This window comes from Callorhinchus milii, unplaced genomic scaffold, assembly GCF_018977255.1.
Source record: "Callorhinchus milii isolate IMCB2004 unplaced genomic scaffold, IMCB_Cmil_1.0 Scaffold2, whole genome shotgun sequence".
Classification (NCBI taxonomy): Eukaryota; Metazoa; Chordata; class Chondrichthyes; order Chimaeriformes; family Callorhinchidae; genus Callorhinchus; species Callorhinchus milii.
In genome coordinates, this window is record NW_024704743.1 from 68,177,607 (window position 1) to 68,465,964 (window position 288,358).

A 288,358-nucleotide genomic window follows, 5' to 3' on the forward strand; every position below is an offset into this window, starting at 1 on the left:
CTACAAATAGCCAGCAAAAGCCATAATTAGCCATGTCACCTCCCTCAAATCCAAATCCCACACACTTGAATGCAGATGGAACAAATCGCGTTCCACAATTCCACCACCGGATCTGGTGATCACTTCCAATCTTACCATGTCTCCCACTCCAATGCCAAAACTTCCTTTTACTCCAGGATCATGCTGAAGACCGAAGACAACCCCAAGTTCATCTTTCCACAAATTACCTCCTCCATTCTTCCTAGCCCCATCTCTAACCTTTCTTCTGATGCCAAATGTGAGGAGGTCATGGGCTTCTTGTGACCAAGATAGATTAAATGTGCTTGTCTGCATCTTTCTCCTCTCCTCCACATGTCTCAGACACCCAGCTGATTAAAAATTAAGAATGTTTCGCATCATTGACAAATGTGCATATTCCTCCCCCCGCCACCCCCAATTTGATTCACGAAAGATATTGTGACATTTTTATTTGATCAGCCAGGTGTGTGATACATGCAGAAACCCGTCACTGTGCTTAACAGTATACAAACCAGACAAAGAATTCCATACATCTAACTTTCACATGGAAATTCCCATGTTTGGATTGGAATGCACCCTCTCTTATTGGAGAATGCACCCTGTCTAATAATTCCAGAGAGTATTAGATGCAGTTGTTAAGAGTCGAGGCTTGGGTACCCTCGAGTCTGCAATGGGGTACAGCTGAAGTTTAACCATGTAGCTTGCCTTTGAAAGTATTGTTTGACAAGCTTGTTCAGTCTATCTGTTAAGTCTATCTGCCGGTCTGTCTGTTAAGGCTTTAATTTGCAGGGTTAACAGGAGCTGAATGGGAAGAATCCCAAACCCAGTTTGTCCCTCCAAGTGCTTCCAATGGACTAATACAGATCCACCTGGTTCTGGAATTGGATTACTGAAACTGCCATAGAGAGTTGAACTAAATTCTGCCATTTTGTTGCCAAGAATGTCACGTTGGAGCCAGTTTAGCTCCAAGGAGACCCCCTTACCTGCCCCCAAGGATAATCACTTGTTGGTCATTTGACATCCGACAAATGCAAGCTTGAACAACAATAATAACAACAACAACTTGGATTTATATAGCGCCCTCCACGTACGGCATCTCAGAGCGCTTTACAGTAACGGATCCCGGACCGAGCCAGGGGGAGGGCAAGGAAGGTGACCAAGGGCGCGGTCGAAAAGAAAGGTCTTCAGCAGAGACCTGAAAATGGGAAGGGAGGGAGAGAGACGAAGGGAGTGAGGAAGGCAGTTCCAGAGCCTTGGAGCATAGTGGCTGAAGGCACGGCTGCAGAGGGTGGAGCGGAGGACTCGGGGGACGAGGAGGAGGCCAGACCCGGAGGAACGAAGGCAACGGGCACTGTTTTGAGGAGAGAGGAGGTCAGAGAGGTAGGGGGGTGCAGAGGAGTGAGGGACTTGAATACAAGGGTGAGGATCTTGAAATTGATCCTCTCTGGGATAAGCGGCCAGTGCAGTCTGGCAAGAGCCCTCACTAAGTGGATGGAGGGTACTAGGAACTCCCTCAAGCTTCCTGGCATCATGCCAATGATTGTTACCATGGCAATACTTAATTCAACTTCAGACAAATAGGACACAGATCTTGAGGTTATTTAATGTGGAAAATAATCCTCTTAGTTAGGCAGTTCCATCTCTTTAAGTAAATGTAATTGCGTTAGATGATATACTACATTCCAGTACAACTTACATAAAGCTCATAGGAAAACACATCATACCATTAATCACTGTAAGTGTTGGATAAGTGTAAGTTGTATGATACTGTGATCAACAATAAATGTGCAGTAATATCACCCCACACAGGACAACACAGGCATAATACACTCACTCAGCCCACTCAGCAATGGGAAGATGCCAGATCTGTTCAAATTGAGGTTGGAGACAGATGGTGTTGTGCTGTTAGGGAAGTGTGAAATAGCCAATAATGTAACAAATAAAATCTTTAGGAACTCAATTACTAAACTTGATATTTTTCAATTTTCAAGAAATTAAAAGCACAAACATGTTGTTATAATATACTCTGGATGATGGGCAAACTTCTACTTCTCAACAACTTGAGAAAATTCAATATATGAAATGTAAGGTTTATTAGTCTAATTATTTTAACCTTTTAGATGCCATGGATGAGTTAATTCATCTTGGCACATTATTGCTCTGTAGAATACTCATTGTTGTGGGCATGTAAAACACAAAAAAATGTAGCTACATAAATCAGCAACTATTTGGGTTTGAAGAATGGTAGATTAAGTAGAAACAAAAGTTGAATTAAACTTTTCAAAGGAAAATGTGAGATTGCAAAATAATAATAATAATAATAATCCTTGCATTTGATATAGCGCTTTTCACGTCGGGAGGACGTCCCAAAGCGCTTCACAGAATAGACTGTAAAGTGAATTGACTGTATTTTGTGGGCGAACGCGGCAGCCAATTGCGCACAGCAATGTCCCACAAACAGTCGTAGATTGAAAATGACCAATTTATTATTGTTTTGGTTTGGAGGGATTATTATTAGGCGTGTGGAGTAAGGAAACTTGCCCAAGGTTTCGCCCTGCCTGGAATTGAACTCAGATCTCTCGCTTGCAAAGCGAGAGCTCTAACCACTGAGCTACAGGACTCCACTTAGTGAATGGGGAAAAGAAAGGACAGGATGGTTGTAATAATGGGAGTAAAAGTGTGGTATCCCTACATGTATTCCATAATTATCAGCAGGAAAATTGAGGAATGGGATACATTCATCAATACCACACGTTTGACCCCATTATGGTTAAATTATTTAATGTTCAATTAAAATTGTGTTTTTAGCTTTGTAGCAAAGGGTAATATAAGAATATATTTTGATTATTTGATTGATTAGATATTTTGGCTCTTTGGAAAATTTGCTTGTGATCATCTTAGGTCTTATGGTCTTTTTATTTGTACTGTTTAAAGTTAGTGGCCATCTAGTGTAAACGTATCCTTCACCTCGGACATTGCGGTCTTATCCATAATTGTCAGTATAATATTTACCAAGGCTGCTCTTCTTGCCTTTGTTATCTTACTCTTGAACACTTTAGAGATTCACTTGTCATTTCCTTGAAACTCTCCAAATTATTTTGACTATGTCCAACATGGTGCACTTTTAAGATTAATACTTTAGGATGCACCAAGCCAGTAGAACAAGAGGACGTTAGAGTTGTAAAGGGCAATTTCAGAACAGACACTAGGAAGTTTTTCTTTACTCAGAGAATAATCAATGACTGGAACAGGTTGTCAGTAAGAGTGATTGAGGCCAGGACAGTATACTCATTTAAAAAACAGCTTGATGCTTTGATAGGGGAATGTTAGGGTGAGTGTTCTGGAAGGATGAGATCGGATGGGCCGAAGGGAGTTATGTTTATGGTCTCCTAGTTTCTTCTTAAACTACTGCATGTTGCCGATTCCTTCTTTGATTGTTTTTCCAGCAGGGTCACACCAGGCCTCTGTTCTCTTTCTTAATGTATTCTTTTCTACCACAATAAGCTCCTCACTTATCATGTGTGTAAACCTGGCTCATTGGTAACACTCTGGGTAAGAAGGTATGGGTTAAAAATCCTTGTTAATACTTGAGTTTATGCTGACCATTCATTGTAGTCTTGGTGGAGCTTGAGTTTATCAGAGTTGTTGTCATTCATGTGAGATATTAAATCAAGTTTCCATCTGCCTGTACAAGCCAACATTCTAGATGCTATTGCATTATTTGAAAAAAATAGGGAGTTTCTCGAGATGTCCTGACACAACAATGTACAAATAAATTGGTGACTCACTCCTGGTTGTTTGTGGGATCTTGCTGTGTGCAAATTGGATGCCATGTTTGCCTACAAAAACATTGTTAGACTTGAAAGTAATTAACTGCAAAACATTTTGAGACATTTTATTGTGGTGATTTTATTTGCTGTTGATTCTACTCAGCAGGAAAATTGAGGAACGGAATACATTAATCAATACCACACGTATTATATAGAGCTTTTCTCATGGGATAGCATCTCAGAGTGCTATATGTATTTTACATTCTTCAACTTTTTTCAGATTGCATATGTTCTTTTCAATTCCTCAAGGATAAGGTGGGAAGATAGATGAAAATTCCTACCCACCATTTTAAGCTATTGTTGGAGCATAATCCCTTTTCTTCCAGTCTCCTGTAAGAACAGCAAGTGTCAAACTCTCCACTCTTAATATTCAGTTTTATCTTCATGAAAAACAATTATTTTATCATCAACAAATCAACTTGCCATTGAGACTAAATCAGTCCAATATTTGGATACAGTTTAGAAAGAGTTTATCACCCAACAGATGATCCGTCCCTTGCTTCTGGTCTCCTTCACTCTCTGTTGTCTAGCAGAAGCCTCTTTTGGCTGCAATTTCACATGAGTCAAAAATGAAACTGATGGTCAAGTAGAGTTCTGAAAGATAGGATAAAAATTGGTCATTCACTTCATGGCTGTTTGTGAGACAACATTGTACTCAAATTGGTTGCCACCTTTCCCCACAAATACATGGTCACTACATTTTACAGTAACCCGTGAATGCTTTGAGATGTTTAAACAAAGTGATTAAGCATAATTTCAAAGTGCAAGGATTATAATTATGATGACATTGAGACACATCTGGGGGTGTACGATTCAACATTTGGAAATACTTTTATAAATTCCTGCAAAGTAGATCCCACATATGAGGTTTTTCTAGTTCAAACTAACAGGTACATTAAATCTACAAATGTTGGTTTCAACCTTCTTTTCAGTTTTATTTCCTTAATTTCCCTTTTTTCCTGAAAACAGTGACAGAAACTGTATGATTTCACTGGAGCTGTTGTTCCTTCAGTGCTTCCCTCTAGTGTCCATTCATGCGTGAGCCTTGACAGTAAGAGTTGGATTACAACAATAACAATAACTTGCATTTACAATAGCAGCCTTCATATAGAGTGGCGCTTAATAATGGCATAGTTTGACGCCGAGTCTATGAGACAACTGTGGGCACAGTTGTCAGTTGATGAAAAAAGTCTTCAGCTGTGATCTGAAGACGGGTAAAGAGGGAACAAAACAGAGGGATTGGAGTAGTGGGTTCCAGAGGTTCAGGGTAAAGTGATTGAAAGCATGACCTCTGATGGTGGGGCGGAGAGGTTGAGGGTCGTTCAAAAGGTCTAATCCAATATCTACAGTTATATCTCTTATACTAATGGTCATTTCCCTTGTCTAAGTGTTTTCCCTTTTTACTCAGGGACACAGTGATAGTACCCACTGCTTAGATCAACTAATGTAGCCTGTAGGCTTGTTTATTTTCACTTTTGTTTATTAAAACTGCTAAGTGTTGATTAATGGCTTTGTATATGCAGACACTGATGAAATGTGCTGGGATTTGATATCAGCATTCCTTGTGCTATTGGGCCTAAAATGAAGTCAGGGCTTGAATTGGAAAATAGTTCAATGGAGGAACATTTGATGTGTCAGGATTAAATTAAACGTGCCACAGATATGCCACATTGGGAAGACTTCAGGCATTATTTGAAATAACAGGAAACTTCTTACATCTGTTTCATAAACCACTATAATCCTTTTTGCATCCATCGTGATAAGCAAAATAAATCCAAGGTGAGAATGGATGACTAGGGGGCAGTTTGTGTTGCCTGATAGTCTAGGCCATTTAGGAGTCTAGAATTAGATAACCCAAGTATCTGAAATGCAGAGTATCCGTTTGTATCAAAAGGGAAGATATCTTCACTATCTCAGCACAGAACATGAAAAGGCATACTGATATCAAACCACTACACACACTAATCTTTATCCTAATGAGCTGAAATGTAGAGGAACAATAGATAACATAAGGTTGAGGAAGAAATTGGCAATGATATAAAGGTTTGTGCTATTATGTAAAGTGGAATCTAGTCTATGTCCTGGATTTTTGGGGGTTAGGCAGGTGTCTGAAAAATGCGGAAACACCATTTTTCACATGAACATTTCCCTGTGTCTAGAATGGATGTGCACACTCTCCCTCGAGGAACACATCCTTCTTAGCTAATTTTAGAGTGCATTAAGCATAGGTAGACAAGAGGAGGTGTTGGAGTCCCCAGAGTGTGCGATAGGATACTGCTGGAGTTTAACCAGTTAAACACGCACAGCTTGCTCTATCTATCTCTATCTAGAAAGCACTATCTGGAAAGCTTCCGCTGAGGCACAAACCATGTTGTCTATGTTATGGATATTTCAATAGATGGCAAATGCAGCACTGAGAACCAGAATCTTAGAAAATGTTATGTGGTAATAATTGGCGAAGAGATTCAGAGAACTTTTAGGTAAGGGGAATTTATGAATTCATTGAAACAAATTACCTTCACTTCTGGGAGAAGGAGAGTAATTGGGAAGGCTGCAATCTCGCCAGAGTGATGCAGATTTACAGAGTTCTTATGCGATGCAGGACTACTTTAATCTATTTTTGGGTAGCAATGTGACACTTGGGCTTCTTGTTCCCAGACACCACACTCTAAAGATGCTTTGCAATGCAAGTGTGTGACGATTTAAAAATGGTTTTAACTGCTATATAATTATATAAAAGATAACTGGAAGAATAAAGACCAGCAAACTTTTAAAAGATCAATTATTTTGGCTGCTTTCTGAACTTCCATGTCAAACAAAATGTAAATGAGACTAGAGTATTTGCTGCATTTTTTGGCTGTAATCAAAATACAATATCAAGTGCTGAGCAGCCCCCTTCATCATCTGAATGAGGATTAAAGTTTAAAGAATGATTGTTCCTGTCAAATAGATGAATAGTTTGTTAAAAGCTCAAAGTGTGAGTAGGGATCGCAAGTCTCAAACCTGTCATCTGGAAATATTTAATTTGTGTGAGAAAAAAACGGCAACATATACACTTTAGTCAGTAAGTCTGGACATCGAGAGAGAAAGAGAGAGCAAAATCAACCTGTTTTTGTTTTGAGAAAGACCTTACTTGTTTATTTTCTGTTATCTTATTTTCTTTTATCTCTTTTGCTTAATCCTGATATTCTGTGCCATGTATATCTATGAAGAGCTTTGAGATGTCTCAAACATGTGTTAAGGGGCTATATTAAATGCAAGGATTATTATTATTATTATAGTGTTGCTCGTCATTAGCAATTTATTAAATTAAACTACTACAATTGGAAAACACAAAAATGGTGAAGTTATTGATATGTTTTGCCTTCCTAAGTATGAGACTGTGAAACAACATCCCGGTGTGCAAATTGTACGTTCCCTGCTCAGCTGACCTTGTCAATTGTACCTCTACGAAAACATTGCAGTGCATTTGGGCTAAAGAGAAGTGATAGCTGGAAGTGGGAGCCTCCTTGAAAGTAGATGGCTACAGAGGACATTTGATGAAACTGAAACTAGACAAATAGAATAAATCAGGACAAAGATTTTTCCACCGTTTATAATAATAATCCTTGCATTTGATACAGCACCTTATGGCAGTAAAGTGCAGTGATTGCGTACTTTGTGGCAAACACAGCTGCCAATCGGAATCAAGCCTACAGGGGTTTGAGGTGTTGGTGTAGTTCAATGGGTTTAAGGTGTCTCAGCAGCCTGGAGGGAGAGGTAGTGCTGGAAGCAGGTGATGTTGCAGATGTAAGAGAAAGCAGAGCGAGTGACAGGTCAAATGGGGGATTTGAAGGATAGTTGGGAGTGTGGATCTAACCCTCTCCCTCACCTTAACCCTGCACACAAACTTCAGGACATCCTTTTGAGGCAATTGCCTTCGTTCCTCTGGGTCTGGCCTCCTTCTCGTCCCCCGCATCCTCCGCTCCACCCTCGGCGGCCGTGCCTTCAGCCACTATGCCCCGAGGTTCTGTAATTCCCTTCCTCACTCCCTTCGCCTCGCCCCCTCTCTTTCTACTTTCAGCTCCCTACTGAAGACCTTTCTTTTCGACCATGCATTTGGTCACCTTCCTCCCCCTCCCCCTGGCTCGGCCCCGGGATCCGTTACTGTAAAGCGTTCTGAGATGCCATCCGGCATGGAGGGCGCTATATAAATCCAAGTTGTTGTTGTTGTTATTGCAACCAATGCTGGTAATAATTCTAATATTTTTCCACTAACAATTCCACATAATGAAGCTTAAGTTTATAATAATAATAATCCTTGCATTTGATATAGTGCCTTATCACATCTTTGAGACGTCTCAAAGCGCCACAGAGAATATACTGTAAGATGCATTGACTGTATATTTTGTGTGCAAAATTCATTTGGTACTCAAATATCTGTAGCAATTTACATGTTCAGGATAGACACAGCACACTCAGCCCAACCAGTCCATGATGTCTTTAAAGACAATATGAGTCTCCACCCACTGCTTACTCCTCCCATCCCCTCTATTCCCTTCTCTCTCATATTTACATCTAGCTTCCTCTTCAGTGCATGCATACCATCTGCTTCAACTACTCTTTCAGGTAGTGAGTTCCACATTCTCACAACCCTCTGAGTGAAGAAGTTCTTGCTATATTCTCTGTACGTTTCTTCACCAGCCTTGTTGAACACATTTATCACCCTTGTGACAATTATCACCAGTGATAACTAAGACATTACATGTTATCATTTTCATTCCATTATTTCTGTCAAACAATAATATTAATCCTTGCATTTGATAGTACTATCTTACAATAGTACTACTCATTGCTTAAATTTAGATACAAAAAGGAAATATTTCAAATGCAATATTATTATTATTTTATGACCCATGTGAAGAGTTAAAAGCATGACTGAAAAGTATGCTTTCACAAGCTATCAATACCAATGAGGTGATTGTTCCTACCTTGTGATACCAGCATCGTGGGACCTGTTAAACTGAAAAACTATGGATATCAGTCAGCCGGCAGGTATTCCAAAGTGCTTTCTGTTGTCACCAATGCATTGAGCAAGAGGACAGCTCATTATATCAGCTTATTAATGTCAATCCTTGAAGCAGCAATTGACTTTTTTGCCAATTACTTTATTCTCCTCAATGTTTTGACTGATATTGACTTCAATCACATATCTTCTGCATACCCATTGAGAATGTACATATATGCCTCAGCAGAAAAGGATTACCTTCAATTCAAGAACTCTCCACGCTGCCTTGCTCCCTATTCTGAAACTCCTTACATTTATCATTAATAGAATATTTTCAAACACTTTTTGAAATACCAGGTACATCAACTACATTCCCTTGTCTGCTATGTCAGTAATATCTTTGAGCATACCGGTAGGTTAGCTAAACTTGACTTTCATGACTTCCTTTCCAATCCTTGTTGACTCTCTTTTAACAAGCTCTGCTTTCCAGATATTTTACTAGGTTCCTTAAAATCATTTCATAGATTTTACCTACCTTTGATGTAAAACAACAACTTGCACTATATAGCACCATTCAACATAGGAAAGCATATAAAAGCACTTCAAAGAAAGGGAGCAGGAGCCCAAGCAGAATAATAATAACAATCCTTGCATTTAAAATAGCACCTTATCACATCTTTGAGACATCTCAAAACATTTCACAGAATATACTATAAAGTGAATTGACTGTGTATTTTGTGGGAGAAATGGGAAACAGAGAGGTAGGGGAAACCAAACACAATCAAAGAGGTAGGTTTTTAGAAGGGTTTGAAAGCAAGAAAGGTGGGTGTGATACTGAAAAATTTAGAAAGGGAGTTGGAGAGAGCAGAGGCAAAGTGGCTGAAAGCTCATCCATCAAGGGTAGGGTGAAGGGGGTCGGGGAGATAAAATGAATTAGCAGAGTGGAGTGAGTGGCTCGTGAGTAGGACTGTAGGAGATCACAGAGAGGCAAGAGACAGTGTGGAAGCATTTAATGTTAGAACGAGGATCCAAAGTCAATCGTCTGGGGAATAGGGAGCCAGACAAGGATGGTTTGTGGAGCTTGGTATCAGGAAGTATATGAGTTCTGGATGATCACAGGTTTATGGAGAGTTGAGTTGAAAAAACTGGCTTGGAGAGCATTGGAGAAATCAAGTCTGGAGTTGACTACGGCATGGATTTAGCTTCATCAGGGTGAGGTTGGGACAGCAGATAAAGTGGAGATGAAGAGTTGGTCAAGGACTAGAAATGGACTGGAAAAGCTTAAAGGAGAGCTGAGAATCAAACAAAATGCTGAGATTGCATACTGGCTCCCTGAGCTGGAGTGAGCAGCAGGGGAGGTTAATACAGTCAGAGCCAAGTATGTATCTTCACTCTTTCTAAATAATGAAATGATTTTTGCCATATTTCAACGTGAGGCAATCTTTCCCAGAAATACAGAAACTTAAGTTAAAATTTGATTAATCTCAGTCCCATCTCTTTTAAGCTCATGGATGCCTGCTGTCCACACCAGTTACTTTGCCTATTTTAAAAGAATTTGACCTTTGCATACCATATCCATCATTATATGCACACTGTCTACCTCCTCCTGCGATTTTCCTGGAAATCTGATATTTAACATGGGCACCTTTTGCTGAAACATGACTATTTAATAATCTGCTATTACCTTGTCCTTGAATTCCAGCATCAGCCTTAAACATATTAACTCTTAGCATGCAGCAGAAAGGTTTACTGGAGTAGATACTTATTTCTCTTGGGGTTTTTGTTCAATTACTTTATTCTTCTGACAGAATCTTTCATACAACAACAACAATTTGCACTTATATACCGCCCTCCACGCAGGGTAGCGTCTCAGAGCGCTTAAAGAGTGATTCATGTTATGATGATAGAAGATTCGGCATCAAGGATCGATGTTGAATCTTAGACCATTGCAAATCAATTGTCAGAAAACAACAGCCTTTAAATGCTTTCCATTAAATTGGGTTTCATTAATTAAAAAGTGACTAATAGTAAATAAAAATAAAGCAGAAAGTGTAGATTCCTTCAAGCACAAATTAGGTAGATTTCTGTTAGGAAGTAATATCTCGGGATATAATATATAGTTTGGCACATGACATGTCATGCGACTGCCAGGATAGTGGAAGGTGAACTGGATGGATCTTGGTCTTCTTTCATTTAGCAAATTCTTATATTCTTATGTTGTTAAATGCAGGACAGAGAAAGAAGAGGGAAGAGAGAAAGAATGAAAGATGATAAAAAAAACATATATAAATAATGAATAGATTTTATTACTTTAAAAATTGTGGTACGAGTAACTATTTTAGTTACATGGGATCAATATACCAGTAATCATTATACCAGTAATTTCAGGGAAATACATATTTCCCTGAAATTGCTGGTTGTTTGAGCTAAAATAATAAGTATTCTTAGATCTAGGATCAAAGATTTTTGAAATAGATTGAATTCCTACTGTGAAAACCTCTGTTACTGGAAACTTGGTAAGGTTTAGAGAAAAATACTGCAATATGGGTTTCTTTAAAAAATGCATTACTGCACATTTCTGCTTCTAGTGTCATTTCTTGGTTGAAATTTCTTTATTTCATGTTAAAAATGATGTTATTCTAACAACAAACTACAATTTGGTAACAAACTACAGGGTCGAAATGCCACGCCATCGTCTACTGTTTGTGGGATATTGCTGTGTGCAAATCATGTTCACCTACAAACATATTATCCTGTGAAGCATTTGAGATGTTCTGACAAAGTGATAAGGCTCTATATTAAATGTAAAGATTATTATTAGCAAGGATAATAGTTGCAAATTCTGTCACCATTCAAAAGTAATAGAATTTGAGGGAATAAATTACCGTACATATCAAATTCCTTAGGGTTTTCTTTTAGTGTTAAACCCCCTCCCCCATCAAACACCAAAATGTTACTGGCATAATGCCATAGAGTATCTTCTTGATTTCACTTGAAGTAGGGAGGGGTTCAGAGATCATGGAAAACTTTTGTTCATTCAGCAGCAGTCAAGTCTGCTGGACCTACCTGTGCAGGAGGGGCAGTACGCGTAGGAGTGCATAATGCATATCTGTCTTTTGTGCCTATTGCTCATTTAAATATTAATAAAAATTTGCCTCCCACTTCAGTTCACATAAATATAGCCACTAGGAACAGTCATACAGCAACATACAATATATTGAAGAAGGAATATGCAGTGAAGGGCAAATATTCAGGGCAAAATGCTTCTGGGAGTGGATATGAATACAATTTTGTACTTGCAGAATATCTGGTACTTGTACTTATATGATTTCACTGTCTTCAGTGTTGTGGGTGTGTGGGGGGGGGGGGAGTGGGTGTATAGAATTGGTCTGGTTTTGGCTTATACTTAATTGGATTTTTCTTTGTTTTTATTAAAAAAAAGGAAAAAACCTGGATAAAGTAACAATGATTTATTAAACAATATTTTCTTTTGGCAATCCACCATTTTATTATTAATCATAATAAAACAAAATGTTTTACCACCATTGTACTGTTGAGTGCGCTTCCTCTTGATAATAATAATCCTTACGGTATCGTGCCTTTCATGTCAGCAGGGCACCCTAATGTGCTTCACAGGATATACTGTAAAGTGCAGTAACTGTGTGTTATGTGGGAGAATGGGGCAGCCAGTTGTGCACAGCAATGACCACAAACAACCTTGAAATAAATGATCAATTTTATTTGGGGGTTGGTTGGGCATGACACCGGGAGAGACACCCTTCCCTTTTCGAATGGTGCCATGGGATTTTTAATGACCATGTGAACAGGCAGGTGGGGCTAATATCTCCTCTCTCCTCTCATCCCTCTGCTTCTGTACTGAATGCCTGCTCATAATGGACGATTTCAACCTTTACCTCAATTCTTCCCGCCACATCTCCTCTGATTTTGCTGCTTTCCTTTCCTCCCTAAACCTCAACTTTCATATAAACTCCCTGATCCACAATCATGGCCACTCCTTGACCTCATCACTTCCCATTCCCTTGACATCGTTGATCTGTCCATCACTCACAAGGCCATTTCTGACCATTTCCTCATCTCCACCATATTTTCTCGCCCTTGGAAAACATTTCTCCCTGAGTCCCTCACAAACACCCTCTCATCCTCAGACCTTCTCTCCCTCTGGCCTTCTACCTGCAGCGATCCTTATGCAGCCGTCAAGCTGCTAAATGAGCATTTTTATTTTTACTTCAAGTTCCTCACACTCATATACAAATCCCTACATACCCTGGCATATCTCTACCTCTCCAACCTGCTTACTCCCCACTCCACCACCCGCTGCCTCTGCTCAGCTGGCTCTGGCCTTCTGCTTGTCCCTCGTACCTCTACTCCACCATCGGAGCTGTGGTTTCAGCCACTACACTCTGAAACTCTCCCTCAATCCCTCTATCTTGCCCCCTTCTTCCTCGTTTTCAGATCATGCCTGAAGACTTTCCTGTTCGACCATGCTTATGGTCACCTCCCCCCTCTCTCCTGCTTGGCATCAGGCTCCACCACCGTTAAGCGCTCCAAAACACTATCCCACATGAAAGGGTGCCAAATAAATGCAAGTTGTTGTTGTTGAATGTAAGATCCTACATTTTGTTAGTTTGTTCCTGAAACACTATTATAATAATAATCCTTGCATTTGATATAGCACCTTGTCAACTGCACACAGCAGTGTCTCACAAACCATCGTGGTTTGAATGACCAATTTATTATTTTTATGAAGGAATTATTACCACCGAAAAAGTGATTCGCCAATCAACTAACAACCGGGTTCCTACTTACGGCTAGGTAAACAGAGTCGTGTGGAGTAAGGAAACTTGCCCATTGTTTCACCCTGCCGGGAATCAAACCCATCTCTCTCTCACTTTCGAGACGAGTGCACTAACCACTGAGCTACAAGATTTCACACTGTAATGTAAGTAGAAAACATAAATTTATCTACTAAATCTTAATGTTCTGAAAGAATTGTGCATTTGAATCCCATTGAAATAACAGATTTAAATCTGTAATATTGAAGCAAACAATCTGGCTAGTAAACTCTCAAGTTTTAAAACACTGAATGTAATGATCCATTTAGACTGCAGCAAAGAAAACATGAGGGAAAACTGTGATAGTGTCACAGCAGGATTTACTTTGCACATTTCAAATCTTGTCAGAAGGCTTGTTCATTTTAGTAATGCATGCAATTTTTCCTTGATGATGTGATGCTTCCCTTGTTTTCACTATGAATCGGTGACACTGTTCCTCTCACTATTTTCTGAATGGTGATGGGCAATGACACACTACTTGTCGAAATGTTACCAAGGTAAATAAAGCGATCATCCACAACAACTGAACTAAATCCAGTAAAGGGAAGCTCTGTATGGTTGGATAGGTTCCCTGATCCAAGAGGGAATAGCGAGATGGAGCCTTGGCACTCAAGTGATGGGCAGATAAAATGATGCCTTCAGACTCAGAACAGAGACTTGGAAGAATGAGGCAGGATGGATGATTATGTTAATAGCGCAAATGTGAAATGCACTTTTAGGCTAAGTTGTATGTTACCTACTTGGCAAGTGGAAGATTCTCAGCAGATTCAAACTGCCTTGCATATGTTTTGCAGAAGATACATATTTTCTTTTCTATACTACCTTATTTCCCCATGAGATTTTTCATTTCACAACACCAGATTACATTATATTTTTTTGAACATAACACAGATTTTTTGATTCGACTGTGTTGAAATCATAATGTATAGCCTGCAAGCAGATTTTTTACAAACGAAGCACCAAAGAATAGTGGAGATTTTATACTGGAGTTAAATTAGGCATTCGGTTGAAACAGGAGAGATTACTCATTAAAATGCTGGATACACTCAGGGGGTTATTCAGAATAATGAAAGGATTGAGCATTATCAAAGTTGATTTTTACCATTCCCTTTTCAAATCCAGAGAATTCAGTATTTTCAAAAAACCAACTCTCCAAATATTTAGCCAGAAGGTGAGAACAGAAAGCAGAATGGAAAACACATTAGAAATTGCAACAGCAATTTAATTAATTAATTGATTAATTAATTAAATAAATAATTGATTAACTAATTCATTTATTCATTAGTACATACATGCATACATACGTACGTACATACATACGTACGTACCTACGTACATACATACGTATGTCATCAGATATTAATACCTTTGATTCCAGTTTGGCACTTCACATTTTGTGATACCAATCTCGGATTTTAAAATATTTAAATGTAATATTGATGAAGACAAGAATGCTTTTTTGAGTGAGCTATCCTGGTATTTCACTTTTGACTTTACCTTGTCTCAGTTAGCCCAGAACTCAGTTGGGTGTGTCAGCCTGGCTCAGATGGTAGCACTCTTGCCTTTGAGTAAGAAGAATGTGGGTTCAAGCTATCTTGTCTAGGGCTGACACTTCAGTTAATTTATTAAAATATGTATAGAATATCACAATGATAACATTATACACAATGTACATTTATGAACATAAGAACAAAACCCAGTTTTAATAAAACAAATGTACAATTTTCAATAATTCACTTGTAATAATACAAATGTAACACCTAAAATATAAGTATATTAAAATGTGATTTATTTAAGGAGATTATGTGAAGAATGTCTTGTAAGCCTAGTTAAAATATTAATAAAACTGATAATAATCTTTGCATTTGATATAGCACCATGTAGCCCTCTCCAGGCTCCACTGGTTCCCTGTCAACAAATGGATTGACATCAAGATCTTCATTCTCACATACAAATCCTTTCATGCCCTACCACTTTACTAGGGCGTGAAAGGAGCACTAAAAGCACTTCTCTGACCTGTTTGTACCGTACAATTCTGCTCACTCATTCGCTCAGCTAACCCAGGCCTTTCTGTTCAACCCTGACCCCTCTGGGCTACCATAGGTAGCCATGCCTTCAGTCACTACACCCGTAATCTCTCAAATTCCCTGCCTCAGTATCTCTGCATCGCTCCCTCATTTTCTACATTCATATCCCACCTGAAAACCAACATCTTCAATTGCAACCTCCCTCCTCTCCTGTTTGACATCCAACCCCACCATGTATAGCATTCCGAGACATTATCTTATGTGAAGGGCGTTACATAAATGTAAGTTGTTGTTGATGTTGGCTAATTTTATTTTAGAGAATAGTTGGACAGGACAGCAAGAGAAATGTTTAAAATTGTGCCATGGGATCTTTAACATCCACCTGAACTGGCAGACGGGACCTTAGTTTAATATCTCACCTAAAGAATGGCATCTTAAACACTGCAGTATTCCTCCAGCACTGACATTTGGATTACTTTGGATTACACGTCATAGCTGTTTGCTGGCCATTGGCTGCAGTGTTCACCTACATAACACACACTTTACAGTTTTGGCATTCTTTGAAACGTCCTCCCAATGCAAGAAGGCTGTATATCAATTACAAAGATTATCATTATTATTACTACCTGATAAAGACACAGCTCAGCAATAGTATTATAGAACATGGAACAATAGATGTGTTGTGTTTAAAGGTGTGGCCAGCAGTTGAACCAAACAACCCTGTTCAGATTGAGAAAAGACTATTTTATTCTGTTTAGCCAAACCATAGTCAGGAACCTGAGGAACCAAAGTCACTTGTATTCTATGTTTAACAACTCATTAATTACCAACATAAAACAACATAATGGTTTTGCATTGATTCAATGAACAGAGTTACATTAAGCAGGGTTCCAATAGCCTAAATTACGCTTTTATGCTCACATAAAGTACATCATAGTGGTGATAATATCAAAGTTGATAGGCAGCAAAATTCTCTTGTTTTGTTTTGAGGACACTGATAATAGTGGACTTTAATCTCTTGCAACTGTGGTCTTGTATCATCGATGCCTTCCTCTTTCCTCTTCTGATATTTCTTGAATCTTGGACACTCGGCTTGGACAATCTTGGTTTCAATCTTACAGCAAATGTGGGAGTTCTGCCCTCTTGGAGGAGCAAACTATGTACTCGTTCTCACACCAACTCTGAAGTGTAGCTCAGTTATACTTAATTATATCATGGTTCTTTACCTCAGGCTGATCAGTGCATGTCAGCGCTTTCTCACCCTCCTGATGATTGTTTTAATCACGTTGAGCTTGGGCCCTTGGGCCAACTCTGATCAAGACACTGCAGGACTGTACGGCAGGAATTAATTTGCGACACAACACACAACAGCTGCAATGACAAAAATCATGTCTTTCTTAACAGTTTAACTCTTCATAATACAATACACAGCATATTGACATTTTCTCATATCATTTTATCTAGTGTTATACCAGCTGCCCTGTAAAACTTGTTACACTTGGATAGAAGTTCTGGAATTCAGCTCAATTTAATAATAATAATAATCCTTGCATTTGATATAGCGCTTTAATACGTCATCGAGACTTCTCAAAGCGCTTCACAGAATATACTGTAAAGTGAAGTGACTATATTTGCGGACTAAATGTGGCAACCTATTGCACACAGCAGTGTCCCACAAATTGAGTGAATTGAGTGACCACATTTTTTCTTTTGAAGGGATTATTACCCCTTGAAAAGCGATCTGCCATTCGACTAACAGTCTGGTTCCTAATTACTGCTAGGTAAACAGAGGAATGTAGACTAAGGAAACTTGCCTAACATTTCACCCTGGCCAGGAATTGAACTCAGGTCCTCTCGCTTGCGAGGCGAATGCTCTAACCACTAAGCTGTCGAACTCCAATTTAATTAAATAATATTTGATAATCAAGATTGTAATTCTGCATGTCAATTTGACACTAGCTAACACGTGTAAGCATAACTAACTTAAATAAAACATTTTTAACAATGAACTTCTGATCTGAAAACATTTTAATAGTACATTTCTGATCATTACAGGTGATACAGAGAAATAAATTAAAACACTCGGGCTGACGAATTGAAACACTTTTACATCAAGAGCTACATCTAATCCAAAGGTTTGAAGGTGGATTTAATACAAAAAAGTGTGTAGAATATAAATTATGCAGTCTTAGTTGTATATCCTGTACAGTTTTGCAATATATGACATGAAATTTTGCCAGATTCTATGTTTTTGATGCAAAACAAAGATGGGGTAGGGTTCGGAAAATGTCAATAACTTTGTTAATTTAGGGTCAAACTTCATAAATCTGCTATGATTTTGTTAGATATACTCTGCTCTTTAATAATAAAACAACTGATATACAATTCTTATGATGGTGACATAATTACAAGTCAAAGATCATAGAAGACATCCAAATATAATATACAGCACTTTTATTATGTATTAACATTATCAATAACATAATCAGCGAACTGTTTTTACCAACAGTAACAATATTACTTGTTTGTTACATAAAGAGCTAAACCTAAAAGTAACGGATCTTCATTCATTGTCACAATCGGATTCTTCAGAAGAAGAAACTGGTTTTCATCATCAGAATCACTTTCATCAGGAAATAATTTGTCATAAATTGCAGCACAGATACCCTGTGGAATTTGTTCTTCTTCAAACCAATTAATCATATATTGGCCAACAAGTAGTGTTCATTCATACTCACATGGATCAAGCTGAACAGGAATGTAAGTCTGGTTTCTTCCACATGCAGGCAATATAGTGGGACCATTTGGTTACTGAATCAAAACTGAATGTGCTGGAGGCAGAAGGCTAGTCAGCACCTTTCATTTTCTCTAGAGGTTAATTCTGCTTTGTTGGATCACACTTTTCCCTGAAAATAGCATAGCACACTTCCTCAACTTTCTGAGTTTGGCTTGCCATACAGAGCACAAAGAAACTAATCTAAGATTTCTGTAAGCTGATCATCATTTTCTGACATTCACAAGATTTCCAAAAGCTTGGAGAAACGTTTCCAAATCTTGAACCAGCTCTAGTGTATGAACCTTTCTCTTCCGAATGAAGGCAGATGTGTAACTGCATCCAGTAAATGTGTATAAACCTGCCAGCGCTCAACATAGATCCTAACCAAGATATTTTGCCTGTCTATGTAGTCCTCTTGTATTGGTACCATCATGTCCCACATCCATTCAGACCTTTGAATGTAACTTGTTCATATGGAACAGCAGTGCAACCAAAATATCAGTATCATAACAGCGGACAACTATATTTTGTATCTCAAGGATCCTAGAAACACAGAACAAGTGGAACACTGTCCTGGTGTCAGCCTTTTCATGTAAGCAGTGAAGGTCTGGTACGTCTTCTCGAATCACAATACCATCTTGTATTGTAGAAAAGGTAACATACTTTGCAAGACCTATATCCACTTTCCGATTACCCAAAATTCATGTATATGTGGCATTTTGCCATTCATCAACTAGAAACAATACTGATGTCTTGAAAATTCCTGAACTTAGGGTACTATGAACACCTGGATGTGTGTTGTCCATATTAGAACCATAGGAACAGGAGTAGGCTATTCAGCCCTTTGAGTCTGTTCCACCATTTTATAAGATCATGGCTGATCTATACTTCAACTCCATTTATCCGCCCTTGCCCCATATCCCTCGATACCGACCTAAAAAATATCTATCCACCTCAGTCTTGAAAATGTGAATGGATCTATCATCCACTGGGGCAGAGTTCCACTACCCTTTGGGTGAAAAAACTGCCTATTAATTTCACTCCTAAATGGCCTAGCTGTGATTTTAAGATTATGCCCCCTTTGTTCTGTATTCCCCACCAGAGGAAATAGTTTCTCTGTATCTACCCTATCAAATCCCTTTATTATTTTAAAATAATTAATTCTGGTAATTTGCCCTGCACCCCCGCCAGAGCCAATATATCCTTCCTCAGGTGCGGTGCCCAAAACTGAAGGCAGTACTCCAGATGGGGTCTGACTACGGCTTGATACAATTGAAGCATTATTTCCTCTCCTTTATATTCCAGCCCCTTGAAATAAAGACTAATTTCCCATTAGCCTTTTTGATAACTTTTTTGAGCTTGTTTTAGTGATTTGTGCATGTGAACACCCAACTCCCTTTGCTCCTCCACAGTTCTTAGTTTCTCACCATTTGCTATTTTTGGATCCAAAGTAGATGACCTTACCCTTCCACACATTGAATTCCATCTGCCACAGTTTTGCCACTCACTTAATCTGTCTAATTCCCTTTGTAACTTCCTGCTTCTATCTACACAATTTACTGTGCCTCCTAACTTTGTGCCATCTACAAATTTTGATATAAAACTCTCTATTCCTTCATCCAGGTCATTTATTTATATATATATATAATAATAATATATAGTATATATATATATGGTGAAAAGCTGAGGCCCCAGTACAGACCCCTGGGAAACACCATTTGTCACGAAGCGCCAATCAGAAAACTTTCCTTTTATCCCTACTCTCGGTTTCCTGCCTCCCAACCAATGTCCAAGCCACGTCGCAAGGTTACCTCGGATTCCATGCGTTTTTATTTTTGCTGATAACCTCTTGTGCGGAACCTTACCGAATGCCTTCTGAAAGTCCACGCAGACGACATCCATAGACAATCTCTTATCCATTGCGTTAGTGACCTCCTCAAAACATTCGATTAGGTTTGTCAGACATGACCTGCACTTCGCAAATCAATGCTGACTCTCTTTGATTAGCTCATACTTGACCAAGTGCTCAGTCGCTCTGTCCCTGATGTGCACCGAGACGCCGATTGGCAAGAACTGTATAAATGTAAGTTGTTGTTGTTGTTGACGAGAAATTCCAGTAATTTCCCCACAACTGACAGGTAGTCAGTCGCGGAGTGACAGGTGTCATTCTCCAATCCAAGAGCACAATTCCTGAATATAGAGAGCTTCGGAAAGTTATGACTAACGCACCTGCAATTTCCCTCACCTACTTCCTTCATTACCCCGGGGCAGAATCCAGCAGGTCCTGGAGATTCGTCTGCCTTTAGTCCCATTATATTCTCCTTTGCTTTATTTATATTAAATGCATTTGGTGTTCCCCTTTGTCCCGCCGGTATTTTGTCCTTTGCCTGGACCGTGAAATATAGAAGAAAATGTTCATCCAGAAATCCTGGGGTTTCCTTATTGTCCATTATAGTCTGACCCGCACCGGTCTGCACTGCGCCACACTCAAACCTTCCGCATCAGACACAACAACAACAACAACAACAACAACAACACAAGCAGCTGTTGGACTGACCACTTGAGGGCGTTTTGGGGCCAGGACGGTGGAGTGGGTGAGTGGGTGAGTGGGTGGCGCTGGGGCTGCAGAGGGCGCTGTGAGGATCAGGCGGCACTGAGAGAGGAGGGAGGGCGCCTCCCGGCTCCGGGCAGCAGCGAGTGATTGACAGGAGCCCAGACCACGTGCTGCCCGGTCAGACCCCCCCACTGCTGCACAGCGACCGGCGCGACCCCCCCACCCCCCACACACACAGGGACTGCACCCCCCCCCCCACACACACACACACACACACACTGCACCCCCCCCCCCCCCCCCCCCACACACACACTGCACCCCCCCCCACACACACACACACACACTGCACCCCCCCACACACACACACACACACTGCACCCCCCCCACACACACACACACTGCACCCCCCCACACACTGCACCCCCCCCCCACACACACACTGCACCCCCCCCCCACACACTGCACCCCCCCCCACACACACACAACACCCCCCCCCCACACACACACACACACACACTGCACCCCCCCCCACACACACACCACACTGCACCCCCCCCCCACACACACCACACTGCACCCCCCCACACACTGCACCCCCCCCCACACACACACACTGCACCCCCCCCCCACACACTGCACCCCCCACACACACACACACTGCACCCCCCCCCCCACACACCACACACACTGCACCCCCCCACACACACACACACTGCACCCCCCCCCACACACACACACACACACTGCACCCCCACCACACACTGCACCCCCCCCCCACACACACACACACTGCACCCCCCCCACCCCCCCCCCACACACACACACACTGCACCCCCCCCCCACCACACACACAGGGACTGCACCCCCCCCCCCCCACACACACTGCACCCCCCCCCCCCCCCACACACACACACACACACACTGCACCCCCCCCCCCACACACACTGCACCCCCCCCACACTGCACCCCCCCCCCCCCCCCCCCCCCCCACACACTGCACCCCCCCCCCCACACCCCCCCCCCCACACACACTGCACCCCCCCCCACACACAGGGACTGCACCCCACACACACACCACACACCAGGGACTGCACCCCCCCCCCACACACACACAGGGACTGCACCCCCCCCCCCCCACACACACACACACAGGGACTGCACCCCACCCCCCCCACACACACACAGGGACTGCACCCCCCCCACACACACACACACACACAGGACTGCACCCCACACACCACCACACACAGAGACTGCACCCCCCCCCCCACACACACACACAGGGACTGCACCCCCCCCCCCCACACACACTGCACCCCCCCACACACACACTGCACCCCCCCCCACACACCCCCCCCCCACACACACTGCACCCCCCCCCCACCCACCCCCCCCCACACACACTGCACCCCCCCACACACACTGCACCCCCCCCCACACACACTGCACCCCCCCCCACCACACACACAGGGACTGCACCCCCCCCACCACACACACACTCACACACACTGCACCCCCCCCACACACACAGGGACTGCAGCCCACCCCCCCCCCCACACACACTCACACACACTGCACCCCCCCCACACACACAGGGACTGCAGCCCACCCCCCACACACACAGGACTGCACCCCCCCCCCCACACACACTGCACCCCCCCCCACACACACACTGCACCCCCCCCACACACACTGCACCCCCCCCCACACACACTGCACCCCCCCCCCACCCACACACCACACCACACACACTCACATTGTATATCCCTGATTCACAGGGACTGACAGTGAGCAACAGCGTCTGTGCAGCCACACGACTCGGCACTATCAGCCCTCAAGGTAGGGGCTCCTCCATCAGTCAGCAGTGCTGCACTGTACAGACACATGGCCATCAATCAGCATTGCCTGTAGTGTGTACAGACACATGGCCATCAATCAGCATTGCCTGTAGTGTGTACAGACACATGGCCATCAATCAGCATTGCCTGTAGTGTGTACAGACACATGGCCATCAATCAGCATTGCCTGTAGTGTGTACAGACACATGGCCATCAATCAGCATTGCCTGTAGTGTGTACAGACACATGGCCATCAATCAGCATTGCCTGTAGTGTGTACAGACACATGGCCATCAATCAGCATTGCCTGTAGTGTGTACAGACACATGGCCATCAATCAGCATTGCCTGTAGTGTGTACAGACACATGGCCATCAATCAGCATTGCCTGTAGTGTGTACAGACACATGGCCATCAATCAGCATTGCCTGTAGTGTGTACAGACACATGGCTATCAATCAGCATTGCCTGTAGTGTGTACAGACACATGGCTATCAATCAGCATTGCCTGTAGTGTGTACAGACACATGGCTATCAATCAGCATTGCCTGTAGTGTGTACAGACACATGGCTATCAATCAGCATTGCCTGTAGTGTGTACAGACACATGGCTATCAATCAGCATTGCCTGTAGTGTGTACAGACACATGGCATCAATCAGCATTGCCTGTAGTGTGTACAGACACATGGCTATCAATCAGCATTGCCTGTAGTGTGTACAGACACATGGCCATCAATCAGCATTGCCTGTAGTGTGTACAGACACACGGCTATCAATCAGCATTGCCTGTAGTGTGTACAGACACATGGCCATCAATCAGCATTGCCTGTAGTGTGTACAGACACATGGCTATCAATCAGCATTGCCTGTAGTGTGTGCAGATGCACAAATTGGCTGCTTGTGTTCGCCTACAAATATAAAAATCTTGTGAAGTTGTTTGAGATGTGATATGGTGGTGAGGTAAACCTCACCGTGACTGTGGGACAACACGGCATTGCTAATTGGCTGCCATGTTCACCCTCAAATAGTGCCATTCCACTTTACAATCCATCCTGTGAAGCACTTTGGGACATGTGCCCAAGAGTACTGAGTCGCTGAGTTCTGAAGTTGTTTTTGTTGCTCCTGACATGAAAGGCATTATAGCAAATGCAAGGATTATTACAGTAAATCTCACGTAAGTTGTATCAGTTGAGACGATACATTTAATATGGCTTCTGCAAAGTATGAGTTACGTCAAACTTGCAATAAGTTATATCTGAGTTACGTAAACAACAACAAATTATATTTGCATAGCGACTTATGTAAAGTTATGTATCAGTCAGAAGCTATATGACTAACACGAGAATTACAGTACCTGAGTGTTGTACTGGCTGGTGGCAGTAAGGCAAGGTTTCTGTACCATGGTTAACCCATGCATATTAAAGCTATGATAGCCCATCCTTTCCATACTGCACAGTACTGTACCTCATGTGCAGAAAACATGTACTGGCGATGAATGACACAACCAAACAGTTTCAAAATTGAACTATTTTATTAGAATACAGTATAAACTCTTACAAAGATTGAGAGAGAGAGAGAGAGAGGGTCCTGCCAACCGCCAGCTCTTGATGCTGCCCTGAGAGGACAGTTTGCTGGGGAGAGAGGGTGCAGGCGGCCAAAACGCTTCCTCTTTCCTCTCTCCGCCCTGCCCCCCCCCCACCGTGCGCGATGACGGTGATGTTGCGCCCCGGGAGGGAGGCGAGGAGAGCGTTGGGCTGCCTATATGCGGTGTCCGTTTGAGGTAGGCTCGGGAAAAAGTTTTGACTGGCAGCCGGTGAGTTCAGCAGCGGCATTACGAGTTACAAGGTTGTTAATATGACTGGTGCATTTAGATTTAAGTGGGTTTAATAGGAAAATGACCGGGACTTGGGCGAGGTTTACTGTATATCAAATGTAATGACTTCTATTATTATTGTTATTATTAATATTAATACAATGAGCACTATATTACTCATGTTTTGAGCGTGCAGCAAGATGCTCATGTGTAGAAATCCAATATTGCCTCTTTTTGCCTCAGAATAAAAGCAAGACAGGAAGTTAGAATCACATTGCTGAGTTGTCATGGATGAAGTTTGCTCCCAGCGGCAGGAAATGCTCCTGTTTTGATGTGCACAGTATTCGTTTGGCTTTGGGTTCCATTTTCCGCCATAGAGCACTCGCCTCGCAAGCGAGAGACCCAGGTTCAATTCCCGGCAGGGCAAAATGTTGGGCAAGTTTCCTTACTCCACACGCCTCTGTTTACCTAGCAGTAAGTAGGAACCCAGTTGTTAGTTGATTGGTGGATCGCTTTTCTGGGGGTAATAGTTCCTTAAAAATATCAAAAAAATTGGTAACTTACCCTGTGTTTGGAATGGAAGTGAGTGTTTGTGGGACACTGCTGTGTGCAATTAGTTGCTGTGTTTCGCCCACAAAGTATATAGTCAATTCACTTTACAGTATATTCTGTGAAGTGCTTTGAGACGTCTCGAAGATGTGGTAAGGCGCTGTATCAAATGCAGGAATTATTATTATTATAGATTTCTTTTGATCAGAGCAAAACTTTGTTCAGGATGCACAACAGTTACTACACTATTGCATGTCCCTTGCCCCACTCTTGGTGGTTAAGCTTTCTGCTACTGTGGCCTCGCTTTCTGGAATTTCCTCCCAAAATGTTTTCACCTCACAGTTTCCTCAAAACCCTACTAAAAACCTACCTCTTTTGGCTATGCTTTTGGTAACATCCTTCCTTTTACCCCCACAACCCCCCCATTCCCCCTCTCCTCACCCTTTCTGGAAAATGTTTTGACATATTATCCTGTGTGAAAGGTGCCACATAGATGCAACTTCTTATTATAAACATCAATTTTAATAATAAAAATAATAATTCTTGCATTTGAGATATTGTGTTTCATGTTGGGCGGACGTTTCAAAATGCTTCACAGGATATACGATAAAGTGGAGTAATCATGTGTTTTATTGATGAAATTTGAAGTGTGGCTCTGGTTTGTATTTGTACTAATTTGAAGAATTACCTATATTCCTGTTTTAGGTCTTCGTAACATGAACCAATATTACCCAAATGCCAGCTGACTAAGTGAACCGCTACTGTTTTATCGTTCAAAGTAGTCCTAACGTCTAGTGATTCTCATTAATTTTCATCAAACGCTTCTATTTTGGTCGCACAAAATATCAATGGATATGCTTGTGACCTGGAGATGCTCATTACAATAGCATCCTTAGCAGAAGTGTTTTGCAAGTTTTCTGTGCAGTCTTGGCTGATATGCCAGGCGATATAATAAGTTTCCTGAGCTGAGGGAGGGATCAGCAAGTGAGCAGAAGTTTTGTTTTGGGTGCACTTTATACTCCAGCTGTTGGATCCAGAGCCACAGAAGTTAAGATCTCTGTGGAACCCATTTCCAGTCCATGTCATTTTCAAGCTTTCTTGTGTTTTTCACCTTGTTCTTCTGTGTATTTCCACTTGTAATCACAATGGGAACACAACAGTGAGAGATGAATTGCACGTTGCACTGTGTTTCATCTTTCTCTCAGGAGTGTGTATAAGGCAAAATACTGATCTTGTTGTACCTGCTTTACATTGTAGGAGCACAGACCAAATGGAGGTGCTGAAAACAGACATCCTTATGGAGATGGTCTAGGTCTGCCTCAGATACCTTGGAAAAGTGAGGATTTCTTGCTACATGTAATGTATAATTGTATTTTTTTCCCCTTTGCATGTCCCTATTTTTGCTGAATTATTCTTTACTGAAATACCAGTTTTGGAATGGCATCTATTCCAGACATGTATGGTGATGTGGGGTTGAATTTCACGTAAATGCGGTGATGAATTTTGCACATATACCCTTTCTCTTCTAGATTCTCCTCTAGAGTTCATAGAGAAGCTAAAGCACAGTAATGTAGGCTGAGAGCAGTGTTTGATTGTTAGACAACTCTATGTTCATGCTGTTTCTAGTTTCTGCTACATATTTTGTTTCAGGCCCACCCTCAAAATACTTTCCCTCAACCAATCTATTTTCCCTATCTTCTCTAACCTATCTCAAACCTCCTTTTCCTTTCCAAGATTCTGGAATGAGTTATTACTCATAACTTAGTTATGAGCTCCACTCTTTCCTCTCCCAGCACTCCCTGCATTAACCCCTCCAATATGGTTTTCGCCTTGCTCACAGTACAGACACTGCCCTAGTAAATGTCATGAATGACATTCTGTCCATCTGTGACCAGGGCTGGGCTGTCTCTGCCTCCTTGTCCTGCTTGATCTCTCTGTTGTCTTTGACATTGTTGACCATTCTGTTCTTCTCCACCGCCTCTTCTCTCAGCTCACCATTCTCCACAGCTCCACTACCCACAAACTACAACTGATTCAGATCTCCGCCCCCAGTATTCTCACCCACACTGAGCTCCATACCCCTATCGCACTAGTCCTTGTCAGACTCCACTGGCTTCCTAACACAGACGGGATCGATTACAAGATCCTCTCACTCGTCTACAAATTCCTTCATGCCCTGGCACCTCCCTACCTTTCTGACCTCTCTCCATTCCATTACCCACTGCCTTCACTCGCTGGCTATGCCTCCTGCTTGTCCCTTGTCCCCTCCACCATCCGAGGCTGCCCTTTCAGCCACCTCCTGCCTACACCAGAATCGGGCTCTGTCACTGTTAAGCCCTCCGAGATGCTCCCCCGCATGAATGGCACTATATAAATACAAGTTGCTGTTGTGGTTTTAGCTGGTTAAATTCCAGTAGTACCCCAACACACATTCTGGAGTCCCCAAGCCTTGGCTCTTGCCAACATGCACTCTTAAATTAGGTAATAATAATAATCCCTCCAAAAACAATAATAAATTGGTCATTTTCAATCTACGACTGTTTGTGGGACATTGCTGTGCGCAATTGGCTGCCGCGTTCGCCCACAAATATACAGTCAATTCACTTTACAGTGTGTTCTGTGAAGCGCTTTAGGATGTCCTCCCAACGTGAAAAGCGCTATATCAAATGCAAGGATTATTATTATTATTATTAAATTAGGTAAGCATGATTTAGTAAGCATGATCTAGGAAGAGAGTGCACTTTCCATTCCAAACACAGGGTAATTTCCATGGCATACGTGTGCAGATCTCAGTCTCCTTTGGATACTCTTAAGCCTGGTGATGGATTTCTGCCTGTGTCAGACATCTCACTGACCTCAAAGAGATCTGAAATTGATCAGTAGAGCAAACACTACTGAATAAACAGCAGACTTGGCTGCACAACTGCAAAACATATTTGGTGGCCTTTTAAAGCTGACAATCTTTGGAAAAAAATACAGCAAATTGCAGTGAAAAATTAGTGTTCATTTGGATCAGATATAATTGAGTTTTCACTGTATTTTGCACGGATTCTGTGAAGGGAAGGATGTTCTGAGGGGGAGAGGGGACAGAAGAATAAAGCACATTTTATTAGCATAAGAGCTTTTAGACCAATGATTACTGATTGTATTTTTGACAAGATGTCTGTTCTGCAGTTATTACAGTTAGTCTTGTGTTAGAAGTGACAGATGCATTCTGAATGAAATAATGTGCTCATTTCACAAAAATGAGTATTGTAGTTTTAAAAGCGCTGATATATAAGATTAATTACCTCTGCCACAGTCTGAGCATGAGCGTAGTGAACAGTGGATTACATTAATCAACTTCTATGGTTTTGGACAATATGCTTCTAAGACTTAATTTACAATTGGTTAGCAAAGCTGGAAAGGTATTTGTACTCCATTGTGCATTGCCTGACTTAAATTGTCCAGCTTGGGTTAAAGAAGGTCTGTGATCTTGTTAATGATGCACTTGTGGTGCAATGGTACCTGCCTGTCAACATTTACAGAGCTGTATCAAACAGTGTACCCAGGGACTCAGAAAAATTATAGAATGCAACAACAATTTGCATTTATAGCACCTTTCATTCGGGTAGCATCTCGAAGCACTGAACAGTGATATAACTTGACACCAGGTCAGGAGAAAGTGGAGGAGGCCGTACGCACAGTTGAATAAGGGTGATTTGAAGACAGGTTAAGAGGGGGCCAAGGTGAAGGATTGAGGCAGGGAGTTTGGGACATTATGGCTGAAGGCAGTGGTGGAGCGTAGGAGTCCAGGGATGCGAAGAAGGCCCAACCTTGCTGAACAAAGTGGGTGTGTAGAGGAGTCAGTGCCTTGGGACGTCCTCCCAACGTGAAAGGCGCTATACAAATGTAATCTTGTTGTTGTTGCTGAGCAGGGTGGAGAGGTAGAGCGGTGCTAGGAAATGAAGTGATTTGTAGGTGAGTGAGAGGATCTTGAAATTGATCTGTTCTGCCACAGGAAGCCAGTGGAGCTTGGCAGGAACTGGGGTGATGGAAGTGTGGAGTTTGCTACAGGTGGGGATATGGGTAGCAGATTTCTGAATCAACTAGACTTTGTGAATGGTAGAGCTGGGGAGACCGGCGAGGAGTGCATTGGAGAATTTGGATAAATCGCATGTGAGACGACTTGGGTTCGATTCCTGGGCAGGGCGAAACATTGGGCAAGTTTCCTTACTCCATGGACCTCTGTTTACCTCGCAGTATGTAGGAATCCGGTTGTTAGTCGATTGGCGGATCGCTTTTCCGAGGATAATAATCCCTTCAGAAAATAAAAATAAAATAATAATAATTCGGTCACTCAATCTATGACTGTTTGTGGGACACTGCTGTGCGCAATTGGTTGCTGCGTTTCGCCCACAAAATATACAGTCAATTCACTTTACAGTATATTCTGTGAAGCGCTTTAAAACGTTTCGAAGACATGATAAGGCGCTATATCAAATGCAAGGATTGTTATTATTTATTATTATAAATTGAGGCAGGAGGTGTTGAAAGCATAGATAAGGATTTCAGCGGCACTGGGTGTGAAGTATGGTCAAAGGCAGGTGATATTGCAGAAGTGGAGGAAAGAGGTCCTGGTCATTGACCAGATATGGAATAGGAAGGACACCTGGGGATTCAATCTGACCTCTAGGTTATACACAGGTTGAGGAGTCTAAGGGGTAGACAGGGGATGTTGGAGTCCCAGATGAGAACATGTTGATGGCGTCAAGGAGGATGCAGCAGATTAGGAGATGATAGCACAAGGCTTCCAAAAAGCTGTAGGTTTGAGCATTCCCTTATTGCATGGGAGATAACATAGGGTTTCAGAAAAGCTGTGTATGCATTCCCCTTCTTTACAGAGAGAATGGCAAAAGGTCCCAGAAAAACGGTGATATTTTCATTCTCCTACAGTTTGCGATTCTGAGTGGTGATCAATCACACTTAATGGCTTATTCAATGTACCAGAGGAGATCCTGCTTGTATGGAACAATGTCCCATAGACAGAAAAAATGAATTGAAATGATTGGAGAAAATAAGTGAGGTGGAAAAGATTGCTTATTTGGTATTTTGTGCTGATAAAACTTTTTTTTGATCAGCTGAATGTTTGATTGACATGAGGAAACCATCATCATGTTTGAGTATCCAAAACAGAGTTCTGCATATATATATATATATGCCACCTACTCACCTCAGACATTTCCCTGTGCCTTTTTCAATGCCCAGATGCCAGTAATACAGCCTTTCTATGAGCATTCTGTAAATCCTGTTATTTTTTGAAACATACTTTAAAATGCATTCTCTGTATTTGGTATTGAGTCACTTTGGTTCTCGTAACCTTTATTTTAATTCTTTGTTGCAAAATCTGGAAATCATTAATTGCAAATAGTCCTTGAAGTTTTGTTGAGAATTTTAGCAACTTTGGATAGTGGGAGAAAGATAAATTTTGTTGGACAACATTGAAGCACAATTAGTCAGGATTTTAGCCTGAGGTTTAATTAATAATTCTGCAACTACAATTTCAGCCATTTAGTCCAGCGAGGCAGTCTTGCTGAATTATGCATTATTCCCCTCGTGCTACATATGATTCTAAGCTAATTTTGACATCACAATGTTACTTTGTTAACAAAGTCATACAACATATAGTATTGTGAATAGGAGGACTGTTTTAACGCTCCATTTAAATAAGACTGGTTTTATTTGGACTAAGTACGAGCATGCTTTCTATAGAATCCAAATGAGTGGTGCTTTTCAAGGTCTCAGCACGGCCTTTCCTAAAAGATCATTGATGTGTAAATATTGAACAGCGGGGAAAAAAAGAAACCTTTTACTGTACAGAGATATGACAAATTATTATGTTGTAGCATTGAAATCAATCTAAAAGAACTGGATGAATATCTGGTAGCCACAAAATCTAAGGGTTATGTTGATAGGTAAGAATGGATGCTGTGAGTTATTTGTGAGCTACTGTGGCCATGGAAAATTCATGTCAAGATAGACAATTGGACAATAATAATAATCCCTCCAAAAACCCAAAACAATAATAAAAAAATTGGTCATTTTCAAACGACGACTGTTTGTGGGACATTGCTGTACGCAATTGGCTGCCGCGTTCGCCCACAAATATACAGTCAATTCACTTTACAGTGTGTTCTGTGAAGTGCTTTGGGACATCCTCCCGACGTGAAAAGCGCTATATCAAATGTTTTTTTAAAAAAATTTTAAAAAAAGGATCTGCAATATCAGATAAGTAACATACAAACAGTTTCAACAACAACAACAACAAATTGCATTTATACATTGCCTTTCATGTCGAAATGGACATCCCAAGGCACAGGGATCATATCTTCAAAATGTGGACAATGAAAGCAAATAGGAAGTGAGGGAGAACTTTTTTTTATATGTAAAAGGGTGATAGGCATATGAAATAAAGCACCAATACACATTGGAGGTGGAACAAGGAATTATAAGGGGTTTCAAAAATAACTAGTGAATTGCTAGATATTGAAGCTGGGGGTTGAAATCAAGAAGGATGAAAGCAAGGGAATGGGGGTAGAAGGATAACCAAAAGCATGGTCAAAAAGGAAGATCTTGAGATGGGCCTTGAAGGGAAGGAAAGGTTCCATGCAAGGATAGACCATTAGCAATTTTGTTTCTACATCCAGCTTCTCAAACCAATCGGTCATTACATCTATCTCATCTAATAATCTTGAATTCTTTCAATATCTAGAAATTCACTGGTTATTTCACTGGCTCTGCACCCGAGATCCTAAACTGTAAAGCGCTCTGAGACATGGAGGACACTGTATAAATCCAAGTTGTTGTTGTTATATTTTGAAGATATGAACTTGAATTTTGAATATTGAACATGATAGAATTTTTATCTGGATCCAAATTTACTGCATTTGGTATTGAGTCACTAAGGTTGGCATTGAAAGCACTGTCTGGTAAGCTTTAGGGCTTTAGCATGAGCTCAGTAGGAATAATCCCTGCTCCCAATGACTGGTCTGCTCTCCAGGTCCTGCCGATAAGCCAAGCTGGTCTGGCTGTCATCAGGAGTGCCCTGGCGTACTGGGAACCCACCTGTATCAGGAAAACCAGACAACTGAGACCACCACAGAGGGCTGGCTTGATTCAGGCATTCCATTGCCAAACATGTCACCTTGGAGCCAATTCAGCTTCAAGGAGATCTTGCTTATCCCACTAAGATAGTCACAAATTGGTCATTTGACAGGTGCAGGTTTGAGTCCTCACTAGATGGTGACAGGTACCAAAACTCCCTGTGAGCTGTCTGGTGGACAGCACAGCTGAGTGTAAAATGCATTGCCACCATCCATCTTCCTGCCCACAGCTCGGACACCTCTGCAGTCTCCACTCAAAAGCTGCAGACTCATGGAGGAACCTATGTAGAGTAACTGTTTTGCACCACTAGGAGGACTCAAAATTGTGTAACATTGAAGATTGCAGCTTTATAATTTTAGAATAACAAAATATTTAGACATCTGAACATACGTGTATTGCTGTGCGTTAACTAAATTACTGCTACAAGTTAGTTTCTATACACATTCTCACATAAGTAACTTGTATGGGTTCAATGTCTACCTTCTTCAACTTGAATAACAGTAACACGTGTCACACAATCTCCGATTAATGGCATGTAAAGTGCTGGTTTGCAGCTCTTAATGGCTGTTTTCCTGGTCCTACCCGGCAGGAATCGCAAGACTTGCATAGCAAGACAACAACAACAACAACAAGATTACATTTGTATAGCGACTTTCACGTCGGGAGGGCGTCCCAAGGAACTGAAACACATTAATTGCACATTCGGAGAATGTACTGAAATTGGTGTGGGGGATAAAATCTGTGAAATGTTTGCATAAAAGAAAGAGTTGTTGACTTAGTCGTGTTAAAAGCTCTGGCTCTTACCAAATGGGAACCCACAGGGAATCTTATCTAATAAGTGAAGAACCTGGGCTTGCTCCCAATGAGATTCCTAATTATTTTACAGGAAAATCCCCACTGTTTCTCTCATCTGTAGGGCAGGTATTGCTTACACAGTATGATACAGCATAAACACAGGCCATTTGACATACAAAGTTTGCCAAGGTGCTTTTTTTTCTCCACTGTTTGCTTGCACCCCATATCATTAAAAAATCTTCTTTATCAAGCCTCTATTTAATTCCCATTTTACATAATTACTGGACTCTGCTTTGATAATGGTTTGTCAGAGAGAATATCACATTCAAACCACCCTCTGGGTAAATTAAAACGCTTTGTGATGTGTAGACAAACGTGTAAGTTTAGTCAATTTTAAAAACAGACAGCGGAGAAGAAAATATTTGGATCTGAATGAAATAGGTTTTCAAAATGGCCACATGACGAGGTGCATTAATTCCTAATGCTGAATATGTAGGTCCTAGCACTGATTCGCGAATGCTTGCTTGATCATAGTTCAGAAGTGCATGAAACTACAACAATGTGTGGTACAAAGTTCACAAGCAGTGAATGAGCCTAAGAGGCAAGTCAGAAAAGTGCAACTAGTCGATGAGCTTTATTATGGAGCCTCGTTTCAACTTCTTGTTTCAAAGACGCCAATTAATTGCAGTGCGTTGAATTAAAATGTGACCTTCTTTTCAGTTGTGGGAAAGATGGGAAGGAATGCTTTGTATAATCAGACAAAACTAATTGCATTGTAGTTTCTTTCCCTGGACTCCAACAAAATGAACAGAAATAATTACATTGCTGTTAGTCGTAGTTAAGAGTCTGTGTATAATTTGATTAAGTAGTGACTAATTTCTCTGCTAATCTTTATGTGGTTTCCAGGAATGTTATTATCGATATCAGGGAGGGAGAGTTCTTACGAAATGTTTTTTCTGCACAGGCAGTATGATGACTCTTTAAGTTATAAATGCTGCCTACCTTTTCCATAGGTGCATTTTTGTGATAAATATGTGTGGATGGATTTTGGACCTTTTGTGCATTGTTTCTACTATATGTACGGTGATGCTGACCCGCACATTGTGCAGTCTAGTTGGGCTCAAGTAAGGCTTGAGCAGCACGACCCGAAAGCAGGTTGTATTGATGCCTGGTCACGTATTTAGACCATCTGCATAAATGTAACCAACTTGATTTAGGCTATAGTAGGAAATAGTCTCAATTTTTTTTTTAGGATTCTGCTAGTCAGGCCATAAAATGTTAAGGGACAGTTTTTAATATTAGTAAACAGCCAGTTGTATGATCAACAGTGCTAGCACCTGATATTGGAGTGTCATTTATGCGTAGAATTCCCCTCAGACCCTGGTTCATTGAGAATGAGAAATATCAGCTTGACTTTCCCACTTCCAGTTGCTTTACTGTTTGAAATTATATTGCTTGCTTTCAGCAGAGTGTGCTGGCATCTGAAGCAAATGATCGTGAGATATTGGTATGAGCTATCTTGGATTGCTTTCAGTTTTGCGATTTTTAATAATACATTTTTAGCCAAGAAATGTTCAGCCCTTCTAGTCTGTTACATCTCACATGTTCATGAAGGGGTTTCAGTCAGAGCTTGGCACTGTTCTTGGCAGTTTTCTTTGCAAATAAAGAAGTACTGTAAGAAGTACACACACTTCCTCTCGCTGCAGCAATTGGATTTATTAACTACTAAGGATGGACAGATGAGGATTTGTTTAAAAACTGTTTCCAAAATGCATTTGACTTGGTTTAGATCATTTTTCAAAGCTTTGTCTGCAACTATCTGTGAGAAAAGTTACAACTCCGTTTGTGCTGTCAATGCTTTGGACTGCATGGGAAAGAAAGATCATGGAGATATTAAAGAATATCAAGGAATGTAAAACAAGCAGTGTAGATTCACTGGGGTGTGACCAGGTACAAGAAGTTTCAGTTATTAAGATAAATTTTGGACTTTATTTTTCACTGGAATTAAGGAGACACCTTCATCATCAAGAAGTCTTATGATAGGATATATAGCAATGGATTATTTCCAATGAGTCAGTAGCAAAAGGCAATCATTCAAGATAAACACAAACAGAATCAAAGGGCAGGTTGTATAAAAAACATAGAGAGAAAGGATGGTTGGAATATGGATTTCTCTGCACAGTCATCACTGAGGCAAAGTACTTTATTATTTTAAATAATGTTAATAATAATGATCCTTAATTTGGTATAGAACCTTTCACTTTGGGATGATGTCCCAAAGCACTTTACAGGATATACTGTAAAGTGAGCTGACTGTGTGGTTTTGGGCAAATGCGGAAACCATTTTACACACAGCAAAGTCTATACAAGCATCCGTGAAATAAATGACCAATTTTATTTGGGGAATTTATTGCCCAGATCACTGTGAGAAACTCTCTTCTCTTAATGAATACCGCATGGAGTTGTTAACATCCACCTGAACAGGCAGATGTGGCCTTCGATTTAACTTATTATCCAAAGGATGGCACACCCAGCAATAATAATAATAATAATAATAATCCTTGCATTTGATATAGCGCTTTTCACGTCGGGAGGACGTCCCAAAGCGCTTCACAGAACACACTGTAAAGTGAATTGACTGTATATTTGTGGGCGAACGCGGCAGCCAATTGCGCACAGCAATGTCCCACAAACAGTCGTGGATTGAAAATGACCAATTTATTATTGTTTTTGGTTTTGGAGGGATTATTATTATTATTATTAGGCAATGCATCAGAATCCAGCACTGCATTGGACTGTCAGCCTAGAATCTATGAGTTTCAAGTCCCGATACGGGGCTTGAACCCACAAGCCTGAAATGTGGCAGCCAATTGCATACAGCTGTGTCCCACAAACAATCGTGGATTAAGTGACCAAATTATTTTTTTTACTCTTGGAAAGCAATCCGCAAATTGATTAAACAACCGGGTTCCTACTTACTGCTCAGTAAACAGAGGCGTGTGGAGTAAGGAAACTTACCTGAGGGAATCGAACCCAGGTCCTCTCGCTTGTGAGGCGAGTGCTCCAACTAATGTGCTACAGAACTTCATGCTGCACAAGATGTAAGCTTCTGACTGATCCATATAATGCCTTCGGGATAATCCTAACAAATTGTCCTGAGGAAAGACTCTTGCAACTTCTCTGGGGAAATAATAAAAATAAAAAACTGTTTAAACTTAAGTGTTTCTGATAAACATTAATTGTTAATTTCTGGTGATGTTTTCACTTTTTTTATTGAATTCCGTTTGTCCTTCAATGTGAATATTGTTAGGAATTGACTTTATTTACTCTGTTGTTTTCAAAGTGAAATAAAACGGACTTGTCTGTATAAAACCATAGCTATTTTCAAATCAGATTTATAAAGCTGAATGAATGTAATGGGGAAAACCTTAGTCGTGTGAAAAATATTTGTGTTTTTCCTTCTCAACCCTTGAGATAAATCGCTAACTGAAAATACAGACACGGCTGTAAAGCCTCCTTAAACATCCAGTTGGGAGAAAGCACAAGTGTTGTCGCGGAACAACAGTTCTCAGCTACTCCATAATTCTGTGTTTAGAAAGGTAACCTTTCTTGTTGAGTTTTACAACTTTAATGGGGTCTTAAATCTTTTTATATAACTGCAGAATTTAGTAGTTTGAGAAATGTTCATGACTTGTGTTGAGAGACAACTTGTGTGCAGTGTGGCTGAGATGTTTGTGACTAATCTTCAACTGGTTGGCATCTGTGCGTATGTATTTTATATATTTATGGAACATATTTGTTGGAACTGTTTAGTGAACCCTGTTTGTATTTTGCTCCATTTCGGTTTTCTGGAGATTTATTCTTCTGCTTGTTAAAGAGATTCAGTAAACCTGCCAGTTTCAGATGATTGCTGTTTAATAATCTTTCACTATCCTGCGTGAAGGGCACTATATACATGTAAATCGTTGTCGTTCACAAATATTGTGTAAAGCAACATGAAACCAAGGAATAAAATTCACTTTATGAAAATGGGTATGACAAATCAAAGGCAAGGAATGGTGGTGATTACAAGTTTTGCCCCCCCCCCCCCCCAAGACAAACTACGACATATTTATTTTGTGGTGGATGGACTGCAGGCACTGTTGGTTTATACTGGTTTGCACTGCACAGGGAATCCACTGGCTGCAGCCTGTATAATTTCCAAAGTCGCGAATTGCAACTTACTTTTATGGCCTTCCTGGCTGCCCATCTTACCAAAGTGAAAACTGATCTGGAAGAATGGCGGCTTTTTAAAAAAAATCATTTTGATATAGTATTGTTAAGTATGCCTGACTTTAATGAGTAGCCATAATACATTGGGAACCTACATTATCCACCATAATTGATTGCATATCATTAACAACACAAAAGCCAGCAGTTTGATAATAGCCAAATCACATCAGGTTTAACCTGATTTCCATTATTGAAGCAGAGTGCCATCAATTCTTTTCAAAAGGAATTAATAGACGCTTGCAAAAGAAGAGATAATAATAATGCTTGCATTTGATATAGCACCTTATCACGTTGTCGAGACGTCACAAAGAGCTTCACAGGATATACAACAACAACAACAAATTACATTTGTATAGTGCCTTTCACGTCAGGAGGACTACCCAAGCCGCTGGAATATACTTTAAATTGTGTAACTCTATATTATGGGTGAAAGCAGAAGTCAATTTGCTCCCAGCAGTGTCCCACAAAGATTTAACCTTATGAGGAGCAAATCAGAATATGAGATTAGATTAGAACAATAGAGTGTTTTTGATGGGCTGAATGGCCATTTTCTATACTGCAATCCAATTATTCAGGATGTCTGATTCTATTTACAACATTTGTTCATTTTTACAATGTGAATCTGAACTCAGAAAGAGGCCATTTGCCCCAGAATGCTATGGCATGCGATCAACTTTAATACCGTTGTGCTATTTGTTCTCTATGCTCTTTATACAGTGTTTATTCTTCCTTTATTTATTTAATTTCCTTTTTGAATACAGAATTGATTTGCCTAACCTTCCAAATAACCTATTGTTTGAAGTGTTCTGAGATGTTTCAACATGATAAAATATCAAAGGCAAATATATTGTTATTTGTATCCCCCAATATCATTCCTGAGGAGATACTTATCCAGGTCTTTTTGTTTAATTGACACAGCATCAACTGCTTGTATCGGAAATCTAATCCACACAACTACTATTTGAAAGGTTGAAATAAATATTGATAAAAATGCTGAATTGATAAAATACATCTTATTTTGAAAGTAAGCTTTAGAGAAGTTACTTCTCTCTCTGAGACTAAATTTGGCATTGAGCACCTTCCCCCCCATACCCTTATCTTGGCAAAGCATAGTATAAAACTGACTTCAGAAAGAAATGAAAACAAAGATCAGGAATGTAACGGTTGATTAAATTTGGCTTGAATTATTATGAGTTGCTTTCTATTTCTTTCAATTATTGAACTAAACACTACAGTGTGCCTGGAATATACAGACTATATGTTTGATACATTCAATAATTGCCTACACATTATACTTCACAGAAGCTTGGAAATCCTAAACTTTATTTAATGTGTTCATCCCGACGCAACCTATTACATCTTGCAATGTTCTGTGAGAGCAATGATTTCTGATGTTTACGTTGAACTCCCATATCATCATAAGCTTTGCTGATTGTCTCTTTTGTTTAATTTAAAGTTTACAATTGTTCCAAGTCTTTTCTGGTAAGCTTGTCGTAATGCCGTTGATTGCATGTGTTCAGTGGAAAAACATTTCAGTCGAGATACTGAAATCCAGTGTCACCCATATGTGATCACAAGTGAGATCATCAGTTTTAACTCCCTTGTCCGAAAACAGTGGTAGATCATTGCCCATGATCAGGGTGGTCAATCCGAGGCATAGAGTCTCCACATGATGTTCAGCTGTTAGGGGCTGAGAGCACAAGGTTACTTATTCAAACCTTTCAAACAACTTCAGCTATTTAATTTGGGGCCTCATATCTCTGTGTGTTAGTGGTTATCATACTTGATACGAATCAGGTATACCGAAGGACTTGCTCTGTCAATAATTCTGTATTAATATCTTGATGTCTTTGCAAATTGGCCAAACGTCTCGTAGACATAACATTACTGAATTGCCAATTTCATACTTTTCCTCCTTTATTCCATTATCCATGTACATTTTGTTTGCATACTTACTTTTCCTAATTTCCATCGCTACTACCTTATACGTGTGTGCTAAATTATTTACTTATTTACATAGTTCTCAGGGGTAATACCTTGCAGTGCTGGTATGAACATTTCATCCAACCATAAGTGCAAGGGCATTCTCATGGACCATCCAGTCACAACTACATGTGGGGAAAACACGGTAGATTTAGAGGGTGAAGTTCGCATATATATATATATATAAGAATCGTAGGCAGGGACATACATTTTCAGACACATTTCTTATCTGCCTGGATTATTCATTACAAAAGCTGCTGCAGCTAGTTTTGTTCCTTGTGCATGCAAATTTAAAGCAATCTGATTATCCTGTCTCTGGATACTATATCCCAAATCCAGTGCATCTTTTACCTGCCTCGTAGCAGCTATAGCATGAACATTATTGTTAACCCATTATTGACTGACTACCATCGTTATACACCTTCAACATTTCCCACATAAATTTTCAACGGGGTGGATAGATATTCCTTTGCATCAGAACCTTCAAAACTACTCAATTTTACAACTTTATCTGAAGAAAGTTGAGACTCTTTGGATTGCTCTTCTGGGAGAATAGTTAGGGAGGCACTTGAGTCGACTAATAATAGACAAGAGTGTCCGTAAACTCATGTTGTAACTGTTGACTTTCCCCAAATATCTATCTGAAGGGCTACAGCATCCGCAGGGAGGGCATGGTGGCTGACCGGCGCTTTAGTTCCCTGCTGTATTTTTGAGCCTGTATTTCTTTTAACAATTCTCACACCGGGATAATATGGAGGTTATCACGGTATTTGCCAATTACCATGACACCTCTATATTGTCCCTGGTATGTATCTCGATTGAACTTTCAGGGAGTGATAGCAAAATAGCCTTGGCTTTGATAATGCTGACAGCCTCGCCCACGCCCCCTGTTGCCCGGTTCAAAAGAGAGGCCCAGAGCCCTTATTTGGCCATCATGAATGTAGTTTGGAATGGGGGTCAAATTTGGTTTTGATCAATTTGATTTTCAAATGTGTCCTTGCCCTTTAGCTGGCTATTGCTGCTACCTTTCCTCTTTGCTCTGGCTTCTCTAATGAGTTTCCTGGTAGGCTGCCAGGTTTGCATGACTTAGGGCTCCTCACTATGTCTGGTTGAAGAAAGATCCACAGCTGGACTTGTACGAATTTGGCTGTTCCTCTGACTGCTGACTGCATTCTACTACTTTTGGAAAAGGGTTTCCCTGGTTTTAATTTTAATCTATTGCCTTTAACTCTGTATTAGTGTACTTTCAATTCTCGAGTATCTGTGCTTCATTGGACTCCCCATCATCTGTTGTAGCATAACATGGTTAAACATCCTTCACATATAACCAAATCACCATCATCGATTGTATTAAAATCAACATTCATAACATACACAAAAAAAATCGAAGAACAAGTTTGACAGTAGCTGCAGAAACAGCTTTATGTCTATGGGAACTGAAGGGTTAATTTGATGTTTCTTCTGTGTTAATTTTTAACTTGCCACATCTACTGTTAACTTCTTTATTTAAGTAATCTCAATCAATATAATCCTATTTTTGTGCTGCAGGGGAGAGCTGCAAATGTTGTGGAGAGAGAGAGAGAGAATAACAGCATTTTGATCTTTGCTGACTCCTCACAAGTATAGACTTAATTGTTTGAGTGCTTTCATGTGGGCCTGTGAGTCATTTCCCTGCTTTAATTTCAGATTCCCTAAGATTTTCCTTATTTCTGCTTCATACTGGAGTGCTGTGGGATGCCTGATCCCCGAGTGCTTAATTTCTCCTTCAACTCGTTAATCTTTGCCTCATATTTCTCACGTGACACTGCAAGACTTTGTTTGATTTGCTGTTCCTGGTTAGCCACGGTCTGGCTACGACTGCACTCACATCTGGCCTCAGTAGACACGGACATATGAAACAAGACACTGGCTTTTAGGAGAGCCATTTCATGGTTAGTAACAACGACTCTAACACTTTTTTTCCCCATCATCGTACTCTTTCGTACAATGTGACCAGGGAAGTTGCTCTTTTCCCTTATCCACGTTCCCAACCTGTGGGAGGGAAATTCAAAGTGCTAATCAGTCTTTTCCCACAGAAGTAAATTCTGTGAGACAATTCGATCAGTTTCCCACAGAGTTTCTTATTTTAACTCCTTCCTTAAAAGGGTTATGACAGGGTAAGTAGTAATTGATCATTGCACTGGTCGGTGAATACCTGCAATAAAATTTAAGGTAATCACAAAAAGAATTAAAGAGAGATTAGAAAGTAAATCTTTACATGGTTTTTGCCACAAAAAACTGTAGAAGCAAACTCCATAAATTTAAAAGGAAATTGAATTGCTGCTGAAAAAGTTTAATAAATGGTAAGAGAAGCAAGAGGGGGAGTGAAATTAGACTAAGTGATTTATGTGGAGAAAATCATCAGCGCAGACTTTATCTTTTACCTCTTACAGAAAATAAAATATTTCTGTACTATACATTCTGTGTTACATAGGAAAAAAATACAGGTATTTAGATGTTCCCACAAATAAGTTTTGAATGGTCGTTGTATTATTGCAAGTATTGTTATCCTCCACCTGCAAATGCAGGGGTCTTTTGTATAAGTACAGATGAGAGAAGCAATGCAGCAACTTGGTGGGGTGAGAGTTTGAGGTGTCAGATATGGCCAATGAGGTCTGAGTTATGGATGGTACATTGGCACACCTTCATGAAGTAGATTGTAGATTCTCTCTTCCTGACCCCCCGTTTGTTCTGTTCAGCAATATTGTAATAGAAGTGTTGAAAGAAACATTGATGGGATGTGAGCTGCCTAACAAGCTGAAGGGAACATTGAATAGAGAACTGCTTCCCAGCAACTTTTGAATGCCTGCTAGTGATTATCTTGAGAACTTCATTGGTAGAGGTCTGGTAGTGGAAAGAATGGCTGATTTGTCTAATAGAGTATGGTAAGAAAAATGTATAAAAGTTAGAAGGCAGGGAGCAGATCATGGTTCTCAAATTGGCTGGATGTACTGTAGTTTGTGGTGTGTCCTAGGAATCTGTGCTGAAACCTCTATTGCTTTACATCCATGTAACTTTAGAAATCAGCAGAGTGGGAAACATTTCTAAGTTTAATAATAATATTAATAATCATATTAATAATAATCCTTGCATTTGATCTAGCACCTTTCACACAGCGAGAAAGTCTCTTTTTTTAAAAAAGAAGCTCTTCACAGGATTTATTATAGTGACAGCAATGTTGTGCCCAGTAATGTCTCACAAATAGTAATGGAGTTAATGACCAGTTTTATTTGGGGGATTGTTGGCCAGGACACCAGGGAAGCTCCCTTTTTTTGAATAATGCCATGGCATGTTTAACACCACTTAAACAGGTACATGGGACCTTAGTTTATCATCTCATCCAAAAGACAGCACCTTCGATAACGCAGCACACCCAAGTACTACGTTGGAGTGTCTACATGGACTACAGGGATTCCAAGTCCCGACATGGGGCTTGAACCCACAACTTTCTGACTCGGAGGCGAGAGTGCAACTTACTGAGCCAGGCTGACACACGCAAGGCAATATGCATTAGAACATGAGAAGATTACTTAGGCTTGCTACAGCACAGAAACAGGCCTTTCAGCCAAACTAATCCATACTCTTCTTCGTGAGATGCGTGTTATTTATAGAGAAAGATTAATATTATTATTGTTGCCTGGTCAACTTTTAACAAAAAGGCATCAGCTCAGGATTTTCACTCAAAAGAATGAAGGGAGTGGAAAAGGTTAGTGGTGGTCAAACATTTTGGTCGGCCAACAAAATAATTTTGTTCGATTGAATATTTCTTGACTTATGCCATAAATCAAGAAATATTCAATCAAGAAAAAACAGGAAACACATTGCTGCTCAAACCCAGACTTAGCTAGACTAGTGCGATGTTCAGGTACAGCCCTGCAGGCATACTGGCCACGGGTTGGCCACCTCTGGTTCGAAGAAGCTTTCCATGTAGAGGCTTATGAAAACGTGAAGTTCTTTACCATAAGTGGCTAAAGAGTGTGAGAATATAACTGTAAAAAGAGGATTGAACAAGGAGAAAGAATAAAAAAGGGTAAGGGGAAAGAGCAGGGAAGGTGGACTAAAATAGTGAGCTTCAGTGTTTGATATACGTTTGATGTGCTGGATTGTTCTGCCTATGATGTAATGTCTGCGTGATGTGTATTTCCAGTACACAGACACATTGGCTGATTTTTGGGGATAATGATGCATACGAACAATTAATGACAAAGTAAATGGTCTTCTGTGTCAGATATTGTTTTACATTGACAATTAGATTTGCTTCTTCATCGATTTTTGTATGTGTGCTACAGCTTCCATCTGTCTCAACTACCTCATCTGTGGAGCCCTGTAGTTCAGTGGTTAGAGCACTCGCTTTGCAAGTGAGAGACCTGAGTTCAATTCCAGGCAGAGGGCGAAACCTTGGGCAAGTTTCCTTACTCCACACAGAGCCTAATAATAATCCCTCCAAAACCAAAAACAATAATAAATTGGTCATTTTCAATCTATGACTGTTTGTGGGACATTGCTGTGCGCAATTGGCTGCCGCGTTCGCACCCAAATATACAGTCAATTCACTTATATTCTGTGAAGCGCTTTGGGACGTCCTCCTGACGTGAAAAGAGCTATATCAATTGCAAGGATTACTATTATTATTATCTGCTGATATTTGTGTATCTGTCCTTTGGTATGAATTTAGTTTAGTTCTTTCCCATTTTTGTTTCTCAATTAGAAAAAAGTTACAGTAACTGAAATATTCTGGAAACTGTTTTACTGTATTTATATTTTCCAATCTGCTCCAGCATAAACTCAGTGCCCAGAGGCGAAGCCAATTGCTAGTCCCCGTTTCACCCACAAAACACACAGTCAATTCACTTTATAGTACATCCTGTGAAGCACTTTGAGAAGTCTCGATGCTGTGATAAGCCGCTATATCAAAAATGCAAGATTTTTTTATTTAGGTTAGAATATGAAGGGACTACTACATAAAAGTGTAAGGTTTGTCTCAAGCGAAAGTGTCTAATAAATCTACTGTGTTGACTGACATAAGGGACGTGTCAGCCTGGCTCATTGCGTAGGGCTTTCACCTCTGAATCAAGATTATGGATTCAAGCCTCATGTTGGGACATGGAACTATAAACTAGGCTGAGATTCGATGCAGTTCTGGGGATATGCTGCATTGTTGGAGTTGCCGTCTTGGGGATGAGATGTTTAAACTGAGGTCCTGTCTTGTCTGTTCAGGTCGATGTTAAAGATCCCACAGCATTATTTGAAAAAAGAAGCAAGTTTCTCTTGTTGTCCTGGTCAACAATCCCCCAATAAAATTGGTAAATCACATTATGGCCATTTGTGGGGCACTACTGTCCCCAAATTGACTGTTGTATTCCCCCCAAAAAACACAATCACTCCACTTTACAGTGAAGTTACACTTTATCATGTGAAACATTTTGAGATATCCTCCCAACATGAAAGGTACTATGCCAAATTTAAGGATTATTATGATTGCTTTTATGTTTTCTGGTTTGCCCAAATTAAACTTGTAATTCCTCAAAACCATTTTTTTTATACTTTACATTACTTGATGGGGTTGTCTTGTTGAAACACTCATAAATGGAGATTAAATAACCTCATAACAGGTTACCTTAAATTGGTTATACCACATTTGAAGTCTTAAGTACAGTTCTATTGTAGCATTGGATAGAGTACAGTGTAGGTTTACAAGCATGTTACCTGTGATGAATAGATACCACTATCAAGAAAGATTGGACATGTTGGAGCTTTTCTCTAGATTGAGACGATTAGGAGTGGCTCTGATACAGGTTATTTAAGATTATGAAAGTATTTTGTAAGGTGAACATTAATAGGCTTTTTCCACGTGTTGGTGAGTCCAAATGAGAGGGCATCAATATAAGATAGTTAGAAGTAGATATAATAGGGAGTTTAGGCAGAACTTCTATTAGCAGAGGGTGATAAGAATGTGGAACTCACTGCTGTAATCTCTGGTTGAAGCAAAAAGGGTCAATGTATTTTAGAGAAAATACATGAAGCGGAAAGGAATAGAGGGATGTAGGGGAGGGGAATAGGAGTGATGAGGGCTTGTTTGGACTATAAACAGCAGCACAGACAAGTTGGGCTGAATAGCCTGTTTCCATGCTAAATTACTCTATATAACAAGCATTCAGTGCCAAAAGGTTATTACATTTACAAACGAGTGTGGAACCCCAACCATCAGCCAATCTGCCCCATTCTTTGCAACTCCACCCGAGTATCCCTCCAACTACATCCCTAACCTCATTCAATTTCGTCTCAAGACCTGCCTCTTAACCATTCGGTTATCTTCCCCCCCCCCGCCCCCCCCCCCCCCCCCCCCCCCGGCTCCCAACTCTTTGACCAGGCTTTTGATGATCTTTTCCCATGAATGTTGAGCAACTTGGGCTATTCTCCCAATGTGAAAGGTGCTATGTAAATGTAAATTAGAATTTTATTTAAACTGTCTGCAATTCGCGTACGCGAATCACTCCCAATACAGGTGAATCTCAGACAAACATGCATTTTATGTGTATCAGTCATAATTTCAGAAGCGCACCAATTTTTTTTCTCTTATCTTCCCTCTTAGAATAAAATTGCTAATTTAGTACTGAATTATGGGTCATATTTTGCTGGGAACTGATACCACTAGGAACTAGCTTGAGTCTGCCCCAATTTATTTCACTGGAGATTCTCGTAGCAAGAAGAGAGAGGAACTTCAGTCCAATCAGTTTCAGCTGCATTTAGATCCCAAGGCTGAAAAGACATGATTGCTAACCCATTACACCACTGAGTTTTCTTTAAAACATTTTTTGAATAAATGACTTATTTTGCTTGTCAAGATTTAAAAAAAAAACATATTAGCTGCTTGTTAAAAATTTTAAACATATATAGTGGAACCATTAATCATAAAAATCATGTTTGATATTTCAACAAATTACTAGATTAGGAATTGCGGAATGCTAGAGCTGGCAAATTGAGTGTTACTGGCTGACGGTTTGATGAAGTAAATTAAGAACGTAAATTTCGGTTGCAGTGAACCACTCAACTGGAAATTGGTGCATTTTTGACATTGATTCAAAAAATCTTATCTAATGAAATTCTTCCTACTCTGCTTCTTGAAATTATGATACTCGTCTGGAACAGATGTTTTGTTGTTGAGGCTAACTTTCTCCTCTTCTGATTATTTTCATGTATGTTTCTTGCTGGGATAGGTTTTCAAAGGCGCCAGGAGCCCTCTGGTATTTTGGCCCCGTGACAATTCAGTTCGGATAATAAGTGTTGGACGATGAGTGTTATTGCCTCACTTGATGTCCCTGTATGTGTATTTTCTAGATGGGGTCACTGGATAGACAATGGGAACAGGTACCGCTGCAGATTTTCCTCTCCCTAACCCAGAAGACAGATTATTATTCCCCAATTGCTGCTCTAGCGAAGATCAATGAATGGAATCTGTTACACAGTCTAAATGGCTTTGCGTTGCACCAGATAGTGTCTTTTCACACTGGGCCATCATTGGAGCCCTCAGGCTTAAGACTGACTGGTTTGTTCACAAAAATGAATATGAACTTGAGACTTGTTTTCTGTAGCTGGAGTAGAATCGATGTTTCTCTAAAGTGTAATTAAGTGATTCAGTCTGAGCTTAGACAGAGATTAAGTGCTTTGTGACTGAAAGCGTCCAATTCAATTGATTTGTGAGGCTCACACTCCGCACCTTATGAATTAAATAATTAGTATGCCGATTTTCATTCTCAGCAGATGGAAATGTTATTATTAGTGAACTGAATTGTTTTCTATATATAATATTTTCAGTTCGCATCGAGTGAATTCCAATGCAGCATAAATGTTTATAAAAATACCTGCAAATGGCCCTTCTCAAGGAACAGTAATGCATCTACTACATGTTACTTGCTTATTAGCCACAACTTAATAATAATAATCCTTGCATTTGACATAGGACCTTTTCACAACTTTGAGATATCTCAAAGCTCTTCACAGAATATACTGTGAAGTGAATTGACTGTATATTTTGTGGGTGATACATATCAGCCAATTGCCTACAGGAATGTCCTACAAACAGTCGGGGATGGAATGATTTTTTTTAAGGGTTTATTAAATTGATCCGCCAATTGAATAACAACTGGGTTCCTACTTACTGCTAGGTACATAGAGATTTAATTTCTCCCTCAAAATATGCAGTCAAATCACTTTACCTATATGCGGTGAAGGGCTTTGAGACATATGGAAGACGTGATAAAGTGTTAATCAAGTGCAAGGATTATTATTATGTGTGGAGTAAGGAAACTTGCCTAATGTTTCAACCTGTCCAGCAATTGAACCCAGATCCTCTGGTTTGCGAGGCGAGTGCTCTAACCAGTATGCTCAGGACAATATGCTTGATTAACTTAAACCAATAATCATGTTGTTTTACTGTTGCACAGTAATTTCAACAACTGACAAGCATATTCCTGCGTCATTTATGCATAAATTTCAAACTGAACAACTATTCTGAACATAATAAGCATTGGGCGTTTGCTGTTTGCAAGAAATAATATGGCGAATGAGAAAATAGTGCTAGTAAAGGATACTGGTGTCAACCTCAGACTTGATTCCTTCCCCAACTCTTCCCCACCACGATCCAGAACTCCACAGCATTCTGTCCTGCTCATCACTCATGTGAGGACAGTAATGTGGCAGAGTCAACTTATGCCTATTTAGGAAAGGAAGCCCTGCAGTTTAAGATTGTGCGTGGAGTGTTTTTTCCCCTTCCTGAGGCATACTAATGCAGTGATGCACAAACTCATGGGTACGTTCTCTAGACATTGACAAGGTGTTTCATGGGGCTGAATGGGGTTATCTCAATGGGATGTTATTGAAGGTAGGATTTAGTAAACGATTTGTTCTCTTCTCCTGCCTTAGGTTAGGTAGCAGCAATCATTATGTGGACTGTCTTAAACCAGTAGACCAGTGCGTGGACTTGCTTCACGTTGCGGGACTGAATAGGGTCTGAGAATGTCCACTGAGGTGATATTGGGGCTGTGGCTGCTCCGAATTTAATAAGGGGCAGTTTGTGTGCTTACCGCCCGACTTTTGTACATTCATTGTATTGGTAGTTCTAATATGCTAGAAATTTGCTTTGTATGTTATTGATGATGTTTATATTGTTATTGCTTTTCTGCAAAAAATGTTTTTGCTATTATTATCTAAAAATTTAGAAATAAAAAAATCAGAAAAGTGTTTTAACATAAATGTACACGGGTTATCCCAAATGATAAGGTAGGCAGAATGATGATACAAAGGTAGTTGCAAAAAAAATCTAAAACATATATTATTGCAAAACAGCCAACCGTTAGGAGAAAGCTTGATTGTAATTCAACTGGCAGTGACCAGAAATTAGCTAATGGTATATTATAAAGAAAAACTCAGGCACAAAATGGTTCAATAAATCCAATCACTTATGGAGCTTTAAAGTGCAAATCTTTAAGAAATCATAGGATTGAACTTTGACATTCCCTTGAAACTTTGATGGGAAGGAGATTAAAAAAATTCTGCTGAGGACAGCACGCTTACATTAATTACAACTTCACCTCTCATTCTGCATACGTTTGCATTCAGCATGAATTGGCACTGGGCCAAAAAAAAGTCCTACTGAACTGGAGTAGGATCTTAAAAGAGGTGGACTTTCCTGATCATTGGAGGAGGAGAACGCCTGCAATAGCCATCGGTTACTTTGTCCCTTAATGCTTTGCAATCCACAACACTTATGACTTCAGTTATTTGCTGTGAGTTGAAGTGTTTGGGAAAATACAGGAAAGAAAGTATCCCAACATTTCAACACAACACCAATATGTTTATGTTCAATATGTTCAGCACCATTACAATTCAGAAACTTTCACTAAGCCGATCAATATCTCTACTCTCTAAGGATCTGTTTGGATCCCTTTTAAACATTCCTATTGTTCTGATCTAAACTACTAAATGATGAATGTAATTAATATGTACAATGAAAATAAGCATAAGTTGTAAGATGGTAAACTTTATAAAGTACCTGGTCTGCATGCTTCCTAATTCCAGAATTTTTCACTAAGTGGAGTCCTGTAGCTTAGTGGTTAGTGTCCTTGGCTTGCAAGCGAGAGGACCCGGGTTCGATTCCCGGGCGGGGTGAAACCTTAGGTACGTTTTGTTACTCCACACGCCTCTGTTTACCTAGCAGTAAGTGGGAACCCGGTTGTTAGTTGATTGCCGATTGCTTTTTGGCGGTAATAATCCCTCCCCCGAAAAATAATAATAATGTGGGAAGAGAACCCACAGAGGAGCAGGAGCAAAAACACACATGCATAGTTTACATTTGATGTAACACATTATGCCAAAGCATCTCATACAGTAGAACTCAAGTATCCACACTTTCTAACCACATGCCTGACTGCCTACATTGTGCTCCAATGCAGAAACTAGTTGGTTTACAAAGTCAGGAATTCTTCTCGCGTGCATGCGAGGGATCACAGTTTTAATGGAGTTGGAACCAGAAGTGCAAGGTAAGTACAAGATCCAGAAAGAGGTAGTTAGAGTGGAAGAAGAGTAGAAAGACGCAGACCGAGACACAGACAAACACAGACTGAGGCAGAGAGATACCAAATACATAGAGACTCTGAACTGCTTTTATATCTGCAAAGGAATTTGTCACATTAGTGCAGATATCGAATTCTGCTATATCCTCTGCAATCTTGCTTGCTTCAAGCACTTTTGCTTTAGGTTGATTTCCATGCCAGGATTTGGGCTCATAAACTATATTAAGTTATTTTTTAACTTGCCGTGGAATGAATATTTGAGTTGCTATAGTAAACTAAGAGTTCACAGATATTGTGCAAGAATATAGTTTCTGAAGCATTTGGTTAAAGCTTAACTTTGTTTTGAGTTTTATAATCAATGAATATGTGTCAAGTTTGACAAGAGTCAAGAGAGGTTAATCATTACAACTCAACAATATAGGCTTTGAAAGATTTTTCAGAGCAGTTGCCAATATTGTGTGATGTTTTTGCTCACTTACAGAATCCCTGGGAAACTGTATCACATCCTACATCGATGGCTGGCACAGACAATGTATTAATTCCACTGGAGTGTCTGCTTCCCACAGGTACAACATTTTGTTTTATTCAACAAAAAGAGCACAGCTACGTGCTTGTTAGGTTATTGGTTACATTTTTTGTTGATCTGTTGAGTGAGTCTTTCAACAGTCGGTGCAAGTTTACCTACAGTTACATTTCAGTTCTGTAAAAAGAATTGAATGCTTTTGTTTCAGGGCAGCTTTGTTGTTTGATGCTTCACTGGTTTATGATGGTTGCTCAGTAATGAAGCCTATTTAGTCTAGGTGATTCTGAAAACAAATTATTTTCTTTAGGATGATCTTGTGATAGGCCTTTTTTTTAATTCAGTTCACTGCTGTGGTAGAATTTATTCAAAGATATTATCTTGGAACAGTTGGCCTTCAGGTGAAGCCCTAACCCTAATCTCCAAGCTGGAATACACAATCTGGATACATTCCAGGATTTGACCATGGATTTCCGTAGCCTACAACTTGCCCCATGCACTCTTCACAGGAGCGAAATCCAAACTTTTACGTCCTGATCAAGTCTTGTAGCTCTCCTTCCTTTTGCAGTTACCTTAACAGGATCGTGCTCTGTGGATGAGTATTGTCAGGTTGTAACTTACAACCTCACCCGCACAAGTAAGAAACACATTGCCTATATCATTAGTTTTTGAGTCCACCCTGTCAACTCTTGTAACTTACTCAGTCCCAGATTTCATGATCAGCGACACCCTTCATATGGCTGAGTACCTTGACATGGAGACTCGTAGCACAGGGGATATTACTATTGCTATGTAATCAGCCCTGTAAATGGTCTGAAGTTTCCTCAATTACACAGAACAATATACCTGGAGACCATAGGATGTGTTGGCCTTCAGGTGAAGCAATGTAATCGATTGCTGTATAATTCTGAATCCCCTGCAATTGGCAAACCTCTGGAAGAGAATTAAGACCATCATTGTCAAAGGGATTTGTTCCACGTTTAAAGTTCCAGGCCAGATATATTCCAATTTCCTACAGGGAGCAATGGACATCATGCGAGGCCAATCCACAGCATAGAGAGTGCTTATGTATGTATGCTGCTAGATTCTACTCAACTCAAGGGAGAAAAACAAAATATTTGGAGGGAAGACTTCCCATATGGAGATGAGCAACTTTTCAAACCAAATCTATTTTCTTTCTAATAACCCTTCCATTTGTTATCTTGTAATTTTTTTTGATAGTGAGCCTCAACTTTCGTGCAGTTCAGAACAAATCTTCCCAAATTGCTGATCATTATCCAGTCATCCCTGCTGGTTGTTGGTGTGTGTTTGTGTGGATGTGTGATCTTGGGAATGTATTTTTTGTTTTTCTATACTCATAGATTTCCTATTTTTTTTAAAAAAACGACTTTGTGTCGTAAAACTCAAACCAGTGGGAATTACATCAGTATGTATGTCTTAGATTCTGTGATTAAACATTGTATGTTAGCCAATGCATAAATAGTCTTGTCTTGATGCTATGAAGTGCTGCCTATAAAATTGTAGTTTTAATGATAAATCTGTCACACACAAACAAAATCTGGCAATGGTAGCCAACTTCCATTGGTTTCAGTACATTAGTTGAGTTCAAATAGGAGCAGACAGAAGCAACCTTGATCACTATTTTTCCAGAAGGTTTTGCATAAATAAAGGATGCATGAATTACTACAATAAAATATTTTTCTATTTTTGAAAAATGAATGGTAATCATCCACGTAGGCTGGATTGAAGTACATTTTGAGAAAGTTTTTGTATATGATTTTCTGGAGGTGCTTGATAACCATTTTTTTGCACGTCTGAAACATTTCAACCCACGCAAACACGCAATTATCAAGCAAACACTTTTCTAGTCCCCATGCTTATTTTGATTTATTAAAATAATGAGCTCTTTTGAAACTTTTAGGGGTTGAGATTCCCATTAAAGGCTTGCTGACAAGGGCGGTAAATTTTCCAAACATGGGAAAAATTCTGCGTAAACAAGGTTCCTATTAACATACTTAAATGTTTAGGAATAGGAAAAAGCCTCTTAAACTACTTTATACTATCCACTTCAATAGGCTTCAATGATAAATTATTCTGGAAATATAATTTCCCTTTATTATACTCCCTTCTTATACAGTGGGCATTTCGTCCACAAAATATACAGTCAATTCACTTTACAATATATTCTGTGAAGCGCTTTGAGATGTCTCGAAGACATGATAAGGCGCTATATCAAATGCAAGGATTATTATTATTATCCTCCAAATGCTTGCCCTTGTCACCTGCATTTTAACCTGGCTTCACTTTGTGATGGTAGTACAATTTTATTTGTGTCTTAAGGTCACAAGAGAGGTTCAGGTGAAACGAGTCCTTTGGCCCATTTATCCCATCTACATCTAACAAACATCAATAATGGAGCTCTTGTGAACAGTTGTGATTGTGACTCACTAACAGCAAATTGCACTTATATAGCACCCATATAGCCGATGGAGTGGGAGCCCAAGTTGGGTGGAAAATTGTGGAGGTAGGAGGAAAATGAATGAAAGCACAGTCAAAGAAAGTTATGTTTTTAGAAGCTTTTTGTGAGTGGAGGCATGCAATAACAGAGGGATTTAGGGGGAGGTCCAGATAGTGGGGCAAAGTGGCTGAAGGCTGAAAGTTGATGGTTGGGTGTAGGGGAAGAGGGATGAGAAGCACACCAGTGTTTCAAATTGGTTCAGCAAACAAAACAGTAATTATTGTTGGCAATTTTCTCCCTTCCTCTTGAGAGCACTCTTTCCTGAGTAGTTACCGCAATTGCCAGGCTCTCTCTGGTACCTTAGACAAGTGGCCATTCTTCATTATAGCGCAGACTGTTTCAGCCATTTTTCTCCATAATGCATTGGCTTGTGGCAGCAACAGCCAAATCCTTTTGAGTGAATTGTATCTTGGAAGAAATAATTTTTACCTAGCCATCTGCTGATTCAACAACAACAAATTATATTTACGTAGCACCTCTCATGTCGGGAGGACCGCCCAAGGTACTGCTCAGTAAAGGGTTTGCACATAAGCTGGGGACTGGAGTCAAGAGGGGTGGAGGGTAAGGGGGTGGAGGTGGGAAGATGACTGAAGGTGCAGTTGAAGAGAAAAGTCAACAGCGATGTTCCTGGTGTTATAACAACAATGTACTTCCGCAAGATCTGGATCCTGCTCCGAGACATTTTACAACAATTTTATATTTATATGGCAAGTGTATTGATGACATCTCAAAGTGCTTCACACAACTGACTGGCAGCCTGAACTGGGGCTGGGGTGCGGGGAGGTGTGTGGGGGAAAATGGACAAAAGCGCATCATGATGGCCAAAAGAGATGGCCATGGCTACCTAGCAAGCTGCAGATACCTGTCTCAACAACAAATTACATTTTTTTAGCGCATTTCAGGTCAGGAGGACGTCCCAAGACACTGGCCAGTCAGGATCCGCGCCCGAGCTGGTCCAGGAGCACAGCAGTATTGTATATACATGACAGACAGTCTCAACTTAGGGAGTAAAGCCGATTGCCCAGATGGGATCTTGCCTCAGTTTTAAAGGTTGTTGATTCTTTACTTCAGTGTGTGACACTCTGATTGAGGGCATGAGAGATAAGAGTATTGTATAGCATTATTTGATCTTTGTAGGCAGCCAGCTGGATTGCAAATGTGTCTTTTGGTCCTGTGCTTGTTACGGTAATTTATTTTCTAATAGAGCTGCTCACTTGAGATTCAAGAACAGTGAATGAAGAGTTAAATGCGTGTTTCTTCAGCACCTGAATCATTTACATCCTAAGAATTTTCTCAAAACAAAAGTAGTTTTGTTACCATGGTGTATCAGGTTTTATAGTACCAATCTGTCTCTTAGTAAATATTTTAGAAGAAAGTGCACATTTTGTATATTGTGTACTTGGATTGAATAACTTCAGACAGGAGTAACCTTGCAAAGTATGTGATATCTGGAGCCAACCAGCCTAAGCTAAATATACAAGCACTGCAGCAATGTGCTGAATGTGCACAGCTGCAGTCATGTTGGTTGAAAACAACATTGAAGTAATTTTACCTGAAGAATGTTTTCAATGAGGATATGAGGTTTTAAACAAGCTAAAAACATAGGTCATTCTACTTACTTGCTAAGTAAAATGTAGGATTGTTCTGGAGTATGTAGTAACATTTGATCATATAACTTTCAGATGTAAAATATGATCCACATTTTCTGATGGACATTGCATTATGCAAATAAATAGCTCATAGTTATAGTTCCTCTGTGTTAATAGCAAATTTCTTTAAAGCTGAAAGTAAGTACTGATAGTATGGGCATGAGAGTAACCATGTTTTGCTCCTAAGAGAATTGCTTTTAAAGGTATCCAGTGCATAAGCTGCATGTTTTGTGCAGATTTTATATGGCCTGCGAATCTGAAATGTGACTGGTATGCTGGTACAATCCATCATTTGCTCACCTCCTCTTCAAACCTGAAGAGAAGGTTTCCAATTCACAATTCTACTTCCAAAAATGTTGTATTTACAAGTCTCCACTATATCCTCACGATTCATGGGCAAAGTTTCCTATTTTGTAGAGGTTTTCACAGCATATTTAATGCATTTACAATGTCTCCATTGATCTTAGAGGAAAGTAGTTTTTCTTGATTTAACAGGCAATTCAATTTGTCTTCAATAACTATCAAGCAGGCATCTTCCCTTATAGATTAAATTTGGTCATTCATCTCGTGGGATATTCATGGGATTTTGCTAGCACAGATTAGCTGCCATATTTTCCTAGATGCCCTTTGCTGAACAACAATGCTTAAAAGTAATTCATTAGAAACTAGCATTTGCTGTTAGGGAATGAATAGCAAACATTTCAATGTTAGACCCCATTGTTAGAAGACGCGTTTTCAAATGTAAATATTATTTATTAGTAAGCTTTACTAAAATGGGATCCACCCTTTCTGTAATGTCACATTTAGCAGCACACGGACTTGGCAGATGCCAAGGCTGGGGGCAACGTGAGGCCAGATTTCCTAAACTTTTCCCCCATAGGATCAGTCATTGACAAAGTTTAAGTGCTGCTGCAAAATAAACCATGTTGTGTGTGGGCTGGGAGAATGCTGGGAAACAAAATTAAATGGCTAAAAAAAATGACTGTAGCCTAGAATTCTTATGGCTTATGTAACCCAAGCATGTCTGCTTTGATCTTTGCCTCATAAAGCTGTAACTGTAAGTGGCATTTATGCATTGTATCCAGCTCCCTGACTGAGTCTCTGTTTTTATTTCCATTTCAGGCAAACTCAAATACTGCCTGGTGATTCTCAACCAGCCTATGGACGATAATCAGTTTCAGCGTCTGTGGAGCAAAGGTACAGATTTGATTGCTGAAGAACACTTTCCAACTAGCTGATGTAACTATCTAATAACAGTGGGTGTATTTAGTTAACTGGTACTATATTGTTTTTTATGGTCGAATGATGTCAGGCTAGCTATAATGACTCCAAGCACTGGTAGCCACAGAACCATCAAGCAGCACTGTACATGTGGGACATATAACTGCAGTTTGGCCAATGTTAATTAAGATATTATAAAATAGTCTTGAAACTGCATTTGCATAATAATTTTAATTCAAAACAGATTTAAAATTAGTTGTAAATTCTTAGCTTATTTATTTTCCAAAAATAAAAAAATTGCTTTGTCTTTGCAAAGTGATTTGCTCTTTATAAAATCCCAGTTTGTTTTTCACTGAGAAATATAGAATCTTACAGCAAAACAGAAGGCGGTCATTCGGCCCATCGTAAGTGTGCTGGCTCTTTGAAAGAGTTATCCAACTAATCCCACTCCTCCGCTCTTACCTCATAGCCCTGCAATTTGTTTTCTTTCAAGTACACATCCAATTCCCTTTTGAAAGATATTATTGAATCTGCTTCCACCACCCTTTCAAGCAGTGCATTCCAATCCGTAACAACTCTCTGGGTAAAAAAAATTCTCCTCCCCTACCCTCTGGTTCTTTTGCCAATTATCTTAAAACGGTGTCCTCTGATTACTGACCCTCCTGTCAGAGGAAACAGTTTCTCCCTATCTACTCTCTCAAAACCCCTCATAATTTTGAACACCTTTATTTGTTTCTCCCCTTAATCGTCTCTGCTCTAAGGAGAACAATCCCAGCCTCTTGAGTCTCTGTGATGTTACACTTCAATATGATGTTACACTCCAACTCTCTGCTTATCAGCCTTCCCAATTCCTTCCTCCACAAGCTGCAGATCATCCAGAACTCTGCAGCCCTAGCGTCTTTGGCACCAGGCTCCGTGACCCTATCACCCTCACTTGGCTCCACTGGGTCCCCATCCCCCAGAGGATAGAGTTCAAAATCCTCGTCCTCGCCTTCAAAGCCCTCCACAGCCTTGCCTCTCCCTACCTCTGTAACCTGCTAACCTCATATCAACCTGTCAACTCCCTCTGCTCTACAGGCTCTGGCCTGCTTCACGGCCCCCACCCGGCCTGCCCCATGATCAGGCCTTAAGCCTCTGCCCCCACCCTTTGGAACTCCATCCCACATTCCCTTCATCTCGCTCCCTCCATTGCCTCCTACAAGGCACGTCACAAGTGTAATTTTATATTGTATTCTAATAATCCCAATTGGTTTGAATATCTTCGATTTGCTGATTCATAAAACCGTTTATGCAGTACGTCCTATTTGAAATGACTGGTGACATCAAAGCCCACAGGTTGAAATAATCTGGATGCCAAAAGCAGGTTATAACAGGATTCCCCTTTACTTGGTTTCAATTGCTAAATAGATAAGCAACCAAAGTGTGAGCAGATCTTAATATCAAACACCTCAAGTGTTGTGTTCGGCTTTGGCTTTCACTCAAAATTCTTCTACATAGCTGAAGTTTGTATTTTTAGTAAAGGAAAGTACTGGAAATCCACCACAGATCAAGAAGTGTCTGAGAAGAAAAGATAGTATTGACATTCCTGATAAGACTCCCTAAGCGCTACCCTGCGTGGAGGGCAGTATATAAGTGCAAATTGTTGTTGTAATGAAGTGGCCCATCCAGAATATTAACCTATTATTCTCTTTTAAATCCACATTGACCTATTATGGATTTCAAGCATTACTTGCATATTGAGATTTCCTGCATTTCAGTTTTTCTTTTAAGCTCTAAGATGCTGAATGTGAATTTCAGGATTACGTAAACAGCACTAATGCTGGGTTTCTACTCTGGTTGTGGGACTCTAGCTGTTACAGACAGACACAATTGAAAATAAAAATAATAAACCTTGCATTTGATATAGTACATTATTACGTCTTCAAGACATCTCAAAGCGCTTCACAGAATACGCTGTAAAGTGAATTGACTATATTTTGTGGGCGAAACACGGCAGCCAATTGCGCACAGCAGTGTCCCACCAAATTATTACTTTTTTTGAAGGGATTATTACTCCCGGAAAGCGATCTGCTACTCGACTAGCAACCAGGTTCCTATTTATTGCTAGGTGTGTGGAGTAAGGAAACTTGCCCAACATTTTGCCTTGCCCGGGGAATCGAACACAGGTTCCTCTCGCTTGCGAGGCGAGCATTCTAACCACTAAGCTACAGGACTCCTAAGTAGGCAGAATGCTTTGAAACTTCTGTAAATGAACATATTTGTGGCTGGATGCTTTTTCTACCTTCGATGCCCATCTCAACAAGTGGATGAATGGCTATTTGGGCTGCATTCTTTTTATACACTACACATCTGCACCACCTATCTCTTCTACATGGATTTACGAAGAATGTACAGCAGGAAACAGGCTACTTGGTCTAACCAGTCCATGCCGATGTTTACACTTCACACGAGTCTTCAACGATTCTTTACTCCTGATATGCTTCTATTCCCCTCATCTGAAGGTCTAGCTTCCTCTTGAATGCATGTACACTATCTGATTCAACCACTGCTTCATGCAGGAAGTTCCACAATCTCACTATCCTTTGCATGAACTAGTTCCTCCTAAATTCCTCTGGAAGTCGCAATTTTATATTTGTGTTCCTTGGTTATGGACTTCCCAACCAGTGGAAAGAACATTTGTCATAATGTATCTCAATTGTCTGCTACCAAAATAAATGGTAGCAAATAACAGGGGAACAAGGGCTAGGTGCAACTTGCATTTATATAGTGCCCTTCACGCTGGGCGGTGTCCTCTATTATGGAGTCCTATAGCTCAGTGGTTAGAGCACTCGCTTCGCAAGCGAGAGACCTGGGTTCGATTCCAGGCAGGGCAAAACCTTGGGCAAGTTTCCTTAGTCCATACATCTGATAATAATCCCTCAAGCAAAAAACAAGACAAAAATAATAATAATAAATTGGTCACTCAATCCACGACTGTTTATGGAACACTGCTGTGTGCAATTGGCTGCCACGTTTCGCCCACAAAATAATCAGTCCATTCACTTCACAGAATATTCTGTGAAATGCATTGAGACGTCTCAAAGATGTGAAAAGTGCTACATCAAATGCAGGGATTATTATTTATAAAGTTAACTGTTATTCAGGGGTAGCTCCCAGCTGCTGCTATGGTTTGGGTTTGCGGTCAATTAAGGAGAAAACAATGTAAGAATTTATTGCGTGCTGAGAAGATATGGTAACATTGCATGTACAGTGTGGTAATAAATTATTTGTTCTAATATTAAAGAGGAATAATCCTTCATTTGATACAGTGCCTTAGCATGTTATCGAGACATTTCAGTCTTTCACAGAATTTTACTGTAAAGCGTAGCAACTGTGTATTTGTAGGTGAACACAGCAGCCAATTTGCACACAGGAATGTTCCAAAAACAGTTAGGAAGTGAATGAGCAATTTTATTTGGTGGATTGTTGACCAGGACACTTGGGAGAAACTCCCTTTTCGTTTCATATAGTGCCATGGGATCTTTAACTTCCACCTGAATAGACGGACAGTATCTTGGTTAAAGCGCTATACAACAATAACAACAACAACTTGCATTTATATAGTGCCCTTCACGCTGGGCGGCGTCCCAGAGGCCAGGTTTGAGATAGGACGGTAGTGGCCGAGGTTGGAGGGATCGAGGGTAGAATTTTTTAAGGAGGGGTGAGTTGATGACGGCGGTTTTGAGGGGGACTGGGACTGATCCTGAGGAGAGGAACTGATTAATGGTGTCTGCCAGCACTGGGCAGAGGAGGGGGTGCTGGGTGATCAGTAGTTGAGTGGGGAGAGGGTCGAGGCAGCAGGTGGTGGGTTTCATCATGGTAATGGAAGATGAGAGGGAGGAAGGAGAGATGGGACCAAAGGAATGTAGGATAGGGGATGTGGTAGGAGCTGACGGGACATGGGTGAAGGAGATGGAATGGGGGTGGGGTGGTAGGGGATACGAGGCAGGAGGATGAGGCTGCCAGGCGGATGTTTTCTGAGTGCTATTTATGTAGAAGTTGTACTCATAAATTTGTAAATCCTCAACGTTCTCCATCTTCCCCTTCAGAGCAGCTTTTAGGAATTCAGTATGAATGCCGTCCGCCAGTTGTCTTGCCATTAGCAATCATCAGAAACTACACAGGTATCTCACTGATTTCAGTGGCTCTTAAAGTACTGCTTCAGGTAGTCACTGCATGCGTATCACATGCATTGGAGGTTTGTGGTTTGATCAAGAAGGAGCAGGCTGGTGGCTTCCGTTCTCACGAGGAATGTGGGACAGAATATGGCGTTGTAAGAGATTTTATTGGCTGCCGCATTTCGCCCACAAATATACAGTCAATTCACTTTACAGCATATGCTGTGAAGCGCTTTGAGATGTCTAGAAGATGTGAAAAGTGCTATATCAAATGCAAGGATTATTATTACCTCACAATGTCTTAAGCTCCTCACTGTTCACTACTGGTGTCTAATTTTAAAATCTCTGAACAGGTCCCTGAGTGTTTATTTTGTGGATAAATATCAATGGGGAAAAACATTTATTGGCATAAATTGAAATTGTGCCTTTAATAGGGAGGTTCCCGTTAGACAGAAACTACGAGAATTCTAGGATTGTTAGAATATACTAATATAATAATAATAATCCTTGCATTTAACATAGCGCTTTTCACGTCTTCTCGACGTCTCAAAGTGCTTCACAGAATAGACTGTATAGTGAATTGGCCGTATATTTGTGGGCGAAACGTGGCAGCCAATTGCGCACAGCAGTGTCCCACAAACAGTCGTGGATTGAAAATGACCAATTTATTATTGTTTTTGGTTTTGGAGAGATTATTATTAGGCGTGTGGAGTAAGGAAACTTGCCCAAAGTTTCGCCCTGCCTGGAATTGAACCCAGGTCTCTCGCTTGCAAGGCGAGTGCTCTTACCACCGAGCTGCAGGGCTCCACAAAGTCCTGTAGCTCAGTGGTTAGAGCACTCTGGAACATAAGAATGTAGGAACAGGAGTAGCCAATTCAGCTCATCGAGCCTGTCCCACCACTTTACAAGATCGTGGCTGATTCACAACTCCGTTCCACTTTCCCGTGATCTCTCCATATCCTTTGATACCCCTGTCTATCAAGCATATATCTCTTTGTCTTTTAAATTTTTCAATTGTTGATGGCCAATGTGACTTCACTCCTTCTGAGGTGGTTGCCACAAATTGCTGTTGGCCATAATAGATTCTGTAGTGAACACGAGTGCAATCCAATTCAATCCCACTGGCCCGCTTTCTCTCCATAGCCCTGCAATCCTGTCCTCCCCAAATACCCATCTACTTCTCTCTTAAAAGTCAAATATAGTCCATTCATTTTCAGTATATTCTGTGAAGCGCTTTGAGACGTCTCGAAGATATGATAAGGCGCTATATCAAATGCAAAGATTATTTTTATTATATTCTGCGAAGCACTTAGAGACATCTCAACGACGTGATGAGGAGCTACATCAAATTTAAGGATTATTATTATTGTCCTCTGCTTCTTTACACTTCTGACAAGATTGTTGTTAAAGCTACACCGAACAATGTGACATTTGCAATGACATTTACATGTTGTTGCGTTCCGGTCTTCAGAATGATTTTCCACCACTGTCTTGAGTGCTGTTCACAATTGATCGCTCTCAACAATTTGCAAAGGAACATTTTCTAATCATTTTAGTTAATGTAAAATAATGTAATTGTGATTTTACTGTTTAGCGTCAGATTTTACTGTTTAGCATCAGAAGTGCAGATTTCACAAGAGGTCTCCTCAACTCGAGACGGTGTTTTGCATGCACTCCTCAAATATGCGACTGTACATTTTGTTTCCTGTTATTGAAGACCCATGAAGATGAAAGGGTAGGCTTACATTGGCTATAATGGGAAGCCAATTTGATAGGTAGAATAGCAAGCAACTGGCTAATGGAAGTCACAGTACTTCAACTATAATTGACAACCACTTTATTCGATGCAGTGTGTGTTTCAGTTCTAAGCCATTTATCCCCAGTAATACCTCATACCATTTTTAAATTTTTTTATCTCAAGTTGACAAAGGCTCCACTGAAGCAGCAATAAGTCTTGTGCTATATTAGCATTGTTTTTGTGCGAGAGAATATCTGATGACAGTTCAGTCCAGCTCTGGAGAAAACAAATCTGGCATCTTATTTAATTTGCATATATTGACTTATGGCATGAAACAAGAAACGTGACTATAAACGTTGTATTGTATAGTTGGATGACAGTGAAACCTGCCAGAGGCATTCATACTTTGAGCATTGAATAGTTTGTTATAGCCCTTTTAGTTTGTTAGCTAGTGACAATAAACATGCAAGTAGACATTAGGGCATCTTCACTCCAGTGAAATTCTCTTTATATTTTAAATATCATTCGTTCTGCCCACTTTTTAATTTTCATTTGTTAGTCACTGTAGAGTATTAAACACCAGTTTTGCTGAATAGAAACGCAGAAGTTCACAGTGCGGAAGGTTATGTTTTTATCCATTGTCTGTGTGCCTTGAGCTCAAAATCTCAGGATATGTTCAAGCAACTGCTTAAAAACATCTTAATTTTGATCCTGGTGGCTTCTTGCTCTATGCCAGCCCCAGAGTTATCTCAGAAGATGTCAGTCATTGGTTAGGAAATGTGAATGTCACACAAGCGGTTCGGATGAAGAAGCCCCTTTGGCCCATTTGATCTCATCCCTCCAGGATACCCACCTTACTGTCCTCCTATCACAGTATCAGGCTGATTCTTAAATGAGTCCAACATCCTAGCCTCGAACACTTATCCTGGTAACCTGCTTCAGTTGCTAATTACCCTCCAGGTAATTGCTTCTGGGTGTCTGTCCTTAAGGTCTTGTGCAGGGAGTGCAGAGGAGATTTACAAAAATAATTCCAGAAAGGGGCTTTAGTTATGAGGGAAGATTGGAGAAATTGAGTCTATTTTATAATAATAATACTTGCATTTAATAATGCATCTTATGTCGTTGAGATGTCTCCATTTTCTTTGGAGCAGAGAAGATTAAGACTGCGGAAACATTCCTTCATTAAGTGAATAGTAAACGTATGGAACAGGCTCCCTAGGTAGACAGTGGAAGCAGAAAGTGTCTGTTTGTTTCAAGAACAAATTTCCACTGGCTTGTTGTTGTGAGATAGTCACAAGAAGAGCTTTGGTACATTTTTTTCATTCCTTGAGTTGTTGGGATGTGGAATTCCCTGTCAAGTAAGGTGGTAGAGACAGAGTTTATTGTGAATTCCAAGAAGGAGGTATTGAGATAATCCACAAAAATGCTGTAGTCACAATTATAACATAGCCAAAAGAATAGTGAAAGGACTTTAAAGGAAATTTTTCATGCAGAGATTTGTTGGGATGTGGAACGCTCTGCCGAGTAGGGTAGTGGAAACGGGGTCCGTAGTAGTTTTCAAGAGGGAAGTAGATCTGCCTGCTCCCTCCGTTCATCGGGCTCCGACCTGCTCCATGTCTCCCACCCGACCGGCCCTACCATCGGTGGCCGGGCTTTCAGCCGCTCTGCCCCCACACTCTGGAACTCCATCCCACAGTCCTTTCACCTCGCTTCCTTTTTCCCTTACCTCCTTCAAAACCGGTCTGAAGACCCTTCTCTTCGACCGTGCCTTTGATCTCCCTCCTACCTCTCTGCCTTCCCTCACCCCTACACCACCCCTCCCCCATGCTCGGGCTCCGATACCTGACTGTTCAGCGCTTTGGACGTCCTCCCAACGTGAGAGGTGCTCTATAAATGTAATTTTGCTGTTGTAGACAGCGAAGGGCTTGAAGGCAGGGAGGTGGGATTGAATTAATCTTCTTGCTCTGTGAGCTGGTGCAGACTCGATGTGCCAAATGGCCTCCTTCTGCACTGTAGATCTCTATGTTTCAGTGTAACCTAATACTGTTCACCAGCTTACGTTCATGGAGTTCAGGTCAGAAAGACAATTATATAGCTCCAAATCGTTATTTCTGTTTCATTGGAATCTACAAGAATACTACCGTAAACCCCAATCCGTTATATGGTGGAACTTGGGAGTTCATAAAATTGCATCGTACCTTATAACTGTGTGAGATCAAGTGACTGCAGGTCAGCGCACAGCACAGCGCATACATGCAGAAAGCTGACTTGCTTCCTGTGCTAAAATATGTCGGACCTCCAGGTCATCAGATTGCTGCCAGTGTCACTTCCTGTGTGCAAACTTCCTCTCTGGGTGTCATGGCAGTCTTTGGATTGGCATTGCATCTGTAGATGATAATGCAATATATATAGTAAACTTCAGAAAAACATCTATACATGTCCACTTCCTAAAATAGTCACCTCGTCTGTTTATCATTGTTACTAAAGCTAGAAGGATAATGTTAAGCAGCAGACCTGATGGTTTCAGCTTGTGCACAGACCTCGGGCATGCAACACACATACTTTACTGAATATGCTGATTGATAATTGCAATTGCAGTACTGTGTTGTTCAATTATTTAGTTCCTAGATATGAGGGAGTGTGTGGAACAGAACAGACATGATTTGTGCATCCTTCATGGGAGCACAACCAAGCCTCACCTAACCAGCAAGTTTCAATTCATTTTACCCATTGTGGAAGAAGCAGCTCTGAGCTAATGAGATGTCAGACTCGATCAAATGTGACAATTATATTTCTCTGTTATTTAGCAAAATACTATGGAGATAGTACAGAATAGGTGCATGCAGATGGTTCTATGGATGAGAGATTAGTGTTTTGAAAAGTACAAAAGGGCTGTTATTGCTGGAATAGAGATTGAAGAATAATAAAGATCTTTATCAAAATTTTGAAAAGATTTGGGAGGATAAATATTGAAAAATTATATCTACTGGCTGGTAAATGGATAACAAGGGAACATACATTTAGGATTCTCAGGAAGAATTGCAGGAGAAATGAGGATTATTGTAAAGCGTTCCAGTGGAGGAGCTCGCAGCCAGCATAGATTTGATGAGCTGAATTGGCCCCTCCTGTGATGCAAGTTCTATAATTTTCTACGACATTAGCCTTTCCTTTCTCTTGTCTCCTTTCACCTCTCGTCTTCTCTCCTTGCCCCTACCTCCCACTCTCTCACTCTCACCTTGTCTTTTACTCTCTCAAACTCACTGCCTCATTCTCACACCCTCCCGCTCTGCAGCTCATCTCCTCTCCTCTCCCGCACCAAGCTCCCATCCCTGAGAGGATCGAGTTTAAAATCCTCGTCTCACTTTTAAAGCCCTCTGTGGTCTTATCTCCTACCTACTTCTGCGATCTCTTAACACCATACCATCCTGTCCGCTCTCTCCATTCGGCGGGTCCTGGCCTCCTTCACGTCCCCCGCCCTGCCAGCCCAACTGTTGGCGGACTGGCCTTCAGCTTTCTTGCCTCCACCCTCAGGAACTCCACCCTGAATCCCTCCCTCGCCTCCTTCAAGGCCTGTCTCAAGACCTTCCACTTTGACCATGCCTTCGGCCACACTCCTACCCCTCTCCCTCTATCCTCGAGTTCTCCTGATCCCAAACCCCAGCTCAGGTGCAAATCCTTAAATGTCCAGTGCCTTGGAATGTCCTTCCGACATTAAAGGCGCTATACAAATGTCATTTATTGTTGTTCTTCCAACATGAAAGGAGCTATACACATGCAAGCGTTGTTATTTATTATATTAATGCCCACATTTATCTGTTTTACTGATGTTAATGTAAAATAACATTAAATGCCCTTTCAAATTCATTGAACAATAATCAAAGAGATAAAAATGCTTTTAGTGTTTCAGTGTTACCTAATAGGTCATAAATATGATGATTCTACCATAAACCATTTGAATACAGCCAATCTGCTGACCAGGAAAAAAAAGGTTCTCTATGTGAGGATCAGGCGTTGGATTAGCTCAGTTAGTAGCACTCTCACCTCTTGAGTCAGGAGGTTGCGAGTTCAAGACAGAGATGCTCGTCAATTGTATAGACTCTCAGATAAACCAAGACAACAAAACAAAAGGATAGAAGCTTAGGGTGGCGGAGGGGATACCAGCAAGGGTGGTCAAGGCTAGAATACTGGACTAATTTAAGAAACAGCTTGATGCCGCGATGGCAAAACAGTAGGATTGATATTCTGGAAGGAATGAACGAAATCAATGAATGAGATTTCTTCATGAGATTTGTAAACTTATCCAGCTGTATCTGCTGGTTCCTCGATTAAATTAAATTAAATAGTATTGTTATTGGACGTCATGATGGATAACATAAGAATACAAGATCCAATACAATTTATATTTCTAAAGCACCTTTCACATCAGGAGGACATCCCAAAAGGCATTCACAATGATGGATGAGCAGTCCAGCTAGTGGTGGGAGGTGGGAAGGGGAAAGGTGGCCGAAAGCGGAGTCGAAGATGTGCGTTTTGAGATGTGCCTTAAAACATTGGAGTTGGGCAGAACCTCCCCCGCCCCTCTTCTCTCCCTCCTCTCTTCCCCCATCTCCCACCTCTCCCCCTTTCTCTCCTCTCTCCTCACTCCCCCTCCCTCACCACACCCCCCACCCTCAATCTTCCAACTAGCGTACGGTTCACTATCTGCAGGGCAGGAGCCGGAGGTTGCTAAAGACGCAGTGGATAAGGAGAAGCACTTGCCTTCCCCTCAACTCGGAAACACACTGCAGTAACAGGCGGCCTTATTTCCAATCTCCGCACTGTGTCCTCCCAACCACTGGCTCCTGCTGCTGCCCTGAGAGGATGTTCACTGGGGAGGGAGAGTTCTGAAGTGTTGGAAATCGTCTCAGGCTGAAAAGAAACACCCGCCGGGTCCCTGTTGACCACCCTGCTCTAATTATAAAGCAGAAGACCTCCTTAGTACAATTCTTTTCGACATCTGTTCTGTGTTGCCCATTGTTACCAAGTAGATGAGAACTGAACTACAACAGGGGTATGGCCTGTCCAAGCCACTACTAATTTATTGTGATTCGTATCTGACTGAATACACCAGGAACGTCTGCAGAAATTGTGCTGCATTTCCAAGGATGAAAGCAAACTTGCTTGGGATCATCTTTTGTCCTTTTTTATCTCGGCTTGTTTTATATAGCTGCTGTTCGAGCGTGTGCTGATGGGGGAGCAAATGAACTTCATCATCATACAAACGGAATGCAAGAGAGGTAAAGCTAATGGCTGTTTCAGTTCTTCAACTATCAAAGTCTTTGTTAATTGCAGAGTTGTCTGATCCTTCTGAGGGAAAAGATGAATTCCTATATAAAAGTAATTCTGTCGTATCTTATTAAAATGGAAAAATTGGGTATAACAAAAACACTAATCAGTCAGAGAAATCAAGGAGAGGAGCAAAGTCTTTTACATCTATGACTTTCTTCATCAGTCAGTGTCAGTCACTCTGATTACATTTACCCTTGTCACAGGTGAAAAGGACAGAGCTGGCTGATAAATGTTCATGTTTCCACTGCTTAAAAAATATTTATGAGCAGTCTGCCTTCAGGAAATTCAGAGTTTGCTGCAATAGCCTTCCTTCATTGTTTGTTTAGAAAAAATACACTTCACAATATGATAACTTTTCTTTCGCTGTGCAGAATATGTATGTGCCAGGCCAGCAGATATAGTGGAGTTGCCAGGAGGCTGAATCCTCCTTTAAAACAATTCAATACAAAACTACAATACAACATTTATATTTGTAAAGCGCCTTTAATAATCCTTGCATTTGATATAGCGCTTTTCACATCGGGAGGACGTCCCAAGGCGCTAGATCGTCAGTGATCTGGGCCCGAGCAGGGGGTTGGGTCAGGAGGGTGGAGGGTAGCGAGGATACGGAGGTGGGGGAAGGCAAAGCGGTTCATGGCATGGATATGGGAGAGAAAGGACAGTTGAAGGTCGAACAATACGCCCAAGTTCCTGACTGGTTTGGTGAGGTTGAGTGTGCATCCGTGGATGCTGATGCTGCCAGTGCCTGAGGTGTGGAAGCGCTAGCGCGAGCCAATCAGGAGGGCCTCGGTCTTGGTCACATTCAGCTGTAGAAAGTTGTTTTTTATCCAGAACCTGATATCTGACAGATAGTCTGTCAAGACGTCAGATGTCCTGGATTCGAGGGTGGAAGCAGAGAGATAAAGTTGGGTGTCATCCGCGTACGTGTGGAAGTTGACCCCGTAACTGCGGATGATTTCACCAAAGGGGAGCATGTAGAGGTTGAAAAGGAGGGGACCGAGGACAGAGCCCTGAGGAACACTGCACGAGACTGCGGAGGCTGGAAGGGAAACCGTTGGCGGAGACAAATTGGAAACGGTGTGAGAGATAAGACCTGAACCATTCAAGGAAAGAACCTTGAAGATTGAGGTGAGAGGAGAGGCGGTGGAGGAGGATGGAGTGATCCCAGGGTATTTGAAGGCAGCAGAGAGGTCGAGGAGAATGAGGAGGCAGAGGGAGCCCTGGTCACAGATGGACAGGATGTCATTTGTCGCCTTGAAGTTCAGAGCAGTTTCTGTACTGTGAGCAGCAGCTGATTGGAGGGGCTCGTGAAGGGAGTCGTAGGAGAGAAATGAGCAAAGCTGGGAAGTAACAACACTTTCAAGGAAAGTCAAGGGAGGTTGGAGATGGGCCGGTAGTTAGAAAACAGGGATGGGTCCAGGGAAGGTTTTTTCAGGATGGGGGTTATTATAGCTGTTTTTAGGGGATAGGAACGGTGCCAGATGATAAAGAGAGATTGATAGTGTCGGAGAGTAGAGGTGGCGAGGAGGTGGAGCTGGGAGGTAAGGAGAGGGCTGAGGATGAGCTCAAGGGAGCAGGTGGTGTGTAAAGCAGTCCCAGCTGGAGTACTATTGTGTTTTTATTATTATTATCTTAAGATTTAAATTCCTCTGCCTTGCCGCCTGCTTATCAGTCTTCAGATTGTACCTTACTCTTTGACTGTGCCTACAGTCACCTTCCCTCTTCCTAGTTTGTTGTCAAACTGCAACTGTTAAGCACTTCGAGACACTACCTCATGTGAAGGGCACTGTGTAAATGCAAGTTGTTGAATCTGAAATGACAAATGTGGGGTGAAAAATGTGAAATTTCAAAACTGGTTCAACATAATAACAACAACAATTCACATTTAGTGCCTTTCATGTGAGGAGCTCATCTCAAAGCACTTCACACAGCTGATTGGGAGTCCAAGCTGGGGGGGTGGTTGGTGGGAAGGTGGCCGAAAGTGCAGTCAAAAGAATGGGTATTGGGAGGATTTTGAAAGTAGGAAGGGAGAGGCCAAGTTGGAGGGAATCTGGGATGGAATTCCAGAGAGCAGAGGCAGAATGACTGAAAGCTCGCTACCGATAGTCAGGTGGATTATGCAGAGGACATGAAGGAGGCCAGGGGTTTGCTGAGAGGGAGCGGACAGGACATGAGGGTGGAAGAAAGTTGCGCAGGTTGGTTGTGGCAAGATCAGAGAGTTTTGAGCATTAATGACAAGGAGCTTGAATTTGATCTACTGGGGAATGGGAGCCAGTGGAGCCGAGCATGGGTTAGATGGACTTGCAGAACTTGGCGTGGGGTACATGAGGTAGGTTAGCAACTGTGCAGATCTATGTGATTTGTGCCTAAGGAGAGAAGGTGTTGATTGGAGCCAAGCAGGAGAGCCTCAGTCTAGTCAATATTTACCTGTAGGAAGTTAGAATTAATCCAGGACTTGATATGACAGGAAATCGGCCATAACAGCATTGGTCCTGAAATTAAGGGTAGAGGCAGAGATAGTTGTGTCTCATCCATGTGTATGTGGAAGTATAGTAACTTAACTCTGCAGGAGAATATTAGATGTTGAAAAGGAGAGGCCTGAGTATAGAGCTCTGAGGAATACAACAAGTGACTGCTTTGTGGCAGGAGGAGAAGCTATTGGAAGAGAACATAGCCACAGAACTGAACACCGCATCTCCCTGCCACCTTGGACTTGGTAACATGATTGACCCAAAGATATCTCCATTCGATCGCTGCTCCCAATCATTCCAATATGCATTAGAGTGCAGTTAAGATAGGAATACCACCTTAATGATATTGTGTTCTGTGAAGCAATCAAATGCTGGTTTCGGGTTTGGATAAAGAAATCAGACCTGTTTAACAATATCCGACACAGCCATAGGTTTCCCTTCAGGAGGAAGCTGTTATGCCGAAGTCGGTGGGAGGGTGGGGGAGTGCTTAATTTCATGGCCTGGCTTTTGGAATGGCTGGAAAAATGTGACATTTTGTTACAGATTCAACAGCAACAACTTGCAAGCATATAGCTCCCTTCAGGCGAGGTAGTGATCTGGAGCGCTTGATTCAGTGTGTGATAATCACATTGAATCTGCTATGAAATGCTGCATTTTTCACCTCGTAGTTGCTCTTTCTGGGTTTCTATTGATACAAGTGTATAAATTGATCTTGATTCTTAGATGCTGAACTGGATGTCACACCGTGCCAGATTCAGGCACTGACAGTGGGGGAAGGATGGATGCACCTATTTAGCAATAGTGCCATACACGTAGTTTAAATGTGAAGAAAGTAATATCCATGTAATGTGACAGCAAAAGTTGACATTATGTGCAGATATTTGCCAAATTGAAGATAGTAAAAGACTAACTACCATAGGCTTTTCTGAAAGTTTAGTACAGAAGTGTCCTTTATATGCTGTTTATGGACTGCTGTTCCCTGGAGTATTAGAGGAGTTGCTTCTCAGAGGATCACACACTTCTTGTACATTTCCCTTTAATGCTGGGTATTGTTATTACAGTAATTGAATTAGAGTTGGTGTTTGGAGGATTTTGTATACAGCATGTGTTCGTGCCAATACAGAGAATTAATTATACATGCTATCTCTAGACATGTCTGCAGAGGAGAATGACTACCTCAATTTGATGTAAAATATTCATTCTGAAATTGTTTTAAAAGACTATTTGGGTATTTATAGCATATATGTGATGGCAAAAGAAGAATAGAAGTCTTATCATAGTAAAGCATTTGTGATGAGCCACCCAAAAAAACACATCCATTACAACAGGTCTTTTAAAGCTGTACAAAGTGCCAGCAATACATATTGTGGTTCCCGAAGTAAAAAGGTACAGTTCAACTCATTTGGGGAGGGTGTGTGTTTCATGTTAATGTTAAACGACACTTTAATTTGCATTTAAAATTGCAATCCCTAACCTCTGCCTACATTGCAGAAGCCCAAGGAGAATTTGCTCTTCCAGCAAATGTCAGAAAACGCCTGGTTTTGTGTCATTTCCCTGAAGAAAATGTCATATTAATTGTTTTGGTGCCTGATTGCATTTTAGACTTGTTGAATAGTACAATGATACATGTGAAGAATTCCAGGGCTCTGTTGCCTGTGGTGTAGATCTGTTTCTGCATTTAGCTATCTCTGGACACTTGAAATTGTATTTGATCGCTTTTGAGGAAATAAACTATTTCCCATGTTAAGTGATTCTTTCTGTTACTGTTTCTTTTTCAGATTTCTACCTCATTTCATCAGTGGAGATTTAGATTCCATTAGACCAGAAGTAAAAGAGTATTACCAAGTCAAGGTAAAAGCATTTATGCTATATTGATCAGGAAGAAACCAATTGCAAATTACTGCATAATATTTTATGCCAGTGCTAGATTTAGATTTGACTCTTGAGTATTTATGATCCAGTCATTAAATAGAATCAGTTGCCAATATGTTTGAATGAATGTTCACAAGGGTAAGCAATAGTCCAGTAAAAGTTGTATTGGTTCCTTTTTTAAAAATCTATTGGCATTACAATATCAGATAAAGTACTTTTAGCAATAAAGACAAAAATCAAAGAGGAAATTTGAGTTGGACATAAGTACTCTTGAGGTATTTTGCCTACAAATATACAGTCACTCCATTTCACTGTAAATCCTGTGAAGTGCTTTAAGTCGTTCTTCCGATGTAATAAGGGAATATATAAAATGCAAGGCTTATTATTATTTTCACAGCATTTAGCCTCTTGCACTCATAGCAATCATTTTTGGTCTTTGGCAGAATTTTAAGGTATCCAGTTAGTAGCTGTCATTAGAAGCGTCTTGTGCAATTTCACCTTTGCAAATGACAAGATTTGTTCGAATGAAGAAGGCTCTTTGACCCATTTAAACTCATTCTTCCAGAATGCCTGCCCTACGAATTTCCCAATACAGTGTCAAGCTGTTTCTTCAATTACTTCAGAGTCCTGCCTCAACCACTCTTCCTGGTAATCCATTTCAATCATTGATTACCTGCTGTGCAAAGAAATACTTCATGCTGTCTATCCTAAAATTGTTTTGATCCTGTGCCCCCTTTTCCTGCTGCTTGGAGTATCTAAAATTCTGGATTTTACTTCCTTAATCTAAATAGAACACCATGTATACCTCTGTAAGATTCTCTCTGTGACATCTCTTTTCAAGATTAAAGAGCCGTAGCTTATCTAGTCATTCCTTAAATTTAATTCATCCCTTAAACATTTGCGATCATCCTTGTTGCACTCTGTACCAGCTCCTAAGGCCTGAGCAACCCCCTTATATTGTGCAGATGCTATAAATCACTGCTAGTGCTAAAATGCAAATGAATTATAACCAGACCTATTTTAGTGAAGTTTAGTATTTTATTCCAGTAGTGGAATGTGGAATGGAAAGAATCACTTTTTGGATCACAACTTCTTCAACACTCCAGGAAGGAGCACAGGTCAACAACATCAGAAAACATCAAAATAACATATACCCAAACATACTAGGCAGTCTATGTGTTAAGCCCCCTCTTAATAGCCTGCAAAGGATGTTGCTTATTACCATGATATTTAGTTAATCTGCAGGCTGATGTGTTTCTGGACCTCGAATGTGCCCTAGTAGTAGTAGTGTGTGTGTGTGTGTATGTGTGCGAGGGGGTTTGGAGAGGGGAATCTATGAGTGATAGGTCCTCCCGAAAATAACGACAACAAATTTATATAGCACGCTTCACATAGATTAACTTCTTGGTTCGTTGTACATTGACTAGGCTGGACACCAAATTTCAAACCTAGGACACACACATTGACTATGAATCAGGAACTTAAATCATAATTGATCTTTTTCCTCTCCTATACCCTGGGCACACATCACATATATTTGTAGCAACTAACTCATTACAGTCAAGAATTGAACTTGACACTTTCTTGGACTGTAGAGCTTATTAATTCACTGAATACATTTGCTGTGGCTTTTGGATGCCTTCCCTGCCTTCCTAGCTAGACTATTTTGAGTTGAGCAGAAGTCCCTATTGTATCTGTTTCAGAAAGTGATAATGAACTTCATTGGGATCTGCTTCCGAATAATTCTTGGTCTTAGTCAAATGGAAAAAATTCGGTAAAACTATATCTGTAGCATGATCATAAATCCATATTTGGAATTATATGACTTGGTGACTTGGTAAAGAGTAACACTGTACCAAAGCAGCAAGATATAGAATGGCATCATTGTTAACATTAGAAAACAGCCGTGTAAAGAAGTCGGATTTGGAAAATTGCGAGGAAGGGCAGACAAGATTGTTAACAACTTAGATCACTGAGTTATGAGGAGAGGCTCAGAAAGCTCTCTTTAATTTTATTATGAATGAAAGAATTGGGGGAGGAGGAGGGAGAAGATTATCATAAATCAAATGTTTCAAATTGCTAAGGAAATTCACAAGGTGGAAACTAAGAAGTTCTTTGTGCAGAACCAGAAGCATATAGGATCAGGATCATCATATCATTACATTCTATATTATGGTAAAGACAAGAACAAAAGCAATAAAATTAATGAACTGTGTTTCAGAAGAGCAATTTTTATAGCCAGAAAAATGGAATTGGGAAAGATAAATTGGAAAATATATTGGCATGGGAAAACGCTATGCAGAAATGAAAAGCTTTCAAGGATGAAATGAAAGAGTTCAAATGAAATATATTGCTGTCAAACAACAAACATTTACAATCAAGGCTAGAGTTTAAATGTTCAAGTAGTGAGTTAACTGCGGGTATAAAGAATAAACAAATATTTTGAAGAAAGAGCAAGGGCAACTTCAACAGATGCAGAAATAAATCAATAATTGCTAAAAGGATATTCAGGGTTGAGCAGAGAAAATGTGGATAAATAACTTGTGTGAGTATCATCTGAAGGTGTAAACTGTTTAAGAATTACAATGGCAGACATATTGGGCGTTTTAAGAATCAGTGAAAGGGAAACAGTGGCAGAAGTGAAGGACATTCAAGTTTTCAATAACTCATTATCAGTATTCACGATAGATTTCAGTTGTAATCCAAATCCACTAACAAAATTGGCAGGGAGATGAAGTGGAAAAGGCTTGAAAACATGTTTGAAAAGAAAAGATTTTGTTTCTCACAATTTCTTGCAGTATTGAATAAATGAAGAATGAATAGAAGTTTTTCAGAACAAAACTGATAAAAAACAACAACTTGCTTGTATATAGCGCCCCTCACGCAGGGTAGTGTCCCAATGGTGGAGCACGACTCCAAGCCGGAGGGAGGGGGAAGGTGACTGTAGGCATGGTCGAAGAGGAAGGTCTTCAGGCACGACCTGAAGATGGGGAAGGAAGGGGCAAGGCAGAGGAATAGAGGAAGAGTGTTCGGGGCGTAGTGGCTGAAAGCGCAAAACAGCTGATCTAAATTTGTCCTTGAGGCAGGATTCTGATAGAATATGCATCCGAAACATGGGTCACAAATATGGTTTGTTAACCAGGATGAACTAAATAACCCAAATGTAATTGTGTTGTTATGTTCTAGCCTCGGAGAGTGGAATCCAAGTACCTATTAGATTAATGAACATTGCTTACAGTTTTTAGTAAGGGTGGGTGCAGGGTGAGATGGGAGCCAGCAAAAAATATATTGACATCTATAGAATGTAATATGTGGAGGGTTTCTTCCCATTTATTTTGCCTATCCTGTTGTATGAATTATGATCCTCCGAGTCAAAAGATAGGTTCAAGCTGCACAACGGGACTTGGGATTCGGGACTCACAGTCCGTCTAAGCTGGCAAGCTGGTTTATCTGGTTAAACTTCAGTAATACTCCAATGCATACACTGAGGTCCAAAAGCTTTGGCTCTTCACGACATGTACCTAAACTTTCTGAGGTTAGGTAGGCAGGTGTGTCTCTCAGGGAGAAAGTGCCCATTCCATTCTGGACAAATGATAATTGTCTGCATATGTGCTACTCTCAGTACTCTAGAAACTCTGGATTATTATATATCACAAATAGAGAGATACTTATCTATCACACTTTAACTGCAAGTTAACAGTTTTGAACAATTTGAGTTTACACAAATGCATGACCTTTCTACTAATCTTGTCCCACTCCTGTCTCCCGTTTTGTTTAGCTCCCTTATCTCTTTTCCCCTGTATATGAATTCTTTATTCAGATTGAAATGTCAGTTTACGTGAACTGCAGTTAGTTATATTCAGTGGGGTTGAAAAGGCACTTGAATGGCAAAATTGCAATGTAACTGGCACCTCACACTGGAAAAAGCACCACAGAACATGTTTCCAGTAGGGGCGCCCAATATACTGCTGACTGTGACACGACTCCCATCTTCTCTATCACATTGCTTTTCTATTCAAATATCCTGTCTAAAATCAAACTGCTGCAAAGTGCTAAATCTTTACTCAATTACAGCCAGTTGTATTTTATGTGCAATAAAAAGAAAGTTTACTACACACCACTAAAGTGCTCAGTAATGTACAATAGATGAATGGGTTTCTGCATGTATCAGATATTCGGCTGACGCCAAAAAATTAATCTCATGGATATTTTTGAAAAATAGCACTACTACTCGCATTTTCAACATTTTTGGTTCTTAAAATGTCAGTGACTAAATAGATTTTGACCGTTTTATTATATCTCAGATGCATTATAACAATAATAATAATCCATGCATTTGGTACAGCGCCGTTCACATTGGGGGGAGATCCCAAAGTGCGTCACAGGATTTGCTATGAAGTGGATTTGCGAATTAATGCCAGAAACTCACTTCTTTTTTGAAATAGTGTCATGGCATCTTTAACGTTCACCTGATCTGACAGACAGGACATCGGATTTAATATCTGAAGGACCACATTTCCAACAATGCAACAATTTCCCCAGCAACATATCCGCACATTATAGTGTCAGTTTAGTTCAAGTCACTGACTCAGAGGCGAGGTCGCTACCACTGAGCCAGACTGACACACACTATCCTTGCACTTGATAAAACAACTTGTCATGTCAAATCGTCTCAAAGTGCTTCATAGGATTTTTGCTGTGAAGTGTAGTGACTGTTAATTTGTAGACGAATGATCTGCAGTTTGTTGGAGGAAAGTGGTGCAAAAATATCATCTGTTCTATAGGTTTAAGAAAACCACGTAATTGTTTGTTTTTCAGGGATGTGAGATCATCGAGACTCCAGATCAAGATCTCACTGACTTCACAAAATGCCTTCAGATACTACTGCACAAAATAAAGCAACAAGCATTGCAGGTATTGTGCCATTATGCATCAAGTCTGGGATTAATTCAAATAATGTCAGACTAATATGATGTGGTTTGAAGTCCTCTCTTTAAGCCAGTTTCCTCCACAAGCTCCAGAGCATTGAGAACCCCATAGTGCTGTGCTTTAAAATCTAGAAATTAAAAAAAAATCTAAGTCCTCGTGAACGGATAACATAATTCATTGAATTTTTATAAGTGGAAAGTAAAACCTTTGGGTTCAAATATCATTGTTCTCTGCATTTCCAGAAGTGATTGATTTTGACTGAGTAAGGTAAGAAGTCTAAATATAACAGCATTGTCCTACTGCTCATCAAAATGAACTAATCTAGGTCATGGACTTGTTGTCTGATGCAGTTTGCCTCACACCCACTCACTGCTAGACTGGGATTGACGGACCAGGAAACACATTTGCAGTGCTCAACAAACACAATGATTAATCACGCGCAAAAACAAACCTACATCATACTACCTCTCCACCACAGCCTTGTTAGAGGAAAGTGGTACAAACGATATCTGTTCCAAAGGTCTCAGAAGCAATTGCAGGGATCAATTTGTAAAGAAATTGAATTGTACCCTTCTATAATCTCTTGTCCCTTTGGATAGCTTTTAGAAAATATAAGGACATAATTTATAACTAAAATTGTTTGAATGCAGTGTGACGTAGCATGTTGCTTCCAAAGAGACAACTTTTTAGAAGTCTTTGCTCCTCCCCATTCTTGGCAACATGTATCAAATTGGATCTTTTAGGTTAATCTTATTTGGTGTATCAAATGGTGTTGATCAGTCCAAGGTGTTGCCCTGAAGAAAATGCTCAGATTTCTGGCTTTCCATAGACGCTGTTAAACTAATAGATTCCAGCCTTTTCATCAATGGCAATTAAATCAGATGGACTGCTTGAGTTGCTGCTAGGGATGCTTGATATATCAAGTTTGAATGATGATTTTCTCTTTATTATCAGAGATAAGTCTTAGGCAGAGTTATGCTTGAAGATCCTTCTTGCTGCAAGTAAAAATAAATATTTCAAAGCAGACAGCAATCTAACAAATATATAAATTATTGCGTGTATCTTGCAGTTGCCTCCCGGAAAAATGTCTTACATTCCTTGCCACTAAGATATGATTTCCTGTTAACTGTGATCCAAAACTTTCAGAAGATAAATCGCATTTGTCAAAGCCAAACTGTGAACTCAATTCTGATCTCTGAAGCAAGAGAGGGTAGGGTTAAAGACTAGCTGAACTACCAAATAAAAAAAACATGTGTAGTATTTTTTTTCTTTGTATTGATAAGACTTCAGCCTTACTCAGCAACAACAACGATTTGTATTTATATAAGCACGCTTCAGATGGGCAGCATCTCGAGTGCTTAACAGTGGCAAAACTTTACATTTAACTGGGAAGAGAGGAGAGCTGACCCTAGGCATGGTTTAAGAGGAAGGTCTTCACATGCGATCTGAAGATGGGCAAAGAGGGGGCAAGACTACTCCACCGATCTGCGCAATGTAAATAATATTGGTGCCAAGCCAGGCTTTTGTTGTGGAGTGAAATAAAAGCATAAAACCAATAGAAAGAAATATCTCAAAAATATCACTCAGTCCTCAAAGGGCCTTAATTGAACAGATTGTTCAGAAGGTCTTGAACCATTGTGTGAGAATTGGGAAAAGAGAAAGGAGTGTTTCAATAAGAGAGCACGTGAAAAACATCCATCTTCACTGACAGTTCGTTAGATTTTTAAAACGTGTTCAAAAGTTCAATCTGAGACTGAAATGTGAGGCCGACTCAGTCTTTTCCTTCTGGTGGAAACATTGTTAAATCCCTGTGGAGGCTTTAAAACTACTTTTATCATTGAAAAGTCAGTTCTTTCAACTTCAGAAACTGACAGATCAGTGATAAGGAAGGATATTCACTTTTGAGATTAAACGCCATTAGACAGAGCAGCACAACTCTAGCATTAAATTTAGTTCTAACAGCACCTATTCAATCTTGAAGGAGAGAAACGGCCTGAAACTTTACTGGCCAAGAGCTTCGAAGGAGGTAATATTTCAAACGCAGCGGGCATCAACTCAGCAGAGAATTATGTACTGAACCCTACTGCTCTGGATACTCTCCAAAGACCATCATTTTTTCTCTTAATTCCATTTTCTTGACCTTTAACATAACTTTTCCTCAAGTATTTTTCCAATTGCATTATAAGTGCCCAATGAGAGGGAAAAAAATCCTTATTAACGTTAATGGAAACTCATTAAGAGACGTTTAAGGTAGCATTCAAGGACTGTGGCCATCATAATATTTGATTTTACAGTAACTCCTGAGAACAATTAAATTATGATATTCGGTGAAAATCTAATGCCTTTCAAGTTACATACACAGAAGGATGGACAGTAGTAAATTTCCCCTGGGATCAAACTGACCACAATGATAAGCTCAGCCACAATTCTAATAAATTTTACTCCTGTGTAAAATGTACCTAGGGTTTTGGAGGAATAGCAAATGCAATCTGATTTAACAAATAATCACCAGACAACTAGAAAATTCTGTAACCTTGAAAGAATTTTCTTTCCACTATTTCCCTTGGTGGCAGTCACTAGAGAATATATAATAGGTGTGAGTCAAAGTGGTATTAATTGCAGTGTAGTTCATTCAATTGTACCTCAACTCGCTGTTAAATATAATTTAAGCGATACCTCATCTCTTGAAATTCTTGCACTTTCCTACAAAAAAAACTTGCATACAGATATGGGCAGGAAGACAAGGAAAACCATTAATATGAGAAAGGATTATACATCAGAATAGTTTAATCGTTTCACTGCTTTAAAATAAAAGTTAACTGCAGAAGGCAATAGCAACTTGTGACTATCCTCCTTGGTTGGAAGGTAAGTGGGGTCTCCTTGGACCTGAGCTGGCTCCATACGCATGTTAGAAGAGATGGATCTTCAGGTGATGTTTGTAGGCAGGGAGGGAGGAGCATGGCAGATGGACTACAGGATGGAGTTGCAAAGGTTGGGGCAGAATGACTGATGATGACTTACCCGCCAGTGGGGTAAGTGACGCTGGCTAGTGTTTGCTGAATTGCTGGGGCAGAAGGGCTGCAGATTGTCTCTGAGATAGGGTTTGGTGAGGCAGTTGAGGCATTTTGATATTTGCATGCTTCACATCCCATTGCATTTTTCAAAAATTAATTCCTTGTGACCTTGTAGGAGTTTGTAAGCGAAAGTGCACACTGCATTGATCCACTGTGATTGCTTGTCATTTACAGTAAACCGTGCAATAACCTACAATAAAGTTTAAAGATTTAAATTAAAACTTACAAAATGTATGTGTCACTGTGAAAACAGGTTGTGAAAAGCAAATTCTTTATAAATGTGTTTCATAGAAATGGCTTAACTCCATCCTTTCTTCTATTTCGGAATCAAAATCAAATTGTGACTCTTTTACTAAGCTTGGATATTCATGTGAGGCTTTATTCATGTAATGTATTATATTAAATGTAGTTGATGAGCTTCATCTGTGTTAAATATTTTTTGCACTGTGGTGTCATCAAAAGCAGTTTTACCATTCCCTGTGGGACACCACAGTTTTTCCACAGAAAATAAATAACTACACTCACATCAAAACCACAGACACCTACAGATTGATTTACCTCAGAGGAATACTTATTCCTACTATAATGCATTCAAATGTTAGATGATAGCATTACATTAATCAGTCAAGGGCTCCACAGTTATTATAGATGTGGTGCTTTTGAAATCTCAAAGAAGCTTCAATTTGAATCTAATTGCTCCTATCATTCTCCATTGAGAACAATAAGCTGGAGTCATAAATTAAGGTCTTGACCTTTTTTTTATTAATGTTGGGTCTTTATGTTTTGAAGCGAAGATGAAAAGGGCAGGGGAAATGTAGAAAACATTAATGGAAGCAGCTGTCATTTCTGTTGATAGGTTGATGTCATTGTTATTCTCGGTGGACTTGGAGGACGTTTTGATCAGACCATGGCCAGTATAGAGACGCTCTTTCATGCCGCAAAGATGACTGCTCTACCAGTTATCATCATTCAGGACACATCACTGGCCTGCTTACTACAGCCTGTAAGTATTAAACCATTGCAGCAAGTTGGTCTTAAAAGTAACTAAAATTGGCTCCATCAGGAACTTGGCCAATCAAGCAAGCTCCTTCCATAAACCACTAAACTAACCCTACTATTGACTGCATGGATTCACTTCCTGAACATCATCATGAATGAAGCAAAATTACTACATTCTTCACCTATCCACACATTTCTACTGCTGAAATCTACCCTTCTTGCCTCCAAGTTTGTCTCTTGAGACGCAGTGCCAAAGCTTTCCATCTGGTGGAGTATCTATCACCGTCACACTTAAGGCAAACCCTTCAAATAATGTAGTCAAACAGATACTTATCCAGTTCTTGTTTGATGTTAATCAGCGCAGCATGTTGTTGTTGCTGGCTGTCTGTTCCCCATAATCTTTACGCAATGTTTAGGGGGGTTAAATAAATGTTAAATTAAACACGAACAGTAAATGGCACAAGTGCTGGAAGACTTGTGCATTTATTGTGGCACAAATGTTCTAGCACTTGTGTTTGTTGTGTAGGGAATCCATTTACTGCTGCAGTCACCCCACTCTCCCCTCCCACCCTCAACGGGCTGAAACAATACACAAACGATGATTGGCACAAGTGCAGTTAAAAGAGATAGCTACTGAATTGAGTTGTTTTCCTCTACTACCGCTCTCAAATGATACCACCAGGATGGCAGATTGAAGCAGGCCTTGTATTGGAAATTTGCCATATGACAATGTCCCTGAAATGGTGCAGACAGGTCGTGGGGCGGGGCCGGTCGGACACTGAGCATTGCATTATATAAAATGGGGCAAAATTTGGGGCAATTCAGAATGTATTCAATGTAATATCATATTGAACGTTTTAGAAAACACCTCTAATTTCACCTTTTTTTAAAAAAAATGATATAACTATTCATAAAGTGGGTCATTGAAGTGTCATTTGAATCACAAGATAGCATTTACACTCAACTCATTGTTAGGATTTTTTTATTTTGTCTACTACAGTTTGGTTTTATACATTCAGTACTTTACTGATGTTTCTGACTCAAGAACAATATTCTGCTGTTGCTGGTGGTTCTGGGTGAAAAGGAATTGTGAATCAGTGTGTAATTGGCCAGTCTGGCATCATTCGGCGATGAAATGTGGGAATTAAGGCGTAGGAGTTTTTTTGATAAGCATTTATTGGTTATTTACAACCTTGGATGTGATTGTGCTGCTAAAGCTGGGGAGCTGAACATAGATTGCAAGTTAAATTAATGCAAGGGTACAATTGTTATCAATGACACTTTTATAGCAATTTGAAGAATAATAATGTCACGTGGACATTTTAATCAAATTATTGCGAATCAACATAGGCAACAATTTATTGCGTGCACATTTGTCTTTACATACTTGTTGGGAGCAATTGTAAAAAAAAACATTCAAAGTGGCACTGTTTGTCCCCATACTATTATCAACATATTTACATTGTTAAATTTCAGTAAATTTACAGTTAAGCATAAGAAATACTTTGTAGAAATACTTTGATCAAGTGTTAAAATCCTACTCGGCCTCTTTCCTAAAAATAAGTTAATTCTCTGTTCAGAATAGACAGTGAATTAAGGAATGCATAGCTCCCTGGTACTAGTCAATATTCTCCAGTGGTAGAAAGTTACAGAAAATAATTGTTGCAAAAGCACATTTCAAAATTATAAAGGGCATCAAAGGATAAAGTAACTGCTTTTATCATTTCAGAGCACAGCGCTTCTGTTAAATTCAATTTTATGCGTGTATGGATGCTCAGTCTTATGAAAGATGGAAATACTGTGGTGTGTATAGATATATACAATTATATTGAATAGAACTGATGAGTAGATTTTCATTACGTTTTAAAAAGTACAAGTCAATTTACACTGCTTAGAAAGAAAAGTATTGAGCCAGTTTGATTTTAACAGTTTATTGAATTCATGCCATTAGGAGTAATTATGTTACTAACTTTTAAATTACATGAATTATTCTGAATTAAGCAGTATTGAGTTGTTGTAACATAAGAGCTTTGTTGAAGATCATCCAGTTTTCATTCAGTTTTACCTTCACATATATTAATAATTATATTATCAAAGTGCTTTGAGATGTCTTAACGAGTGATAAGGCGCAATATCAAATGCAAGGATTATTATATTATAATAATTAATAATAGTCATTGTCCTTGATATATTACATTTGACATCTATTCACCTCGTCAAAACATTTCAAATTGCTTCCCAAGATTTTTATTGTAAAATGTAGTGGCTGTGTGTTTGTAGACATACACCACTGCCAATTTTCACAAGCAGTGTCCCATGTACATTCCTTTGAAAGTGCAAGGGTAAAATGTTGTACAAGTTGTGTAGTTGGACAAATCTGGGTCGAACTCATATTCTATACATGCACACAAATACATGCATACATACATCATGCATGCATACATATATACATACACACACATACATACATCTTATCACCTTGTCAAAACATTTCAAACTTCTTCCCAAGATTTTTACTGTAAAGTGTAGTGAATGAGTTTGTATGTAAATGTCTGTGCAGTTAAGACCTTTGATTTGGGTACTGCAGATCTGTTTACACATAGTTAAATCCCAGGTTCAGCATATGGGAGGAATTGTCAGCCTGTACACATCCAGAAAGTATCCACTCAATCCTCCTGCTTTTCAAAATTGTTAAAAGTCTTATTTTAAAAAAGAAAAAAAATGCTTTTAATGCAGTGGAATCCCGACGTAACTCAAATCGGAGGTGACGTCAGTTGTTTTTTCTGGTCAGCTGTGTTTATGACACCTGTGGAAATCCATCATCATGCTGAGAGGTCCACATGTGTATGCCACCTAAACATAAATATTTCCCTGTGTCTGGAATGGAATGTATACTCCTTCCTTGGAGGGACACACCCTGCTTATCTAATTCCAGAGAACAAAAGGCACAGACAAGGGTTGGGAACCCCAGAGAGTGTGTCGGGTATGTCCAGCTAGGACCACCCTCCTTGTTAGGGCTTTTGCTTCCAGGATAAACAGAAGCTGAGTAGAAGGAATCCTTGCTTCCAGTGACTGCTACTAGTAGAGATGGCAAGTGGGGGGAAAGGCACTGTATGATATGCAAATCTGAAATAAAACAGAAAATGCTGGGAAATGTGCTGCCAGTCGATCAGCTTCTGAAAGAGAAATTCCAATCACTGTTTTCAGATTAAGAGGCAGTTGCAGCCACAATATAAGCTTGACTTTCACATTCAGGTGCTGATCCAACTTCTATTTAACATTTCCTCTTATTAGTCCACATCTACTGTCATTTTTTTGGTTTGTTTCAAACGTAGATACATAGATTTATAAAAAGGCCCAGAGACCCATCAAGTCCATTCTTGAGATAGTTCCACCATTTCACCCCCCACCCAGCACTCAAACTATACTTCTCGAGTTGTCAGCCACTCAGTCTCCTTCCCAAACATGCTGTTCACTACCCTGCTCAGATACAGTCGCTAGATTTGCCTAGATCTTGTCTGTGTATGCATTTTGGTTATTGTCATCTGATTGAATTGTTTGCTGGCAAACCAAAGTGGATGGGGGAGGATAAGATGCATCTATCAGTCTGTGATGATCACTTGCAATCAGAGACAAATTATGTCTATTTCCATTTTGGGATTCATTTCTAAAAGAAGAGGTAGACAATTCCTCATTGTGTTAGATTTAAGACCAATGCCTTAAAAATTAATATTGAGCAGAAGTTTGGAAATTATTAATTTCCATCTTAATGTGGATGCCGGTTTTCTTCAGGTGTTTTCAAGATCTGCGGAAAACTGGCTTCCAAATAAAGATGGAATTTAAGTAAGAATTTTTAAAAATTCTCATACATCTTTAAATGTTAAAACAGTAAGATTAATTTTAAGATTAAGACCCTAATTGATTTTGAACCTCAAATGTTGGCAATGAACTTTTGCAGCGAAAGAGTCAACAGTAGTGATGGAAACTTGCTATTAGGAGACCTGTAGCTCAGTGGTTAGAGCACTCACCTTGCAAGTGATTCCCGGCAGGGCAAAACCTTGGGTAAATTTCCTTACTCCATATGCCTGATAGTAATACCTCAAGAAAAAAAAATAATAATTTGGTCACTCAATCCACGACTGTTTGTGGGACACTGCTGTGCGCAATTGGCTGCCGCGTTTCTCCCACAAAATATACAGTCACTTTGCATATATTCTATGAAACGCTTTGAGATGTCTCGACGACGTGATAAGGCGCTATATCAAATGTAGTCAACAGACTGGCCTATTTTTCCCTTCTTAATGAAGTGTCCTCATTGGTGAACTTGGGATTTTGTTCACCATCCATTTAAAAGAAGCAGCCTCATTTTGAAAAGGAAAAGTGAGGCTACGATGTCCTCATTACTGAGATATCCACAGAGTGAAGTGCAATTTTGCATCCAAAATGTAGATACTCTGTTTTATAGATAAAAATGGGCCCATGAAGAACAGTTCTTTCAAGCATGCAGTAATTGTTTGCAGTGTTGCTGTTGGTCATGGCTGATTAATTTGAAATTGCCCAGTAGACAGCACGTTCCACATTGGGTTCAGTACTTCCTTTTCTTAAATTGTTGCAAACTTAGCCCTCATGTCAGACTCAGACCTACAGACACTTATGATTAATGTAGAAAAATAATTAATGTAGAAGATTTTTAGAAATACGTCGTGGGATGCAGTGTCATGATTAATACATTTGAATAAGGAAGAATTATATAAAGTCAATGGAATAATCATTGATTCAAAGTGACATTGTATAATATTATAGTTGATGGATGCAACTTTGGGACCCAATTGCTGGTATTTCTTAACAGGATCCATTAATGAGAAAACTGAGGCATTCACATGGAGACTAGTTTCAGTAACGACAAGTAGATCACATCATGCTGCAAGAATTCCACTTTTGAAATGATCTAGTTATGAAGTAGGGTTTTCACGGTTCAACGGGCAATTTAACCAAATAAATCCAAATAAATCCTGTTATGTTCCTTTGTTTTTTAAAAAAAATGAAAACCTAACATGAAGCATGTGGTACTTTCAGGAACATGGACCAGTGGAGCTGTAAAAAAGTGCGGGGCCAACAACAAATGCACCTCCAATGTAAATTCCCCATTGAAACCCATGTACGTGAGACACTTGCCCAGTTCAATGGATTCCGTGGGGGAAATTGTGGGATAATTTGGAGGCACTTGTATCAGCACACATGCAGCTGTGATGGGGAATGGAGATAAACTGCTGTTTAGCCTCCTACCGAGCGAAATAAGTTTTGAAATGACAGTGGCAGCATTTTGCTGCAAATTGAGTTACTTTTAACAAAGACAGGCAACTTGACTTACTGACTGCTGACGTCTTGTGATATTATAGTACATTAACCTGGGCTTGTAGTAAGTTTCTCAACACTGGTGGCGCAATGTATTTTTTTAGGGGTTAGGGGAAGGGGATATAAAGAAAAGACAGGGAAATGGGATCAAAATATCTCCCTTGATCTAATGAACTCAAGAAGCTAGCCCAATGTGCTGTATAGCCTCCTTCTGTTCCTATGTTCCCAGCGGAGATAAAACAGTAAGGCTTATGAAGCAGCAGTACACTCCCGATAGAGGTGTTTAAATTATAAATGGATTCAATAAGGTGGATATTGATAGACTATTTCCACTTGTCAGTGAATCCAAACGTAGAGGGCATACATATAAAATAGTTGGTAGTAGATCTAATAGGCCATTTAGAAGGAACTTTGTCATGCAGAGGGTGGTGAGAATATGAAACCCGCTGCAGAAAGCTGTGGCAAAGCAAATATCATCAGTGCATTTAAGAGAAAACTTGTTGCGTACATGAGGGAGAAGAGAATAGAGTGATATAGGAGAGGGCAATAAGAGGGTTGGGGGCTCATGTGAAGTATAAAGTCCAGCACTGCCTGGTTGAGCCAGCTGAGCTAGTTCTGTGCCGTATCATTGTGTATAATTATCAAAACACAAACGAATAGCTGAGAAAAGGAGAACAATCAAGAAGTACTGATTAAGCGACACCAAACTTGGATTTTAAAAGGCTGTTCATTGTAGGAGGAAGGATAATTTCAACACAGTGAGGAAGGAAAGGGAGCTTGTTGGCCTATGTGTTTGGAGTTTGGAAAGAACAAAAGAAAACGGATGAAAGGAGCAATAAATGTAGTAATTGCACTGAGTTGTTATCCAACATCAGTAGTGGCTTGTCTTAACGGTTGGCCAACAAATAACTTCTTGATTAAATATTTCTTGATTTATGTCATAAATCAAGAAATAATCATTGATTTATGGAAAGTGCATGAGAGAATTATGCAAGGTGGTGTCAATGTCTACCAAAAGGGCACAAAAATCACAAGAAGTATTTAGCTAGGGCTTAGAAGCAATACAACTCCACTGGAATTTTTTGAGGATGCAACTAAACTAGTGTACGAGAGCGACCCACTAGATACAATTATGCTTAGATTTTCAGAAGATTACTATGGCTCAGGACATGAATGGAAAATCAGTTAGAAGGTTGAAGCTGATGATGAGTGGAGAAAGCTTTGTCTGTGGCAGCAACTAGTGAAGATGTGATGGGGTTCATTCTGGATTGCCAACTATTCATTCAACTTGCAGATGGTTTGTAGGAGAGAACTTCTTCCATTACATTATTATGAAACTTGCAGATGACGCCTGGCTGTGAGAGCAAATGACAAATTTAAGGAAGATAAGCAGCATTCAGGGAGATCTAGATTGTTAAGAAAATTGATTTTAAAAATTTGCATTGCAGCAGAAAAGTGCATAAATTGTTGGTTGTTGTAGCTTATACAAAAGGGATCCGTTAAGGAAGGTGGAGAAAGAAAATTATGTAAGTGTTATTGATCAATCGCTGAATGTTTCCAGGCAATGTGAAGTTTCTATCTACAAGCATATTTGGAAACATCTGAAGGGCATTTGACTTTAATTGTTGTAAGTTACTCAACCCTAGATGGAATAATGATTTCATATTTGGAAAATTTAATCTATATAGAAGTATCTATCTTCAAAACAGGACATTGTCGTTGTGAGAAACTAGCATGGCTAAATACATTTTCATTTGGGAAAACAAAATTGAACAGAAACAAGATGCCAGCCTTTAAAATGCTGAGAGATAATAGATGATGTAAAGGTAAGCAGGTTAGTTGGTTTACACTGTGAGCACAGATTTAAAAGTAAAATTAGCAAGCCTCAAGCAAGGTTTATAGATTACAACAAAGTTATTGTCATATGAAACTTATCTGTGAATATGTTAAACACTCCCACCAAAAAAAACAGCTAATGCTCTTTCAATTAACACCTTCAACAACAAAGTTTTAGCTGGTTTGACTCTAGCAGTACCCCAACTCACACTCAGGGTTCCCTTGGCTCTTGCCAACCTGTGCCTAATACTCTCCGGAATTAGGTAAGCAGGATGCATCCCTCCAGGGAGAGAGTGTACATTCAATTCCAACAATATATCTGTGGGATTTCAATGTAGAGATGGGATTTTCAGCTTGGTTTGGATGCTCTCAAGAACATTGATGGGTTTCTGCATGTGTCAGACTCCTAGCTGACCAAAAATAAAAATTGTAATGCAGGTAACATCCCCATGAAACACCAAAATCATCAAGTGGAACAATTATCATCGAGTTTGTTATAATTTTGGTTGAAGTAGAAACCCACCATATTAAAATATAGATATTTCCATGGGATTGTAATGTTTTACAATTTTAAGAACACATTAAAACGTATTTTACAGATTTTGAAATGTTGGTTCTCAGCCATTACTTTTGCAACAGTGTGCCCTTATGAACAGCTGAAAATTGATCTGTAAAAGTGGAATTTCCGTTTGAATTCAATTCAGTATTGACATTTTCCAGTAAATAATTACNAAAAAAGTAACTCCAATTTAAATTATTATTTCACTGTTGCCCTCTTCTCCCAGCAAACGTATAATGATAATCCTTGTATTTGATATAGCACGTATGTTAAACAACATTTTGCAAATGCTGCAAAGTAATCGTTATAAAGTCAATTTCTATCTTCCTCCCTTGAACACAGTGCATTCTTTTTCTAATACAGGTCCCTCTTTGTGATTCTCCGTGTTTAGACTTCAATGCCTCCCTTATGTGTTCAAGATTTAATTCTCTCACAGTTGGTTCTCAGCTCACATTCCCACTCCAATCAGCTCGAACCTTTCCAGTTAATTTATAACTTGCATTTACATAGCACCCCTGCAGGATAGTGAAGCCATCAAGAAGCAGCCCTCTGAACATTTGCACTAGTCTAGGTATTCCGAGTTCCATCAGTAGTGTGTTTTCAGTATTGGCCCAACATTTCCAGATTGAGTCTTACTAGACTTTTGAGCATTAGGATATTGGTTGCTAGCTTTGTCCGTGGGCGTAGCTTCAGTGTTAGTGGAGCACTTAAAAATATGAAAATATCCAGCGCCTTAGGACATCCTCCCGACGTGAAAGGAGCTATACAAATGTAATTTTGTTGTTGTTGAAACATGAGCATTATCTGTGGTGTCACTCATTTCCTTGAGGATTCTCAGGGGCATGTAATTCTGTGAGTATCTTCAAAGTACATGCCATAAAAATGTCAAATGCCCAAATTCTAGAATTCGAGTAGTTTCCATTTTTGAAGAGTAATATTTAGAATTAACTTAACTTGTTATTACCCAATCAGGTGTAACATTCTTCCCAAGTATTCTGTAAACCACCATCCTTATCACACTAAGGTTGAGAAAACACCTGTTAGGAAGGTGATAGTGAACTAACATGTAACCCTGCAAAACGCACCTTACAGTGTGAACTGAGCTTTCTCCAATGAATTGTGTGTACTGGTACACCGACTGAGGAGACTCTGGCTCCAAGGTGATCTAAGGTCATAGCCAAAGATTTGCAAGTCAACGTTATGGCTTTCCCTGCAGAAAATATGACTTAAGTTGTGATATACCAGAAATTTCATCGCTTTCCTGACGAGTACTGTTTAACTCATACATAGAAATTAAGTGTAAATATTTGTTGATCATTATAAGGTACTTTTTTAGATTATTCATTCACAATTAATTGTGTAAAGTTATTTTTTTATTGCAATAAGAGTTTTGAGTGCAATTTTGTTGAGCATTTAACCTAAAGCAGAAAGTGTTTTAAGAAAGCTTGACAAAATAAAAACAGATCAGCTGTATGGGAAAGGGCAGGTAATTAGGACTGCCCTACCTCTGTGACCTCCTCAAACACTACCAGCCCGGTCTGCTTCACATCCCTCACTCTATCCGCCTCACCATTGGGGATTACGCTTTAAGCCTTTCTACCCACACTCTGGAACTCCATCCCAGAGACCCTACAACTCTCCACTTCCCTTGCCTCCTTCAAGATCCGCCTCAAGAGCTTCCTCTTTGACCGCACCTTTGGTAATTTTCCCATCCCCATCCCCTTGCCCCCACCCCCTCCGGCACTCCACCACCAGCTCGGGTGCATACCCTGGACTGTCCAGCTCCTTGGGACGTTCTCCCTATGTGAAAGACACATATAAACATTAAATGTAATAATCCTTGCATTTGATAAAGTGCCTTATCACGTCTTCAAGACGTCTCAAAGCGCTTTACAGAATATTATGCATATTTTGCATATTTTGTGGGCGAAATGTGGCAACCAATTGCGGTGTCCCACAAACAGTTGTGGATTGACCGACCATATTATTATTTTTGGAGGGATTATTACCCTAGCTACATCCAAAGTACTACTCTTTCTCCTACCCTTCAATTGAATTCACAATTTTGTTTTGGTCAGCCAGATGTCTGACATATGCAGAAACTCATCATTGTGCTTAAGACTGTCCAAGCCAAACAGAGCTCCATGCATCACACCTATACATGGAGATTCCAGAGATAGATCATTGGAATTGAATGCGCACTCTCTCCCTTGGAGGGACGTATCCTGCTTCAGTGCATTGGGACATCCTCCCAATGTGAAAGGTGCTATACAAATGTAATTTTGTCGTTCTTACCTAATTCTGGAAAGTATTAGGCGCAGTTTGGCAAGAGCCAAGACTTGGGGACCCCAGAGTGGGCATTGGGTACTGCTGGTAACAAGCTAAAACAGCAAAGCATGCCATTCAAAGCACGTGAATTAATTAAATAGCTACCTAATTCTCTCTTTAATTTGCTGACACAGAATGTCTCCACCATCTTCCTGGGTAGTCTATTCTAAGTCTATTCCAGATCTTCTGCACTCTTTGAACTGTCTATTCACTACCCCTCTTCTGAGCTGGAGTCCATGCATTTGTGATAATTATGAATTATGAGACCAAAGAAAGGCATAGAATACTTACAGACTTATACAGAGGAGAAGGGATGATTCAAATTTGACACTTCCTAGAGATTCTTTGCTCTGATCATGGCTAAAGTTAATCAAATTTGAAGATGTCAAAGAAAAATAAAGTAGCTTGAGGCGATAAATATATTGTTGCAGACAGATAAGAAAGAACAAGCCCTGCTCAAAGATATTTTAAATTCTGCTGGTAGCACATTGTGGAGTCAAATAGGACTCATCGGGAAAGCGCTAGAATTCCTGGCATCTCACGACTTAAGCCATGTTTTCTTCAGGGAAAACTACGCATGTCACGTTGACTTGCAAGTCCCTGGCAATGACCTTAGATCACCTTGGAGCCAAAGTCTCCTGACTTTATAGACTAGTTATAATAATATATTAATAATAATCTTTGCATTTGTTATAGCACTTCCCATGTCAGGTGACTGTCCGAAAGAGCTTCACAGGATATACTGTAAAGTGCTGTGACTATCTGTTTTCTGGGCGAACGTAACAGCCACTTTGCATGCAGCAATGCCCCATAAACAGCTATGAAGTGAATGAGCAATTGTATTTGCATGATTGCATGACACCAGGCAAACCTCCCTTCTCTTTCTAAATAATGCTATAGGATTGTTAACATCGACCTGAACAGGCAGAGGGGGCTTCATTTTAACGTCTCAGCCGAAAGATGGCACCTCAGCTTAGACTGTATAAGTCCTAAGTCCCGAAATGGGCCTTGAGCCCCCAACCTTCTGAGAGCAAGGCTATCACACAAAAAGTTACTGAATGAGTGCAATATCAGCCCCCTATGTCAATGGCAATGATCATTATTATCCGTTGTCTAACCTTCAATTCCAGCCAAATTACCCTGGTCAAACGGTCAGGGTTTACTTATCCTCCTTTTATAAGGTTATAACCTCCTCTATATTGGTGTTAAAATGAGTGCGTCATTGCTGCAGTGGTACTAGAAAAGGCTTTGTGTCATTTTCTGCGAGAAATCCATTGTGTGGGACCCAAATTCATGAGACTTTTTGTCTAATGAGAACTCTCTTCCTTGTCAAACTCTTGTGAGACTGTGTGCTTTCCAGGAGATGACCCAGGGAAAATATATACATACAAAATATATACATACATGGGTAGTGAATTGGGGGTGTGCACAGTGCAAACACTTTATAAGAAAATTCATGCTGTAGTGAATGCGTTGTAATGGGGGCTACATGGTACATTGAATTTGCCAGTATAGTGCCAGCTCCGCGTGAAGAAACTGTAAAGTTGCACAGTCTATTTGCATCTCTGTCGAGACCTCCACGCAAGGCATGCACAGACTATGATTTGGGCACTCACTCGTCCTGCCACTATATTCTTCTGATTGAGAAGAGATTAATAAAGCCAGCTCTTTTCACTGAGAAGAAAATAGACTGACAAGCACAGAAGTCGCGGTGTTAAAGTGAAGATAATTAAAGGCAGAGTGTGTGTTGGTTGCAAAGAAAATCAATACATGCCCACCTCTTGGGAGTGGTTCCATTAATACAGCTACAATTGAAGTCAAGACATAACTGCACCTAAGTTACACTGAAACTATGGGCCAGCCTGAGAAATATTTAATTATGCAGTCTAGAGGAGGAATAAAATAATGGGGTTTTATTTACACTGAGGAACAAGGCTGAACATGGCTGCCATTTTAACATCTTTAAGTGCCTGCTTGTTTCATCTCCATTTGCACCTCATAAATCGTCAATAAAGTAAGTCACAATTATATTTGGGAGATTATTGGCCAGAGCAGCAATTTCTAAATAATCTTTAAACTCAACATAAAGACTTTGCTTTAATGCTTCTTTTGAAGGATAGCACCTCCAGCAATGTCACACACCTCCAGCCTGCATTGGAGTGTCAGCCTAGACTGTCAGTTCAAATTCCCAATGTGGGGCTAGAACCCACAAACTTTTGACTCGGAGCCAAGATTGCTACCAATTGAGCCAGGCTGACATCTTAACAATGCTTGCTTACCAGCCACATTTACTGAAAAAGTGGAGATTCATACACTTTTGCCATCCTCAAAGGTCTATAATAGACATGTGAAATCTTTTTCTGGGAACTGACTGGAACACAAGCTGAATCGTGTTCACTGTGCAGTATTTTTGATGAATTTAAATATCTTTACAACATTCTATTTTTTATTCTGTATAACAACAACAACAAAATTACATTAATAGAGCGCCTTTCACATCGGGAGGTCTCAAGGCGCTGAACAGTCAGGTATCGGTGCCCGAGCATGGGGGAGGGGTGGTGTAGAGCTGAGGGAAGGCAGAGAGGTGGGAGGGAGATCAAAGGCACGGTCGAAGAGAAAGGTCTTGAGAACAGCCTTGAAGGAGGCAAGGGAGGAAGCGAGGAGAAGGGACCGTGGGATGGAGTTCCAGAGTGTGGGGACAGAGAGGCTGAAAGCTTGGCCACCGATGGTAGGGTGGATCGGGCGGGAGACATGGAGCAGACCGGAGCCCCCTGAATGGAGGGAGGGGGCAGGTTGGTAGGGAGTCAGCAGGTCAGAGAGGTAGGAGGGGGCAAGGCCATGGATGGCCTTAAAGGTGAGGACGAGGATCTTGAACTCGATCCTCTGGGGGATGGGGAGCCAGTGAAGTCGGGCGAGGGTGCGAGTGATGGGGTCATGGAGCCTGGTGCGTGAGAGTACACGAGCTGCAGGGTTTTGGATGATCTGCAGCTTGTGAAGGGAAGAGTTGGGACGGCCGATGAAGAGGGAGTTCCCATAATTGAGCCTTAATGTGACGAATGCGTGGGTGAGGGTTTTGGCAGCCTGAGGGGTGAGGCCATGGCGGAGTCCGGCAATGTTGTGGGGGTGGTGGTAGGCAGTGTCGGTTATGGAGCGGATGTGGAGCAGAAAGTACAGTTCAGGGTCAAACAAGATACCCAGGTTCCTGACTGGTTTAGTGAGATTGAGTGTGCAACCGGGGAGATGCGGAAGCGCTGGCACGAGCCAATCAGAAGGGCCTCGGTCTTGCTGATGTTCAGTTGGAGAAAATTGTCCCTCGTTCAGGACTTGATGTCAGACAGGCAGTCGGTCAGGACACCAGTGATCCTGGAGTTCAGGGTGGAGGCAGGGAGGTAGAGTTGGGTGTCATCCGCATACATGTGGAAATTTACCCCATGTCTGCGGATGATATCATCAAGGGGGAGCATGTAGAGGGTGAAGAGAAGGGGACCGAGGACAGAGCCCTGAGGAACACCGCACAACACCATGCAGGGGCTGGAGGAGAAGCCGTTTGTCACTATGAAGTGGAGGCGGTGTGAAAGGTAGGACCTGAACCAGTCAAGGACAGAACCTTGAAGGTCGAGGTGGGAGGATTGAGTGGTCCACGGTGTCAAAGGCGGCGAGAAGTCGAGGAGGACGAGGAGGTAGAGGGAACCCTGGTCGCATATGGTCAGGATGTCGTTTGTGACCTTGACCAGAGCAGTTTCCGTGCTGTGGCCTGTGGGCAGCACGGAAATCCAATTGGAGGGGTACATGGAGGGAGGGAGAGGAGAGGGAAGCTGGGAGGCAATGGCTCTCTCAAAGAGACAGGAAGGGGAGATTTGAGATGGGCCGATAGCTAGATAGCTGTGATGGGTCGAGGGAAGGTTTCTACAAGGTGTTGTAAAAGATGTTGAGAACAAAATGTCACTGCTGGCTGCATCCTATTAACCAGAAGAGTAGCTGACAAAATTACAAATTTATAAAAAAGTAAAAAGTAAATGTAAATTATACAGATCAGGCTTCAACAGAGGTGAAATTGTAAATAGGTACTTGTGGAATTTTGCTCGACAGTCTGGGGTTGTTGATGGGGGAGCAGGATGACATTTTGCAGATGTACCCTTCAAGAAATGAAACAAATGTGGCTACAACAACTTTCATTTATATAGTGGCCTTCACTCAGGATTGTGTGTCAGATACTACAAAATTATATTTGTATATCGTCTTTTACGTCAGGAGGATTACCGTGCATGATAGTGCATGATCTGTGGACAAGAGCTGATGGGCTAAATGCCCATTGTTTATTCTGTGCCTTCTTGAATTGCTGCGTTAATACACTAGGCTTGCCTGGTAATTAAAATAAAATGCAGTAACTGGAATAAGTCATCTGAGTTGTGGTGAGGCGATAGGGAAGCTGTGAATATTCACATTAATGAAGGTACAAGGGAAATCTTATGGAAGTATTCAAGATTCTACAGGGAAAGATAGACTCAACCCTAATTGAACATTTAGCATTGGCAAAACAAATTAGAAGACATTTGGGGACATGGACTCCAGCTCACAAGGCATGAGGTGAACATATATATCAGACTATACTGCTTTAAAGAGAGAGTGGGGAATATATGAAATATACACCATGGAGGTGGGGGAGGCAAATTGTGTCAAATTCAAGGGGAATTAAATAATAATAGCAATCCTTGAATTCGATATAGCGAGTGTAACATCAAATTTCACAAATGCTGTCAAGCATTGTCACTGCATTGTAGGCAAATGTGGCAGATAATTTGCATAGAGCAGATTCTACAAATAGAAATTTCTCTGGAAGATTGCTGGTCAGGACATATAAATAGCTATTTGATAAACAAATCTTTCAGTCTTGTTTGAGTACTCTTAAGCACGGAGATGGGTTTCTGCATGTGTCAAATACCAGGTTGACCAAAAGCGAAACAGGTTTTCAAATAAGCAGTTATATTTAGACGGAAAGAAAATGGTCAAAATTGTTAAAATTATCTCAGAAGTACTCTCATTCAAGGAAAACATGTTAGGACACGAGTTTCTACTAGCACTGAGTATTGATATAACACGATAAACACTGTATTGTTTGGCAGCTTGACATGAACATAATACAATGCCATTTGTTTGCATTTTTATAAACACGCTGTGGCAGTAAATTGAATTTGATAACTAAGTCACTGATTATGTAAACAAGTAACTGGTTGCAGCCAAGTAATTATTTGGGTTATTGCATATCAACAAAAGAGATGTTTGGGTTAATAAGTGTGCAGCATTGAAGGGCATTCAAACTTCTGAATGTTTTTACTATTTTGAAAGCTTTCATTGTATGGACTGCAGAGAAGAGTTAAAAACAATTGTCCACAGAAAATCAATAATTGTTCTTTAACATCACAATTCACTTGACATATACATTTCTTTAAACGGAATACTGCATCAATGTGACACAAGCTAAATTTGTAATGCTGTCTTTATATTCTTGTTTGACGGCAAATAAACAAATGTGTTCTGTTCCTCGTAGGGCCACCACAGACTACATGTAGACACAGGGCTGGAAGGTAAATGGTGTGGACTCATTCCAGTGGGAGCTCCATGTAAGAGAGTGACAACTACTGGTCTCAAGTGGAATCTGAGTGAGTACAATCAATGACTTTACAGTTAGATGTGGCATGACATAGTTTGGGGTGCATTTATTCATTATAAATATACAAGGAGAACTATTGTGATTGATTGTTTGCAAGATTCAAGAGTTTTAGTATTGCAGAGTTTTTCCACATTCACTGCGGAGCAGTTTCAATAAGTATTTCTAGGGAGTTTGCCCTGTAGCTGAAAAAGGTAATTAAGGACTTGACTCCCAAGTAAGTATCACAAATACGAATCTTGGGACTGCTTGGTACTTGTCCTTGCTTGCTTTAGATAAGTGAGATTCTCAGCCTCCAGCCGAGATGCTGTGTATAAAGTGATTTGATCTTGACTGGTGATAGAGCTTATGATGTCCAGCTCAGCTTGCTTTATACAATGGCAATGTAAATTAAAGAACAGCATTCATGGAGCTTCAGAGCAATGTACATAGCATAGAAGGCTCCACATTTTTATCGAGGGAACTGCAAAAGTTGGCAAGTAGCCTGTATGATATGGAAGAGTAGAAGTTGTTCTAACAGCTGTCTTACGGCTTTCTGTGCAACTTAAGTGTTGGACACAGTCACTGTAAGCTGATTCAGTGAAAAGCGCTATATCAAATGCAAGGATTATTATTATTATTATTCTATGCAACTTAAGTGTTGTACACAGTGACAGTATGAGTTCATGTTATTGGTTAACATTGTAGTCAATTTGTATTTTACCCATTATCTGCACTGCTTCCATACCCAAAATGCGGACACTTGCATGTGGATATCAGGCTTTCTACTCATGTTCAATATTAGGTTCTGCCTCAAAACACAGACCTTATATTTGATGTAGCACTTTTCATGTCGGGAGGATGTTTCAAAGCGTTCACAGGATATACTGTGAAGTGTAATGACAATGTATTTGGTTTGCAAATGTGGCAGCCAATTTGCACACAACAATGTCCCACAGACAGTCATGAAGTGAATGATTCATTTTATTTTGGGAGATTGCTGGCCAGGACACTGGGCGATACTCCCTTCTCTTTTCAATTAGTATCATGGGATCTTTAGTATCCACCCGAACAGGCAGGTTTAAACGTGGGTTTAAGCCTACCTGTTCAGGTTAAACCTCTCATCCGAAGGAAGCCAGCTCCAATGCAGCGTGCTCAATTCAAAATCCCAACATGAGGCTTGAACCCACAATCTTCAGAGCCAAGAGTGAAACTAACTGAGCCGTGCTGACACCCTTATAGAGGTATATGACATTTTAATTGGGAACAATACTTTTGGATCCACCAAGACAGTAGAAAAAGAAGACATAAGTTTAGAATTGCAGTTTCAGGGCAGATACTAGCAAGTATTTCATTACAACTGGAATAGGTTACCAGAAAGGTGGTTGAGCCCGGATGCTGGACTCGTTTATATAACAGCTTGATGATGTGATGGGAAGAATGTGGGTAGTCTGAAAGGATCAAATCAAATGCGCAGAAGGGCTTTCTTCATTCTAACCACTTTTGTGATTTTGTGATCATTGTTCATAGTCTTAGAAGTGTAGACATGACCCTATCAAGAAGGCCAATAGCTGCACAAGTACCTCACTGAGTGGTTTTACCTTTAGTTAATTCTCTTCTGCTTGTGTCTTGAAAGACATTCCCCCTCCCCAAATGTGTGAAGTTGAACTGAGACCACTCCAAATATAGTGGCAACGAATTGCTTAGCAGGTGGCTGTTGATAGTGTTGCAATCACTATAGAGATTTATGTTTTTTTTAATGGAATTAAATGGCTGTTAAAATTGGGCAGCAATTTCTGCACACTTCTAATTGAAATAGACATTTGTAAAGCTTTGGAAGATTTTGAAAACTGGCATAAAATTGTTGGGCAACAGATGGAAGAACTGATGTAGATTGACTGATAATTCCCCATGGGCAGTCTCTGAATGGTTAAGCAACATTTGTGGGGGTAAAAAAATCACTAAATTAAAAGGCTCCTTTTAACATTTTCATTAAGTTTGACACACTAAAATAGCTTTATGGTCTGGATCTCACCCAGAAATACTCATAGATATTGTGCACTGAATGTAATATCTCAACTTTAAACAGCAACAAAATTACATTTGTAAAGTGCCTTTCACCGTCAGGAGGACGTCCCAAGGCGCTGGATAGACAGAATTATGGATCCGAGCTGGGGGTCGGGGTCAGGGAGGGGGGAGAGTAGGGGGGGAAGAGGGTGATCAAAAGCGCAGTCGAAGAGGAGGGTCTTGAGATGGGTCTTGAAGGAGGCAAGGGGGGGTGCGAGGCGGAAGGACCGCGGGATGGAGTTCTAGAGTGTAGGGGCAGAGTGGCAGAAGGACCGCTCTCCAATAATGGGGCGAGCGAGGCGGGGGACGTGAAGCAGGCTGGAGTCGGAGGTCGCAGAGATGGGGGTAGCAAGACCATGGACGGCTTTGAAGATAAGGATCAGGATCTTGAACTGTATCCTCTGTGTAATGGGAAGCCAGTGGAGTCGGGCGAGGATGGGAGTGATAGTGTCACGGTAGCTAGTGCAGGAGAAGACGTGGGCTGCAGAGTTCTGGATGATCTGCAGTCTATGGAGGGAGGAGTTGGGGAGGCCGACAAGCAATGAGTTTGCAAGCCTCGATGTAATGAAAGCATGTATGAGGGTTTCAGTGGCCTGTGGTGTGAGTCAGTGGCAGAACTGGATAATGTTGTCGAGGTGGGGGAAGGCAGAGCGGGTCATGGTGCAGATGTGGGATAGAAAGGACAGTTGAGGGTCAAACAAGACCTAAAGGTTCCAGACTGGCTTATCAAGGTGGAGTGTGCAACCATGGATGGTGATGCTGTCAGCGCCTGAGGTGAGGAGGCTCTGACGGAGCCAATCAGGAGAGTCTCGGTCTTGTTGACGTTCAACTGAAGAAAATTAGCTCTCCAGGACATGACTTAAAGTGTTCTAACAGATTCTAATCACAGAATAAATCCATTCTTAAGCAAATTCATATTTTTCCAACACAATAAATTTAGATATCAAAAGGGAACACATGCTTCTTGGTCCAAATGACACATTATAAGTGGCATCTGCAGTGCTAATTGTTTCTGGTGTCTGTTTCCGGATATGAACATCAACTAACAGCTTGGACACCCTCCACATAAGCTGTGCAAGGTATTTAAAAATATGGGGGGAAAGAGGTTCTTTGGTTCCAGTTGAAGAAAAAGCACATCTGACTGAGTGGGCACATACAGTTTATCACTGTCTATATTTGCGTTTGTTAAGCATGATTTCTTCTGGTACAGTTCATTTTACTAAACTAGCGGGACTAAGGCAGAATTACAATACTGTCTTGGAATTACAGGTCATTCGGTCCAACTAGTATTTATTTGAGGGTATTTATGCTCCACATGAGCCTCCACCCCTACTTATCTTTCCCTACCCTTCTGCAATAGCCCCTTATTCTCTTCTCCCTCATTAATGCTTTGAATTTGCACTTAAGTGAGACGTTAAGCCGGGGTTCTGTCTCCCTGTTCAGATGGACATTAAAGATCCTGTAGCACTATGCGAAAAGAAAAGGGTTTCTCCTGGTGTCCTTGTCAACATTCCTCCAAATAAAATTGGTCATTTGTTACATGGCTGTTTGTAGGACATTGCTGCGTGCAATTGTGCTGCCACGTTTGCCTACAAATATACAGTCACTCAATTTCACAGTAAATCCTGTCAAGTGCTTTGAGACGTCTCAAAGACATGTTAAGGTGCTATATCAAATTCAAGGATTATTATTATTATTGGCAGTGAGTGTTGGCAGACTATTGGCAGACCATGCGGATGTTAAAGATCCCATGGCACTATTCAAAAAGAGAATGACGTTTCTCCAGGTGTCCTGGCTAACAGTCCCCAAAATAAAATTGGTTATTCCCTTCATGGTGGTTTGTGGGACATTGTTTCGGCAATTTGGCAGCTGCCATCTACAAAATACAGTCACTACACTGCACAGTAAATCCTATGAAGCGCTATGAGAAGTATTCTCTATATGAAAATGCACTATATCAAATGCAAAGATTATTATTTATTTTATATGTCACTATTTTTGCCCAACTTCAGGCACTGCCGATGGCATTTTCTGATTTGTGAAAAAGAGCTTTATAACTCAATCACACGTTGCATAGGCTTACTCATTTTTTGTTAGCCATTGAGTAAACTTTTATTCGTGCATAAATATTTACTGAAATTCCCCTCTGAGCCTCTTTTTTAATTACTCTTTACGTAATTCGAATATTTAAGTTACTGCAACGTTTATAACAAATCTAGGAGTAAGTTTTTGAGAGCGGTATCTGTACTTTGTAAAAGCTTCTGGCAAGAATCGTAATATGTGAAATGATTTTTAATGGATTTTGGGTTCTGATATCCCCCACTGGTGAGATGCAAATTCTCGTATAAATTATGTATAAATTATTGTTTGGGAGATTGTATGTGTTTGATAATTATTCAAATGGGGGAAAATGCCTCTTGACAGGAATAAGCCCACAAACAACACATTGTATACATCAAAGGTATCAGAGATTCTTTCTCCAGGCTTTCAGCTGAGACTACACCACATGCCATACGGCTCCTCTGGTGTGAGATAGAGTCGGAGGAGGACAAAGTGGCGAAGGTGAAGAAAAGAGCTTTAGGCCAGTGACCAAATGTGAGGAAGTAGGAGAGCTGAGGATGGAACCGAATGACAGGGTTGCTCGGTGAGTTTGAGAAATAGGCCAGGGGAGGTTGGGGAATTCAGAGTCGGAAGTGAGGAGATGTAGGTGTGAGCTGAGAAGAATGGCTTCCGTCATCGCCTTGTTAAGTTGAAAGAAATTGATGCCCATCTAGGCCTTTGATGTCTAACAGGCAAGTTGGCAAAACATCAGTGAACCTGCAACTGTAAGTAGAAGTGAGAAAGTAGATTTGTGTGTCACCCACACAGATGTGGAAGTTAACACTGTATCTGTGAATGATGTTGCTAAGAGGGAATATATACAGGATGACCAAAAATAACAACAAATTACATTTGTATAGCCCCTTTCATATCAGGAAGACGTCCCAAGGCCCTGGACAGTCAGGAATCCGCACCCGGTGGTTGAGATCAGGAGGGATGGAGGGCGGGGGATGGGGGTAAAGATAGGAAGGTGACCAAAGGCACAGTCGAAGAGGAGGGTCTTGAGACGGGTCTTGAAGGAGGCAAGGGAGGGGGCAAGGCGGAGGGACTGTGGGATGGAGTTCTAGAGAGGCTAAAGGCCCACCCGCCAATGGTGGGGCGGGCAAGGCGGGGGACGTGAAGCAGTCCCCTGAGCGGACAAGTTGGTAGGGGGTTAGGCGGTCACAGAAGTAGGGGGGGAGCAAGGCCGTAGCGTGCTTTAAAGGTGAGGACCAGGATCTTGAACTGTATCCTCTGTGTGATGGAAAGTCAGTGGAGTCGGGCGAGGATGGGGGTGATAGGGTCACAGAGCCTGGTGCAGGAGAGGACACAGGCTGCAGAGTTCTGAATGATCTGGAGCCTGTGGAGGGAGGAATTGGGGAGGCCGACAAGCAGGGAGTTTGCGTGGTCGAGCCTGGTTGTGATGAACACGTGGATGAGAGTCTCGACGGCCTGCGGTGTGAGACATTGGCCAAGAAATGTTGTGGAGTTGGGGAAAGGCAGAGAGTGTCATGGAGTCATGATACCATTGTAATGTCTAATAATTCTTAAAGAAATTACGATTTTTTTTAAGAAAATAGGGTAGTTATCATGACTTTTTGGTCACCCTGTAGATGAGGAAAAGGAAGGACTCTGCAGCTCGTGTACTCTCCCGCACCAGGCTTCGCGACCACATCACTCCCACCCTCGCTCGCCTCCACTGGCTCCCCATCCCCCAGAGGATTGATTTCAAGATCCTCATCCTCACCTACAAGGCCATTCACGGCCTTGCTCCCTCCTACCTCTCCAACCTACTATCCCCCTACCTACCTGCCCGTACCCTCCGTTCCTCTGGCTCCGGTCTGCTCCACATCCCCCGCCCCAACCGCCCTACCATCGGTGGTCGGGCCTTCAGCCTCTCAGCCCCGAGGCTCTGGAACTCCATCCCCCAGTGCCTTCGCCGCCTCCTCCCTTTCCTCCTTCAAGGCCGGTCTCAAAACCTTTCTCTTTGACCGAGCCTTCAACTCCCTCTCGACTCTCTTCCCCCTCCTCGCTCCCTCCCTTCCCTCCCCTCACCCTGACCATTTCCCCCCTCCTCGCTCCCTCCCTTCCCTCCTCTCACCCTGACCATTTCCCCCCTCCTCGCTCCCTCCCTTCCCTCACCCTGACCATTTCCCCCTGCTCGGGTCATGACCCAACTGTGCAGCGCCTTGGGACGTCCTCCTGACGTGAAAGGCGCTTTATAAATGGAATCTTGTTGTTGTTGTTGTTGTTGTGACCCGAAGATAGAGCCCTGAGGTGTTCCCCACAGGTGACGTTTGAGGGCAGGAGGAGAAACTGTTGGAGTAAACCAAGTGAAGGCAGTGGGTCAAGTAGAAGTAGAATCATGAGAGTGCAGTCCCATAGAGATGGATGAGGGAGTAGAGATGATCGAGGAGAATGGAGTGAGCAGCAGTATAAAAAACGACAGAGAGGTCAACAAAGAGAGAGAATCTGAACCAATCTCTCCGACTTTGCTGATGGTCACCTGCCCCTTAGCTCCTCTATTTCCCCTTTCTGAGCATCCAACTCTATCTTTGTGAAGCACTCAGATATTTTCCTGTGTAAAATGCGCTATAATAAATGCAAGTCGGTGCTGTTGATTATGAAATACAAAAGTATTTGGGGTCGAATACGCAGAGAGTCATATAAAGGTTTCTAAATATGGAACCCTGCACATATTGGTGTATTTCACACTAACTCGCTGGGGTTCTGCACTGACCTAATCTCTTCCTGGGAGCCTCATTAGACTGCAATCTGGTTTCACAGACACCAGAAATGAGACAGCCATCAGAGAGATTTTACAGTGGGTCAGTGGGAGACCCATCTGTTTACAGGATTTAGAAGTCCTATCCAATTGGCTGCCGCGTTCGCCCACAAATATGCAGTCAATTCACTTTACAGTGTCTTCTGTGAAGCGCTTTGGGACGTCCTCCCGACATGAAAAGCGCTATGTCAAATGCAAGGATTATTATTATTATTATAAACTGCTGCATTGTTAGACCCTAACGTCTAAAGAATAATTATCCAATATTATCTTTGATTCATTGCAACATTCACAAGTTTGGCACGTGCTTTCCTGACAAATATGAATTTGTACATTTAAAAGATTTGTTTTTCATTTTTTGACGGCTTTTAGTAATCAAGATGAAGCTTGTCTATACTGTAGAGTATGGCATTCACCACTTTCTGGGTCCAATGTCAGCATCAAGTCAATTACCCTGCAGGTTAGGAACAAAATAAACCACTTCTGTATTGTTTCACAAATGTCATCTTTGTGGTCTTTCTAAGCAAAATTGTCAGTTTAATACAAATTACAGTACCTTTGAATGACGTGTTGTTTGTCACTGGTATTCAGTCATGCTTCAGTTGTGGCATGATTCTAACCAGATGGTAGAAAATTAAAGGTCAGTGTTATCATCTATTGCTTGTCCAAACCGGCTGGACTTGACCTTTTTGAAAAGAGAAGTTTCAGAAAAGAGATGATTTGAAAGTCTGAATGAGCTATATCCTTTTTTATTGTTTGTCACTTTTTTGTACACCTGTAAGCATACTGTGCCTGCATGGTATCTATCTCCTTTGCCGTTACTTAGCCATTATTTATTGTGCAACAGTTATCAAAACAGAACATGGCAATTTATATTGCATGGAAACACAGGATACACTATTTTAAACAGTCAGTTCTCCTTTGCCATAATTGAAATTCTACGCATGAATTTCTAACTCACAATATGCATTTGTTCTGCTTTCCCTCCTCTATTCCTGATTCTTCATATTTTTCACCTTTTTCTTGTTTTATTTAATAGGATATGTTTCACTCTTATTCATAAGTATTTTTGTTTCAAACTGATATTTACTCCTCTATCCTAACCTTTCATAAATCTCTCCTTTAGATCTTTTAGATCTTTCACCCATAAAATACAGTCAGTTCACTACTGTGTACCCTGTGAAGCGCTTTGAGACGTCTCATTGACTTATTATTATGATTATGTTATTATCTTACCTATTGTGTTAAAGCTGGTGAGATGCAAACGACTCCTTCCCCTCCACATCATCCCAGTTTTGGCATAAAGATTGTGTTTGAATATTTCGGCGCTCCAATTGTTGTTTCCAGTCATGGTGAGCAGCCTTTCAGTTTTAGCAGCATCTAAAACTTTGATGCTGGCTTAACTCAACCAGTGTCCCATCAAGCATTACTTGACTTGTGGAGTCCTGTAGCTCAGTGGTTAGAGCACTCGCTTTGCAAGCGAGAGACTTGAGTTCATTTCCAGGCAGAGGGCAAAACCTTGGGCAAGTTTCCTTACTCCACACGCCTAATAATAATCCCTCCAAAACCAAAAACAATAATAAAATTGGCATTTTCAATCTACGACTGTTTGTGGGACATTGCTGTGCGCAATTGGCTGCCGCGTTCGCCCACAAATTTACAGTCAATTCACTTTACAGTGTGTTCTGTGAAGCGCTTTGGGACGTCCTTCCGACGTGAAAAGCGCTATATCAAATGCAAGGATTATTATTATTATTTCTGTCTTTGGCTTCAAGGAAATATAAACAAGACATGTTACTGCTTAGTGGAAATCTAAATGGGCAGCGAACCTCTTTGTAAATGGGCATAAGACCGAAGCAGAATGGAGAGAGGGAGAAACACTCCCAGATTTAATGATAATAAAACCGGTTTTAATTGTGATTTTCAGCCAGCCAATAACTATCACCAGTGTATATTGTCATCAGTGGTAATTTTAACATTAAATGTTGCGTATTTCACTCTTTTTGAGCCAGAAAAAAGGATTCCAGACAATCCTGCTGAACCACCTTCACATTTTGAAATATTAGCAAAGAGCTGGTCAGACAATCAATTTAGTAACAATAAACATTTCAGTGACATCGGGATGGTGATCCACAGTTCTCTGTGCATTTATATCCTGATGTGGAGCTGATAATGTACTTCAAAACTGCTGGTTTACAGTTTAAAACAAGCACTGGTGTCAAACAGGTGCATGAAATATAACTGAGCCATTGGTAGCAGAGCTGCACTTCCAAGTATTTGCTTTAATGTTTTAAACATCTGACACAAATGAAGCATGTTTTTTTCTTTATCATAGGCTACTTGAAGTCAGTGGTACTGAGAAATGGAGCATTATTTAAACATAAAAGCACTGATAAACTGCTGCAAGTGCAATGTTGAATGTTATGCTTTAAGTTTTGAGTTTCAAACGATGGAAGAGAAGTGAGGCTCCTGTCAGATCTTCAATAACTTTTAAACTGTCACAACCACATTGACCCAAGTAGGCAAAGCAGCATGAATGCTACCAACTGAGCCAGAATGATGCCTGGCTTTAGGATCCTGGTATTTTTGACGAATGGGGAATGGAGTGTATTTTGCACAGTGGTTGAGCCCAAAGATATGAGCGCTGTCACTGTTTTTTCAATCACCAATCACAGAGTTGCGCTGCTTCATGGGATCCCATTAACTGAATCAGTATTCCATGAAACGAAAATCAAACTCGAGATTTGGGGTCAGGAACCGGATTCATAACGGCTGACAAGAATGAAGATGATGCATAGAAATCTTGGGACCCAACCAGCAGGCAGTCATAGCAAATGAATAGAGTGAAAGGAATCGCATATTCTAACCTGAATTCAATTGAACATTTGGTTTTCTGTGTGAAAAGTAATCATTTTATAATAATAATAATAATAATAATCCTTGCATTTGATTTAGCGCTTTTCACGTCGGGAGGACGTCCCAAAGCGCTTCACAGAACACACTGTAAAGTGAATTGACTGTATATTTGTGGGCGAACGCGGCAGCCAATTGCGCACAGCAATGTCCCACAAACAGTCGTTGATTGAAAATGACCAATTTATTATTGTTTTTGGTTTTGGAGGGATTATTATTAGGCGTGTGGAGTAAGGAAACTTGCCCAAGGTTTCGCCCTGTCTGGAATTGAACTCAGGTCTCTCGCTTGCAAAGCGAGTGCTCTAACCACTGAGCTACAGGACTCCAACCACTGAGCTACAGGACTCCATTTTGACAAGACCTTGTGTAAACATAGTTTTCTGCTTAATAGGATTGAGATTTCTTTTAGGATTAGAAAAGTATTATAAATTATAAGTGATATTATCTATTTGTTTCTAATTGAACAACGTTATATACAACAACTACTTGCAATTATATAGCGGCCTTCACGTGGGGTAGCTTCCCAGAGCCCTTGACAGTGGCGGAGTCAGGAGGAGAGGGGAGTTCCAGAGTTTCGGGGAGTCCTTCCTCCCCATCTCTCCTTCCTCCCTCTCAACCACCATCATTTCAATGAAACCCACCATCTGCTGCCTTGACCCCCTCCCCACCAACTTGCTGGTCACCCAGATCCCCCTCCTTTGCCCACTACTGGCTGATGTCATCAACTAGTCCCTCTCCTCTGGATCAGTCCCTGCCCCTTCAAAACTGCTGTCATCACCCCCCTCCTCAAAAAATCTTCCCTAGATCCCTCAAACCCCAGCCACTACCGCCCTATTTCTAATCTGCCCTTCCTCGCCAAAGTCCTAGAACGCGTTGTTGCAAATCAACTTCGCACACACCTCTCCTCCCACTCCCTCTTCGACCCCTCCAGTCCAGTTTCTGCCCTGCCCACAGTACAGAGACTGCGCCCACAGTACAGAGACTGCGCCCACAGTACAGAGACTGCGCCCACAGTACAGAGACTGCGCCCACAGTACAGAGACTGCGCCCACAGTACAGAGACTGCGCTTGTGAAAGTCTCAAACGACATCCTCTCTATCTGTGACCAGGGCTCCCTTTACCTCCTTGTCCTCCTGGACCTCTCCGCTGGTTTCGACACAGTTGATCACGCCATCCTCCTTCACCACCTTTCCTCCGTCATCCACTTCAGTGGGACCGCACTCGCCTGGTTTGAGTCCTACCTCACAAACCGCCAGCAGTACATCTCCGCAAACGGCTTTTCCTCCCGCTCTCACCCAGTTATCTGTGGGGTACCCCAAGGATCCATGCTTGGCCCTCTCCTCTTCCTAATCTATATGCTCCCTCTTGGGGATGTCATCCGCAGACATTGGATACACCCAACTCTATTTTTCCACCTCACTTTGCGACCCCCAGTCCCCTGATGTTCTGTCAGCCTGCCTGTTAGCCTCCCCCTAAAACTCTCCGAACCCGTACGTAACCAAGGCATCAGATTCAAACCCCAATTATCCTTCCTCCCCCACATCCGGTCCCTCACCAGAACCGCTTTCTTCCACCTCCGCCAATATCTCACCCCAAAAGCCGCCGAAACTTGGTCCATGCCTTTGTCACCTCTCGGCTAGACTATTCAAATGCCCTGCTCGCCAGTCTCCCCTCCACTACCATTCATAAAATCTAGGTTACTCTGCCACCCATATTCTTACCCTCACCAAACTCCGCTCCCCGATTACCCCAGTCCTTGCCAGACTGCACTGGCTGCCTGTCCCAGAGAGGATCAACTTCAAGATCCTCACCCTTGCCTTCAAATCCCTCCACTCCTCTGCACCCCCCTACCTCTCTGACCTCCTTTCTCCTCACAACAGTACCCGTTGCCTTCGCTCCACCGTGTCTGGCCTCCTACTTGTCCCCGCGTCCTCCGCTCCACCCTTGGCGGCCATGCCTTCAGCCACTACGACCCGAGGCTCTGGAACTCCCTTCACCTCGCCCCCTCTCTTCCTATTTTCAGGTCTCGGCTAAAGACCTTTCTTTTCGACCGCGCCTTTGGTCACCTTCCTCCCTCACCCCCTGGCTCGGCCCCGGGATCCGTTACTGTGAAGCGCTCTGAGGCGCCGTCCGGCGTGGAGGGCACTATATAAATCCAAGTTGTTGTTGTTGTAATGGCTGAAGGCACAGCCACTGATGGTGGAGCAGAGCGGACGAGGGACAAACAGGAGGCCAGAGACAGCCGAGCAGAGGCAGTGGGTGGGGGAGTGGAGGGGTAAGCAAAACGGATAGGTAGGGAGGTGCGAGAGCATGAGGGATTAGAAAATGAGTGAGAGGATCTTGAAATCCATCTGTTTGGTAATTGGGAGCTGGAGGAGCCTGGCAAGATGGTGTGATAAGGACACAGAGTTTTGTGCCAGTGAGAATCTGGGTGGCGGAGTTCTCAATTAGTTGAATTTTGTGTATGGTGGAGCTGAGGAGGGCTTTGGAATAGTCCAACTGGGAAGTGTCCAAGCCGTAGACGAGGGTTTCGGCTGCTTTTGCTGTGAGTTACAGACAGAGGCGGGTAATGTGACTGAGGTGGAAAAAAGCGGTCCTGGGTCAGGGAACAGATGTGGGGTAGAAAGGAAAGTTGGGGATCGAACCTGATGCCTAATTTGCGTATGGGTTTGTTGAGTCTGAGCGAGAGCCCAGGGAGGTTGAGGAGTTCAGACCTGCAGGGGAGAAGACGTTGACAGGAAATTTGCGCTGATCCAGGCCTTGATGTCCGTCAAATAAGCTGACAGGACATCAGCAGACTGGGAGTCGCAGCTGGAGGAGAAGCAGATTTGAGTACATGTGGAATTTGACCCCATGTTTGTCGATGACATTGCATGTAGATATGCAGAAGGGAGTCAAGGATGAACCCTTGGGGTACCCCGCAGATGACCAAGCGGAGGCGGGAGGAGAAACCATTTGCTGACAAGTTTAATTACAGTTTGGTGTTCAAGCATAGATGCAGGTGTATAACATTGTTTTTAAACTGTCTTTCTTGTAGTGCCATCTTGTGGAAATGATGACTAATAATAATAATCCTTGTATATGATATAGCGCCTTATCATGTCTTCGAGATGTCTCAAAGCGCTTCACAGATTCTACTGTAAAGTGAAATACCTGTATATTTGGCAGCAAAACGCGGCAGCCAATTGCGCACAGTAGTGTCCCACAAACAGTCATTGAATTTTAAATGACCAATTTATTATTTTTTGAAGGAGAAGCTTCCTGTGAGTCTATTTTATTATTAAGTGCCATACTTATTTTATTATTAAGTTAGTACACAAATGGGACAAGCAGAGTAGACAAAGAGGACAAAACTGCTAGAGATTAGGAGAAGTTTGTGTTGTGCCAATGGAAATATCACATAATACCCAACAACCGAAGTTCACTGCAATTTTTTTTTAGTGTGTTGGGACACGGACAAATAAAGAATCTGACAATTTGACAGTTTTTGCTGTCTCCATCCCTAGGTGTCCTGAGATGGTAACACTGGGGCTTTCCTGGTTTAAAATTGTGGTGCCCCTTACAATACACAACATTGGTTTAACATCTATTCTGAACGACGATACCTCTGACGATACAATGGGACATGGAATCACCCCCAGCACTCAGACTATGTGATGCCATATCCCGATGTGCGGCTTGAACCAACAACATTCTGACTCAGGCGAGAGTGCATTGCAATAGCTGAAAATAGCTGCTTGGAATTATCAGTGCGAACACAAATCTATCACATCAATAACCTGAAATATTTTATCAGTTTTTTTACATAGCTTCTTCAGGAACTTGCCTTCTCATCAGATTTGGGGTTGTTTTGGAAAGTTTGCCTACTGGAAACCATAACTAATCTCCTGAGGTGCACTTTATCACTGCTTCCCTCTTTCTGTGCTGTGACCTAATTATCCTGCCATTGAGCAGATACTGTTCGCAGATGCTGAAATCCAGTAGGAGTTTGGTTGCAAAAGTTGCTAGAATTTAAGTAAAATGGGTCTTCAGGATTTTGGGAGTGAAAAAGCAGTTGTTGAGCAAACAACAGATTAATGGCATTTCGCACCAGCGAAAAGCGCTCAGGTCATAAGACAAGCATTGTGCATTTCTTGTCATTGCTCGCCAACCTAGAAAGAACTCGTCTTAGAGGCAATCTCAGGTCAGAGCTGAGATCTTTTAAGCCTGTGGCGTATTTAGAGGAGGCAAATTTACTCCCGAACTGCTGATGTTTTCCTGACGAGATATTTGTAACCGTATTTTCATGTTTGTCTACAGTCAGACTTGGTATATCTCTGATTCATTAAACCAAATGCCTGTGGATGGAAACATTTTATTTTTCTGATCCCCGAAAATATTATAAATGTACTGCATAATCTGAAAACCTTGTGCTCCAAAACCAAATTTTTATACCCTTCAGTAAAATCCTATTATTTGAAATATATGCAATAATACCAGTACAATACAGATTTACATTTATATTGAGCTTTTCATGTCAGGAGGACGTCACAAGGTACTTGACAGTCCACTTGACATTTGAATTGGGAATGGAAGATGAGAGGGGTGGGGAGGGGAAAGGTGATCAATGGCACAGTCAAAGAGAAAGATCTTGAGACTGACTTTGTAAGATTTGAGAGAGGGAGTAAGTTGGTGGCACTCCGGGATGGAGTTTCAGAGAATGGGGCAGTTAGGCTGAAAGCCTAACTGTCAATGTTAGGGCAGACATGAAGCAGGCTGATGCAGCCAGGTTTGTACGGTTTGAAGAGGTTGCAGATATAGGATGGAGAAAGATCGTTAAACGATTTGAAGGTGAGTATGAGCATCTTCAACTGGATCTGCTGGGGTGCAAGGGATCCAATGGAGCTAGGCGAGGATGGGGGTGATAGGCTCACAAAGCCTATCATATATCTTTTAATGATATGTATGTTATTAATCCTTGCATTTGATATAGCGTCCATAACATTGAATTGTCTCAAAGCTCTGCAAGGGAATTTCTGTAAATCGGAATGACTAGTAACTCCAAAATGCTGGTGCCAGCTCCATTGGTTCCTCAATATGCCAGCAACATGGGGGAAGTCCAAATGACTGACTTCCAGGTTCTGTTTGTTGGCTGACGGTTGAACAACCAGTGTCTTTCTGCGTGTGGACACTCGACAGAATTGCTTACCGCCGATTTGGCTCCATTGTCACAATGTTTGGGATTTTATGGATCCCTCATTGTAATGGAGCTCTGCTGTATATGCATACAGGACAGTTGAATACCAATGTTCAGCAGGAGCAAAATAAATGAATACATACGAAGATGTGTCAGTAAGAAAATATAAGGGGAGATAAAGAAGAAAAGGAAGAGTTATAAAACTTGTAGGAAGAGTGGAGAAGGTAATCATTCGGGTTGAATGCCAGACTGCACAGAAGAAGCTAAAAGGGAGATTAGAGAAGCCAAGAGAGAATTGGAAAGGGACACAGCAGTAAATGCAAAACATAACACCAAGATATTATAGAGTCAATCAGGACTGGGGAGGTTCCAATGGACTGGAAGCTAGCAGATGCTGTTTCCATGATCAAGAAAAGTGACAAAACTAAACCTGGTAACTATAGACATATTGGCCTGACCTCATGAGTCAATCACCAGAAAAGAAGTGGAAGATTACTTTGATATAGCACTTTATCACATCGTTGAGACATCTCAAAGTGCTTCACAGAATATACTGTGTATTTTGTGGGTCAAACGCAGCAGCCAGTTGAATGGCAACATTTTTTTTTGGAGGCTTATTACCCCTGGAAAGCGATCCGCAACTCTACTAACAACCCTGGTACTTACTAACTTACTGCTAGGTGAACATATGTTAAAATGATCTAATGGTATGGGTTCAGAAAAGGTAGGTCTTGTCTGACAAATCTCGTAGACTTTTTTGAGGAGATCACAGCCCAAATTGACTGTAGGAAGCCATATGATGTAGTATAGCTCGACTTCCAAAAGGCATTTGACAAAATACCACATGAAAGACTCCTTCTGTGATCACTGGGTATCAAGGGCAAGGCATGGACGTTCATTCAGAATTGGCTGAAGGAAAGGAAGAAGAAGGTTTTTGTTAGGGAGCTAGGTCAAATTGGGGAGAGGTAATAAGCATGGTGCTTCAGGGGTCTGTACTGGGGCCTCTCCTATTCCTCATGTATATTAATAATCTGGATATGCAAACACAGTGTAAGTTATTTAAATTTGCAGCTACCACCAAGTTGGGGGGAACTAGAGAAACAAAGGAGGCAGTAAAGGACCAACAAAGAGAGGTTGATAGGCAATGCACATGGGTTGATAACTGGCAAATAAAGTTTAATACTGATAAATGCAAGTTACTAATATAGAATGCAGGAATGGAAAACACTAGGACTCCGTGAATGGGCTGGAAATTATCAAGGGGGAAGTTGAGATACACGGGTGTTAGTTGATTCATCACTCGTTGTGTAAAAACAGCGTGAGGCAGCAATACACAAGACAAATAAGATGCTATTGTTAAATCAGTCAAATTTAGATCCCCAGACATCATACTCAGGCTGTACATCGCTTTGATCAGACTACACTTTGAATATTGTATACAGATCTGGTCACCATGACACAAGAATGCTCCCCAGACCTTAGAGGCAGGGCAGAGGATAGCAATGAGGATGATCCTCAGTGTTAGATGAATGAGCTACGAATCAACAATTAGACAACCTAGGGCTCTTCAGTCTTGAGAGAAAACAACTCAGAGATGTGTATAAAATTTTAAATGGGTTTGAAAAAGTAAACCCAGATCGGTACTTCTGGATTGCACAGGATGCAACAAGACAGTAGAACAAGAGTACAAAGATTTAATTGCAACGGGTAATTTCAGATACTGGGAAGTTTTTAATTTATTCAGTGGGTAATTAACTGGAATAAGTGCCAGGAAAGATGATTGAGGCCAAAACACTGGACTCGTTTAAAAAGCAGCTTAATAATGTCATGGGAAGACAGCAGCATGGATGTTCTTGAAGGATACGATCAGTTGGACCGAAGGCTCCTTCATCTAAACCAATCTTGTGAACTTGAGAAATATACTTTTGTACTTTTACTTGAAAGAAGTACTGTTTTGGAACATGAATTCCTGGGATTTTCTGATTAAATGTGTCAGAGTCTGTATTTAGGTAAGGGAAGCAATTGCCTCGACATTGATCTTCACTGATTAATTATCACAATGTCATTGGAACCACTGATTCTGCTCAACTTGTCAAAGCAGAAGGTAAATTGAAATAAAGTAAAACCAATCCTCACACAGCTCAGAGCCACACAGTGAATAATATGAATCACAAAGTGGGATACCCTTTTGCAAATCATGTCAGCTCAACGGGCGCAATTTTCTGCTGCAATAATAATGCCATTATTCACTGTTACAGGACATATGTCGCATCACCAATGAACAGAAGGAATAGGGAGCTGCTTTGCTTTCAACATTTATAATTTTGGCAGCAGCCATATGTGATGACTTTGATGGAGGAAAAATTACACCAACAACAATGACAACTTGCACTTATACAGCACCTGACTACGTCCTTTGAAAACTTTCAAACCAAAGTAACTCCATCTGAATACTGAATCTGGCTTTGAATGAGAATGCAAAACATATGGAAGTGTATTTGCTATCTGTTATCCAGCACACCAATCAATAATCCTTGCACGTCTCAAAGCGCTTCACAGAATATACTGTAAAGTGAATTGATTAAATTTTGTGAACGAAGTGCAGCAGCCAATTGTGCACAGCAATGTCCCGCAAATAGTCATGGATTGAGGGACCAAATTATTATTATTATTTTTTTGAAGGAATTATTATGCCCGGAAAAGCAATCAGCCAATCGACCAACAACTAGGATCATACTTACTGCAAGGTAGACAGACGTGTGGAATAAGGAAACTTCTCCGCCGTTTCGCCCTGCCGGGAATCGAACCCAGTTCTCTCGCTTGAGAGGCAAGTGCTCTAACCACTGAGTTACAGGACTCCAATACTGAACTCATCCATAAAATCAATAGATAGCTAAGAAAAATATATCAATCGAATATTTATACATCTATGTGAAAAAGACTGTTTTGCTCTCTGCCTCATTGTTCAAATGTTTTAACACTTAAATGCGTCCATCTATCAATTTAACATCAGGTTTTCCGTACAGCATGTCACAGAGAGTCATCATTAGAATGTAAGTGAGGCAAAGAGTTACTGGTACCTGCTATCCAATTGTTGACCTGGTTCAGTTGTCTCTTAACTCGGAAGCTGTGGGTTCAATCCCCATGAAGGAAACTGTTAAATTAATAATCCTTGCATTTAATATAGGACCTTATTATGTTGTTGAGACATCTCAAAGCGTTTCACAGGATATATTGCCAAGTTGATTGACTGTGTATTTTGCCAGCGAAATGCAGCAGCCAGCTGCTCACAGCAATGTCTCACAAACAGCCGTGGAGTGAGTGACCAATTTTTTTTATTTAGGGGATTGTTGGTCAGGACGCCGGAAGAGACTCCATTTACTATTCAAATAGTGCCATGGGAGCTTTAACAACCACCTGAATAGGCAGATGGGACCTCGGTTTAACGTCCATCTGTAGGACGGCACCTCTGACAATGCAACACACCCCTAGCACTGCATTGGAATGTCATCTTAGACTATGTGATTCCAAGTCCCGACGTAGGGATTCAACCCACAACCTTCTGACTGGCACAACCTTCTGACTGGCACAACCTTCTGACTGGCAACACTGACGAGTGTTACCATTGCACCAGGCAGACCCATATTTTTAAGTATAGGTCTTAAAAGTGGAGTCCTGCAACCCAGTCTTTAGAGCACTTGCCTCACAAGTGGGTTTGTTTCCCAGCAGGCCGAAATGTTGGGCAAGTTTCCTCACTCCACACACGTCTGTTTACCCAGCAGTAAATAGGAACCCAGTTGTTAGTCGATTGGTGGAGCGTTTTTCTGGGGATAATAATCCCTCAAAAAAAAATTGGTCACTCAATCCACGACTGTTTGTGGGACACTGCTGTGCGCAATTGGCTGCCGCGTTTCACCCACAAATATACAATCAATTCACTTTACAATATGTTCTGTGAAACGCTTTGAGACGTCTAGAAGACATGAAAAGCGCTATATCAAATGCAAGGATTATTATTAAAATGTAATCGATCAATTTTGTAGGCAAATATTTGTATTTAAGTGAATTTGTAAGTGAATCTGTTAGCCAATTTTTATATAGCAATCTTTCACAAACAGCCATGAAGTGAATGATTTTATTTTAAGATCATTGTGACTTGATGGTTGGAGATTCTAATGCCAGTGCTTGAATATATGTCAGCAGAAGGAGTTACAATTGGTAAATAACACAGAGTTCCCTCTTCAAAGCTCTAACCACTGGCATCAACTTTCGACATCTGGCGAGGACAAAATGAGATTGAGTTATGATGCCCCCGACATTCGAATAGTCTGCCAATACTCCAACGTCAAGCTTCATGCATGAATAGCAGCCCTCTACCAGAGGGCATGACGCCTGTGATAACACACTCACCCACAATCAAAGGGAAAAAAACAATCTAACTCCTTAAGGAGAATAGGAGAAAATATGTCTAGGAACAAAATACAAAGAGCCAAGGTTTTGTGCCTTAATAAACTTCTTTTCATTGCAGCTCTTGGCATTTTTTTTTCTCTGTGATCACGATTGGATAGATATGACAAAGGTCGTTTTTATTCTTGCTTAATAGTTGCTGTGAATCCATTATTAAAGTGCCTTTGCGTATCTTTTAAACCATTGCGTTTTTGTTAGTTATAGTATAAAAGCCCTTTTCCCATTCATCACCTTGCAAATAAAATTGATCTTAATGTATCTTTTTTTTATTTTAAATGCTCTTTGAGCAAAGCTGTGTTCACCCTGACAGTGATTTCACATGGATGAATTCTCCATAGTTTTTTTTAAAGACCTAAAAGAGAAAATGTAGAACATCTCATTCAAGTCGTTTAGAAATTGGAATGAGGTTACATTAGTTACCTTAACGATTAATCCAAGTGAATTTATACAGAAAGAAAGTGCTCGGAGTTATAGAAATTATCTGAATCCATTACTTCACAGCAGCACAATACTCAGGCTATATTGTCATGTACCCTCTCATGTAAACAGAAACACAGTCAAATAACAATTTGTTGCATTTAGTAACTTGGACTTAAGTTGCTCGTTAACCCCTCTGTTGAGAAATTATTATTTTACTGCTTGTGGATCTGTAAAATGGGACACAGATAAACAGAATTCTAATATAATGAATTCCCACCAAGCCTAAATTAATGTACTTCTACAAACTACTGGTATATTGTTTCCATATATCAAGCTTCCAGTTGAAAAGTGACCTTGTGTATTGATTGATTTTTTTTGCCGCTAGATTTTATTTTCCTCATCACATTTAGAATTATTGACCAATAACCCATCTTTCTAATGTTGTTTTTCAAGTACTCCAGTCCAAACCTATTGATTTAAATACCAACCAGAGAGCTGCGATTATAGTACATCGTCCACTGAAGGCAGTACTGTATTAAGCATAACAACTGACTGATAAAATAATGTGAAATTTTCAGCATATGCTAGTATATGAATACTACATATTGCAGCTAAAATGTGTTTGTCTTTCAGGCATGTTGAATATACCACACACCATCAGCTACATTATTTGGCCCAAACACAGTTTTTATTCATCTTCACTTTTATGACATGGTCCTAAATGTAAACCATAAATCTGTTGAGGCATCTGCATAATGCGGCCCATGAGAACAATAACATCAGCAAATTGAATTGGTCTTATGTTATTCCTTACAGCATGCTTCAGAGTTCAGCATCAGTAAGTTAATGTTTTGAAGACTTGCCCTACTAGCTTTTGTGACACAAACTGTTTCAAGGTTTATATAAAAACAGTGAATGTACCATATAAGGAAGCATAGTAAATCCACAAATTTGGTATTCTTTCCTAAGTGTAAGGCTTTCTTGGCCATGAAATAGGGTGAACTCAGCTGCAATTATGTCTACCTAACTGTAGGTGGACGTTAAAAATCCCATGGCACTTTGTAACAACAACAAATGACACTTATATAGAGCCCTTCACGTTGGAAAGAGAAGGGAGTTTCTCCTGGTGTCCTGGCCAAAAATCCCCCAGATAAAATTGGTCATTCAGTTCGTTATTTGTAGAATATTGTTGTGCGCAGATTGGTCCCCCGTTCACCCACAAAAACACCGGCATTCCGCTTTACAGTAAATCCTTTGAAGTACGTTGACGTGAATGGCTCTACACTAAATATAAGGATTATTTCATTGCTGTTTATATCAGTAATTTTGAACCTAGTCCTGAAGTAAACTGAAGGTTTTTCTAGCACGGGGGAATTTTCTTGCTCCTCTGAAACCGCAGCAGTAGAAACATAGTTATTTGCAAGGTGAGCAGCCAAAGCAGCCTCTTGTAAAGAGTTTCACAAATGCCAACAATTCTCTAGAATTGAACTTGAAGGGAGTAGAAAACAGACTCAAGCTCAGAAGAGGGAAGGTGAACAGACCAAATCAACCATTTAACACACCAAGTGATGAATATATACAATAGATGTTCAAGGGTTGGATCAGCAAATTCAGCTGAGCATTTGTTACTTATTTGGAGACAAAATTTGATTGAGGGGAGTGCAAGATAGGTTGGAAGTGTAGGCTCTCAATTTGTAACCATCCAAATGAACAGCAATGGTCTGTCCTGGTCCTGTACATTCTTATGTTCCCATGCTCTAGTAGCTCATCAAAGTAGCCATTCGGGAATGTTGGTTGGCTATTTACTGGTGTAGTCATCACAAACAAGAAGTCCAAATGGAAATTAAATAAACCCATGAAGATAATAATCCTTGCATTTGATATATGAAAGACGAAAGATATAAAATTCTAAGAGGAAACTGCAGGGAAATGGGATTACTAAATTCCTTTGTGTGGGAGTTACCATGACATGATGGGTTAAGTGACCTCCCCTGCTGAAATGTCTTTGTTTCTAAGTATTTCTGTCCTCCCTCACTTCCAGCAGGGGTTATTGGATAGTAATCAGGAATGAGAACCCTGAGGGGGATTTCTTAATTCCTGCATCCTAGCCCAGGAACACAGAACATTTGTTTTGCTCCACTACTGCTGCTGGCACTGCTGAGACCAGCTAATGAGCTCAGATGAGCAATCAAAGCTGACATCTTCCTGATCTGCATAGCTCACTAGCCTCATGCATGGAACATTAACCCATTTGTGACCTAAGTGTACAAGCATTTAAACTCAATTTACAGCTCCTGGCTTCTGTTCCTTGTATAACCATACACCTGTTATAATGCTGAAGATACTGAGACTAATCTGATCTCAGATCTTGCATTTAAATAGCACCCTTCACATAGGATAGCATCTGGGAGATTGTTGCTCAATGCCTATTACTAGCATATAAACATAAAATAAACAATGGGTTTTACATTCAGCAGAATTTCTGCAGCAAGATTGAGTAACATGCTTTACTTGTTTGTCGAATCACCTTTCAGTTTGCACATTTTGCACATGGATATGGGGGTCTAACATGCGTTGATTTCTAACTGGATTTCTTAATAAGAAAACTAGAAATACACAATCCCCAGCAGGGAACTCTGCTCTGACACAATTCACTTCCTGAGCGGGTTTGCGTGACCTGCTTTCGGTTATTGAAAGGAGTCTTTACTCGCAATCCTGATTAACTAATCACATTTGAACTCGCTGTGTGTTTAGATCCCTTATTGAATGTGTCAGCGCTTTGGGATGTCCTCCCGACGTGAAAAGCGCTATAGAAATGTAACTTTGTTGTTGTTGTCTGTAATGATTCGAGACACAGCTACTTGGAAGCTGTGTGTGTTCTGTGAAATACCCACGTGGACCATGTTGCTGATACTGTTTTAAAATGATGAAGAACATCATGCTCCCAGCAGAAATCACAAGTGGCCCAGCATGGTTGACAAGGATAGGAGAGAAAATTAGATAAATCAAGATATTGTGCTTAAGGGATTTGAAAGCACAATGTAGATTTGTAGGAGGAAAGGAACACTGAGATGGTGAACTCAATAGTCTTGAGGTTGAAAAGCATAAAGTGGAGGCTAAACAGATTTAGGAAAACAAAGGCTTAATCCTTGTATTTGACCTTACCATATCGTCAAAAAGGCTCAAAGTGTTTCAGAATGGATTTCACTGTTAAGTACAGCGACTAAGTATTTTTTAGGTAAATGCAGCAACCAATTTTGTGCACAGCAATGTCCCCAAACAGCCATAAATTGAATGAAGAATTTTATCTGGTGGTTGGCCAAGACTCCCTTCTTCTTTCAAATTATGCCATGGGAATCTATAATGTCCACTTGGAACAGGCAGAGAAGATCTCGATTGAATGTTTCATACAATGAATGGCAATGCACTCTTGACAATTTAGTGCTCCTCCAACACTACATTGGAGTATCAGACTCCATCATGAGCTTGAAATCCAAATGAATCTACAACCTTCTTGCTCAGAGGGGAATGTGTTACAATCTACCACAATGTCAAGTTAATTATGTTATTTAGAAGGGATTAGACTCTTGAAAGATATTCTGAAAGGTTGCAAGGAAACTTCAGTGGTAAATGATTTAAGTTCATAGTTCCAGTGGGAGGACAGCACAAGCAAAGAACCAATGAGCTGCTGTAAGCAATATATGATGACGACAGACATTTTTTTCAGTTGATGTTGGAAATCTTTAATTTTATTTGTGAAGTTTAATAATATTGATCTGATTTCCTTTGACAGCTGAACTGTTGTAAAATATCTGTTATTTGTATCATTCCATCAGGGCAGAGTTTTTTAACTAATGACTAGGAGTGCAATTAATCAGTAGTCTAATGAATGTCACTCTTACTGGAAAACTAATTTTCTTCAACCAGTACTTATAAATCTGAATTCAATAACATTTAATAAAATAGTTTATAACACCAAAATTTTGCTTTCCCTACAAACATTTCTCGAAGTGCAGTAAAAAAGAAAAGCAGTAAATATATTCTTAATCAAAGGGGAAGCCGTAGCTAGTTCTGTGTATAATATCTCTCCAAAACTCTCTTTTGAAAAGATATTATCGTACCAATTACTTTTTTTCAATATTGCATTTTATATAGCACCTTACTGATGAAATGACATCCATTCTCAGGATTTTAAGCACTGCTGACAGCCATTTCGCTCTTTCTGCTCTTAATGCCTTCATGAGAATGACATTTTATGCATCAGTTTGTCCCTGCATCTGCTCAAGTGTAAGGTGAGGATAGGTCTGGAGTGTACTCTGTATGTACTGAATGAACTACTGAATGTATTGACTACAGAACCATATTCGCCCACAAATATACAGTCAATTCACCATGCAGTCTATTCTGTGAAGCGCTTTGAGATGTCGAGAAGATGTGAAAACCACTATATCAAATATATTATTATTATTAGAAATTTATAGCACAGAAGAAGGCCAGTGGACACTCTGCAAAATTAGTTTGCTGTTGTAATAATGTTGTAATTTTCTCTCTTGTGATGGTACTTTGTCATCTCTCTCTCATGTTTTGTAAATTGTATTTTTTCTCTAGAGGATCTTCCTGCTCAATTACATCAGGTCCTGGTGCAAAAGTAGAACCTACAATTATAGACTGAGCTTCCATATTAGACTTTACTGCCACTGGCCACAGTATCTTTGAATTCAACTTGATAATGTTCCAAACTCTCTGCAAAATAGAAAATCGCAGGAGTGCTTTGAAACAAGAATAAAAAGCAGCCAGTGCAGTTTTAATATAAGAGCCAAAGTCTGTTATAAATCAAATCAACATCAGAATAGAAAAGTAGCAGACTTTAACTCATTTGGGTCTGTGGCAATGGAGCTGGTGACATTCATTTGTTCCTTTCCTGTAAATCACTGTTCACTGAAGTGTATGTTTTATATGCATCTAGGGCTACGTGCAATCCCTACTTACTCGAGGATTTTAAAGCAATCTATTTCGTTGCTGATTGTACTACATCTGTTACATTCCTTTTCCGTGAAAGCCAAAGCAAATTCTTATGAAGATCAATATCCAGCAATACAGATCTTACAATATATACTTTTAAAAATATCTTAACTGTTAAATGTTTTAAAAATGTATTAGAATCAAAATTGCAGTGTTTGTTATTTGGAAAAAGTAGTTTGATTTTTTTATATCCAGTGTGTGTGAAGCTGACAGTGTAAAAAATATGAATGGCATATTTGAGAATGTATTATATGCCTTCCAAAAACCAACAACATTTTAGATTTATATAGTGCCTATCGTTCAAAGCGTAAAAACCTAAGCCAGGTAGACACACGTTGTATAAAGTATATAAAAATGAGGTTCTGTAAATGTCATTATCGTAGCTCTTACTGTCCAACTTTACGTGCCTAAAACTTGATTTCGTTGGCTGCAAACAGCCTACGAAAGCCTATATACCGGAGGTTAAACTGGTTATGTAGATCTCTGATGTGTGACTGTAACTAAACAGGAAAGGGTTACGAATTAAATAAGATACTTGTTGGTGAACCCTGGAAGATGAATACATCTGGCTATGCTGAGTTAATAATATAGTTACTACACTTTACAGTAAAATTCCGTGAAGCGCTTTCAGATGTATAATAATATAATAATCCTTGCATTTGATATAGCGCTTTTCATGTCTTCTAGACGTCTCAAAGCGCTTCACAGAATATACTGTAAAGTGAATTGACTGTATATTTGTGGACGAAACCCAGCAGCCAATTGCGCACAGCAGTGTCCCACAAACAGTCGTGGATTGAAGAGATGTCCTCTTGACATGAAAAGCACTATATCAAATGTATGGATTATTATTATCATAATTAAGTTTTATACTTGGTCAGTTTATAGAGATGTTCTACGAATTATGGGCACACTTTTGAGATTGAAATGCAGCACTGATTTAATTTAGACATTAAAAAAGTTTTAATAAATTGAGTTTATATTTACAGTATATGTTTCAAGAACCCTAAAATCAAGTACTGTAACTGAAACACAGGACAACAACTATAACTTGCATTCATATAGCACTCTTCACTTAGGATAATGTCTCAAAAGTTCTGTACAGCGGCAGGGATGGACGCAAAGGGAGGGAGAAGGGGAGAGTTGGATGACCGTAGGAGTCGTCAAAGATGTTGGACCACCTGAAGTTGGACAGGGTTTAATAGGGACAACTAGATTCCAACTAAGTGCCCTGCATCTGCTTCTGTTCATTTGAACCATTTCTCTCGATGCCCTGGGCAACAATCCTTTAGATCGTTCACTTCATGGCTACTTGTAGAAACTTGATTGCACATTTTTTCTGCCTACAAAATAGTCACCGCAATTGACCATCATTACTTGTGAAGTGCTCTGGTTTATAATAATCCTTACATTTGATATCACATTGTCAAAATGTCTCGAAGCGCTTCACGAGATTTACCTGGAGTGACTGTATTTTGTAGACAAACGTGACAGTCAATTTGCACAAGAAACGAATGACCAATTTTATCTGGAAGACATTGAGAGAAATTCTAATGTTCCTAGAATCTTTTAGACTACTATAAGCTGAAACTCAGGAGCACCTGAAGATGGATAGGATTTAATGGAGATAAGTGGATTCTAACTAAGTGCTTTACTGATTAATACTGTGTAATCTTTCTGAGACAAGCAAAACACAAGTTAAGATGAGTACTGGTCAAAGTATGACAATAGACAAAGATAAAAGTAATTTGGTGAGTCAATGGATCAGGTAGTAAGTACTTGATTGGCCAGCTATTCCTTAGGAATACCTCTCCATTGACTACATATTGGGTACTAAGGAGAAAAGTACTGTAAAAAGAAAGATCAGCAAAGCATTGTGCCACTTAAACTGGATCAATACCAGTAGGTCGAAGTTGCTGTAATTTGATTTTCCAGTGTTTCTCTGCAGATCGGCATGGATTTGTGAACAGCAAAGGAATATTAATGCACAGGTACAGGGGGTCTCTGTTTCAGTGTAAAAATATCAGTCTTCAAAACTAAATGCCCTTCATTATATTTGAATGTGTGGAGGAGAACAATATCTAAATGATCTAAAGTGATCTTTAGAGAGATCTGGAGTACTTACTTATTTAAAATTATACAATTTCTCCTACATAGAGGAGAAATCCCAGCAGAAACCCTGGCTGTTTTTCCTCTCCTGAACTTTGAGAAAGCCGGAGCCACGTTTAGCCTCCCCTGCAGCCTTGGCTGAGACAACAATAACAGCTTGCATTTATATAGCAGCCCTCACACAGGGTAGCATCCCAGAACACTTGAAGCCAGCTTGTCGCTCGAAACCAATAAACTTAGTGCAGAACGGGATTTAAACCAACAAGCTCTTGGTCTGTAAACAGCAGCTCCATCATCTAACTAAACCATCAAGGCTGCTCTCTTATAAATAAATTGGCTGTCACTTTAACAAAAATGACTAGAAGACATTTTTGCACATAAAACTGATATCGCACGTTGTGGCTCTGAACAAAAACTGTTTTCAATGTAGCTTTTGCAACTGATAATGTTTCGTCAGCTGAGTGCGAGACATATAAGGAAACCCATCACCGTGCTTAAGATTAAGAGTCTCCAAGGACTGAAAGTTTCACGCCACCTACATATTGGAAATTTCTATCTTTGGAACTCTCTCCAGATGGACACATCCTGCTTACCTAATTTCCAGAGAACATTAGGTTCAGGTGGCAAGAGTCAAGGCTTGCGGATCTAGATGTTATTAATACAGTCCATAATACCAGATTTTTTAACTAGAGAGCTTTTAATAAATCTGCAAGAAAAATGGAAGTTATAAAAGTAGCCCACGCACTCTATTTGAGATAAAAAGTTACATGATTAGGTAAAATACTTTGTGATGTAAGCAGTTTTAAACGTTATATTATTTCCCAAGCCCATTCAGAATTGACACTTAAATTAGTATGATACTGTGCCTTGTTCTTATCCTGCAAACCATTTTGTAGATATTATAGTGTACAATAAGCAGAACATGATTCCCAACGACAGTGACAAGGGTTTGAAGTATCTAGTTGTTTTCAAGATTGCAGTGCACTTTAGTTTTTGTGACCTCAATTAAATAATTTTGCAAGGGTCTTTAATGGCTTTGTTCAGAGCAAGTGGCAAAAACATACGTTTATTATTTAGTGCTGAACATTGTCACTGTGAGCAATGAGTGAAGTTTTTATAAAATCTCTTCGTTTGGGTCTAAAGAAGTAAGCTGCCATGACAACAGATGCTTAATAACTTGAAATTGTTTTGTGTGATGTACTTTTTGTTCCATTTAATTTAAAATCCTGTCAGACAAAAATGATTGTACATTGTGTGGTAACACATTTTCTCCCACTGATGAATAACAGTCAAGCCTGTGATACTAGCATACGTTTCCAGGTTAGGAATCTTGTGGTCTTGTCTGGTGCTGCAGCTACTAGACTGCTCACAGGGGCTCTCAAAGCCTTAAAACCAGCTTAAATTTGAGCACATTTAAAAGAAGCTCAAAGCAGAATATACCAATATAGGTGGGAATCATTCATTTTTAATATTTAATATTTATTTGAATTGAATATCAACTTCAGTGAAATTTGTGAAAACACCTATGGGAAATGGTAATTTTCTGTAGTGCAAAATCAATAGCATGAACCATGCATTTTAATATACCTTCAAAGAGGATGGCATGAGCCCAGCAGAATTATCATAGCCTGTAAACAGCTGCAACCCAGACCACCCCAGCTTTCCTATCTAGATTAATCCTCTTCGCTCCTTCAACATTCCAGCTTTATTCAGCGAATTGTTTATTCACCCCTAGGAGAGTTAATGCCAAATATCAAAGCCAAACCCACCTCCAAATTCACTCTACTCAATGGCTCTGATCAACAACCATTTCCAGAGGAACCTCAGGGAAAGACAATACTATCCAAAGAATAATGTCTACTTCCAAAAATGAACAGGAAATATGTGTAACAGCTAAAGTCCTTGGGGCACTCCAGCCTGTTATTTTACATCACTGATGTTTTGGTGAATAATCTAGTGCTCTGATATGCAGCTCACGCCTGTATTGCAGGGAATGTCTTCAAAGAACCTACAAACTTTCTGACAGCATCTGCTAAATATCTTTCAGCAATTTTAATGAGGGTAGATCCAATTTTCAGAATTTTGTTGTTTTTTTCATTCCTGTTATTTAGCGGTGATGTGGGAGAGAATACCCCTGGCTCTAGATTTACTCTATTTGTACAGAATTTTAGAACATCCATTTGGCAAATTGTTGAATTCAGTCTTAAACTTTGGTTCTCTGTAAATTCTTTTGAGAACTACAAAAAACTTCAAAGTTAAATGGTCGCACTAAAATACTACATAATGTAAATCTATAGAGTAAAAATCTAATCCCAGGTGGAATTTCTAACAATGTGATGCCTATGCACTTCTACTATATCTCTAAGATGCTGATGTTCATTTCCAGAAATTCAGTACTGGATTCAGGCAGCCAAAGTGAAGGAAAAAATTCTACAACAGAAGGTGCCATGGGATTTTTAACATCCACCTAAACAGGCAGACAGGCCCGTGGTTAAAGTTTTCATCCCGAACGACAGCACCTCCAATGATGCAGCACATCCCCAGCACTGCATTGGAGTTCAAACTCCCGACACGGGACTTAAACCTACAGTCTTCTGACTCAGATAACAGTGGTACCAACTGAGCTACAACAACTAGTTGTTGTTAACTGAGCTAGATGGACACCTCGATTTCTTTTCCATTCTACATCATAGTACAAGCCACTTCCAATGAAGTGTTGTGAATAGCACAATGGGTCATTTGATGGTTGATCCTAATCAAGGATCAGATTATTTATGTGTAGTTATGCTTATCCAAATGAGAGATTTAATGCTGGAAATGGGGCACTCCTTTGGTTTTGGCACATGGTCTGAGTTCTACCAGCAAGTTTCAGGTTATGGCTTCCTGTATTCAGTCATATTTCCTACCCAAACCTCAAAGGAAGTATCCTGTCCTGCAGCAGGATGAATTTTTCATTTCTAGCCCTTGTTGTTGGTCCCTCTTGGGGCAATGTGAGTTTAGGTGTTTCATGCTGAATTGTAGGCAGTTTTGCACTTGAGACTTGCATCCATGAGGAGAAAAGTTAAAGGTATCCAAACCTTTTTCACTTAGAAGCCTTACAGCCAAATGAGAAAGGGAAAGTTACCTGGTCAATCAGAGCTCGATTCAAACAAAGGTCCCAGACCTGAAATGCCTTCATGAATCACTTAAAAAACCTAAAGCCCTAGTCATATTTGTTTAAACCAGCAAAATTCAGCTATTGATTTTGTACCACTGATTTCTAAAAAGAACTAAAATGTCACCAGCTGTTTGTATACTTCCATATACATATACACTGACCTTTTATGACAGATGAACTGGAACAAGCTCCCCGCATGTACGAGCGAGGCATGTGCAGTGTTCTGCTGTCCAGTGCTGAACACGGTCAGCCAGGTGTGTAAAGGACAATTTAATAACATCAAAAATAATAAACGTTATAGTACTTGGAAATGCATCACGCTAAAGCGCAGGAACTCTGCTCCAGATGTAGATTTGATCGAAGTGGAGGTCCTGCTTTTTCATATGAAGAAGAGTTCCTGCGCTTTACTTGCCTGAGGTTCCACTTGTGACTCCTCTTACAAATACCATTTTTAGACCTCATTACCTAGCAATTGGAATAATAGGCTTTCATCAACCTTTCATTGGTTCCTCTATCCAGTTTTAATATATGTAAACATTACTTTGATTTGGTGCATGTCGACTTGAACCATGATATTTCATTAAATGTTTACCATTATTAATATTATGGCTGCCCTATAATTCACTTGCTGATGTGAAATTTATTCTCTACTATTTATGGATCCATATGACTAATGTGTAATTTGTCACCGTGATCTCTCATTAAATGATAATTGTATTTCCTGTGATGTTTTTGGTTGTTGGCAAAAAAATGATTAACTGGAAAATACAATATATAGTTAATTGCTGGGACAATTAATTAATATTCATTGGACTCCCAGACTGCCATCCACCCTGATTTAGCATTACATTTGGCCTGATAAAGAAAGCTACCAACTACCAAAGTAGAATGCTGCATATGAAAGTTTTTTTTTTACAATTTAATGTGAAAACCTAATTATGTCAGTGTGACATAAAATGATACATTTAAATGTCATGTTTTAATTAATAAATCACATGCATCCACAGAGATGTGAAACTGCTATTAGCAACTCATTATCTGTGAAAACTAAGGGGGCTGCAGGAGTATCTGATGCCAGGAATATAATGGTTGTGTAAAGGTTTTATTTGTGTTCAGCAGAAATGAATACTTTGATTGTGGAAAGGTTATTATAATCTAGAGATGCCATTCGACCACGACCTGTAGCTCAATGGTTAGAGCATTCGCCTCGCAAGCGAGAGACCTGGGTTTGATTCCTGGAGAGGGCGAAATGTTGGGCAAGTTTCCTTACTCCACATACCTCTGTTTACCTAGGAGTAAGTAGGAACCCGGTTGGCTCTGGCCTTCCGCATGTCCGCCGTGCCCTCCATTCTACCATTGGTGGCCGCACTTTCAGCCACTATCTCCTGAAACTCTGGGACACTCTTCCTCTATCCCATTTTCAGGTTATGCCTGAAGACCTTTCTATTCAACCTACGGTCACCTCCCCCTCCCCTGGCTCAGTGTCGTGCTCCGTCATTGTCAAGCACTCTGGCACTCTACCCTGTGTGAGGGGCGCTATATAAATGCAAGTTGATGTTGTTAGTCGATTGGCTTTTTCAAGGGTAAAAATTCCTTTAAAAAACACAATAATAATTTGGTCATTTCAAACTATGACTGTTTGTGGGACACTGCTGTGCGCAATTGGCTGCTGCGTTTCACCCACAAATATAGTCTATATATATATACCTGAAGACTTTCCTCAGGTATATTCTGTGAAGAGTTTTGAGACGTCTAGAAAACTTGATAAGGCACTATATCAAATGCAAGGATTATTATTATTATTAGAGGTGCTGTTCAGCTTCCAACAGCCATGTTGCAAATGCCACTGCTATATGCTGAATGAGGCAGAATTGATGCTGCTGAGGAACTCTGCCATGCATCCAGCAGGGCTTTCATTGATGGCAGTGGCATGATGTACTCCTCTCCAGGAAGTTAAACACTGTAACGGTGGTGGTAAAGTTGACGTCATCTTGTAGACTACTCACTTATTCTAGGTACAATGTTTTATCTTTAAAACGTTCTCATAAAATGACTTTAAAACATATCTCTTCAACCTCGCTTTCGGTCATCTTTAAATCAATCCGTTCTGCAACAGAGAGCCAGTGGAGCCGGACAAGAACTGGGGTGATATGGGTGTGGAGCCTGGAATGGGTGAGGACACCGATGGCTATTTTGAATCATTTGAACCTTGTTAGTGAGCTGGGGAGACCGGTGCGGAGTGCATTGGAAAAATTGAGGTGGGAGGTGAGGAAAGGACGAATGAGAGTTTCAGCAGTATTCAAAGTAAGCTAGGGGCAAAGATGGGTGATCTAGCAGAGTTGGAAGAAAGTGGCCCTAGTTAGGGACCAGATGTGGGGTAGGATGGACGACTAGGATCAAACCTGATGCCAAGGTTGGATACAGATTCAGGTGAGTCTGAGGCATAGGCAGGAAAGGTTAAGGAATCTTAACTGCAGGTGAGAAGGCGTTGTCGGGAGCCAAGGAGGATGGCGTTCATCTTGTCCATGTTCAGCTGCAGAAAGTTTGAGCTCGTCCAGGCCTTGATATCGGATAGGCAGACAGTCGGAACAACGTTAGAACTGGGGTCGCGACTCGAGGAAGAAAAATAGATTTAAATATCATCCACATATATGTGGAAGTTGGCCCCCATGTCTGCAGATGATATCACCAAGAGGAAACATGTAAGAGAGAAAAAGGAGGGGCAGAAATTAGAGCCTTGGAGTAAATCACAGATAACCAAACGGGCAGGAGAAGAAACCGTTAGAGGAGAGAAAATGGTGGCAGTGGATCAAGTAGGACTTGAACCAGGAGAGACAGTCTCACTGAGGTGGATGAGGGGAGAGGGGATCGAAGAGGATGGCATGAACATAAAACGTCATCTGGTCACAGATAGGTAGTGTGGAAATAGACATCTTCTTAGAATCGTCCCACTCCCATTGTGGTACCTGATTCAAGTCCAGTGACACTATTTTGCTTGAAGATCTCATTAGTTCTCCTTGCCTTGAAGACTATGAATGGCTACAGGCTGCTGAAGACAAAAGACTTTCATCTCGTGATAACAGATGACGTTGTGTACAGTCTTAAACCCAATTAAAAGCATTTTATAGTTCTGAAGCAAAAGCTATATTTTAGCATGAAATGCAATAGAAACTGTGAAATGTATAGTTTCGAACTCGTTAAACTGAGAGTAAACAGGTGTCTGAGAAAGGTTGGCCACTGAACCTTTGACATCCTTCTCAGAGTTGACAAACACTGCAGAAAATCAACCTGCCCAGTGGGTAGTTAATGATTTCAAGACATACCAAAACACCAGCTAACTGTTTATTTATTAGAAGCTAATCGGTTAGCGTTGATTGAATCAACCAGTGCTGTCAGTCATAATTTAACAGATAACGTGAGCTTTCAAAGAAACTAGGTTTAACCTATTCCCAGCTATGTGTTACATTTCACAGCGTATGGTCTACAGCTTATTTGATTTAACTTTTTATTCTCAATTTCCTAACTTGCTCTTCTAGTGGCTTGCACTCAGGATATATTTTATGACTGTTTCAGCCCTCTATTACTTTCCTTCCATTTGTGTGGCCCAAAAGAAAAGGATGCAGTCAGCAGAGTTGGGTAGAAACAGGGGGTGGGGGGGGGGGGGGGGGAGTATTGAATGAAGGATTCTTTGGGGTCTGTGCCTACCTCTCACGTCTGCTAATATAAATAATGACCTGGGTTTAACAGACTCAGTGCCAGGTAATTACATTTCAAATGACACCAAGTTAGAAGAAACTGTAGAATCAAAGGACCCAGCCAAGATGTGCAATTTTTTTACCAAATCATCAAACGTAAGTGGAAATATTGAGAGATGATTGGGAAAAGTGCAACCAAGTTCATTCTGGGAGTTAGAAACATAGGATAACAGGAACAACAGGAGGTCATTCAGCCCATCAAGTCTGTTCCATCTTCATGATTTCAGGTCTAATTACAGTGAAAGCCACTTAATTATTTCATCTCACTTAACTCCTCCATCCCCCTCCCTGCCACCCACCCCACATACGTCTCCTGTCACCCCTGGAGAAAAATCTCCCTCCATGCTCTCTCCGCTGCCCTGGAGGCATCTGAACTCCTACCCTTCTGGCCCTCCAACTGCAGTGACCTACCCTCCTTGGTCACCCTTCATTAGCTTCTTTTCAATGCAGAAACAATTCTGCAGCAGTCATTGTAAAGTTAATTCACAAGTGAAAAGAGAAGTAAAATATTAATATGTAAGAATATTAATATTTTTCGTTTCTAGAAGCTGAGCACAAATTAAATAGATTGTACGTGGTGTATTCTATACATTTTGGCTTTTTTCTCATTTTTCTGTTGACTGTTGTGGTGCTCTGTTGAGAGAGGACGGTGATATTATAATAATAATAATCCTTGCATTTGATATAGCATTTTTCATGACTTCTAGACGTCTCAAAGCGCTACACAGAATAGACTGTAAAGTGAATTTACTGTACTGTAATGGGGTGTGGAGCACTTTTTCAATTTGTAATCTGTTCACATTGTGCCATTATCAATCATTCCCATGTCAAGTACATTACAGGCAGATGCAGAAGATAGCTTCCTGTGCTCGGTTTAAAAATGTACTTTAGTCATCAATCTCTGAAGCAGACGATTATTCACTTCTGTTTTTTTTCTATTTTACCAATCCACATATCTTTATGACACCTCTGAGTGAGTGAGAATTCTAATTTTTTCCCAACTGTGAGCTGCTTTAAGTCATCCAGGATTGAAGCCACCCAAACACATTTCACCTAAGGATCCTTACAGCTGACAGGAGCCACCTTCTCACCCTGTCAGCCTATGGTAGCAGCTAACACAAGCCTGCTCTGCGGCCCCCAATCCCCTCCTCCCCCCCCACACCCCAATCAATGGCTGTGCCTTCAGCCTCTGCACCCCAAGCCTCTGGAATTCCCTATTTCTATCACTCCACCTTGGCCCCTCTTTATCTATTCTTAATCCAACCTTAAGACCTACCTCTTTGACGTGTCTGTGGTCACCTCCACCTTCCCCCTTGTTTGGCATCCAACCCACCACTGTGGTGCACTCTGAGGCACTATCCTGCATGAAGGCATTTTATAAATGCCAGTTGTTGTTGTGCTGGATTCATGCCCAAGTTCCAGATATAAAGGGACCATCCTCTAATTTACAACAGCACTGAGCTTGACTGTTATATTTAATCCAACATAAGTACAATTCACACAAAGTAAATTTATATATCTGTTCATATGCAGTATCATTGGCATGTTAATAATATAACAATTTTGTTACAAATTACAGATGGCTTCACATCAGGAGCACGTCTCTAAGCACTTTGCACAACTGACTAGTGGAAGCTGGGGAAGGAAGGAAGGACTTACTCTGAAGTGACTGTGTATTTTGTAGGTGAATATTTGTAGACTAAGGTGACTGAAAGCTCAATCAAAGAGATGTGAGGGAGAGAGTGAGGTGGGGTCAAGGAGGAGGGACCTATAAACACAAAATAAACATGCAAGCAAATAGCATATAAAAGCTGCTTGACTTGAAAGAACTCAATATTTGTGCTTTACAAGTTAACGATGTTGATTCATTTTGCTGGTTTTGTTCAATCTGTTAGCTGGGTTTCAAAGAAGAGCAAAGTGAACTGTACTCCAAGACGTTACCCTGGGTGAAGGGCACTTTATAAATGCAAGTCATTGATGATATTTCAAATGCAGGCTTTTAAGGTAGAAAATCAATAGCAAAGAAAACTCATAGAAATGGGAGTAGGCCATTCAGCCCCTTGAGTCTCTTCTGCCAACTCATACGATCACAAGAGATGCATGGACAAAAAGGCCTATTTGTCTTGTCTTTACAAAGATCCTGATTTGCCATTTTCACAGCTTCAAACTGTCTTAAATGTCTCACTTTGAGCACGTTGAGACATCCTCCAGATTTTATATTAATGTAAAATTTTGATGCCGACACTGGCCTTGTCCACTGTCTGGTGACATATTCCAGTTGTTGATTATTCTCTGTGTAAAGAAATACTTCTTGTTCTCTGACCCCAAATTGTCCTTCATAAGCCTGAACTTATGCCCTCTTGTGTATCTGAAATCATTCCTCTCAAATCAATTAGCATAGTTATTGTTGTAGTAAGTGGATTTATTTTGTTCTCCAATGCCAAACTACCAACATTTTTAAAAAACAATAACAATTTGGTCAATCAATCCACGACTGTTTGTGGGACACTGCTGTGCACAATTGGCTGCCGCGTTTCGCCCACAAATATACAGTCAATTCACTTTACAGTATATTCTGTGAAGCGCTTTGAGACGTCTAGAAGACGTGAAAAGCGCTATATCAAATGCAAGGATTATTATTATATTATGAGCGATGTATTGATAGTCATAAGTAAAAGATACTTATAAATAGCACTGCGGAATACAGTACAAACAACAATAATAATAATCCTTACGTTTGATATTTTGACTTATCACGTCGTTGAGACGTCTCCAAATGCTTCACAGAATATACTCTAATGTGAATTGACTCTATATGTTATGGGTGAAATGTGCTGTTGCAATTTAAAACTAAAATGAATAAGATATGTACAGTTCCTTGCATACAGTTTCCCAATGTTTACCTCTTCTGTATCATGTTGGGAAAGCTGCAACTGTTTCATTGAAATGGAAGCTGGTGCTTCAGATTGCTCTGCAGCACAATCTAGAGGTACCCAACCCCGAGAAAAATCACTGACAGCTGCAGAATACAGTCAGAGTGAGCTGCTGTACTATGTAAAGGTCCTGCAATTTGTCCCTTGAGTAATAAAATGAGAGAAAGCATACACTCTGTATTAAATAAAATGTTATTAAATAATTAAATATAAATTGCAAAGGATGGTCTTTTCTTGGTGACCTTTGTTTCAAATATCCCCAAAGTATTGTGTGTTTTATTGCCATAGACCACAATTGATTTTGCCCCATGCTTGCCTAGGTGTTTGTTCTACCTGACAGTACAGAACACAAAACGACTAGTGTTATTGGTTTATTAGGGTAAAATGATTATGTTCATCCCTGGTTGATGGCACTACATCCGAGTGGTCTCAATCCATTTTCCTTGGTAGGCAGGGTAAATAGGATCTCCTAGCAACTAAGCTGGCTCCAAATTGATATGCCTGCCAACAGAATGTCAGAATCAAGTTGACCTTCTTTGGCGTCTCGGTATCCAGTTCCTGAGTCAGGTGGGTCCCCACTACTGCTTATGGCCAATTCAGCCAGTGTAGATCATCGGCAGGATTTATAGACTAGTCAGTGAGGGCAGGGATTCATTCCACTTGATTCCTGTTAGCCCTGGAAGTAAAAGCTCTAGTGGGTATGGTGGTCCTAGCTGGACAAGCGACAAGAAACTTGCCAGATTGTGCTCTCAATGGCAAGCAAAGTGTTTTTATCTGATTGAACTTTAGCATTACCCGAATACACACTCTGGAGTCCCCAAGCCTTGGCTATCACTCAACTGTGCCAGATACTCTCTGAAGTGGGGTAAGCAGGATGGATCCTTCAAGGGAGAGAATGAACATTCCATTCCAGACACATGGAAATTTCCACTTGCAGGCGGCATACGTATTTGGAACTTACAATCGGGTTTCAATAGTCTTAAACGTGGCGATGGGTGTCAGACATGTGTCAGACACTCAGCTGAACAAAAACAAGTGATCGCAGTGATTGTCCAAACCCATGCTTACTCACTATGAGGCATTTCAAATGCACAGCAGTCCTTCACGCTATATGAGTCTTTCTGCTGTTTCACACCATGTAGACCCTTCACACCTAAAGTAACTCGCTGAAAATACTTGACAGATTCATCACACAAGATGGCACATTGGAGACCTGGTAGAAGCTGAGGTCAGCTGTTGAAATAGAGTTGTGAAACTTGTATTCTATTACTTCCACTGAAACTGATCCAAATTTGTTGTGATCCCAAAAACTGAACATTGCCAAGTAAAAGCCAGAGGAACAAATAAACTATAGCAACTTGATCACTAGAAAGTGGCATAGTTTCCATTGTTCTCAAAAGAAACACCAAAAGGTGTAAATGGAAATAATACAATGTATTTAATACCAAACACAGTTTTGGAATTCTGTTAATATTTTCAAGATTTGTGATCAAAGTGTGGTAAGTGGACACAACAGTGTGGGAAATGGACAATAGCAATGCGTCAGTGAAAAAAATGGTAATGGTTCATGTTTGTAGCAAATTAACAGAATGGTTGTTCCCTATTCATTAAATTACTGACCCTTGTAATGGGATCTGGCCATTGTACTGCCATTGTTAGTAAAGTCACTGAACAGCAGACAGTAGATAAACTCAATTAGAGAATAATTGTCTCCACCCCCCACCAAACATCCAAAAACAGTCATGGCCTGAGTCGTAATCGGCCTATGCACTGACTAGGACTTAATTTTTAAGACAAAATAGTCCAAAGAGGCTAAGATTAGACAGAATTTCACCCAACATTTCACCCTGCTGGGAATAGAACCCAGGTCTCTCGCGTGCGAGGCAAGTGCTCCAACCCTGAACTACTGAGCATAACTAGACATTATGATATCTATTTATGATGCATTTTGATGCTAATGTAAACCTTTGGTATTAATAACAATAATAATCGTTGCATTTGGTTTAGCACCTCTCACATTGGGAGGAGATCTCAAAGTGAGTTACTGTAAAGTGCAGTGACTGTATTTTGTGAAACTCTGCTGTGCGCAATTGGCTGCTGCATTTGCCCACAAAATATACAGTCAATTCATTTTACAGAATATTCTGTGACGCGCTTTGAGACGTCTCAATGACGTGATAAGGCAAGGATTATTATTATCATTATTTTAGGCAAACACGGCAGCCCATTTTTGCACAGCAATGTCCCACAAACAGCCATGAAGTGAATGACCAATTTTATTTGGGGGAATTGTTGGCCAGGACACCGGGAGAAACTCCCTTCTCTTTTTGAATGTCATGTTGGCAAAGATGTGCGCTTGGCTGAAAATCATTCGTTTATCAAAAATCAGTTAAGTGCTGCCTACATATGAGTGGGAAAGATTCCAGACAGACACTGCAGTCCCATGATACTTTTGCAAAGCTTCTTTTCGAACAACTCAAAATTGTATTGAGGCACAATTGCCTTGTCGCTTTTAACCTTATTAGAATAAGCCATCCAAGTTACCCTTTAAAGATATCAAAGCAGAGACATTTTTTTTTATTTCTGTCATATCTTTAGGTGCGTTAGCAATTGTAAGCGTACTCTGCAGTGATACTGGAATATGTTTACACTCACATTTTGTAAGCCTTCGCTAATTGGTCCTACACATGCCAGCAATCTCATCCGATTACCACAGCACAAAATTGTTGTGTCATTCTCTCTGTAGCTTAAACCTGATTATAACAATTGCTTTCTCGAGTACCTTAGAAGTTCCATTTTACTTCCATTTGTATGTAGTGTCTTTCCGTGAGGATAGGTTTGTACCTTATGTTTTAGATGTCACAGAAGATATCTGGATATATTTCAGCCATTCTAGAATTTGAAAGCAGCCACACTTCCATTAAAAGTCTTGTTTCTGCTCCGCCACACTTTTTATACCAAATCTTCTGGCTCTCTAAGCCATTACGGAGAACAGCAAAGTTCACAGCAGAACCACAATGCTCTGACAACCATACCTTATCCTTCACTTGTGTATTCAATGCTGTGCACTAACTGCTGCCAGCCTTGAGTTCAATGAAGCCTCACAGTGTGCCATGGTTGATCAGGACCTTGACGGTGTTCTCTCCAGCATCATTCAACAGGACAGGTTGCCCATGGAGAGTGAGTCACCCTGACAACCCTCTTCGTGTCACTTAACCACAATCCTCCCACTCGTTCCTTCTTAATATCACCAAACGTGCTATAGAGGAGAATACAATTTTGATTTACAATCAAAATTCCAAATGAAAATAAAATGTCTATACAATATGAGGCCTGTAATTTGAAAAGACCAAAAATAGATCATTTACATAACTTTCAGATTAAAATTATTTTCTTCCTGGCGTGTGCAAGAGCAGTGATTTACAGCTCAGAATTACCGAGTTCAGTCATTATTTAACTATATTGTCTGTAATAACCTTGATATAAAACAGAACAAAACTTTGTCAGAAAGACATATGGAGCCATAGAAATTTATATTACAGAAGAAACCCATCCAGCCCATCTTGTCTATGCTGGTACTTTGAAAGATCAGTCCCCTTCACCCACCTTTTTCCAATAACCCTGCAAATTATACATTTTATATATCCATCTTATTTCTCTCTTGAAAGCTAATGTGGATCAAACCACCAAACCAAACAGGGCATTCCACGTCCTAACAATACTGAAAATTTCTGTTTCTCGGTATGGTAGAACCCTGTTATAATGCAGTAATCAGGATCCATTCAATCACAATCCACTTAAAAGTGAGTGTGATCAAGAGCAGCTATAGGTCAGCACACTGTGCAGACACGCAGACAGACACCTGGCTTCTTAGGCTCAGAAATGATTGACTTTCATGCAGGAAATGACATGCACGGTGACCTGATAACTGGGAAGTTGGTCATTTTATTTTAGTGCATGAGAAACCAGCTGTCACCGGGGTCCATGGGAGGTCTGTGCACTGAATCCACTGGAGAACTGACTTATAAGTGAGCCAGTGTTATAATGGTAATTCCTGCTGTAATTTCTTGCAATTTAAATGTCTTTAAAAACCTAACCTGTAGAACTTCGAACCAAACATTCCCGAAACATCATCAAGCCTGGGTGAAGATTGTAAGGCATTCTTAACAAAAGGAATATCTTGTTTTATTAATAAATGTCTTAACATGGTTTCTGAATGCCAGTGACATCTAAACATATCAACTTATTGTGTATGTAAGATATATATTTTAAAAACTTTCTCTATTAGAAAAATGTCAACAACAACTTATATTTAAATAGAGTCCTGCATGTGGGGAAGTGTCCCAGAGCACTTGGCAATCACAGAGTTTGACTCTGAGCTGGGGATTGAAGGGGAGCTGGCTGTAGGCACGGTCCAACAAATTCTTCTTGCAAAAATATGTTTGTTTTGATAATCAAAACAAATATATTTCAAATGAAAGAAATACACTGGCTTAATTCCACTCTTTTTCATACAGCCTCAGGTAGTAATGAAATAGCAGACAATGTTCTGTCACCGAACCAGGTATTACATTGATTATGTCTAAGAAACTTATTAATGGATCCAGGCACAATATTATTTTAATGTTGACTGCTTGTGGCTCTCAAAATAGATTCTCTCACAGAATAATGCTTAACCAAGTGCACCCTTCCAACACAGAATTGCTCACCCCTGCGCTATATTTATATTGTATTTATATTTGCCAATAATTATTAAAGCATAAATTTTTTGACAAAATCCTGTGAAGCAATCATAGAGGAATAATAAGTCTAAAATACAACTGACATTTTATACAGCACATCGTTAAATTGGCATTACCTTTTTTGTAACGTCAATACTTTTAATACCAATTTTAAAAGAAAACATGTATCTTAAGCAACTAAATACTTGTAAATCACTTACCACTTCAATATCCAGTTCTCGGCTGATAAAATAAATTTCTTATTGTGTTATAAAAACTGTTTTGTCAAAATTATTTGTAATTGACAAGCTTGTCTGCTGTAAAATAATTGCAGAGATGCTGATATGCTCGATGAACTAAATTGAGGTATTTTATTATTCTCCTCTATAGCACGTTAATTAATCCTGTGATAAAATATTTGAAATAAACAATATTTTTCATTCCAAATTCACCTAAAAAAGTAATAATAATAATTTGGTCACTCAGTCCATGACTGTTTGTGGGACACTGCTATGCGCAATTGGCTGCCGTGTTTCACCCACAAAATATACAGTCAATTCACTTTACAGTATATTCTGTGAAGCATTTTGAGATGTCTAGAAGGTGTGGAAAGCGCTATATCAAATGCAAGGATTATTATTATTAGATTAGATTTTAACAGTCATAATGAATGGCAGTTAGCTAACGAATATGGAAATGGGTAGAACTTCCAATAGAATTGTGATGAAATTACATGGAGTTTGATAATTATTTTGTGTAAATACCTGATAACAAGACACTAGCTTAACTTAGTCACTATCATTTAAGTAGACATGCTGTCAATATCTGAGGTTTCCATGCTTAATACGTAACTCGTCGCATTCTAGAAATTCTTGTAAGTACTTATAATGGTAAATTGATCGGATAACTAATCCTATAAGATAGCGTTGCATTGCAGAGACCTCCCACCCTATCAAGTGACTGGTCCAGCACTCAGTGGAGGTTGGGTGCACATACTCAGATGGTTCGCAGAGGTCTCTGGTTCATCAGAGAGCTTCCCTCCGAGCCTGTGACTGAATAGGGCAGGAGGCAACAGCCCAACCCTCCAATAGACCAGAGGCCTCTGCGATGCGTCTGAGCATGCGTATCCGCTGAGCTCCCAATTGTGGCCCAGAAGGACCAATGCCACTCATGATAACTCGTGGCTGAGCCCTTTTCCCTTGGAGTGACAAGTTAGCAGAAGTTTACTATATCAATAAACAGCTTGTGTGATGGCCCAGTCAGTAAGGATTAAACCTGGTATAGCCACCAGCCACAGAGATCCAGAATTACACCTTGTGTATCCTACTGTGTAGCCCGTTTGTCTATAAATGCCCATCATATGTTTTGAGGCATTTCAATGATATGATAAAGCACTATATTAAACAAAAGGGTTATTATTATTATTTTGCCTTAAAATATAGGACTGTCTTAAATCCTTAAATTTAGTCTGAATTTGGAAGCTGTTATTCTGCAGTTCTTAAAAAGAACCAGCTAGTGGGGCAAAAACTGGTTAAATATTGTTAATATCCATCATCAAAAACATCAGATCTACAGACTGCATTTCATATGTCTGCAAAATATTGTTAGTTGAGTCAATACACATTATGATGTGAAGTGATAAGATTCATAGCAGCTACAAATGATAAATAGTAACAGACTGTCAAGGTCTATGGGGTAGTTATGATTTTAAAAGGTGTGGCAAATAGTTCTTTTAATTACCACATATAGTATGTTATAAACATTGAATAACGCTAAGGCAAGCATGCAAAGCATACTCTATCTTGATTTTTTTCTTACTTCTTCACAACTCAGTACATATATGCGCTATTAGTCGTGGGTCAGCTTGGCTCAGTCGGTAGCACTCTCATCTCAGACTTAAAAGATTGTGGGTTCAAGTCCCATGTCGGGTCTTGGAAAACATATAGTCTAAGATGACACTCCATTACAATGCTGCATTGTTGGATGTGCCATCCTAATAATAATCACTCCAAAAACATTAATAAATTGTTCATTTTCAATCCACGACTGCTGTGGCTGCCGGGTTTCACCCACAAATATACGGTTAATTCACTTTACAGTCTATTCTGTGAAACGCTTTGAGACGTCAAGAAGATGTGAAAAGCGCCATATCAAATGCAAGGATTATTATTATTATCCTTCAGCTGAGATGTTAAATCGAGGTCCTATCTGCCTGTCCAAGTGGATATTAAAGATCCTGGCATCCCGACCAACAATTCCTCAAAGAAAATTGGTCACTCATTCGATGGCTGTCTGTGGGACAGCCTAAATTGACTGCCATTCACTCATGGAATACACAGTCGCCACTTTACAGTAAAGTTTGTGAAATACTTTGAGACATCTCAACAATGTAATAAGGCTCTTATCAAATGCAAGGAATATTATTTTATTTTTGTACCATCGATTTGTACGGTTCCCTGGTTGTAGAATAGAATTTAGCAAAATTTCAGTGTGCACCCATGTTTTCTCCAGATTCCTTGCCCTGTTCATCATCAGCATGCACGATGCAGAAGTTTCTGTAAATGGCAATTAAACAAGGAGAAAACAGAGCAGATGGCGCAAGGCAGTAAATGATCAAAGAAACCATTATAGAAACAATGCAATTGCTAATGCCACAGCCAGCAACTACAATACCATTAGAGTTATTACACATGAAGGACTACCAATGTACAAAATTGTGCAGTGTAGAATTTCTACAAGCCAAGTGAAAGAACTATGCAATGCCAACAACAACAATTTGCATTTATATAGCTCCCTTTACGCCAGACGGCGTCTTGGAGCGCTTAATGCAATTTGACTTTGCAAGCAGGGCTGAGCTACAGCATTGGCTTGTCATCTGAACAGGAATTGAACAAACAACAAGTTTTGACCCACATACGTGTACAGTGAACCGAGTGCAATGATGGGGAAAGTAACTGCAATGATAGAACTGTAAATGACCAGTATTCTGACTCTTGCTCATATTGTTAATATATTGCCACATTACAAACCTCACTTGATTGTTGTTAGGAGCCAAGAGATATGTTGCTTATTTCCATAGTCATACAGCTGTAGAATACATATAACACAAATTTCAACCCATATCGGGCATAGGAACGGGAATAGGCTCCTCGAGCCTATTCCACCGTTGTATTAGATCATGGCTGATATATACCTCAACTCTATTTACCTGCCTTGGTTCCATATCTTTTGATACCCTGACCTAATAGATATCTATCCACCTCAAACTTGAAATTCCAACTGACCCAGCATCCACAGTCTTTATAGGAAATACAAACTGGAAGAAAGGCAAAGCAAAAAACACAAAGCATATGGCACCTTTCAAATTATAAGAATGCCTCCTTTACAAAGACCAAGTGTGAGCTTGAGCTGGGAGGGGTGTAGGGAGGGTAGGAGGGAGCTGACCGAAGTCACAATCAAAATAAATAAATTGACCTACTCTAGCCTCACTCTCCTGGCTGCCCCCTTCTACTCGGTTACCTCAGGACTGCTGTTGCTCTCTCACCCCCTCCTCTCAACCATTGGTAGCTGAGCCTTCAGCCACTTCCATGGAGTTAGCATTATCTGCAAAAAATTGTGGCCCAATCGTGCTATGTCAAGTATTAATGTTTCCATTAAAGATTAATATAACTTTATATGAATGTGTATTTCCATTGCCCAGCAATAGTTTGCCTACGCTGACATTTAATTATAGCAAAGTTAGTGGGGCATGGATAATTAGCCAACCTTGCCTTTTTCAGTCTGGTTTGCATTTTCATTTGTATTGGTCATCAGTTATGATTAATAATATTGCATCAATTAACTTTGTACTCCTTATTTTAGATACTGCTATTTTATACCTACTATTCTGGCATCATTTTAGATATTAATTTGTGGGATATTATTATTAATGTTAACTTTGTGATTTTCCATAATGACTATTCTTTTCATACTGTTTCACCATGTTTCTACTGCAATAACAGTGCACATCATCTGAATGCTTGCCATGCCACTGCATAATGATTACATTACTTCAAACCAATCAGTCACACCTTCCTTCATAATCACCAGGGGGTGAAAAAGAGCAGAGAATTTGGATCAGAGCAGTCACCTCCAGTGGAGGAGCGAGCACCTTCGAGCTACAGTTTCCTGGGCAACAAGCTCAGGCAATGCAAAGAAAGGCACGCTCCCAGCCGAGCAAAATCTCAGTCCCTCTTGAACAACTTGAACATTCACAAGCATTGTTTGCAAAAAATAATCAATATCTCTGTAGCTCAAAATTATCTTCTTTTAACAAACTTTTATGCCATTTACAATTGAGGTCTTTTTCTTTGCAAAATGTCCCCCAAGTTATCCAGGATTGTTTTCTTTTAAGTGCTGACATTAATTAACTTGTGAAAGGCTTAAGCTTCACTTCAGTTTAATAAAAACATGTTCTCAGCTGCCTACCTCATCTATACAGAAAATATGCATCTAATTTTGCACTCTGATAATAAAGCTGTGAGCGCATGGAATTGTGGAGAATCTCTGAAGTGTATAAAGGTCTTGAGTTACAAGAGACTCTCCTGCAATCACATTCTTTCAGCCCTGTATCTGAATAAATATTGGAGTAGAAAAAAGAGGACACCTATTCTGAAGACGCTTCTGCTATTAATCAGTATATATGAGACTTGGACATGAAAATGAGAACTTTGTTACTTCACCATTTGCATTCACAGGATGAAACAAATCTTTCTCGGCTAAAGTATCGAATTGCAATGATTTTACCACTGTCCCTTCTGTGCTGAAATGTATGCGATTCTACATTGGGTTAGAATAGACCAGTGGGGTAGCTAAACAGCAGAGTTCTCATGCACTGAATGGCATCTTTCTGTGCTCAAATATCTGAGATGCTATCATTTAAAAAAGTGGTTATTTAGTATGAGGCCTTAGGCCAAACTAAGGCAAAGCCTTCCATTGGCAAATGTGTGAATAATAGCTGTTCACACAAACAATTCACATTCTAATTACACATTCACTCTGTCAACAAAAATTAAATCCAAAGCACTACTTTACTGTCAGAACCTTTGAAAAAACAATTTTTTGCACATTTTCTGTGTGAGAAAAGTGTCCCCATTTGCCTAATAATTATTATTATTGTTATTAATAATGAGCTAAGGTTGACTCTAATAGCCAGAGACAATCCACTCTGACAAAAGATGGGTAGCCCAGCTTCAAGTCCTGATCATGAGATAATGATCCCCATTTAACATCATAAAGCTGGTGAAAGATTATTTTGATGTCTGGTTTTAAGAAATTCTGATCCAAGCTACCGTTTCCTGGAAAATTAGGAAAATATAATAATAGTTCTTGCATTTTATATAACAGCAATTGAATATCTAAAAATTTGATTCAGCTTCAACACGGGTTTATTATAGTCCCTCTACAATCCTTACAGTATGAACCATGTCACAGAGCATTTCCTTCTTTTGACCATCAACAAGGTGTCAGCCTGGCTCACTTGATAGCACTTTCGCCTTGAATGACTCAAAAGGTTGTGGTTTCAAAACTACACTCACATAGTCTAAACTGACGCCAGTGCAGTGCTGCATTGTTGAATGTGCCATACTTCAGTTGAGACATTAAACCGAGGACCCGTCTGCCTGTTCAGGTAACATTAAAGATCCCAGGGCATTATTCAAAAAGACAAGGGAATTTTTCCCAAAGTTCTGACCAACAATCCTCTAAATAAAATTGGCCATTCATTCAACTTCATGATTGTTTTGGGGACAATGCTGTGCACAAATTGGGTACCGTGTTCTCCCAACAGAAACTAGAACAACAGTTTTCATATAAAGAGAGCCCTTCACGTATCATAGAGCACTTAACAATGGCACGGCTTGACACCGAGCTGAAAAGGGGAGGGGAGGTGACCGAAGGCATAGTCAAAGAGGAAAGTCGTAGGTGTGATTTGAAGGCAGACAGGGGGCAAGACGGAGGGATTGAGGCAAGGAGTTCCAGCGATTCAGGGCATAGTGGCTGAAAGTACGGCCACTAAGTGTGGAGCAGATGGGACGAGGGATGTGGAGCAGACCTGTGCCAGCTGAGCAAAGATGGTGAGTAGAGGAAAAAACACACATAGTATACCCTGTAAAGCACTATGGGATGTCCTCTTAATGTCAAATGTGGTATACCAAAATACAAAGAATATTATTATTCTCAGCTGTGCGTCTGATGTTATAAGACATTTTCAGAGTTGGACAGACACTGTGAATAACATTGAGAAAGATTATTGATCAGCGGGGTGGCCAGGCAATGTCACTGCCGAGCACAATACAGGATCATCACTTATACAAAGGGTCTTAGAGCACGATCTGAAAAATCGCAGAAATAAGAAAGGAAAATGGCTTTTTATAGCAGCTTAAATGTCAAAACATCTCAATGTGCTTCACAGCAATTATTGACAAGTGTTTCTTTTAGTTGGAAACGCAACAGCATTTTCTCCACAAACAGCCATGAGGTAAATGACTGATTACTCTGACATATTGTTGGCTAGGACACCGGGAGAAAGTCCTTTCTGTTTTTGAATGTTATAAGATATTTAATATGAGGACAGGCAAATAGGATCTCAGCTTAGCATCTTATCCAAAGGGCAACATGTCCGACAATGAAGCTCAGCCCTAAAATCACTGGACTCACTTCAGTGGGATGTTGCTACAGACCTCCCTCTAGCAGTTAGTATGGCTCACAGCCAACACTAGACATGTCAAGCACTGCTACTTTGTCAATTTATGATAGTTCTGGCTCACCAGATAAACCAGGACACAGCCTGCCCTCAAAGTTAAAGCTCAATACAGTCTCCTTTCTTTGATCTCTCTGACCATTGCAGAAGAAAGATGGGAAGGGCTTCAGGCCTGCTACTCCTGTGTTGTGCTTAACCTGGTTGTCCCTTTCAAGGCAAGAAACAGGCAAGTGGAGTCCTGTAGCTCAGTGGTTAGAGCACATGCTTTGAAAGCGAGAGACCTGAGTTCAATTCCAGGCAGGGCGAAACCTTGGGCAAGTTTCCTTACTCCACACAGAGCCTAATAATAATCCCTCCAAAACCAAAAACATAATAAATTGGTCATTTTCAATCTACGACTGTTTGTGGGACATTGCTGTGCGCAATTGGCTGCCGCGTTCGCCCACAAATATACAGTCAATTCACTTTACAGTGTGTTCTGTGAAGCGCTTTGGGACGTCCTCCCGACGTGAAAAGCGCTATATCAAATGCAAGGATTATTATTATTATTATTAAACAGTAACTTGCTTCTCTGAAATCTTAGCAGTGAAATTACTAAATTGCTCCCTGGCTTTTGGATGTTTGCGAATCCCTGCAACTTAACTAATGCTAATTTAGCACAATCAGGAATGGAAAATAAGACATCGCTGCACATGATCACCATTAGTGGTTTCATTAGTCCAGATTGCAATTTCAAAGTGCCACTTTTATAAAAGGGTGTTAGGTTCACACCTGTTGAACCAACTCACACATGACAGTTTACAGGCAGGTGTTACCTTAAGTGGCAGATCTGATTGCACTTCTTAGATCTCCTGCCATGAGCAATAGCCACTGATCTCTGCTTGTCACCTTGGCAGTGAACTTGTATTATTCTTCATTTGTGGGTGCATAAACCATTAATTGATTCATTTTGAAGTTGTGAAATTATTGGAAAAAGCACCATAAATTGTTACATAAACTTTTTGGTCAGCCAGGTGTCTGACATATGCAGAGAGCTATTATGTGCTTAAAGAGTACCCAAACCAAACTGGGAATTCCATTTATGCCACCTACACGTGGAAATTCCTGTGTATTGGAATGGAATGTGCACTCTCTCCTTGGATGGACGCTTCCTCCTTACCTAATTCTAAGAGAGTATAAAGGTGCAGAGAATAGTGACTTCAGAAGATCAGAACATCAAAAAGTAACATTGGAATTCTTTAAAATGTCACCACTATATTTGTATTCAGACGCAGTAGGAGACCTCATGGCTCTTCTCCTGAAGACTGAAATCATGTGAAATAGATGTATAAAAATAGTCTTTCAGGTTCAAGCAAAGCATATAATTCCATTTTTCACGCAGTTGTATTGCACTTTTTAGTCTGGGTATGAATAATATGTTACGGTAAAAACCAATTACTTCTCATTTAAAACAATTCAGTGTTTCTCACGCAATAATTGCGTGAAAAACTGTTTCTTAATCCAACAGTAGTTTCACACGTTCTAATCGATTTAAAACTAAAGGTTAAAACTGCCACTTACAATCGTTTAAAAAAGTATTTCTTTCCATCTGTCATGTACCATGTACAATAATGGATTCAGTTCATTCACTTTATAATGGATTATTCAAACACATTTGAAAGGTGTTGTAGGGCTGAGAATGAAATGTAAAGCATTTCCATCAGTTTGTTCAGGTAATCTATACTGCTGGAACATTTGTCTCATTTCTCCGCATTTCATGATTTGTATGCTTGCGTAAACTGTGATTACATAGTTACCTACAACTTCACAGCATGAGAGCAGGCCAATCGACCCAACTAGTCTGTGCTTGTTTTTATACTCCACATGTATCGACAAACGCTCTTAATTCCCTTACCTAAACCCCTCTATTCCCTTCGCCTTCATATATGCATTGTTTCCTCTTAAGTACATTGGTGATGCATTTTCAATGCTTCAAGAAGCTACTCCACATGAAGAATGATATATAAATAGAAATTGTTGATGATGCTTTCTGTTTCAACCGTAGTTTCTGGTAATGATTTCTACATTCTTACCATCCTCTGCGTAAAACAAGTTTCTCCTAAACTCCTTTTTAGATCTGTTCTTGGCTGTCATATATTTCTTCTTCCCTTGTTGTGATTTACTAACAAGTGGAAACAGCTTATTAATGTCCATCTTATTTAATCCTTTAAATTCATCTATCAGTTCCTTTCTCAATCACCTCATCTCCAGGGGAAAAAAATTGCATCCTAAGAAATCTACCCTGTTCTCTCTACTATAATATCCTGTCTTAACTATTCACTGTTGGTTCTTATTCTTCCCAGCACAACTAGATTTATCCAGAGTTTAGTGAAACCATGTTTAAATAGAGTGGAGTCTAGTTTGCAAACCGTGTTAATAAATGCATGTGTATTATGCGTGTTCTCTAAACTGTGCATAAGCACGTATGTTCAGAGAGAATTACAAGTGTATGTAAAGTAATACAGAATCCACTGTAAACATTATTACATTCATAATAATAATAATCCTTGCATTTGATATAGCGCTTTTCACGTCGGGAGGACGTCCCAAAGCGCTTCACAGAACATCACATCTAGGCTGGACTTCTCCAAATTTCTGCTTGTCAGCCTTCCCAACTCTTCCCTCCACAAGCTGCAGTTCATCCAGAACTCTGCAGCTCGTGTCCTCTCCCGGGCCAGGCTCCGAAACTCCATGACACCCATCATCACCCAGCTCCACTGGCTAGCCACATATATATATGTGTGTATGTATATATATATAGAGAGAGAGAGAGAGAGGATAGAGTTCAAAATCCTCGTCTTCGCCTTGAAAGCCCTCCAAAGCCTTGCTCCTCCCTACCTCTGTGACCTGCTAACCCCATGTCTGCTCCCTCCATTCAGCAGGCCCCTGCCTGCTCCATATCCCCCGACCGGCCTGCCCCACCATCGGCGGTCGGGCCTTCAGCCTCTCTGACCACACACTTTGGAACTCTATCACACAGTCCTTTCGCCTTGCTCCCTCCCTTGCCTGCAAAGCACGTCTCAAGACCCTCCTCTTCGACCACGTTTTTGGTCACCCTCCTACCAATACCCTCCCTGCCCTTCACCCCTCCTGATCCCAAACCCCTACTCGGCTCCAAATCCCTGACTCTCCAGCGCCTTAGGACGTCCTTCCAACGAGAAAGGCGCTATACAAATGTTGTTTGTTACAATTAAGGGAACTTTTACCCATGTGTTTACATATAGTTTACACATTCTGTAAATCAGGCCCCAGTGTTTGCTAAATCAAAAGAGAGTTTCAAGAGTTGATATTTCTTCAAATATTATTTAGCTTTTTTTTCAGACGGAAGTCTAACATGCATGGAAACCCCTTGATATGCTTAAGAATCTCTTAGATTTAACTTTACATTTACCTTAAGCCAGATAAATGTGATAGTCAAGGCTATCAGGAATCTTTGCGAATTACATCAATCTGAACTTGCTGAACGTTATGTAACATTAGGAACAAGTTCCTGTCAGTTTTCTGGTACTTCAGGAATAAAGTAAAAAAAATCTGCACTGTACATTTCTGTACATCTCAGACCCTTCTGTCAATCCATTTCTTTGCTAAAATAAGTATCTAATTCCAGCTAAATTTGCTGCCACAACTGCCTCTACCACTGCTCTGGGTAGTTCATTCCACATATTCACCATACCTTGTCCAAGGTAATGGAATCTGAATCTTTCTCTTTTAAGCTTAAGACTATTGTCCTCTTCTTCTAAATATTAGGACCACAGAATTAGAGTTTGTTTTATCTTTACCCTTTAAACTCTTTAATACTTCAGCACTTATTTTCTTTTTTATCTCCTGAGCTTTTGGCTTTTAGCCTGATTATTCCCAGCGTTTTCAACATTTCCTCACTCAAATGCCTAATTCCAGCTATCAATTTAGTTACCCTTTGTCTCCATGCCAAGAGGTAATTTTTTTGTAATACGGTAAACTATACAGTAACTTTGTGCTGCTTTGGCACAATGACTGAATTAAATGGATAGGTTGGTTGACATATTGATGTGCTGCTTTGTGAGGAAAGTCAAAATTATATTGACTAATACTGCAAATAGTTAATCTATAGCCCCATTGGTATTGATTTATTTTGTCTCTATTAACCTCCTTGATTTTTCTTTTTTATCTACTTTTCAAAATTTATTTGCCAGCTGTATAAAATTATGAGGGGCTTTGTTAAGATAAATCGAGAGAAGTTATTTCTATTGATAGAGCCAGTAAATACACTAGTTATAAGCTATCCAGAAGAACAGCAAAAGGAGAACATAGAAGGAGGTTTTTCACCCAGAGATTTGTTGGGATGTGGAATGTATTGCTGAGGAGAGTGGTGGAAACAAAGTTTATTGTAGCTTTCAAATGGAAAGTCGACAAGCATATGAAAGAGAGGGGCTTGAAGCAGTACGGGATAAGGCAAGGCAGTGGGATTGAAGAAAAATCATTGCTCTTTGAGGCAGTGCAAATTTAATGGGCCGAAAGGCCTGTTTCTGCACAGCGGATTTCTATACTTCTTATATTTTTATGTTTCTAAATTCATGCACTTAGGGCTCTGCAAGGTGAGGGATATCAGTGCTGCAGAATACAATAGCAATTTACATTTATGTATGCATATCTCAGCAAACACAAACCTGCTTCACTTCTCTCACTTGAAGGGAGTCTGAACTCCTTTCTAGATAAATGGAAATTTCCATTCATATATGCAATTCTCAGTATGTTGAACACTCTGAAGCATAGTGATAGGTTTGCAAATGTGCTTCACCAAAATAAAACCTATTCCTTAACTACCTTAAAACTCCTTAATGACTGAATTTTCTGGTTAATGGTAAATAGTAATTGGTTCTATAGGCCTCCTTTCACAGAACACTATCTTAACTCAGATTGAGGTCAGGTCACCATTCTGTGAAGCTGTGCTATAATATAATGCTATTGCCTTGCAAAGAGAAAACTGCTGACTCCACAGACATCCACCATTGCTCAACCTTCAGTAGCCTGTTGGAGTCTCCCTCAAGATCATTTGCTTCAAATATTTGTAAGGCTGTTGATATGAAGGAATGCGCACATTTTCACTTAACATTACTGGCTGGATTTAACCTGCTTATCAAAACAAAGAATGAATCCTTGAAAAATGACGTATAGATTCAAAGAAACATCCAGTTTGGTTTTAAAAATAACACCATAACATTTTATTTGTTGCCTTAATAATTGTCCTTAACACAGACCTTTATATCAGGTAAATGGACACGACATCCAATAGAGGAAACAAAAGCCTAATTTCTGTTAGAACCATGTAGATGATTTTCTGTATGTTTGCAACAGATGGACTTCAGTGAGCCAGAGTTAAATAGTGTGGAGTTATTTACTTCAAATTACCCATCTGAGTAAAAACTTTCAGCTTCTGACCTTGCTGCTGATCTGGTCTGAAGAGTGTCATATTCACCTTGAACAGGCATAACAGTATGATGTGAATCTCCCACCGGTTTAACCAAGGAAATCTGGCAGCATTTTCAACTGTCAGGTAATTTAATACCAGCTGGAGCATGAACTGACTCAAGGCCAGGCCTTGGTATAACCCCTGAGGGAGCACACAGAGCAAGTGCAGTCCTGATCTGAACTTAATACAACTACCGTGAGTTTGAATGTATAGCCTGAGTGCATATGTTTATACATAAAACACCTTCTAAGTCATCTCTTTTCCATGTAGTCAATGCAAAGTTCTTTGGTGTTCACTTCTCCAGCACAGGCAAGAACAATTCAACAACAACAACAAATTACACTTGTATAGCACCCTTCACGTCGGAAAGACATCCTAGGGCACTGGACAATCAGGTTTTGGACCCGAGCTGGGAGTTGGAGTCAGAAGGGGAGGAGGGAAGGGGGTTTGGGGGTGGGAGGGTGGCCAAAGGAACGATCGAAGAGGAAGGTCTTCAAACAGGACTTCAAGAAGACAAGAGAGAAGTGAGGCGGAGGGATTGCAGGATAGAGTTCCAGAGTATGGGGGCAGAGATGCTGAATGCCCGACCGCCAATGAAGATGGATAGGAAGTGTGGGGGACCTGAAGCAGGCTGGTGTCTGCCGAGCGGAGGAGTGGGCAGGCTGATATGGGGTTATGAGGTCAGAGAGGTAGGGGGAACAAGATCATGGAGGACCTTGAAGATAAGAATAAAGGTTTTGTACTCAATTCTCTGAGGAATGGGAAGCAAGTGAAGCCAGGCAAGAATGGGGGTGATAGGTTGGAGCCTGGTGCGGGAGAGGACACGACCTGCAGAGTTCTGAATAATTTGCAGCTTATGGAGGGAAGGGTTGGAAAGTCCAGTGAGCAGGCAGTCGTCATGCTGGGACGTAATAAAAGAGTGGATACGGGTCAATCAGACCTAAAGCATACTCATCTTTTATTTTACTTTGTAAACTCACATTTTCAGACATCAGAATTGTTGCTTGACTTTTTTTCTGGGTCTCGTTAATTTAAACAATTTCGAAAAATAACAAAAGGTTATAGTTATTCACGATATAGTCGGTTTCTTTATTCTTTCTATCAAAATGAATCACTTTACATTTTCCTGTATTAAATTTAATCTGTCACCTATCTACACATTCTGTAATCTATTTATGTCTTCCTACATCTTTTTTCAATTTGTTTTGTTATTTAATAATAATCCTTGCATTTGATAGAGCGCCTTATCATGTCTTCGAGACGTCTCAAAGCGCTTCACAGAAAATACTGTAAAGTGAATTGACTGTATGTTTTGTGGATGAAACACGGCAGCCAATTGCGCACGGCATTGTCCCACAAACAGTTGTGGATTGAAGTGACCAATTTTTTTTTTTTGAAAAGGCAAAGGGGGTGGAGGTGGGAGGATGACCAAAGGCACAATCAAGGAGAAGGGCCTTGAAGGTGGCAAGAAAGGTGGGAGGCAAAGGGATTCCAGGGTGAAGTTCCAGAGGATGGGGGCAGAAAGGCTGAAGGCCTGACCACTGTTGGTAGATGGCAAGGACAAGGGACATGGAGCAGGCCAGCCCACTGAGCGAAGGGAGCGGACAATATTTCAATAGGTCGCAGAAGTAGGGAGGAGCAAGACCACGGATGGCTTTAAGAGTTAAGATGAGGATCTTAAGCTCGATCCTCTGGGGGCTGGGGAGCTGGCCTCACACCCCCTTGCCCTCCACACCTCTTGATTCCAGCTCCCCAAATCCACTGCAATTCACTTTCCTACTTTATCCATTGCTGGTTCAAAGAATTCAATAAGGTTGGTCAGCCATGACCCTTCTTTCATAACTCTATATAAAATTCATAATTGGGGGCCACACAGATCAAACAAAGGAATTCGGGGAAAGAGCAGAGGTAAAATTGAAGTAGATAGCTCCAGTGGGGAACAAGCACCAGCCACAGATATAACAGGTTGAATGGCTTCCTTTGTGCTGTCGAAATTCTGCTTTTATGACCTGCTGCCTCTCACTCCGGGAATGGTGTGTGGCTATAAAGAAAGTTAAGAAAATGTTTGTGTTACCATTATGACCATGTTTTCATTCCCTATGGACTTTTCTGATTCATTACAGGGCATTAGATTCCTCTCAAAGGAGTGTTCCTTTAACAAACTATAGTGCACAGTCAATTGTTTGAGCGTTCCTCCCTTTTTCTGTTTGTCAAGTGTATAATTGTTAGCTGTCTGATATTTCATCTCACTTTGAAACTGACTGCACTCTAGTAGGTTCCAAAGTTTGTTCTTCAAAGCAATTGTTTTAAAGAGGTTTACTGTTGTGTGCGACATTTTAAATCCATATAAGTAGCAGAATTGTCATTTTCTTCTCAAGAAATCTTTATTTGATGCAAAAATCCCACTTACTATGTTAACACCGAGAATTCTGCATTGACTATTAAACAATCATTGGAGATAATTTACTAGCAGTTAAAACGTTTAGTTTTTTTTATTTATTTGTTTTGTGAACAAAATCCTACATTTAACAATCTGATTGTTTTTTTCCACCCACTGAAATTTCAAATCTGCTATTTTTTCACCTCCATTTAAATAACATCAGCAGTGAACGTTTTGTTTCACTCAGTAGACAGCTAAACATAAATTTTAAAACAATTGTGTGTGGAAGAGCACTGGTACCAGTTTGTGTGTTTTAAGAATTTTTTTCTACCAGTTGATTTCAATAACATCAGTGGCAGATTGATTGATTGCCACAGTATTATATAATTTTTTTTACTTACGAAATATTGTTCATGTGTGACTTTACATGCCAACACATAATTGTGACACATAGCTTTAGGGGCTCATTGAATATGAGTTTTTATTCCCAGTGGAAATGAGAGTATTGTACTGATGTATGGAGCAGGGAGGTTTTGTTTAAAATAATTATGCAAGCCAGAGTTTTACAAGAAAGCCAAGTGCAATTAATGGTTTTAGAAATGTCTATGTGAGATATATTGTACTTGAACAAACTTCCATAGGTGGTCACTCTGTTCTCTCATTGCAGCCAGTGGTCAATACATCTTGGTGTCAGCCTGGCACAGTTGGTAGCACTCTTATCTCTGATTCAGAAGGTTATGGGTTCAAGTCGCATATTGGAACTTTGAACTCATATAAGTGTAAACCAATACTTCAGTGTAGTGTGGTGGGGGGGTTCATTTTTGGAAGTGCCATCATTCGAATGAGATGTTAACAGTGCGCTATCCTGCACGAACAGTGTTACGTAAATGCAAGTTGTTGTAAATCGTGTGAAGCTCTTTGAGACATCCTGCCTAATGTGAAAGGCACTAAATCAAATGCAAGGACTTTTTTTTCTTCAGGCAAGGTAATCTCTCTGATAATATGCATTATTTTACCATTATAAAATACTAATTCCATTAAAGAACAAGTCTGGGATTCTACTCTGTGCAAAGGTCAGACAATTAGATGGATAGTGATCAGTCACTATCAAGTGAGTTTAAAAATAGACAACTTGGAATTGGGTTTGATTAACATTTTTATAAGATTATCCTTTAAACTTAATTCCATTTTCCTTCTTCTAAAGGAGCAAAATCACTTCAATAATTCATGATTGCGGGGATAAAGAGAAGAATTTCAGCTCAACGTTTTGTGGATGCAGCTATTTTTATTAAGTGGGACTTTCCATTCTTGGGATGTAGTAATTTTCTACTTTCCACAAATCCATAGCTACGCAAATATCAATCTCCACTGTTCATTTCCTCCAATTGTATTGGTGGAAGCATTAATGTTTGCAGCAAACATGCTTTGCAGTTATCAGAATCCAATTTTCGGTCTTATTCAAAAGCTGTCAGCTGCTGTTTGGTCAACATATGCATTCCACGTTGTTCAAAGATTTCTTATCATTTATGCCATGAGGCATAAGACCTGAACATATAGAGAAGGCTTTCCTTGATTTACTGAGAAAATTGAGGTTCACTAAACATTGACTTCTGCATTCAGTTCCAGTCACCGCAATATAAGGGGATTGTTCAAGCCCTAGAGGCAGTACAGAAGAGAACAACGGGAATGATGATAATAATAATCCTTTCATTTGATATAGCACCTTATCAGGTTTTCGAGACGTCTCAAAGCGCTTCACAGGATATATTGTAAAGTGAATTGACTGTATATTTTGAGGGCAAAACGCAGCAACTAATTGCACACAGTAGTATCCCACAAAGTCATGGATTGAGTTTTTTTGAGGGATTATTACTCCCAGAAAAGCGATCCGCCAATTGACTAACAACCGGCTTCCTACTTACTGCTAGGTAAACAGAGGCCTGTGTGTAGACTAAGGAAACTTGACTAACATTTCACCCTGCCTGGGAATCGAACCTAGGTCCTCTTGCAAGGCGAGTGCTCTAAGCACTATACTGCAGGACTCCAAATCCCCAGTATTAGAGAACAACAACAACAAGATTCCATTTATAAAGCGCCTTTCACATCAGGAGGACGTCCCAAGGCGCTGCACAGTTGGGTCAGGACCCGAGCAGGGGGAAATGGTCAGGGTGAGGGGAGGGAAGGGAGGGAGCGAGGAGGGGGGAAATGGTCAGGGTGAGGGGAGGGAAGGGAGGGAGCGAAGAGGGGGAAGAGAGTCGAGAGGGGAGCTGAAGGCTCGGTCAAAGAGAAAGGTTTTGAGACCGGCCTTGAAGGAGGAGAGGGAGGAAGCAAGGCGAAGGCACTGGGGATGGAGTTCCAGAGCCTCGGGGCTGAGAGGCTGAAGGCCCGACCACCGATGGTAGGGCGATTTGGGCGGGGGACATGGAGCAGACCGGAGCCGGAGGAACGGAGGGTACGGGCAGGTAGGTAGGGGATAGTAGGTCAGAGAGGTAGGAGGAGCAAGGCCGTGGATGGCCTTATAGGTGAGGATGAGGATCTTGAAATCAATCCTCTGGGGGATGGGGAGCCAGTGGAGGCGAGCGAGGGTGGGAGTGATGTGGTCCCGAAGCCTGGTGCGGGACAGTACACGAGCTGCAGAGTTGAGCCAATGGTAACCGATAGACAAGCTAGGACTCTTCAGTCTTGAGAGAAGACAGCTCAGAAGGGACCTCCTAGAGTGGTATAAAATTTTAAGTAGGGTTGAAAAGTTAACCCAGATCAACACTTTAGGATGCAACAAAACAGCAGAAAAGAGGACGTAGATTTAGAGTTGTAAAGGCAATTTAGGGACAGATGCCAAGATTGTTTTCTTTACTCAAAGGATCAACAACTGGAACAGGATGAGGCCAGGACACTGGATTCACTGAAAACACAGCTTGATGTAGTGCTGAGGGGATGGTACGGTTGGATGTTCCTGAAGGATGAAATTGGGCCAAAGGGTCTTCTTCATCCAAACCAATCATGTGAACTAAAGAATAAGCATTTCTAAAATAATAGTCCCATGACCCTTTTTGTAAATAACTTTATTTCCAGTATTATTTACAGTGTCAGGCTCCGCCACTGTTAAGTGCTCCGAGATGCTGCCCCGCGTGAAGAATGCTATATAAATGCAAGTTGTTGGTGTTGATATTGGTCTCCACTTTCACCATATTACCACCATTTTACAGTTATGTTTCTTGCCCTAGATTCCATAGATGCTACAGAAGGTTTACACCATATTAGCTCTTTTTCTGGTTAACAATAATAATAATCATAATACTTACATTTGATATAGTGCCTTTCAAGTCAAAAGGATATTTCAAATACTTCACAGGATATTCTGTTAATTGTGTAATGACAATCAGTGAAATTTTGTAGTGGTCATAACTATTCTAACTTTTTTTTCCCTTGAGGTATATTTTAATATTGTGATTGTTATTGGAAATGCTGCAATGTAATCTATTAACCAGTTGACCTGACAACTAATTCTTTATTCAACCCAGCAGTGCCTCAGAGAAAATACACCTGGAGGGTGGCTCTCTGTTTAGTTCTAAGATAAATCGCTGTCAGTGTTATTGATGTAGTGCCATGTCATGGAATTTCAGGCTGCACTGGAGATGGTAATATTGTGAGTGATATTAAAGCCCCAACTTCAATAACATTTTGATTGAGCATAACCTGAACATTGACTTCTTTCAACCTTTTCTTTCAAACTTGAGGTGTTTGTTTCCAAATCTCAAAAGAAATCAGCCTAATTGGCAGTCTGATTTGTGTTTCATACGGTCTGATTTCTAAATGAAATTAACATCAGCTTAGCCTGATACTGCCCTCACATGACTTCCATACACTTCTCTTCTGTAATCAGGACTTCTGACTCATTTTCTCCTGTTCCATAGCCAAGGATGATGCTATAGATCAGGGTGGCCAACCTTTTGGCTGCCGCGGGCCAGATTCCCTATTTGGGAAAGGTCCGGGGGCTGCAAAAGCAATATTTTGTATTTTCCTTCCACAAACATAACAACATTTACACAGCACGTTTTACATGTTGGAAGGACATCTTGACACGATCAGCTGGGCACCTGAGCTGGGGTTGAGAGCTGAGGGAGATGGGATGGGGAGGGGAAAAGATGAGTGAAAGCGTGGTCAAAGAGTTAGGTTGTGACATACCTTGAAAGAGGGAGAGATTTAGAGGAACTCCAGGAATGGAACTCCAGAGAGTGGGGGCAAAATGGCGATGGTGGGGCAGATGAGGTGGGGAGACATGATGCACTCTCTCCCTTTCTCTCCTCACTTCCTTTCTGCCCCTCCTCTCTCTCCCCTTCCTCTCTACACCCTTCCACTCTCCCCCCTCCTCTCTCTCCCTTCCTCTCTCTCCCCCCTTCTCTCTCTCCCACCCCTCCTCTCTCCCACCCCTCCTCTCTCCCACCCCTCCTCTCTCTCTCCCCCAAACTGTCCGAAACCCCCAGGAAACTAACCACAGAACAGCAGATGCAACATAAATTGCTATGTAAATACTGTGATTTGCTGTCTATAAACTATCAGTATGACATGTATGTCAGTATTTGCTGCTGCATTGCCTACTTTTGGTCACACTTACCGCTTAGATGGACAACATACATATGAGCCAGGAATGTGTCAAATCTTTTTTCATTTTTTTGGCAGCCACATACGCATTGCACTTGGTGGTAGTGCATCACAAAAACATTCCTGTGAGCATCCTGTTTAGCACAACCCTTCGCTACACAAGCTAAACATATCACACTAAAAACCCATATAAAACACCAAATGTTTGACCCTTCTGCTCCACCACTCTCTCCACTCAGCAAACACCCACTTGGACTGTCCCACCACCACCACCAATAACAACAAAATTACATTTATAGAGCTCCTTTCACGTCGGGAGGACGTCCCAAAGGGCTGAAGGTGAGACTTAAGCCATTCTACCCCTACTCTGAAACTTCACCCCCAAGTTCTTCCAACTTGCCCCTTCAACCAGCCATCTTTCTCTGCCCTTCTCATCTCCTCATCCTACCTCGGGCTGCTCCCATTGCAGCAGTTTGAGCCATCCTCGTGTCGAGCTATATAAATGTAAATTGTTTTTAGATGGTTAAATACATACTTCTTTTGAAATGATGATGGGATACAGCTTCGCATACATTCAGTGACAAACACATTTGATGCAAGTAGTGGATTTCTACCAACCATTGCAATGTCTGGACCAGTCAAGAGCAGCCAAAGCCTATTAAAATGAACAGGTTTTCCACAAAACATTAGATAGTTGATCAGAATTCATCATTTTAAAAATAAATCATGGAACTTATGTGAATAGGTTTAGTACCAGACAACAACAACAAAGTTACATTTGTAAAGCGCCTTTTACCTTGGGAGAACATCCCAAGGTGCTGAACAGTTGGGGATCAGGACCCAAGCGTGGGGGGGGGGGGGGGGGGGGCAGGGTTGGATTGAGGGAGGGCAGAGTTAGGAGGGCGCTGAAGACATTGTCATGCCTTGAAGGCGGCAAAAGAGGGAGCAAGGCGAAGGAATTGTGAAATGGACTTCCAAAGGATGGGGCAGAGGCTGAAAGCTCGGCTGCCAATGGTAGGGCGGGAGACATGGAGCAGCCCTGAGTCTGCTGAACAGCGGACAGGTTGATAGCGGGTCAGCAGGTCAGAGAGGTAGGAGGGGGAAAGGTCGTGAAGGGTCTTGAAAGTGAGGACGAGGATATTGAATTCTATCCTCAGGGGGATGGGGAGCCAGTGTGGTCGGGCAAGAATGGGAGTGATGGGGTCACGGAGCCTGGTGCGGGAGTGGACACGAACTGCAGAGTTCTGGATGATCTGCACCTTGTGGAGGGAAGAGTTGGGGAGGCCGTCAAGGAGAGTTTCCGTAGTCGAGCCTTGAGGTGACGAATGCCTGTATGAGGGTTTCGGTGGCCTGAGGGGTAAAGCAGTGGCGGAGTCGGGCAATGTTGCGGAGGGAGAAAGGACAGTTGAGGGTCGAACAAGACGCCCAGGTTCCTGACTGGCTTGGTGGAGTGTGCTTACGTGGATGCTGATGCACCTGAGGTGCGGAGGCTCTGGCACGAACCAATCAGGAGATATTCAGCAGCAGAAAGTTAGCTCTCATCCAGGACTTGATGTCTGCCAGACAGTCTGTCAGGGCATCAGTGGTCCTGGAATCGAGGGTGGAGGCCGAGAGATAGAGTTGGGTGTCATCCACGTACATGTGGAAGTTGACCCCATGTCTTCAGATGATGTCACCATCAAGGTTGAACAGAGCAACAAAACTGAAAGAGTTATTCGTTGACAATAAGATCGAGTTTTACAACCCAGCAGATTATATTAAGAAGATTAGGGAGGCTTAATGTGCTGGGAAAGATTAGATTAAATATATTACTGAATCTAGTGTCAAGGAACTTTATCACTCTCATTGGTTTATTTTCCTTAAGTCACTATACATACTGAAATTATGTATCAATTTCTTAACTGACCTCCCTATAAAATGTCTGAATAATTAAGAGTTAAAAATATTGCAGACGAGTACACAAAACTCCATGGTAACTGAAAAAAAGCAATTCAATAGGTATTAGGATTAATGTTTGAAAAATTGCAGTACTTTTGTAAGTGCAGTATTTAACTTTGGGAAAAAAAAGTTCTGTTCACTATAAATGACTAATTAAATGTCTAAACATGTGTGAAGAATGAAAATGTCTAAATTTGGTTCTAAAAAACAATGTCTAAAACCTGTTAAGAAATAATAGCTTTGAGGTTTCCAGTTTGATAGGTAAATCATTTCACCGTGTGTGGTCAGTTTACAGATGCTGTATTTTATGTCATGCCAGCCTTCTATGTAAAAAAATTATGGAAAATAGAGAGTTGCTAAAAACAATATGCAGAACAGGGTACTCATCTTTTCATCCTAGTCTCCAAAACGAGGCATGCTACTGCAAGGTTAGTAGCTTTGCAATTGATAGATCGCTGCACTATGTCTGATGGTTGCTAAGGATATGATTACGTTGGTTTCAAATGAATGGATGCAATCCTATGATGGGAATTTTAAAGTTTCCACAACTGTAATTCTATTGCCTAAATTTACACTGATTATATTCAGTAGTCTGTCATTTTCCAGTAAAAAAGAATTTCAGATAAATCAGATGGAAAGCAAATTTAAACTGTTTTCTTTTTTTGCAGCCAACAACATTCTCGAGTTTGGTAAATTGGTCAGCACTTCAAACACCTATGACGGAAGTGGGACCGTGACTGTGGAAACTGATCAACCTTTGCTATGGACAATGGGCATAAAGGAAAGAATTTAACTGGGACACCTTAAGTGCTTCGTGTGCCTTACTGAGATGCTAAAACTGCCGATTGTCAAAAAACAGCGAAAAAAGAATCAATTAAACAGCTTTATTTAAATCAAAATGATCGTTATTCTTTTGGTGCAGCCAAATAAAAACACAGAATACAAACAAAGAATGAAACAATGAACTGTTCTTGGTGTCCTCCCATCTTCATTGCCCCCCCTAACCGCCTCCTGAAGTTAGATGGAAAGTCTAACCACCACTGCGAAGGAAAGAACAATTTATTACCTTTTTCAATCTCCACAAATGTTATGCTTACTGCAGTAGCAGCTGTAAAACCACTCGTTCACAAGTTCCCGTACGTGCTAAACAACTAAAAACAGTTTGTAAAAATGTACTAGTTCTTTTGACCCCTCTTTTCTTTCTAGCTTCTATCCTTTCTCCTGCTTCCATCAAAACATGTCACAAAATAAAGTGCAGTGGAGGCCGCGTAAGTCGGATACTTTAGGGCAGGGCATTTTGTCCGAATTAACCGGTGTCCAGTTATCAATTTTTTAAATTTGGCCCTGACTTCCACCAACTCTGCCTCTTCCGTTTCCACCCAGCAGAGGAGCAGCAGTGACAGCTCCTTCTTCCCATTGGCCATGTCCCACCTCACCCTGCAGTGATCAACACCTCAGAGCCACCTCCTCCCCCTCACTGGTTGCTGCTGATTGACAGCCCGGAGCCGCTTGTGAATGGATGGAGTTCACTGTCAATCCTTCCATCTTCATTCCCTCTCTCGTTTTTTCCCTCGCTGATTGACAGCTCAGAGCCGCTCAAGACTGAATGCAATGAGAAGGCATGTGTGAGTTGACCCAGCGGTGACCACCAGCCAGGCATTTTGTCCAGATTAACCAGATTTTTGTCCAAATTAACCCAAATATTTAAAACAGCTTCCAATACAAACAAGTTAGGAATTGCCGTTTTGTCTGAAATAAACGGCGTCTGAATTATGTCCCAAAGTTAACTAGCGTCTGAATTAAGTGGCCTCCCTTGTACTCTTTGACAAGTTTCAGTATGAAACATTGAAGCTGCTCTAGTTGAAAATGTTTTAACTTAGGAGAAGTAGCTATCCAATCATTTTATATCTGCAGCATACAGTCGCACACCTCTAAACCCAGAGACACTTACACAATAATGTTGTTAATGGGGATGTGGATGAGTTTTACAAAGAAACCAATAAATCCCATGATGGCAAACCCAATAGCTGTTGCCATAGCAATCTTCTGAAATTCTGTGAAAAGAAAATTCAATATTAATGATTCAAATTGAAATTAATTTTAACATTGTAAGGAGGTAAACTCATTAAAACTACTCCACATTCTATGTCCAGAGGACACCAGAGATTAATAATAAACTCATCTTACTGTGCAGGCATTCAGACAATTTTATTAAAAAAAGGCTATTTAAGAATTCTCAGAAGAAAACAATAACTGATTTTGCTATTCAAAAATAGTAAAATACAAAATTGAGTTTTCCATTCAACTCTCTATGGAGAATTAGCTCCTCACAAGGGAATTCTTGGAACAAAATATGAATGGCTCCCTAATTTGTACCTCGATTATTAGTTTCAAATAGATAAGGCATTGGCCTGATTCTTTGCCTTACATAAAGCAAGACATGTTCACAAAGCAAGAGATAAACAGCTGAATCAATTACATGAAATGATTACATCATCGGAGATCTTCCAAACTAATTGGACTTGCTTAAGTTTGAAGTTAATACTCTTTTGTCTAAAATTAGTGAAAACTTCAGCATAATTTGGTAGGTCCCAAAAGGATGATCAGTCGGTGGTTCTTCAAATTTGTTTTTTCGCTTTTAAATGAGATTGATAGTCAATAACCTGCGATAAACTTGAAGGTTAGAGCTTTAATGCTTTTGTCAAAGCAAAATCATTCTTTCTGGTTGACAAATTACTCATGCTACATTTTAGCTAACATCCAAAACATCTCATCAAAATCCAATTTTTCTTCGCTCACATTAACTGTGCAGCTAACTAAGCACAAGTCAATTACAAAGTAATTTAAGTTTACTTTATTACATTGCACTAAACCAATTCAGCCATTATAAAACCATGTATCAGTGCTCCTGGAATACAGCTTTCTGGTAAGTGTCACAGATATAATGTAGTAATTATGGTGGACATTTTCAAAAAGAAAACAGATGAGATTACTGTAACTATATTTAGATTTTTCAAAATGGACACGAGTGTTGATTTCAAGGTAATATCATCTCGAAATTCAGACTTTATGAATAACATTGTATAGTCATCCTCAACAAAATACTCAATACAAACAGTATAATAAATACAAATTTAGATTTATATAGTGCCTTCCCGCCAGGAGGACATCTCAAAGCAGCTAACAGCTAGGCACCCAAATTGGGTGTGGGAGCCAGGGGGGATGACGAGAGGAAAGATGACCAGAATCACAGTCAAAGAGGTAGGTTTTGAGATAGATCTTGAACTAGGTGAACTAGGAGGGAGCGAGTCAGCGGGACATTTGGAAGGAGTTCCAGAAAGTTTCTTGAAGGGACATCAGCAGTTTCTCATGCTTAGGATGCAGAAAGCACGAAAGTGACAACCCAAAAGTCGAATCATCTTTTCATGCTTTGTTTTAATGCGGGAGTCAAAGATGAATCAAGAGGACCACTTTATATCAGAATTGCCCTGTACAGTACTTTTCATGTAAAACAATATCTCAAACACTAAAATATAGTGGTAGACACCAAGCAGGTAATTAAGAAAAAGATTTTGTCAAAAGATACAGTCAAAGAGATAGGATTTGAAGGCTATTTCTGAAACCTAGAAGAAAAGTAAAAAGGCAAAAGTTTTAGAGACTACCAAATAGGGGCAATAATGGCTAAAAGCTCATCCTCTGACAATGGTGCAAATGTAATGGATAGCAAGTAATAAACGAAACACAAAATGCACAAGCTACAATATAGGACTGCAGACATTTCATGTTTGAAATTAAGTTTCTGAGGTAACTGGAAATATTGAAGTACATCCCACTAATCAATATAACCTCAACTTTACATTTGCAGCCCTTCATATGGGACAATGAATACATCTTAAAAAAGAAAAACGTGCATAGTAGTGTACCTTTCCTGTCAGGTTTAGTACATCTTTTTACTAGTCTGATAGAATCTTTCACAAACTGGCGGCTGGGCTCCACAAATTGCATGACCTGATCCATTGTTTTTTCTGAGGGTATAGAGAAAAAAAAACTTTAAATATTGATTTACGTTGATTCCCAGAAATCCCATGAACAAATATAACTTATGACAAGTTATACCCCTCAACAGTTAATTCATGCAGCAGTATTTCATTTGAAGTTCCAATTAATGCAGCGAAGAAAGGTTGTAAAATGGTTGATCCTGTACCTAAGTCACAAACCTGGCCAATTGACTATTTTTGTCAATCTGCGCATAAAAAATGGATGTGTTCTCTTTTCCTCCATCCACAAGAGCACAATGTGGAGTGTACACACTGAAGGGCAACAAAGCTGTGTATCTTACAATGACATAAACTTCCTTTATGACAACTCACAGGAAAATAGAAGAGCATTAATGTTGCAATGTAGGATTAAAAATGATGAGCGAATGTACGAAAAATCCTTCATAACTGAAGAAAAAGCACACCTACAGAGAGGAAGCACACTGCATAACGTTTTGTTTTTTTCTCCTTCGTGCAGTAGAAACAAGAAGTCATTCAACTCTGTACTCCAGTTTTTTAAACAGATAATAGTATTTTAATCCCATTTCCCTATATATTGACATAGAAACAGGAGTAGGCTATTCAGCCCCTCGAGCATGTTCCGCCATTCTATAAAGATCATGGCTGATCTGTACCTCAAGTCCAGTTACTCGCCCTCACCCCTTATCCCTGAGCTAACAAATATCTATCTACACCCATCTTGAAAATGTGAATGGATCCAGCATCCCGTTTTTGGGGGAGAGACATCCAGATTTCTACCTCCGTTTGGGTGAAAAACGGCTTCCTAGTTTCACTCCTAAAAGGCCTAATTTTAAGATTATTCCCACTAGTTCTGGATTCCACTACCAGAAGAAATAGTTTATCTGTATCTATCCTATCAAATGCCCTCATTATTTTAAAGCGTCCTTACTTTTAAAGAACTAACTATCCATCCATCCATTAAAATCCTGATTGATTCTACCTCTACAGCAGCCTAGGGTGGCTTATCTCACATTTTGCAACCCTGTCTGAATAAATATTTTCTGATTTCTATTAACCCTGCGTGCCAAAGCCCTCATGGGTAGGATGGTCCAAGCCTGGTAACTAATGAAAACGCTTGCCAGAAAGCGAGATCAATGGTAAGCTATGTGGTTTTAGCTGGTTAGACTCCAGCAGTTACCCCAACGCATGGGGTCTCCAAGCCTTGGCTCTTGCCAACCTGTGCCTAACACGTTCCAGGATTAGATAAGGAGGATGCGTCCCTCCAGGGAGAGAAAGAGTGCATTTCGTTACAATAATCTATCTCTGGGATTTCCATGTGTATTTGGGATGCATGGAATTCTGAATTTGGTTTGGATATACTTTCGGAGTCCTGTAGCTCAGTGGTTAGAGCACTCGCTTTGCAAGTGAGAGACCTGAGTTCAATTCCAGGAAGAGGGCGAAACCTTGGGCAAGTTTCCTTACTCCACACAGAGCCTAATAATAGTCCCTCCAAAACAAAACAATAATAAATTGGTCATTTTCAATCTACGACTGTTTGTGGGACATTGCTGTGCGCAATTGGCTGCAGCGTTCGCCCACAAATATACAGTCAATTCACTTTACAGTGTGTTCTGTGAAGCGCTTTGGGACGTCCTCCCGACGTGAAAAGCGCTATATCAAATGCAAGGATTATTATTATTATTATTATTATTATTAAGCATGGAGATGGGTTTCCTCATGTGTCAGATACCCGGCTGCCCCACCGAAGAGTTTTCTATCCTTTCTGTCCCTCCTCAGCCCGGGCCCCTCCCCTCGCCCCGGGCCCCCTCCCCTCAGCCCGGGCCCCCTCCCCTCGCCCTGGGGCCCCCTCCCCTCAGCCCGGGCCCCCTCCCCTCAGCCCGGGCCCCCTCCCCTCAGCCCGGGCCCCCTCCCCTCAGCCCTGGCCCCTCCCCTCGCCCCGGCCCCCTCCCCTCGCCCCGGGGCCCCTCCCCTCAGCCCTGGCCCCTCCCCTCGCCCCGGGCCCCCTCCCCTCGCCCCGGCCCCCTCCCTCGCCCCGGGGCCCCCTCCCCTCGCCCCGGGCCCCCTCCCCTCGCCCCGGGCCCCCTCCCCTCAGCCCGGGCCCCCTCCCCTCAGCCCGGGCCCCCTCCCCTCAGCCCGGGCCCCCTCCCCTCAGCCCTGGGGCCTTGACTTGCGCGATCACATGAAACCCACGGACCAACCCCTCCACAGATACACAGGAGCGACAATACAATAACATAACAACACTATAACAGAATAATAATCCTTGAATTTCAGTCCTGTGGGGAGTCTCAAAGGGCTTTTGACAGCAAACAGTGTGTGGTGTGGAGTGAAGTGACTGTGTGTTTGTGGCCGTTGGCGGCAGAGACTGTGAAGGCCGAGTTACAAACCGCGCCATCATCCCCGGTGCTGCTGCCGCTGGGCCCCGCTGCCCCCCGGCCCGGGCCCGGCCCCCGCTGCCCCCCGGCCCGGCCCGGGCCCGGCCCCCGCTGCCCCCCGGCCCGGGCTCGGCCCCCGGCCCCCGCTGCCCCCCGGCCCGGGCTCGGCCCCCGCTGCCCCCCGGCCCCCGCTGCCCCCCGCTGCCCCCCGGCCCGGCCCCCGCTGCCCCCCGCTGCCCCCCGGCCCGGCCCGGGCCCGGCCCCCGCTGCCCCCCGGCCCCCGCTGCCCCCCGGCCCCCGCTGCCCCCCGGCCCGGGCCCGGCCCCCGCTGCCCCCCGGCCCCCGCTGCCCCCCGGCCCCCGCTGCCCCCCGCTGCCCCCCGGCCCCCGCTGCCCCCCGGCCCCCGCTGCCCCCCGGCCCCCGCTGCCCCCCGGCCCGGGCCCCGCTGTGGACATTACCTGTGTGCGAGAGTCTCGGGTCTCGGGGAAGATGTCGGCGCCGCTGACGTTGCACAGAACAGAAGGAAGGGCGAGTGCGCATGCGCGTCTCGCGCAAACATCGTCATCCGGAAATGTCGTCATCCACCCCCCACCCCCAGCTGGCATTCGGGTGACTGACTTCCGGTCGGGGGGGTGGAGGCAGGCACGTGACCAGCCTGGTCGCCGCCGTGTGGGCGGGTTTGGGCGGGGTTTGGGCGGCTTCGAGCACAAATTGGGCGGGTTTTCTTGGCGCTGAATGAGAAAACGGCTTTGGGCTTAATTTTTTAAATGCAAATTTTTTTCTTTGAAGACATTTTCTCACACAGTTTCCAAAGCACTGACCTAAATTAGCCACTCATAGGCGGCGACAAGTAATATGGGGCTACTTTTTGGAAAGTGTTTGGTGGACTTTGTCTACAAACGTGTGTTAATATCAGACAAACACTAAACACCGGATCTGAGCTTCCCTGAAGATCAGAGCTGGAGCCCGGGCTAGTCTAGCCTGGTCTGGGCTAGTCTGGTCTAGCCATCTAGCCTGGGCTAGTCTAGCCTGGTCTGGTCTAGTCTGGTCTCGCCGTCTAGCCTGGGCTAGTCTAGCCTGGTCTGGTCTAGTCTGGTCTAGCCATCTAGCCTGGGCTAGTCTAGCCTGGTCTGGGCTAGTCTGGTCTTACTGTCTGGCCTGGGCTAGTATAGCCTGGTCTGGGCTAGTCTGGTCTAGCCATCTAGCCTGGGCTAGTCTAGCCTGGTCTGGTCTAGTCTGGTCTAGCCATCTAGCCTGGGCTAGTCTAGCCTGGTCTGGTCTAGTCTGGTCTCGCCGTCTAGCCTGGGCTAGTCTAGCCTGGTCTGGTCTAGTCTGATCTAGCCATCTAGCCTGGGCTAGTCTAGCCTGGTCTGGGCTAGTCTGGTCTTACTGTCTGGCCTGGGCTAGTCTAGCCTGGTCTGGGCTAGTCTGGTCTCACTGTCTGGCCTGGGCTAGTCTAACCTGGTCTGAGCTAGTCTTGTCTCGCTGTCCAGCCTGGTCTGGGCTAGTCTGGTCTAGCCGTCTGGCCTGGGCTAGTCTAGCCTGGTCTGGGCTAGTCTGGTCTCGCCATCTAGCCTGGGCTAGTCTAGCCTGGTCTGGGCTAGTCTGGTCTAGCCATCTAGCCTGGGCTAGTCTAGCCTGGTCTGGGCTAGTCTGGTCTAGCCATCTAGCCTGGGCTAGTCTAGCCTGGTCTGGGCTAGTCTGGTCTTACTGTCTGGCCTGGGCTCGTCTAGCCTGGTCTGGGCTAGTCTGGTCTCGCCATCTAGCCTGGGCTAGTCTAGCCTGGTCTGGGCTAGTCTGGTCTCACCGTCTAGCCTGGGCTAGTCTAGCCTGGTCTGGGCTAGTCTGGTTTCGCCGCTAGCCTGGGCTAGTCTAGCCTGGTCTGGGCTAGTCTGGTCTCGCTGTCTAGCTTGGGCTAGTCTAACCTGGTCTGAGCAAGTCTGGTCTCGCCGTCTAGCCTAGCTAGTCTATCCTGCTCTGGGCTAGTCTGGTCTCGCCATCTAGCCTGGGCTAGTCTAACCTGGTCTGGGCTAGTCTGGTCTCGCCATCTATCCTGGGCTAGTCTATCCTGGTCTGGGCTAGTCTGGTATCCTGTCTAGCCTGGACTAGTCTATCCTGGTCTGGTCTAGTCTGTTCTATCCATCTATCCTGGTCTGGGCTAGTCTGGTATCCTGTCTGGCCTCGGCTAGTCCATCCTGATCTTGGCTAGTCTGGTCTCGCCGTCTAGCCTGGGCTAGTCTATCCTGGTCTGGGCTAGTCTGGTCTCGCCGTCTAGCTTGGTCTAGTCTAACCTGGTCTGAGCGAGTCTGGTATTGCTGTCTAGCCTGGGCTAGTCTATCCTGGTCTGGGCTAGTCTGGTCTAGCCATCTAGCCTGGGCTAGTCTATCCTGGTCTGAGCTAGTCTGGTCTCGCCGTCTAGCTTGGTCTAGTCTAACCTGGTCTGAGCTAGTCTTGTCTCGCTGTCTAGCCTGGGCTAGTCTAGCCTGGTCTGTGCTAGTCTATTCTCACCATCTAGCCTGGGCTAGTCTAGCCTGGTCTGAGCTAGTCTGGTCTCACCGTCTAGCCTGGGCTAGTCTAGCCTGGTCTGTGCTAGTCTGGTTTCGCCGCTAGCCTGGGCTAGTCTAGCCTGGTCTGGGCTAGTCTGGTCTCGCCATCTAGCCTGGGCTAGTCTAGCCTGGTCTGGGCTAGTCTGGTCTCACTGTCTGGCCTGGGCTAGTCTATCCTGGTCTGGGCTAGTCTGGTCTAGCCATCTAGCCTGGGCTAGTCTAGCCTGCTCTGGGCTAGTCTGGTCTCACCGTCTAGCCTGGGCTAGTCTAGCCTGGTCTGGGCTAGTCTGGTCTCGCCATCTAGCCTGGGCTAGTCTAGCCAGGTCTGAGCTAGTCTGGTCTCGCTGTCTAGCTGGGCTTGTCTATCCTGATTTGGGCTAGTCTCGTCTCGCCGTCTAGCCTGGGCTAGTCTAACCTGGTCTGAGCTAGTCTGGTCTGGGCTAGTATAGCCTGCTCTGGGCAAGTCTGGTCTCGCGGTCTAGCCTGGCTAGTCTAGCCTGGTCTGGGCTAGTCTGGTCTCGCCGTCTAGCCTGGGCTAGTCTAGCATGGTCTGGGCTAGTCTGTTCTCGCCGTCTAGCATGGGATAGTCTAGCCTGGTCTGGGCTAGTCTCGTCTCGCCATCTAGCCTGGGCTAGTCTAACCTTTTCTGGGCTAGTCTGGTCTCGCCGTCTAGCCTGGGCTTGTCTAGCCTGGCCTGGGCTAGTCCACTCCACATGAGTCTCCACCCCCTCCTTATTCCCTCCCATTGCCTTCTCCCCAATGTATATCTAACTTCCTCTTAAATGCATCTACACTGTCTACTTCAACCATCACTTCAGACATTGAGTGTTGTGTTCATAATAATAAATAATAATCATACATTAATAGTCTCATGTATTCTGCTCGTTCCATGTGTTATAGTCTTACATTAACTGTCTCATTTCACACATTGAGATAATTCCCCCATTTTATTCTTGCATTAACTATGTCACAAACTTCAACTTCTGTTTTCGTTGTTCGTCATATAAGATATATGTAGAAGTACAAATAGATAATGTTTACAGTGATATCATAATAATTCTTGCATTTGATATAGGACCTTATCATGTTGTTGAGACCTGTCAAAGCATGTCACAGGATTCTTTTTGTGAAGTGCAGTGACTGTGTATTTGTAGGAACACAGTAGCCAATTTGAGCAAAGCAATGACCCACAACCAGTCAGGAAATCACCAAATTTATCTGGAGGATTGTTGCCCAGAACTGGGAGAAACTTCCTTCTCTTTTTAAATAGTGCCATGAAATCCTCAAACCCAGTTGAGGATTCAGACCAGAGCAGACTAGACTCCTGGATAGTTATTTGAGACATTGACGCCAGTTTAAGGTCTCATCTGAAGAATGGCACCTCCAACAATTGAGCACAGCAATGTCCGAAAACAGCTATGGAGCGATCATTACTATCCACACAGGCAGCATAGATTGAAATTTGCAGGATCAATATCAACATTGCAGTAAAACATTCTTAGATAAACACAAAAAAAGGACAGAAAAGTTGTAGGTGCCAGACTTACAAACCAACGTGTTGATGAATATACCTTTTCTTAAAAACAGCTTTTTTTTTAGAGACTAATCCAAGAGAACAGCCTTGTAAAAGCAACACTTCATAACCTCCTAAAACTATTCAAGTTCAATTTACATTAAAAAATGTACAGACTTCATAGGCTTTGAAGGAACATCAAAGGGCCAGTCACCTGGGCATCTCTCATACAGTTCCTAGTAGCCATTAGAGTGCTGCCGACCAAAGCACAAGGAACTTTAAAGCACTCTTTACTTTGCAAACTGTTCGAGATGCATGAGTTGTGCAAATGATCATTTTCATGCAATGTTATTCTACTTCTTCTGAGCTCCCCAGTCCCACTTGGTTGCTGAATGTTGATGTTAATTTTCAGAAGCAGTAACGTTTGGCCCATCTGTTCTCATCCACCCCTTGGCATTTTCCATCTCATGCTGTATCTCCTTCTGTTCCTAGTGGTGTTGCAGTATTCATCTGGGCTTCAATTGAAGCCTCTGGGAAACCCAGTGTTTTCTCCAACTATTGTAGATTCCAGGATTTTCTTCTAACTTTGTAATTGTATTTTTGTTCTACTTGTAAGAGGCCATGCAATGTTTGATAGTCAGATGCAAGTTTGTCCTTTCAAGGCAGATGTTTGAAGTATTGTAACAATTATGGATAATTCCAGCACACTCTCTGACAATTATATCATACTAGGTTGATCTCACCCTTCCCTGCAGAACCTGGAGATGGGTATAGTTCTACAATATGTGGAATTTAACTTTCTTTATACTGATTGACAAAGAAACACTTCACTACAGCATTCAATCCATCGCAACAAACCATCTCTGGGAATATTCCATTTGAAATCACTGAAATAATAAATGTTTTCTGACCTCCAGGATAGTTATTTGAGTTCCAGAAATAATGTTGAAAGTATTTGAAACAGAAGTGCCAAATTAGGCTCTAAAAACCTTTCGGCATCATATCTGCAACAGTGATTGCCAAAGTTAAAGTACTTTGGAAAACACCTTTAATTAATGATAAATGTAACATAACGTCATGGTTGCCAGTGAGAAAATCAACATAGTGTTAGCTTTCCTTGTTGGCAGGTGGATGGATGTTATGTATGTAATTTGAAATCCTAATTTCCTGACATATTTTGAAGTTTAGTACCTCTTTGAGATGAAATCAACAAGGAGGACAAATAAGAATCCTGAAAAGATAGAACTGAAGAAGACATGATTCTGTTTAACTTTCAACATTGCAGTTTAGAACATATGGGTGAAAATCGGGTTGTGTGCTGATAATTAACATTGAAATAAGCTCTCTAGTAATAACTAACTGATTCTGCTTGTGCTGGAGGTGAAACCTCCATATCCCACTACCTGACACCCTTCTTTCTCAAAGGTTATAATAATACCTGCAATTGATACAACACCCAGAATGTCAAAAAGCTACATTGAATTGCTTTAAAATAATTGGCTTAGTTCAAACTAGTGCTGCAGAGATTATTTACGACACTGTACTGTGTAGGCAAATTGTGGTTTGTGTATTTGCAGGCAAATGTGACAGCTAATTTTCACTCAGCAATTTGTCAAACAGCCATAACCAATTTGATCGGAAGAATTGTTGGCCAAGATGCCTTTTTTTGAGTTTAATAGGATCCTTAAAATTAATTTTGACAGATGGACAGAACCTTGACTTAACAACTCGTTGTTACTCCAACAATACACTGCACTGGAGTGCTAACCTACTAACTGAGCCAAGCTTGCAGTTAGTTATGCTGAGAAGCCAGCTGTGCCATTCATTTGGCTTCCAGCTCACACATTGTGACATTAGATTGCTGGTTAGCAGGATACTGACATAACTGACTTTTGGCAAAATACTGCAGAAGTCACTGGGAACACGCAGTAGGTCAGGCAGCATCTATGGAGAGAGGAAAATTAGTTAACGTTTCAGGTCTGTGACCTTTCTGATGCAAATGCAATTGTTTGAGGTGCTGTTAAAGAAATCTCATCTGCCTGTTCTTCCGGTAGACTTTGAAGATCCCATATTTGAAAAGAAAAGGGAGTTTCTCCAAGTTTCCTGGCCAACAATCCTCCAAATTAATGAATCATTCACCCCCTCATGGCTGTTTGTGGAACCTTACTGTGTCGGAATGATTGCTGTTACTTTAAAAATAGAGTCCAAATATCCATATGTATGGTGATTTTAGGAGTGTATGTGCACACGCCTTTTTTGACTGTACCAAAATTGGATCTGTGGAGTAAACTTGAATGTACCTCAACATCTGCTGACTGATCCAAATCCTGTGCTTGGGAATGGCTCCTATCCACAAAGATGTCACTTTATTTTGACCGATCCTGCAACTAGAAGAACTTTCAGAAAGCCGATTGTGGTTAGAACAGTTTTGTTCTCCTCTATCAGCCACAAGTCATCAACTACTGCATCAAAGGGAGATAAGATAAAAGTGTCCTTAAGATATGATTTGCAATCAGTTAGGTACTGATTTTATTGGAAATGTAATATCTGGTATGTGTTCCTTACTAAGTCTCAACCTAAGGGATTTATCAAGAGAGTAAGAAGGAGTTTGAATAAATTTTTTGAGACTTTTTGAGAGTTTTGAGAATATGTTGAGGCAATCAACAATGCTCCGGAAGTGGCATTTCACTGCTTAGCCAGGCATCCCTGAATAACAGGGAACAGTGAACACAAGAGAAGGAGCGCTGACTGAAACAAAACCATTGTGAAGGCATATTAATGACAAGCCTGAGGAGAACTAATGAATGACAAACCTTATCACCATTGAGTGGGATGTAAACAAGTCTATTTCTGGAATCCTCAACAGGGACAGACTATGAAACAACAGGAGGTGTGATAAGTTTCAAGAAATAATATGTCATTGAGTGTTAATTTCTAAATCAGAGTATCAGGTAATACCACTTTCCAAATTCAATTCAGGAAATTCAATTATTGTTAAAGTAAGCTAACACTGAATTATTATTAGATAGAATCTGAAGGTTAGTTCCTTTGGGAAGAAAACAGTGGAGAGGAAGAAACTGTTTTGAGCTCTAAACAGAGGACTAAATTCCCAGAACGTCCTAAATCAAGCCATTCCCATTTTCATTTGGGAGATCTATTTTAAAATCAATGCTAAATGATGAATGATACCATGAGTTAGGACATAGTGAGGAAAAAATATCAGATATTTCATTTCCAATATAATCAGTCACTAACTCAATGATGAGTGGATATCATTCCTCCAGAGAGTTTCTCCAGAGAGAAGAGTAAATTCAAGTTAAAATTGTATTTTGCATTTGGAGTTACACCAATAACTTGCTTGGAGCAATTTGCACCAATAACAAATCTTGCAGCACTTCACAAAGATGGCGTTGGATACCAAGCGGGGAAAGGAGATGAACTTTTTCATTTTGGAAGAGGGAGGTGTTAAAGACAGGTTGAGAGATGGCAAGAAGAAAGAAGGGGTTAAGGAGGTTAGGGGAATGAAATCTGAAAGGTTTGGCCACCATGGTGAGCCTGGGGGCGATGGGATGCAAGGCTGAGTCAGCCAAGTAGAGAGGATGAGCAGAGGACTGAGACAGAAGATCAGAGAGATAGGGAGATGCATAGGTGTGAAGAGACTTATAGGTGAGGGGGAAGACTTTGAAATTGATCGGCTGGAAGACAGTGGAAGCTGAATAGGACTGTAGATACAGATGTAAATGACAACCAAAAACAACAACAACTTGCATTTACAACAACAACAAGATTACATTTGTATGGCCCCTTTCACATCGGGAGGACGTCCCAAGGCTCTAATACTTATATAGTACCCTTCATGCAGGGTAGAGTCCCGGAGCGCTTGACAGTGGCAGAGTCTGACACAGAGCCAGTGGGAGAGGAAATGGGGAGCTGACTGTAAGCAAGATCAAAAAGGAAGGTCTTTAGACAGGATTTGAAAGTGTCGAGGGGTGGGGGGGGGGGCCAAGGTGGAGGGATTGAGGGACAGAGTTCCAGAGTTTTGGGGCATAGAAGGCACGGCCACCAATGGTGGAGCGGAGGGAACAAGGGACAAACAGGAGGCCGGAGCCAGCCGAGCAGAGGCAGCGGGTATTGGAGTGGGTGGTAAGCAGATTGTATAGGTAGGGAGGTGCAAGGACATGAAGGGATTTGAAAACAAGTGAGAGGATCTTGAAATTGATCCGTTCGGTAATTGGGAGCCAGTGGAACCTGACAAGGACTGGGTACGGAGTTTTCTGCGGGTGGTAATCAGGGCAGAGGAGTTTTTAATTAATTGAATTTTGTTACGGTGGAGCTGGGGAGACCAGCGAGAATGGCATTGGAATAGTCCAGCCGGGACATGATGAACGCGTGGATGAAGCTTTCACCTGTGTTGGTTGTGAGGTACAGACAGAGGGGGGCAACGTGACTGAGGTGGAAAAAAGCGGTCCTAGCCAGGGAACAGACATGGGGTAGAACGGAAAGCTGGGGATCAAACCTGACGCTTTAGTCACGCACGGGTTTGGTGAGTCCGCGGGAGAGCCTGGGGAAGTTGAGGAGTTCAGACCCGCACGAGAGATGACGTTGACGGGAGCCGAAGAGTATGGCTTCCATCTTGCTGACATTCACTTGTAGAAAACACGTTGACAGGACATCAGTGGACTGGGAGTTGCAGCTGGAGAGGAAGTAGATTTCGGTGTCATCCACATACATGTGGAAGTTGACCCATGTGCTGGATGACATTGTCAAGAGGGAGCATGTAGAGCTATGAGAATTATTTTGTTGCAAAAAACAATATTTTATTGGGATGCAATATGGATGTGAAGCTGAAGACAAGCTGGAAAAACTGGAAAAAAGTTGTAAACTTGTTCATTCAAATGAGAATAAGGGACCAATTGGAAAAACAAGTGGAATTCAATATAAAAAAGACCTTCTATTCTAAATAGTTTGGCATCTTTGACCTCTAAAGACTTCAACACAGTGCAGATTCCATATTCTTAAATGCACAAATGTGGCAAAAATAGTGTACATGGCTACCCTCTAAATCTTTGCACAATAGTGACCCACAAAGGCCAGCGAAGGAACTATCCTTAGCCCAAACACAGCCAAGGCAAATGATAGAGTGAACAAGAGAGAACAGCGGATCCGCCTGGTTTAGGCAACTGCTGATGTCCATTGGAGTGACCCTTCTTTTTCAATCATGCAAGTCAGAATCTGATAGGGATTCAATTGTGATGGGATAGATTGAGACAAGGAGTGTACAGTAACAGTGTATATTTCTATTGTGATTGAATATTCATTGTTTATAATAATTTGAAAGTTATCATCTTGGTTAGTTTTAGCAGTTTTGTTATATACTCATAATGTGATTTCCTGTTATTAATATACAACAAGTATATTGCTGCAGCTAGCAAACTGAGCATAATCTCTCCCATTTTGTCACCGCACATGTGTTGTTCTCTATCTCAGACTCCATCTTTGAATTGGACCGTTGGACCATGACTAGGCCCCACACTCCAGGCAGAATCAATGAAATTATTCGGCAGAAAGACTTGCTGTATTACCAGTTGAGGTTGCAACACCAGAAAACCACAAAAACATAAGACATAGGACCATTGGACCATGACCAGGTCCCACCCTCCATGCAAAATCAATGAAATTATTCAGCAGAAACACTTGCTGTATTACCAGTTGAGGTTGCAACACCATAAAACTACAAGACCATAAGACATAGGACCATTGGACCATGACCAGGCCCCACCCTACAGGCAGAATTAATGAAATGATTCAGCAGAAAACTTGCTGTATTACCAATTGAGGTTGCAACACCATAAGACCATAAGACCATAAGACGTAGGAGCAGGAGTAGGCCATTCAGCCCCTCGAGCCTGCCGTGCCATTCAATAAGATCGTGGTTGATCTTCTAACCTATTTACATTTTCCCGCCCTATCCCCATATACCTTAATCCCTCTATCCTTTAGAAATCTATCAACCTCAATCTTGAATATGTTCAAGGACTGAGCATCCACAGCCTTCTGGGGTAGAGAATTCCACAAATTCATTACACTTTGAGTGAAGAAATGCTTTTTCATCTCAGTTTGAAAAGGCTGACCCTTAATCTTGAGACTATGCCCTCTAGTTTTAGATTCTCCAACCATGGGAAACAGTCTCACGGCATCTACTCTGTCAAGACCTTTAAGAATCTTATAAGTTTCTATAAGATCACCTCTAATTCTTCTATATTCTCGAGAATATAGGCCTAGTCTACTCAACCTCTCCTCGTAGGTCAACCCCTTCATCCCAGGAACCAACCTAGTGAATCTGCGCTGCACCCCCTCTAAGGCGAGTATGTCCTTTCTTAAATAAGGAGACCAAAACTGCACACAATATTCTAGGTGAGGTCTCACCAAGACCTTATACACCTGCAGCAAGACTTCCCTACTCTTGTACTCTAACCCTTTTGCAACAAACACCAACATGGCATTAGTCTTCCTAGTTGCTTGCTGTACCTGCATACTAACTTGTTGTGACTGGTGTACAAGGACACCCAAATCCCTCTGAACACTAACACTACCTAGTCTCTCCCCCGCTGGAAAATAATTCGCTTTTCTATTTTTACTACCTAGGTGAATAACTTCACACTTCTCCACATTATACTCCATCTGCCACCTTCTTGCCCACTCACCTAGCCGGTCTATTTCCCTTTGCATTCTTTGTGTGTCATCCTCACAGCTTACTCTCCCACCTATGTTTATATTGTTCGCAAATTTAGATATGTTAAGTTCCATTTCCTCATCTAAATCATTGATATAGACTGTAAATAATTGAGGCCCAAGCACTGATCCTTGTGGCACTCCACTAGTCACATCCTGCCAATCTGAGAAGGACCCGTTTATCCCTACTCTCTGTTTTCTTCCTGTTAGCTACTTTCCAATCCATGCTAATATATTAGCTTTAATTCCATGGGCTCTAATCTTATGCAACAGCCTTTTATGTGGCACCTTGTCGGATGCCTTCTGGAAATCCAAACAAATACACCACATCTACTGGTTCCCTTCTATCTAACCTGCTAGTTATATCCTCAAAAAACTCTATAAGATTTGTTAAACATGATTTCCCTTTCGTAAAGCCATGTTGACTCTGCCTAATCATGTTATGATTTTCTGAGTACCAGCCCCAGACTCCAATTGTGGTGGGATCTCCAGTTTTAACAATATGTAGCTTACAAGGAATCAAGAACTTCACATTGTGTTTGGAAATGAGTAAGTGCTGACCTTAAACTACAAGGCTGCAAAAATGCAACATATTAGAGAGGAAGAAGATGTTGTCTAGTGTCAAAGGAGTTTACTTCCCAGGTGAAATGAAAAATCAATAACCAATCTTTGGAGCATGTTGAAGGTGTTCCTGGACAGTGATCGCTCAAAGATGGTTATTTAGTCGCAAAGTATCTACTTCTACGAAGCTTGGTATTTCTCAAAACTTTTGTGGGTAAGGACGCAAAAAAATATTGCTGTAAAAACACTTGCTGAGGATGATTTAGATCATGGAGTGAGTCAATCCTGAAGGTCTAAGACTCAATAAACTCATCAAAGGATTTCAGGTGGAAAGCAAGAGAGGATACATTTCAAACATTCTTAAGAGAGCCATATGTTGAATGGTTTTGAGGAAGCAGAAAACTTCTGTCAAACATGGGTAGTTAATATGAAGATTTTCTAAAATTATGCTTTAAAGCAGATTTTTAGATATGCAAACAGCTTAAGGAAACAATCAGCACGTGTGTCTGTTCAGAGGCTGAAAGCTGGCGTATTAAATGTAATGAGCAGCGTGGGTGCTGGGAACATTAGACAAGGTGCTAAGAAGTCATGTATCAACATTCCCAGCCTCTCTGCTAATGGCTCAAAATTAGGCTTTTTTAAAATCTGGAAGTTATCCTTTGGGGAGTTAATTTTAATTATTGTGTGAAAAATTGTGTAAGTAATGATGATAAAAATGGAGGTATGAATTGTAGGATAACACTATTAAACACCATTATTAAGAAACATCCCTTTAGTCCTAAGGGGGGATTTATAATGGAGAGTTAACAACAAAGAGAGTCATCCAAGGCACATGCTGAAACCAAAGGAAGTAGTAAAATGGCAAATTGAATGTTTTGCTTTTCAGATTATCTTTATTGAAATCTTGGTAAAAGTGTGCACTTCTAGTTTCTTAAATTTTCAAAACTATAGCTCCGTGTATCCATTTTATATTTACAATATATATTCATTGCAAAATCTCCTCCTCACCTGTACAGTCCACTCACTTAATGATATTGCTTGCTACTTCACTTTTATTCAACAAACAAAATAAGTTAAAATAATTCATACCCTTTGTATAAATAATACATGCCTGTTGAAACTCAGGCCACAGCAACATTTGGAAACGGATGAGACTAAACCATAAAGAGAATAGAATACAAATTTACATTTATATAGTGCCTTTCATGTCGGGAGGATGTCCCAAAGCACTAGACAGTCCAGGTTTGGACAAGAGGTGGGGGGAGGAGGAAAGGTGGCCAATAGCACAGTCAATGAGGAAAGTCTTGAGGTGGACTTTGAAGGAGACAAGTGAAAGGGTGAGTCTATATCAAATATATATTTGATATATAATATCAACGGGTATCAGAAAATAAAATGGGACCCAATTAGGAGAACCAATGGGCATAATGTAGATAGCTCTTGTGCGGGTATAATGAGCTGAATGGCCCTTTTCTGTGCTGTAAACATAGCTTCTATCAATACAAGACCAGGAGACAGGTAACCAAAGTGTCGTGAGCCATATTGTTTTTGACCCTTTCATGTTGGTGATATTGATAGTATTGGTGAAAAAACTGCTGGGATTGAATACATCTTTGTAATGCGTCCTGGCTCGCTCCATTATTTTATAAGTAGTAACATACACAAGATTTGTTAATAAAAACATCAGGAGGACACAAAAACACATTGATTCATTTCCCTTTCTTATGTATTTGCTTTCAAGTCATAATTTTCTATATCGAGAAGCTCCCATGATGATCCAAGGTCACTTGAAGTCAGAATCACCATCAAATGTTGGAACCAGCCAACTGCTTCTGACACTGCTGTGCTGGTTGTCTATGAAATTAGGTCATTTTGCTGAGCATATGGCTGACATAATAAATGTTCCCATGGCAGCCACACTTCACCCAAGAGGGCAAACCTGCTGCCCTATCTGTGAGTCTGAGCAATTGTAGTATTATTTAGTTTTTGAAATATTGCAATAACGTTTCTCTTAAATGGCAGAAATAATTTGGAGATATTTGGAATATTATTAGTGGTAGAATCATTACACAGTACTGTTACCTTTTGCAACTAGAATATTGTTTTTGAGTGTTCAATTGAAAGAAATGAATAACATTAAACTGATTTACCTCAAACAAATTCCAGGCACAGAACAACATTTTTCCCTTTTACAAAATGCAGGATTTAGTGTTTAACAGCAATGAATACCGAAAATAAAAAGTTCAGTCAGTATCTTAACCAATAACACTCAATGTGTATGTATTCTTCTATGCAGGAGGCTGTTTCAAACAGTATGTAGGTCAAAGTAGGTCAATCTGATGAGCGTGAGGTTGACATAATGAACGTTTATTCAATAAATAACAACTACAACAACAACTTGGATTTATATAGCACCCTTCACAGGGGATAGCATCTTGGAGCATCAGAAGAACAAACGCTGCAGCAGTTTGAGCTTATTGTTACCTTCATTTTACTAAAATAACCAATGGTTACCGTTGACTTTTGTTCAAATCTTGGGGCGTCAGCTTGGCTCATCTAGTAACATTCTCGCCTCTGAGTCAGAAAGTTGTGGGTTCAAGCACTACATTGAGGAAACACTTCTTCACTCAGAGGGTAGTGAATTTATGGAATTCTCTATCCCAGAAGGCTGTAGATGTTCAGTCCTTGAACATATTCAAGACTGAGGTTGATAGATTTCTAAAGGGTAGAAGGGTTAAGGGATATGGGGATAAGGCAGGCAGATGGAGTTAGGTTAGAAGATCAGCCATGATCTCATTGAATGGCGGGGAAGGTTCGAGGGGCCGAATAATAATAATAATAATAATAATAATAATAATAATAATCCTTGCATTTGATATAGCGCTTTTCACGTTGGGAGGACATTTCAAAGAGCTTCACAGAACACACTGTAAAGTGAATTGACTGTATATTTGTGGGCGAACGCGGCAGCCAATTACGCACAGCAATGTCCCACAAACAGTCGTAGATTGAAAATGACCAATTTATTATTGTTTTTGGTTTTGGAGGGATTATTATTAGGTGTGTGGAGTAAGGAAACTTGCCCAAGGTTTCGCCCTGCCTGGAATTGAACTCAGGTCTCTCACTTGCAAAGCGAGTGCTCTAACCACTGAGCTACAGGACTCCACGAATGGCCTACTCCTAATTCCTATGTTCCTATGTTCTGTTGAGACTTTAAGATCATATATGGTCCAATGAGGTGCTAGGCTGCACTGCACTATTGAAGTTGCCATCTTTCAGATGAGACGTTAAACTGAGGTCCTGTCTGTAAGTTCAAATGGATGTTAAAGATCCTATGGCATTATTCGAAAAGAGAAGGGAGTTTCTCCTGATGTCTTGGCCCAACCTACCCACCCCAAACAAAATTGGATATTGATTTCATAGCTGTTTATGAAACATTGTGCCAAATTGCTGTTGTGTTCTCTTACAAATAGTCACTGTGCTTTAAGGTTTACAATATATCCTGCTTTGATACAGCTTCTTGCTATATTTATCAAATGCAAGGATTTTATTAAAAAAATCAATTTCCCATCAATTTCTATTGTATTAAATTACTCATAAAAGTTTAATGCTAAAATAATTGATTGTCCCTTTTTTAAAATTCTAAATATGCTGAATATAATTAATCTTCTGTCAAGATTTTATTTAGAAGCAACTTTAATTTAGATGTCTAATCAATTTTGGGGGTGCTGTGGGTTGGATATTTCTCCTTGTGTTATCAATTTACTGGGATTAACACCTGCAGTATAAATCTCTGCTCTGAGTTTTAACAGTAATTACAAAAGTGACATATTGACTGCCAGTTTGCATGTCATACTAAACTCTGCAGCCAGCAGTAAACTAGAGTGTAAGGCTGAATCTGAATTAAAGGCTAAAATGGGGCATTATGGTAGCAATAAAACTTGCATTTGATCTAACGTCTTATCACGTCATCAAAATGCTTCACAGGAATTACTGCAAAGTGAAATCACTGTATTGGTCGGTGACCACGACAGCTAATTGGCACACGGGAATGTCTCACAAGCAGCCATGAAGTGAATGACTATTCTTCTCTGAAGGATTGTTGGCCAGGACACCAGGAGAAACTCCTTTCTCTTTTTGAATAGTGTCATTGGATCTTTTACTCTCATCTAAGCAGGTAGACAGGACTTCAGTTTAATCTCTTCTGAAGGACAGCACATCTGACATTGGAGTATTACATTTTTGGAGATGCCATCTTCCAAATGAGACATTAAACTGAGGTCCCATCTGGCTTTTTAGGTGGACATTAAAGAACCCACGACAATATTTAAAAAGAGAAAGGAATTTCTCCCATTGTGCTGTCCAAGAATCCTGCAGATAAGAATTGTCATTCACTTCATCACAATTCTGCGTGCAAATTGTCTGCCGTGTTCACCTACAAATATATATATATATATATATATAGTGAATCCACATAAGAATATAAGAACTTGCTAGGCAAAAGAAGACCAAGGTACATCCAGATCGCCTTCCACCATTCTTGCAGTCGCATGACATGTCATGTCCCCGAACTATATACTGTATCCCAAGATATTACATCACAGTCAAATTCCTATGAAATGCTTTGAGACATTCTGACAACATGATAAGGCGCTAGATCAATTATAAAGATCATTATTTTGTTATGAAACAGTAGAAGACTCAATCAGATGTAGCTTAGTGCAATATGTCAAATACCAATTAGCAGCAGAACATAGATTTACAAATTCATAGGGATGAAATGTGCAAATTTGCTGGATGTGATAATTTTCACCAGTGGTAATTAGCACAAGTAGCGAATTTATGACGAATACTTAATATCTATTTGGGAATGAGCAATCCTCCCACTAGTCTATCCTTCTACCCCATTGTGTCAGCCTGGCTCAGTTAGTAGCAATGAGATCATGATAGGCACTATTTAAAAAGGGAAACGAGCTTCTCAGTAGAATTGTTGCGAGCACAACAATTCTACAGAATAAAATGGTCACTCATTTCACGGCTGTTTGTAGGACGTTGCTGTGTGCAAATTGACTGCCACATTCACCCACAAAAGGCAGAGTCACTTCACTTTACTTTGGGATGTCCTCCTATGAAAGATTTTATATCAAATATAAGGATTATTATTATATTGTGTACTGAATTGTCACCATCTTCAATTTCACCAGTACCAACAGTGTTTTTTTTAATTCTATCCCCTATACCAGCTGTTTGATTGAAAATTCTTGGTGTTCAATTTATGTTTAAGCCACTATCTGGGGAAAAAACATACTTCCTGGCCTCAGTGCCAGATTTGTTTACAACAACAACAGTAACAAAAACAACAACTTATGTGAACCCATACCCTTCTCGCGGTTAGTGTCTGTTTTTAGAGCTTGTTCTTGAGCCATGTCAAATGTGTTAGGAAAATTGGAATTTCAATTGTTAATTACTGACTGATTTCAGATGCAAATGATTCAGATGTGATGGTCGGGCCCTAAATCATTGGTGGTCACTAACTTTCTTGCTTCTTGTTGTGGAGAATGTCATTTCACTTCCTCCTCACAGAATACCAGCCTAAGGTAGTCTGAGACAGGTAATATCCCACAAAGGAACTTTAAAACCCCTTCTATACTATTAGAAACAAATGTGACATTTATGAAATCTTCAATCTTAAGTATTGTTCTCCTCACCTCTCCTCATCTCAGCTGCTGACCGCATCAATCTACACAAATGCTCACTCCATCTCATAAAGCCGATGTAGAACCTCAATGTCTTGTTTGAGCCCAACAGCTTTCCGTTAACTTGCACAATATTATCCACCTCTGCCACTCCCTCTCCCCCCAGTCTGCTGATACCCTTATTCAGATCTTCATCACATCAGGCTTTATGATTCGAAACCTCTGCTCACCGTACTCCCCAGGTCCTCCCACACAAACAACAGTTCAGGTTCTGGGAGCCTATCATCTCCATCCTTATGCAGCTCCATTCCCCAAATGGATCAATTTCAAGATCCTTATCCTCACATTAAAATACGACCACGACCTCGCCCCATCCTACCACTATAACTTCCTGGACCCATACCCATTTAGCTGCTCCCTCCTCTGAGCTAACATCAGATTGCATCATGCCCCCTAATCTCCCAACCCACCATCAGTGGATGAGCTTTCAGCCATTCTGCCACAGTCTCTGGAGCTCCATCCAGATGTCTATTCACCTTGCCCTTCCATCCTACATTTAAAGCCTGCTTTAAGATTTATCCCTTTGACCTCGCTTTTGGTTATTTCCCCCCCAGCTCAGATGCCCAATCAACTGTGTGAAGTGATTTGAGACATCCTCCCAACAGGACAGGTCCTAATAATGTAAATTGTTGTTTCATTGATCTACGACATATCATTCTATATATGTCCATTTGAAGGAACTAGTCAACTAAACATCTCAAATGCATTGCAATTTGTGAAGCATGAATGAGTGTCAGCAAATTAAGCAAAGACAGGCAACTTGTAAAGGTATAGCTTCTCCTTAACTTTCTTCACATCCCAGTTCCACATCACATTATTATGCCATGACCCAAAATATATTCAGAGCCTTGAATTTGCTCGAGGTCTCAGACATGAGGATCCACTCATAGACCTTTTCCTAAGAGTTGTCTTTCTCCTGTCAGCAGTCAGGAGCAGTGGGGTGAGATCAGATGGACAGAAGGTCCTTCATCATTTGAACTCATCAATTCTGTGCCAGGTGGTCTACATCCATATTCTAGTCATATATTTTCAATTAAAGCAATACAGTGACATCTGGTTGTATATTTGTCACCCGTTTGACCAAAATGGTTTTGGCCTCAAAAAAAAGCTTTGTACCCTGAATCCTTTCAGTGATGCTAAAACTAGGTGCAGTATAATCAAACATATCGATACCACCTGTTTACTCGATATATACCATTGTTAAGGCATGCTTTTACGTAAATGGCACTATATATATGCAAATTGTTGTGTTGATAAAACAGTTATATAGATGTATCCTTCATTTCAGATTGTTACATGAACTGACAAGTTTACACTGATACATAATAAAGCGGAAACTCATAACTCACAAATATGCCTATAAATTTTAAAAAGCAGAATTCTATGCAATGGAATTTTCCTGGCTCAGTGTGCAGCTCTCTGCTCTGGTATAAATTATAGAGAGACAAATCTGTGCCAGGTTTTTCTCTGTAGAAGCCATTACATCTTTGACGAGTACAATTTCTCCAAGTTGCTTATTATAAGCAATCTTTTGCTTGACAGCTTTTTCACATCATCCATCTCTTGACTGCCATTACTTCCTCTTTGAAACTGTATTAATTTTTGTTTGCAATTGCTGCCTAGTGCAATGTTGAGGTATAGGGTATGTTTATTTGGAGCCAAAATGATTGTTTTTTTACATCTTAATACTCATTCACAAGAATATCAAGTTCAGACACTATAACCACCAGAGGAGCATTTATGGTATTGCCTTTTCTCAATATTTGACACTGCTCTCTAGCGGAAAAGACAGCACTTGGATTGTTCTTAAGTTAAGGTGCTTTTTTTCCATGTCACTAAACTAAATTCACTGGCTCAACTTATATTTGACTTGCTGTGCAAAATACTACACATTGTAGTATTTCCTTGTTGAAGCTTCTGAGACATGTAAAATGTAAAGTGATGAAAGTCTAGCCCACAAAGTTTAGCAAGTTTTTTTTAATTAATTCAGTAATAAAAATATCCCTTGCATTTGATATGGTGGGAGGATTTCTCAAAGTGTGTCATAGGGTTTACTGTTTAGTGACTGTGTATTTTGCAGGTGACCAATTTGTGCAAGCCAGCCATGACGTGATTGACCAATTTTATCTGCAGGATAGTTGACCAGGAAACCAAGAGAAGCTCCCTTCTCTTTGATTGATTTTGTAGCGAATGAATTGACAGACTTAACTTCATTTTTTCTATAGTTTTACTGCATCTCACTTAAATTTGGATTGGACATCATTTGTATTGTACTAGCAGGTCACTTTGAAGACAATATGTGATTCAGAAGATCAACATTCTGTGAGTGAACTTCATACTAGCTGGCTGTATCTCTATGGGATAACACTCATTTACATTATGGAAGTAGTACACTTTGCAGTTAATGTGTGCTTGGCAGCCATACCAACATTCTGCAAATGGATCTATGTTGTCTACAGTCTATAAGTTACCACACATTTGTATATTCCAACCATGTCACCTTGATGAATATGTGGCACAAACTTCCAAGGGAAGATGTATGTCACCAAAATCACGAGGAATTGTTTATTTGGTAAAGAATTCATTGGCCATAAATAATTCATTGTTGGATCTTGAATTTTACTTAGATGTGGATTCCAGCTCCACCATCCACATAAGGGTTGATGGGAGACACACTGAACCTTGGAGGGGATAAGGTTAGGCTGTCCACTATCACCTATTTTATTCAATCTCAATGACGTATTTAATTGAGAGGGACAGATATGTGTATGTGTTCCAGGCGTTTCTGAAAGCATTGCAATGCTTCTGTTTGCAGATGCTGTTGGTTGCACTTACCATCTTGAACATTGGGCAACTCATTGGGGATTGTGGTGGACATAAATTTTGGCTTGGACATTGTCCTGAGGGACCGTGCTGAGAAGGGATGAAGGACACTCTGGGCATTGTTGTTTCCCTTCAATGAGAGCAGAGTCCCAAAAGAGATAAAGCTTGTGGAGCATCTCCACCCGCAAAAGAGGGTTATCTTTCCGTTCACTTCAAAGTCAAGGATCAAGCAGTGAAGTGGATTTGTGTAAAAAGGGGTATCAGCTGCAGAGAAATGGCCTAAGCCTACACTGAGGTGGAATCACCTTCACAGCAGCACGTCCATTTACTAAAGATTCTCAAATGGATTAAGTAGTTGTTGAGTAACGGACTGGAACTTTAATGTTTTGATCCTATAATTTAGTCAGAAGTTTAGGTGCATGTGGAAGGAGGGCAATTCCACCCGCTTATGCATGTAACATCTCCTAAAATTGATTATCGAGGCACTGTTGGCTACTTATGTTAATCAGGGTTTAGTCCAGACTTCTGCACTCTCATATATTGCATATTCTCCAATGTAATGTGCTATTCATTTGGATCCTGTTATTCCTTTGTACTTTTGGAAACCTCCAGAATTTGCAATCTGTGCTTTGCTACACTATAAATCAAATCAAAGACTCTGGATGAAGAGATAGAATTAACGTTTGGGATAAAGCAGTCTCACAGGCTGAAGCTAAGCAGAATTTGGGGCCAGAAGACATCCAGAAATTACAGCACAGAAGGAGGCAATTTAGCCTATTGAATTCATGCCAGTACTATAAAGGGCAAGCTTAGGACAGACACCAGGAAGTATTTCCTTAGGTGGACGTAATTAACAGCTGGGACAGAGTTACCAGGTAGGGTCGTTAAGGGCAAGATCCTAAATAATAATAATAATCACTGCGTTTAATCTAATGCTTCATCATGGCATCTCAAAGTGCTTCACATGATACACTGTAAAGTGATATGACTGTGTGTATTTTGTGGACAAGCACGGTAGCCAATATGTTGGATTCATTTAAGAAATGGTTTTATGCTGTAACGAAAGGATGGTAGAGCAACTATTCAAATGGGCTAAAGGGCCTTCTTCATCTAAAACTCTCTTGTGACCAATACAGCAATATATCCAATGCATTCAACTTGAATTGCTGATCAAAATACTGTACACAGATTCCAATGTAGTAAAGCGTGGAAGGAATTTAATATTTAAGAACATAAGAACATAAGAATTAGGAGCAGGAGTAGGCCATTCGGCCCTTCGTGCCTGCTCTGCCATTCAATAAGATCATGGCTGATCTTCTCACCTAACTCTGATTACCTGCCCTATCCCCATATCCCCTAATCTCTCTATTTTTCAAGAATCTATCAGACTCAGCCTTGAAAATGTTCAAAGCTGGACTGAGCACCTACAGCCTTCTGGGTTAGTGAATTCCATAAGTTCACTACCCTCTGAGTGAAGAAATGTTTCCTCAACTCTGTTCTAAGAGGCTGACCCTTAATTTTAAGACTGTGACCCCTGGTTATAGATTCTCCTACCAGGGGAGACAGACCCTCTGTGTCTACTTTATCCAGCCCTTTAAGAATCTTATAAGTTTCAATAAGATCCCCCTAATTCTTCTGTACTCTAGAGAATACAGCCCTAGTTTATTCAGCCTATCCTCATAGGTCAGTCCCCTCATCCCAGGAACTAACCGAGTGAATCTACGCTGCACCCCCTCTAGGGCAAGTATGTCCTTTTTTAAATAAGGAAACCAAAACTGCACACAATACTCTAGGTGCGGTCTCACCAAAGCTCTATACAGTTGCAGCAAGACTTCCCTACTCTTATATTCTAAACCTTTCGAAATGAATGCTAACACGCCGTTCGCCTTCTCAGTTGCTTGCTGCACCTGCAAACTAACTTTTTGGGACTGGTGTACAAGGACACCCAAATCCCTTTGAATACTAACACTATCTAACTTCTTCCCTTCCAGAAAATAATCTGTTCTTTTATTCTTGCTACCAAGGTGAATAATTTCACACTTGCTAATGAATTCCATCTGCCACCTACTTGCCCACTCCCCTGGCCTATCTATATCTTGTTGCAATCTTTTTGCATCATCCTGAGAGCTCACTCTGCTACCTAGTTTAGTATCATCCGCGAATTTAGACACATTACATTCAATGTCCTCGTCCAGATCATTGATGTAAATGGTAAATAGCTGAGGCCCAAGCACTGATCCTTGTGGCGCTCCACTAGTTACATCCTGCCAATTCGAGAATGATTCGTTTATCACTACTCTCTGCTTTCTACCCGATAGCCACTCTTCTATCCATGTTAATATTTTCCCATTAATCCCGTGGGCCTTGATCTTGAGTAACAGCCTTTTGTGTGGCACCTTGTCAAATGCCTTCCTAAAATCCAAATATACCACATCTACTGGTTCCCCCTTATCCAACCTGCTGGATACATCCTCAAAAAATTCTAAAAGGTTAGTCAAGCATGACTTCCCTTTTGTAAAGCCATGTTGACTCTGCCTAATCTTTTTATGGTCTTCCAGGTATCCCATAACTACGTCTTTTATTAAGGACTCAAGAATTTTCCCTACAACTGACGTCAAACTAACTGGTCTATAGTTTTCCCTATTTTCTCTCCCACCCTTCTTAAATAGTGGAGTTACGTTTGCAATCTTCCAATCAATGGGAACCTTTCCCATTTATTCAGGATTAGATCATTTTCAGTTTCCTATTCCTATTGTGTGGGAAATTAAAAAAGGATAAATCTTGTATTTAAAATAGAAACTTCCAGCCACAAACACATCTATTTGATATGGAGCTTCATTCCAGATCAAAAGTCCTCTTTGGATATGTGCCAGGAGTATGTGACAGAACCCTGCTGAGGACACCTGTTTGATCTTCCCTTTTCTCTACAGGGATAGGCTTGGCCTCTGTTCCATGTCTCCCCACAAAGTGCAGATTAGAACTCAGCAGAGGATAAACTCCGATCTTCCCACTCTAGGGTACTGTATCTGATACTTCAGTTCACAGCAGCACTACCACCTTTGTTCCCATAAATGGCTTTGCAGTATTACCTGTTCTTCTCTAAATCTCTCAAAATATTTTTCTCAGGCAGTTCATTCACAGATGCCATTCTCACAGTTTTTTCAGTTTTGTGAGTTGGGCTTTCAGCTTGTTTGCCCCCACTCCCTAGAATTCCATCCTGGGTCCCTCCGACTCCCTCTATCCATCACCTCTTTCAAGATCTGTCTCAAGACCTACCTTTTTGACTTATCTGTACCTCTTTGATATTTGGTCAACTGTCCCCTCCCCTCTAGCTCCCACCCTCACTTTAGAGGATAGTTAAGCACCTTGGGACATCCTCCTGATGTGAAAGGTGCTATACAAATGTTAATCTAGATTGTATTGTAAAAATGACTTCAAAGAAAAGACTGCACTTAACAATTTTCACCTGGAAAGCTACATAAATAGAATAAATTTAGATAATATTAATAATATTAATTATTAACAATAATATTAATAAACATTTGGTACTGTGACTTATCACGTCGATAAGATGTGTGGAAGTGCTTCACAGGAATCACTGACTCCATTAGTAGGCGAATGCCCCAAAATAAAGAAAAACAGTCTCTAGCTACTTGTAAAAAATGCTGGAATTCATACAACAACTTGCATTTACATAGCATCCTTCATACAAGTAGGATGTCGGACCACATCAGTGATGTGTATATGGACCACTGAGGATTACTAGGCAAGGAAAACAGTGTTACCTGTTGCAGTCTAAAGGCAGCAGGAAGCAAATCAATTACAAAAGCCATCTCTTGCATTTTTTTCATCAGTCTTCAAACGTATTATGTTTTATGCAGTTTTCCTACATTATCAACATGTAGCAGGCACTTGTCAGAAAGACCTCCTGCAGTGAAGATGATGATTAAGAACAACTCATATTTAAATAATTAAACTTCTTTCTTCCTCTGTTGGTTTGTCCTGAAACATTGCTGCCAACTTTGTAACTTTGTGATTGATGTCAAGGGAGAGGTGCAGTTATCCTGTCCCACTCCTATATTGATCGTTTTTTATAATAAATGATAATGATAATAATAATAATCGTTGCATTTGATGTAGCATTTTATCAAATAGCCAAAGCATGTTAAAGCTCTTCATAGTACTGCAGAATGTTGTAACTGTACATTTTGTAGTCAAACATGGCAGCCAATTTGTGCACTGCAGTGGCACACATAAAGCAAATGGGACTGAATAGATTGAGCTTTCAAAGAGCATGCACCGACACAATGGACCAAATGACCTTCTTCTGTGCTGTAAATTTCTCTGGTTCTAAAGTGATTAATTGTGTGCAGTGCTTTCAAATGGTTTAACATGACGAAATGCTACATCAAATTCAAATACAGTACTGTGGAACTGGAATGTCATACTAGGTTTAGGTTTCCGACATGGGGCCTAACCAACAACCTTTTGACCGAGAATCGAAAATGTTACGAACTAAGCCAAGCAGAATCCTCGTCTAGAGGCATATGCCAAGACACAGGAATATTTCAGTATCTATATTTCAGTAGATACATTTTAGTGAAATTTGTCCATAGGATCTATGTATGTTGGGACTTTTATTACATTGTCATCGTGCACAATGGCAGGTATTTAAGATGAACTTCGCAGTACATCACATAAGTCCTTAAGAAATTCAACACAATAAATTTGTCTTGAAACTATCATTCTATACCAACACCTTGGGACGTCCTCCCGACGTGTTTGTGGGACACTGCTGTGCACAATTGGCTGCCACGTTTCGCCCACAAATATACAGTCAATTCACTTTACAGTATATACTGCAAAGCGCTTTGAGACATCTAGAAGACGTGAAAATCGCTATATCAAATGCAAGGATTATTATCATTATTAAACCGAATGTTCTCTTGAAGGATATACATACTGTCTAAATTTAAGATAAAATTGCTAGAAAAAACATGTGAATTGGTGATCCACATTGCAACAGAGCTAACAGGAGAACACTAAAAGATTAATAATTGTTCATGTATGTATAAGCATGACCAATAAAGCTAAAAGACAGAGATTATAGTTACTGCAGTTTAATGTACTCTCCTGCTGTGGCAAATTGTACTTGATGTATGAGTGCCGATTATTCAGATAAGTGCCCAGCAAATTACAGCTTTTTCAGAAACATGTTAGAGTATTAATAGAATAAATACATTTTAAGTTCTCAGTCAAAATTATCATCAATAACTTTATTTTTAGTGAGGAGTCCTGAAAAGGTATTTATTGTGTTGACTCACATTATTAATACTAAAGTCCATTTTGTACAACAACTATAATCTCAAATGTCTCAAAGTCCTTCACAAAGTTTCTGTAAGCTGTAGTGAATAGTTTAATTTGTAGGCAAATATGCCAGTCAATTTGCACAAAGCAATATACCACAAACAGCCATGAAGTGAGTGACTAATTTGATCTGGAAGATTGTTGGCCAGGCTAGTTAATGATCCATCTTCTTGGAACAAACATTCCCCACAAGATTGTTTCTTTGAATTACTAGAGTAATCAACATTCAACTCCTGGTAACCTTGCAAACCAAAGGCCTAACGGGTAGGGTGGTCCTAGCTGGACAGGCAATGGGAAAGATTACCAGACAGTGTTATCAATGGCAAGTTATATGGATTTAGCTGGTTAAACTCCATCAGTTACCCCAATGCACACTCTGGGGTCCCCAAGTCTTGGTTCCTGATAACCTGCACCGGAATTAGGTAATCAGGATGTGTCCCTCCAGGGAGAGAGTGCACACTCCATTTTAACAATCTCTCTCTGGATGTGCATTTGGGAGGCAAGAAATTCTCAGCTTGGTTTGGATACTCCAAACTTAAGCATTCTGATGGGTTTCAGCATGTGTCAGATACCCTGCTGACCAAAGAAAAATTGCTAGAGGGAGCCAATGACAAGAAAATTCACCACCAAACAGTAATTCAGTATTAGATTTTCGGCAAAAGCTATGAATCCATAGGTCAAGAAAAAACTGCAATAGAATATCCAAAGGAGTTGTTGTCTCTCGAGGAAGAACCTCATCACAATGCCCAGACTGAGAACAAATGTGTGGCAGAAATGCCTTTGTTCTTATATTGTTTCAAATTGATAATCAGCTGCATTATTTCCAGGCCAGATCTCAGAGTCCCGTAGTATATTAAGAAATTGGGAGGAGTCTCAGGGTTAAAAACGTGTTTGGAAAATATATAGTAGATGGATGAAATTTCCCAGGTCAGTAAAATCAGTATCAATTTCAGTAACTAATATTCATCAGAAATTTAAGCCCCAGACATTTTATCTGTAAGTACAAACTACCAAATGATGAGGATTTCTGTTTTACCAGAGCATTGCTTAGAAATTACGGGGCCACACTTGACCTTTAAGGGTAGCTTTGCTTTGTCTCTGGTGACTGATTTTGCAATTATAGATACAGAAGTTTCCGCTGGTCAGTGAAATCTGTATTTCTTCCTTTAAACTACCAATTAATTATGTGCAGATTCTGTGTTGACCATTACTAACTAAAGAAACCACATTTATCTTTGCTCTTCCATCACCTCATTTATATCTGCAGGACAGATTATTAGACCCACTGATACCATAATTCAAGGGAAAAGGTACATGGTTAATCCAGCATTTATTCAGATGATTCCTGGGTGGAGAGAATATAGTTACATAGTAAATTTCAGGCAGGCATAGGCATTGGTCCATCTAGCCTACTCTGCTTACCCATCCAACTTCTACAGAGATATGTTCAGAGACTTTAAAAGTTGGCACAGGTTTTGTTGGACCAAAGAAAGTTATGGGGCTGTTTAATAGAAGTTTTACATTTCTGAATGCTTTTGATAGGGTAACCAAAGAGAGACTACATCCCCTATTTGGTGAGCCGGTAACAAAACCACACCTTGGGATTATTAACAGAAAAAAAGGGGGAAGTTAGAAGATTTTCTTTTTGCAGATGGCTGTTAAAACATAAAATAACTTGCCAAGCCCATAACAGGATTTACAACAGCAACAACAAAATTACATTTGTATAGTGCCTTTCACGTTGGGAGGACGTCCCAAGGCCCTGGACAGAAGAGCTATAGACCCAAGCTGAGGGTCAGGATAAGGGGGGGTTGAGGGAAGGGGGGGAAGCAGGGAGATCGAAAGCATGGTCGAAGAGGAGGGTCTTCAGGTGGATCTTGAAGGTGGTAAGGGAGGGGGTGAGACGGAAGGACTGTGGGATGGAATTCCAGAATGTGGGTGCAGAGTGGCGGAAGGCCCGCCCGCTGATAGTGAAGCGAGCAAGGCGGGGGACGTGAAGCTGGAAATTGGTTAAATACTTCAGAAGAAATAGTATTAAAGGGTAGGGGAAAGGGCAAAGGGGTTGGAGTAGATTGGTCCAGCAGAGGATTTGGCACCAGTACAGAAGAAATGGGCCAAATACCTCTTGTGGTGCAAAGTTTCTATGATATTATAATGTTGAAGACCATATATACTTGCCATTTCCTATTGCAGTACAACAGCCAGAAAGAGGGATGAAGATGGGTTTGACTCACACAAAAGAACAACTGAGACCTACAATTACAAAAACTTATGGTGAATGTAATGTTTAGAAGAGTACTAAAGTTCAACAATGTTTTAACACTGAATCCGAGTTAAACCCAGCTGTTTTACAGTTAATGAGGACTGCAGTTGCTTCAGCAGTGACTGTAATGATTAGGAAAATGTGTGCTCAATGGGGCATTTTGCCATTGAAACTATAATAGCGTGTGTTTAATTTAACATTATATGTTCTCCACTTTAGAGCTTTCAAGACAGTTTCATGACTTGATTGATATCAAGGTGGATTATTCATAATAGAATTACACTTTTGTGGATAGTTTTTATCCTACTGCCCCTCCCAATAAAGCTTTAAGTACAAAAGCAACCATTTACCAGCATTTTTATGTTTTCTTGCTCCAGGCTATCTCAAAGCAGTTTGACTACTTTTTCAATTTATTCTCTTCTCTCATTCAGTTCTCCTTGCACCACGGGCTAATCACAAGCACTCAAGGAGCTTCTGTCTCTCAGAGAGAGAGCATTCACTGTCCTCCCAGCAGTCCAGCTCCACTGGTATTCCATAATATTCTCTCAGACAGCTCAGTAAAGAATTTTCCAATGACAGTATAGAAACTATAGCTCCCTCCCCATATGCCCTTTTTTTACTGCTCATGTATATAAATATTTATTATTATGCAAGCAAGAGAACCTGGGTTTGATTCCCGGCAGGGCAAAACTTTGGGCAAGTTTCCTTACTCCACATGTCTCTGTTTACCTAGCAGTAGGTAGGAACCCGGTTGTTAGTCGATTGGCAGATTGCTTTCTGGGGGTAATAATAATGTGCACAATTGGCTGCCACCATTTTCCCACAAATATACAGTTAATTCACTTTACAGTATATTTTGTGAAGCGCATGGAGACATCTCGAACAAATGCAAGGATTGTTATTATAATAATAAGCCCTGAGTTTGATATAGTGCCTTGTCAAGTCAAAACATCTCAAAGAGTTCTCAGAGTTTCTCTGTAAAGTGTAGTGACTGTGAATTTGTAGGTAAGTGTGGCAGCCAATCTGCGAACAGCAATGTCCCACAAACAGCCAAGAAGTGAATGGTTGAATCGTTTTAAAGCATTGTTCGCTAGAACTGCCTTCTCTTTCAAATATAATTTTTTAAGTCCTCCTGAACAAGTAGATGGGATTTCATTTTAATATCTCATTTTAAGGGCAGAACATCTCACAATGCAGCCTTCCCTCAGCACTGCATGGGATTGACAGCCTGCAATATGAGTTCACAAAGTCTTGACGTGGAGGTTGAACCCACAATCTTCTGACTCAGAGGCAAAAGTGCTACCAACTGAACCAGGCTGACACCCTGATTTATCAAGTTTTACTTTTGACTGATTCAATTGACTGAAACTTTTGCTAATGAATTCCAAATCGTCACTACCGTCTGAATCAAGGAATTCCTTCTTTCTTGTTCCATTCGGGTACTTAAATGCTGAAAAGTGTAAATACTATAGATTTAAACAGGTTATTTGAATTGCAGCAAAGTAGAGGACAAGAGTAATATATAGGTTTAAAATTTAAAATAGGTTAAAAAGCCTCCAGACTGACAAAAATATAACAACTTGTATGGGTAGAGCTAGAACTCTTCAACTTTAAAATGGCTTATCTCAGAGGGGCCATTATGTAGATATATAAGGTACTGAATGGGATCGAGAAAATTAATCTGGAACAATCCGTTTAGATATACTGAGGCAGCAGCAACAACAACAGCAACAACACCTTGCACTTATATAGGCCCTCCACAAAGGGTAGCGTCTCAGAGCGCCTAACAGTGGCAGAGCCTGATTCCCAGCCAGGGGGGGAGAGGTGATCGTAAGCACGGTCAAAAAAAAGGTTTTCAGGCAGGACTTGAAAAAGGGTACAGGGAGCAAGGCAGAGGGATTGAGTGAGTGTTCCACAGTGTCGGGGCAAAGTGGCTGAATACGCAACCTCCAATGGTGAAGCGGCGGGCGTGAGGGACAAGCAGGAGGCAAGATGTTAGAATCAGGTTGAGAACAACTTCAGGACAGAGCAGGAAATGTTTCTCTACATAGAAAACTACACAGAGGATAGCAGCTTAGGATGGAATAGTAGAGATTCACCTTTAATGCTGACAATATACCCTATAGAAACTCTGTGAAGTGCATTGAGACATTCTCAATGTTAAAAGCACGATATATTAAAATTAACGTTGGTTGTGGACACACATATATTCAGTTTGTGCCCGATTACCTTTGGTAAGCAGGTGATATCGATGCAGAACTTTGCCTCAGCAAAGTTGACTTATTATGTTGCTTAAATTTGGTGAAACCTTTTACATCAACCACCTCACTTATTTTCCTTCCCTTTACCCTGTACACTTCCATCCTATTTTTGGTGTCACCCCAGCCATACTGAAGCTAAAGCCTCAATCACTGCCCTATCTATCCCCGAATCTGAGGCCATTGGGCATCAAGTTTGAGCTTGATATCCAGCTGTTTGATCATATAAATGGGCTTTAGCATCAGGTACTGTGTGGGCAATTTCAATAATATGATTAATTAGGAAAATGTCCAAAGATAAACTGAATTTGTTTCACAACATCACAAGAAAGGCATGGGTGAAGAAGGCCCCTGGTCCATTTGAACCCATCCCTCCACACTTGCAGCTTTTCTTCTTTCATTAACTGAGGTTCAGTTGTGAAATGTCAGTAGGAACGAAAAATGTTGGACAAAAAATGTTGACAAATAAAAGCACGTTGCATTTATCTTTTCAAATCCCACTGCTCCGTGTGAAACCTTGAAAAAGAAAAATGTTCATTTTAAAAATAAATGATTTGAAGTGAACTTTATCATTTGCAATGTGTTAAATGAGTAACTTATTTGAGCCTCATGACTCATAGTAATTCATAATCCTTTAGAAATTATTATTCATGTTTTGTATTAAACGTAATTATGTAAATTTAAAATATAGATTCTGTTTGTGTGCAATGATCCAAAGTATGCCTTGCACCTAATATTACGAAATACCAGGCACATTCTTGGTTTATTTGCTGGAAAGCTGCCATTCTGGTCTAATATCTCAAAAATTGGTCTTGAAATATAACATGCATTGTAAGAAAGATAGAAGCCCATGGTATAAAAGGGACAGTGGCAGCATGGATCCAGAATTGGCTGGGAGACAGAAAGCAGGGAGTTGTGGTGAACGGCCGCTTTTCTGACTGGAGGGAAGTGTACAGTGGCGTCCCCCAGGGATCGGTATTAGGACCACTGCTCTTCTTAATATACATAAATGATCTGGACTTGGGTATAGCAAGCACCATTTCCAAGTTTGCGGATGACACAAAGTTAGGTAGGGTGGTAAACAGTGAGAAGAATGGTAGCCAACTGCAGGAAGACACAGACAGAATGGTAAAATGGGCAGACACATGGCAGATAAATTTCAATGTGGAGAAATGCGAGGTAATGCATTTTGGTAGAAAGAATGAGGGGAGGCAATACAGGCCAGATAATGCAATCTTACGGGGGGTGAAAGAACAGAGAGATCTGGGGGTTCAGGTAAATGAATCCTTGAAGGTGGCAGGACAGGTAGATAAAGCTGTAAAAAGGGCATATGGGATACTGGGCTTTATAAATAGGGGCATAGAGTACAAGAGTCAGGAGGTTATGATTAACCTATATAAAACACTGGTTAGGCCTCAGTTAGAATACTGCGCCCAGTTCTGGGCACCACACTATAGGAAGAATGTTAAGGCATTGGAAAGGGTGCAGAGGAGATTTACAAGGATGGTACCAGGAATGAGGGGCCTTGATTATGAGGAAAGGCTAGAGAGGCTGGGATTATCCTCATTGGAGCAGAGATGGTTACGAGGAGACCTAATAGAGGTCTTCAAAATCGTGATGGAATATGATAGGTTAGAAAGGTAAAAACTGTTTCCACTGGTGGGTGTGTCGGTGACTCGAGGTCACAGATTTAAAATAGTATCTAAAAGAAGCAGAGGGGAGGTGAGAAGAATTTTTTTCACACAGCGAGTTGCTTGAATCTGGAACGCATTGCCTGAAAGAGTGGTGGAGGCTGATTCGATAACTACTTTTAAAAACACGGGGGACGGGTATTTGAGGAGGATGGGTTTGCCGGGTTATGGGGAAAGGGCTGGGGAGTGGGATTGACATTAATTGCTCTATTCAAAGAGCCGGCACAAACTCGATGGGCCGAATGGCCTCTTTTTGTGCTGTATGATTCTATGATTCTATGCTAAGGCTTAAGGAAGACTAAAAATCATGAGCTGGAAGTCCAATGCCACAGCTCAACTTCACAGACATCACCTTCGAGAATTACTCTGGGGAGAAGGAGGGTTTCACCTCCTGCACAATCAATTTGATAAATAATACTACAACTACTACTGCAACTTGTATTTAGATTACTCTCTTCACCCTGGCTAGAGTATCGAATGCTTGTTACTATATCTAATTATATTTTACTTTCTTGGTATTTCACACTGTCTTATGTCATGCCTATTCAGTACTGTATACAATATTGTGCTTTTTAAAAAATATATTTAATATTGTGCTTTTTCAACTGCTTATACTGCAGTATATTTTTCTTAGTATTTCATGCTGAACTTTCTCAGTTCTTAAAACTATGCTACTCTCAAAACTTTATAATGTATCTTCTCAGTATTTCTCCTGTACTCAACTTTTCTAAGTACTTTGTAATACATTAGTGAAGGTAATTCATACCGCACTTGCTGATAAGGTGCTGTATCAAATGCAAGGATTATTGTTATAATTATAATACTAATTCAGACCCTGGGTTAATCTGAAAATGGTCAGAATTCTGCTTTTGTCAACAAATCACTGCCCAAATCATGGCATATTGCTGCTAACTATATCATTGAACGTAACCGTACTCATTAGCAAAGATCAAGTGGGTTACTTAAGCTGTTATGTGGTTTGATTCACATTATCAAACAATTTGCATTACATTGTATGGGTTAAATTACCATCATGTGAGCAGTAGCTAGAGTCATGACATGGCTGGGTAGCTTTCCTCCAAGCAGGCTTCACACCTGCATCAAACAGAATGACTCTGGATGTGGTACCTTTTAATATAGGGAAATGAAAAGGCTATTTAGAACTCCTAAATTAATGAATTTAAGTTTGAACAGAATACAATAACCCAGATTTCTGTTCGCGCTGCAATTTGTATTTATTGCTGATCAATAACATTTCACACTTGATTGACAATTGCTGAAAGTAAGTAACAGAGGTGCCTCAATGAGGATACTACAATTACACTTAATACCTTGGAGAAACCACAACACAGAAATCAATATTTAGATGAGAGTGTCATTTCACTAACACTAAACATTTACAAATTCTGGCAATAGGGTATGTTTCTTGACAATTGCTAACACTAGCATTTGCATCATAGTCACTTACAACAACAACAGATTACATTTGTATAGCGCCTCTCATGTCGGGAAGACGTCCCAAGGTGCTGAACAGCCAGGGATTTGGACCCGACCGGGGATGGGATCAGGAGGGGTGGAGGCCAGGGAGGGTAGAAGGGTGGCTGAAGGCATGGTCGAAGAGCAGGGTTTTGAGTTGAACCTAGATGTGATGAATGTGTGGATGAGAGTTTTGGCGGCCTGAGGGGTGAGGCAGTGGTGGAGGCGAGCAATGTTGAGGAGATGGAGGAAGGCAGAGCGGGTCATAGCACGGACGTGGGATAGAAAGGATAGATGAGGGTCAGAAAAGATGCCAAGGTTCCAGACTGGCTTAGCAAGGTGGAGTGTCAACCATGGATGGTGATGCTGTCAGTGCCTGAGGTGTGGAGGCGCTGATGGGAGCCAATCAGGAGGGCTTCAATCTTGTTGACATTCAACTGGAGAAAGGTAGATTTCATCCTAACTCATCCAAGTTTTATCCAGGACTTGATGTCTGACAACCATTCTGTCAGGAAGAGTAGTGGTCCTGGAGTTGAGGGTGGAGGCAGAGAGAGAGATTTGGGTGTCATCTGCATGCACGTGGAGGTTTACTCCAAGTCTGCAGTTGATGTCACCAAGAGGGAGCATATACATGTTGCAGAGAGGTGAATATGCAATATGCGATTATTGCCAGTGATAATTATCACATCTCATGACATTCCACTCCTGGAAATATCCCAGTGGATAACTACCATGGGTGAACATGGTCACTCATCCCCAACTTTGTTCAAATGGCACCAATCAGGCAGAGTCTCCCTTGATCCTGCTGCAGCGCAGATTCCAGCATTTCAGTGCAAGCATGACATGTGTTAGCTTCATTCAGTGTTCATCTCTGAGACCTGAGTTGGATGTCAGGCCAGAATGACTGATGATTGACTGCTCCTTTTGGCTGTTGGTTGAAAGGCTCCAATGTGAAGTGAATTTGGGAAATCTCAACCTGGTTTCTAATATTTCACTCACAAAATGCAGTCAATTCACTTTACAGTAGTATATCCTATGAAGCGTTTTGAGACGTCTCAACAAAGCTATATCAAATGCAAGGATTATTATTTTATTATTTTTATAGTAGCTATTGGCTCACTACACAAAAATGACGATTAATTTCATACTTTGTCAACCTCGCCGAGGAATATGTAAAACAGACATGTTACTAAAGTAGGAGGAGATGTCTGTTATTGGAGCACATTAGAGGGAACTTTACTTTGAGTGTAACTGTTCTATACCTGACCTACTTGCAACTACTGAAAATTCACAACTTTGTTTAGCCACCAAATACAAGTATTGTGCAGCCCTGAAATTGAAGTAATTCCTACAGCCAAATCGCAAAGAACTTTTGTATAGCCTTATATCTACTTACAAAAAGAGTCCTCTTTTATATATATATTCCTTAGATTTAATGTAGTGGCTTAATCACTTTCAAGCATTCTCCCGACATGAAATATAAATGTAAATTGCATTGTATTATCATGTCATTGAGATATCTCACAGGATTTATTATATAGTGTGGCGTATTGTATTTGTTGAACGCAGCAACCAATTTGTGCACAGCAATATCTCACAAAAACCCATGAATTGAATGACCAATTTTAGCGAGAGGATTGTCGACAAGGAAACCAGGAGAAACTCCCTTCTCTTTTCAAGTCATGACTTGCATTGCTAATATCCACCTGAACAGACAGATTGGACTTTGTTATAATGTCTCATCTGAAAGCCGGCACCAACCACAATGCAGAGTTCTCCTCCAGCGAAACATTGGAGCGTCAACCTAACATGGTCCCAGCTATACAGTCAGTGAGAAGCTGCCAGGCAGTGCTTTCAATGACAAGCTACGTAGTTTTAGCTCATTAAACTCCAGCAGCATCCCAATACACACACTGGGCTCCCCAAGCCTTGGCTCTTGCCAACCTACACTAACACTCTCCAGAATTAGGTAAGCAGGATGCATCCCTCCAGAGATAAGGTGCACGTTCCATTCTGGAGCCTTGACAATTTCCATGTGTAGGCGGCAAACATATGCAGAACTCTTTGCCTAATTTGGATACTCTTAAGCATGGTAATGGCACGTACCCTACTAGTTAAGGCTTTGGCTTGCAGGGTTAATGGGGGTGAGTCAGAAGAATCCCTTCTCCCAATGACTGATCTGCCCTTCCAGGTCCTGCCAATGAGCCAGAAAGGCTGGTCTGTTATCAGGATGCTCAATTATCCACCAGTTTTAATTATCTCCAGTGGGTAGAAGCATTCCCTTTATGGGGGCTAAATGAATTTCCATAATATGATAAATAATTATTTAAAACAAAATATATTTGCTGTCTAATTCCGTTTGTAATGTATTGTATATATGTGACAAGGAATTCAGATTTAAACTGTATAAGGTAAAGTACTCTTTGGAAAGATTACTGATGCCACCTACAGAAAGATTTTTTCTTTTTCTCTTTGTCATGTAAATAAGCTCTCAAACTAGCAACAAAAGAATACTCTTTATTCACTCCACAAATTATTTGCAACCATGAGACTGTTTGGCTCATGTAGCTTTATACTTCCACGTGAGTCTGTGGAGACTTTTATCTCTGTGACACACAAATAATTTGTTCCCTTTTGTTTCTTACAGTCGTAGATTTTGGAACATCTGAGCAACTTTTCATCAATGCAGTCATTTTCATTTGTGAAAAGTGATTTTCAGTCACTCAAAACTGTTCTGGCAGTCAGTTTTGCACCTGATGCAAAGCTGAAACTTTGAAGATTGACATTAATGATTTACATAGATTGTACAGCACAGAAACAGGCCATTTAGCCCAACTAGTCTGTGCTGGTGCTTATACTCCAGGTGAGTCTCATTCACTCCTTACTCCCTCCCGTACCTTTGTAGATATTGTTGCCCCGAGCAGGTAGATATAGACGCACACCGGGATTCTCTCAGGACGAGGAAAACTCGGAACAGCAATACAACAACCATTGAGGAGTGCAGGCACCTGGGCTCATGGGTAGGGCCTGCCTCCCCTCTTGTAGACCAGAGCGCTTGCAATGCCCCTGTTCTAGTCATTAACCTACCTCAGCCAAGCCATGTAGCCTGTGCCTCGTGCTCCTTGGTCCTGGGTCAGACCTGGGTCTCCATCCTTTCCAGCCCAACCTAGCCTTCCTGATTGAGGTCCTCGTGTCTGCTACAATATGTTAATCTCTGGTACTGGTTTGAAAGACAATTGAATAGAAATTCCACCTGGGTCTAGATTTACTCTATTAATGTAGGATTTCTGAGTGTGCACATTTTGGCATATTGTTAATATTTTGCAAAAATTCAATTGTTTTAATGAGTTTTATTTTAGAAACTTAAAAGAATTTACAGAAACCCGGATTCAAAATGAAGGCTGTATGTATTTAACAAATTGTGGACAGTTTGAAATACTACGTTAATGGAGCAAATCTGTACCCAGATGAAATTTATGATGGTCAAATGCTTTGGGGCGTCCTCCTGATGTAAGAGGCGCTATATAGATGTAAATTGATTGTAAAATTGTATTATAAATTTCTACCTTAAAGAGATAAGTCTGAGATATATGCCAGCAGAACTTGATTGTAGTTTTCATTCATCTAAAATCATAATAAGTATTTGAAAATAATTGATGCAAAAGAATAAAAGCGGGCATGTAAAACTTAGGGAATAGTATAGTAGTATATGGCTCCAGTGGAGAAGCTGGTATTTGTTTAAGCTCAAAGAGCCGTATAGGTTTCAGTGCTTTGATTCCTAAGCTTCAGTGCTTTATTTGCTCTGTTGACAGATTGCATAGTTTTGGCCGTTTATTTTACTTCTTCACATCTGGCGGAGGATCAAATTTAACAACAAGGTAAAATTTAGCATTTTAGAAACTGTTAACGTTTTCTTGAGAGATCAATAAACAGACTGTATTTATCACTCTAAGGTCCAGTAAGAAGGAAAGGGTGCAGTCTGAAGTGACAAAGATGATGCACATACAATTTATAATTACCTGCAAGTGAGACTTGATGTCTGATTAGTACTGTTCATGAAACATCAGTATAAAGAGCCGAAGACACTAAGTGGCATATAGGCAGTCGTATAAAATTAAAGTCCGCACAATTCAGTTGATTGTTGTAATAAAATTAGAAAACTGATAAGGATTTCTGATTTTTATCTCCTCCACTCCTAGGCTGTAGAAGAGCAGATAAAGATTTGGCCAAGTAAACAAATTCTGCTCGCTAATTATAATTATAATTGTTTCTAATCTTTTGTTCCATGGTATGAATAAATACACTAGTCAGTGCATTAAGTCTGGTGCAGAAACAATTCAACATCAGTGCTCCTTTCATTATTCCACTACTGTTGAAAAATATCTTGAATTCAATCATAAATGCTGAGGAAATCGTTGGAATTACTTACATGCGGGAATTACTGAGTTCAATAGCATTAATATCAGACTATAGTAAAACAGTGAAACGATGCAAAGGTTATTGTAAACTAAGCGGTCATTAATTTACTGTTGGACTTTGGTTATGCGTCCAATTCACTAACCCATCAGGACTCATTATTTATAAATTTGGGAAAAATGTAGTAAAATTAATGCATAATGCACTGTTGTTAAAAAACATATTAAATTATACAGTGAACCTCAATTTTTCAAGTCGAAAAGATGTAGGGGCATTTACCTACCCAGAAGTACTGGTAACAACAATTTATTTCCATACAGTAAATAGTAGTCTAAGAATTAAATTTCAGTCGGGCAGTATTTGCACTGGTTCATAAATTCTGCCATAGATCGAACATGGCACTAAATCTTGCACGCCAGTAGAGTAAAAACATTAATTTAGCAAATTGTTGGAGGAGGAGGGACAGAACTGTTAGATGAAATTTCCAAATAGTTATATGGCACACTACACAGCAATAATAAATCATACTTGAACCAATCTTTAATATATGCCAACAGAATAAAAGTAATTTGGTTGAGATTGTTTAATATCTGTCAGAATTAAATTTGCATACCACAGTGATGCGCACAAAAGCACAGTATTATACCCCAATACTGATGATGTTGTCTAGCTGTTGCCTAAAGCAAAGTATACAAGCCCCCTTTGAAGCATTTATATTGGTGCATTGCTCTCAAATTTAGACGCATGAAAGTGCAATACCTACATGGAGGAAATTATTTTTACATAGGATGTAGACTACAAGTCAAAACACTTTCCACACAAATAGATTGTGCATATTTCCCACCATTATGTGTGGCTATTCATTTCAGAGGGTGAGTAGCCAACATACTGAAAGGTTCAACAGCAACAACTTGCATTTATTTAGCACCCCTCACACAGAGTAGTGTCCCTGGGTGCTTTCCAGGCTTCGGGACCACATCACTCCCACCCTCGCTCGCCTCCACTGGCTCCCCATCCCCTAGAGGATTGATTTCAAGATCCTGATCCTCACTTACAAGGCCATTCAGGGCCCTGCTCCCTCTTACCTCTCCGACCTACTATCCCCCTACCTACCTGCCCGTACCCTCCGTTCCTCTGGCTCCGGGCTGCTCCACATCCCCCGCCCCAACCGCCCTACCATCGGTGGCCAGGCCTTCAGCCTCTCAGCCCCTAGGCTTTGGAACTCTATCCCCCAGTGCCTTCGCCGCCTCCTCCCTTTCCTCCTTCAAGGCCGGTCTCAAGACCTTTCTCTTTGACCGTGCCTTCAGCTCCCCTCTCGACTCTCTACCCCGTCCTCGCTCCCTCCCCTCACCCTGACCATTTCTCCCCTGCTCGGGTCCTGACCCAACTGTACAGCGCCTTGGGACGTCCTCCTGACGTGAAAGGCGCTCTATAAATGGAATCTTGTTGTTGTTGTTGTTGTTCTGGGATGCTACCCTTTGTTAACCCAACATTTTGGAATTCCTGAACACATTCTGTTCATTAGTCTGGTTCAAATAAGCCTGAAGATTTCAGTATTGCTTCAGTTTGCAAGTTCAGAAGGTGGCATCTCCAGACTTATCCAGAGGGTACTACCCTCGCTCAGATCCTGTTAGATCAACATCCCCTGAATGTGTAATTCTTTACCTAGAGTGTAATTAACAACTTGTCACGAAGGGTGATTGAGGCCAGGACCCTCATCTCATTTGAAATGCTGCTCAATGCTGTGATGGGAGGATGGTGTGTGTATGTGTGTGTGTGGTAGGAGAGGGGGCGAGTAGGATTCAATCCAAGTGTACATTTCTATATGTAAATGAGATGGGATGAGATCAGGGCTGAAGGGCCTTCTTCATCCAAACCAATCTTACGAATGCACTTGGAAGACCTTTTTATGGTAATCAAAAATGATCCTCATTAAGCTATAATCTGAGATATAGGCGCACAGGTCTTTTCATCCACCTATTTTTTCAGGGCAGGAGGATAATACAAAGAACACGTCCACACTATTCTTATGGAATAGTTCCTGAATAAGAAATGGAATGTATTTAGAAATACTGCCATTTTAACCCTATTATACAAAATGAGATTGATCAACTGACATGGGAGGGGGATGTGCCTGGGAATAATATTATTAACACAGAAGTTAGAAAAATTAAGTTTATTTTAGAAAACTATCACAGATAAATCAAATATTACCTGGGGCTGCAAAACCAAATTATAAATAACTGTCAGGATTCCCAGGAAAATGTAGGGTGGTGATGTGTGTCTGAGTTGTGGGAAGTAGGATGGTGGCAATACTCTCACACATTTCATTCTGAGCTTTGCTGCTTACCAGGTAGCTCACAGGAAACAATTTCTTGTTTGTTATTGTTGTTTCAGCTACTCCAGCAGTACCCCAACACACACATTCTGTGGTCCCCAAGTCTTGTGTCTTGCCAACCTGCGCCTAATACACTCCAGAATTAGGTAAGCAGAATATGTCCTTCCAGGGAGAGAGTGCAAATTCCATTCCAGATTCAGGGACATTTCTAAGTACATTTGTGGAACACTCAATCTGGTTTAAGTACTCTTAAGCAATGTGATGGGTTTCCACGTGTGTGGCTGACCAATAAAAACTCCCCATAGAATCACAGAAATCTGCAGTTTAGGCCATTCGGCCTATCATGTCTGTGTTGGATCTTTGAAAGAGCAATGCATTCAGTCTCATTTATCTGCTTTTTCCCAACTCCCATTCATTAGTGTTTTTTAGATGTGACAGTGTTAGATTTCAGAATGTTGTTTTGAAATGTAAGATTGGGCAGAATTTAGGCTACTTCAACTTTTTTTAAGAACTGCAACAAAAGGCTACATTTAGGAATTTCCAAACTTCTTCACAATCTTTAATTTTAGACAAATGTTAATCATATAATGTATAGTTTTCTGGCAGTAGTTTACTGTGACAATTTATTTTACTGTGATAATCTCAGTTTCATTAATCTTCAGATTAGAAAAAAATGTTTAAATCATAAACATTATCATTGCACAGATCTTTGTCACATCAAGATCTCACTGCCAATCGATTCCAACCATTTTGCAGCTGACGTCCCATAGTTTCTTCGCTGTTTCCTCATTGGACGCAGCTCTTGAACAGTCTACTTGGGCACAATCGCTGTGTGCAAAACAATATGGAAAGAGTAAAACAACAGAAATCTTACAATACGGCATTTAAACCGAGGCTCTGTGTGCCTGCTCACGCCAACATGAAAGACCCCATGGCACTATTCAAAAACAGAAAGGAGATTCTTCTGGTGTCCTGGAGCCCTGTAGCTCAGTGGTTAGAGCACTCGCCTTGCAAGCGAGACACCTGGGTTCAATTCCAGGCAGGGCGAAACCTTGGGCAAGTCTCCTTACTCCACACGCCTAATAATAATCCCTCCAAAACAAACAAAAAAAAATTGGTCACTTTCAATCCACAACTGTTTGTGGAACACTGCTGTGCGCAATTGGCTGCCGCATTTCGCCCACAAATATACGGTCAATTCACTTTACAGTCTATTCTGTGAAGCACTTTGAGACGTCGAGAAGACATGAAAGGCGCTATATCAAATGTAAGTATTATTATTATTATTATAAATAATTCCACAAATAAAATTTGGAACTCACTTCATGACTGTCTGTGGAACATATGCACAAATTGGCTGCCACGTTTGCCTCCAAAATACATAATACTTTACAATGTATCCTGAGAAGCACTTTGAGTTGTCCTCCTGACACGAAAGACACTATACCAAATGTAAGGACCATTATTTTATTCATTTACTAGTCTCACTCCATTCCAGTAAGCAGTAGTAATCTACATTTGGTGCCATCACCATGACAGAACTGTGAGGATTAGATATTTAGCACAAATAGAATTTACCCTGCCCAGTATTGATGGTTTCCCGAAAATGCATTGTGAAGACAGATCCCTTTTTAAATCCTTTCTTTCTCGGCATTAATCTACGTTGCAAATGCTTTTGGTTGCATTTTTCCATTAACGTGTCTTCATATTCAACCTAAATGGAAATGCCATAATACCACAGCAGATGTGTGCAGCCATAAGGATATGTACATTATATATTAAACTGCATAATGTATTTAAGATCAATTGTGTTAAAACTAAATTTCAGTCAAATTTATGGGTCAAAGGTGATGGTGCTGATGCAATTTTTGCTGGCCAATTTTTCAAGGAACCACGCACAATGCCTTCTGCCTGATGCCTTCTCCCTGGCCATGCATGTCTGCTTAGAAATGTGGCATCACTGATGCTTCTTTGAGAAACCAAGTGAATTCAATCTACTCGCGCTTGATTCTCTGTCTGGCCAGAAGATACAGAGTGCTTCACCTCACTGAAGTCCAGGGTTTCCCTGCCCCAGAACAAATCAAACTGAGGCATTCTTGATGCTGGGGTTTCCTTCTGCCAAACAGGTCAATTACTTGAAGCCCTTTAGCCCAGTCCACCCACAACAACAACAAGATTCCATTTATAAAGCGCCTTTCACGTCAGGAGGACGTCCCAAGGCGCTGCACAGTTGGGTCATGAGCCGAGCAGGGGGGAAATGGTCAGGGTGAGGGGAGGGAAGGGAGGGAGCGAGGAGGGGGGAAATGGTCAGGGTGAAGGGAGGGAAGGGAGGGAGCGAGGAGGGGGGAAATGGTCAGGGTGAGGGGAGGGAAGGGAGGGAGCGAGGAGGGGGAAGAGAGTCGAGAGGGGAGCTGAAGGCTCGGTCAAAGAGAAAGGTTTTGAGACCGGCCTTGAAGGAGGAAAGGGAGGAAGCAAGGCGAAGGCACTGGGGGATGGAGTTCCAGAGCGAGAAATATATGGTGGTGAAAGGCCTCAAGTACAAGTAGCATATAGACACTTTCAATATGAGGGAATTGTGGGGCCTGATGCAAGCTTGAAAGTTAGGCACTGATACCAAATAACCAACCGCTAGCCTGGCGTCTGCTGGATCAAATTGATTAAAGGCATCTTGAGCAAAGATGGAGATCAACAGAAGATAAAATATCAATAAACCTTTAAATGAAGCTTTCTATTTTCACCTCTGGGAAGGGAAACAATACAAAGTTAATTGGCAAAATCAAACCCCCAAATGCTGAACAAACATTATCTGGTCTGGGAAATAACAGAGCATTTCTGTTATACATCTGACAGGCAGATGGGGCCTCGGTTTAACTTGGCATCCGAAAGATGACAAAACAACAACAGCAGCAAGTTATATTTGTATAGCGCCTTTCACGTTGGGAGGACATCCCAAGGTGCTGGACAGTCAATCATTTGGACCTGAGCAGGGGCCAGGTGTTGTGGAGGGCAGGGAGAGTAGGGGTAGTGTTAGAATTTACACTTTTTGTATAATGTTAGAATCATAATAGATGTTGCGAACGGGTTAACTTTTAAGTTAAGTGTGTTGTGGGCAGCTGGACTGAAACTCCCTACACGAACACGAGATAACGGACTGTCTCAAGGACAGTGTGTTTGTGTGTGTGAGGCACGTACACCCCATGAGGTGTTCACGTGAACCCAGCATGATTTCGACCAGATGATCTAATATCCACACCATGATTGGATGAACATTGGTATAAGAGTTCCGATAACTTTGTGTACGGGGCCGTCCCAGGTCGTGGAGACAAGGATACGGGAGATGGGGCCGTCCCGGGTCGCGGAGACAAGGATACGGGAGATGGAGCCGTCCCGGGTCGTGGAGACAAGGATACGGGAGATGGAGCCGTCCCGGGTCGCGGAGACAAGGATACGGGAGATGGAGCCGTCCCGGGTCGTGGAGACAAGGATACAGAGATGGAAGACTAAGAGCTGGAAACACTAAGACTGAGGATATCAGATGGAAGATTGAAAGCTGTCAGCAGGAAGACTGAAAGCATGAAGAATCAAGCTTGTGTGCTGGAAAGACACAGTGTTGAACTCTTGAACTCGAGATATCTATAGTGGTGTTATTCTGTTATAAGATCTGTTGATTGTACCGGCCTTTGGTCTGACCCATCGGGATATTGGGGAATAACGAACGAATTATAATAAAACAGTCTGATATCTGGTTAGAGGAATTAGCGTAATTTCCTTGCAGATTTGGCTGATTTTATTTTCTAACAGTAGGAAGGTGGCGGAAGGCACAGTCAAAGAGGAGAATCTTGAGACATGCCTTGAAGCAGGCAAGGGAGGGGGCAAGGTGAAGGGACTATGGTGGGAAGAATTGGGAAGGCCGACAAGCAGGGAGTCGGTATAGTCGAGCCTAGATGTAATAAATTTGTGGATGAGGGTTTTGGCAGCCTGAAGGGAGAGGCAGCAGCGGAGCCAGGCGATGCTGCGGAGGTGTGGGAAGTCAGAGCGGGTCATGGCACCTTTGACAATTCAGGATACCCCCAGCAATGCACTAGATTGTCAGCTTATGAGTCATGATATAGGGCTTGAACAACTCTGTGACTCAGAGGTGAGAATGCTACCAACTGAGCCAGACTGACACGGCTTTGGTCAACAACCTCCCCTTCCTACATGGTGGTCTTCATCCTATTGCAGAGTACCATGAGATGTTATCATATGTGTGAGGCACTACATAAGTGCACATTGGTGTTGTAGTATCTCTGATAATATACCCCTGATGATGGCCTCAGTTCCTTGTTATATGAGAATTGCGAATAATTTGGTCACTCAATCTACCACTGTTTGTGGGACACTGCTGTGCGCAATTGGCTGCCATGTTTCGCCCGCAAAATATACAGTCAATTCACTTTACAGTATATCCTGTAAAGCCCTTTGAGACATCTCGAAGACGTGATAAGGCGCTATATCAAATGCAAGGATTATTATTATTATTAATGTGGTTGTATAACACATTGCTAAGTACTCTTTTAATTCTCATAATCTTTCAACCTTTATTTGACCAGATTTTTAAAGATTCTACAAGAAAGCCCAGCAACACAACAGGCTTTTGGTGCTGTAATGTACAGAAACTTGTGGGAGAAGACAGCACGAATGTTTCCCACAAGTCAAATTATTGACCTCTGCCCCTACTGCTGTAGTGAGATTTAGAGGAGAGACCATGGATTTTCCAACAGCGAGGGTGGGCAGACAAGAAGGAAAGTCACCCTGGATCATTCTCAGTCACCATGTGGCCTGGTTTCTTAGCGAATATCGCTAAATGTCCTCGTGTATGTCCTGGGAATACCAGTGAGAGGAGAAAGTGGAACATAAGCCCTTTTAAAACATGATTGTTACAAGGAAAGACTACATGATGAATAGCTGTGGGGTATGATTTCTCTCTCATGGCTCTGACTCATGGAGCAACACTACTCATGAGACATCAGGTAATCCCATTCACAGGAACATAGACGAAAAATGACCTAAGTCCTTCTTGTTAGCTCTCTACCATCCTGGTAGTACTACAATAATGGAGATGTTAATAGCAATTAATTCTACATGGATTAGTCTACAATCTTAGATCCACTACACTTAACTATATATCATGTCTCAAATTACTTATATACTCTACCCCATGGATACAAATTGCAGGCCATGGGTTTTCCATCCCATATCTTCTGTTTAGATTGTGTCAGTGGCAGACCCTTCACAATATTGCAGTGCTTACGAGAACACATTTTCAGCTGTAGAAAGTAAAACCAAATAGAAAAGGCCAAAACTAGGCAAAAATCTGGAGAATGATTTGATTCACATAAAAAAAATCTATATAACCCCCTCGCCAGTAAAATATGAACAAAGGATGATGCAACAGCTTAATAAAATGCCCTTTCATGACTGAGGCCTGGTTTGAATCTATCCCAGATTGATGGAAGCAGGTCTCTCTCTATCTCTCTGTTGCCAGTAATTATATAATAGTAAGTGTGGGCATTCATATCCCAGCACAAGCACTGCTATTAAATCTGACATGAAATGGCTGTGGTAATTCAGACAGGCCACAAGGATTAGTGTGATAGAAGGTACTCTTTGTTGGTGCTAAGGTAAAGTATTTTGACAATAGACGCCTAAAATGTTAAAGTGTTCATATGCTAGCTCTGGCACCTCTCTCCTTAATAGGGGCAAAAAGAAAAAAAAATGTATCTTAACTTCTTATGAAGGCTAATATAACTCATGCATTTGAAATTCACATTCAGTTGCCTTTAACCTGCAATTTTTAAATTACCAGAGCTTATTTTGATAAACGTTTATTTCAAGCACCATTGGCCACATTAACAATGCCTTATGAATTATACATTTCAGATGTATAATATAACACTGGAGATTTTTGGTGAATGGCTGATAAGGTATTACAACCCTGAAATCGTTATTTGAAGAATTAATAATAATATTCTTTATATTTGATATAGTACCTTTTATATCAGGAGAATATCTAGTCCAAAGCACTTAGGATTTAATGTAAGGTAAGTGACTTTTGTGAGCAAAAGCGGCAGCTAGTTTATGGACAATGTAAATGTCCCACAAACAGCAACAACCTTGAATAATGTTCATGATAAGAATAGGCTCAGCCACAATCAGAACATTTGTAACATTTTCCTGTTAGGACACACACAGAGAGCTATAATAGGGAAAAAAAATTGTTACAAGCAGATTAATGCCGCTTTCGGGGATATTGAATCCTGACTTGGTTATAACATGGCAACAGACAGTCAAGGATTTTATTTTTAAGGCAATAAAAATCGATCAAAAGGTTCAGGTAAAGCTTGTTAGAGCTTTTCAGACAGCCGTGAGTCAGAAATTTGGCAGCAAATGTTGGTGAGTTTATACTCAGCTCTGAGGGGAGGACAATCCCATGTGAAGCCTGGCCAAGTTGAGCTATGGAACAAGGACTTAAATCTGCTCATCAACAAGAACACTCTGTACAGCAGGATTTTAATTCAGAATGTCCTGTTGCCATACTGGTGCATTCTTCATAATAGGAAGTTGCAAACAGCAACCTCTGGTTCAGACCCAGTTATGCATCATGCCGACCCAAGGGAATGCCATTCTGACACATCCAGAAGTAAATAGCATGTGAGCCGAGTTCCCATGAGTTATAATGATAAATATAATAAAAATATTTATATTTAATATACTGCCTTTCATTTCAGGAGCATTTTCCAAAACGCTTCACAGAATTTACTGTAAAATGCAATGAATCTGAGTTTTGTGGGCAAATGAGGCAGCCAATTTGTTGCACAGCAATGCCCCACAAACAGCCATGAAGTGAGTGATCAATTTTTATTGTTGACTAGGAAACTAGGAAAAATTCCTTTTTCTTTTTGAATGTCAGTTCCCAGCCTGAATTTAAGACACTGCCCTGAGTGAACCGAGCTATATAAATGCAAGTTGTTGTTGTTGTTGATCATCCAGAACTCTGCAGCCCGTGTCCTCTCCCGCACTAGGCTCTGCGACTTTATCACCCTCATCTTTGCCTGACTCCACTGGTTTCCCATCACATAGAGGATACAGTTCAAGATCCTGGTCCTCACCTTCAAATCCCTCCATGATCTTGCTCCCCCCTACCTCTCCGACCTACTAATCCCGTACCATCCTGTTCGCTCCCTCTGCTCAACGATCTCCGGCCTGCTTCACGTCCCCTGCCTTGCTCGCCCCACTATCGGTGAGCGGAGCTTCCACCACTCTGCCCCCACCTTTTGGGACTCCGTCCCGCAGTCCCTCCGCCTCGCCCCCTCCCTCGCCACTTTCAAAACCCACCTCAAAACCCTCCTCTTCGACTGTGCTTTCGATCTCCCTGCTTCACCCCCTGCCCTCCACCCTCCACCACCCTGACCCTCAGATCGGGTCCGTAACTCCGTAAGTCCAGCACTTTGGGACGTCCTCCCGACGTGAAAGGCGCTATACAAATGTAATTTTGCTGTTGTTGCTATTTCTGACTTTCCTTTCCGAACATAACTACGAAATCTTTGCATTTGACATATCATTTTTCACGTCAGCAGGATATCTCAAAAGCACTTCACAAGATATTGTAAAATGTAGTGCTTGTGCAACTTGTAGACAAATGAGGCAACCATTATGAATATTGTATTTTAGACCTCGCTGTTTTTAAATTAATCAATTTCTCACTTAATCCCAGATAATTCAGGGACACTGTATTCCCTGCGCATTTACCTGTAATATTGTCCAGTTTTCTTTTCCAGTTCTGGAGCCACAGCACAGTAAATTGAGGTTTGTGCACCCTCTGTTGGCGACTTGGTAAAAAAATGGAACAGTTTGAAGCTTGCCCGGATCACAACGTTCAAGTGTCTCCCTAATTCTGTCCGCACCGCCCCAGGATGCAAGGAATAGACTGTCACCCCGGTCCCTGTCAAAGAGAATGTCATTCGGGTAAATTAGTCAATTAAAATTCTACACCCACCCACGAATGCACTTGCATATTTGCTGAAAAATTATTAATTTGTCTTGTCTTGAACATCTACAAATGGAGCTTAATTATGAACTGGTTAACACTGAGTTAAGAGGAGAGGAGAACAAGTCAAGGAAGGAAAAAAATACTGACCTTTGTTAGAAAGGACAGCAGTTTGAGGACATTTTATTACTATGCAAAGTTAAAAGTGAAAGTAACTGAGTTGATAAGGAATGTATAGAACTTTGCTCTAGCAGTTGGAACCAATATGAGCGTCTCTGAAATAACAGAACACTGCCCAATATTATCTATGCTGCACAGTAGCTCAATTTATTCTATAGACTACTGATATCCCATTTCTGTGAATAATTTTGCTGACCAATTCATCCTCTTTTTCTTACACATCAGCATAAAATGATCCTGGCTGACTGTAGCATGCATTAGATTCAGGATAAAACTTCGCTCCACTTTCCTTACAACAATATGCTCCAACGTCCAACCCTACAGAACCATACTACTCATTATCCTCAGACAGAGATTCCCCTCACTATTAATCTTCATCTTTTTCTTCCTATTGTTAAGCCTCCGGGAGTGGGGGAGGCAAGTAGCTCCAAGATGACATGTTTGGCAATGGAATGTTGGAATCGAGCCAACCCTATGAGGTGGTCTCAGTCGTCCGATTCCAGTCAGGCGGGTCCGCAGTATTCCAGGGCACTGCAATGACAGCACAGCCAGCCTGGCTCATCGGCAGGACTTAGAAGAGCAGAGCAGTTCACTGGGAGCAGGGAATCCTCCCACTCAGCTCCTATTAACCCTGCAAGCCAAACACTAACAGGTAGGGTGGTCCTAGCTGGACAAGCAGCGGGAAAGCGATATCAATGGCAAGCTAGGTGGGGATAGCTGGTTAGACTCCAGCAGTACCTAACGCACACTCTGGGTCCCCAAGTCTTGGTTCTTGCCAACCTGCGCTGAATACTTTCCAGAATTAGTTAAGCAGGATGTATCCCTCCAGGAAGAGTGCCCATTCCTTTCCAACAATCTATCTCTGGAATTTCCATGTATAGATGGGATGCATGGATTTCTCAGTTTGGTTTGGATATTCATAAGCATGCTGATAGGTTTCTGCATGTGTCAGACACCCGGCTGACCCCCCAAAAAATTCCTCCAACCGAACTCCATGTTCATTGAGCAAAGCATCAGTGATTCCACACATTCATTTGTGATTCAATGAATCATTTCAACAAATATTGGTATTGCAGACTTATTGAAAACACATTGCACTGCCCTTTACCTTCCAGTTTTTTGGCCAGCTCCTTTGTAAACAGAATGTTGGCCAGCTTGCTCTGTCCATAGGCTTTTATCGAACTGTAACTCTGCTCACTATTTAGATCTTCAAAATTGATGCTCCCCATTTTGTGCGCAGTGGAAGACACATTGATGATGCGTGCAGGACTAGAACGTTTTACCAAATCAAGCAGTAAATAGGTTAATAAAAAGTGACCTGAAAAATAAAATGACATAAATAAAGGTCGGTGAGTCAGTGACTAGAGGACATCAATTAAGATAGTTAGCAAACAAGCAAATGGAAGAATTGTCTTCCAACACAGAGTGGTTAAGATATGGTCGTGCTGGGAGCAGTGGTTAAGGCAGAATCTATATCACTTTTTAACAGGGAACAAGCTAGATATCTAAAATGGAGTAAGCCACTGGGGTATGGGGAAAGGGCAGAAGATGGGACTGAAAGGATTGAGGAAGAGAGTTCCAGAGTTTCAAGGCGTAGTGGCTGAAAGCACGACTGCCAATTGTGCAAGGGAGGGTACGAAAGACATACAGGAAGCCGGAGCCAGCCTTGGGTGTGGCATGGGGAATAAGCAGGTCAAAGCGTAGGGAAGTGCCAGGGCGTGAAGGGATAAACCGTGTGTTCTAAACAGCCTTACCTAAATGATTGACACCAAACTGCATTTCAAACCCATCTGCTGTCTTGGAGTAAGGGCACATCATCACCCCAGCATTGTTGATCAGTATATTTATCTGCTCCTCTCCTGAGAAACGAGTGAAACATTTAGTCAGAAACCACTAGGATATTCCTGCAGTATCCAAAAGATAATATCTCCTAGAGCTAAAAAAAGGAGTGTTCTTTATTATAAATAATAATCTTTGCATTTGATATAGTGCCTTTCACATCAGAAAGACTTCTCAAAGCAATTTCACACTTTGTACAACAAAAATTTTACAAAGTGCCTTTCAAGTCAAGAAGATGTCCCAAGGAGCTGGACAATTCATGGTTTGCACCTGAGCTGGCACTGGGTGCTGAGGGGACAGGGAATCGGGGGGGGTGAGAGAAAAAGGTGGCCGAAAGTGCGGTCAAAGAGGAAGGTCTTGAGGCAGACCTTGAAGGAGGCGAGGGAAGGGGTGAGGCGAAGGGACTCCGGGATGGAGTTCCAGAGAGTGGGGGGTGATAGCTGATAGTGACTGCAGATGTTGGGGTGGGAGTTATGAAGTCAGATGTTTCGTGTTGAGAGGAGGGAGCAGCAGGATTTGGAGGAATGGGAGCTAGTAGAGCCAGACGAGGATGAGAGTGATAGGCTCACAGAGCCTAATGAGTCTATCACCTCGTCCGAGCGCTCCGAGACACTGCCCCGTGTGAAGGGCGCTATATAAATGCAAGTTGTTGTTGTTTTTGCAGTGAGGGAAAGGACACAAGCTAAAGAGTTCTGGATAATAATAATAATAATAATCCTTGCATTTGATATAGAGCTTTTCACATCTACGAGACGTCTTAAAGCTCTTCACAGAATATACTGTAAAGTGAATTGACGGTATATTTTGTGGGCGAAACGTGGGCAATGGTCTGCAGCTTGTGAAGGGAAGAGGCGAGTATTCCAGAAAGCAAAGTTGGCGTGAGCTAGTCTGGACGTGATGCAGTGTGGATACGCAATATGCATTTAAACTGTAAAATGTAGTAACTGTGCATTATGTAGGCGAACGCAGCAGCCAATTTGCGCCCAACAATGTCCACAGCCATGAAGTGAATGACAAATTTTTACTTGTGTTAAAAGATGCGCAATATTGGGCATGGAGGGAGGGAGAAGATGTCTTATAACAGGATTACCCAGGATATATAATTCACAAACACACACAAATATAAGGTTCAAGAGATAGTCTTATAACAGGCCTGTCATGAATATATAGCACATACAGACACATACATTACATTTGCTAATTGATCATGTCTGTACTTTTTCTTGGGCTTTTAAAAAAAATCAAACATCAAAATAACCTTAAAAATATCCTAAAAGTAAAGGGTAACATACCATCATTGATCTGGGCAGCAAATTCTCGAATAGATTTGGTGTCAGCTAAATCCAATTTCTTCACAATAATACTTTCATTTCCAGAATCTTCCACTAGCTCTTTAACTGCAGCTGTCCCTTTCTCCATATCCCTGCAGGCTATAATAATCCTGGCTCCTGGATAAACAGGGACAAATACGGAATAAACAAAATAAATAGAAGCGTTAAACCCATAAACCGTGCCCCACTATTTAGCTTTCAGGGTCTCTTTTAGTGAAAGTGTGTATTATTCAAATTTCTTGTTGGATTCAAATCTTTTATTATAAAAATAATATTTTCATTTATTTCAGCCCTTCATCATGGCAAAACAGCTCAAGAGTACGTTACAATTATTTTCACTTTGCTGCTTTAAAGACAAATGTCCAAGCCAGCAAGATAAACCCTTTCTGTAGAAATACGACTTTCTCCTGCCTTACTGTGAATAACATTCTTCCCATTCAGTCCAACAGGAAACCAGGATGAATAGAAAGCCATTGGGAAGTAATCAGATTTGAGATGGTCATCAGGCCGACATTTAAAGCTGTTATGCTTTGTGTATGCGGTGTTTTTGAAGCAAAACCAAAATGCAGTCTTAAACAAAGACCAGCCTTCTTATATACACAAGATAAAAGCTTAGGTTTGAACCTTAATAGCTCATGTCAAAGAGATTATTCAAATAGTTTTAATATGACAAATACTCTTGGCCAGTTAGGTGGAGTTCATTATCTTAACACAGACGTTTCTAATAAAAATGTAACAATGTAGATTAGGAGAAAAAAAATCATTTTAAATGTATTAGCTAAAACAATTACAGTTTTAGATTTAAATGCTCAAAATAATTTGTGCCCCGACAAAATTCAAGACATATCAACCATAAAGCTAGAACTTCAGTACAGTTTGTGACAAATATTCCATTGTGCACTTGTTTGGTAAAAACCAATGTGGCTAACAGGTCAGATGACCGTCCCCATGGAATCCAATTAATTTATCATAGAAGTTCAATTCATGCAACACATTTCCAGTCTAGTTTATAAAATGAATACAATTCGTCCCTGTAATCATGGAATTTGAATGTTAGGAAAGCACACAACACTCGTTTTGAATACACCATTGTATGTTTCCTTCTGAGATCTCAGTTAAATATCATTTCAGACAGTTTTAGAGGAGCATTATTTGAAGATAAGAGTTTAGCCAGACTCAGTCCAAACTCCCCACAGACAGCAGTTTATAGACCTGTATTATTGCTGTATTTCACACAAGAAGATAAACAAATAAACCTGATATCTTTAGTCTTATTTTAAGTAGCCATGGTCAGTCGTTAAAACAGTAAATTAATGGGTTGTCAACACAATAGGTGGATATGATTGGTTTATACCATGTGACCATAAACATAGATTTTTTGGAAAATATGAAAATATCCACTCTCATCATTGAAAGAAAGCACCACACGCAAGTCCATTTTTTTATCACCACCTGGTTCTAGCTTTCATAAGAACATAAAAAATTGCTAGGTGAAAGAAGACCAAGATCCATCTATTTCACCTTCCACCATCCTCTTGTCATGTTGTGCCCCAAACTATATACTGTGTCCCGAGATATTATTTTCTAACGGAAATCTATCTAATTTGTTCTTGAAACAAACAACACTTTCTGCTTCCACTGTATCCCTAGGGAGCCTGTTCCATACGTTTACTACTCGCTCACTGAAATAGTGTTTACGCAGATTTGTTCTGAATTTACCCCCCTTCAATCGCAGACTGTCCCTTCAGAATCTTAAAGACCAAAATCATATCACCCCTCAACTTTCTCTTCTCCAGCATGAAAATGCCAGTTTATCTAATCGCTCCTTGTAGGCCAGTCCCTCCATCCCCTCAATCATCTTGGTTGCCCTGCTGTATATCCTCTCAATCACTGCAATATCCTTTTCATATTGCTGTGATCAGAACTGCACACCGTATTCCAAATGCGGTTGTACCAGTGATTTATAAAGTGGCAGAATTACTCCACTAATTTGGCTCAATATTGTCCCTTTAATACAACCCAGAATCTGGTTTGCCTTACTCACTGCTACCGAGCACTATTGCGATAGCTTCAATGTATTGTCAATCATTTTTCATTTTCAGTACAAATTACTTTCTTCCCATTTAAATAACAGTCCCTTCCTGGATTTACGGTGCCTATGTGAAGCACTTTGTATTTCTCCACTTTGAATTTCATCTGCCATCGATCTGTTATCTCATTGATTTCATATGGTTTGATGCACAAAGATCCAAGTGGATTTTCCCCAGTGTGTTGGAAGATACTGCAGAAAAGCCCAGTTTCAACAACTGAGTGCCTGCCTTTGAGTTCGAACCATTTATTTCCCTTTTGAGATCAAAAGCGTTGAAATTCTGGTGAGGTAAAGACAGCAATAACAATAATTCAGGCAGCACATAACAGAACAAAAATCATCATTCCTACAACAATAATAATAACCTTTGAATTTGATATAGCGTCTTATCATGTCTACAAGACGTGTCAAAGCGCTTCACAGAATATATTGTAAAGTGAACTGACTGTATATTTTGTGGACGAAATGCAGCAGCCAATTGTGCACAGCAGTGTCCCACAAACAGAGTGACAACATTTTTTTAAAGAGATTATTACCCAGGGAAAAGCAATCCACCAATCGACTAACAGGGTTCCTATTACTGCTAAGTAAACAGAGGCATGTGGAGCAAGGAAACTTGCCTAAGGTTTTGTGCCCTGCTGGGAATCAAACTCAGGTCTCTTGCTTGTGAGGCGAATGCTCTAACCACTGAGCTACGGTACTCCACATTATAAGGGACAGCTTTATCAAACAATGGAAACATCCACTTAAAATCACACACCCATGCACAACAGAGCTGTAATAATAATGTGGGCATGATTTATCAAAGACTAGTTCAGGTTTCTTTAACATGGCACATTAAGAAATGGTAGCATGTTACAGGGAAGCCTTTATTGACTTAAACTATTTGTTCATGGTGGAGAAAAATTAAACGTCAACCAGAAAGTGCATTGCCCTTGGATAAAAGAAGAAATCAGCGAAATGAAAATCCTGTAACAGGAGCAGTGTAGCGATGAGTTTCGCTGGCAGATTAGTTAATTTTCTTTAGTCAGCCAGGTGTTTGACACATGCAGAGATCCATCAGAAATCCATTATATGTATCCAAACCAGGCAAAGTTTCACAAATGTATGCAATCTACATAGGGTGTCTGGAATCTCAGCGACAGAATTAAGGGTGAACTTAAGATGTTACCAAAGGATTCCAGATCTGAAGCCTTTTCCGAAACACACATATCCATTTGCCATGTCATATCAACTAATAACCCTTGTGTTCAGAAATCTCCAGCACATCATCTATATCAGATGAAAGATGGATAAATGTATACATCTTTCATCTGTAATAATAATCCTTGCATTTGATATAGTGCCTTATCATGACCTTGCGAGGTCACAAAGAGCTTCACAGAATATACTGTAAAGTGAATTGACTGTATATTTTGTGGGCAAAACATGGCAGCCAAACAGGCATTTGTGGGATACTTTTAAGGGCTTAATTGTACGCAATTTCACATGACCACCTTCAGGTTTTGAAAACACTACCGAAAATACCTATGATTGTGACAATTTTCCACCAATGTCATTAATCTCCACTTTAAACTAGCCAGTACACCAGGAATTTGGTTTTGTTCCTAGGTTTTAAACTTTCCCTCACCCAGTATTACAGTATAACCAATTACTCTCACATTGCCACCCAAAACCACACAGTATAATAATCATTTCATTGATATAGCAACTTTCACATCAGGAGAATTTCTCAAGGCTCTTTATATATAATATAAAGTGTAGTGACAGTATATTTTGCAAGCAAGTGCAGCAGCCAATTTGCGCACGACAATGTCCCACAAACAGCTATAATAATAAATAATTCTTCTATTTTATATTGTGCCTCACAATGTCTCATACTTGCAACGTGGTGTGACTGTGTGTATTTTATGGAAAATTAAGAGAAGAAATAATTATACCAGGTTTTATCAAAGGTTGTTGGCCAGGACACCAAGAGGAACTTCCCTTTCTTTATGAATAGTTCTGTAGGATCTTAAACATCCACCTGAACAGGCAGATGTGATCTCGGTTTACGGCTTTCTGCAGGATGGCATCTCCAATGAGGCGGCCCAACCCTCAACACTGCATTGGACTATCAGCCTGGACTACATGAGTTTACAGTTCAGATTGTGGGGTCTGAGCAAACAACCTGTGTACACCACAGAAAATTGATTATTAAATGTTACATCTAACCTTAGAAAAACAAACTAATCATATGATCACGATTATATTGCTCTTTAAAAGAGCCAGTACAGACAAAATGTACCAAATGGCCTCTTTCTTTGCTGTAAGTTTCAATGATACTATTTTCTATGGTTCTATACTTGAAAGCAATCTAAATAAAATAATAATCTTTTTACTTGCTATAGTAACTTTCATGTCAGGAGGATATATCAAACAGAACTTACTGAACAATGCAGTGAGAGTGTATTCTGTTGGCAAAACGCGGCAGCCAATTTACGCACTGCAATGTTTTGTCGGCAAAACAGACAAAAAGTAGCAATTTAACCACATGTCTAATATTATCCAAATAACTCTTCATAGCAAGTTATTTAAATACTTGTACCTCTCTTGGCCAAGTCTCTTGCGGTCTCTTTGCCGATGCCAGTGTTACCCCCAGTTAATAATACAGTCTTTCCATCCAGCCTAATATCGGAGGACCTCCCAGTCGGAGAAGATGCTTTGCTGAAAATAAACAAATTTTGAAGCAACAGATTACTACGAATTGCAATAGTCAGGGATTTACTTTTGCCAAGACTGAAGCGTTTATTAACTTACCACAGACCTGAGAATGTATCAGTACGAAAATTTGTTTTTCTTCTCCTTTAAAGCCCTCCAAGGTTTTGATCCTCCCTACTGCTGCGACCTATTAAAACTTCACCAAACCTGTTCTCTCTCTCGACTCTGCAAGCACTGTCCTGCTCCATATTTTCTGCCCTGCCACCTCACTATTGGTAGTCAGGCCTTCAGCCTTTCTGCTCCCACCCTCTGGAACTCCAATCCAGTGCCCCTCCTCCTCACCCCTCCCCTTGCCTCCTTCAAGACCCGTCTCAAGACTTTCCATTTTGATCATACCTTCGGTCATCTTTCCTCCTCCACCTGCCTTGCCCTCCACCCCTCTCTGATCCCAAACCCGGCTGCAAATCCCTCATTGTCGAGCACCTGGTTACGTCCTCCCAACATGAAAGGCACTCTATAAATGCAATTTGTTGTTCTATTCTCTCCTGATTTTTTTTAACTGAAACTGCTTTCAAACCCCAATTTTAGGAGGTAGATCTGAGCAGTTGGAACTTTTCCAGTTCCTGCCCACAATATAGAATAAAGAATAACTGACCTTGGAAACTAAATAAATTAATATCTTTGCACAAAAATAAGAAATTAAGTAGTTAAATACCAATTTGCACTGCCCAGTTCTGCCTTATTATACAATATAATTATGCAAACACTCTGCTTGCTGAACCCCCAGCTATTCCCTGCACAAACCACAAGCCATCAAGAACTCTGCAGGTCATGTCCTCCCCTGTACCAGACTCCATGAACCTCTCACCCCCATCCTTGCTCGGCTCCAGCGGAACCAGTTTAAGATCCTCGTTCTCATATTTACATCCCTCCATGGACTCTCCCCACCGTACCTCTGCAACCTCCTTCACATTTATCAATCCCGCCATTCTCTTCTCTCGATCGACACTGGCCCATTCCCTCGCTCTCTCCACCCCACCATTAGAGGGTGGGCTTTTGGCCATGTGGCGCCCGCTCTCTGGAACTCCAATCACAGGTTCTTCAGACTTGCTCCCATCCTCGCCTCTTTCAAGGTACGTCTGAAAACGTATCACTTTGTCCACATTTTCCCCCTCCTCACCCCATTCAGCTCCTACCACAACTCTGGTGCCCAGCCAGAATTGTCAAGTGCTTTCAGATGTACTCTCAACATGAAAGATGTTATATAAGTGTAATCTGTATTCAATTTTTTCACGTCAGGAGGACGTCCCAAGGCGCTGGACAGTTGGGTCAGGACCCGAGCAGGGGGGAAATGGTCAGGGTGAGGGGATGGAAAGGAGGGAGCGAGGAGGGGATAGAGAGTCGAGAGGGGAGCTGAAGGCACGGTCAAAGAGAAAGGTCTTGAGACCGGCCTTGAAGGAAGAAAGGGAGGAGGCGAGGCGAAGGCACTGGGGAATGGAGTTCCAGAGCCCAGGGGCTGAGAGACTGGAGGCCCGACCACCGATGGTAGGGTGGTTGGGGCGGGGGATGTGGAGCAGACCGGAGCCAGAGGAATGGAGGGTACGGGCAGTTAAGTAGGGGGATAGTAGGTCGGAGAGGTAGGAGGGAGCAAGGCCATGAATGGCCTTGTAGGTGAGGATGAGGATCTTGAATTGGAGTTACAAAAAACACTTTGTACTACTCATATTAATCATCTCAAAACTCGCTCAAATACTCCATTACTCCCACACTTACCAGCTGCATTGAATCACGGGAAACATAGTCTAGATCCATCGGCATATGTGCAGAAGAACTTAATTTCCTACACTTTAATGCATTTCCGGCTGCAGTGACGAACTACTGCATGTGCACTTACCGGCTGCATTAAATTACATCTGCAGTGTAGATTATTGATTAAACCGGATTTTATATGACTTATACACGTTTGCCTACAACATGGACTTCGTGTAAGTCATATTAAACATTATGGTCATGACTAATACGACTTATGTGAGTTTTACTGTATTTCACAGTAGTGGGCATAGATGGCGAGAAGGTGGGAGAGGAAAGAGAGGGAAGTTACTATAGGTACAATCAGAGGTAAATTTTAAAGCGGAACTTGAAGACTAGAACAGGGGCGAGACCAAGTTAGCCGAGTGAACACATTTATCAGACATACAGCATGTTAAACAAGTAGGTTGCACATCGTTGTGAAACACACTGTCATGTACGTAAGATCCTATGAACATAAACTATTCTACAATTTCACAAGGCTACAATTTCCCTCCTGCCCTTGTATTGTGATGCATGGAATGAAGGAATGATGTTTATAAAATATCACTAATGTGCTATCATATTTCAAAGAGATTGGCTCTTTTCAAAGAACCAGCACAGACATGATGGGCTGAATGGCCTCCTTCTGTGCTACATGATTCTATGATTCTAAAATCACCTATCTGTACACTTATCAGATCTGTGGAGCTGAACTGGCACCAAGGTGACATGCCTGGCAATGGAGTTCTGGAATCGAGCCAGCCCTCCGTGGCAAACTTGTTAGTCCGGATCCTGAGCCAGGCGGGTCTGCAGTATTTCAGGGCGCGGCTGACCCCATCATGACACCACAGCTGACCTGGCTCATCGGCAGCAACTGGAAGAGCACACTGGGGGAAAGGAGTCATCCCACTCAGCTCCTATTAACCCTGCAAGCCAAAGCCCTAACTGTTAGGATTGTCCTAGCTAGACAAACAGCAGGAAAGCTTAGCAGACAGCAATATCAATGGCAAGTTATGCTGGCTAGACTCCAGCAGTACCCTAACACACACTTTGGGGTCCCCAAGCCTAGGCTCTTGCCTACCTGCATTTAATACTTTCTGGAATTAGATAAGCAGGACGCGTGCCTCTGGGGAAAGAGTGTGCATTCTAGTCCAACAATCTATCTCTGGGATTTTCATGTGTAGGTGGGATACATGGAAATCTCAGTTTGGTTTGGATACTCTTAAGCATGGTGATGGGTTTCTACATGTGTCAGATACCCGGCTGACTAAAAGAAATCTTCCATTTCCTCCTTTTCCATAACAGTCAGCCACATCAGTTTATTACTTCCTCAAAGCTTACAGAGCTTGCTATTGTGTCATAAAGACAGACCATCTGTGTAGTCAAGAGGTTTCACAAAATCCATCTGGATGAAGAAAGCCCTTTGGTTCATCCGATTTCATCCCAACAGAACACCCTCTGTATCACCATCACCACATCAAACCATTTTTTAAATGAGTCGAGCATCCTGGTCTCTACCACCTTTCTTAGCAACATGTACCAGGTTTTGCTTACTCTCTGTGTAAAGAAAAACTTCCCGATACCTGTCCTGATTTACCCTTTACAACTCTAAACCTCTGACCCCTTATCACAATGTTGAAGCTGACACTTCAATGCAGTGTTGGGAGGGGGGGGGGGTTGCATTATCGGAGGTGTCATCCTTCAGGTGAGACGTTAAACCAAGATCCTGTCTGCTATGCTATTGAGGTGGAGGTTAAAAATCCCATGACACTATTCGAAAGGAAAAGGGAGTTTATCCTAGTGTCCTGGCCAACAATTCCGCAAATAAAACTGGTTAACAGTATATTCTGTGAAACGCTTTGAGACGTCTCACAATGTGATCAAGCTTTATATCAAATGCAAGGATTATTATTGTTGTTCTTACCGTCATGATGCATCCTAAAATATTCATCTGGGTTTTATTTTTTAATCCCATTTAAAATGTTATACACTGCTCAAGACTGAAGGGCCCTTGCTTACCTGATCGTTGCACATAGCTCATACTTCTAACCTGGGATCATCCTTTGCATTGCCTTTAGGGTGTAGGCATCTTGCTTAATATCACGGTGACTGACAAATATTGCATAAAAGAGGAGGTAATTTCTCCTTGTGTCCTGGCCAACAGTTCCTCAAATAAAATTGATCATACACTTCATGGCTGTTTGTGGAACATTATTGGGCACAATTGGCTCTAACTTCACCTACAAGTATACAGTCACAACACTTTTGAATAAAATCCTGTGAAGCAATTGATGTGATGCTCTATTGAATGCAAGGATTAATAATTATTAACTGAGAGAATGAACTTTAGATAAAAAAAGTGCAAATATGAAAGAGGACAAGTCCACAGAACACTGGATGGGAGTGGTATGCAGGGGGAGAAATGTAAAACCTTTCAAAAGGAGAGAAAGCAGAACAGCTAAGACTGACTGAAATATGGTGGATAAAATAGTTTACTGCAGAGAAACAGTTACCATAAAACCATAGAAATATAGAGCACACAAAGCCATGCAACCCACTGTGTCTGTGCCATCTCCCTCAAGAGCAATTCTTTCAGTCCCACTTACTTGCCCTTTACACTTACACCTCTTTTTAAGGTCTATTGGAGAACTGATCAATTTCAAGATCCTCACTTCATGTCCCAGCATCTTCCACTCTCTAACATGCTTACACCCCGCTCCTCTACCCGCTCCCTCCGCACAGCTGACCCCAGCCTCTGCCTCCTTTCGTCCCTCCACTCCACTGTCAGCGGCCGTGCTTTGAGCCACAGCCTCAAACTATGAACTTCTGCTTCAATCCCTCCACCTTGCTCCCTCTCCTGTTCATTTTTAAATCACACCCGAAGACTTTCCTCTTCAACCAATTGACTGATGCTTTTTGCCCACAAGATATACAGTGAAGCGCTTTGAGACATCTCAGAAATGTGAAAAGATGCTATATCAAATGCAAGGATTATTATTAATATATATATAAAAAACTTTGTTTGACAGTCTGTCACTGAGAGAAAAATATAGATTTCCTGGAAGAATTTAAAGGTTGCAGGATCCAGGCTGAGATGCCCTGTAAATACTGTGAGCCAGTGAACAAACTGTGCACATCTCTCACCTGGAAGCACTCATATCTGCAGAGAGTGGAGTGGTGTGAGTGCTAGAATTCAGGAGCCCCAAGTTTCTTGTCGCTCTCTCGCTCTCTCTCACTCTTGATCCTTGCTCTCTAGTGACGGAAACTCACACGACTTAAGGCATAACTGCCTCCAAACCAATCAGCTCCACTCCCCACTGACACTTCCTGCATTTTATCCAACCCAGCAGCTGGCAGTCAGAGGCTGGGCTGGTATATTCAGTGTGTGTGTGAATGTGTGCTGGTTTCAGAGCAGTGGCTCAACTCAGTGCATTGAACCTGGGGTCTGCTGCAGCCGCGACCATTGGCTGCTTCTCACCTCATTACTTCACTGCAAGCCTTTGTTACACATGTCACAAAGTCTCACCATGTTACCAACACACGCGCTGTCACGCACAACACCCACACATGGTCAACACCATCTATACACTCACTGTCACCAACGTCTGCACATTAGTTGTGTAGCCATGCCCTGGGAAGAAGACAAAGAAGGCAATTCTGGCCAGAGCTACATATTCCAGAACTAAAAATCTGTACTGCAATATGACCTGGGCTGCACACATTTAACATGGTTATGATTATTAATATTTACATTTGGTATAGTGGTGCAATACTGCTCTGGCCAAAGATGTGTATTACAACATTTTACAAGACATACTTTACATATAAATGAGATACAGTCCTGTGTATAGTGTCTTGGCTGCAGATATATCCTGAATTCAAAAACATTATATGGTCCTGATCGCAGATCTCCAGGGAACGACTTGTCATTCAGCTTATTTTCCTAGCTGTAGAAAGAGAAAATATCCTCATACCGTAAAATTTATATTTTACAAGACAACAATACAATATACATTTACTTTACAGCAAAGAACCCTCTCCTCTGGCCTCCTGCGTGTTCCTTGCACTCTCCGTTCCACCACCGGTGGCTGGACTTTCAGCCACTATGCCCCAAAACTGTGGAACACTCAACAACAACAGTAACATTACATTTGTATAGCACCTTTCACGTCAGGAGGACGACCCAAGGCGCTGACTCTCTTCCTCTATCCCTCCTCCTTACCCCTACCTTCCCATCTTCAGATCGTGCCTGAAGACCTTCCTCTTCGACTGTGCCAACAGTCACCTTCCCCCTCCCTTCGCCATTGTCAAGTGCTGTGGGATGTTATCCTACATGATGGCGCTATATAAATGCAAGTTGTTGTCGTTGGTTGAAAGGTTTCCTTTTTATTTTTTCTTCCCCTTTAAAAATCCATAAAAGCATGAATCGTTATATCAAATGTAAGGATTATAATAATATAATAATAATCCTTGTATTTGATTTAGCGCCTTATCATGTCATTGAGACGTCTCAAAGGGCTTCACAGAATATACTGTAAAGTGAATTTTGTATATTTTGTGGGCGAAACATTGAGTCCTGTTGTGTATAGGTTAGAGCGCTCACCTCATAAGATAGAGGACCTAGGTTCGATTCCCAAGCAGGGTGAAACATTAGGCGAGCATCCTTACTCCACAAATCTTTGTTTATCTAGCAGTAAGTAGGAACCCAGTTGTTAGTCAATTGGCGGATCCCTTTTCTGGCGGTAATATTCCCTCCTAAAGTAAATGATTCAATAAATAATTATATAATAATTTGGTCACTAAATCCATGACTGTTTGTAGGACACTGCTGTGCACAATTGGCTGCCGCAGTTTTTTTGTAAAGGTGGATGACTGTATTTTCTAAGTGTATTGTGTAAATGCATAATATGGACCTAAATTTCTGAGATTAAGTGGTTAAAAACAAAGTTAAATGTTTACGACTAACAACAGGCATTTCTATCGCAACAGTCACCTATAGGAGTAGCACAAAGCTCTTGAGAAATCTTTATTGGTTTATACTGAACAAGGAACTGAGATATTTTAAAAAGTTGATGAAAGGCATGATCGAAAATATTTTTTTTGGGGGGGTGGGGTGTTAAGTTAAGAAGGAGAGGTAGTAAGAGAAAGAGGCAGTAAGCGATTTTGAATGTTTTTCAGTCGGGAATAGTGGCTGAAGGTTCAGCCAACGATGGTGGTGTGAAGTAAGTGAGGAGTGAGCAATAAGCCAGTCAAAAGAGCAGACAGTATGAGCTGGAATGTGTACCGTGATTTGAACTGAATTTAAAACCAGATCGAAACACACTACATTTGCTGTTTTCCATAAAAATTAGATGCAATCTATAAAGCTTTATTGTGCACCTCATCCAAGAATGTGCCAAGTCAGTATTGCATAACGTAGGCAGATATAAGGATTAAAACTCCAGAAGCTAAAATACTATGAGACTGTTTATCTTTATATTTTTTTATTTACAGAAAACAAATAGCTTTGTAGCACCTTAATGTGTCAAAACACTTCAAACACCTCAAAGAGTTTCCCAAGTAATTACTATCAACTTTAGCTCCTATTTTGAAGCAGGTGGGACTTGACTTTTAACCTCTCATCTGAAATTTCACACCTCTGACAATGCAGTACTCCACCAATACTGTGAGAATATAATAATAATAATAATTCTTGCATTTGATATAGCACCTGATCACGTCTTTGAGACATCCCAAAGCGCTTCACAGAATATATGGTAAAGTGAATTGACTGTATATTTGTGGGAAAATCATGGAAGCCAATTGCGCACAGCAGTGTCCCAAAAATAGTCGTGGATTGAGTGACCAAATGATTATTGTTATTATATTTGCAAACTCAACAGCCAAGTTTGCATACTGCAATGTCCCACAAAATAGCAGTGAAGTGAGTGAATAAACAAATACTAATTCTTGGATTTGATATAGTGCCTTAAGATGTCACAAAGTGCTTCACAAGATTTTAAAGTAAAGTGCAGTCTGTGTATTTGTAGGCAAACACAGCAGCTAATTAGCATACCGCAATGTCCAACAAATAGCAGTGAAGTGACTGACCAATTTGGACTGGAGAATTGCTGCCCACGACAGCAAGCAAAACTCCCTTCTCTTTTCGAACAGTGCTTTGAGATCTTTAATGTCCATCTGAACTAGCGTTGCTACCTCAGACATGTAAGAAAACAGCCACTGGTGCCCGAGGAGGGCCAAGCGGGTGCCATCTTGGTAAAATCCTCATCCGCAATAGTGGTGAGGGGAGAGGGTGGCCATCTTAGTCAAGGCAAAGCGATCAGTGAATGGTCGGGGTAGGAGGGAGGTGGCAGACAACTTGGTAAAATTGTGACCTGCAATGGTGGTGAGGGTGGGGCAGCCATTTGGTAATGCATGGTGGGCAGGGGGAAGAGAGAGAAAGATATGCATGCATCCCACTATGATCACTGTAAAAAAAGCACATTAAATCTTTTCACCAGCATCCGGCAAGTGTGTACAAACAAGAGCCTGTGGTAACTGTTAGTACAGGAGGGAGTTGGCGAGAGTGTGACTCATATGCAGCTTTCTGTGGAGCAGTCCATATAACACAAGATTATGAAAACATACTGATTGATGAAGAAGGGGATTACGGACAAAGGAGCTCGATAAGGAGGAAAACTAGTTTAGGGTGGTTTCAGCAAACAGAAGCCACATAGGCTACTGGAAAAGTAATATCATGAGCAGATCATGAGTACACCAACTCTCTGTGTTGAAATACAACAGACACACAAAGGAAAGTTGAGCTCCACAGAATAAGAACTACAGGTCGCTGAGCCGAGTGCTGATCATCAGGCAAGACTGCTTATCTGGTAGTATATTTCTGTTACATGTATCGTTGTTGCATTGTTGAATAAACTGTCTTTATTGTACAACTCTGTGTTCAGACCTTTATTTGTTAATGGTAAGGATCCAATCACGGTAAAAGGAACCCAGCAATAGCCCGAATCTGAACAGGCAGACACTCCATTTAACACCTCTTCCAAACGATACACCACCAGCAATGCAGCACTCCCCAGCATTGCGATCCTAGACTATGAGCTCAAAGTCCCCAAATAATAATAATCCTTGCATTTGATATAGAGCTTTATCACGTCTTCGAGACGTCTCAAAGCACTTCACAGAACATACTGTAAAGTGGATTGACTGTATATTTTGTGGGCGAAACTAAGTCTTGAACCCACAACTTTCTGACTCAGAGGCATCAGTGTTATTGTCTTAGCCAGTGTCTGTCTGTTCAAGTGGATGTACAAAATAAGAATTCCTCATCCACTTCATGGCTGTTTGTGGGATATTGCTATCTACAAATTGGCTGCCACATTCACCTACAAAATGCACAGTCACTAAATAGTAAATCCTCTGGAGCACTTGGAGAGGTCCTCCAGACGTGAAAGGCGCTATAGCAAATGTAAGGATTATTATCATTATTATTGGGCTGTGAGGTTGTGTTCTAAATGCAAGTTGAACTCACAGCCTTCCGTCCCAGAGGCAAGAATGCTCCTAAAGCTAATGATTATACACCAAGCTGCAAAGTGCTGCATGGCAGGAAATTAATGTATAGACTAGCTCCTCTAGAAGCAATATTTCACTGCTGTCTTTGTTCTCAAACAGTGCTGTATGTTAAAGATGTCATTGAGCCACATTCCACTTAGCTGCAGGACATTGATGTGCATGGCCTCCCTCAGTGATCATATAGTGGTGTATAACTTGTGAGTCATAAGAAGATTTATAAATCATGAATCCTACAGCCATGCAGATGTGCTGACGGCTGATCCTCTGAAACTCTGCTCGGACACCTATTGATGCTGATCTCTTGTTGAGTGGAAGTAGCCTCCTTTAACCACTTCCAGCTTCGCAGAGATCAGAACGGAGATCTGTATCCAATGAGAGTTCCAAAGAGCTGGCCTCTGACACACACAAGGATATCTGTGGAGTCCTGTAGCTCAGTGGTTAGAGCATTCGCTTTGCAAGCGAGAGACCTGAGTTCAATTCCAGGCAGAGGGCGAAATCTTGGGCAAGTTTCCTTACTCCACACGCCTAATAATAATCCCTCCAAAAACAATAATAAATTGGTCATTTTCAATCTACGACTGTTTGTGGGACATTGCTGTGCGCAATTGGCTGCCGCGTTCGCCCACAAATATACAGTCAATTCACTTTACAGTGTGTTCTGTGAAGCACTTTGGGACGTCCTCTCGACGTGAAAAGCACTATATCAAATGCAAGGATTATTATTATTATTATTATTATTATATCTGCAGGATTTGCTGTTTACAAATCCTCTTGAAAATTAAACCCCATTGAGCACATAGTTAACAATTAGAATCTTTTCTGTTGAGATATACCATAGACTTCCTGGTGGATGCTCAAATGACTGCATATGTGCAGTTTGTAATTCCTGGCACTGCCCGGTGTCCAGTTAAATATACAGACATATTGCTGATGCTACATATCTTCGTGTTGACTTGGCATAGATGAATATATTGTGAAGCCTTTTTGTACAGGGCATCAGTCATCCTAGTCATACAGTGGGATATGATGACCTGGATCACTCCACATGGATCCCACTTGGGTTCCTGGAAAAAATCCTTGGACTGTCATTGATGTGGCTGTATTTGGTTCCCATGAGCCTCTTCACAAACTACACGGCTGTGGATTGAAGGTAGATGAAGAACGAAAAAAAGCCAAATTTCAGAAAGGCCAGTAATTCAAGGCAATACTGCCATGTTTAATAGCTGCTTTGAGAAGGAAAGTGTATAAAACAGCAGGAAAGTTTAAGGAGGCAACGGACCTTGAACCCAACCCCTATCCTCCCCTTTCCCCCCCACCGTCTTTAGGACTAAATGGAAAAATGTGATTTTTTTGGACAGATTCAGTTACGATCAGTTATAAAACATTCCTTTTTATCTCAGTGTATTTTCAAAGTTAAACAATTCTGTAATTTTTGGTTCAAATACTAGAATGATAGAAACAGAGAAATTTGCAGCACAGAAGGAAGCCATTCGGCTCATCGAGCCCACACCAGCTCTCAGAGCAAGCTGTCCATTCAATTCCCTGCTCTCCCCTAACCTTATTGCCTTCATATACCTGTTTACTTCCCTTTTGAAATCCTGGAAATTCAAGGATTATTCTTGTAAAAATGGATGACAAAAGCTTTCACCTAAACTACATGACTTCAAAGTCCCGGTGTGAGGCATGAACTCACAATCTACTAACTTAGAGGCGAGAGTCCTTCCGACTGAGCAAGGCTAATACTTAAATTTAATGACATTTTGCCCACAAATCAGTCACTACATTTAACAGAAATTTGTGAAATGTTTTGACACATTCTAAATGTTTTGTGTGCTATATCAAATGCAAGGATTATTATCCTTGCATTTGATCCAGCACCTATATTTGTGGGGTCCTGTAGCTCAATGGTTAGGGCCTTGCAATCGAGACACCTGGGTTCAATTCCAGGCAGGGCAAGTTTCCTTACTCCACACGCCTAATAACAATCCCTCCAAAAAAAAAACAATAATAAATTGGTCATTTTCCATCCGCGACTGTTTGTGGGACACTGCTGTGCGCAATTAGCTGCCACGTTTCGCCCAAAAATATACAGTCAATTCACTTTACAGTATATTCTGTGAAGTACTTTCAGACGTCTGGAAGACTTGAAAAGTGCTATATCAAATGCAAGGATTATTATTATTATCCTTATTTCTTATAGTATGTTTGCCTTGGTGAAACTTTGGTCACACTATTCCATTGGCATTATTTGAGGTGATTTTACATCAAAAGATTTTTAAGAGAAAGCAGAATTTGAATTTTAGAATAATATCTCAAGATGCTGAAAAAGTTCTTTCTCACGAAAATCGTCAGCACATGTAAACCGATCAAATATAAGTAGATGAATAGAAAGTGTCAATTTTAAAAAGAAAGCAATTTCACATGATATTTGACAATGTCAATAAGTAAATCATTTAAGAAATAATAAATAAATAATCCACAAATAAAATTGGTCATTCATTTTATGGCTGTTCATTAGCTAGTGCTGTGCACAAATTGACTGTTTCAGTTGCCCACAAAAACATACTGTAGTATATCCAAATGTTATTCTTTGCAAGAGATCAATGGAGACAGATAAATTAAATGGCTGATTCCATTACAAGATTTTCCTAGGGGTTATCTGGATGATACAATTCAAAAGGAAAATTAGGGAACATACGTTGGCATCACATTAAGATTAAGTAATATGTTAAAAACAGGATCAGACCCCTGAAATTTTACCTAGTTGTAGCATGTAAAATCAGAAAACATTCTTAAACCCAATCTTAAATTTGGAAGCCAGTATTCGTCAATTCATAAAAAGAAAAAATTGTTTTACAAACTAACACGAGGTGAAATCTAAGCTCCTAGCCTATTGATCACTTCATCAAATCTCAGCATTGGTTTGACCATTTCTCAAAGCATTGAATCAAATTAAGCAATAAAATTGCTTAATTTATACAATTTAATCTAGTGTTAAAATTCGACAATGGACACTCATGTTTAAATGCTCCCCAATACATCTTATATTTTTACAGCAGGTGGCAGCATTTCTTACATAATACATCTACTGTATTTGTACATTCAGAATTTTGAAACAAATCTTGCATGGCTTTGATTGATTGAACTGTGTTCTACAATCCCTAACCGCTGCCTTGGAGTCCTCTGAACTCCTCTCCCTCTGGCCTTCAACCCTCACTGACCCCTCTTCTCCTCTCACCCTCCTCCACAACACCCTCTCCTCTACACTCGACACTCTTGCCCCCATCACCTCCCGTACTGTCTCCTACTCTCACTCCTCCCCCTGGTTCACCACCCACCTCCGCTCACTGAAGAGCCAGGTGCGGGCCGCTGAACGCACCTGCCTCAAATCTGGCCTAACGGTTCACAGACAAACCTGGCTGGACCGCCTCAAAATCTACCGCTCCACTCTAGCCTCGGCCAAGTCGTCCTTCTACTCCAGGATAATCCTGGAGGCGAAGAACAACCCCAGGCTACTGTTTTCTACCACATCCCGACTCCTCCATCCCCCCCGCAGGTTATCTCCTCCAACCTTCACTGCGAGGAGATGCTGATTTCCTTGAATCCAAAATCAAGGGAATTCGCTCCGCGGTCACTTCCCCTCCAACATCCACCCACCCCCACCCCTTCCCTCCCACACTCCGACTCCTACCCATCCTCCCCTACACACTTTCGTACCCGTTTCCCCACCCTCTGTCACCAAACTCATCCTCTCCCTGAAACCACCACCTGCTCCCTTGACCCCATCCCCACTCCACTCCTTATCTCCCAGCTCCACCTCCTTGCCCCACATATCACAGACATCGTCAACCTGTCCCTCTCCTCTGGCTCTGTTCCCATTCCCTTAAAAACTGCCACCATCACTCCCACCTTGAAAAAACCCTCCCTTGATGCGTCGCAGCTATCAAGCTACCGGCCCATCTCCAACCTCCCCTTCCTGTCCAAGGTCCTGCAACGAGTTGTCGCCTCCCAACTGCGCTCTTTCCTCTCCACCTATTCGAACCCCTTCAGTCGGGTTTCCGTGCTGCCCATAGCACAGAAACTGCCCTGGTCAAGGTCACCAATGACATCCTGACCATCTGTGACCAGGGCTCCCTCTGCCTCCTCGTCCTCCTCGACCTATCGGCAGCATTCGATACGGTCGACCACGCTATCCTCCTCCACCGCTTGTCCTCCCACCTCAACCTTCAAGGCACTGTCCTTGAGTGGTTTAGGTCGTACCTCTCCCACCGTCTTCACTATGTTTCCACGAATGGCTTTTCCTCCAGCCCCCGCACTGTCTCGTGTGGTGTCCCTCAGGGCTCTGTCCTCGGTCCCCTCCTCTTCACCCTCTATATGCTCCCCCTGTGGTGACATCATCCGCAGACATGGGGTTAACTTCCACATGTATGCGGATGACACCCAACTCTACCTTTCCTCCTCTACCCTCAACTCCACGACCACCGATGTCCTGACAGCTGCCTGTCTGACATCGAGTCCTGGACGAGAGACAACTTTCTTCAGCTCAACGTGCGCAAAACTGAGGCCCTCCTGATTGGCTCACGTCAGCGCCTCCGCACCTCAGGCGCTGACACCATCAGCATCCAAGGCTGCACTCTCCACCTCTCAAAACCAGTCAGGAACCTCGGTGTTCTGTTCGACCCTGAGCTGTCCTTTCTCCCTCATATCCGCGCCATAACTGGCACTGCCTTCCATCACCTCCGGAATATTGTCAGACTACGGCACTACCTCACCCCTCACGCTGCTGAAACCCTGGTCCACGCCTTTATCACCTCAAGGCTGGACTATGGGAACTCTCTCCTCGCCGGCCTTCCCGCCACCTCCCTCCACACTGCAGGTCATTCAGAACTCTGCAGCTCGTGTACTGTCCCGCACCAGGCTTCGCGACCACATCACTCCCACCCTCGCTCGCCTCCACTGGCTCCCCATCCCTCAGAGGATCGAATTCAAGATCCTCATCCTCACCTACAAGGCCATTCACGGCCTCGCTCCCTCCTACCTCTCCGACCTACTATCCTCCTATCTACCTGCCCGTACCCTCCGTTCCTCTGGCTCCGGTCTGCTCCACATCCCCCGCCCCAACCGCCCTACCATCGGTGGCCGGGCCTTCAGCCTCTCAGCCCCGAGGCTCTGGAACTCTATCCCCCAGTGCCTTCGCCGCTTCCTCCCTTTCCTCCTTCAAGGCCGGTCTCAAGACCTTTCTCTTTGACCGTGCCTTCAGCTCCCCTCTCGACTCTCTTCCCCCTCCTCGCTCCCTCCCTTCCCTCCCCTCACCCTGACCATTTCCCCCCTGCTCGGGTCCTGACCCAACAGTCCAGCGCCTTGGGACGTCCTCCTGACGTGAAAGGCGCTCTATAAATGGAATCTTGTTGTTGCTGTAATTTTTTTATTGCAGTTTTTAGGTTCCTATTTGTCTTAAAAATAATAATACATTTTTAAAATTCTTGGGAACAATTTGGTAATAATAAATGTTTACGATTTACAATTACGTACTGTTCATGACAGACCAGCTTGATCCGTAGGCAGAACTTGGAGAAGCAAACCAGTCACTGAGCCTGAGATTCTTCCCACTCAGTTCCTATTATTCCTTCAAGCTAAAGCCCTACTCGATAGGATGGTTCTAACTGGACAAGCAGCGGGAAGGAAGTTTACCAATGTTTGGAATGGGTTTCAAATGGTTAATCTCTAGTGGTACCTAAATTCATGCTCAGGGTCCCCAAACATTGGCTATGGCCAATCTAATGTCACCGAGTTAGGTAAAATGGGGTTTGTCCCTCAGGGGAGAGAGAGCACAATCCATACCAAACAATTGGAAATTTCCATACATATACTGCACTCCCAGTAGATTGGTTTGGATAGTCTTAAGGATGGTGATGAGATTCTGTTATATGTGAAACATCCAGCTGTGAAAAAGGACTACTGTACTTATAAATGACTTAAAACAGAGTACATTTGTTTGAAATGGAAGGTTTGAGAGCTGGGTCCAATTCTTTTACTTTGCTTTCTTGGATTTAATGTGGCAATTTAAATAATAATACAACTCCCATATGGCATAGCACCTTACTTACATTGTTGTAACATCTCAAAGTGCTTCACAGGAATTACTGTGAACTGTGGTGAATAACAATTCAGACTGTATAGTGGAAATAGTTCTTTCTGCCATAAATCTGTTAAAATGGATTCTCAAGTCACTTCAGGAAATATGCCATGACCTGTAATGTTATATGTAACAGGATAACTCTTATCATGTGCATGCTGAAGACAAGATTAATCTTTTTCACACAGATGATGGAGTTTTGTACAAACTTGTTCACTGGTTTTCAGCATGACTGAGCACCGTTGTGAATTCTAAAGTCAAAACAGCAGAAAGCAGGTGTGCTTAAGATAAACTTTCCTTCTCGTACATAATTTATGGTGATGTTCTAGATATGACTGATGATTGCTCAATTACTCAGTTGCTTCGTCACAGAGAGATAGATGTCTCCATGATTCTAGTTTTGTAAAGTGGATATGATTCCTAATCCATTGTTTCCTCTAAACTTGTATTTTTAATCTCAAAAGAATTCTCCCAGCGCATTTCTGAACTAAAGCAATTTAGCTGCTTTTTTTTACAATTTCTTCCTCTGTGTAAATTTCCACATATACAAGAAATAGTGAGTGGAGTTTCTGAATTGATTTCAACTCTTAATGCAAAAAAAGGAGGAAACGAATAGAGAATCTGGTCTTAGTCATTTATTATTTGACCTATTTCATGTAAAGATTTTTTTTTGGTCTAAGTTCCCTAGCAGTTTGAATCTACGCCCTTTGTGATGATTTTGGCTAAAATGCAACATCTGATTCCACTAACTTAATCACTTACTGCATATCGTGTCAGCTTTTGAGTGTTGCAATCATTTTTTCACATGCAGAAATCTATCACTATGCTTAAGAGTATCCAAACCAAACAGAGTTCCATGATTCCCACCAACACATGGAAATTCCCATGATTGGAATGGAATGTACTCTCCTCCTGTACCGACGTATCCTGCTTCCCTAATTCCGAAGACAATTAAGCGCAATAACTACTACACACATTGCATAATATTAAATTTTACAATATAAATTTTGTTAGTGCTACAGTATTAATTCTTAGAGTAGAGAAAAAGTTATCCACACTGATGAGAGATATTGTGGGTAAGGAAACTATGTGAATAACTGGTTATCATTCAAATTGGTTAGGCTGATCTAACCCCTATTTTAGACATTTCAACACTTTGCTTTTACTGACTCTCTCTTTCTTTAACTCTTCCTTTCTCAAATTCTTTTTCCATCTCTTCCTTGCTTACTCTCTCTTCCACTCTGAATTTCTCTTTCTCTCTCTCTCTGAGTCTCTCTGTTTAAGCCTACTCTAAATAAACACCAAACCCTACACTACCTTTGCTTTGCCAGTCACTGTTACGCTGCGTAGCTCTGCCACCAACCCTGTAACTTCACCCATATGACCAGAAGTAGATTATTTTGCAGGTTTTGCAGCCCCGCATTCACTTCTCCATTAGAGTCTGATGCAGATATATTGGCACATGAATAATCAGCATGTGGGTTCACAGCGTTCTACTATACTGGCAAAGAGGTATCCAGTTATCTGGAATCTCTACGAGAGATGCTGTCAAGATAACAAGTTAGAGTGGCAATGTTTAATATTAGACTTAGATAAACACCAAATGTTAACCTGTTTATGTTTTTCATGTTTGAAACCACGAATGACTAGCAAGCTGGTTTTAGAGCCAATAGTAAGCTTTTTAGCAGTCAAAAAAGTTGTAGTGGCAAAGAGAATGGGGATGAAAAGGAAAGACAAGGCAAACTCTGTAAAATGTTTTACAACTTTTTAGTTGAATTACTTAAGTGTTTATTTTTAGACAGAAATAACAATATTAAAGTACTAATCATAAAATCATAGAATTATACAGCACAGAAGGAGCTCATTTGGCCCATCGTGTCTGTGTCGGCTCTTTGAAAAGAGCTATTAATTCAATCCCATTCCCTCGCTCTCTCCCCATAGCCCTGCAAACTTGTCCTCCCCAAATAATGATCCTAATTACCTAAATAATTATTAAAGTTACTCCTGGTATTGAAGTCACTTTAGAGCTGTTTCAGGATCTGCGTATGTACCTAAAAAGTAAACAAAAACACCAGAGAGCCTGAAATTCCCTTCTGGAAATCAGAATTTTATCAATACTGGAAAATATATTTTCCTGCAATACTGGAAAAACTTTTTCAAAATGTGCTTCTAAAAATGCACAAGGACAAATGATTTCTATGTATGTGTGACAATTACAGTCTAAAACTATGTGCTTCATTAATACATAAATGAATCTAAGATCCACAGCATAAGGGATGTGCACAAGACAGATGATTAACTCTTAAATATCCATGTAACAAATCCCATAGCCACCTTTCAGTGAAATAATAATCCTTGCATTTGATATAATAATAATAATAATAATCCTTGCATTTGATATAGCGCTTTTCACGTCGGAAGGACGTCCCAAAGCGCTTCACAGAACACACTGCAAAGTGAATTGACAGCAATGTCCCACAAACAGTCGTAGATTGAAAATGATCAATTTATTATTGTTTTTGGTTTTGGAGGGATTATTATTAGGCGTGTGGAGTAAGGAAACTTGCCCAAGTTTTCGCCCTCTGCCTGGAATTGAACCCAGGTCTCTCGCTTGCAAAGCGAGTGCTCTAACCACTGAGCTACAGGACTCCACGCCTTATCACATCTTTGAGATGTCTCAAAACGCACCACAGATTATAATGTAAAGTGAATTGACTGTATATTTTGTGGGCTAAACGGGGCAGCCAATTGAGCACAGCTGTGTCCCACAAATAGTCATGGATTGAAGTGTGATCAATTTAATATTTTTTTTGAAGGAATTATTATCCCCGGAAAAGAGATCCACCAATCGACTAACAACCGGGTTCCTACTTACTGCTAGGTAAACAGAGGCACATGCAGTAAGGAAACTTGCACACCATTCGCCCTGCCGGGAATAGAACCCGGTTTCTCGCTTGCAAGGCGAGTTATCTAACCACTACGCTACAGGACTCAGAAATGTGAATGAAACACCTTTGTTTTTACAAAAAACACAAGATGAAGAAATATATCACAAATCCCATATGCCAAAGAGCACAGCAAATATTTATGCCAAGTTAAAAATGAGTATTATTATGTTAAGATTTAATCTTGCAACCTCCCATGAATAGAGCAGCTGTACTTTGTACTAGCGTCTTTATAGCAGAACCTATTTCTGCTGTTTTAGCCAAGATTGTTCCCCTATTGTGTAGATATTGCTATTTATTACTTCTGGAGCATGGTTGAAACAAATTAAGTTAATTGGACCCAAAATTATCTTAACACCTAGTAAAACAAAGTTAGGGATTGGCATGCAACCAGCATTGGAGCAACTTGCGCTTTCATGCTCTGAAAGACACTCACACAGTGCTAGAATGTCAGATCTTTATAACCATGCAAAACCAATGATTCTAATCGAAGCAATTCAATCAGATTGTCTCTGTACAAGCCTCCATTCACCTGGAGATAAAGTAGATGCGGGCTGCTACACTGGGATGTGCAAGTGCTGGAGGAATGGCTAGAAATTGTCCCCAAGGATGACCTGTGTTCAGCCATGTAAGAGGAAAAGGTCGCTTATCTGTTAGATAAGAAGTTAGTTTGCTGGGTGCAATTGTGCTGCTGTATTTGCCTGCAAAAACACAGTTACTCCATTTTATAATAAATTCTGTGAAGTTCTTTGATACGTCCTTGTAATATAAATACAGCCTATACCAAATGCAAGGATTGTTATTATTGATCATAGATGGGGAACGTGCAGTCTCCTCAAAAGCAGATAAGCTGCATAACAGATTGTAGGATCGAGAGAATTTGGAGTGCCTGAAAGGGTTGAGGACTCAGCTCTGATACCTTTCATGTAAAGATTCCTCAGAAAGCTATTTGAACTGTCTGACCATGACCCCTTCATTCAAAGATCTCACCTCTTGATTGCGGTCCATGCAATCGATCTGAACCAACAGAGAGACACTGTGCTGCTTTTCACATTCTTTCCCGTTCAAAAAGAAATTCTGCTCGAGGGCAGAGCTATGTACAGTGGACAGCTAAACGTGATTCTATACAGGGGTATTTATCTTCCTGACATTTGGCAAAGTGTCAGTAACTTGACATTATTAACAAAATACTCCGCAGACTGGGGGTATTAATTATGCCAAGCTGCTCCCTGGTTAGCAACGCAGAGACCAGGCACACATCTTTCTTTTTCAGCAGCAACTAGAAATCTTTACACAGCGGCTGGTGAGAAAGCATCAATGCATTTAAGAGGAAACTCGAGGCATACACGAGAGAGAGGGACGTGGGGGCAGGAGTGGGGGAGAAGCATTGAGGGGGAGGCATAGGAGGGGGAGAGGCATGTGGTGTGGAGGGGGAGAGGCGTGGGGGTGGGGGAAGAGGCGTGGGGTGGGGGAGAGGGGTGGTGGGGGAGGTGTGGTGGTGGGAACGCGTGGTGGTGGGGGCTGAACGCGTGGTGGTGGGGGAGGCGAGGTGTGGTGGGGGGGTGGCGAGGTGTGGTGGGGGGAACGCGTGGTGGTGGGGGGGGGGAACGTGTGGTGTTGTGTGGGGGGCGAGGTGTGGTGGGGGGAACGCGTGGTGGTGGGGGGGGGAAGCGTGGGGGAGGCGTGGTGGGGGGAACGCGTGGTGGTGGGGGGGAGGCGTGGTGGGGGGGTGGCGAGGTGTGGTGGGGGGAACGCGTGGTGGTGGGGGGGGAACGCGTGGTGTTGTGGGGGGGGCGAGGTGTGGTGGGGGGAACGCGTGGTGGTGGGGGGGGGAGGCGTGGGGGAGGCGTGGTGGGGGGAACGCGTGGTGTTGTGGGGGGGGCGAGGTGTGGTGGGGGGAACGCGTGGTGGTGGGGGGAACGCGTGGTGGTGGGGGTGAACGCGTGGTGGTGGGGGTGAACGCGTGGTGGTGGGGGTGGCGAGGTGTGGTGGGGGGGAACGTGTGGTGTTGTGGGGGAACGCGTGGTGGTGGGGGTGGCGAGGTGTGGTGGGGGGGAACGCGTGGTGTTGTGGGGGAACGCGTGGTGGTGGGGGGGAGGTGTGGTGGTGGGGGGGAGGCGTGGTGTTGTGGGGGTGGCGAGGTGTGGTGGGGGGGAACGTGTGGTGGTGGTGGGGGGAACGCGTGGTGTTGGGGGGGTGGCGAGGTGTGGTGGGGGGAACGCGTGGTGTTGTGGGGAACGCGTGGTGGTGGGGGTGGCGAGGTGTGGTGGGGGGGAACGCGTGGTGTTGGGGGGGAAGGCGTGGTGGTGGGGGGGAGGCGTGGTGTTGTGGGGGTGGCGAGGTGTGGTGGGGGGGAACGTGTGGTGGTGGTGGGGGGAACGCGTGGTGTTGGGGGGTGGCGAGGTGTGGTGGGGGGAACGCGTGGTGTTGTGGGGGAACGCGTGGTGGTGGGGGTGGCGAGGTGTGGTGGGGGGGAACGCGTGTGTGTGGGGGAACGCGTGGTGGTGGGGGGGAGGTGTGGTGGTGGGGGGAGACGTGGTGTTGTGGGGGTGGCGAGGTGTGGTGGGGGGGAACGTGTGGTGGTGGTGGGGGGAACGCGTGGTGTTGTGGGGGTGGCGAGGTGTGGTGGGGGGGAACGTGTGGTGGTGGTGGGGGAACGTGTGGTGTTGTGGGGGTGGCGAGGTGTTGTGGGGGAACGCGTGGTGTTGTGGGGGTGGCGAGGTGTGGTGGGGGGGAACGTGTGGTGGTGGTGGGGGGAACGCGTGGTGTTGGGGGGTGGCGAGGTGTGGTGGGGGGGAACGTGTGGTGGTGGTGGGGGGAACGCGTGGTGTTGGGGGGTGGCGAGGTGTGGTGGGGGGAACGCGTGGTGGTGGTGGTGGGGGGAACGTGTGGTGTTGTGGGGGTGGCGAGGTGTTGTGGGGGGGAACGTGTGGTGGTGGTGGGGGGAACGCGTGGTGTTGGGGGTGGCGAGGTGTGGTGGGGGGAACGTGTGGTGGTGGTGGGGGGAACGCGTGGTGTTGGGGGTGGCGAGGTGTGGTGGGGGGGAACGTGTGGTGGTGGTGGGGGAACGCGTGGTGTTGGGGGGTGGCAAGGTGTGGTGGGGGGAACGCGTGGTGTTGGGGGGTGGCGAGGTGTGGTGGGGGGAACGCGTGGTGTTGTGCGGGTGGCGAGGTGTGGTGGGGGGAACGCGTGGTGTTGTGCGGGTGGCGAGGTGTGGTGGGGGGGAGGCGTGGTGTTGGGGGGGGGCGAGGTGTGGTGGGGGGGAACGCGTGGTGTTGTGCGGGTGGCGAGGTGTGGTGGGGGGAGGCGTGGTGTTGTGCGGGTGGCGAGGTGTGGTGGGGGGGAGGCGTGGTGTTGTGCGGGTGGCGAGGTGTGGTGGGGGGGAGGCGTGGTGTTGTGGGGGTGGCGAGGTGTGGTGGGGGGGAGGCGTGGTGTTGGGGGGGGGCGAGGTGTGGTGGGGGGGACGCGTGGTGTTGTGGGGTGGCGAGGTGTGGTGGGGGGAACGGCGTGGTGTTGTGGGGGTGGCGAGGTGTGGTGGGGGGGAACGTGTGGTGGTGGTGGGGGGAACGCGTGGTGTTGGGGGTGGCGAGGTGTGGTGGGGGGGAACGTGTGGTGTTGGGGGGAACGCGTGGTGGTTGGGGGAGGCGTGGTGTTGTGGGGGTGGCGAGGTGTGGTGGGGGGAAGGCGTGGTGTGTGGGGGGGGGCGAGGTGTGGTGGGGGGAGGCGTGGTGCGGTGGGGGGGGCGAGGTGTGGTGGGGGGGGCGAGGTGTGGTGGGAGGAACGCGTGGTGGTGGGGGGGAGGTGTGGTGGGGGGAACGCGTGGTGTTGGGGGGTGGCGAGGTGTGGTGGGGGGGAGGCGTGGTGTTGGGGGTGGCGAGGTGTGGTGGGGGGGGAAGGCGTGGTGGTGGGGGGAAGGCGTGGTGTTGTGGGGGGGGCGAGGTGTGGTGGGAGGAACGCGTGGTGGTGGGGGGGAGGTGTGGTGGGGGGAGGCGTGGTGTTGGGGGGTGGCGAGGTGTGGTGGGAGGAACGCGTGGTGGGGGGGGGAACACGTGGTGTTCTGGGGGGGAGAGGATTAGGATTGTTGGTCTCATGTGGAGTATAATTAATGCTCATTAATAATCTCCTGATACCTTCACGGTCCTGTGGTTGATGGAGAAGCCTCGTGCGAGCCCTACCTGGGAATACTGCACTCTGAGAAATACTTTCTGACAAAAGTGCCTTTCTCAGTCGAGCCAAGAGTCTGAATGACAACCGTGATCCAACGCTGCGACTTCAACATTGAGACAAAATTCACTGCAACCTTTTCCTGAATTGACAGCAAGACTGTGACAGGGGCTAAATTTATCCTGTGATCTGTTTCACAAGTCTTCTTATTTCCCTGATTTACAATGATGACCCTTTTTTTTTTGCCTTTTCCCCCCTCTTCCTTGTACAGGTACTTTGCAAATGTCCCCATTTGATATTTCTGGGCCCTTTTTTTTCTTCTTTTATTTTATGTTTTACAGACCTGCCTTTCCTTGAAGTAATCTTCTCAGACTGCAACTGTGTTTTTCATAGTACAGTATTTTCATTTTATCATTCTCTTTTCTTTAGTGTTATATAGAACGAGGTTAGTGTATGTTTAACCTTTAAATTTAAAGGTATAGGCACTATTCATTTCACAAATTATTTTCTTTCTTTGTGTGTTGCCAGTTAATTTTCTATGTGGGTGTTTAACTTCTTCCCCCGTTAGTTAAATCATGTTACGTTCTGTTACATCTGCAGAAATGGTTTAGCTTCCACATTCTCCCAACTGATAGGAGGTAGGTTGTGAAAGCAGTTAAGATAACTGTTACTTTTTTTGTGGGAAACACTGGCTACTTTTTATCCTGAGTGTTTTAGGTTGGCTGTTTGTACACTGTAATTATATTGTGCAGGAGGTTATATTTATAATAAATCTAATAAATAGATTTATAATAAATCCCTGACTGTCCAACACCTTTGGAGGTCCTCCCGACGTGGAAGGCGTTATACAAATGTAATTTGTTGTTGTTGTAGTTATATACTGTAAACTCCAGATAACATATCCCTCCAAAGGAAAAAGGCTCAGTGACGAATTACCCGACGTGACAAGTTACCCATTGGTCCTCAACGTATTTTCCTAGGCCCCTCAACCACACTCTTTCCCTTTCCCATTTCGTTGAGGACAACGCACCTGAGCATGCTTGCCAAACCTCAGCTATGCACAAGCACCAGTCACAGGAAAGGACAAGAGACCATGGTATTGCTAGATACCATCTTATAGGCTATTTATCCGATCAATTTTACATTGTATGTACTTACAAGAATTTCTGCAATGTGACGAGTTATGTTTTAAGCAGAGTGACAAGTAAAACGATATCCCTTAATATCAATATTAATATAACCTAAGTAAGTGATAGTGACGAGTTAAGACAGGGCCAAGTTATCTGGAGTTTACTATATTATATATGCACATTCCCTTCTCTATAGCGAATAACCAACTATGCAAGCATTAGAGTGATTAGACTCTAGATCATGAAAAAGGATGTACTGAATGTAACTACAAATTTAGAGGGATCAGGAGAAATTGCAGGTTTGGGCAAAAAGGTGGCAGAAGCAGTTTGATAGGGAGAAATGTAAAGTTATGAGCTCTGGCAGAGGAATGGGTGGTGTGGACAATAAAAAATTGCATCTTGCAAAGTGTAAAGCTCTGTGTGTGAATATAACTATCCTAAGATCCCCTTTCACTCTTCTTGTGAATATTTTATATCCAGTTACTGACTCCCTCACCAGTGGAAGTAGCGTCTCTCTGTTTACTCTGTCAAAACTGGTCTCACATGAAAGAGAACTTCAGGCAACAGTCTTGAATGCATATATCATGGTTCAGCTTCATTCTCCCCAGTTCCTCTGATTTGGCCCAGTTCCTACTCAGCCTCAGCCTTTTTCCCCTTCCCCTGCCCTCATTCTTTGTGGGAGTACTTCACAAATTCTAGCTATGCCCGTACAGCTTTATGTGAATGTATAACAGAGTTACAGTTTGAGGAGAGATTGGAAAAGTTGTGTTTATTTTCGTTGGAGCAGAACAGATTGAGAGGGGACCTGACAGGTATACACAATTATAGGGGTTTGACAGTTGTTTTGATGCAGAGAGGTGTTGGGATGTGGAATGCTCTGCCAAGTAAGGTGGTAGACAGAGTCCAATGTGGATTCAAGAGGGAAGTAGACAAGTATATGAAAATCAGAAGCTTGAAGGGGTATGGGGATAACGCAAGGCAGTGAGTTTGTTAGTGCCGCTTGCTCTGAGAGTCGTTGCATATTCGAAGGACTAAATGGCCTTCTTCTGCGTTATACATTTCTACGATTCTGTGGCCCCAGATAAATAACAAGGATCAGCTGATAATCAAATACTTTTGTGATGCTTTCTGGTGTTCGATTACACCAGTTGTATTCTCTAATAAATAGTTAATAAATACGAGCAAATTCTTTTCTATCCTTGCTAATGGGCATGTGTCAACCCTGTTCACATGCTTCATACTTCGTATTACAATATTCATTGGCTTATATTTATCCATATTAAAATCCATCTGTCGGCCATCTGCTAATGTGTCCAGTTTTCTTTGAATGCTATCAATCTTCCTTGCACCAGTCAACCAGTCATGCAACTTGGTGTTGACTCCATTTCTGTAACAAGATGTAATATCCTCCCTATTAACAATAACATTTGTATAGCACCTTTCACATCAGGAGGACATTTATAAACGACAGAAAATCAAAAATAAACATCTGTGAAACTTCAACAGTTATAATTCCCCTTATTTCTATTGACTTTCTTCTGTTATCCACATTGTCTTGGTAAAATGCTTTAGAGTTCTGTAACGCATTGGTTAGAGCACTCGCCTCTCGATGGGGTGAGGACCCGGGTTAAATTCCGGGGTGGGGCAAAACCTCAGGCAAGTTTCCACACGCCTCTGTTTACCTACCAGAAGTAAGAACTCGGCTGTTAGTCGATTGGCGGATCGCTTTCTAGGGGTAATAATCCCTTCAAAAATAAATCATTCAATCCACGACAGTTTGTGAGATACTGCTATGCCCAATTGGCTGTTGCATTTCACCCACAAAATATACGGTCAATTCACTTTACGGTATATTCTGTGAAGTGCTTTAAGATGTCTTAACAACAGAATAAGCGCTATTTAAAATGAACACAAGGATTATTATAATGTGCTTTGAAATATCCTTTGCAAAAGGCACCATGTAACTGCAAGTTGTTATTCTTGTTGCCTTCCAATTTCAAAGCAGCTAGTGAATTTGCAATGAATTCATTTGATTGAAGTCCGTTCTAATATCATTCAAAATGTGGCAGCAAATATAAATCTGTACATCATTCTTTCATTGGAACAGAGAAGGTTGAGGAGAAGCTTGATAGAGCTCTTTAAAATTATGAGGGCTTTTTAAAAAGTCAATAGGAAGAATTTTTTTCAGCTGGTCAGTGAGTCAGTGACTGGAGGCCCCAATTTAAGATAATTAGCAAACAGGGAGAATAGAAAGTTTTTTTTTACACAGAGAGTTGTTAGATGTGGAATGCCTTGCTGGGTGTGGTGGTTGAGGCAGGATGCATATGAGCTTTCACGAGAGAACTAGTTGATATTAAAAAAGGAGTAATTTGCAGAGGTTTGAGGAAAAGGCAAGTAAATGGACTGATTGGATCAATGGAATGTTTTTTGTATCGGGAGATAAGGAAAAATTGTAACAAAAGATGTTGCATGTTGGGTCTGTTTGGGATTTTTGATGTACTAAATATATTTATAAATAAATATATATTTTCAAAAAAAAAGTTTTTTCAAAGAACAGGACAAACACAATGGGGCAGGTGGTCTTCTGTTGTGCTGTACATGTCTGGTTCTATGATAAAGTGACCATATTTTGTAAACCAAATCTGGGGAAACATTTTTAAAAAATTGAACTCACCACAATTGCTGGTGCTGGCAATACTGGTGAAGCTTGTTCGATTAATGGCTATGTTTCTCTGATGAGTGTATCTGTTAAAGAATTGTATTGTTCTTCCTCAGTTTGCTGCTGAACTCAACACAGGGAAAATTTGGCCAATGACACATACCTCATCTGGGGACTGTTGCCGGAAATTGGGGACTTATGGTTACCCTATTCTACGATGTACACTATGATTGATATCATTGCATCAAAGTTTTCTGATAGTTTTTACATTTAGTGTCCCAAGATTATGTTGCTTTGAGTTGTTGTGCACTGTTTGCCAAACTTTGGAACATGCTAAGCTCTGCAATAACAAGAGGGTATAATACTCCAGTTTGTTAGAAGTTTGAATTTTTTGGCCATTTTCCAAATTCTCATATCCTGGCCCCTTGTTGAACTGAGTTCCCCTTGTTCAGTGAACGAAAAGAGTCGGTATCCATAAAAAATCCCTTTCCCATTTGCCTAACAATTAATGAGATTTTTTGTTGGCATAGTCTGTTTAGCACAAACATTGATAACATTTGCAGAAAAGTTAAGGAGGTACAGATGAAGTCCAATAATTGCAGCAATCCACAATTTTGAGGGATTATTGGATGAATATGATACCTACTGGGAAGGATAGGTTAACCCTATTTGCATTTCTACCAAACTGTGATTCAACTAATCTTCAACTAGCTGTTCCTCAGTAGTTCTCTGTGCACAGTTTAGCGAAATAACAGAATAAAGGAGTGCAATCATACAGCATTCATGACACACAGGATGTTTTAGTTTTGGTTGTGTTCCCACAAGATCAAGTTTGTCTGCCAAATACATAGTCACTACACTTTAGAGTATATCCCACAAAACGCTTTGTCACATCCTCTTGACGTGAAAAGTGTTGTATCACACATAAGGATTGCTTTTTTATTTATGTATTTATTTGTTTCGTTGGTTGGTTTGTTTATTTATTATGATCAATTAAAAATTCTTTTCAACTGTCATCTCAAGTGCATGATTTAATTTATTAAAAAATATCAAAGCTTATGTGTTTAATACAGGGGTGAGATACAGGGATACAGAGATGAGTGAAAGTACAATCAAAGAGGTATGTCTTGAGTGTGATCAAAGTATGTCTCTATCAATGATATGAGAATTTTGACATGACACCTTGCAATTTCCCTAAATATGAAGACAGAAAATTAGAGCAAATAGCTCCAGAGGGGTAGCTAGCATCAACACAGACATGATATTCCATGTTTCTATGATAGTTGTTATACATTACAACCAACACTAAAGGAAGCCATTCATCATTAGATGAAATTTCACCAATACTGAGTAGACTTTAACACGAGCAAGCCTAGTCTGAGTTTATGTCATGATAATTTCTCCACACTTATTATTGTACATTTGGGAAAATAAACAAAGATAAAGTCTTCGGGGTATGCCTGTCAGGTTCTGTTAATATTATATTGGAAATAATCACCCTTCTATTACTAGTTTAGAATTGCAACATCTGGCTTGCAATAACAAACATTACACTTTAGGCAATTATCATCTTAGACAGATATGATTTGTCAGCTCATGTCTTGAGTTGATAATAGGAAGCATTTAAACTGAAAACTTAAAGCATCTTTGAAGGCATTTGATATGACATTTAAGGCTATTGTATAAAATTTGTGTCAGACCATTCAGAGTGTCAAGTCAGAACACAAAACTAACTCGATGCAATCTTAATTTTCTAATGATATTAGGCATCCATCTGAAAGTTTTTTTTAAATTAAATCTTACAAAATCAGCTTGAAAGACTGCACTGAAAGATGTTTATTCTCCACAGTACCTCAATCTTCTGCTTAACATAATTGGCTAATCTTACCAAAACTAGTGTATCGTCCTTAGAGATTTGTAAGATAATAGGTATTACATTCATGATATCATCTGTACAGAAAACAAATATCAAATTCAAGATTCTCATCCTCACATTCAATCCCTCCAAGGCCTCTCCCTATACTACCCCTGTGATCTCCTCCAACCCTGCCGGCCTGGCCCTCCCTTTGCTCAGCAAACACTGGCTTCATGTCCCCCAACCCAATTTGTCCAACCAAAGCCAGGCAAGCTTCCAGCCATTCTGTCCTCGCTCTCTGGAACTCCATTCCTCCAGCCCTCCCCCTCTCTCCCTACTTTCAAAGCGAGACTTTAGTACAAGAAGCAGGCAAGTATAAAGGTTTATTGTAGCACAGCTCGAAGAATTGAGAAGAACAAACATTGGGCTCCTTATTTAATTTTTAGCAAAACTCTTATTGGTTATAGCACATTCAACAAACGATTTCAAGTGAAGATTAAGTTAACTATTTATTAAAATCATTGTTAAATTCAAGTGAACATTTTAAAATCTTCCTAGGAATTGATTCAATTATTTAAAGCTATCAGTACAGTTGCTCGTTCAATTATTTTAGTAATTTGCCCGACAATTTAATCCAAATGCAAACTCTGTTTTTCTCCTCTTTCTGTCCTCCTCCTTGAAGGTACTGACTTGTGCTGGGATATTGTTATACACAATTATGGCTCAGGAAGCCAGCAATGTGGAGATATTCCACCTGTGTCTAAATTTCCTGACATTGTTGTGTGCAAGTTGCCTACAAATACACCGTTACTGCACTTTACAATATATCCTATGAAGCATTTTGAGACGGATTCCCTACGTTAAACTACAACAACAACTTGCACTTATATAGCGTCCTCCACGTAAGGTAGTGTCTCAGAGTGCTTTAAATGCCTTATATCAAATGTAAGGATCATTATTATTTGAGATGTTAAATCAAGGTCCCACCTACCTGTTCAGGTGGATGTTCAAGATCCCATGGCACTATTTGAAAAGAGAAGGGAGTTTCTCCCAGTGTCCTGGCCAACAATCTCCCAAATAAAATTGCTCACTCACTCCATGGCTGTTTGTGGGACATTGCTATGCACAACTGGCTGCCATGTTTTGGCCTCCAAATAGTCAATCCACTTTACAGTATAGTATATCCTGTGAAGCGCTTTGAGACATCTCAATGATATGATAACACACTATATCAACTGCAATATTATTATGGAGCATTTTAGAGTGTGCAAAATATGACAAATTCTGCACACACATTAAGGAGTGAAAATTGTCACATTTCAAAATGTGCTCGATAATGATAACTATCACATGGAAAACATTTCACTCTATCACGTCAACCAAAGTGAGTGGAGACGCATGTGGAGTATAAACACATAATAATAAAAGAATAAAAATAATAATAATCATAACAATTCTTTCAAGTCAGGAAGATATTTTAAAGCGCTTCACAGGATTTACTGTAAAGCTTAATGACTGTATTTGGAAGCAAATTGCAGCAGCCCAATTTCTTACAACAATATCCTACAAACAGCCATGAAACAAATGACAATTTGTGGGGGGGATTCGTTAGCCAGGACAGCGGGACAAACTCCATTCTCTTTTTAAATAGTACCATGGGATCCTTAATGTCCATTTTAACAACCGTACAGGACCTCAGTTTAACGTCTCATCCAAAGACAGCACCTCTGACAATGCAACCCACCCTCACCGCTACATTGGAATGTCAGCTTAGACTCTGTGAGTTCAAGTTAGGATGTGAGGCTTTATCCCACCATAACTTTCTGACTCAGTGTGATGACTACCAACTTGGCACCCAGGCTGCCACAAGCTGAATAAACTTAAGATCATAAAGAATGCCGACAATGCAATTCATTGCTTTTTCTGAACAAGATGTTTGCTGTTTTTGTATCCGAAAGAAAAAAAGTGCTAAGATTTACAACCTTCAGCTTGGAAAGTGGTGTGGAGGGAGCTACACACTGATAATCCCTTAGCAGTATCAGCCCCTTAGGCGTATTCTTTTCCTATTGCAGAAGCTGATAACTTTAAGCTCTGCCTCATACTGCAACATTTCCAGCCAGAGGTGAATCTATTTCTATACTGTGCCTTGACAAACCGCGTGAAGTCTATTCTCCTATTGGATTCACCAGTCTGGGTTGCAATAAGTTTCTAAGGCAGTAATTCATTCAGTCAGTTCTGACAACGTCATCAATGATGACAACTGTTTGAAACCCACTGATGCATATTGGCAATTTGGTTTATATTTTTGCTTATATTTCAAATAATAATGGTCACATTTATGGCTTTTAAAATCATATTTTCTGGTGCTCATGAAAATGAATGATGCCAGCTATGAATGTTGAAATGCATTTGCATTTTCTGCATCCAAAGTCAGCAGGAAGCACTCATAGATCAGGTATGACTCAGACACATGTGGACCAAAGCAACCTAATCTGCTCTTACCATGTCCACACCTCTCCTTCCCCATGATATCTGACTGGACTACAAGGAGCTTTACAATGATAATGAGAGTTTACATTTTTCCTTGTGGTTTTAACAGGACTGAAACACTTCAATAGATCAAGAAATTGTAATCTGTGCCCCACTCCTGCAGGCTGCCTCTGAACTAAGCCTGCTGTCAGTCAGTTTAACGTCCCCCCTAACCCCAGTCACCCAGCCTTGTGGATCCTCCCCCCACCTCTGCAACACTGAATTGATGGAACTCACTTTAAACACAGCAGGTAATCTTCACTCTGTTTCACTTGGCCCAGCCCAGGTCCTCCTCCAGCTCTGACTTGGCCTGTTTTCACATGTTTGCTACATGAACCTATATGTACACCCCTGAGCATAGCACTAACACTGCATGTTACACAAACCTTAGTCATACACATTTCTAAAACTTAATATATAACCTATATTGCCGAATTCCAAAACAAGTGCAATATGTCAAAGTATATTATTGTTACCACCTGCCTGAGAGTCTCTTAAAAATCCCTTATATAACAGCTTGTTGAATGCAGCCAGTCACACCGATCTGTTGTAGCAATCACCTCACACTGAATGATAAAAATAATCATCCTTACATTGGTAGAACACCTTTCATGTTGGGAGGATATCCCAGAGCGCTTCACAGGATATTCTGCATAGTGTTGTGGCATCAGGTCATGGCATCAGTGCTCCAACTGCTATGGCTGTTTGAAACAAAGTACATCAGTAGAAAATGCTTGAACTGTTCTCACACAACTCCTCTCTTGACGTTCTTTTCATTGACATTTCATTTTATAATTATAATAGCTTGGTTGAGTTGATGAATACAAATTCTTCAACCAAACCCAGCTGTCACTTTAGTCTGTGAGTTGAGATTATCTGTACGGTTTATAGCATAGAGCAAGTGATTGATTATTTTTTTCCCTTCTAACCAATTATCCATCAATCACTCTAATGTATCATGACTAGTATTTAAGTGAGAATCTTAGCAGTGAGTTTCAGAAGCTTTATGACTATGGGGGAATATTACTACGAATAATAAATAATAATAATGCTTGGTGTTTTATAATAATAATAATGCTTGGTGTTTTATAATAATAATAATGCTTGGTGTTTTTTCAGAAGGATATCTCAAAGTGCTTCATAGGATTTATTGTTTTTATAGGCAAATGCAGGAGCCAATTTACTCACAACCATGAAGGGAATACCAATTTTGTCTGGGGGATTATTAGCTAGGAAACCAGGATTCACTCCCTTCCCTTTTCCAATCATGTCATGGAATCTTTACGTCCACCTGAACAAACCGAGAAGACCAAACACCTCATCTGAAGGACAGCATAATACAGCACTACCCCAGCACAGCACTGGAGTCTAAACTGTGAGTTCAATGTCCTGACTTTGGGCTTGAACCCTCAACTTTCTTACAGAGGTAAGAGTGCTACCTACTATGAGATGTCTTTATATGATGCCGATACATCATATACATTGATTGATCTTTAGGTTGAGACTAGGAAAATTTTCAGGTCTCCATCTGCCTCTCTCTCTTATTGTCACTCTCTCAGCCTCTTTCTCTACATCTTCTTCCATTCTCTCTATCCATCTCTCAAAAAAAAAAAAAAATTTGGTCACTCAACCCACGACTGTTTGTGGGAGACTGCTGTGCGCAATTAGCTGCTGTGTTTTGCCCACAAAATCTACAGTCACTACACTTTACGGTGTATCCTGTGAAGCGCTTTGAGTTGTCTCAAAGATGTGATAAGGCATTATATCAAATGCAAGGATTATTATTATGATTATTATTACACAATCACTTCCCAGCAAGGGTTTCTGAATAATGATCAGAGGCTGAAATGCAATATCGTCATAGCTGTAAAACCATTCTTATAAAGAATTGTGAAAAGTCAGCTGCCAAATTAAGACTAAATTTAAAGATATTCTAAAAATTGAAGGCAATGGTTTTAAGGCTAACACCGTGCAAAATTTTTCACCCTGGAGAGATACATCCTGCTTACCTAATTCCAGAAACTATTAGACACAGTTTGCCAAGAACCAAAGCTTGAGGAATATGCTTTAAAACTGATAGAGACTGAGATTAGGGTTTGGCTTGCAGGGTCAGGAGCTGAATGGGAAGAGTCCTTGCCCCCAGGGACTGGTCTGCCCTTCCAGGTCCTGCCAATAAGCCACACAGTCTGTTCTGTCTTCAGCAGTGCCCTGGAATACTGCAGACCTGCCTGGCTCAGGAACCAGACTACTGAGACCACCAGAGGGTTGACTCAATTCCAACTTTCCTTTGCCAAGCATGTCACCTTGGAGCCAGTTCAGCTACAAGGCAACCTCGCTTACCTCAATTGCAAGTAGTGGGTTGCTGCTTAATGACTCAATACACTGACAAGTAGCAAGTAACTTTTTGCCAACTAAGCATTGTATCTTGAATCTCTGCTATCTTTTTGTTTGCCCTCTCGTGTTGATGGTATTGCAATGAATGCAGTGAATATATCATCTGGATGAACTGTAAAATGTTGACATACAGCAGATGTCTTTGTTTTTGTCCCTGGCATACCCTAGAAACCAAAATGCTGTGTTGCCTTAGTTGAAGCCCAGTATGAGTTGGACTAGCATCACTGGTTGTTGTGGGCAGTCGAATGATTTCTCTTCTTCACCTGATTGCAGCCAGCCTGTTATAAAACATTTTATTATATTAATCAGCATTAAAACAATCAGCCAGAATCCAAGGATAGAGTGCCATAATAGTTATTGTCAGTCAGAGACAGCATAATCAGCCTCCAGGAACGTCACTGACATCATCAGAAAGGGTGGCATTTGGAACAGTAGCGTAAAGAGGAGGGCTTGGAACTGTCTGACTGTAGGAATCCCAATATTTGTGGTAGAGGAGGTACCACATCCTGCCAAACTGTTGTTTGCTATCCATGGAATTACAAAGAGTAAAACCACCCGGCAATGGGCCATTCAGCCCAACTAGTTCATTCCATTTTTGTACACCATATGAAAAGCCTACCTCTCCTATTGCTCTGACCTATATTTCTCTTTTCCCTATGCTTACTGCTTGAGCTATAGTTGAGACTGATACTTCACAGTGCTGGTGGGCATTGCCAAAGATGTTGCCCTTCAGATAAGTTCTAACCAAGGTGCTATGTACCAGTACAACAATCTCATAGTACTATTCAAAAAAGGAAAGGAGTTTCTCTCAGAGTCCTGAACAATCCTCCAGATTAATTTTTTGTTCACCTCAAGGCTGTGAGACTTTGTTGTAAGCAAAATGGCTGGAATGCTTCCCTCCAAAAGGTAAGTATATCTTACACTGATTATTGTGAAGGATTTTGAAATGTTTCAGCATACTAGGAACTACAGTAAACTCCGGACATATCGTCACTTCAAAGGAAAAGAGCTCAGTGACTATAGGCATGAGTCCTCCGAGGCAGCCAGTGGGCGCTGTGGCAGGGAGGACCCACATTAGGACATCCTGTGCCTACATGGAGTGAGCAGCTGTCAGTGTGACAGAGCGACTCTGGCGCCCATAGCTATCAGTTCATTCGTTAAAACTCTTTTAAGTAGAGTATAAGTTTATGCATAGGCATTTGTGTCTATAAAAAACCTTTTGTTCATTTTGCTCATTTTAACAACCTAAATTACTCAGACTTTAAAAACCAGCCAGAACCTTAATCCACGACTCTTTGTGGGACACAGCTGTGCCCAATTAGCTGCCACTTTTAACCCACAAAATACACAGGAAATCCACATTACAATATATTCTTTGAAGCGCTTTGAGACGTCTCAGTTATGTGATAAGGCAAAGTATTATTATTATTATTACCCTGCAACTCTCCCACTCTGTTCTCCCCTTTCTCCATCTTCCTCGCCTCCTATCCCCACCTGACCGTCACAAGCTTCCCATTGCTCCAGCCTGGGAATCCTCTATCGGGCTCACCGTGGCACTCAGAATTGCCTGTCCAGCAACAGCCACACTGACTGCCCCATTCCCCATATCCCACAAGCCACTCCAGACCCCAGGGGCTACCCTCTCCTCCCTCATCCATATTCCCACCCTCCCTGCCAATCCTCCCACCACCCACTCCCATCTCACACATTCCTCTGCCAACTGTCCCCTCCGCATCACCCTACAAATTGTCCGCTCCCTTTCTAACAAGGCTCATCGTTGACGAAAACATTAATATCCTGGCCTTTACTGAAACCTGCATCACCCCAAGCCTCACCTTCCACCTGACTGAAGCCACACTGGCAATACCTTCCACCATACCCCACATTCTACCCGCTTTGGTGCTCATCTCCAGGTGCTCACTTGCTCTATCCCCCTATTCCTCCGGCTCTTTCTGCTCCTTTGAGCACCTTGCCCTCTGCCATCCCTCCAATCTCTCCCTCAAAATTCTCCTGACTTATCATCTCCCCAAACCCTTCCCCACCTTCATTTCTGACATCTCCGCCCTCCTAGCTTCCTTCTGTCTCTGTTCTGAATGCCTCCTTATCCTCGGCGACTTCAACCCGCACTTCAACCCGTCTTGCTCTATCCCCACCAACTTCTCCTCTCATCTTTCCTCTCACAACTCTCCCTCCACATCCACTCTACCACCCACATTCATGGCCACACACTCGACCTGGTGATTATCCAGGGTCTCAGTGTCTTGGACCTCACAATCACTGATAAAGTTATCTCAGATCACCTTTCATCTCCCTCTCCACTCCTTCTCCACTGCCCTGGAGTTGTCTGAACTCCTCCCACTCGCCTAGCTCCCACACTGATTTAATCCTCCGGCAGATCTGGCTGAACCATATAAAAGCTGACTGGTTCATCCTCGCCTCCGCTAAATCGGCCTTCCTTTCCAAGATAATCTTGGAGGCCAAGGACAACTCCAGGCTTCTCTTCTCCACTACCAACCAGCTCCTCCGTTCACCCTCTCATGCCTCGCCCATCCTCTCCTACAACTCCAACTGTGAGGAGTTGCTGGATATCCTTGCGACCAAAATTGAGGGGATTCATTCAGCTGCCTTCGCCCTCCCAACCACCATCCCCTCCCCATCTCTCCCTTGCACTCCAGCCCCTACCCATCCCTCCCTTCACAGCTTAAAAACTGTCCCCCCCTTCTCTCTCACCACCACTGTAACCAGCATGAAGCCCACCATCTGTTCCCTCGACCCCATCCCTATCCTTCTTCTTACCTCCCAGCTCCACACTCCTTGCCACTTTACTCTCAGACCTCATCAAACTCTCCCTGTCAACTAGCACCATACCACCAAACCCACCCCCCAGAATAGCTGTCATCACCCCTATCCTAAAAAAATCCTTCCCTGGACCCATCCCTGCTCACTAACTACTGCCCCATCTCCAACCTCCCTTTCCTTTCCAAGGTGCTTGAAAGAGTTGTTGCTTCCCGGCTTCACTCTTTCCTCTCCTGCCACTCCCTTTACAAACCCCTCCAATCAGATTTCCGTACTGCCCACAGCATAGAAACAACCCTGGTCAAGTTGACAAATGACATTCTGTCCATCTGTGAGCAAGGCTCCCACTGTCTCCTCTTCCTCCTCAACTTCTCTGCTGCCTTTGACATTGTGTAACACTCTATCCTTCTCCACCACCTTAACCTTTAAGGTTCTGTCCTTGAATGGTTCCTATCTCTCACATCGGCTCCACTTGTCTCCACAAACAACAACAACAAGATTCCATTAATAGAGCGCCTTTCACGTCGGGAGGACGTCCCAAGGCGCTGTACAGTTGGGTCAGGACCCGAGCAGGGGGGAAATGGTCAGGGTGAGGGGAGGGAAGGGAGGGAGCGAGGACGGGGTAGAGAGTCGAGAGGGGAGCTGAAGGCACGGTCAAAGAGAAAGGTCTTGAGACCGGCCTTGAAGGAGGAAAGGGAGGAGGCGGCGAAGGCACTGGGGGATGGAGTTCCAGAGCATCGGGGCTGAGAGGCTGAAGGCCCGGCCACCGATGGTAGGGTGGTTGGGGCGGGGGATGTGGAGCAGACAGAGGATCAGAGGGTACGGGCAGGTAGGTAGGGGGATAGTAGGTCGGAGAGGTAGGAAGGAGCAAGGCCGTGAATGGCCTTGTAGGTGAGGATGAGGATCTTGAATTCGATCCTCTGGGGGATGGGGAACCAGTGAAGGCGAGAGCTTTTAAGAGAGAACTGGATAGGTATCTGGGGAGGACGGGTTTGCAGCGTTATGGGGAGAAAGCTGGTGATTGGACCTAGGACAGTACAGGTTCAAGAGGAGGATGTACAGGTTGAAAATGAGAGCCCGGAGGAACACCGCAGGAGACAGTGCAGGGGCTGAAGGAGAAGGCGTTTGAGGACCTCACCTTCTCCCACCCCTCCTTCCTCTCACTCAAAATTCTCCTCCTCTACTGGCCCCCTAAAAGCTCTCCAACCTTATCTCCGATATTTCTACCCGACTTACATCTCTCTGCCTCTCCTCTGATCGCCTTATCATCCAAGGCGACTTCAACCTGCACTTCACCCCCTCCTGCTCCATCTCCTCGGACTTCTCTTTCCCTGCTCTCCTCGCTCAACCTCTCCATCCACATCAACTCCGCCACTCACAGTCACGACCACCCACTCGATTTGGTGATCACCCGGGGCCTCAGTGTCTCGGATGCCACCATTACCGACAAGGCCATCTCCGATCACCACTTCATCTCCTTCACCACCTCCACCCCCTCCCCACCTCCACCAGACCCACTATCATCTTCTACCGCACCTGGAAGAAGTTACCCCCACAACCCCTAACCGCTGCCTTGGAGTCCTTTGAACTCCTCTCCCTCTGGCCTTCAACCCTCAGTGACCCCTCCTCTGCTCTCACGCTCCTCCACAACACCCTCTTCTCCACACTCGACACTCTTGCCCCTATCACCTCCCTTACTGTCTCCTACTCTCGCTCATCCCCCTGGTTCACCACCCACCTCCGCTCACTGAAGAGCCAGGTGCGGGCCGCTAAACGCACCTGCCTCAAATCTGGCCTAACAGTCCACTGACAAATCTGGCTGGACCTCCTCAAAATCTACTGCTCCACTCTAGCCTTGGCCAAGTCGTCCTTCTACTCCAGGATAATCCTGGAGGCGAAGAACAACCCCAGGCTTTTGTTTTCTACCACATCCCGACTCCTCCATCCCCCCCGCAGGTTATCTCCTCCAACCTTCACTTCGAGGAGATGCTGGATTTCCTTGAATCCAAAATCAAGGGAATCCAGTCCGCGGTCACTCCCCCTCCAACTTCCACCCACCCCCCACCCCTTCCCTCCCACATTCCGACTCCTACCCATCCTCCCCTACACACCTTCGAACCCGTTTCCCCACCCTCTGTCACCAAACTCATCCTGTCCCTGAAACCCACCACCTGCTCCCTTGACCCCATCTCCACTCCACTCCTCATCTCCCAGCTCCACCTCCTTGCCCCACTTATCACAAACATCATCAACCTGTCCCTCTCCTCTGGCTCTGTTCCCACTCCCCTAAAAACTGCCATCATCACTCCCACTTTGAAAAAACCCTCCCTTGATGCGTGGCAGCTATCAAGCTACCGGCCCATCTCCAACCTCCCCTTTCTGTCCAAGGTCCTTGAATGAGTTGTCGCCTCCCAGCTGCGCTCTTTCCTCTCCACCCATGCATTATTCGAACCCCTTCAGTCGGGTTTCCGTGCTGCCCATAGCACAGAAACCGCCCTGGTCAAGGTCACCAATGACATCTTGACCATCTGCGACCAGGGCTCCCTCTGCCTCCTCGTCCTCCTCGACCTATCGGCAGCATTCAATACGGTCGACCACGCTGTCCTCCTCCAACACTTGTCCTCCCACCTCAACCTTCAAGGCCCTGTCCTTGAGTGGTTTAGGTCGTACCTCTCCCACTGTCTTCATTTTGTTTCCACAAACGGCTTTTCCTCCACCCCCCGCACAGTCTCGTGTGGAGTCCCTCAGGGCTCTGTCCTCGGTCCCCTCCTCTTCACCCTCTATATGCTCCCCCTTAGTGACATCATCCGCAGACATGGGGTTAACTTCCACATGTATGCGGATGACACCCAACTCTACCTTTCCTCCTCTACCCTCAACTCCACGACCACCGATGTCCTGACAGCCTGCCTGTCCGACATTGAGTCCTGGATGAGAGACAACTTTCTTCAGCTCAACGTGCTCTTCAGCTGAGGCCCTCCTGATTGGCTCACGTCAGCGCCTCCGCACCTCAGGCGCTGACAGTATCAGCATCCAAGGCTGCACTCTCCACCTCTCAAAGCCAGTCAGGAACCTCGGGGTTCTGTTCGACCCTGAGCTGTCCTTTCTCCCTCATATCTGCACCACAACTGGCACCGCCTTCCATCACCTCCGGAACATCGCCAGACTACGGCACTACTCACCCCTCACGCTGCTGAAACACTGGTCCACGCCTTTATCACCTCAAGGCTGGACTATGGGAACTCTCTCCTCGCCGGCCTTCCCGGCACCTCCCTCCACAAGCTGCAGGTCATTCAGAACTCTGCAGCTCGTGTACTGTCCCGCACCAGGCTTCGGGACCACATCACTCCCACCCTCGCTCGCCTCCACTGGCTCCCCATCCCCCAGAGGATCGAATTCAAGATCCTCATCCTCACCTACAATGCCATTCACGGCCTTGCTCCCTCCTACCTCTCCGACCTACTATCCCCCTACCTACCTGCCCGTACCCTCCGTTCCTCTGGCTCCGGTCTGCTCCACATCCCCCGCCCCAACCGCCCTACCATCGGTGGACGGGCCTTCAGCCTCTCAGCCCCGAGGCTCTGGAACTCTATCCCCCAGTGCCTTTGCCGCCTCCTCCCTTTCCTCCTTCAAGGCCGGTCTCAAGACCTTTCTCTTTGACCGTGCGTTCAGCTCCCCTCTCGACTCTCTACCCCTTCCTCGCTCCCTCCCTTCCCTCCCCTGACCATTTCCCCCTTGCTCGGGTCCTGACCCAACTGTACAGCGCCTTGGGACGTCCTCCCGACGTGAAAGGCGCTCAATAAATGGAATCTTGTTGTTGTTGTTGTTATCGAATTGGACTTCACTACCCTTTCAGGCAGATCATTCCAAATTCGAACAACTCGCTGAGTGAAAAAATTTCTTCTAACCTCCCCTCTGCTTCTTTTGGTAGATATCTTAAGACTGTGACCACGGGTCACAGACACACCTACCAGCGGAAACAGCTTTTCCTTATCCAGCCTGTCAAAACCTTTCATGACCTCTATCAGGTCCCCGAGTAACCTTCTCTGCTCTAATGGGAAAAGTCCTAACTTCTCCAGCCTGTCCTCATAGCTAAGGTTCCCCATTCCTGGTATCATTCTCGTGAATCTCCTCTGCACCCTTTCCAGTGCCTTAATGTCCTTCCTGAAGTAAGGTGCCCAGAACTGGACGCAGTACTCCAGCTAAGGCCTAACCAGTGTTTTGTATAGATTAACCATAACCTCCCTGCTCTTGTACTCTATGCCCCTACTAATAAAGCTCAGTACACCAAATGCCTTTTTTACTGCCTTATCTACCTGCCCCGCTACCTTTAATGATTTGCTTACTTGAACACCCAGATCTCTCTGTACATTCACCCCCCTAGAGATTGAGCTACAAAGTCTGTATTGCCTCCTATCATTTTTCCTACCTAAGTGTATCACCTCACACTTATCCACGTTGAAATCCATCTGCCATATGTCAGCCCATTCCACCATTCTGTGTATGTCTGCTTGCAGTTGGTTACAGTCCTCCTCACTATTTACTACCCCACCTAACTTTGTATCATCTGCAAACTTGGAAATAGTGCTCTCTATGCCCAAGTCCAGATCATTAATATATATTAGAAAGAGCAATGGTCCCAATACCGATCCCTGGGGGACACCGCTGCACACCTGCTTCCATTTCGAGAAACACCCATTAACCACCACCCTCTGCTTTCTGTCACTCAGCCAGTTCTTAATCCAAACTGCCACTGTCCCCTTAATACCGTGGGCCTCTAATTTTTTTATTAATTTCTTATGCGGTACTGTGTCAAAAGCCTTTTTGAAATCCATGTAAATAACGTCCACCACATTTCCCTCATCAATCCTCGCAGTCACCTCTTCAAAAAATTCTATTAGGCAAGATTTGCCTTTAACGAATCCATGTCTCTAATTACCTCATGTTCCTCTAAGTAGAGATTTATTCTGTCCCGGATTATGGTCTCCAGTAGTCCTCCTATTACCGAAGTTAGGCTGACTGGCCTGTAATTTCCAGGTTTGTCTTTCTGCCCCTTTTTGTAGAGGGGGGTAACATTAACCACTCTCTAGTCTCTTGGCACAACTCCTGTGTCCAGTGAAGACTGAAATATAATGGCCAAAGCCTCCGCTATTTGAACCCGTATCTCCCACAGCAAGTTTGGGTGAATCCCACCTGGTCCTGGTGACTTATCAATTTCTTCCCCACATCCAAGCCATGACCCGCTCTGCCTTCCCTCACCTCCGTAACATCACCCGACTCCGTCACTACCCCACCCCCAGGCCACTGAAACTCTTGTTCATGCCTTCATCACCTCCAGACTCGACTATGCAAATGCCCTTCTTGTCGGTCTTCCCAACTCCTCCCTCCACAGGCTGCAGATAATCCAGAATCGTCTCCCGCACCAAACTCTGTGACCCCATCTTCCCCATTCTCGCCCGACTCCATTGGCTCCCTATACTTCAGAGGATCCAGTTCAAGATCCAGGTCCTCACCTACAAAGCCCTCCATGGCCTCACCCCACCCTTCCTCTGTGACCTCCTAACCCCCTACCAACCCACCCATTCCCTCCGCTCAGCTGGCTCCTGCCTGCTCTATGTCCCCCGACCCACCCGCCCCACCATTGGCGGGAGAGCCTTCAGCCACTCTGTCCCCAACCTCTGGAATTCCATCCCCCAGTCACTCCGCCTCGCTCCCTCCTTAGCCTCCTTCAAGTCCTGCCTCAAGACCCTCCTCTTAGACCATGCCATCAGCCACCTTCCCTTCCTCTCCCTTCTCCCCCCCTGACCCCAGCTCGGGTCTGAAATGCTATACACTGTCCAGTGCCTTGGGACGTTCTCCCGACATGAAAAGCAAATGTAACCTTGTTTTTGTTGTTGTTATTGTTGTACCCATCCCTTAGAGGATCAAGTTCAAAATCTTCATCTTCACTTTCAATGTCCTCCATGGCCTTGTCCCCTCCTACTTCTCCAACCTGCTAATTCCTTATCAACCTGTCCAGTCCCTCCACTTGGCAGGCCCTGGCCTGCTCCAGGTCCCCCGCCTGGCCCACCTCACCATCAGCAGTCTGGCCTTCAGCCTCTCTGCCCACACCCTCTGGAACTCCATCCCATATTCCCTTCGCCTTGCTCCCTCCCTTGTCTCCTTCAAGGCACACCTCAAAACCCTCCTCTTCGACCGTGCCTTCGGCCACCCTCCTACCCTCCTTCCTCCGTGAACTCGAACACCCCCCCACCCAGCTCAGGTCCTAATCCCTAACTGTTCAGTGCCGTGGGACATCCTCCCAATGTGAAAGGCGCTTTACAAATGTAATTTTGTATTGTATTTTGTGTTGTAATATTTGAACCTCAACAGTATATTTTGGCATGCTATTAAATTAATGCTATTGATTCTACAATACAATTTACTGTAATATAGTACCTTTCACCTCAGGAGGACATCTCAAAACACAAAGCTGGTTGTCCATCTGAGCTGGGGCTGGGAGTCAAAGAGAGGGGGGATATCTTGTGGGGACATCCCAGCCGAGCATGATCCTGAAGCCAGATTTGTAATTTTATACATTGTTAAATATTCTGTACAATAATTTTAATATAGAATATTTTTTTCCACTGTGTTATATGCTTCAAGGCACTAAGTGAGAATCTCAGAGATGGGTGAAGTTTCAGAGAGATTGCCACTTCTCACAACTATAAAGGCATAAGGCATGTACCATTGCAGTCTGGTACATCTCTCGTCTGATGTGGAGTTCTATTGAGATGAATGCTTGTGCAGTATATGCAGTTGTAAATATTAGGAATAACAATTTATGGATGTCAACCCACATGCTTGGGTAATGTATTGGAAGTTGTACCTCTAGACACTTATAATAGTTTTCTTTTAAATTGGCACTAAACTCTCTTTATTTTACTGTAATTCGATTCCTGCACAGCTTCGCTGTGACTTGTATGCCATCAAAAATTGCAGATGCTGAATTACAACAGCATCTTTTACAATTTATTTACAAGTCCAATACTTAGCTGATTGTTGGTACATCCACACTTGTCAAATACATGAACAAGTTCATACAGTTACCTCAACTGTCATCCCAACTGTGACAGATTCCAGCACCTCAATACCCAAACCCTAATATTCAGGTGCTACTTTAAAGTAGTGCTCAGTAACAAAGCTATAAGCACTATTTATATGCTGAAATTTCCCATTGAAATCAGTATGATAATCCCATTACAGCTTTGATGGAAAAGAAATAAAGCATCCCTTTTCTGCTCCACACATCTGGATATGTGATACATTAAGCTGTAACATGACATCAGCTCTTTCGGGCTGTTAACATGTACGAATAACTCATTATGACAGACTAACAATCATCTGTTAGTTGATCACTGTTAAGCTTAACAGCACCTCATTTCCAAATAATGCCGCAAGGGAGACACACACAGAACACAACAGATGCTTAAAAAATTAGCAGTGTGTTAATATATTTTAACATATAAGTTTAACAGCAAAAGTTCGTCCACTCTTTGCCCAGCAGATGAGTCTCTCTTGGAAAATTGCAATTGAAATGATTTATCTGCTCACAATGATCACACACCATCTGGACATCGAAGGAATGGAAGCCACTGGGTTTCTTGTTGGTACCTGGAATTCTATGTCAGTGTCCTTAATTATTCCCTAAATATCTGGAATATCCACTGTAGGAATAACATTGATGCCTCCTCAAGTGCTTCTGCTGTTTCTGACATTTATACTGTAAACATTTGATCATTATATTCCATGGCACAAATATGGTTTAGGCTCACAAGCTTGAAATAACCACAACCCAATTTTATTTGGGGCTACAAATGAATGTTTATCATTGGTATCCACTCTGGCCATTTATCCTTCATATTTACAGAAGGATATTGACTTCATCCTATCTTATATTTACTTGATGTCTGTGCTGAATCTTGTTGCTTGAGAGGCTACTTTTAGTCAGATTTCCAGACAAATTTCAGGGCAGTCTCTCTGGCAATAGTCTGAAGTGGTCAAGGCCAAAGGGCTCGTTATGGAAGCTGTTGACTCAAAATAATATTGAGCTAATCATCGTAAACCTTCCTTTTTTGGATTCTGCAGCAACAATTTTGCTGATTCCCACAACTCAAAATCCCTGCAGAATCACTATTTGCATGCTATTACCAAGTATGCAAACACAGCAGCCAATTTGTGCACAGCAATGTCCCATAACTTCCATGAAATAATAAAAATAATAACAATGAATGACGAATGGATTGTTGACCAAGACACTAGGACAAAATCATGCCTTGGGAACTTTGATGTCCATCTGAATAGGCAGAGAGGATCAAAATCTCATCCGAAATTTGGCATCTCCAACAATGCAGTGCACCCTCACACATTTCATTACAGTGACTGTGAGATTGAAATCCCAACATGGAGCTTGAACTCACAACCTTCTGATTCAGGACCGAGAGTGTTACCAACTTGGGCAAGTTTCCTTACTTCACACGACTAATAATAATCCCTCCAAAAACCAAAATGATAATAAATTGGTAATTTTCAATCCATGGCTGTTTGTGGGACACTGCTGTGCGCAATTGGCTGCTGGGTTTTGCCCACAAATATACAGTCAATTCACTTCACAGCATATTCTGTGAAGCGCTTTGAGACGTCTAGAAGACGTGAAAAGCGCTATATCAAATGCAAGAATTATTATTATTACCTGAGCAAGGTTGACACCCAAACAAGCAGATGTGAAGAACTGAAGTGACAGGAAACACCTCTCAATGAAATACAACTGCTGCACAGCTGCTTTTGGACTGAGGCACAAGTTGAGTAGTTTGCAATGTTTTGAAGTATAGTTGATCCCAAATTTAATCTCAGAAGGCTGCTACAACAGTGCTATTTCATCTCAAATGCATTTTAACTTTCAGGCTTAAGGTCACAATAAGCCAGTTTAGTTGCAATGTCAGCAGGAGTGTATGGTGTGTGCTGGCAAATGATCAAATAGGTCTTAGTTATGAAAGGTCTGTTCTAGAATGTACAAATGCTGCAATGCAGCTGTTGCCTAGCACATAACCAATATGTACTGATGTCTTCGGGGCTTTTGGAGTTGTACCTTGGGGCAGCTGAATTATTCTCAGTCCAGTCATCTGCTGACTTAATTGTAGATGTGTTTTCTGTTTTTTTAATTACATAAGTTTTACTGGAAAAAGTCTCTGAAAATATATCAATGAATCACTGAATTGTACAACAGCTCCCATGAGCATGTGCTAGTATTTTCCTCCCATATAAACCAATCTAATCTCACTTGCCCGTTCGCTCCGCATCAAAATAATTTTCTTTTAAAACAATCTGCAGGCTCTTCTTCAACTACATTTTGCTGCAGAAAATTCCACATTTCAACCACCCTCTATCCTAACATAAGGCACGAACAAGGGTATACATGCATTGACAAGGGTATACATGCATAACAATTAGTCATAGAGTTGGAGGATCCCCAACCCAGAATATACTTGGAAGAAATGCCTGGACAGAACAGCTCCAGATAGGTCTGAAGTATGGGTAAATTTCTACAAAAATGATTTGCCCTTTCTCATATTGAAAGACTTGTAAGCAATCCACATTTAATTTGGTCAACTGGGTGTATGTCACATGCAGAAACACATCCCCATGCTTAAGAGTATCCAAACCAGACCAGGAGTTCTGTGAATCTCAGCTACTCATGGAAATCCCTGAGTTTCGAATGACATTCACTCTCTTGGGGAGCTTGGGGACCCCAGAGTTGGGCTTTGTTGGAGTTTAACCTTAGTTTAACCATTGAAAGCACTGTCGAGCAAGCATCCCACAACTTCTCCAACTAGGATCATCCTACCTGTTTGGACTTTGGCTTGAGGGTTAACAGGAGAGGGTAAAAAGAATCCCTGCTCCAGTTTGCCCTGAGCTAGGCATGTCTGCAATATTGCAGGGCACTGCTGATGACAGCACAGCCAGTCTGGCTCATTGTAAGGACTTGGAAGGGCAGACCGGTCACTGGGGGCAGGGGCTCATCCCACTCAGCTCCTGTTAACCCTTCAAGCCAAAGCCCTAATGGTACGGTGGTCCTAACTGGACAAGTAGTGGGAAAGCTTGGTAGACAGCAATATCAATGGCAAGCTATGTGGTTTTAGTTGGTTAGACTCCAGCAGTACCCCAACACACACTCTGGGGCCCCAAGCCTTGGCTTTTCCCAACCTGCACCTAATATGTTATGGAATTATGTAAGCAGGATGTGCCCCTCCAGGGAGAGAGTGTGCATTGCATTCCAACAATCTATCTCTGGGATCTCCATGTGTAGGTGAGTTGCATGGAAACCTCAGCTTGGTTTGGATATTCTTAAGCATGGAGATGGGTTTCCAAATTGTCAGATACTCGGCTGACCGAAACAAACAAAAAAGAATTAGGAAGCAGCTTTGTACATCATCAGGTTCAAGAAGCTGCTGCTTAAACTCCGCACCTGCAAGAGGTGGAACCACGCTCATTGGGAATGGAGCTGCAGACAGGGGATGGTTGCAATGCTCTCACACATTTTATGCTGAGCTGATTTGCCCACCAGGAAGCTCGCAGGGAGTTCCTGGTACCTACTATCTGACCTAGTCAGGGCTCAAGCCCGCACTTGTTGAATGTCAAATAACCATCCTCCTTGGGGTGGAGATAAGCAGCGGGAAAGCTTGGCAGACAATGCTCTCAATGGCAAGCAATGTGGCATAAGATGGTTAGATTCCAACAGCACCCCAATCCAGTACCAAGCTCTTACCAACCTGCACCTCATACGTTCCGGAATTAGGTAAGCAGGAAGCGTCCCTCCAGGGAGAGAGAGCGCATTCCATTCCAAAAATCTATCTCTGGAATTGGAATGTGTAGGTGGGATGCATGGAAATCTCAGTTTGATTTGCATACTCTGAATCATGGAGATGGGTTTCTGCTTGTGTCAGACACTTGGCTGAATAGTGAAAATTAGGTTAAGTTGAGGCCCTGGAGGAGAATATTGGTTATTTACTAAGAATTGCAGAGAGAAAGTGGCTCCAGTTGGGAAGTATCTCTCACACGTAGGTAATTCCTTTTCTCAGAGAGAGCGAGAGAGTGAGATGAAGTAGAGTTAAACATTCTATTCTTTTGATTATAGGCTTTGGTTGCTGAGGAATGCCTGTAAGAGGGAGTGACAGCATATGTCCAGGCAGGTTAGTACAAGGTGAGCTCTGATGCTGACTTAAGAGGCTGCAATTAGGTACTATTGGGTGGGGTCTGGCTCCGACCCAATTTTAAGCAGTACATCTCTGTCAGAATGATCCACAAGAGCTGCCTCTTCGACCATGCTTTCGATCTCCCTGCTTCCACCCATGCCCCCCACTCTCCCCCACCCTGACCCCCAGCTCGGATCCGTAACTCTGTCTGTCCAGCTCCTTGGGATGTCCTCCCGACGTGAAAGGTGCTATACAAATGTAATTTTGTTGCTGCTGTTGTTGCCCTGTAAGGAAATGACTCCAGGGCTTGCCAAAAGCAGTGGCGCTACACTAACATAGGGTCGTCAACACGTGTCGATATCATTCATAGGAAACAATATTCTGAATGCAAAACAGAGTGGCCTCTTAATGTTACAGTGTTTGGTAAATCAGCATCAAATGACTGATCATTATTAGAGACAAGGGAACTCCCGATATTCTACATTGGAAGGTTGGAACTATTTTGCGCCTGGGTGAATTTTGTTAATTTTTCTCTTCCAGTTGTCTCCCTTCCCCTTCTTTCCAATCAGAAAAAGAAATCAACAATAATTTTAAGTTTACATTTCTTATTCACAAAATCAGGAAGAAGGCGGTATGCAATATTCATTTACTGAAACATAACATGATTAAAAACAACCCTGTATTAAATGTATAAAGGCATTGACATTGAGAATGAGCACATTTCAATGTAATAAAACAAATATTCATAGATGTTTAGGTAAATAAAGGAGAGATTGAATGTCTAGCTGAAGCTAATGTTGCTAAAGACAAGATAAAATAGCTTATTGCTGACAATTGCTGGTAATAACCAAGCCTTCTGTTAAGTTATTTTTTCAACAGTATTCAAACGGGATAATAAGGATCACAATCTGCCCAAGTTACAATATTTTTTTTCAAAAAATCACATCTGGCCCCAAACTTTTCCATCAAAAATGCATTCATGCTGTTTATAAGAACTTCATCCTGTTGTTGATGTATTAACTTCAGCTGCAATTCTGCAATATCCAGTCCAATAAGTACTGGGCAGCCTCTGCTGAACCATAGTCCATCAGACTGAATCAAACATGAAGCCAACACAAATAGCAGCACATCAAACAATAGCTGTGGAAAAAGTATTGTTATTCCTTTAAGAAAAGGCCCACTCCTAGTGCTCTGAATCATTTTTAAGTCTGCCAATTCAAGTATTCAGGAGATTATTGCTACCCCATCTTTTTATGGTTTGTCCTTCCAGGACTGTCAAGTAATAATAATAATAATAATCCTTGCATTTGATATAGCGCTTTTCACATCTTCTAGACGTCCCAAAGCGCTTCACAGAATATACTGTAAAGTGAATTGACTGCATATTTGTGGGCGAACACGGCAGCCAATTGTGCACAGCAATGTCCCACAAACAATCATGGATTGAAAATGACCAATTTATATTGGTTTTTTTGGAGGGATTATTATTAGGCGTGTGGAGTAAGGAAACTTGCCCAAGGTTTCGCCCTGCGGAATTAAACTCATGTCTCTCACTTGCTAAGCCAGTGCTCTAACCTTGGAATGTCCTCCTGACAAGAAAGGCACTATATGAATGTAAATTTGTGTTGTTGTTGTTAATATGTGTTTGAGTGTGCATCATATGCCCAATGAAGAAGGAACCTATTTTTCTAAAATTTTCAATAGAAGTTGGGAGGTAAACTGAAAATGTGCGGATTTGATAACGTGAATAAAAAAAAGGATACACTCAATATTGTTGCATCATTCCAAAAGTCATCAGTCTACTTATTGACAACGCTCAGTTCAATGAATGGTGCAGAGTGATTTTCCTCTGAATTAATTCAGTAAGTAGTGTTGCTCAGCACTGAAGCTGATTGAGTCCAGGTGTAAGTTCCTTTCAAGTATCCTCATGTGACTTTAGAACCCATTGCAGGAAGTAATACATCTTTTCCCATATGTAATGCAATTGAGTTGTTGCCAATTCTGGCCTTTGCCTTGCTTATATTGCTGTTGTTATTTTTTTAATGTGTGGCTGTTAAAAATGTTTATCCGCATGATTTACCCCACTACACTCATTCAGTCACCTATAAGGAAAAAAATGTTTCCGCCAGTTTGGGAATTGGTGACAAGTCTCCTATATTACCCTGTTTTGTGATGAGAGCTATATAAAAATGCAAGTTGTTGGTGCTGATAAATGCTTTGATATGCTTTGTTATTTCCAGTCATGTAAATTTATTTTTGTGACAAGGTGCCCTTGTTGTTGCTTCTGTCCAGCTATTGTCTATTTGTTACCTTGCAATTCATGAAACATAGTTTACTTTGGGATTTATGGCTCAGATGATGGCACTCATGCCACTGAATCAGAATGTTGTGGGTTCAAGCCCTACATTCTGACTTTGAATTCATAGTCCAGGCCGACACTCTATTACAGTGCTGGGGCAATGCTATATTGTTGAAGCTGCCATCCTTCAGATGAGAAGTTAAACTAGGGTCCTGTCTACCTGTTCAGGTGAACTTTAAAGATGCCATGGCACTTCTTGAAAGAGAAGGGAGATTCTCCTGCTTTCCTGGCTAACAAACCTCCAGACAAGATTGGTCATTCACTTCATGGTTGTTTGTGGGACATTACTGTGTGTAAATTGGCTGCTGCATTTGCCTGCATATAAAAATCATTACACTTTACATTAAATCTTGTGAAGGATTTGAGGCATCTCAACAATGTGAGAAGGTGCTATATCAAATGCAAGGATTATTATTATGGCTTGTTCAATCAAGTTGCATTTTCATCACAATTGTCCAAGCCAAAATTGCAGTGTGGAAATTATGTGTTGTCACAAAATTTGCATAATAGATTTAAAGTATTTAAAGTGGAGTCCTGTAGCTCAGTGGTTAGACCACTCGCTTTGCAAGCGAGAGACCTGAGTTCAATTCCAGGCAGGGCGAAACCTTGGGCAAGTTTCCTTACTCCACACAGAGCCTAATAATAATCCGTCCAAAACCAAAAACAATAATAAATTGGTCATTTTCAATCTACGACTGTTTGTGGGACATTGCTGTGCGCAATTGGCTGCTGTGTTCGCCCACAAATATACAGTCAATTCACTTTACAGTGTGTTCTGTGAAGCGCTTTGGGACGTCCTCCCGACGTGAAAAGCACTATATCAAATGCAAGGATTATTATTATTATTATTATAGTATTTGAGTAAATCCTACAAGTTCAAGCACAAGATTGGTCAGGATAAAGAAGGGCTTTCAACCCATTTGATCTCATCCTTCCAGATTACTCATTGTCTTCCTAATGAGCTAACTGCAGGATGAAGATTACTATTGCATTATAGACCTTGATCTTGATCTCCAGCTGAATTTCATGCTGTTTCCACACTTGAACATTCAGTTGTCGATATGCTGAGCATTCTTTCTTGTTTTGTGTCCTGCTTGATTAATGGATTGTTGCCATTGCACTGCCAAGGTAAGCAACTTGCTTGACAACTCTCAGCATGGTTCCTTTGATGTAGACCGACAGCTTAGCATAAAGCTGGGATGGAGAGGGCCAACACTTCAGGCTTGGACAGGCTGGGTAGCTCATAATTTCTGTCCTTTCTAAACATCTGTTGGTACTTGTCCGAAAATCGAATGCTGAGTAATGTGCATTTGTGCAGTCACCAATGAAAAGAAGCAGTTCGCTCGATCCTGTGATAGGAAAACGTTGGGTATTCTGGAAGGATGAGATCAAATGGGTTGAAAGGCTTTCTTTATCCAAACCAATTTTGTGATCTTGTGGAGTCCTGTAGCTCAGTGGTTAGAGCACTCGCCTTGCAAGCGAGACACCTTGGTTCAATTCCAGGCAGGACAAAACCTTGGGCAAGTTTCCTTACTCCACACACCTAATAATAATCCCTCCAAAATAAAACAATAATAAATTGGTTATTTTCAATCCACAACTGCTTGTGGGACACTGATGTGCGCAATTAGCTGCCACGGTTTACCCACAAATATACAGTCAATTCACTTTACAGTCTATTCTGTGAAGCGCTTTGAGATGTTGAGAAGACATGAAAAGCGCTATATCAAATGCAAGGATTATTATTATTTATTATTATTATCTTGTGTTATGTGTAATTGCTTATGACATTTATTTGTTCTCACAACCCTGCAGGGTTGAACAGTTTACCATTTCTGTAGTCTATGTGCAAGCCCTTTGACATAAACTGATAGGCTGTCTCGCCTGTCATTGCTATGAAGGAGAAGCCTGAAATACAGTGCCAAGTTCTGCAACTCCTTTTCACTCTAGAAATGTTAAAACTTTTCTGAGAACAGATATAAAGACACACTTTACCCATGATGCTGTCGTGCAGCTATGTTACAATGTTAATGAAGTGGCTTTGGCATCTGTGAAGATTCACAATCATTTTCCGAAGGCTACTAAACTGTGTCAAATCCCTTTGTAAGATTTATGAAGACTACACTATGTATAGGTTCTTGTGATACTCTGACTACCCCATTTGCTATGTCAGAAATAACAATAACATAAAATCCAGTAAGCTTTAGCAAACATTCATTACTTAAAACTCTGCAATTAAAGTTTTTCGGAAATTGTCAAAATATAAATTTAACGATAATTTGCAGATCACTCAAAGGCTCAAGAAAATGAACTGTCACAGTGAAGAAGGGTCCTCCCAGACCCTCGGCAAACAATCCCACAGATAAAACTGGTCATTCGCAGGGCTGCAGATTTGTCATGGCAATTTTTAATCAAAAATCACGGAGCAGTCACAGTAAATTTAATAAAACTCAAGCGTCGCACTTCCCTATTGGCCATCTCTCCCTGTCAAACATCACCCCTCTTTTTTCAATGAACTTTATATAAAATCACAGACACAAGTAAAAGTCATGGACATGCAGAAAAATCATGGTATTTTCCAACATGACAAACCTTCAGCCCTTATCATTCACTTCAGAGCTCTTTGAGAGACATCATTGCTATGTGCAATTGGCTGCCTCACTTCCCCATAATATATAGTGGATCCTGTGAAGCAATTTGAAACATGTTTCTGACGTGAAAGGCGCAACATCAAATGCAAGAAATATCATTATTATTTTAAATGAAATGCAAAACAACTGCTGGTGGAACTACCATTAATAATTATCATAATAATCCTTGCATTTGATATAGTGCCTTATTATGTCATCCAGATGTCTCAAAGCCCTTCACAGGATAAATTGTAAAATGGATTAACTGTGTATTTTATGGGCAAAATTAAATGTTAGGTCATGGTGCACAAGAACAGAAAGCATGAACTGAGATAACACCATTCAGTCTATGAAAATTATTTCTTACACAAACCATGAGCAACTTACATGTGTTGGATTTTAGCAAGAGGAAGCATTTATCTGCATGAAACCTAAACTGTACCTCAGCTGGACTTACCTGCTTCAAACACTGTTCACCAAATGGAAAAGTGTTACATTTGTCAACATTCACTCACCTTGATGAACACAAAATCTCACCACTATATAACAATATGGCTTCATATGTTTTATTTCAGATATCCTAATGGTACGTTTGGGATAAAAGGGATTCAGATCATTGTGCGGTAACTACACAGTACATCAAGTTAACTCTGTTTGATGTTGGCCCTTTTGCCTCGATGTTTAAATTTTGCTGGTTCAATGACATGACCTCATAATTTAGACTAACACTGCAGTGCAGTAGAAGGAGAGTCTGCCTGTTCAGATAGACAATAAAGATTCCATGACAATATTTGAAAAGCAGAGGGAGTTTCTCCTCTTAATTTGGATGACTTTTCCCTTCCTAACCCAGAAGTGCTCAGGCTAATTATATAACCTCTGCCCTGGCTGAGATCAGCTAACTCAGTACATACTGGGATTCGAACATGCAGCCTTCCAGTCTGTTTGGCCTAGTGCCTTTATCCACTAGGATATAGAGTGGGAATTCTCTTTACTAATCCAATAAAGGGATCAGTAAAGACAAACAAGTGGGCTATCTTCTAACTGCCGTTTAATAGTAAATCCCACTGGAGTGGATAAAATAATTTCTCTCCATTTCTCCAACTTCCACCCAAACAATGTACAATGTACCTCTATTGAGGAGGGCTGAATCCTTAAAAAATGAGGTGCAGCATTTGAAAGGGAGTAACAACAACAAGATTACATTTGAATAGCGCCTTTCACGTCGGGAGGATGTTCCAAGGCTCTGGAGTAGGGTAAATACTTGAGGAAAAATAATATTTTAAGGTTTTGGGGAATGGGATTACAATGGATATCTCCAATTGGGGGAGCTAACACCAGCGTAAACATGGGAGGTTCTGTGCTGCAACATTCCTGTTTCTACACTTTTAAATCCATCAAGACTTCGCTTTTTGCCAGCAGAAAAACTCCCAAGTAGGTTAAAACATTAAAATATTAAGAAATATAATATATCACAGTACCAAAGACATTCAACTGAAAAATTGAAATGCTCAGCAGTATTCCTTTGGCAATTTCCCACTCCCACCACAACGTTCATCATGGTAAACAGTGAAATCTAATAGAAGTGGGTGGTCTATAAGCCAGCTACAGTTATTTGTCAAATGGTCTGGCAAATATAACTTGCATCAAAATATAATATTGTAGAGTTTATTTTTTTGGTCAACTGGGTGTCTGACACTTGCAGAAATCCATCACAATGTGGAGTCCTGTAGCTCAGTGGTTAGAGCACTCGCTTAGCAAGTGAGAGACCTGAGTTCAATTCCAGGCAGGGCGAAACCTTGGGCAAGTTTCCATACTCCACACGCCTAATAATAATAATAATCTCTCCAAAACCAAAAACAATAATAAATTGGTCATTTTCAATCTACGACTGTTTGGGGGACATTGCTGTGCGCAATTGGCTGCCGCGTTCGCCCACAAATATACAGTCAATTCACTTTACAGTGTGTTCTGTGAAGCGATTTGGGACGTCCTCCCGACGTGAAAAGCGCTATATCAAATGCAAGGATTATTATTATTAATGCTTTAAGAGCCAGAAATCCCACCTGCCCAAATCTACCAGCTCCCTCCCGCCAACAGCACTCTGAGCCTCACTGTCCTTGCTGGACTTCACATTGGCCAGAGATATCGACTTTGATTAAGACTTATTTGTTATCTTCTGCTCGCTGCTGTAATTACAATGCCAGTACAAACTACAATTATACTTACCCGAAAATTCCAGCTCACCGGACTAGATGTCACGTCCCACCACTCCCTCATGTAGGTATTGGTTGCAGCACTCGCCTCGCAAACGAGAGGACCTGGGTTTGATTCCCTGGTGGGGAAAAACATCAGGCAAGTTTCCTTACTCTACACGCCTCTGTTTAGCTAGCAGTAAATATAAGCCCAGTTGTCAATTGGTGGATTGCTTTTCCGGGGGTAATAAACGCCTAAAAAAAATTTGGTCACTTCAACCCATAACTGTTTGTGGGACACTGCTGTGCGCAATTGGTTGCCGTGTTTCGCCCACAAAATATACAGTCAATTTATTTTACAGTATATGCTGTGAAGTGCTTTGAGATGTCTCAAAGACGTGATAAGGCTCTACATCAAATGCAAAGATTATTATAATAATAGGAACCAAGTAGGAAGAAGCCCTGCTCCCATTGTGGTCACTGTCTGTTTATCCAAGTCCTGCCAATGAGCCAGGCTGGCTGGCTTGTCATCAGCAGTGCCGTGGAGTCCTGCAGACCCACTGGGCTCAGGAACAGGTGACCAAGACTACCACAAAGGATTCACTTGATTTTAACATTTCGTTACCAAGCACATCACTTGGACTCATTGAAAAAACAGTTTGATGTTGGAATGAAATCAAATGGGCAACTGCTGCCTTTTTCATCCGAACATCTCTTGTGATCCTGTGAAATAGAAACTATCTCTGTGTCATATGTATATGTATTAGAGGCTAAATATAGTCGAAATTCTGAACATCTTGTTCTGCTTTGAGACATTTCAGTGTAGCCACCCGCACTTCTGAATAAAAGGCTGTGTCATATAACATGAGGGGAAATACTTTTAAAATACCCATAAAATATTATTTTAACCAATAAACTTCATAGTTTTTTATTTAACAGACCACATTCATGTGTAGGAAGAATTGGATACTATTTCCAACTATTCTCATAATAACAACTTATAAGAGACCAAAGCTCTCCCTTCCCACTCAAACAAGTATTCAGTTTCCAAATTTATTTCATTGCTCACGGCACCTGAGGGATTTTGTTTGAAAGGGGCATAGAATTAAAATCAGAGCTTAAGAAAGTTAGAACTAAGCTCAAGAAGCGTTTTGCCCAGAAAGATATAATCAATTAACTTTACAATATATTCTATGAAGTGCTTTGAGACATCTCAATGTCGTGAAAAGGCACTATATAAATGCAAGGATTATTATTTCTTCGCACAGAGGGTTGTTGAAGTTGTGGAATGTTCTGTCCCAGAAAGCTGTAGAGTGCTCTGCTCCTCCAAGTCCTGCTGATGACTGATTACTGTCATCGGCAGTGCCTTGGAGAACTGTGGACCCACCTAGTTCCCTAGATTATTGAGACCACCTCAAAGAGTTGACTCAATTCCACCATTCACTTTGGACTCATTTCAGCCCTGAAGAAATTAGCTTACCTCCCCCCTGAGAAGGACAGTTACTAGTTGGTCAAATGATACCTGAGAAGCACAAGTTTGAGCCCTCCCAGGGTGGATAGAGTGTACTAGAACTCCTTGTCATTGGTTGTTAATTGCATAAATAAATTCACCTCTGAACCCTATCCACAAATGCATTTGTACTAGGTTAAATTAAGATGATATTCGATTACCAGGATGCAATTCACTGGTGTATGAATCAGTAATCAGTTTATTTCTCTTTAGATCCCCCCCCCCCCCACCCCCCAACATTAAACAATCCCTGGAGTACTTTCTCTGGATGAGAAGTCAAAAACTATTGAAATTCACCCAACTGAGGTAAGTGAGTTTAAGAGACAGATCTGAACTCTTAACCTTCTTTAAGGAGGCCCACACAGTATTTCTGAGTTAATATTAAAGTGAGTGTTACTATTTTTAGTGTAGGAAGCTTTTAGTTGGTGGAACACTGGAAAATGAAAATCCAGAACTTCAAACCTATGAACACATTGTGCATGTTTCTTCATGTAGGTAAATTGAAATGGATATTTGACGCTTGAGAAAGAGTTAAGAGAATTTCATTCAGAAGATGATGCTAACACACATTGTCAGCTGCAACTGACTTCAGAAGAACATCTGCTGAGATGAGTTAACTACAGTTTAATTATGACAGTCAGTTTCAACAGCAATTTCCTTTTTTTAGTTGATACAGCTATAAACACTTATCATTCTGTAGGTGAGCCAGGCTCAGTTGGTAGCTGTCTCACCTTTGAGTCAAAAGATCATTATTTCAAGCTCTATGTCATGAATTTGAGCTCATAATCTAGGCCAGGGTTCTCCAACCTTTTGGCTGCCGAGGGCTGGATGCTCTATTTGAGAAAGGTCCGAGGGCTACATAAGCAATATTTTTGAGTTTGCCTTCCGGAAACATAACATAACATTTACGGGTTATGGAGGGAGCGGGTGGGCCAGATGTAATGGAGGGGTGAGGTGAGGGAGTGCGGATTAAATCGGCTTGTGGGCCGCCAGTTGGACCACCCTGGGCTAGGCAGACAGAGAGGCGCATTGTTCAGATAGCACTGCTTGTTGGAGGTGACAACCTTTGTATGTACCTCTAACATGTTGGGATGTCCTCCCAACGGGAAAGGCGCTATACAAATGTAATTTGTATTATATTGTATGAGATGTTAAATTGAAGTCCCTTCTGCCTGTTCAGTGGGCGTCAAAGGTCCTATGGAATTATTTGAAAAAAATAGGATCACATGGTATCCTGGCCAACAATTCCCCAGATAAAATTAGTCATTCACCTCTTGGCTGTTGTGGGACATTGCTGGGTTGGTGATGTGCAGAGGAGTGGGGGTCACTTTGATGGTATTTGGAACTCAAGTTCAGTATTTATACCTATCTTACTGTTTCTAATTAGAATAAGGAAATCACACTGTAATTTATAATAGTTTCAAACTAAATTTTTTGCAATAATTGAAAATTCCAAAGTACAAGTTCAGGTTGACGGAATCTACAACAAAATTTGCAGCCAGTGAATCCAAAACCCCAAGTGGGTAAAGTCATTCTCATTGTACAATGCACAGTGTGTGATGTCAGCAGTACATGGTTACCTACAGTCGGCCATTTTTAACTAGTGAAGCTGGCTAGTTGTCACTGGAGGCTGCGTGCACTGCATTTCCTGTTAGCACTGGTCCACAGGAAATAGTGTGGAATATGTAAAAGCTTCATAATGGGGTTTTCCTGTGCTTTAGTAACATACTTATCAATCTTCTCTAAAATACCGCAGATAAGTTTACACCTATAGTTTTTGTTTAATAAGACATATTTCTTGATTTATTTTAATCAACCAATTAGTTGTAAGTTAACCTTCCCCTTTTCTGGATCCACAAGAGATGCAAAGACGAAGTAGGTCCGTTGGCCCATTTGATCTCATTGTTCAATAATAAATGCGACTTTCCATTAAATAACAGTGGGAATAATCTTGTATGTCTGATTATCAGTGGTTGATAACATACCACAATCACAACCACAACAATACTGTGCACAGGATACGCAGGACACTGTGTCTTTGGTCAGTAACCAATCTATGAAGCAACCTTGTGGTTGGTATTATGACTCAGGCAAATCTGTTTTAAACCATATAATAATTTACTGCCCTGTGCAAAAATCACAGCCTTGGAGTCCTCCACTTCTCTGATAATTTGCTGTCTTGCAGGCCATAGGAACAGGAGGAGGCCATTCAGCCCTTTGAGCCTGTTCCACCATTTGATTAGATCATGGCTAATTTGTACCTCAACTAATCCTTTCAATTCCAATTTCCCACTTTCTCCCCATATCCCTTAATACCATGACCTACCAAAAATCTATCAACCTCACTCAATAATAATCCCTCCAAAAAACAAAACAATAATAAATTGGTCATTTTCAATCCACGACTGTCTGTGGGACACTGCTGTGCGCAATTGGCTGCCACGTTTTGCCCATAAATATACGGTCAATTCACTTTACAGCATATTCTGTGAAGCGCTTTGAGATGTTGAGAAGACGTGAAAAGCGCTATATCAAATGCAAGGATTATTATTATTATTATGAAGGAGAAGCATCCACAGCCTTTTGGGGGAGAGAGTTCCAGATTTCTACCACCCTTTGAGTGAAAGAATGCTTCCTGATTTCACTCTTAAATGGCCTGGTTTTAATTTTAAGACTATGCCCCTTGTTTTGGATTCCCCCACCAGAGGAAATAGCTTCTCTGTATCTACACTATTAAATCCCTTTATAATCTTAAATGCCACAATCAAATCACCCCTTAACCTTCTAAACTCAAGGGAATACAATTCCAGTTTACGCAGCCTTTCCTCGTAAGACCCTTTTAGGCCTGGTAACATTCTGGTGAATCTGCGCTGTACCCTCTCCAGGACCAATATATCTTTCCTGACGTGTGGTGCCCCAAACTGAACGCAGTACTCCAGATAGGATCTGACTAACACTCTATACAGCTGAAGCATCATTTCTTCCCCTTTGTATTCCAGGCCTCTCGAGATAAGGGTCAAACATTCCATTCACCATGTTCTACTTTCTGGAATATCTACAAGATCCCATTTTTTTTGTGTTATTCCTTCCTCATTCTTCAGGTAGTTCTGTAATAGGCATTATAGCCAAGGGCATTGTGATCTCAACCTTTCTATCTAACATTCAGATCTCAATACTGAGGGGCTGCAGTCGTAGTGAGCTGTTGCCATATTTCCCATCACCTGCTGAGTTTGTGTGGTTGATACACCACATGGAACAATAGTCAAAGTCTGCATTGTTCACAGTGCTCAACATACCTAAAGATATGTCATCAACCTTTTCAGGCCAAGTTTCAACCACTGAGATCTTACCACAAAAACAATGTATCTTTTGTATTTCAATGAAGTCAGCAAATAGACTTCTTCTTGAGTGAGTTAACGGTAAAGTAAATTACAATAGTTGAGTGTTGCATTTATAGAGGTGCATTGCAAAGTAACTATCAGAGGCCTTCAAAATCCAAGTTATAACATTACATAGAATCTACAGCACTGAAACAGGCCATTAGGGCCATTTAGTTTGTGTTGGTGTTCACACTTCATTATCAAATGTAAATGGTGTTTCAACCAAAAATCATTGAAATTTCATCTGAAGTTGGATTTCACTAAGAAATGTCAGTGAAACTTTGCAAAAAAAATCCTTATTTTTTGCTTTGGTTTCTTGTAGATATTAGTATGTTCAGGTTTAAGGGTCAAATATCATGTACATATTATTTGTGAGTCCTGTAGCGTATTGGTTAAAGCATTCGCCTTACAAGTGAGAGGACCCGGATTTGATTCCCGGGCAGGAAGAAACCTTTGGCAAGTTTACCTCGCAGTAAGTAGAAACCCGGTTGTTAGTCGATTGGGAGATTGCTTTCTGGAGTTAATAATCCCTTTAAAAAAATGTGGTCACTCAATCCACGATTGTTTGTAGGATGCTGATGTTTGGCTGCTGCATTTTGCCCACAAAATATACAGCAAAATTCACTTCACAGTGTATTCTGTGAAACTCTTTGAGATGTCTCAACAATGTGATAAGGTGCTATATCAAATGCAAGGATTATTATATTATTATTATATTGTTTTCTACCACTCAATGCTGGCTGGCAGTGGAGGCTGGATTGTCAGAAGTACTATTCTTCATATGAGAAGTTATACCAAAATCCATTTTGTCTATTCACAGGGACATTAAACATCCTTCAGCACTTTTAAAAAGAGATGTTAGTTTCTCCCAGTGTCATGGTCAACTCAGATTAATTGATCGTTCACTTCTGTAGTGGGTATGGCATATACAGTGTGGCACTTGACATTAATTGCCGGTGAAGTACTTTCAAAATATTTTAATATGATAAGCCATTTTTTAAAAAAATGTCAGTTTCTTTCCTTAAGATGTTATGAGTAATGCTACATGATTTTTGAGAGATCTCAGACAATGCTTTAAAGAATGCCTAGTTTTTCAGTATATCATTACAGAATTCTAAGAGTGAAAGTACAGTCAGATTACATGTTGAAACAAAGATACTCAGCCTCACAAGTTGATAGCTATGATCCTCCACTCTGCTGACCTGCTACTATCTACATCTGGTCAATCCGAGAAACATGCATTTAACTCTTTTCTCTGCTTTCTATCATTCAGCCTTCCCTCTATCCCCAACACCAATTTACCTTTATCATCATGTATCTTAATTTTCTCAAACAGTCTCCTATGTGGCACTTTACCAAATGCCTTCTGAAAATCCATGCATATGTTAACCTAATTTCCTTCCTCTTTGCACTCTCTAACCTGTTTGAAATATTTAACTAAATTAGTCAAGGTAAGACCCCCTTGCTTATAATCTACACTGGTGCTCATAAACTAAGTCCTGTCTTTCTGAGTGTTCCATCCTGCATTCGAGCACCCTCCCCATGTGAAAGGTGTGATATAAAGGTAAATTTGTAATGTTGGGTGATCTGTATTATGGCCTCTCAAGGAATACGGACAACTAAAGTAAAGTTAATTAATCTGTAATTCCTTGGTTTATCCATTTCTCTCTTTTTAACAGGGATATAAAACCCTCCAGTCCTTTGGGAAAGTTTCCAAAGATTTTTGAAAGATTGTGGCTGTTGAATTCATTATCTCCTCTCTGATCTCCCTCCATATTCTGGGGAACATACCATCCTAGGCCTGATAGGTAATCTGATAGGTAATACTGTAATTTGTTTTAATGAATCCAATGTAATATTTAACTCAAGGCCTCCTTAAGAGTTTCGACCTTTTGACGTCACCCCTTGGCTCTCATATCTCCCTCTATCTAAAATACAGAAATAATATGACAATTGTTCTTATGGTCCTAAATTCTTTAATAACAGAGTAGCTCTGTGGCTAAGGCAATCCAAAACCACACACCCACGTAAACATGCCCCAATTATTTTCAGTTACTCATTTATACTCAGACAAAATCTGCATCTGAGAATTTGGACTCATCACCATGTGTTTCGTGAGATCTCTCCATTTGTAACGCAGAGCAATTTCATGAACAGGAGGTGACCAGAACATTGTAGTTGTAAAACTCTCAGCTGCCAATCCTCCCACCTTCCTGCATTTTTCAAATATCTACTTTAACTCTTTCCATATTAAAAACGCTAAATAAAAAATAGAAACACTACATATAGAGACATTTGCAAAAAATTTCCAAAGCACCATGAGACAAATGGGTTTACCTCCATATGATCTGCTGTGATACTTAATAGTTAAACAATTAAATAAGCACTGTATTTTGGCCATTTGGTAATAATGAAATCCACTAAGAACCTGGATTTTGTCTGTTCTGGTTGGGCTATATTTCTGATATTTATAACTGTGAACAGAAGCCAAACTGCCCATTTTGTCCCCACCAGCTTGGCTCCAGTTTGACTATAAACAAAGTTTGAGCAGTTAAATTCAGATCTCAATACCAAACTTGCCAAACGTCTGCTGAAAAGTAATTGAAATGCAATGTGCTCCAAGTGCTTAGTTAAAAAAACTAGTAAAAAGCAAACTGTCCTGATCAGCAAAATTATATTTTTCCCAATCAGCGTGGGAAGAACTCCTTTCATTTGTAGCTTTCAAAGATAAGTTTAGATTTACTTTACTGTAAATGCATTTTGCATGTTAATTATCCCTTTTTACAACAACAACAACTTGCATTTATATAGTGCTGTTTATGTGGGGCAGCATCTCAGAGTGTTTAACAATGGCGGAACTTGACGCTGCTTTTACACATAGATCTGAGACTTGTGTCTCACTGCCATCAAACAACTGTTAAATAATCAGGCTTTTTACTTGCCTTTCAAACATTGATAGAAAAGATTGATAACGGTGTGTGATACACTGTAATTTCTAACTGGATTATAGAATAAGACTTTTTTTTACTTTGGGCCAGTCTGGTGGATGTGTCTTTTCCAGACATATTAATTCTTATGTTAATAAAAAGCACCTGCTGTCTTCACAAAAGTAGGTGAAGTGGATGCTTAGTTTAAAGATAAAGGTCACTTAAAGGGTATAAGATATACAAACTTTAATGAGATGTGCACTTCAGTGATACACACAGAAACAGAGTGAACTACAGTAAGAAGTCTGATATAACCCTTCTCCCTATTCTCATCACTCATCATGTTATGCTTTCATTAGTAAATGGATTTACACTATTAGTCCAGCCTGAGAATAATCCAATTTTGAGCAGACGTCTATTCCACTCACCAATGCATACATTTCCTTCCTTTGAACACTTAAATAACCATACTGTTTATGGATGTCCATTTGAAACAAACCAAATGGTTTTGGTTTTCTCTTAAGTATTTAAACATGGACAGCAAAACATATGGACAATGAAATACATCAACAATGAAGTGGAGTCCTGTAGCTCAGTGGTTAGAGCACTCGCCTTGCAAGCGAGAGATCTGGGTTTGATTCCCTGCAGGGCGAAACATTGGCCAAGTTTCCTTACTTGACGCACCTCTGTTTACCTAGCAGTAAGTTGGAATCCAGTTGTTAGTCGATTGGTGGCCTTTCTGGGGGTAATAATTCCTTCAAAAAAATAAATAAATTGGTCACTCAATCCATGACTGTTTATGGGACACTGCTGTGTGCAATTGACTGCCACGTTTCGCCCACAAAACATACATTCAATTGACTTTACAGTATAGTCTGTGAAGCACTTTTAGATGTCTCAAAGATATGATAAGGCACTATATCAAACGCAAGGATTATTACAAGTACATACGCAGGACTCTAAAACAATACCTAATTGTCTGATCAACTCATCAATATTATTAAGAGTTGACCCCTTGAAAGCTTATTGCCTGTTCATCAAATCACTGAGAACATCTGAAGACCATTGGAAAGCTGAACCTGTATTAATTCTTACTCACAGGTGTCAGCCTGACTCAGTTAGTAGCACTCTCACCACTGAGACAGAAAGTTGTGGGTTCAAGCACCACTTTGGGACTTGGAACCCACGTAGTCCATGCTGATACTCCAGCACAGAGCTGCGGAGGTACTGCATTGTTGGAGGTGCCATCCTTTGGATGAGGCATTAAACCGATGTCCTATCTGCTTATCCAGGTGGACGTTAAATATGCCATGGCATTATTTGAAAAAAGAAGGGATTTTCTCCCGGTGTCTTGGTCAATAATCCCACAAATAAGATTGGTTACTTGCTCCATGGCTGTTTGTGAGACACTATCCACAAAAATATATACAGTCGCTACACTTTACGGTTTATTCTGTGAAGCGCTTTGAGACATCTGAACGACCTGATAAGGCGCTATATCAAATGTAAGGATTATTATTATAATTGCTGAACCCTATGAGTGATAGTGAAAATATTCCCTCTGAATTTATTCTGCACTCTCTTTGTTACTCTCTCTGCTTGAAAGTTACATAAAATGTAATGAATTTTAAAATATTCAATAAAAGCGGTCAATGTTACGATGGTATAGTAGTGACAAACATTCTTCACCTTTTTCGCATTCCCAAAGGATTATCATGGACTATGTAAAATGCTCATCAATCTGCAAAATATTTCTAGCTATTTAATGTACTTTCATTTTTTAAGTCTCCATTAAGTGAGCTTTATCTCCCAAACCTGCAGCGTTGGGATTACTGGAACATGATTAATATTGCTTGTTTTCGAAACATGAATCTCAGGAGCTTGAAAGAGTGATGCCAATATTGAATCTTATCAATTATTAATGTTATTACTATTAGATCAAATATTTAATGGTGGAATTAAACAAATGCAAAAGTATATCTTTTGGACCCCTGTGGATTTGCCAAGCCAGTTCCTTATAGGGGTCGTGTTCAAGCCAGCAAACCATTTTGCCACATTGCATACAGTCTGAGTCACTGCAACATTGCTCAGGCTGTTCACACCCAAGAGACAGTGCAGAAGAGAATAACAAGGCTGATCCCTGGGGATTAGGGATGAGGAATGATTAGATAAGCTAGTGCCTTGAAGAGATATCTTAGAGTGGACCTTCTTAGAAGCATACTTATTAATAATAATAATTCTTTCAATTGATGTAGCGACTTTCATGTCAGGGGGACATCGCAAAGCACTTCACCAGATATACTGTAAAGTGCAGTGGCTGTGTGATACTCAAAGGGTAGAGGTATGTCTGGATCCTGCATAATGAGTATTTTTCATGCCCCTTTTAATTCTGCATTTTTTATGCAATTTAATTTTTGTGCAAAATTTAACAAAAATTTAAATTCTGCGGAACAGAAGTTAGGCCCAATGCACATAAAATGCAAGTGTTGAAAATATTCTCAATAACCTGGTTCTGCAGGTTCATGATGTGGAGGACAACTTCAGAACAATTGCCAGGTAGTATTAGATTTTTAACATCTATCCGAACAGGCAGATGGGCCCTCAGTTTAACGTCTCATCTGAAGGACTGAGGTTACCATAAAAGGTGTTTGAGGCCTGGACACTGGATTCATTTTACAAATGGGTTCATGCTGTAATGGGAAGAAGAAAGGCTTTTTTCAAACCAACCTCTCATGAGTCATAGGATAGGAATCTGGAGTGGGAACACTGGCTTATATTTTCCCTTTACTAGTCCAGGGGACAAATCTGTTTTTACTTCCACTGGCAAACATAACTCATGATATCAGCCCCTAACAATGTTTTTACATTGGTCATGACAACTACTGTGCTGTTGTTTATAATCCCTACATTTTGGTATTGCAACTTTCACATCAGGAAGCTGTTGATAGCATTTCACAGGAAACAATATAAAATACAGTGACTGTGTATTTTTAATGTCATTAAATGTCATTTTACAACCTCAGAGTTTGGGACGACTTGCATCAAAAAATGTGCTTTGATAATGTTTATCTGTCAGGCTGGCTCAGTTGGTAGCACTCCCACCTTTGAGTCAAAAGCTTTTTGGTTCCAGACCCATATTGGAACTTGGGACTCATATTGTCTAGGCTGCTCTCCAGTACATTGCTGCAGTTTGCTTGATTGCCAGAGGTGCTGTCTGAGACCCCACCTTGCGTGAGGAGTGCTATATAAATTGCAAGTTGTTGTTGTTGTTATCCTTCAGATGATATGTTCTTTGGATGAGATGTCAAACTGTCTGTTCAGATGGAAGTTAAAGATTCCATGGAACTATTCAAAAAGAGAATGAAGCTTCTCTCTTCCAGTGTCATGACCAACAATTCCCCAAATAAAAATTGATCATTCACATCACGGTTGTTTGTGGAACATCAATGTGCGTAACGTGGCTGCTGTATTTGCCCACAAAAACACACCATCACTGCACTTCAATAAATAGAAGCTCTTTTACCCTCTTCCTAACATGAAAGGCACTATACTAAATGTACAGATTATTATTTATCTTGTAGGCTGACTTTCCAGTCTAGGACAGAAGGGGCGCAGCATTGTTTGAGGTGCTGTCCTAGTATGATTAGTAAGCAGACAAATGTGTCAACCAAATGTCACAGCAAGATCCCACAAACATCCATAGTTTTCGTGCCTTTTTGTCTTTATCATGTATGTCAACCTAAAATGAAACAGCACATTTTATACCACTTTATAGATATATCATAAATAAAAATGAAAAAAATTACCTACCTTAAATATTTTGCATGATTGGTCCTCTCTTCCCTTTTGTTAATGTCCCACATTTTCCCCTCTTCATTCCCTTTCTTTTCTTTAGGAAATTGACTCTTTCTTCTAAATGGGATATGTTTAAAATAATCTGCCCTCTGGTGCTTTGCACAAAAGGCCATTATTTTGTTCTTAATCCATTACCCATTTCATCCAAGGACATTTTCCATGAATACACATTGATTATGAGTTTAAACCAGCTATTTGAACATAGAGGAAACAAATTAAAAGGGTATGTGGAAAAGAGCATGAACAAGGCACTAGGAATAGATACCAACCATCGGAGACAATACCACCAAAAAGGCAAGATGAGCCAAATGAGAAAATATATTTTCTATGACTACACACCAACACATAGCAATAATTTAGTTGAGTCTGGATGTAATTTCAACTTTAAAAAGGCATTTAATACTCAAATTTCTATTAGATTTGGTAAAAAACGCAAATTGACCTGTTAAACCTCCTTTAAAGAAGCCAGCAGGAAAGCATTATTAAAATGGCAATTATTAAAAGAATTATACATTGATCATTACATCAATACAATGGGAATGTAACTCTTAAATAGTTTAAGTAGCAAAATATGGTTTTATAAATTGTATAGTTAGTTTTTTATAACACAACACAATAAAATTGACATTTACATAGCTCCCTTTACGACTGATAGGATGTCGCCAAATGCTTATGATTAAGAGGCAAGAGTGCTATAAACTGAGTCAGGCTGATAACTTTTCAAGTACCATTCAGCCAACTGTCATTATAAAGATTTTATAATGGGATGTGAACCATCTTGTCATGGCCTGGAGCACCACTGTTGGTGAACTCACCTTGATAAAACAGGCAAGATACTTCCTGTGTTGCTTTGCAACTGATTTTTGGGAGCAGTGAGATTGTGGTCAGGGTGCCCACAGGTAAAATTAATCTGCTTCTCAATGTATTTGGAACATTTGACAATGAAAATATACCTGGCAGGGATTTTTTTTCAGAAACTTTATATTATCAATAATTTTGATATT

General features: G+C 41.3%; 3 protein-coding genes across 12 annotated transcripts; 1 reads left to right on the forward strand and 2 right to left on the reverse strand.

Moving 5' to 3' along the window:
• Positions 1-22,802: 22,802 nt before the first annotated feature.
• Positions 22,803-159,899, forward strand: tpk1 (thiamin pyrophosphokinase 1). 8 transcript variants are annotated; one of them, XM_042345934.1, is made up of 10 exons: positions 22,803-22,884; positions 26,503-26,601; positions 50,530-50,614; positions 55,858-55,932; positions 67,058-67,127; positions 71,429-71,501; positions 76,341-76,436; positions 80,382-80,528; positions 96,151-96,262; positions 159,669-159,899. In XM_042345934.1, exons 3-10 carry the CDS (start codon positions 50,563-50,565, stop codon positions 159,791-159,793), a joined length of 750 nt encoding a protein of 249 aa, XP_042201868.1. In that variant the 5' UTR covers positions 22,803-22,884; positions 26,503-26,601; positions 50,530-50,562; the 3' UTR covers positions 159,794-159,899.
• On the reverse strand, positions 159,870-165,958 carry sec61g (SEC61 translocon subunit gamma). Its single transcript, XM_042346842.1, has 4 exons — positions 165,853-165,958; positions 162,924-163,025; positions 160,952-161,054; positions 159,870-160,040 (listed from the first exon to the last, which is right to left on the reverse strand). Exons 1-4 carry the CDS (start codon positions 165,932-165,934, stop codon positions 160,031-160,033), a joined length of 297 nt encoding a protein of 98 aa, XP_042202776.1. The 5' UTR covers positions 165,935-165,958; the 3' UTR covers positions 159,870-160,030.
• Positions 165,959-205,697: 39,739 nt separating this feature from the next.
• On the reverse strand, positions 205,698-244,243 carry zgc:112332 (uncharacterized protein LOC553712 homolog). 3 transcript variants are annotated; one of them, XM_007907619.2, is made up of 7 exons: positions 243,919-244,241; positions 221,190-221,308; positions 216,475-216,630; positions 215,098-215,202; positions 214,452-214,661; positions 212,926-213,118; positions 205,698-205,962 (listed from the first exon to the last, which is right to left on the reverse strand). In XM_007907619.2, the coding sequence occupies exons 1-7, from the start codon at positions 244,197-244,199 to the stop codon at positions 205,860-205,862; spliced, it is 1,167 nt and encodes a 388-aa protein (XP_007905810.2). In that variant the 5' UTR covers positions 244,200-244,241; the 3' UTR covers positions 205,698-205,859. The 3 variants fall into 3 exon arrangements, with proteins under 3 accessions (XP_007905810.2, XP_007905812.2, XP_007905811.2); XM_007907621.2 differs by lacking the exon at positions 243,919-244,241 and adding an exon at positions 226,238-226,433; XM_007907620.2 differs by lacking the exon at positions 214,452-214,661 and having other exon boundaries at positions 243,919-244,243.
• Between the last annotated feature and the right edge of the window lie 44,115 nt (positions 244,244-288,358).

What these genes read in the sequence shown, in the direction of transcription:
- tpk1 (XM_042345934.1), top strand. Translation starts at nt 50,563, where the DNA reads ATGGCTGGCACAGACAATGTATTAATTCCACTGGAGTGTCTGCTTCCC. An exon ending in TCAGCGTCTGTGGAGCAAAG is followed by an intron (nt 55,933 to 67,057) that starts GTACAGATTTGA and finishes TGTTTTATATAG; the next exon opens with CTGCTGTTCGAGCGTGTGCT. An exon ending in AAGAGTATTACCAAGTCAAG is followed by an intron (nt 71,502 to 76,340) that starts GTAAAAGCATTT and finishes TTTGTTTTTCAG; the next exon opens with GGATGTGAGATCATCGAGAC.
- sec61g (XM_042346842.1), bottom strand. Translation starts at nt 165,934, where the DNA reads ATGCGCACTCGCCCTTCCTTCTGTTCTGTGCAACGTCAGCGGCGCCGA. An exon ending in CCCGAGACTCTCGCACACAG is followed by an intron (nt 163,026 to 165,852) that starts GTAATGTCCACA and finishes CTATACCCTCAG; the next exon opens with AAAAAACAATGGATCAGGTC. An exon ending in TACTAAACCTGACAGGAAAG is followed by an intron (nt 161,055 to 162,923) that starts GTACACTACTAT and finishes TTCTTTTCACAG; the next exon opens with AATTTCAGAAGATTGCTATG.
- zgc:112332 (XM_007907619.2), bottom strand. Translation starts at nt 244,199, where the DNA reads ATGGGGACATTTGCAAAGTACCTGTACAAGGAAGAGGGGGGAAAAGGC. An exon ending in TCAGAGTGCAGTATTCCCAG is followed by an intron (nt 221,309 to 243,918) that starts GTAGGGCTCGCA and finishes GTTTATTTTCAG; the next exon opens with CAAAGCATCTTCTCCGACTG. An exon ending in TGCTGCCCAGATCAATGATG is followed by an intron (nt 215,203 to 216,474) that starts GTATGTTACCCT and finishes CTCGTTTCTCAG; the next exon opens with GAGAGGAGCAGATAAATATA.